Source organism: Misgurnus anguillicaudatus, chromosome 2 (genome assembly GCF_027580225.2).
Source record: "Misgurnus anguillicaudatus chromosome 2, ASM2758022v2, whole genome shotgun sequence".
NCBI lineage: Eukaryota > Metazoa > Chordata > Actinopteri > Cypriniformes > Cobitidae > Misgurnus > Misgurnus anguillicaudatus.
In genome coordinates, this window is record NC_073338.2 from 19,858,666 (window position 1) to 20,147,023 (window position 288,358).

The 288,358-nt window shown below is 37.3% G+C and overlaps 4 protein-coding genes and 2 long non-coding RNA genes across 10 annotated transcripts in view; 3 read left to right on the forward strand and 3 right to left on the reverse strand.

The window, feature by feature from the left end:
- astn1 (astrotactin 1) overlaps window positions 1-49,038 on the reverse strand; it is a 356,183-nt gene extending 307,145 nt beyond the window's left edge. For all 4 annotated transcript variants that reach the window (XM_073874209.1, XM_073874213.1, XM_073874207.1 and 1 more), the window contains exon 1: window positions 48,486-49,038. In XM_073874209.1, the coding sequence (XP_073730310.1) occupies window positions 48,486-48,777 (292 nt within the window). In that variant the 5' untranslated portion in view covers window positions 48,778-49,038. The remainder of the gene's footprint in view (window positions 1-48,485) is intronic.
- On the forward strand, window positions 1,313-5,509 carry LOC129443460 (uncharacterized). 2 transcript variants are annotated; one of them, XR_012372584.1, is made up of 6 exons: window positions 1,313-1,558; window positions 2,830-2,917; window positions 2,990-3,097; window positions 3,178-3,281; window positions 4,307-4,456; window positions 4,566-5,509. It is a non-coding gene; the product is annotated as an uncharacterized lncRNA (long non-coding RNA). The 2 variants fall into 2 exon arrangements; XR_012372585.1 differs by having other exon boundaries at window positions 4,311-4,456.
- A 12,757-nt stretch (window positions 49,039-61,795) lies between the features above and the next one.
- brinp2 (bone morphogenetic protein/retinoic acid inducible neural-specific 2) lies at window positions 61,796-216,788 on the forward strand. The gene is made up of 8 exons (XM_073874204.1): window positions 61,796-62,488; window positions 116,167-116,487; window positions 131,099-131,287; window positions 140,193-140,376; window positions 153,496-153,601; window positions 164,655-164,891; window positions 208,520-208,742; window positions 214,552-216,788. Exons 2-8 carry the CDS (start codon window positions 116,216-116,218, stop codon window positions 215,669-215,671), a joined length of 2,331 nt encoding a protein of 776 aa, XP_073730305.1. The 5' UTR covers window positions 61,796-62,488; window positions 116,167-116,215; the 3' UTR covers window positions 215,672-216,788.
- Window positions 109,166-113,418, reverse strand: LOC141366160 (uncharacterized). Its single transcript, XM_073871542.1, has 2 exons — window positions 109,552-113,418; window positions 109,166-109,261 (listed from the first exon to the last, which is right to left on the reverse strand). Exons 1-2 carry the CDS (start codon window positions 113,416-113,418, stop codon window positions 109,235-109,237), a joined length of 3,894 nt encoding a protein of 1,297 aa, XP_073727643.1. The 3' UTR covers window positions 109,166-109,234.
- On the reverse strand, window positions 134,021-135,148 carry LOC141366162 (uncharacterized). Its single transcript, XM_073871545.1, has one exon. It carries the CDS (start codon window positions 135,023-135,025, stop codon window positions 134,021-134,023), a length of 1,005 nt encoding a protein of 334 aa, XP_073727646.1. The 5' UTR covers window positions 135,026-135,148.
- LOC141366096 (uncharacterized) lies at window positions 188,445-189,959 on the forward strand. The gene is made up of 3 exons (XR_012371100.1): window positions 188,445-188,560; window positions 189,570-189,662; window positions 189,841-189,959. It is a non-coding gene; the product is annotated as an uncharacterized lncRNA (long non-coding RNA).
- Window positions 216,789-288,358: the final 71,570 nt, after the last annotated feature.

Here is a 288,358-nt window from a genome sequence, read left to right on the forward strand (position 1 = left end):
TTCCCCGCAAGCTTTTTTTAAGTTGTCCGCCAACATTTTTTTGTGATTTTCACAAAAGTTTCACAAAATGCCTCAGTAAAATTTTCTTCTATAGATATCTAAACATACAAATATATCAAAGAAAGAACAGACCCTCTTCTTTCAAACAAACGAAACGGGGGAAAAAAACGTTTCATCCTATCTTTATTTGTTCATTTTTTATAACCTCTTAAATATGGGTAGGTTTCTTCAAAAATACCAAATTTTGAGCAGAAATCTGATTTAATTGCATTTTTATAAAGGAATTTTGTTAGAGATCAGTTTCAAAACAATTATCAAAACATACACAGAGTTTAAAATGTTGAACATTTAGTGTTTGTTTTGTTTTTTATAAATTGGGTAAGAGCATGTAGTGTATAATAGCAGAATTACAGATTACCATAAAAACACGTCAGGAATGCGTCATTCAGGGAAATGTTTTCTCTTAGTTGACGAGACAACTCGTCAATGGCAGGGAAAGAGTTAAATATATCACAAGTGTTTGTTTTTATTTGGATATACAAAAATTAGGGTTGTCAAAAGATTAATCGCGATTAATCGCATACAAAAAAAACTGTGTTCGTGTGTGCACTGTGTGTAATTATTTTGTGTATATACAATACACATACATTCATGTATGTATTACATGTATATATATATTTTTTTAGATTTTGATGTATTTTATATTATATACAAAATTTAATATATACTTACATAAGGCAGACAAGAATACAATACAAAGGGGTTGGGGTGACACAAAAAAAACAACAAACAAGGGAGGGGGGCCCTTGTTTGTTATATGTATATATTTATTTAGTTATTTATTTATATTTATATATGGCCGTTCGATAAGTGATCGATAACTTTTACGCGCTGTGCATAATGCTGCGCAAATAAAATCACACACACTAAACACATATTTTGCAAACACAAACTTTTATTTTGTATGCGATTAATCTTTTGACAGCTCTAACAAAAATCTTACATATTGTTGCTTTAATACAGATATATTTTTGCTGGTTATAATTTATAAAATGAAAACTACCACTTGTCAAGTACAGTAAGGCTACATTAGACAAATCACATGCTATTGATGTATGTGACACCAGCTGGATTATAGTTTATATTACCTTGACATTTACAAACTGATGCCCTTATTCCAAACAGAAAGATACCCATGAGTTTACAGACAGCAAAACAGACGGCATATCTGTGAGCCATTCATCAAACAGGAGAGAAACAATGTAGATTTATCACACTGTGTGTTCTAGCTCATACATCTACATGACCATCATACACAGCAAAACCACCAGTGTTGATTTTACAGAGTTCGCTACTCTAGAGTGGTCAGGTGTTAGTTGTAGTGTTCGTTTATAATTTATCATCACTCACAGTGTCAGAAACTTCCACAAGGGGGTGTTGCTTTCCAGTGTTCCAATAATTACGTTTGCGGGGAGTTAAGATTCACGCCACGCCCCTTCTTTCTGAAGCGGGAAAGTCAGTTACTCAGCATCGACCGACCTGGACTCATGTTACTGAGGTAAGTCAAATAAGTTAAATATGATGGTGATAAATGTATAATAAACTGCAAATAATCCGTGTAGGTTTGTTAAATCGTTAATATTTTGGTGAGTGACCACAAGGAAATCTTTAAAATTGAACTGAATTTCAATTTGTAATTGGCTGACGTTGTTTACCTCATGACGGTGCAGTTTTGTTTAAATAATGCAATGAGTTTAATTTTTGAGTGATTTTGGACAAATATGTAACGTTAACCAATTATTATTAAGAGACTAACGTTATTAAATGTGCTTTCTTAATTTTGTATTGAGGTAACTAACACTACAATTTGTCTAACATTACATAATTAATAAAATCTATAGTTCTCTATGTGCTCGACGTATTTGCAAAACAACGCAAAAATAGCTAATTTTGTATTTGCGGGTACATTTAAACAGTTAAGTTAGTGCAGTTCTTTTACGTTCAGGGTGGTGGTTTCAGATTATGGAGTGCGTCAAGCACTGTGGGCAAAGAAACATGATGCAATGCAGGTGTTTGTGATATTCAACCTTTATCACTAACTCCTTAATTGTACATTTGTCACAATATCTTCATTTTAGACTGTTAATAAATTAGACTTTGGGGGTTATTTTCGCTGTGTAAATGTAATTAAATTGTGAATGTTAGTTATTTCTGCTTGTTACACGCGGTGTGGTAAATGGCTGCGTCATTCACTTCGTGAGAGAAAATGATTTGCTCGTTTTTTCGCCTAATGTAACTTGTCTTAAAATGTAGCATTTTAAATATGTGCTGCTTCTTTCAGAGTTCACACACGAGTATGTCTGCACTTTGAAGGGAGTAGGGCATAGGGATGGTGACTAACGATTGGAATTCGCCCTAATAGTGACAGATAGCTGGAATTGGATTTGATTGTTGAACCGCGTTCAAAGCTGTTCACGCGCGCCTGACCTACGTATGATGACGCATGGCCACGTGCGATTTGAATGCACAACTTTACAGAAGGTAGAAAATTAAGGAATCGCACGTGAGCGATGTTAAGACGTTAAGGTCTTTAAAGATGGATTCATGGGAATAAATTAAAAGAACACTCATCATCAATGTACTAAAACCTGTCCTGAATAGTTTTTGTTAACCAAGTCACTCACCTAAGCCACAGTTTTTTTTTGCATATATTTTTGTTAAATTACTTTATAATAAGATGCAATAACTTTATGAAAAACATTTTCATATTTAATGTTATAGTAAATTTTGTTTGATAATACAAAGTTTTTTATTCAATCACTATTTCAGGTTTGGAACATGCTGCTGAAGTTGGTTATCAGGGCTCCAGGAAATGTATCAAACTGCAGGATTGATTTATTTTTGCTCATTAGTGAAGGTGATTTTTTTTACTGTTTATTTATTTGTTGCTTCCTTACATATATAAAATGCAATTTGTGTTTTGTCATAGGTGGTAAGCCCAACTGACTGTGGACTAACGTATGCATTGTTGATGACACTGAAATCGAGGAAGACATTTTGCAAGATGTGCTGCTAACAGCTAGAGGACAAAATGAAGGTACAGTGTGATGATTATCTTTGTTTTATAAAACTAATTTATTTTTCAGTTTTTGTGTGTTCACGAATTTTTGTCACCAGATGCAACAAGCAGCTTCTGCCACTGTCATTTACCATCTGAACTTGACCAAAGTCGTTCCAAGTAATCTAAGACAACAGATGACTCCATGACCGAGGCAAAAGAGGTAAAAGAGTACACATAGTATTTTCACTATGCATAATTAAATGTGTGTGAAGAAGTAACATGCAAACATTTGTTGTGTTTTGGAAGATGGTCATTTGTGCCGTTAAGCAGAATAGTGGAAGTCTATTTTTGTTGCACATATTGGTAAATGCACTTCATTATTTTAATTTAATTTGTCAAAATACATGGTTTCATAAATGATGACTTTTTAAAATCTTTATTCATATGTCAAATTGAAATGTGTCTGTCATCTTATGTATTAGAGGTCGACCTATATGGCTTTTCCTCTGGCCGATGCCGATATTTAGAAATCAGGGCAGCCGATGGCCGATATGTTTGGCCGATTTTCTATATGTACATAATAATCAAAATGTTCTCATCATTAGCAGATATTTTAAATGTAAAAATGTCACTATTTAAGTCAAAGTATTAAAAAAAATTATGACTGGTCTTTCTGAAGAGTTTTACAATCTCCTCTGCACCATGCATTTATCAGACACAGATATTACCTGACACTCTGATGTCATCATCTATGATCAGTTTTTTACCATGGCTTTTATTGCTTTGTAGGATAAAATCCTTATTTGGTAGACCTGATAAATTATTTATTCATCATAAAGTTAACATAGTAAAGTCTGTTTTTTAGTTGAGACTGTTATTTAGGGCAAATCTTTCTAAACACATTTACATTCTCATTTCTGAGGCGCTATAAGTGACTGATTGTGCTGACAGTGACGTTTTGTCCCACCATCGTTTACTAAAGCTGTCTGTGAACAAGGCACGGCTGCACACACACGGGAGCGATCTGCTTGCAGCAAGAGGCAGCGTCACGAGTTCTACAACAACGCTTAGGTGCCCGCAGATGCGCCTGCCTATTAATCGGACTAATTTTGCAGCAAAATCGTCCAAAGCCGATTTTTAAAAAATATGCTAAAAATCGGCCAATTAATCGGCCCAGACGATAAATCGGTAGTTCTCTATCTTTTATTGTAAAGTTTTTTGACATGTCTGTTTATGTTGTTTAAGGAAGACTCCTACAAGGAACCAGTGAGAGCATCATAGACTGTGATAGTGACATTGCAACACTGCTTTTTACTGCTCCATCTCCTTCCACCATCACCTCAAGGGAATCAGTGCATCAGATTTGCAGTGAGCAGGCTTGTGGTGTATCATAAGGTAAGTAGGAGAGCCTGCTTTCTAAATCTGTCTGTATGGCTCTGATTTTCTCAATGTTATGCAGATGTATAGGTCTAATATAATAACTGTTGTTCTTTATCTTTTATAGTCTTGTACCAGCCTTGAAGAACATCTTCAGCAACGAGTAGGATGACAACCGCACCTAAGTGCGGTTGGCAGGATCTGTGGCCAGATTTGAGAACTTTGACGTGGCTTTTGATAAGAATCTCACCCCGTCAGTCGGAAGGCTCCCTTTTAGCATTTGACTTTGTTTTTAATGTAATGTATGATGATGGACTCCTTCACTTTAACTAATTTAATCAAACAACAGTTTACATGTTGGGAAAACTAGAGATTGAGAGCTGAGAGGAAACTTTTTTTTAACTAGCTGGTAACTAGTATCTCATTTAAGGTTTCAGCATGCATTCTATCCTTGCCCAAATTTCTAATTAATATGTGGTGAAGAAAATTGTGATTACTTTTGTGATGTATTGTTTTACAGAATGTTTAGTGAAAGATTTGCTGTGATTTGCCCTAGATGTGTGTCAGACATGGATTTTAAAACACTTATCCAGTTTTATTTAAACTCCTTGGCAAAATTGAAAGGACTGAATACATAACCACTTTCTGAAAATGTTGAAAAAGTTCAACAGTGATACTTTATTTTTTTATAAATATTTAATAATGTCAAATAAATGTGTTAAATAAATTTGTGGTCAATAACTTTGTTTCATTTGATTCTTGTTGTCATTAATAATCAAAGATGTATGATGAAGTACTTTTTTCAGTGTTCAAGTAACTCTCTATCAGTGTTTTAATATTGACTCTACTTTAGTGTAATTAACTCTCATGGGTGTTTTAAAGGCAGTGTTTGGAGTTAATTCTTTAACACTGTCAGAGTAAAATTATCAACACCAAGGTGGAGTAAAATCTTTAACACTAGCTGGAGTGTTATTTTAACTCTGGGCAGTGAGAATTATATAAACACTGGTATAGTGTTGAAATCAACTCTCATAGAGTTAAATTAACACTGGTGGTTTTGCTGTGTATGTATTTTATGGTATTATTTCCTGAATGCATAAATAAACTAAGTGTAAGGAATGCTCAGGAATACTGGGATCCATTTTGCGGTGTTTATTAAAACAAACCAATCTGGCAAACAAATCCAAGACGTTAGGCAGAGGAGTAATCAATATACAGGCAGGCAGATCAAACACAGATAGGCAGTCCAAACCAGGCAAACAATACAAAGGGTAAATCCAAAAGGCAGAGAAACAGGTAAACAGGCAGATGGTCAATATCAGGCAGTCAGAATAATTACTCAGAAAACGCTCGGTATGCAGGGATTAGCTGGCAATACTTCGCGCTAGCCCTAGGCTAGCTTGAATCTTAAATAGCAACAAACAGGAAACAGTCAGAGAAGCAGAGGGCGGCGCCATGTCAGTACTCCGGCGAGGGCTCCCTCTGGCGGCGTGGCGGTATGGACGTTACAGAATCCCCCCCTCTAGGAGCGCCTCCTGGCGCTCGAGGCCTTCCTCTAGGGCGTGGTGCAGGACGGTCAGGTCTGGCTCGGTGAAACTCCTCGATGAGGTTAGGATCCAAAATGTCGTCCGAGGTTACCCAGGACCTTTCCTCAGGGCCATAGCCCTCCCAATCGACCAAATACTGGAGACGACCCCCACGCCGCCTCGAGTCCAACAACTCTCTCACGGCGTAGGCCGGTTCCCCGGCTACGTCGAGAGGAGGCGGTGGCTCAGCAGGCTCAGCGTTGGGGTCGTACTCCGCATGGTAAGGTTTCAGCAGGGAAACATGGAAAGAGGGAGAAATACGGTAATTAACTGGCAGTTCTAATTGGTAAGTCACATCATTAATTTGTCTAACAATACGGAAAGGTCCTACGTACCTCGGACTCAGTTTCTTAGATGGGAGCTGAAGTTTCAGATCTCTGGTGGAGAGCCAGACCCTTTGCCCAGGTTGATACGGGGGATGAGGACGTCTATGACGGTTGGCATGGAGCTCCTGGTTGCGTATCGCCCTCTGGAGCCTAACATGAGCGCTTTCCCAGACTTCTCCACTCCTCCTCATCCAATCGTCCACAGCAGGGACATCAGAAGGCTCTCCAGACCAGGGAAACATGGGAGGTTGGTAGCCGAGTACGCACTGGAAGGGGGTGAGGTTGGTGGAGGAGTGCCTCAAAGAGTTCTGTGCGTACTCGGCCCAGGGCAGGAATTCAGACCATCGGTGTTGCTCTCTGGTACAGTAGGACCTCAGGTAGCGTCCAATCTCCTGATTGAGTCTCTCTACTTGGCCGTTAGACTGGGGATGGTAACCAGACGTTAGGCTCACATTGATATCGAGATTATTACAAAAGGCTTTCCAAACCTGGGAGGTGAACTGGGTTCCCCGGTCGGAGACAATATCCTCTGGGATACCGAAGTTTCGAAAGACATGGTGAAACATAGCTTCAGCAGTTTCCATGGCTGTGGGTAATCCCTTAAGAGGTACCAGACGGCATGATTTGGAGAAACGATCAATGATGACAAGTATGGCAGTAAAATTGTTGGAGCGGGGCAGATCTGTGACAAAATCTATGCTGAGATGAGACCAGGGGCGTTGGGGTATGGGCAAGGGTTTCAGAAGACCAGAAGGTAATTCTTTGGGGGTTTTGGACTGGGCACAAACTCGACAAGATTTAACAAACTGAGCAACATCGTGGTTCAGAGTGGGCCACCAGAAGGATGTCTGGACCAGGGCTGTAGTGCGAGTGATACCTGGATGACCGGAACTGAGTGATGTGTGAACCCATTGCATAATACGGGGACGAAGGGTAAGCGGGACATAGGTTTTTTCAGGAGGGCATTCAGGTGGTACCTGATCTTGCAGGTGTTCCTGGGTAATTTCATGCATAATATCCCAGGCTATCGGAGCAATGATGTGAGTGGGTGGTATGATGGGGGTAGGTGAGTGGTCAGATGGCATGGGATCGTGATAACGGGACAGGGCATCAGCTTTACCATTCTTATGTCCGGGTCTGTAAGTGATTGAGAAGTTAAAGCGAGTGAAAAACAGGGACCATCTTGCCTGGCGAGCGTTTAATCTTTGAGCTCCTTTGATGTATTCAAGGTTCTTGTGGTCAGTCAATATTACAAAATGGTGCTTAGCGCCCTCCAACCAATGCCTCCATTCTTCTAGGGCTGCCTTGATAGCGAGAAGTTCCTTGTTGCCTACGTCATAGTTACACTCTGCCTGTGTGAGTTTACGGGAAAAATATGCACAAGGGTATACTTTGTTTGCTGGACCATGACGTTGAGACAGAACAGCTCCTATTCCGGTGTCAGATGCGTCTACTTCAATGGTGAACTGTTTTTCAGGGTCAGGGTGCTTAAGAATAGGGGCTGTGGTAAAGCAGGTTTTCAATTTCTGGAATGCATGCTCAGCTTGAGGGTTCCAGGGTAGTTTCTTGGGTTTGCCTTTTAACAGTGAAGTCAGAGGAGCCGCCACCATGCTGTAGTTGCGAATGAATCTGCGGTAGAAGTTAGCGAAGCCTAGGAATCTTTGTAAGTCCTTTACGGTGTGTGGTGTGGGCCATTCTGTAACGGCCTTGACTTTAGAGTTATCCATTTCAACTCCCTGTGAACTGATATTGTAACCAAGGAAATTAGTCTTATTCACATGAAATTCACACTTTTCTGCCTTTACATACAATTTGTGTTGGAGGAGGCGAGACAGGACTTCCTTCACATGGCAGAGATGGTCCTCCATACTGTTGGAGTAGATCAAAATATCATCAATGTAAGCTATCACATATTGGTTCAGCAGGTCTCGGAACACTTCGTTGATGAACGACTGGAACACTGCGGGAGAGTTAGATAGACCATATGGCATCACAAGGTATTCATAGTGCCCTCTAGTGGTGTGAAATGCGGTTTTCCACTCGTCGCCTTCACGGATGCGTACGAGATTGTAGGCGCTGCGCAGATCCAGTTTAGTGTAAATCCGGGCTTCACGAAGTTGTTCTAGGGCAGAAGGTACAAGAGGTAACGGGTATGGGAACTTGACAGTGATATTATTCAAACCTCGATAATCAATGCAGGGTCTCAGGCCACCATCTTTTTTTTCGACGAAGAAGAAACCAGCTGCAGCAGGAGAGGTGGAAGTACGGATAAACCCATTTTGTAGTGCTTCAGAAATATAGTCCTCCATGGCACGGGTCTCAGGTTGTGAAAGAGGATAGACTTTACTCTTGGGGGGCATGGCGTTAGGAAGCAACTCAATAGCACAATCCCAAGGTCTATGGGGAGGTAACTCAGTAGCTTTGACTTTACTAAATACTTCAGAAAATTCATGGTAAACATCAGGAATCTTTATATTCTTACCAGACGGACTTTCAATGTTGGTAGATAGACAAGGTTTTGGTTTCAGGTGGTTGATGCAGACTTCCATACAGCGTGAAGACCACTGCAAAATCTCCCCAGTCCTCCAGTTAATTTTAGGATTGTGAGCTACAAGCCATGGGTGACCTAAGATTATGTTGTAGCGAGGAGAAGATATTACATACAGAGTTAAAGTTTCTTGGTGAAGGGATCCAACTTGCAGTGTAAGAGGGACAGTACGGTGAGTAATCCCATTACCAATGGGAACGTTATTAACAGCAGAAATGTTTAATGGGGGTTGACAGGGAACGATAGGGATTTGAAACTTTGTGACAATATCTTCATGAATGATGTTTAAAGCTGAGCCTGAGTCTATCAGGGCAGTGAAAGACAGGGTTTCATCATTGTATGTGATGGTTACTGGTTGGGAACACATCTCATGACAAGAAGGGAGGTTTTTAAATTGGCTTACCAAGTTATCTTCACGAGGTTTCTTATCTGGACAGAAATCAATGCGATGGTCCGGTCGACCACAGTAGAAGCATAAATTCATGCTGCGTCTGCGGTGTCGTTCCTCCATAGTGAGGGGTGAAAACCCTATTTGCAGAGGTTCTATAACATTAGCGGTATCAGGAGCATTCATGGTTTTAGCTTGAGCTTTAGCAGGCACGTTTCTCATCAGGTTATCAATATGGACTGCCAGAGTAACAAAATCAGAAAATGTGAGATTCTCACCTTTACAAGCCAGTTCCGCTTGAAGTTCCATATCTAGACTGTTCTGGAAAACATCTTTGAGTGATTTGTCATTCCATCCACTTTGTGCTGCAAGCGTGCGAAATTCAATGGCGTACTCAGCTACGGGGCGATGATTTTGCGACATATGGATGATCCGCGATGAAGCACTTCTGCCCCCAGCTGGATATTCAAATACTTCTCTTAGTTGTTGAACGAAGTATGAATATGAAGTGCGAATACGCTGATCCGTGTCCCAAACAGCGGCTGCCCACTCGACCGCTTTACCAGACAGCAATGAAAACATTTTAGAGCACATGGTCACATCAGACAGATTTTCATTCACATGAGCTTTGAAATAAATATCAAGTTGATGAAGGAAACCTCTTACGTGTTCAGCAGTACCATCAAACTTATCTGGTTCGGATACACTCACCCGGTTAGCAGATGTGAAAGGCAAAGCCTGTATACAGGTTTGGATATAACCGGTGAGGTGATCGTTCACGGACTGAAGACGTGTGAGTTGTTCCTGAAAGCCCTGCAGGAGACTGCTTTGGTGTTCGCACGCAGCCCTCAGATTGGTGACATCCGCTGGATCGATGTTAGGCGAAGTATTCTGTAAGGAATGCTCAGGAATACTGGGATCCATTTTGCGGTGTTTATTAAAACAAACCAATCTGGCAAACAAATCCAAGACGTTAGGCAGAGGAGTAATCAATATACAGGCAGGCAGATCAAACACAGATAGGCAGTCCAAACCAGGCAAACAATACAAAGGGTAAATCCAAAAGGCAGAGAAACAGGTAAACAGGCAGATGGTCAATATCAGGCAGTCAGAATAATACTCAGAAATAACGCTTGGTATGCAGGGATTAGCTGGCAATACTTCGCGCTAGCCCTAGGCTAGCTTGAATCTTAAATAGCAACAAACAGGAAACAGTCAGAGAAGCAGAGGGCGGCGCCATGTCAGTACTCCGGCGAGGGCTCCCTCTGGCGGCGTGGCGGTATGGACGTTACACTAAGCCACTGATCCATAACAATTTATAGATATAAATACCTCATTTCCTAAGAGTTTGCACAGAGTGAGTAAAAAGCAACTAAAAACTTTTCCAGTAAGCACTTTTACCATTAAAAATGGTGGTGATTCAAAGAAATGCGTGTGTTTTAGGTTTAAATCAATTTCCGATGGAATAAAAACCATTAAGTTTTACCCATTGTGACAAATAATCAAATTACCTGCATTAGTTCCCCGGGTAATTACAGTCCACATTTTCCTACCTCTAAAACGCAACCCAATTAACCAGATTGGAAGAACTTGATAAATACCTAGATACGATAAGAAAGTACAGTACAGAACTTTTATCCGCCGGCGTAGCGGGTACCTGGCACGGAAAGCAATCAGGTGAACAAAAGTAAAGTGAACTAAAAAAAGGCCTTGTGCTAATGAAACACTCCACAGGTACTCGAGCGGTGGTTATAATGCTGAAGAACACGAGCAGAGAAACCCTCCACACAAATATCGAGTGATACTTCAGGTAAAAGCACAGTATCTACTGTATATTTTGCGGTCTTTAAATGAATATGTCTGGGCACCAGTTGCTTAAACAACATGGTAATCTTTTATAACTGCGACTACACAGTAGGAGTCCGCACTACAGTATGTAAAACTAAGATATTCTGCATTGCCGAGCACCAGCAGGGGTCATTACTGTAAATATTCATGAATTTGGTACCCCAGCTTTCCCTGTTTATCAAAAACAACATGTTTTTTCCTAAAGAGCCAAGTCCGATGACAACAGCCACCTCATTAACCAAGATACAGTACTGAAAAAGACATCTGCTTCATACACTGGCAGCTTCTTTAACTATGAAACTATGTATTTAGATTCAGTTCATAATCAGGACGATACACATCAGTGAAAGTATAATATACGTCTAACCAAAAATAGACGATGCCTATAAGCTTAGAACATGTAAAGACCGCTCGGTTATTGCTTGCAAGGTAATTGGCCATCAGGGCTTTTCATGGATACAAAAAGTGTGCATACGTCACGCAGTATACACACTGCAAATTAACTTTGAGTGCTACGGTAGTGCACTATGCCAAGGTCTGTTCTTCCACCCGCCGAGCTGCGAAAACTCAATTCCTACCGACTCGCCACGTGGGAGTCGCTCTTCCCGAGACTGCAGTGGCGCTCCTAATTTATGCAAATAATACGGAATGGCAGCACTGAGCCCTAAGTGCTACTGTAACCGACTCAATTAACCTAATATTTACTGGCCCTGTTCACCAGAGGTGCCCGCACGCATCTCGTCTTCAACTTACCAAGCAACTATTTTCAGAAAGAGCTAATGAAACAATTACGTAAGCGGGCAATTAAAAAACAAAGAACACTAAAATGCTCTCATAGTGTAAAAAGCAAGAAGACGTGCACTTAGCACTACAGCCCCCCGTGGAGAAGTGTGTTAAAAGACGAAAGAGTGCATTTAAAATGTCAGCTTTTCCTGGACCGAGAGCATTACCGTTTAATGCAGATGTATTTAAAATGTTACACGGTGAGCGCATCTATTTTCATAAGCAGAACTAAAGAAGAGTCACATTAAAAAACCCAAATTGTGAGACAGAACAAGCAAATGCAAGACCAAATGATTCTCAGTGGAGAGATCATACAAGTAGAGGGCTTATGTAAATCATACAGTGCAATCACAAAGGGACAGTTTCTCGGACAGGGTTTATAGTCCCAAACTAATATGGGTGTTTGAGGTGCCTTAATTTTAAAACATCTTGTGAAATATAGTGGCATTATTTTGTCTCAAAATGCTCACCAGTATTGTTTTTGTTAGTAAAAACTACCTAACTCATTTCCCGCCAGCCATTTTTCGAAAAGTTGCCAGCTAGCATTTTTTGTGATTTTTACAAAAGTTTCACAAAATGCCTTTCAGGAAAATTTTCTTTTAAAAATATATAAACATGCAAATATATCAAATGATATTAAAGACCCTTTGCTTTCAAACAAACAAACAATATGGGAAAAAACGTATCATCCTATCTACATTTTTTTCTCTGCTTATAAACTCTTAAATAGGGGTATTTTTCTTAAAAAATATTTTTTTTAGCAAAAAGCTGAAATTATTGCATTTTTGTGAAGGAATTTTGTTAGAAATCAGATTCAGAACAAACTTACACCAGGTGTTTAAAGTTTAGTAATTTTTTTTTTTTGCTTCAGTTTTTTTATAAATTGTAAATCTAGTGGATGATCGCGGTATTACAGATTAACATAAAATCTCATTAAGAACACATTTTTAATGCAAATGTTTTTTTATTAATTGACAAGATAACTATTCAATGGCGGGAAAAGGTTAAATGCCCTAATATAACTAAGGAATAATGCTGGATTGATCTAAACCCTGTCTGAGAAACTGCCCCAGAGTGTAATAGTAATTTTCATTAGTCGGAGTTGGAAATTTACAAAAGGAATTTTACATTGTCCTGTAAATTGGGATATTTTCAAAAGTTCAAGACTCTTACAAGGTCTATTTCTGTTAAATATATTATATTGCTGATATCAAATGTGTATTTAATAAATAGCAAACTACTGCTACAAATCCTAGTCAATAAGACATCATTGTTATGTCAAAATTTAGCTAATATTTGTGACCCGTGCTGAGCAAAATAAGTCGGAATTCACATTCGTCTAATTCCCAGAATTTTTTTTATTGTTTTTGACTTTGTGTGTGCCAAATCTATTAGTTTTACCAGTGATTTTAAGGTATGGATGATTTTGTTTTTGAACCCTTAATTCAATTCATTCTTTTTGCCCAGAAGTAAAAAGTAAGAAGCAAACTTTTTTTTAAATCTTTAAAGGGGCAATAAGTAGGATTTACCCTCATCTAGTGGTGAAATTGTATTTTGCATTCAAACGAACAGTGCTCTCTAGCGCCTCGCTTTTCGAAATGTGTGTTGCAACTACTTTAGCCGTTATGTAATCGCTGATCTCCTTGTCCGTTTCAGCTAGTTCATGTGTTCTGAATGAAAACGTGTTGTTGAAACGTGTTGGTAGGCTTGTGCTTTTTGTCCCTCTCTGCTATTATAGTTTATCTATATGGCGGAATGACATGGAGGCCTCCTTGGACTTACCCGTTCAATGTAAGTAAAGAGAAGAAATTCGAGTCAGATCACTGACAGAGGTCATTTGACACCAACGAGGACATATTTATGAATAAAGACATTGATTTTGATTAATAAAACACATAAACCCCTACTTACTGTCCCTTTAACTTGATTTTTCTCAAAATTGACTTTATCAACTTCAAACACGTGTAACTCTGTATTTTTTTTTCCAACAAATCATACATCATTTTTCATAGAGAATGTCAAAATATAAATAACTCATTGTTGAAAATTTTCTCATTCTGCCTGCACGGGTCACATGTATCATAATATAATTATCAAGCAAACAGAACAGGTTTCCCTCTCTAAATGAGTAATTTTCCATGAGTGGGAAGGCCTCATCTATAACACAGAGGAACTTCACTAAAGTTTTACACTTCTAAAAGACTATGCTTCTTTTATTTAATGATTTATAGTCCTGCAGAAAACAGCGTGCCCACTGTGCATGACCAATTAGTCTGATGGTTGGAACTGTGTGGAAGTCAGAAACCATTTCATTGTTATACCCTGAAATGTTTCTTCCTTACTGTGGCTGTGTTCAGAATGAAGAAAAAAAGCAACAATTCTGTGTTGTCAATTAATATATCAAACTAATCGCAAGATTAGTGAATTAAGATATTTAATCGTTTACTATTTTAAGTCTAATGCAAAGATCCTTGTGGTCTGTGGGAAAATGTAGCAAAGACTAATTTCATGATCTCTCATTTTGATGAGACAGCATGTGCCCTAGACTAAGGGTTTTATTTGAGCTAATAAGGGCTCCAGATGTGAAGATAAGATTATCCTCTTTCCTCTATTATTCATGCAGTTCTGAGCCTAAGGAATCCTGGAGGACCCAACTGAGAATAGAGATTTTATCACAAAGATAAATTAATGATTTTTACTTTATAAAAATATCTGGAATGAATCTGAATTTAATCTGCACATATCATTTGGCTTCCTGACGCCGGACACTGTTTCAGAATCAGTAAAAAACTAATAATTTTATTATACATTTGTACACTCAAAAATAAAAAAAATAAAAAAATAGGTAAAAAAAGAGACAAACCCAGACATTGGGTTAAATTAATCCAGGTATTTTTTTATATTTGAGCCAACAATGAGTTAAAACAACCCAGCATTTTAGACTGAAACAACCCAGCATAGCTTAAATTACAAACTATCGGGCTGGGTTAGTCCTTTTTGACTTTTTAGTGTGTATAATTTTAAAGTGCCCATGAAATACTTTTTTCCTGTTAGTAAAGGGGTCATAGCGTGAAAATTTTTCCATGTTTAAGTAGGCTTGCCGCGATAGTCGGTGAAACGGTGATAACCGGTGCTTCAGCCTCTCACCGGTTAGATCACTTGCCCACCGCGACACCGTCTTTCACCGTCGTTTTGATATTTTCGTGTAATTTAATCATTTAGTTTCGTTAGAGAGAGCAAACTGAATGTGTCTGGTGCCTGAATTAAGCGGAGCTGAACGCGCGTCACGTCACAAAGCAGCAAGTGTCAGATTTCATTTATTCCTGTCAGAGTTTGCGAGGCAAGCTGACTGACCAGACGAAGGCAGAAGCCGCGTGCTTACTCATTTTTTTTTATAATATACATATATGATGTTTAATATAAGCGAGATCGTTTTGTTGTTGTGTTTATCATCAAGAAAAATAATAAACCCATCATTCAAGCAGCGCTTTATGGAGAAGTAGCCGGTTGCTCTGCTTGGGACTGGCTGGTTCTTTGAGAATTACCTGCGCACACTGACTCAAGCACTTAATTAAATCAGCTGTTGGACTCGCATTGCACGCAAATTCATACGCAATTTAACGTAGCGTACGCAAGCACTGCATTTAAACAGTTGCGTAATTCAAAAGTGAAAGTAAAATGTGCACGTCTGCATGCGCATTTATAAGCCCCTCCCACACGGTGACACCGGTATCACCGTGTTTGTCACGCGCTGATTAACCGGTGGGAAAATTACGTCACCGCGGCAACCCTATGTTTAAGTGCTATAATTGGGTCCCCAGTACATCTATCAACCTAGAAAATGTGATAAAGATCAACCCAGTAACTTTGTTTGGGTAAGCCATTTTCTGCAAGCATGTGAAAAATTTGGTCGTTCAGATCACGCCTGTTTTGTGAGGTAGGTAGCAAGGCAAATTACAATAATACCGTCCCCTTTATCTGCACTATCCAACCACAGCACTGCCATTTAGTGCAGAGAGAAAGAAAGAGAAAAGAAGGACTTGACAGCACAATTGAGTTTCAATTACAACAAACCACCATCATAGTGATCAGTGTTTGCACTTCATCAGCTCATTTGCATTTTACATGACCCAAAATGGCACACTTTTGCTCAGGCCTACAAAGTGGCAATTTAAACATTATATAATTAATTATCTGTGGGATATTTTGAGCTAAAACTTCACTTATGCACTCTGGGGACACCAAATATTTATTTTACACATTAAAAAAATCATAATATGACCCATTTAAGAATGTATATAAACTGATATGATTCAAAATGCTGGTAATATTTACATTCAGAAAATATAAGCTTTAAAAACAGTTTGTCAAATACGCTAAAGAAAGTCTAGAATTTTTATGACATCATTTAACACTTTAGTTTCTAATCAAGTTTCCTGTCCAATCAAATGCTCTCTAGACGGTGAAGCATCCCGCCCCCGCTATTATGCAGAACCTGCTCCTGAAATCTAAATTAATTTACTAGTTATTATATGGTGAATGGCACATAATGCACAATGTATGGGAAAATAAATTATTTAGACAGTCTAAATATGCTTTTGATTGGGGTGAATGATCACACACACATGAGATTGAGACTTTTTAATACATTTACTGGTTATTATGAATGGCAGATAGAATGGCATATAGTGCACTATGTAGGGGATATAAAATGATTCAGACAGTGTAAATACGCTTTTCATCGGGGTGAATGAAGTCTGATATCACGTCAGTGTCAAGCGAGCTGCTTCATCGCACACACATAAGGTGCTCCGGTCCACTGCACAAAGCAGATCATATTCACGAATCTAAACACTAAAAATAAACACAGAACGATGTATTATATAGTGTGGCAAAGGGGATCAAACAGAAAAAGATTTTATTAACAGTTTAATATTACAGTATATATAAATCGGGACTTAACTTTTGAGACACCCACAAGCTGTCAAATGCGGATTTGCTGGAGTGTGTCATAAACAGAATGATATTGGTGATTTTAAAAAGGGGGAAAATCTACTCGACAGATTCGTATTGACTTGTTTCAGTTAACATGATGTCACTTGGGTTACCACAGGGCAACCTGTTGGGTCATTAAAATGAATGTGACATTTATGTGAAACTGGCTAATGGTGCGTTTACACCAGCCGCGGCAGATGCGTCAAACGCGAGTGATTTTAATGTTAAGTCAATGGATGATGGGTTGACGCACGTCTGGAGGTCTCGTGGCACAAAGTGTGCGAATTAAGCGTCTGGCATGGTACGCGCGAATGGTGCTTTTTGTGCATTTTGCGTTTGACGCAAATTTGCGGCTGACGCCCGAGTTAAAAAATTAGAACTTTGACGGCTTTTCGCGCCGCGTTAACCAATCAGGAGCCTGCTTGCTGCTGTGGCGCCAGCCTCACTGGAGTCACTCATTCAACATGAAGAATACGCTTGATATTGTCCGTGAGCAGTCCCCGGAGCTATACGACACAAGTTCGTTCTTATTTCTATAGAGACAGGAATAAAAAGGACCTCGCTTGGAAAAGTGTCAGCGAGGACATTGGGCAACCTGGTAAGTTGTAAATACACATTTCACTTTTGAGTCACGTGACGTTTATTGACCCGCGGCATTCCCGCCTTTTTTTTACTATTTCCCCCCTATAGTAAGGTGACCAAATACAAACCGGTAACTCTCTCGATAAATGCACAATCAACATCAGCCATCTTGCAAACAGACAACCGCACAGCACTTGCCCCTCTCACAAGAAGCGGATTTCGCCTCTGATGCGCGTCAAATGCTTGCTTTTTCAAATGCATTCAACTGTTCAAGTGGCAAACTAGGCGTGGTAGATGCAATTTTGACGCCTCAAACGCGGCTGGTGTAAACGCAGCATAATGGCGCTTTTTCATTGCATAGTACCCCACGGGACAGGTCGGGTCAGCTCAGCTCAGCTCAGCTCACTTCACTTTGGCTTGGTTAGCTTCTCCATCGAGTTTAGTATCACTTTATTTGGAGGAATTATAGGTGTGTTGCTATATTTATGCTGCCTACTGCTGTGACATCATAAAAATGAGAGCATCATTGGAATGCAGCGTTTCCCATACATTAATTTATTTCTCAGTCTGGCACAAAATCAAAAATGACCACCACAAATAAATGTTTGCACATCGCGTTTACTACCGCTGTCTCAAATGACAGTTTTTGTACAAACACCCCGTAAGTCGATGCGCTCATGCCGTGCATGGGGATGTTCGCATCGCGAATGTGCCACCACAAACCGCAAGTCTGGAAAACACTAGTCTCAGCCTCAAACGTCACGCCCACAGACTGTTGGCTAAACGTCTGATGTTTTTCGTACACTTTTCTGGAAACCCTGTGAGAATCTCAAAGTCGTCTTTGATTGGTTGAAATAAACCGGATTTCCAGGAGACGCAAGTGTCGCAATTAGTTTCGGTCCTTGGAAAACAAAGCTCTGATGTTCCATTGAGGAAGAGAATCAGTCGTGTTCACGTGGATAATAATGAGCAGTTATCAGGGTCAGCTAAACATTGGATTCTCAAAAATATGCAAAGTTCGCAGCATCGACTCTCTAAAAGACGTCCAAGAGTTTAGCTTGAGGCAGTTAGTGAAGTCAAAAAGTTTGGTTCTCCTGAATTGCTTGTATGTGTTAAAAAGTGGAGAGATATGCTTCAAACAGATGTTTAACGGGAGCGTCTCATTGGTGTGGCTGTTGATGAAGTGCACAACATTGTTCTATGGTGAGTAATCTTGTTTATTTAGATGCTATTCGGTTGCGGCTGGTTATTTCAATAACTGACTTGTTGCCAGCCGGCTCGTTATTGTGGGGAGTCCGAAACGTGACGCTAGACGAAACAAACTGTGATTGGTTTTTGACATGTCGGTCAAACAGCTCGTGGGCGGGCTTTGTCCAGAAAAAGCAGCGAAAAACACCAGACCTTCAGTATTGAAGGTCTGGCTACGCGAGACTAGGAAAACAATGCTATGGTATTCCTTATTCTCAACCTGTGGATGTTTTAACCACTAAAAGAGAGTTTGGGAATTTACAACAAAAGCACAGCACTGCAAAAAATGACATAATTTCTTCTCAACTAAACAAAGAAAGACATCAACATTTTGGATGACATGGTGGTGAGTAAATTATCTGGATGTTTTTTAAGAAAATGAACTAATCCTTTAAACTTTATAAATATACACTGGCTTCCATTAGTAAACTAAAGGTTTCTATAAAATGTGCGATTACTGAATATACGGAAAAAAAACTATCCTTACAACAATGAAATGCCCAGAAATGTTAGAAAGTAGCTATTCATAATACATATTGGTCTATAAAAGATTTATCACAACATGAGATAAAGAATGATCCCCATTGCAGGATATCTTTTAGAAATAACTTTTCTCTAGGTTAGACCCAGGCAAAAATGGCATCAGTCTTGCCAAACATGTGCCACCTCCTCGCACAGTTTACGTACATCAGACCCTCTGGAGCATTTCCCGAGAAGAATGAATCTTGGATGAAGGACATGTAGAGAATGTAAATGTCCTGTCTGTGTTTCCCCTAAACTACAATTTCTCAGCTTCAGTTATGTAGACAGCTCGTCTGTCTTCCCCCTCAGGGGCTGCGTGATGACATCTGTCGCCACATATGGCGTCCAAAAAGAGTGTTTGTTTTTAAATCTAATGATAACACGACAGTGAGATCTATTATGTGGAGGAATGATAATGGGATTGCTGATCATATTTTCCGAAAATGATTCATCCTATTAGAGACTGTGCCGCGTGTGTTTCTGTAGGAAAACTGCAAGAATGATGATGGTTTCGAGGGCCAAAGACGGAGCCCAAGATTAAATTGTTGAAGGGAAATAGCCTATGTTTATGGAAAGTGGATACCGCTTTCATGTGATAAGGACTACTGCAGAATAGTCATCTCAAATGATTGTTTTACAGTGGTGATGAAGGCTGATTGGCGAGAGGCGTGCTTTATTTTGTCTGTTTTGGCTCTAAAGCGATATGTCTTGGATACTGTCTGCTGTACACAGATCTATTATTGTATTTAACCTCACAGCAGACTGTGATCTCCTGCCAAGGTGTATTTTAAGGATATTAGGGTATGCTTGCATAGCATTTATGCTGCCTTTTACTTGCATTTAATTCAATAATGGCTATTCAAGGCTTACGTGTACTGGGAATTTGATCAGCAAAAACAAGTACATCCAATTTTTAATGAATGCTTCTGTTCAGGAACTTTAGACGGCAGGGATAATCTCTAAACCTCTTGTTCTCCAAAACCACCACCCTGAACTAATCGTTGAAATGAACATTCAATTTTTATGCCTTTGAACAGTTAATAAATAAACAATATGCACACAAACATGACATTTCACTCGTGATTGTTGATATTCACTAAGGAAAAACTGATTGTATTCCCACCTCAAGGTCTCACCACAAGAATGAATTGCCAATAAATATATATTTATTTTAAAACATTAGTATGCACAAGAATGCACTGACAGCATGTACGTGCAAAAAAATGACTTTCTTACTTAGTATTTTTGTCTTGTTTTCAGTACAAATATCTTAAAAATCCTAAAATCAAAATGCATTTTTGATGAGAAAAATGGCCAACGAAAATAAATCTAGTTTTAAGACAAAAATATATACAAATGTTTGTGAATTTGTGCTTAACAAGACCAAAAAATCTGCAAATGGGGTAAGAATTTTTTTTTTTGAATTTTTCTTCATTAATGCCGAGTTTAGACTGCATGATTTTCATTGTAGTCGGGTCACAGATCTTTTCAGACTGCATGACTATCTGGGGTAGCATTTAGTTGTTGCGGTTGCCACACTGCATGATGCATCGGCGAAAGGGGGTTTAACACTGCATGAATTTACCAGGAAGAATCGCAGACAACTCTGACCGGGTCTCATAACCAAACACACGCAAGAAGTGAAAAGGAAACAACGCAAGGTCACGTGTGCAAGACCGGAGTTCTCCCCGGACTTCCAGCTGCCCTGTATGTTGCTCTCTCGTTGGATGTCGGTCATCACCGATGTTCTTTTCAGTCAGAACCACTGATCTAGATAAATGAATGGATTGCGTATGACGTCACAATTGTGAAGCCACCGCGCCGCCATATTGGTATGCCCAAACATTCTATTAAATCAATGGACGTTATCAGATTTTAATGATAAATCATCACTTTACTCGTCTCCGTTTTTATATCTGAAGTCTCCGTGAACATTATTCCAATGCAAACGTCCTAAGCATGTACATAGTTATTAACTGAAAGTTGTACATTTTGCTTTTTAAACCAGGGTGACCATACGTGCCATTCTTCCCGGACGCAACCTGTCCAGGATTTCGGATGCGTAAGTTACTATACATTCATCATCATTACAGTATCAGATCAGTGGACAGACCACAGCATATTTAGTATTAATGACAAACGTACTAAATAAATAATCATGCTTTGTACAGTACTGTATATGCATGCACAAATTTGCTGGTTTTGTAATTATGCTATCTTTACAAGTCTCTAAACTTATTTAGAGAAATAAAGCTGAACGTGTACCTTAATGTCAAACAACTAAAATACTGTATTTATACCCATGTCATTAACAGAATGCAACAGACACACCTTAACGGTTTTTTATAAATCCTTTATCATGTCTGATTAAAACATAAACATTGCAAATAACACCAGAAGTAACAATTAATTTACGTATACATATCCTAAAAATTAATCTGGTGTGACTGATATGCTGTAAACCGAGTGAATTTAGATCATGATTTTAAATGTAAGTCAATGATGCCCTCTGCTGGTTGGGCACACCAAGATGGCCGCTCGAACTCTGCGCTAGAGGTCTTCAAGGGTCCACTTAGATCCGAAAACCCGAGGTCCAACCCGAGACCCGATCGCGTTCGTGTGCCTCGGACATGGATCAGGTACAAAAATAGCGGAATCGGGTCTCGGGTAATTTAAAATGAATGTGTTTTGCCGAACGGACCCGAGAAGACCCGAACTCTCTCGCGTGTGTGCATCAATGTCCTTTTCAAACCTCTCATCTGTTTGCCAAGAGCGCTTGTGACATTGTGTGGCTGGCGGTAGATTAATTTTCACTGAGACAGACATGTCAGTCAATTTTAAAAGTACATTTTAGTGGTTACCTTGATGTCGTTGTCAGATAACAAAGTAAAACGAATGGAGCAGCTTGCCAAATTAGTTGCGAGGCCACCGGAGTTTCTTTCTGTCTGACTGCTGCATGTGGGTCTGCCACACACATAAGTGGCATTTACATTCGGATCCAGTCGGGTAAAAAAAAATTGCCGCGGGTCATTTCGGGGGAGTAAAAATCAGGGCTAAAATCATGCAGTCTGAACTCGGCCTAAGTGTTTAAGAAAAAAGTAAACTTATTTCTAGATTTTTTTTTTACTTACCCCATTGGCAGATTGTTTTGCTTGTTTTAAGCACAAATTCACTTAAATATGATATTTTTTGTATAAAAAACTACTACATTTTGCTCATCAAGAAAATGCATCTTGATTTAAGATTTTTTTTTTACTGAAAACAGGACAATAATAGGTAAGAAAGTCATTCTTTACAGTGTATGCGTTTGAAAGCAGTCAGTACTATGTTCTATAGATAAAATAGAAAACTTGACAGTTTTATTTTATAATTTTAGTATGGACTTGAAGTGATAATGTTATAAATTCAGCGATATAGAGTACATTTCATTACACATGTGCAAGCTGCCAATAATTACACCAAAATGGTTCTTCTATTGCATTGTGTTTATTTTTAGGAGAATTTTTCGCTTGATTGTCATGTACATTTTAATTTGAACAGAAAGAGAGAGACAGAGAGAATGCACAGGTAAATGCATAGAGAACAGCTTAAAATGCATGAATAGTGCACTGCACATTATACATAATTACTGACTGTAAAAATAATTGTCTGTGGGATTGTGATCAGACTGTTACAGTATATTGATAGTGCTAGAAGGCAGGTATGTGTGTCTTAATATATCATCACACATTCATTGCAAAATTGTCATAACCATCCAAGCAAGTAGTCGGACTTATGTGAGGACATAAATTACTGACACTAAGAAGATAGCTTGATAGATAACAAGTTTATTACACTGGACATGTCATTCCAGCTTATGGAGATGTGCCAAAGAAGAACAACTGATATAAAAACAGAAGACAGAACAACAGAACAACTTACAATAATACCATTACATGTAGCATACTGTATACATTAGTAATTGAGAACAATAATTAAGTGTCTAAAAGACTGTAGTCGGAAATAAAGTGATGAATAAAGTGAACTGATATTGAGGTAATTTTCATACTGGCAGTTTAGTGCGAAACCGAGCACGGTCAAGCTGTCATGCAAAGCCGAGTGCGCATCGCCATGCGGCTATAGCTTTTCTCGTGTAGTGGAAGCGTTTGTGCAGTATTTAGTGGAAATATGTTTATCTTCAACAGCGCCTGCCATGACGAGTCATGTCTGTAAAAGGGACAGGATTTTGGGTGCACGAGCTAGGCGTGTAGACCAACTCTGCTTCACCTCTGTTACCGTCCCTGTTTTTCCGCACGTCTCCTATTGAAAAAGAACTAAACACTCTTGGTTGCTGCGTACCATGTGAAATGCCCATAACTGAAGGAGTGGTCTTAGTTCGATTGCAATGGAACTGATGTACGGTTCGCATGAATGTGAAAGCACCTTGGACTCGGGTGCGCCCTCTTCCAGGAAGCAAAGTAACCTGTGCCAGCGTTTTAGCCAATTACGTCGATCATTAGTTTCCACACGACACAATTATCAAGACATTTAGATTACCCAAGTGAACTGGGGTTTGATTTCACACTCGGGCTCGGACCTCAGCAAACAAACCCAGTATGGGAACGCCCTAACAAAGTATACAGTAAATCCCTGTAAACCAAATGTTGGCAGTGAGCAAAACAAAGGTGACTGTGGCCAAGTACAAAACTTTAATGGTGTAGAAAAAGAAAAAACCTTGGGAGAAACCACACTCAGCGGGAAGGATAAGTTATCCTCTGGCATATAAACATAACACTGCTGGATGAATACTGTTTGTTAAAGATAACTGAGCTGCATTAACAACATTGTAGCTGTCCAGGCAGCTATCTAAACCAGCTATTACAAGGCATTTTTCACACAAAAAAATGCAGAATGAAGTTCAAACAACACGGTTTTGCAAGTCAATTCAGCTTACTATCTTAAGTTTTGACCTGTGATAAGTTCACATATTTAAAAAAATTGTTAAAATTGTTAAACTAATTTTTTAAAGTTAAAGTAACATAAAAATATATGTTGATTTGACAAATGCAGCATTTTTTTCAGTTAGTTGGCATTTAGTAAGGGTGCTTTCACACCTGCCTCGCTTAGTTCGGTTGAATCGTACCAGAGTTCGATAGCTCACTTGGTGCGGTTTGTTTGGGCAGGTGAGAATGCAGCAATCGAACTCTGGTGCACACCAAAAACTGACCAAACAAGCGGACCGAGGCCTCCTTGAAGAGGTGGTCACGGTCCGCTTTTAAGCGAACTCTAGAACGGTTTGTTTGTGGTGAGAACACGGTCCAAGATCGAACCGACCTTACTGCAAAAGTACTGCGCATTTTTGGACTATAGCAACTGCCGTAGCCAGCTGCAAGTGCATTATGGGATGAGGAAGTTTTTGTTGACAGTCTCTATTAGCAATATTAGCACATTGATGTTGTTTTCAAGCAACATCCGCGATTCATTCTGGAAATGAACAGTTTGTCTAGAATTCTGGATACAAACTAGGTATAACAACCATGGACATAGTTACAGTGCGCAGTCGTCTGTCTACAGCGTCTGCTGTATTTTCCAGAGCAATCAGTGTGGTGTGAAAAGGAACCAAAACTGCTAAAAAAGCTACAATGTATCATTTTTTGCTTTTGGTCCGGACCAAATTAACCGAACTACAGATGTGAAAATACCCTTATTCTTGGTAAAAAAAAAAAATTACCTTTCCAGTCTATTTTAAACTGAATTGTAACATCCTGTAATACAACATCAGGAAAACCAGACATGCTGCCTACGTGTATGGCCCTAGTCCAAGCTCTTGTCAAATCAAGACTGGACTACTGTAATGCCCTACTGGCTGGCCTTCCAGACAATCTAACCAAGTTCCTTCAATTGATCAAGAATGCAGCAGCAGGTCAGGTCTTCAATCAACGAAAAAAGCCCAGGTTACAGCCCTCATGATTTCACCCTACCAGCTGCCTGTAGCATCACTTTCAATTCATTGACACTGACCTCCAGGAGAGTAAGAGAAAATTAATCGTCTTATCCCAACTCACTCCTACAGGTACGTGTCCCATCACGCCATTTACGCTTGGTAAATGAACCATGGATGTTATATCACAATGAGACACCAAATCACTCATAAAAATGTTTATCCGTTCTGTTTCTCCCAGGTGAAATTAACTGCCAGCCTCCACCAGAGCCTCGGAGTCCATCACAACCTTCAAGAATACCTTAAAACACACCTGTCCCACAGCTTTATCTTTTATATTGTTCATCTTTCATAACTTCAGCTCTACTTATAAACACCACACTTACTGTTGGCTTACTGACAAAATGTTAAATGGTTTCTCATTTATAAATTGCTTTGGATAATAATGTAACGATTATAAGAAACATTTTGGTGTAGTGACCCTTAAGCATATAGCCAGTTGCATCGCACAGTTTATGTTTGGGAACAGTTTTGAGCCATCCATCTGGGATTGAATGTAAATGAAAACCCAGCTAAATTCATGTTTTGTGATGAACTGTTTTCTACATAAAATCGAAAGAACATTCTGTGAAAATACAACCTTGATATCGTTAATATCGACTGAGTAAGGTTATGTCAAAGATTGATATTAAAGATTGAAAACAAACTTTGATGCTCCTATACTCTGATACTTAGATTATGAGACTTTAGATTGGATTTCACAAACAGGGTCACACATTTGCATCCATGCCTCTAGGGTCTGACTGTCTTTCAACCAATTTGCAGGAGACATGAAGCAAAGTCAAATGACTGGATGTGTACAGAGTAATAAAGCATTTTCATGTCTCTGAGAACCTGGAATGCTTAGTTCACAATCATTAAACAAAGATGTGGTCAATTATAATGTACTGTTCAAAAGTACCATTGTTCATCCATCATGTTCATTATTGAAAACATTAACATGAATCAAACTTGGCCAACATTAAGAATTTTTTTGCCTTCCTCCATTTCAGGTAGGGATGATCCTATATGCTGGATCGATATTGGTTCCGATCCGGGCTTTTTGGCTGGATCGGACATCAAATCGAGGACCGACAAAATGATCGATCCAATTCCGATATGTGCGTTGGCCGTGGTTGTTACTGACAAGCTATTAAAAGGACAACGTATTATAAAAGCACCATAAACGTTTTATGCACTATATTCAAAGTCTTTTTAAAACACTCAATAGCTTCATGTGAAGAAACAAACGCACATTTAAAGATCTTTAAATTTACAGAAAAACTGTAATTTAGTCGCAAACTGAGTTAATAATCCACTGGTGAATTAGACGAATGAAACGCGTCATTCTGATTCAAGGGCATCAATTCTGCACCCAGAAAGCCCATAAACGACCAGAAAGCCAATTATATGACTTATGCGCATTAATTCTGCACCCGGAATGTGCATAAAAAGTCCGGTCAAGCGCATAATTCTCAAAATAACCATCTGCACACTAAAGCTTTTTTACTATGACAGTTTTACGCAATTAAGAAAAAAAATATTTAGAATACTTAATTGATCAAACGTACCTAATATATGTTCTCCGAAATACTGTCATGATTAATATTTCCTAATGTTTCCTGTAACTTGTAAATCATTTTAAATAATTGATTTTAACATTTAAAATTATACTAGCTGTAGCACTATACACTTTACACAATAGTATCGGGCAGATATCGGTATCGGCTGATATACGGAATTCTGGTATCGGAATCGGAAATGAAAAAGTGGGATCGGGACATCCCTAATTTCAGGTCATGTCTGTGATATGGTTTCCTGTAAGCTGGAATGTAAGAACAGCTTAGACACACGCAGACAAAAATATGTATGTACTAAAATAATAATTTCTTCATAATCAATGAATAGTATTTTTGTGGCTGCATTTAGCATAATGTCACTTCCCATTTAAGATTGACTATTCTTACAAGCTTATGATTTCTCAAAAGCATCAGATCAATGCCTTTAAAAAGGCGTTGTATCATTAAGTCGATGTTAATGCATAGTTTTCTCAAGCAGCACATATACTGATTGTATGTGTTGTTAATCGGCATGATGAGGTCATGCCAAAAAAGCTCTTAAGCCTTCAAATTCCCTTAAGCTTGGGAAATGTAATGTTTGTAAAACCAGACTCACACTCAGACCCAAATAGCCTCCAAAGCTTCAGTCAACCAGATTATCACACTGAACAAGATGTTGCCGTTTTCTTTAGTTTTCTCATCAGTGTCTAAAGTTTGAAGGTTGTCTGGCTGTAACATCTAACCATGTCTGCCTTGACAGAAGCAAGGCGTTTTAATTTGAAGGTTTAAGGGTTTAAAACGTACGGCTAGAAGTCAGTGCTGCAGTCGATACAGTGAGTTCAAACTTTTATCTGGCAATTAGTCGAATTTTGGATTGACAGAGTAGCTCAGCCTCACCTGTCTCATTTTTTCCCTGATGGTAGCATGTCAGTCTTTCCTTCCCCTTTAATAACAGTTGTTCACAGGGGGCTAGTGAGTGTGCGCTTCAATGTCACGTCTATTTAGTTAACCTCTGGTCAGAACAGGGTCAAAGACAGATTTATCAGCATTATAAAGACCTTGTGGTGTAGTTTACTTGGGTAGGGCAGACACAGGCCTGTCAACAGTTCCTTTGTTCTTTTCTTGTAGCTATCAGATTTTCATTTGAATGTTTTTTATACCATTTACTAACTGGATTAGGTGATTTTGATTTTTTAAAATTTTGCTTTTTTAGCATTAACAGTCAGTGGCAGCTGGTTACTTCTTTTTTCGAGGGCGCTCGATGCGAAGTTCGTCACAACAGGTACAGTACGTAGCCCATCATGTGTGTGGTTCGTCATTTTAAAATATGTGTTCTGCGCGTCGAGTGATCCTATGTGCATCATGTCTTGTCAAAATAAGTGCCTGCTGCAGACGCGTCTAAAGGGTTTATGATAAAAGAGACGCTTGCGTTTGCCAGATACTCGCATAATCTCATGCAAAATCAGAGTTTACTGTTAACGGAGTGTCTTGCGTGTGATTTGTGAAAGTGAGCGTCTCTTTTATCATAAATGGTTTTGACGCGTGTGTACTTATTTTGACAAAACACGTGATGCACATGGTTCACGTGACGAAACAAACACATATTTTGTAAACACAAGCAACACACATGACACTCCAACACATATTTTGAATTTGCGCCCCCTTCGGATAAGCAGTCATGAGCCGCCATTGTTGGCAGTGTGTTATTAATATTAGTTATACAACTAGACATGGGTTTACGATACTGGGTGATAAAGTCAGCAATTTCCAGTTTACCAAAAACTTCAGATTATTAAAGGAAGAGCTTATATGGATAAAATAAGACAAAAATCAGCTCTCCGGCCTCCGCATTTGTCATACGTCACTACGAAAAGTGCACCCACTACGCTGAAACTCTTTCCTGAGTGCAGAGGCATCCAAGATGTTGGCGTTACCGAAAGATAGTTATTTTCGTTTGTAAAGTTTTAAATATAGATATTTCTACGTCAAAACAGCATGAATGACCTTCAAAAGGCCTTTGTTTACCACCCTGGAGCCATTTGGATTACTTTTGTGAAGGATGGATGCAAATTTTTTGGGCTTGAGAGAGGTGGACACCATATTTATAGATTATAAAAATTGAAAGAGGTAGGACATTGCTAAAACAAAAAAAAACCTTCCAAAGCACCTCACTCTTTGAAATGAAGCCGTTGTGTTTTGGTCAATCAAACCAGCTATAAAAATATGCCTTCTAAGTAAACTTGAGCTAATTATAGGCATTATTGCAAGAGCCTTGGCCTACAGCGAGACAACAGTAATTCTGCAGACTGCAACAGAAAATGGGAGGAAAGCTTTTATTTAATATTCTTCCCACAAATAGCACACCGAATTGAGCTGGGAGTCAGCCTATCCTTTCAAACAAAAGCGTATCTCATGAACGAAATGAAAAACAATGACCTGACCTTCAAGAGCATTCGTTCACCTCAGATGCTCCAAAGCTCCTTCTGGCAGACAGTTGCAGCAATTCTCCAAGCGCATGTTACCATCTAAATCTGACCTTGGGCAAGACTCTCATCAACCAATTTGGGTTTCAATTCACTTGCTACGGACTACTGGAGAATGGAACAGAGGGAAAGTGGGAAATGGAACATAAAAAAATGTTGACAGTGCTTTTGTGTTTTCATATAAGGACAGAGAAATGCAATTTGATCTCATACTTCTGGATTGGTCACACCATAGAAGATCTGTGTAACAAACTGGGTGTCCTATGCATTGCAGTTCACTGGGTGTCCTATGCATTGCAGTTATGCTCCACATATCTAGTTATCAAATACAATCCGTCCAGTTATTATAATGTGCTGCCTCGATGCATCTGCGGTGAAGGCAAACTGTGTGTTAAGTTGTCCTCTGAATACTTGGCAGCTCATTCATTATCCAATATACTGTAGTAGTAACCAGGTAAAAATGTTCATCTTGCAATTTTACAATAACAAATACTGCATATTGGCACAAACACATACTAACATATAGGGGTAAGCAAGACACAAAGCAACCAATTTAATTGTAACACAGCTATTTTACATACGGTAGTTAAAGGGCCAAGCAATTATTCCTTTTGGTCTTTTCTCTCATTGTCAGAAAATGATCTCCTGTGAATTTGTGAAGTTTTTTGATGTGTTTTTTAAGATACTGGACAAACATTGGTCCAAAATACATAAAAAAACTGAACAATATTGGTATTATATGTGATGTCCGGGCATTGGATCCTTGCCTCACAGCCAACAGTGAGTCTGGGTCAGAAAACATTATCTCATTGCTAACGGTTAACTCATTAAGACCTTCTGCTGGCAAACCATTAAAATAATTAAAAAAGGCTTAATTATTCCAATTCAAAGTTTTTAAACATGGCCAAATGCACCAGGCTCTCTTCTGAAAATGCAGACTGTTGGCACTCGTGCGTTTTGGTTTGATACGTAATTTCCGCTGAACTAATTTGATACAGCTCCAACACGTCAAGACTCGCATAGCTGCTGCACTATTCAGTCTAACAAGAGAGCTTTTCTATTTCAATTTCAGTTAAGATAAAATCTACTAGTAAATATAAAATCTTATCTTATATCTTTATCTTATAATAGAATTTTAAAAACTTTCCAACATAATTATATACAGGTGAGTCCAAAAGTCCACATGCATTTTTTTATGAAAGGTCCCGTTCTTCCTGTGTTTTTGAAGCTTTGATTGTGTTTACAGTGCGCAATATAACATGTGTTCATGTTTCATGCAGGGTTTCCCGCAGAAAAAAATGTTAGTTAAGGTGGTGGTGTTGGGCGGGTGGGCGGCTCCAGGGGGCTTGGCAATCAAAGGGGCGAGGCGTACGCGAAATTATGAACGTTAAAATATTTTTATTTAAAATACTCAAATAAAACTTAATTTTAAAGAAACTATGACAGAAAATATACTAGATTATTAATGATTTAAAAATTTTAACCTCTAATAGGAATAGCTGCGTGATGAAATGAAACTAAAGGGTTAATAAACACAAACTGAAGCAGATGTTGTAGAACGTCTGGCGAACGATGATAGATAGCGCAAAAATTGTAAAAACTGATTATTTCCCACTATTAATTACATTATCTTAAAGGAGTGTACTTACTGTAGCATGTAAATAATGCACATAAATAACGTGAGCAGAGCGCTCAACAAATATATCGAATCAACAGGCACGTGAAACCTAGCTAGCAGGTTGCTCAAACAACAAAATCACCAGCTAACTTACTTTAAATTTGCAAGAACTATAGACTAATAAAATAACAGGCTTAAATAAACCCAAAACATAAGTCCATTTACAGTTCTTACTGACATGCGTTTTATCAACTGGCTATCCTTCAGACATGACGCATCATGTCTTTATCTCATTTCGGCCGTGTGGTGCGCGTGCACGCTAGCGGTGTGAAGCGCGTCTGCGCTATTCTCCGAGATGCACTTGACGGCCTTTTGTGCAGCAAATGTTTCTTTTTTGGACGACCTAGTTAAGGCGGTAGGGTTTCCCAGCTTAGGCGGGCCGCCTGAACTGCAAAGTGCTGTGGGAAACCCTGTCTTGTGTAGAAAAAATTTGTTTTTTTTTAATCCGGAATCGATTTCAGACAGGTCTTTTTAATGGGAACGCAATGCATCGATGCACATCCCTATTGGCCAGAGCAGTTTAAGCCAAAGCTGACGTATTTCTGTAGGCAGAGTTTAGTCAAACACTCTTGCTTTGATGTCATTCAACCAGGAAGTAGAGGGCTGTAGTCCAAACCGGCCATTCGCTATACACATTAAATATGTTTTTCACATTTAATGTGTTGTCCTTAACTAGACACATCTCTGTGTTATTTCTGGAACAACACACGTTTTAACACATCTTGTTTTGTCCCTTTTATTTATTTGAACACAAAATCAACACAAAACTACACATAATGTGTTAAATAGGATAATACAAAACAATTAAAAAAATTAACATATCCGTTATTATAGTGTAGTTTTAAAATTCACGTTTACACCAAAATAATGCAATTACATTGTATGAAAAATGAAAGCATTAATGGCTTCAGAGTTCAGACTTTTGAAATCACTTCTTTTCATGCCAGTTTGTGTTGTTTAATTTTTTTCTGTGAGGCAAAGCCCAGCTCTGCAGACGGCAACAGAGCTCACAGTGCCATTGTGTTGTTGAAATGTCCATTAACTGCACTGCAAGCCCTTCTATTTTATCTCAGCTCTCATGGTGACCAGACAAGTGTGTCGTCTGTGTCATCTCATTAGCCTAGACCTCTCCACAAGTACGGGAGTTGTGTAGTACAGTGTGAAACCTATATAAAAAATGTTTCCTTTGTCTGCCATGCGACTGAAGTGAAAAAAGATGGAAAGGTGAGGAGAGCGTGTAGCGTGTAGATAGATAAACCTAAGTCCTTTTAAAAAAGTGCAATATAAGTGTACAGAATGAGGAAAGTATTAAATGAGCACATTTATAAAAAAAGTAGAGAGTGGGAAAGTGACACCCTGTTCCTGGTTTGGCATTAAATGGTGTCACTTTCACTGTGTCGAGAGGCACTGTCACTCAAAAGTTTTTACTGAGTTCTCTCACACTCTCTCACACACATACCTGTACTGTTCAATTACAAACTAAATGTGAACATTATTGGCAGGTATCATGCACATCATCTGCAGCTGTGTATAATGTATAACTATAAGAGCATTCGCATGCAGCTTCATCTTAGGTGAGCACGCTTTTTAATCATTAAACCACTGCTTTTGACAGGTTAAAAGCCTTTAATGGCACTTTTAAATGGACCTTTTGATTACTTTTTATTTATAGGCTTTTTGTCTTGATGTTATAGGGGAGCTGAAAGCAGATATAAAAATGCAATGGAGGAGAGAATGAAATCAGGAATGTTACTGCAGTCTAACTGTGGGTTCACACCAGCCGCGTTTGAGGCGTCTATCGTGTCTAGTTTGCCGCTTGAACATTTGGGCTTTATCTTACACCCGGCGCAATGCAGCGCAATGCACGACGCAAGTGTCTTTCGCTAGTTTCAACCCTGCGCAATTATCATTTTCACGTTTAGCTCCACGTTGTTTAAATAGCAAATGCATTTGCGCCCACTTTTGCGCCCATGGGCGTTCTGGTCTGAAAACGAGGTGTGTTCAGGCGCATTGTTGGCGCATTGCTATTTTGAATACAACACAATTATTTAACATTAATCTTAAACTGGGGATCTTCTTCCTCCGCTTAGTTTTTCAGTTTACAAAATCCGTCATCTAAATAGGGATTAGACATAGCGCCAGCACAACTGGCTTTTAAAGGGGATTGGAGCTGAGACTTTCATTGGTTTATTTCACGTTACGCCCAAAATACTCCAATTACTTATTAAAAAAAGGACCAACCCTTTTCAACCATGCGCTCGGCGCACAAACCATTTTTTCCGTCGTTAAATTCTCAAAAGTGGATTTGAACACGCCCATTTAGACGTTGCGCTGTGCGCTTTAGACAATGCGCTTAGATCGTTAAAATAGGGCCCTTTGAGTTTACTTGCTTCATTCGCACATGAAATTCTAGTCATCGAGACATTCACGCAGAAATTTGCATCAAGGGAGGGGCTACTGCGACTCCGCTTGCTTCCTGTAGTCATTCACTACTAGAGCAAGCTCCTGCCCAGATAGCAATGAGTAGGCGGACCACCGGCGGTGCTCTGGCGGCAGTAAGCGTCATAAGGGCGTAATCGCAAACAGGTCTGACGGCGGACCGCCGCGGCAGCCGCTTTTGCATAAATTAAGCAGTCGGTCCGCCGGCTGCATGCTGGCGGCATCTCGCAACAAATGAGAGTGACATATTCGGTGGCAAAAGTTTCATCCCCGCCAGCGGGACGCACCTATAGCCGACAGCTTGGGGCTGGCGGCATAAAGAAGCCATGCTGATATTTTTTGCTATCTGGGTGATTGGTTAACGTGGCGTGTCAAAATTTTCAACTTGCGCATTTCTCGCGCCATTAGACAAATAAGACGAGCGAATGAGGCGGAATCGCGTCTGCCGTGCTGAACGCCTCTACACGCACATCGACGTGTCTTCACATTGAATTAACATTGCGCTTGACGATAGTACAGCGGCTGGTGTGAACGCAGCTGATCAGGGAGCTGTCAATCCAAATCTCACTAGCCAATGAGAGTAAAGCATAGTTTAGTCCTGCCCACACGAGATGCTTGGGAGAGACTTAGGGCCCTATTTTAACGATCTAAGCGCATTGTCTAAAGCGCACAGCGCAACGTCTAAATGGGCGTGTCCGAATCCACTTTTGCTGATTTAACGACGGAAAAAATCTTTTTGCGCCGAGCGCATGGTCGAAAAGGGTAGGTCCTATTGTAATGGGAGTATTTTGGGCGTAACGTGCAGTAAACCATTGAGAGTCACAGCTCTATTTCCCTTTAAAAGCAAGCTGCGCTGGCGCTATGTCTAATCCCTATTTAGTTGACGGACTTTGTAAACTGAAAAACTAAGCGGAGGTAGAAGATCCCCAGTTTAAGATTAATGTTAAATAATTGTGTTGTTTTTCCCTTATATTGAAATTGTTATTTTTTTTATTAAAACCTTTAAAACCCGTTTTCTTTTAGTCATGGAAGTAAAAAGCAGGCTTGTAATTGCTTTAAATGTATGGCTATCCAATATCATCAAAAAATTATTTACAAGTATCTAAGATAAGGTTTGTACTCTAAAAATACTTTATTTGTAACAAACAGGAGATAAAGAAATTACAAACGGCTCTCCTCACGTTTCAGCACTTTGGACAGCGGTTTTTTTAGCAAAGAGTTTTTTTAAGCATTACTTACAAATGTTTCTCATCTCGTCATATCCACAGGTACAGAGTCATCATATACAATAAATCCGTGAGGTAGCATTAAAAAAAAACATTTAAAAACAGACGCATTTGTTTAAAGCAAAGCATTTATTTACATATCAGGCTGCAGGTGAAGCAGCTCTTTGCGCCTTCTAACGTCTCATAATCAGTCCTCATTTATAAATATGTCCAAGAGACTCAATAATAATCTCTTAAATTCAATCCTTTAATCTTTCATATTTAAAAGCATTTTTGTGCTGCTGCGCATTTATGTACTTTGTGATAAGCAAAACCCGCGTTGTCCTCCCGTTCATAGGCGCATATTACTAATGCGCTCTTTAAATAAAATAAAACATATTGCGCCATTGACTTTAGACTTTAGACCAGGTTTTTGTTGGTCAATGGCGTAGTCTATTTTAGTTGCCTCAAAATAGCAACGCGCCAACAATGCGCCTGAACACACCTCGTTTTTCAGACCAGAACGCCCATGAGCGCAAAGGGGGCGCAAATGCATTTGCTATTTAAACAACGCGGCGCTAAACGTGAAAATTAGGGTGGAAACTAGCGAAAGACACTTGCGTCGCGCATTGCGCTGCATTGCGCCGGGTGTAAGATAGAGCCCTTAATGTTTTAACTTAATAAACAAAAACTCAGTTAAGAAAGAATGAGTTTTATTTCAAATCCATGATTTTTGTGCGTTTGACTTTATTATTTAATTTTTTAGTGTTTTTCTATATTCACAGCACTCAGTTTTATTGGCACAAAAATAATCCCATGGAGTCAGCACTGTAGAAAATTACAAATGTTCTGATAAAAACAGGCATTAGACTTTGGGTTTGAGTCATTGATGAACTACCACATTGGCAAAATAAAACGAACTCACTCATCTTTACAATTTTAGGCAAATATTCACTTATTTGAGTTTCACTTATGGCTTATTTCAGCCATGCCAGGCTTATTCATTAGTAAGCTTTTAGTCTAAGTTTATGCAAAGGAGCTAACATAAGAAGCCCATTCTTCTTGATTATCTCCTTGAATGCTAGTTAGTTTGCGCGGTTTTTGTCTTTAATGACATTCATGGATTCTTCAAAGGTTGTGTGAATAGGGGGAGGATGTCAAGGTCGACGAGCAAAGATTGCTGAAAATTGAAGAGATGATGAACTGTGGCTTGTAAAGGAAAGGCAAAAATGCACTCGGCTCAAGTACCTGTTGTGTGGAGGTGGGAGAGAGAGTCCATTAGAGATCCTCCATAGCCTGTAGGTCACACTCCTTCTCTTTCACACTCGCTACAACATTTTACACATCAAAACCACCCTTGACATTTGAGATGCAAGCAGAACACATTGATAAAGTCACCTATGGAGAATGAAACTGTCATTCTGGAAGGTGTACCTTTAGACTGCTATTACTGCATTTACAGAAAAAATGACGATTTATGTAGTATATATTTACAGAGGATATAAATGACAAATGAGATTTTTTTAACATCTTAATTGGTTCTACGAAACAGCGATTTTTTTTGTCAGTTTGTCGCAACCTAAGTTTAGACTTGCTAAGACAAAGTTTGCAATTAACAGTTAGTTATTTCCATCTCCAATTATATCAAGGCAAATCTGTATGCTGAATGCATTTTATAGATCTAAAAAAACACTGTCATATCGCTTTCTGTTTTTTCTCCTATTTTTAGGATCTGGAACAAAGTTGATGCATAAATGAGACAAACTAAAGAAAACTCTAGGAAAGAAAAAACAAAAGCATCAAAATTCATAAATGATTTTATAATATCAAAGCATTAAAGTCAAAAACACATCAGTAAATGAGTTAAACTTCAACCTAATTTATTTATTTTTTTCGTTTGTTTTGTAAGATGTGCATCATCATAAGTTTATTAATGACTACACAAAAAAATGATTCATTCAATTTTCTTAATTTTTTAAGGTAATTGGTCGCAATCAATTTATTTAAGCTACATTTAAACAAAAGTTTTTTTTCTCTCTTTTTTATTGTTGTTGTTTTTGTTTAAATGCAGCTTAAATAAATTGATTGTGACCACTTACCTTAAAAAAGTTGAGTAAATTGAATGAATCATTTTTTTCAGTGATAGATAGCAGTTTAAAAAAAAATAAGTCCTATTGTTACTGATTATAGATTTTAATAAAAACCTTTTTAGCACAAAATGACATATAAACAGGAACGGAGGTTTGTTAAAGGGAATTCTGTTATCATTTCATTATCATCATGTTGTTCTTAACCTGTATTATTATTATTTTTCTGATGAACACAAAAAAGAGTTTTTTTGATAAATGATGCTGATTGTAACCATTGACTTCCATAGTAGGAAAAACAAAAACAATTAAATTCTATGGGTACCATCAACTGTGTGCTTACCATCATTTATCAAAATATCTTCATCATTTATCACAATACTCCCATAATATTTGTTTTCCTACTATGGAAGTCAATGGTTACAATCAGCTGTGTTTTTACCATCACCATCACAGTATCTTCTTTTGTGTTCATCAAAATAAAGAGTAAAAACTCATACAGGTTTATGGGTTTATAACAATAAGAGGGTTAGTCATTTTTGGGTAAACTATCCCTTTAACACATCGAACAATCTCTTGATCCTACCCAAGCAATTCATTTATTGCTCATTGGTATTTCAGCCTTTTTAAAACGGATATGGTTGGCTACCAGCCTGTCTTTAAACCTTTATAGATCTGACCCTGGAACTGCCTGCTTTTTCCTGCCACTAGAGCTAGAGATCTTAGAAACAAATGGGCTTTGACACTTTAAAACTTTTTAATGAAGTCAGTCTATAAAGATTCACCTAGACACATCCGAGTAGTGAACGACTAAAAACTTCAAGTGAACAAAAGAGATTGGCAATGAAGTACAGGAACAAAAAGAAAATACAGCCACATTTGTCTTGCGCTATGTGGCAATAAGCAAACGCTCACTGCGTCATGTCCTTGATTCTGTTACCTGACTTTGGCACTGTCCCATAAATTAAAAAGCAAAAAGCTCGCAGAGAGAAAGCTTGTTGCAAAGTAGAGTGATATTTGGAATTATAACTAACAAAGAGACCATTTATTGTCTTTGTGAATATAAATGTATGCATGCAGGTATGTAAACATCATGCATGTATTCACAGATTCACATTGCTTGCAGGCTTCTATTCAATAGGTAACCTCGACATGCTGCACATTATTGTTCAAAAGTGCATGTCTTTTTCTGCTACAGCAAATGTAAAACCTCTGTAGAATGATGATAATCATGCATGCATGTTAATGTGATTTAATCCATTAACATACTGTTCATTATATAAAGAGACTTAACATGAAGTTAAATGCTTTCTGTCTAAAAATCAATGAAGAAAATGTTAAAAGAAGAAGAATTAAACTTGCTTTTAAGGGTTCATGAATGCATAGCAAGTACTTTCTTTCAGTGTTTGTTCAAAGATCTCTTCAAAAGTAAACGGCACGTGGTGTGTCATACATTATAACAACAGCCTGTTAATGCAGGCTCAGATTCTTTCAGAGAAAGTTTGCAGAAGTCTGCTCTGTTTGCTTGTTCTGTGTTTGCCCCGTTGGCAACATGTGAGCGTGCATAAATATGTTTGGCTCCTCTGTGTATATCTCATGGTTTGCTTTGATTTCTTATATACAAGGAAAACAATGTCAAATGGCTCTATTTAATTATTTTAAAAGCTGTTTGTTAAAAGTATAGAAATATTTTAAAGCTAAAGACATTGTGGGTCAAATAACAGTGTTAACTGTTTCCCTGCCAGGGTTATTAAATTTTTTTATGATTTTCACAAAAGTTTAATGCCTTCCGGAAAATGTTCGTCTTTAACCTTCTAAGACCCGAGCTTAGGTTTGTCTTTTTTTTATTTCTTCCAGCTATTTTGGGGTTATAAAACCAATAAATAAAATAACCAAATATATTTTCTTTGAACATGAAGCCATGTTTAAGTGTAATACAAGTTAAAGTGTAATTGTCCAAGTTTGTGTACAACAGGTTCCAGTTACACAGAATTAACTCTTTCTCGCCATTGACGAGTTATCTTGTCAATTAAGAGAAAACATTAGCATGAAAAAATGTGTTCCTGATGAGTTTTTATGGTTATCTGTCATACTGTGATTATTTGCTAGATGGTGCACAAAACTGTAGCAAAAATTATTTATTAATTTTACACTCTGTGTTTGTTTTGATAAATCATTCTGTATCTGATCTCTAACAAAATTCCTTCACAAAAATGCAATTATTTCAGTTTTTTGCTTAAAAAATATTTTTGAAGGAAAATACACATATTCATGAGTTCATAAGCAGAGAAAAAAATATAGAAAGAATGAATTTTTTTTCCCGTTTTGTTTGTTTGTTTATTGTTTGTTTGAATAGCAGAAAGTCTTTTCTTTCATTTGACATATTTGTATGTTTTTATATTTTTAGAAGAAAATTTTCCTGGAAGGCATTTTGTAAAACTTTTGTGAAAATCACAAAAAAATGCCGGCGGGCAACTTTTCAAAAAATTTGTTAAGTATTATGGTGCACACATGAAAAAATGTGAGGTCTTAAAGGATTAGTGCATTTTCTTAAAAGAAAAATCCAGATAATTTACTCACCACCATGTCATCCAAAATGTTGATGTATTTTTTTGTTCAGTCGAGAAGAAATTATGTTTTTTGAGAAAAAAATTGCAGGATTTTTCTAATTTTAATGGACTTTAATAGAGCCCAACATTTAATACTTAACTTAGCACTTAACAGTTTTTTTCAACGGAGTTTCAAAGGACTATAAACAATCCCAAACGAGGCATAAGGGTCTTATCTAGCGAAACGATTGTCATTTTTGACAAGAAAAATAACAAATATGTACTTTTAAACCACGACTTTTCGTCTAGGTTCGGTCCAGCACGACCTAACGTAAATGCGTAGTGACGTAGAGAGGTCACGTGTTACATATATAAAACGCACATTTGCGGACCATTGTAAACAATAAACTGACACAAAGACATTAATTAGTATCAGTTGACATACAACAACGTAGGAACTGTACTCTTTCAACACACTTGTAAACACTGGGGCGGAGTTTCGCGTTCGTCTTCTGTGACCTCTTGACGTCATGACGTATTGCGTGGGGTCAGCTGACGCATCACGACCGGATCTACATGACGAGAAGTTGTGCTTTAAAAGTGTATATTTGTTATTTTTCTTGTCAAAAATGACATTCGTTTTGCTAGATAAGACCCTTATGCCTCGTTTGCGATTGTTTATAGTCCTTTGAAACTCCGTTGAAAAAAACTGTTAAGTGTTGCATTTAGTATTAAATGCTGGGCTCCATCAAAGCCCATCAAAATCAGAAAAATCCTGCAATGTTCCCCCCAAAAAACATAATCTCTTCTCGACTGAACAAAGACATCAACATTTTGGATGACATGGTGGTGAGCAAATCATCTGGACCTTTCCCCTAAGAAAATGGACTAATCCTTTAAGAGGTAAACATGCAGTATAATAAGAGAACAGACCCTCTGCTATCTAACAAACGTTTCATCTTATCTTCATTTGTTCTCTTTTTATCCCCTCTCAAATATGGGTAGGTTTCTTTAGAAATACCACATTTTGAGCAAAAAGCTGAAATAATAGCATTTTTGTGAAGGACTTTTGTTAGAGATCAGATTCAGAAAGACGATCAAAACATACATTAAGTTTTTACTGTATTTGGATCAGTGGATGCTTCAGTGTTCAATAAGTTGGGTAAGAGCGCCACCTGGTGGATAATAGCGGATAATGGATTGCCGGAAAAACTCGTCATTGGCAGGTAAGCGTTTTCTCTTAATTGACGATTCGGAAGAACCATCCCACAAGCCAAAAATGGACATCATTCACAGGGTTTTCCGCAGAAAATTTGTTAGTTAAGGTGGTAGAGTTGGGCGGTTGGGCGGGGCCGGAGGGCGTGGCAATCAAAGGGACGAAGCGTACGCGTCATGATGAAAATGAAAATATTTTTATTAAAAACACTCAAATAAAACCTAATTTTGAAGAAACTATGACAGAAAATGAACACATAATAGAATATTAATGAATTAAATGTTTTTAACAGATACCTCTAATGGGAATAGCTGCGTCATGAAGTAAAACTAAAGGGTTAATAAACACAAACTGAAGCAGATTTGTAGAACGTCTGGCAAACGATAATAGAAGCGAAAATGTTAACAACTGATTATTTTCCACTATTAATTACATTATCTTAAAGGAGTGTAACTACTGTAGCATGTAAATAATGCACATAAATAATTATTTAGAATCAACAGGCACGTGAAACCTAGCTAGCAGGTTGCTCAAACAACAAAATCACCAGCTAACTTACTTTAAATTTGCAAGAACTATAGACTAATACAAAAACAGGCTTAAATAACCCCAAAACATAAGTTCACTTACAGTTCTCACAGACACGCGTTTTATCAACTGGCTATCCTCCAGACATGACAGACCACGTCTTTATCTCATTTCGGCCGTGTGGCACACGTGCACATTCGCGGTGTGAAGCGCGTCCGCGCTATTCTCCGAGATGTTTTATCAACTGGCTAGTTATCCTCCAGACAGTGACGGACCACAACATTTTATTTACAAATAATTTTTTTGGACGACCTAGTTAAGGCGGTAGGGTTTCCCAGCTTAGGCGGGCTGCCCAAACTGCAAAGTGCTGATTCATTTGCTTCATACTGTATATGTTTTAAGATCAGTTTCTTAGTGTACAATTATTTAATTGGTATCCCATGCTGGCAGAATAACACAGGACCCAATGTGGGAACTAATGTAATTAAATTTTCCCCATTGTTATGATTTGGCCATAACAATGGAACTGTCTGAGTCAACTGTAATCACACTGTGCAAAGCCCATGGAGCTGTTTGTCAGAAACAAAAATTAAAACATATGGGTTGTGACAGTAATGAAACTGAACAGCAAGGCCTCGCCATCGCAAGCTAAAACAGAATTTGCATTAGATTCTCTCCTAACGTAGTTAGAGTTAGAAATCCTGTTTCTCTCCTGAGGTGGAATATCACCGCTCTTCAAGGCATCCTCTAAGCACTGGCTCCTGTTGCCATGGAAACCATTCATCGCCACACAATCTCCCTGTGCCGCCTCCTGACAAACACACAGTAAAGCTCAGCTCTAAATCCTGGCTTTCACTCTGAGAGAAACATGGATTGTCATATCTAACTGTATTTGTTTTGCTTTTGCACACCCACCCGTGTAGGAAAGGTCAGACAACATAATCAATGATAATCCCCAATGGTAATCTCTGCACTTGTTTGCATGTACTGTACATGGTGGGATCTCTGTGTGGGCCTGGGCCATACTGCCTAGTATGTTACAAGAACTTGAAAATTACAGTTAGAGGAACAGTTTGCCCAGATATATAAATTTGGCACCTCAATAATGAATATTTTGTTTTGTTTGTCATGTTTTGGTTCAAGACATGCAATAACTGAGATCTGACATTATCTATATGCCACTATAAGTGAACGTACCGCACTGATCTGTATGTTGTGTACATGATGTATTGATCGCTAGCTTGTCTTTCGCAAACGTATTGTTTTAAGAACTTCGCAATATTGATCAAATATAAAATGTTAACATGATGTCATTTTAACTCTTTCGCCGCTATTGACGAGATATCTCGTCAAGCAAGAGAAAACGCTTCTCCGCCAATGACAAGTATTTCCGTATTTCCGCAATATCGCTATTATCCACCAGGTGGCACCCTTCCGCAACTTTTTAAACCCGGAAGTATTGCTCTATGGCAAGCAGCTGCATGTCCGTGTCTGTTTTAAAGATCGCTCTGAATGGGATCTCTATGAAAAGTCCGTCACAAAAATGGAATTATCTCTGCTTTTTGCTCAAAATGTGGTGTTTTTGCAGAGACATACCCATATTCAAAAGCTGATTACAAAAGAACTCCTGAAGGTAGGATGAAACGTTTTTTTTTTTTTAAGCAGATGGTCTGTTCTTTCATTTGGTATATTGTATGTTTATATATTTAAAGAAGAACATTTTCTGGAAGGCATTAAACTTTTGTGAAAATCATGAAAAACGCTGGCGGGCAACTTTTTAAAAAAATGCTGGCGTTGAAAGAGTTAATATCAAGTTTTTCATTTGTGTTCATCTGAAGAAATAAAAACTCAGATACATCTAGGATGGCATGAGGGTAAATAAATTGTAAAAAAAAGTCATATTTGGGTGAACCTTTTTTTTTAATAGCAAAGATATCTAAATTAATTAGGGGTGGGTTGATACCACTTTTTCCATAAAAAAAAGCTTAAAACATCTTTTCACGGATCTTGTATATGCTAGGCACGTAGTGTAATGCATTTTTAACCTGATCTCACAAATTTCCTTGAAATAGTCCCACATTATTTTGCTCAGTTTTGCATGGCATTGTCACCTATTTTCACTATTTTACGTGCCCATGCCACGCATTTCTTTTCCGTGTCAGTTTCACGTATTGGTTACTCAACTGTTTTTCCTATTTTTAAACAATTGTCGCTTCGGTTTGGGGTTAGATTTGCTGTTTGTGCTAGGATGTAACTTTAAGTATTGGTTTACACTATTTTTTCGTATGCTTTTCAGGGTTTCCCGCAGAAAATTGTTAGTTAAGGTGGTAGGGTTGTGCGGGTGGGCGGGGCCGAGGGCATGGCAATCAAAGGGGTGGGGCGTACGCGTCATGATGAAAATATTTTAATTTAAAACACTCAAATAAAACTCAATTTTAAAGAAACTATGACAGAAAGTGAACACCCATAGATTATTAACGAATGAAATGTTTTATCAACTGGATAGTTATCCTCCAGACAGTGACAGACCATGTCTTTCTCTCATTTCGGCCATGTGGTGCGCGTGCCCGCTTGTGGTGTGAAGCGCGTCCACGCTATTCTCCGGGATGCGCTTGACGGCCTTTTGTGTAGTGAATTTTTTTTAGTTAAGGTGGTAGGGTTTCCCAGCTTAGGTGGGCCGCCCGAACTGAAAAGTGCTGTGGGAAACCCTGCTTTTAAACCAGACGTCAGGGTTAGAGTTGGGTTTGGATGTCATTTTATGAAAATAAGAAAAGCAATTGAGAAACCAATACGTGAAACTGACACGGAAAAGAAATGCGTGGCATGGGGACGTAAAATGGTGGAAAATATGTTACAATGGCACACAAAACTGAGCAAAATAATGCATGACTATTGCACATATTTTGTGAGATCAGGCTGTGCATTTATCCAGCGGTGTACTAAGACTTTTAAAATATGGTGTCTGTGTGTGTTTGTTTGGGTTTCTTGTGTGTATAACCAGCGCATTAACTCCGTTTAGTTTTTTTGTGACCACCTTAAATATCTTCATATATGCATTTGTTTTTCACATAAAGCTGTTGAATATATTAGTAGGAAGACTCTGAATATAGTGTATGAAACCGTTATGGGGCTTTTATTATAGTCTGACTTTTCTATAGCATGACAGTAACAATCATGAGTTTGCACAGTATCAGATTTGGTTCGGCATCGTTAGTCCGATACCCGATCCAGCAGTAAGTATTAGATCGGCCCACCCCTACAATAAATATTACCTACTGAGATCCCTTTTGTGTTGCATATTGTGCATCTACGTAAATCTCATTTTTTATTGAAGTGTGATTGGTGTTTTAAATGTACTTTAGATCTGTCTGTGTTGGGTCTCCTGTCTGTAATTTGTGAACAGCTAAATATTGATCAATTAAGTTTTTAGGGGGTATAGGATTTGCGTTAGTATATAGTAATTATGATTAATTACGGCGGGGTGCATGATCTCTGAAAGCCAATGTTGATATTTGAAATCACCTAAACAAACACGCCCCTCCCCCAATAGAATCTGGACCTTCTTTTGATAGACCCGCCCCACACATACGCAACCCAGGCAACAATGTCGGTTAGTAGACACGCCCCTTACTGCCGATTGGCTACAAGTGTGTTTTGGTACTCGGCCTGACTCCCTTTTCCAAACTGTTTTTCAAAAATTGTGCACCTAGCCTTAAAGCTTTGAACTATTAAAACAACAGCAACCAATGGTGCTAATTTAAACAGCTAGTAAAAGTTAATGTGTGCTGTGATGTGCGTGTGCAAGAGGAGGTGAGTGTTTGTGTTTGTGTGTGTGTGAGCTTGTGTTCGTGAATGCATTTGTAAACTGTACCAATTACCCTAATGTATCCAATTAAAAATGGCTTGTTGGAAGACTAGTGGCTGCTCTGTAAAGACCACATTTATAATCAGGAAACAAGACCATAGAGCAAAGGGAGGGACGTGAAAATACCTAAGGCAACATTTATAACAATGTCTTGAAATTACTTTCCATGATCATTCCAATCAATCTTAGACACACAAAGAGCCACTGTGAGGCAGAGGCTGGTAAGAGTGAAATTTATCTAGTAAGGGATGAAGCTTTCTAGTAAGGGGTTTGTTTGAATGAAATTACAAACCACTGTGTCCAATTTCAAACAATAAGGGAAGTGGGCAATTTCTTCAGCACTGGGGGCAACAAATGGAATTGGCAAAATAATATCTGTTACTGGTCAAACAGATAGAAAGTCTCACACCAAATTCATTTTATTCTATTAGATTTTCACTTTTCTCTACATAATATGATGATAGTGTATAATGTACAGTATTCCTTAAAAGACTTTTCCATTAAGAATAAATTGAGTACTGATTATGTGGTATGTGAGTTTTGTTCAACGCTGTCTCATGGCAGTTCGTACGTATTTTACAAGGTGGCTAATTCGTATAAATTCGTACAACCACGTGTACATATTTGTACCTGTAATGTTGGGGTTAGGAGTGGGGTTTGATTTTTAATAATAATCATGTTTTTTTGGATATAATTCGTATGAATTAATAACAAATAGCCTACACATAAAATACGCTACATCAGGGGTCTCCAACGTGGTGCCCTGCGTGTCTGTGAGGTCTCAATTGTAATATTTATTTATTACATATTTTTTAGCCTGATCCCACAAAATACGTGAAATAGTCCCGCATTATTTTGCTCAGTTTTGTGTGGCATTGTCACGTATTTCCGCCATTTTACGTGCCGGTGCCACATTTTTTTTCGTGTCAGTTTCACTTATTGGTTACTCAACTGTTTTACCTATTTTCTTACAATTGTCGCTTTGGTTTGGGGTTTTCTGTTACATAAAATAACATTCTTACCCAAACCCAACTCTAACCATAAGGTCAGGCGACAATGGTTTAAAAAGCATACGAAAAAATAGTATAAACTAATACCTAAAGTGACCTCCTAACGCAAACAGCAAATCTAAACCCAAACCGAAGGCGACACTTGTTTAAAAATTGGAAAAACAGTTGAGTAACCAATACGTGAAACTGACACAGAAAAAAAAGTTGTGGCATGGGCACGTAAAATTGTGGAAAAACGTGACAATGCCACGCAAAACTGAGTAAAATAATGCTGGACTATTTCACGGAAATTTGTGAGATCAGGTTAATTTTTTTATAGTGGCTTGGCTCAGGTATGTTAACATTTTAAACAATACTAAAACATATCGACAAGTAAATTAAAATAAAATCAACAAGTAAAACAAAAAAAGTTTTGAGTAGACTATATCCAAAAATAGCCCTCCAGATTGTTTTATCAATTGTGGTAGCCCCTGCTCACAAAAGATTGGAGACCCCTGAACTACATACTAATTTTCTTGAGATTATGCTGGTTTCGTTTCAGCAATGTTGGCAGCAAACTGTAAACAAACACTTTGTAAGTGTACAATTATGACAAATGTGAAACACACTATTTATAAAAGAATATTTTTTAAAGAATTTACAATAGCTATTGTTGGGGGGGAAATCCAATTAAACTCAATTTTGACCTATTAAACACTGAGGGGTGGTTTTCCGGACAGGGATTAGTTTAAACCAGGACTAGGCCTTGGCTTAATTAGAAAATATAAGTCGTTTTAACAAAAATTCCCCATTAAAAACATCACTTTTGTGGCCAAACAAAGGGCACAGATGTTTTTAAGATATGCCAAGGCATGTAGTTTTCAGTTTGGATAGCTCTTACATTTATTATAGTCTAGGACTAGTATAATCCCTGTCCAGGTAACCGCATCAGAGTGTTTTGGCACTTTTGCTGAGCTTATTTGAGTTATATGTAGCACAAGTACTAAAAATTCTGACTACTAAGAACTTTATGCTATAAAAATGCAGTCACATCCGAACGTACTGAACAAACAGTTAGCTCTGCATGCTGACACTATTTTCACCCTCTAAGGACTTCTAGTTATAAATATTCGGGTCCTCACGCATTCTAATAATGCTGTACTCAGATCAAACTGTGTCCCATGTGTAACCTTTAATCAAAATTTTGGTACCGTATTTTAGAATTCGCTGTTAAATTACTTACATATTTTTACATATATGTTATCTTATATACACAAATTTACAAAAGTTGTCACTGGGACAGTATCTTTTAATAAGGTAATATCTGTACCTCTAAGGTAACAATGTGTACCTTTGAGGTATCAATATGCACCTTTTAGGTACAAAAGTGTACTTTTCTGAGAGTGTAGGCAAATAGTGCACCTACAGTAAATGGTGTATACTCTAAAAGTAATTTTACACCCCCTGAAAAAACATGATAATCCGTATGTATAATTGTATCCCTGTGTTTAATTAACAGTGTGTGGGTTCAACAATGTACCTAGCATTTGCATAAGCAGTGCCTCTATCCCACTGATAATTTAACAAGAAAACAATGCAGTCAGTAAGGTTGGAAAAATTGAACTAAACCATCTGCCACTGGTTGCAAAAATGCAGCTTATACCAGCTCACACTGAGTCAATGTTGCTCTGCCATGAGGCAGGTTGAGATGCTTTAAACACATTTATGTTTTGAATTGATAGTGCACAATGTTTGTACTTTCTTACAGTATAGTTATCTCTGCATATAAAGTTGACAAATTTAATTGAAAACAAAAATGCACACAGTGTCTTTTCTTTTGTAAAATTAGTCTGCCTCTTCACCATGTTTACTTCCTGTCTAACCTTTATCTCAAACACCTCTATAAAGTGAGAGATGACATGACATCTTTGACAACACCATGACAGTGCCAAGTAAACAGTCAACCCGAGCACATCTGTCAGACCTTTTCTATGACAGCCATATCCACCGCAAAGCACAGTTGCTGTTTCAATAGATTGCCTTGCAATGACTTACACAACTCGGACACTTCTGTCGGCACCAAAGGAGCGAAACATCAGCACCATGGACAGCAGCCAGATTCAAGCCTCTTATAATCTCTATTACAAACAAGCTGCACGTGAACGAGGCTTTAACAGCATATTATATGAATTACAAGTCAATTAAACTTTGTAAGCTAAAAGTAATTTTGTATAGCACTTCTTATATCGCATCCCCAAGACAAAACACTGTTGTTTCCTCACTTTTTGGATCACTTTGCATCTGCTAAATGCTTACATGTAAATGAACAATACTTTTTGTTTGCTTTTTCTTCAAAGTTCACATGAATGTGCTACATCACTACTTCACATTTATCACTTCATCTCTGTACTCACAGCTGAATATTTTGACCAATTTTCATTTTAAAACACATCTCTGCCTCTCTGTCTGCAGCATGAGTATCAACAACGCAAGTGTCTGAGCTCGTATCATATAGGAGCAAAACAAACACTACAATCGGCTAATAAATAACTGACCCATTTCACTTAATGCAGTAGGCCTGCGACTTGTGCTTCTACTAATAAAAACACACCAACACATTCAACACGAGGTCAAAATAATAATCTTAGAGGCTTATGCACTTACCCAACACAAAGTACGGAAGCTCTGTGTTTTCCAAATCGTCCACAACAACGATCTCTCCGGGAAAATCATTCCTGACGGAGAAGAGCAGCTTTGGCTCGGAGGCCGACGGGCTGTGCATGATGCTCAGGTCATTCTCCCGCAAAAACGGCAAAGCAGACACCGTCACGCTTTTCATTTTGCACTCCATGTCTTGAGACTGATCTTCTTCGCCGTTAAGGCATCGCACCCCGGCGGGATTGAGGACGACGATGCACAAAACGCCGACAAAGAAGCGGGAGTGCGGCGGTAGCATCTTTGCCGGAGACTGTAAGCGGCTCCGCGTTTCCAGGCTGCGGCAGTCGGTGAGTGGCGCGCCGGGAGCTGGAGGCTGAGGAGCGGGGAAAACAGACTGATCTCCGGTCGCGCTGTCTGCGTTAAATAAACGATAAACGAAGATTTAAAGGTTCAGATGTGCTCCATCCGTATGCTAAACGTTGCTGGTGTCATCATAACACGACTGAGCTTGGTGATGACAGCGAGAGAGAGGCGGAACGGCGCAGCATCCGAGCCCGTTATTGGACTTCTCATCGAGCCATTAAAAACGATTTTTCTTGTTGCAGTGGGCACGCGTCGGCTAATGTCACATATAACAATACAATAGTATTTTTTCAGCTTCATTGATTGAAATTTTCATATTTGTTAGGCTATTTAAACAGTTTTAATCCATGATGCCTTCTTTTCTTCTTCTTCTTCTTCTTAATAATAATAATAAAAAACACTACCGTGTGACTTCATTGAAAAATTTCTCTTATCTTAAAAAATATTTTTTCTGCAAACTCAAATGTTTGAAATCACAAAAATAATAAAGTCCCAATATATTTATTTATTTATTTATTATCACTAAATAAAAGTTAAAACCCGTTTTTAATATGGATCAAATATTGAAGAGAAACAGCCATTGAGAAACCATACAAACTTTTTCAATGCTGTTTGAACGCATCTCAGTGTGAGACCTCAATAAACTACTTGATAAAATGACATTTCTACAAATTGAAGGTGGAAGACTACATTAAAAATATAGTTTTAATTTTTTTTGCATGTTTTAGTCACTACTTATTTCACAAAGATACCTTTGGGCTATTGCACAGTTTAGCAACTATTATACTAAAAAGTAAAAAATAAGATACAATTTTTGTAGTGTTTGCTCTTAAAAATAACGCTTTTTGAAAGGTTCTTTGTCAGATTGTATGGTTCCACAAAGAATATCTACAAAACCCTTCTGTTGCACAACATGGTCATTTGCAGTAAAAAGTAAAGACTATGAAACAAAACAAAAAAATAATAAATAAAACCCTCAGATGCTAATCCATCTAAGTGTGTTCGACATGTTTTCTTGTAAATATTTTTTTATTATCATCTATTATCATACTCATAATGGATTTGCCAACAAATCAGTATTTCTTAATGGCCTGAGGCCGGGAATAATGGTATTTGAGGCAAAAGTATTTGATGGGTGTATGAAATGTGGCAAGAGCATTTGGTCAATATTTTGACGGAGATGAAGTTTAGCAGCTTTTGCATCTGACCTCTATTCTCAATTCTTTAAAGAACATGAAGTTTTGTAGAAAAAAAAGATGTGTTCATCTATATGGCATTGCTGTGAGGAACCAGATTAAGATTTTACTTTGGATTATATTTATGATGTAAACACAGTAAACAGCAGCAGCAATGTATCCAAATCGCCCGAAATAAATGCAGTAGGCTGTTGTGTTGATGATCTTGAAATTCACAGTCCACTGAGAAATAAAGAGCCGAATTTGAAGACTTGAGGCAAAAGACATCTTTTGAAGCAAACTGCAGCTGCGCGCTCTGGGAAAAAAAGTATGAAAAAAAGAGGAAAGAAAGAAAGCAGTGCAGTCTGCCCCAAAGAATGATCTCCCTGTGTAATCTTGAGCTTACTCCAGCACTGAAGCAAGGCTTTAGCAAAGTGTGAAGCACTTTTCTGATGAAAGGGCACAATACTCATTTCAGCTTTGACCTGCTCAATAATTGAACTTTGAGGGCGATGGGGAGAAAGAGGGGCTTCGGCACCGTTGAGGTCCCGTCGTTGTGATATCCTTCTCTCTTTTAGGGTTCTTTTTTTAAGACTCACTAAGCTATTACTGTCTGTGGTTTACACATATCCAAAGGAAATCTTAAGGCAAGGGCACAGTGAACTCTGAAAACAGCATTATAGGCTATCCTTTCCGGAATTTACTTTGTGACCCTCTCTGCGAAATCCAGGCTAAAGTCTCAAAGTTTGATTTCAATCTTTGACATGACATGGGGTGATTTTGCTATAGCCTCTCTGTTTGTTAATGGGTAAATATTGGACAGAACACACCGCTGGGTTAAAATGTACCCAATGCTGGGTTATTATACCCCCATGGTTACATAAGAGCAACCCAACATTGGATCTTTTTTAACCCAGCATGTGTTCAGTCCAATATTTACCCATTACGGGTCAAAAATAACCCGGTGCATTTAGCCTTAGCTGTAAAAATGGAAGAATCATTTCTGCATGTTTTGAGGAATCACACCAGACAAGGCACACGTTCTTAATTTCATGTTATTCCCTTAACATCAATGCCAGGAGGCAAACGTGCACACAGATACCTTTAAAAAAATCTGTCCAAATTTAGTCAAAATTATGCTAGGTGGATTCTCAGTAAAATAGCTGTCATTTTAGCATCTAGGTTAACTATAGACCCGATATAGATGTAGTAGTAACCCACTTCTAGCCAAAACCTTGAATTTGGTTACATGTTGTCTTTGCCAAAATAACGTGTGAGAAGTATGATATTCCTTTATGTAAGCAAAGTCAACCATGGTTACAATGTGTTTGGTTTTATTATGTTTTTGTTTTGTTTTTTTTTGGGGGGGGGGGCTATGGTTAGGTGTCTATAAAATTTTCACAGACAACCCAAATTTTACAAGTTTTAGCCTAGATCAGTGGTTCTACGACAAATGGTTTTATGACATTTTATCAAATACATTAATTTATCATACATTCTGTGTAATAAACCCTCAGAAAAATAAGGCAACCAACTATAATAAATAATAAATAACCAACAGCAATGCATTTTATAATACATTTTATAATACATTTCTTTGGGGGGGCATAAAGGGATGCACCGTACACAAGGGGGGTCGCATGCCGAAAAAGTTTGAGAATCACTGGTATAGATGTTTGGGCTGTGTTTGGACAGCTATTAGATGCCTTTCCAAAGGATACAAAGCAGTTTATATAAAACCTTTTTTTACACTGTAAAAAATACACTGTATTTTTGACACAATTTACTTATCTGCATACCGCTGTTTTCACTGTCCTAAAAACGGAGGATGTCTTCCTTGTTCTATGAAGTCCCTCCTTCAGAAATACGTAACAAGTTTTGATTGTGTAGCTTGTTTAGTGTGTTGTGATTCGACAGCAGCTTAGTTTAGCAGAGCCGTTTAAACCAATGGAAACCGACGTATTCCTGTGGGCAGGTTTTTAGTCAAAAACTGTTTTATTGACATCATTAAAGCAGGAAGTAGAGGCCTGTAGTACAAATGGGCCGTTCGCTGTAGGCTTTAAAAGGGGACTTCTGTTAAAGAAAATATATCGCCTGACTTTGAGCTTTACTATTTTGCAGGTATTATTAGCCCAGTCTTACGGAGTTGCGTATAAATAGCAGTAAAAAGTGTAAAAATCGTGCAATACATACGCCAAATTCATGAACATGAACAAAAACATGGAGAAACCTGTATATTAAATAACCTCATTAAGCAAATCTAAAATCTAACCCTAAACCCAAGCGAAAATGGTTTAAAAAACAGCAAAAATTGAGAAACCAATAAATAAAACGACAAAAAAAGATGCACCGTTTAAGTGAATGGGAAGGACTTGCATATCATATGCACGCCAAAGTGGAATTTGGCGTATGTATTGCACGATTTTTACACTTCGTAATATTTATACGCATCTACGTGAGACTGGGTTGGTATTATTTATGCTCTAACAGCATTACACACTAACTAAAGTTTGAAAAATGGGATCAGGAAGAACGTGACCTCGTCATCTCTTGTCAAGATAATAGTAAGTTAAAATTACTTGTAAATCTGAGTAAATTTTTTTTTACAGTGTAATTATTCTGGTATTGCTCAAACAATTTGTGATCAAAATCTGATCTCACATGAAAACAGACCTATTTTACATGGTGGCAACTTTGTATAAATTTGTATGATGTGTAACACGCAACTGTATTGAATAAAACATGATTGAAACCCCGCCCCAACCCCAATGTTAAAGGTGTAAAATCAGTGCATACTAAAACATAATAATGAAATTTGACAAATTCATTCAAATTAAGCACTATTTGGATGGGATTAGTTTTTCCAAACGACGTTTGAGTTTCAACATGTCCCCCACGTCTGTGATTGTATGTACCGATTCGGACGGGGTTTAAATTCTCAGGCTATTTCAGAGATGGGAGTGTCTGTTTCATGCATTTGGGCATTGCAGAAGAGCATGTGCTCTGGATTCGCGTGTTTGTAAGATTTGACATTTTGCTTTAAATGTAAAATTATTACAGAACAACAGTGTTTGATATTCAGCTCATCTTGATTTAATTATTTTATTTCGCTGAATGTTAAAAAACATCCATATCTGAATGAACAGGACTCAGGAAGTATATATGCGCATTAGTAAGACCTTACGGCAGATCACATTGGCCAAAACACGAGAACCGCGTTTTCAAAAGATATTCCAGGCAAACACAGACATTTGCATTTGGACGGGATATAATTTCTCAGAGGATCTCTGAGTTTGGCAAATTTTTATGGAGGTCGTCAAAGTACAGACATGGCTGATATGGACGGGATTAAAAAACACAAAGGACCTCTGAGAAGCACGATTTTCTCAGAGGTCCCCCTGTAAAACTAATCCCGTCCGAACAGGGCTTTAGTCAGCTAACATTAGTAAGTATTGCCATGAGATTGTATTGAACAGACAGCTTATAGCATCAAAGCATATTTCTTGCAAATCTTTTCACAACAATCTTTTTATAATAATATAGTTGTTTTTTTGTTGTTTGTGATATGGTTTATACTAATAATAAAATCATGCAAAAAAAAAATGCTGTGAGAGAAATGCAAAACCAGACGGGCTATTACTTTATGAGAAAAAAGGGTAAAAATGATAAAGTGATCTACCTTCACAGATTGGAGCTGCGGTGTGACACTGACAATTTGTTATGCCAGTTTCTGTATTATGTATTTGTTTGCATCTGGAGCAACGTTAGCCCTCGCAATACCCATGACAACTCTGTTTCATGCAAATCTGTTGTCAGATTTAGAAAAGGAAAATATTCCCATATGTTATCTGTAAGGCTTACTGCACGCTGTACTTGACATGACAAATTATTTCCATGCAGCTATCACTCAGAGATTTGCACCCGTAGTATATCCACCATATTGTTTGATAAAATGCCCTTGCATTTTAAATAGTGCGAAGGAGGGTTTAGACGTAAGCTTCTTTTCTACTCAATACTATGAATACAGTACAATGTCCTCTTTGCAGAGCAGGTCCACGGTTTTGCAAAATCATTTAAAATGTCAAATACAAGCTTTTCAAAGGTTTTATAAACACACATTCGGCACACAAACATGCCCTTACAATTTTCTTTACAAAGTTCACAACGTTGCGCTTGTCATTCTCCAATTATTGCTTTTAAATGTCTCCCATTGAGTCTGAAATGGCACACAAATGATCTTCAAACAGTATGTTGCACATATTATTTAAAAAGAAGACAAACGATTATTTAAAAAAAGCTTACTGAGAGAATATGCACAAGCACTGCAGGGCAAATGAAAAATTTGTTGAAAAGATTTAAGATTTATGAATCTCTAAATACTCCCTAAGTAATTATAATACACATCTCTCTTGGAAATAAGAATATTGGTATACATATATAAGCATTAAAAAGCTTCATTTTTAACACTGTATTAACAGCCGTGTGCTTACTGACTCCTTGTACTATGAAATTTCTACAACTGTAGTACGATTTTTACAGCACACTTCTGCTAAAACATGGTCTATTAAAAAAACACCATACGTTGTAATACGGGTAATTTATTTACTGGCAGGTGTCCTTCCAGCCATGTGTAAGCAGTAATATGGGCCAGATGTTTGACGAAATGAGAGTCTTACTTTCTCTCAAATACAAGGTGTTACCTCTTAACCAATTAGCTGGAGAGAAAGATGAAGCACTGCGTGTGATTCTGCTGATGCAGCACACACAAGAAACTACGAAGACAGAAGTGTTGCACAAGTCAAGGAGCGAAGATTTGAAAAAGTGCCAGATGTGAGCAGCTGTAAGTTTTGGAGTTCTGACAAATTTCGTGTCTGTCATCGCATTTGTCTTAATTTACAAGTTTATGACTTTTGTCAACAACCAAATCTATAATAGGTTTGTGACTTTTGTCAATTTTCACATCAGTGCTGAGACTGTCAACTTTGCAAGTGAACATTTATTGCAGTAGGCTAATTAGTTGAGATCCACAAGCTCTTGATTTTGGAAACTTTTTCCAAACAGTACAAACACCCATCCAAAAAACAGAAAATACAGCTTAGGTAATTTAAAGATACAAAATTGACTCTCCCCCAACCTGTGAATAGATTAACCAGTTCTTGCCATTAATATATAGCCATAGATGCTGGAATAGTGAGAAAAAATGATCAAATAAATGATCCCAAGCTGGGACAGTTCCCTTCCCAGATCTGTATATTTGGTACTTATATTTACCTTTGAGGTACCAATACGTACTTCAAATGTACCAATATGTGTTTTTCTGAGGTACTAATCTGACCTTTTTGGGCACAAAGATCTACTTTTTAAAAGGATAATGCCCCCGATGACAGCTAAGGACATTTTTTTTTTTTCTGAGTGCAGATAGCATTTGTAGACAGAAGATTGAGAAAACAGGCAAAAAAATGTATCATTTGAAATATCCAGAATCACATCAACAACAGTATGAAACCGCAATATCTTAATATTTTAATGGCAATTTTGAAATAATGACCACCACTTTTTTATGAAAATATACTCATTTTCCAGCTCCCCTACAGTTAAAGTCGCAATGAAATTGAAATGAAAAACTATATATATATATATATATATAGTTTTTTTTATATTGTGGTATTCTTAACAAATGACTTATCTGTGAGCTTCATTATTTTTTAAAAATTCGTGTGTGCTCATAATCTTTAATCAAAAATGCAAATCTCCTCCCCTTCTCAAAACGATCTCTCTTCACTTCCGGTCATAAGTATGGAAGGTCGGCGGGGTCCGGGAGAAGATCGCACCGATTAGCAATTAGCAACACGACCCAACTTCAAACGATCCAATCAGATCTCGATGGACAAATTCAAATCCAGCCCTGCCTTATTTCATTCCAGAAGCCGTTTCATTCGGATATACGTCACTACGGGGAAAATAAGGCAATCGCTACTTCCGTTTCATGGCAACTTTAAACATTTGATTTTTACCCCTTTGGAATCCATTCAGCTGGGGCACGTTCAAGATCGAAACGGTGCAATACGTTTCGCTACGGTTTCCAGGTTGAACGACATGTTTAATGTAAATGGTGTGCACCGATGTGCAACAGGGTTTGAGATACGTTTTCTCTGGGTGTGTCAGAACCACAGTCCAATCAGCAGCAATATGTAAATAAACCACGCGGTACCTAAGAGACAGCTCGCACAATGGGTTTAAGTTGGAATGTTGTCTTTCATTCTGGATGCCAAGGGCAGTGACTGTAACATTGAGCGTATTTTACAGTATTAAACACATATTTATAACGATTTCATTAGGCGCCGGAAACATTAAAAAAAGAACACAAATAATGGCCTCTCAGCTGCCGTAGTTGCAACTCTTGCTTCATCACAACAGGGTGTTCAATGCATCACTGTTTCTGTTTAATAAACATTGTGCAACGTTTTGTCGAGGCTGAACGCAGCCCTGATCTCTGGGTCTGGCAGTACCACTTTTAGCATAGCTTAGCACAATCCATTGAATCTGATTAGACCATTAGCATCGCCCTAAAAAAATAGTTTGGAAATATTTTTCCTATTTAAAACTTGACTCTTCTGTAGTTACATTGGGTACTAAGACTGACGGAAAATAAAAAGAACTTTGCTGCTGTAACATGGCTGCAGGAGGTGCAATGATATTACGCAGCAGACGAAAATAGTCCCCTTAGTAACTTTCAATGGCAGGGGACTATTTTTGGGCAGTGCGTAATATCACTACGCCTGCTGCAGCCATGTTACATCAGCAAAGTCCTTAATTATTATGCCAGAATGAGAGTATAGTTCCTAGCCGTATCTGCCTAGAAAATCACAACTTTTAATTTTCTGTTGGTACGATGTAACTACAGAAGAGTCAAGTTTTTAATAAGAAAAATATTGCAACTCTTTGGTTATTTTTAGCACGATAATAATGGTCTAATCATATTCAATGGATTATGCTAAGCTATGCTAAAATTGGTAGCACCAGACCCGGAGATCAGCTGAATGGATTCCAAAACGGTAAAAATCTAATATTTAACTCTAGGGGAGCTGGAAAATAAGCATTTTTTCTAAAAAAGTATAATGTCCTTTTAATACACATCACTTAAACTCTTAAACAGAAGAAATTCAATCAGACGAGTCCTGACATGAGACAGAAATAGAGAGATAGACATCAAGAGAACTTGTCCAGATTGGCTGTAAACGTCTGCCAGGTTTCTCTCAAGAGATCGTGCCCTCTGAGTGTTTTTCACACGCCAATGTCATAAGACAAATAGCGGTGAGAACTATCAACCCCCTTGCCCCTGAAGATGAATCACTCTTGTTGTCCAGTTCTCCGGTCCGGCCATCCTCCAAACAGAGACTGGGCGATGATCTGACTGACAAACACTGCCATGCATTGACCTTCTTCTCAAGGCAATGATTACTCCCTTGAGCGTGCAGCAGCTGGCGAGGTAATGTATTGTTGGCACGTAAAAGTGATGCTGCAAGAAGCAGGAAGAGATCAGGAGACTCACGTACCCTAGAGTTTGACCATCTGTGGTCTATTGCTGGTCATTAAGGTTTCTAATTTGGGACAAGTTGGGAATAAAGCAGACTGGGGATGAAAATATCATTACCTGACTCTGGGTAAAGGTGTCCTCCCATATTTACATATTTATACACCTTAATTGTCTTTGCTTCGCTGCCATGACATTGAAGCAGGCAAAACAAGAACATTCTATTCCAGGTATTTCATTTGCATCATTAACTTGACAATATAACCTCATGCACAGATACAGTCCATTACACTTCAAATAGAAGAGGATTAACACATAGATTATTATTAAAACCTTTTGTTTTGAATGTTAAGTACTGCTAATGATCTCTTTATTAGTGCTTTGTTCAAAATTACCACACAAGCCTAGCATCTCAAATGCCTTTCTGCAGTTAAACACATGCAAACAACTTTTTATTAACATGCCATCATTTTATCTTCGTATACGCAACTCAAACTGTTGAAGCAAATAATCAAAATGACTTCAGTTGGTTAATACCATCCAAGATGGATGACATGTCTCTATAAACTTCTCTTGTATAAAAATGACTCAATCACAAACACACAAATCAAATCATCACACCCATTTTTAATAGCATCTAATAACTAACTCAAAGGGCCAATATTATGCACGTTTTTACCAGATGTAATATAAGTCTCAGGTGTGTCTAGATTATATGTTTGAAGTTTCAGCTCAAACTGTTCATGTAGCTCAACTGGTAAAACATTACATTAGAACCCATAAGATTATGAGTTCGATACCAAGGGAACACACACATATTGATCAAATGTATAACTTCAATGAAATGTAAGTTGCTTTTGATAAAATGCATAAATGTAAATGCAAAATACCCCACTGAACATTTGTTATAATGCACCTATTTGGGAGGGAGAAAAAAAGTCCTGTACCTTTAAATGCAAATGCTTTTGGTTAAAAATAGATCCGTTTCCTGTAAATATACAGTCTGGGACAATAGCATATTAAGTCCAATTCATAGTCGTGTGCAAGGTCTATCCGTAGCCTTTGCGTAGCCTGACGTGCACCCCGTCAAATTTTTTGTTCTACACGGACCACAAGCGCTGCGATTGGTCCACTAGAACCCTTCCCGTCAGGTAAAAAAAACTCTGTCATAGGTATGATGAGAACAAAGATGGGCCAAGTTAAGGAGTGATTTAGCTGAAACTGCAACAAAAGTCACTGTTTATTTACTTACGTCACTGCTGGTCTTGCACGGACGATGACGCAAAAGTATATGACAACCGACGGGTATCCTACCCTGTCGTGGCTACGTCGTAGGACGTACTCACAACTATAATGTGCCTTTAGCCGCATTACTGTGCTAACAAACACATTTAAAAAAGCTTTTGAGTAAAGTTAACCAGTCAGTCAGTGGTTGTGGGGAGGGCTTTGTCAGGGTGACATCACACTAACAAGAGAATCAAAACAGCATATCTAACAAGACTGCTTTGGTTTGATAGGTATTAAAAAAGGAGTGGGCGGATTTTTTCATTGTATTGTGGTTGTGTTTACACACTGCAAAACAAATTTATGTTTAAACACCTGGTACAAGTAGATTTGCATAATATATGGCCCTTTAATAGAAATTAGAAAAACAAACACTTAAAAGTACATGAGAAATAACAAAAATCCATTTAGACCAATAAATGACAAAAACAGGAACGATCATTGGTGAAAAAAACATTTAAAGTGTAAGTTGATTTTTAAGTCTGGCGTCTCATTTGATTACACAGAAAAGGCGAGGTTTATGACCTATACAGCAGCCGGCCACCAGAGGACGATTAAAATGTTTTGGTTGCACTTTTCAGGCCTTGGATGCGGCACTCCTGGTTAATATTGTAAATCTTTTCTGAAATGAAACAATAGGTTTGTGAGTGTATTAATATTTATGAATATGTTGAGCTTAAAACAAACAAACCCATATTAGTGTTATATTCAGACATGGCATCTCATCAGTTCTTGCATGTCTCCTGACAAAAAAAAACATATGACAACAACCAATCATTGGGCATGCAAACCCAACGATATTTTTACTGTAGATACCAACGTGCGTCCATATTTGAATATAATGTTTATAAATATAAATTTGTTTTCACTGAGCCAAATAAATTAAGGAAGACATCTTGGATAGCATGAGTGTGAGTAAATTACGTATTTAAAATTTTGGACGAATTGTTCTTTAAAATAGTGTCATTGCTTGTCTCAACTATACTTTTTACTTTGCTGCATTTTCTTTAGAGTCTAAACTGTGCAAATGCGTAAGCTTGTTAAGGTTTAAAAAGCAAATAGAAATGCAATGCTTGCAGCACAAACAGAAGACCAAGATTATTTTTATCAAGTCCAGGCAGAGGAGACAAATGAAATGCAGGAACCGTTTCAGTTAGAAATTTTGTACTGTACTTCACAGTTGAAAATCATAGTTTAAATCATGACTTTTTCTTTATTGTTACTTTTGTCACACATAATGTAACGAATTACATATAGTGTCTTATACCAGCATGTGCGTTGTATATACATATCAAACTCACGTATGTCCAAAACGGTTACTTTTCAGGAAGTGAAAAAAACACTGTATATCAAAAGCAGTTGAATGTGTCATACTTGATACGGCATCTTTACATGTAACCATTGTCTTGCCAGTGTAGTAATATAATCCACATTTGTCCAAAATTGAGTTTAAATGGACATACGTGCTTATTTTACACTAACGGTGGTCGATACCCGTTCTTCCGATCATTAATTAGAATGGCCAAGTCGCGTTTTATATTGACAGATGAATACGCTCAGTTTATTAAATACCCTACGTCTTAGTTAAATACGCTTAGTTTATTTAATATTAATTATACATTTATTAAATGTCTCTTGCAAACTATGAAGGGACAATGAATCAATACACTGACATGGTAATGCTAGACAGCAGGGGCGTCAGTTTGTGTTGAAAAGTGGTGGGGACAAAAGATCAGATAAAACATTACTGCAGGACGGGAAAAATATTGAATAACGGCACATCAAAAATGGGCATAGCGTAGGCCAGTCAAAATACTCAGCATAAAACCCTCAACAATGTCGACTGCACACCTGTAACAATCCTTGCAACACCAGCTCAACCGAACAGTGCCAAAGCATCATACCGTAGAAAACAGCAGCGCGTTTAGTCAATGATTACAATGAATTTCATTACATATGTAAAAGAAAAGACCCTGGACCACAAAACCAGTCTTAAGCATCGCTTGATTTTTCAGAACATTTTAACCAAATGCTTTCAAAAAGTGGTGGGATGTCCCCAGCGTCCCCAGTTTAAATAACAAATATGCTAGACAGATACTTTGTTTGCACAGTCCTACCGTAATTTTGTCAGTCCTAGACGTACGTCTGGCGTAAGGGGGAACGTTTACCTCGATGAAGGAAAGTCATTGTCTCACCAGGCTATGTTTATTCGGCTATATTCAGTGCTGAGCTTCAATGAAACTTCACAAGACCGGCGAGATGCTTCACAGGCAGGAGATACGCACGTGATTGACAGCTTTGACACCAAATGGATATACGTGAAAATCAGATGAAATGATTTCACAACTTTTCATTGGCAATTTAGGTATGTGACGCATACTGTATACGAAAATGAACCTGGACATTCAATCCGTCTAAAAATCTCAAAATTGGCAAAATGGACATGGACATACATGGACATACATACATACATATATACATATATACATACATATATACATATGTAGGGGCGTTCAATAAGTTTAGTAAATTGTGATCTTAAATGTCAAAGTGGGATGCATGAACAATTTGTTATTTATTTTCCTTCAATTCCCAAGATATCTGGGACTTACAGTACAAGACTAAGCTTACAAGATCTGACTTTGGGCTTTATTGTATAAAGAACAAGATACATCTCCCTTAAGAAACCGGAGACTTTGTCAGTATGAATTCAGTTTGCCAGGAGTCACAACAAATTTGTTGCAGACAAATTTGGCTAAGGCACTGGGAGAAAAGCATTTTTGCTTTCATTAGCCACCCTGTCCCTCCAGGGCTCAGCGACTAGTCTTTCCTTTTCTCCCAAGAACGCTCTCTCTCTCTCTCCCTCTCCCTCTCCCTCTCTCTCCACATAGCTCCCTGCTGGGCTCAGCCAATCAGAGCAGATGGGGTGTGGCTACTGGTCTCAGTTGGACAGGGCTTGTTGAAAAGAAAGAGATGCTTTCGTGCAAGACTTGGAGTAGCTCTCCTCCGTGCGAGGCTTACTGTTCTGGGTCTTGGGTGACGAATACAGCACGGACACATCGAGTCTAGCTCTACAAGCAATCTGGCACAAACAAACAGATGCACAAGAACAGACATTGGATGCCACGAATGAACCATGGCAGGTGCAATTTCTTTTCTTGGATGAAGCTGGATAATGCATACGAGTTGAATGGATTTATCATCTGCTTGAATTTATCCTTCTTACATATTGATCGGGAGGATTGATCAGAATTCACCCCTGACTGTTTTATTTGGTTTGCCAGCAGAGATTTAAACTGCTGGGAGTTTTCTCCTCAAAAAACTGGCTTTGAAAGTTTGTCTGTTTCTTTGCCTTGAACTGATCAAAAAGAAGAAAAAAAACCAACAACAACCTATGGCTACATTTGATAGTCAATGTTTACATGTGTGAAGAACTCCACACGTAAGGTCTCCAGAAAGGATTGACAGCACAGTGCCTGGATTACCCTTCTGACTGCTTAGTGAACCTTACTGAAAGCACAGCGGAGGACGTCAAGGTATGTCAGGGGACTGCATTCTTCTACTTTAGAGAATCAAAGAAGCGGACCGGTGTTAAAAGCTGATCGGATACAAGCACCGAAGGGACAGGAGAGGAACCACCCATCACAGTCAGGGTGAGTATAATCTTTTACAGTTCACTGAATGAAGGGAGAATCTATAATGTGCTGTATTGCTTCACTAAGCTTAACTTGATATACATGCAGTGTACCGAGTCTTAACCGTGACTGTGTTGGGTACACGTTGGTATTCCTTTCATCCAGTTATGGAATTTTGCAGCATCCATTATAATGATCAAAGCTCCGATGTAATGTGACATTACCATAAGCAGCACAGGTTTCGGATCTCATAAAGACATTCAATACAAATGGAGGTAGTTAGTTGCCCTACTTTTGATGTTAATTTCTTCACCATTTAGCTTATTCATTTTTGAGTTTATTTTTGGAATGTTGCCCTTCCTGCATTCTCCATATGATGATGATAAGCTATAAATGTCGCTGCCTTGGCTCATTTTATGTTTTATTGTGACAAATGTAGTTGTCCACTACAGGGCATTCATTAAGTTGGATTTAATTTCATCCAACAATGCTCTCCCAAACTAAATCTAGAGCTCACCCCATGAGTTTCCATCTCCTTACGCAATGCCAACAACCCCAAGGGATTGTTCTGCTCTCGAAACGCAGACGTCCTCTTTAGCTCCTATTCCAAACTTTTCCTCACTCGGAAGCGTTTGAATATAAGCACAGAAAAAACATGAACAGCAGTGAAGAGCTAAAATAAAATCACCCCATGGCTATTGTGACTCACAGGACGGATTGGACATCTGCCTGGACATGGCGAGGCATCCGAAAAAAAGATTCTTACCTCCTGATTTTTCACTTTTCTAATGCAGTGCAGTATGGTGTAAAAGGCAAACCAGGAATCATACAAAGTTCATATAAACAGTACACTAATCCGCTTTCCTCACTCTGGAAATGACACATGCTTACATTTTTCATTGTTTGTGGAGAGTATTTAATGCTCATTTTTCTGCACAGCTTTCTTTTAAATCTCTTGCGGAAATACTTAAGCTGAATGTGGTCTGCCCTCCTCTCTCTCCCCTTCAATCTATTCTTCTGTCTCGCCGTCCCTCCTTATTTTGGTTGGATTAATAGTAGGATACAATATGAGTCATTCTGGAAAGCTGGTCCCTGTTGTGATTTGGCTTGGGCATAACAACAAACACACCGGGGCATCTTTGTGTGGGCCGAATAGCATTTAATCCATGTATTCAGCTGTGCCAGGACCTGATATTAAGGCATTTACCATTTCACCATAACAAACAATCAGAAAACATCAGGCAGACAGCAGCTTTGCAGTGCTTGACTTTAGTAAAGTGAAGATCACTTTTCTCCATTTTGCCTATAGAGGGAGCAGTGCACAACTTTACACACGAGCAAAATCCTTCACCAGCCCTTTTATGAAACACCCAGAGCTGTTATGCCATAGCTATTGCATAAAAGAAACAAATAGCCGGCTTTCGAGAAGAGATGACCATACGGTTATCCGTTTACAGTATTGATCCCATTATTTCAGAGTTTCACAGAGGTCTATCAATTGAATTTGACATCCAAACAAGATTGATTTCAACTAATACAGTTAAAGAAGATTTAGATTTAGTCCCTTGACGGTTGAGATGACGCTGAATAGGTTTGCGTCTGTGATGTGCAGGCCTAAGCAAACCAATGACATCTCTCCTCCCTATGTTCAAGCTCACAGAGGAATCTAAAGTGTTAAAGTGGAAATAGGCTGGCAAATACGATTTTAAGTCCCAGATGTGACAATGCTGATGCGTGTATGTGTGGCAGTAGTTTTCTTTATGAAGTTATAAAAGAAATATTGATCCGCCTAAGCAATATTCACTGTCTCAGAGGAAAAACAAATGCAAAGTGGATTCCAAATACATCCTGTCTGTATGCCGAAATAGAAAAATACAATAATGGTTTCAGGCTGTGTTGCTAAGCAAAAATATAGGTATACGTAGAGAGGAAGGTACATAAAGGTCTAAGTCATATTGAAATCAAGCCACATGCGGTATGTGCCAACTTTATAATTGTCTTTTTAGGCCTTGGGCAAACACATTTTTGCTTATAACGTTTGGTCATTTGATTTAATTGGCATTATAGAGAAATGCAAAGTGTTATGAAAATAAGCAGATGGTTAGCTGAAGGCATTAAGTTGGACTACAAACAGAAAATAGCGATGGACATTGCAGATATAGGAACTATTCAAAGTGGAAATTCATACACGTGCGTGACAAAAATGTATTTCGGTGTTTGGTTCATCACTTCTCCTGCCATCATCTTTGAAAGTATAATTTCCTGGCTCATTAGCATGCATAATTAAATGCAACACTCAAAATAACCAAGAAACGCCCTAATAACCCCTGTAATCGCAACTCCTTCGAATTTACTGCTGTGTGATGCCAATCGAAGTTGAAAAGGCAAATCTGTAGGAGGAATTTTGTTGCATATCCAAGATCAAACTTATAATATGTTTTAAAACATTTGAACTCCTTCGTCTTTAATGCTTTTTAATATTTTAAAACATACTATACTATAATATGGCAAATTGTTATGTGATTTTTTAATGTTTGTACTGCATTCCTGATTATTAATACTGAAATAGAAGTTTGATTTTAAACTAATATCTAACTATAACTGTAATAATATCTGCCACCCTGACTTCAATTATTGTGTTTTACAAGAGTATCATCCCAATTTAAGATATTTTAAGACATTGGGAACCCATTGTTTTTTGTCCAAAGTGACTTCATCTTGGGAAAGCAATAAACACAAGAAGTGCCATAAAAAGAAAGTTTAGTCATAACTTTCTGTTTGTATAAGCCAGTAACCAGAACGATTAGGAAAAGAGAGACATGGTTCAACTATTCTTGGTAACACTTTACTTAAAAGGGTGTTTTTAAGACTGACATGACACCTTCATAATCATGACATGACACGTATCATGAACATGAAGGAGATTTTATGTAAAATATTGTTGACATTATTTGAGATGTCTTTGTTATGACAAATTGACATAAGCCAATACATCATAACTTGTCATAAATCTGTCATATACATGACATAGCAGAATAATTATCAAATTTAAGACACTACCTAGCTTTATGGGCTAACATTACATTAAACTATCATTTAAATGTCATTAAGTGTTAATACTATGTCAAATAATTTTAAATACCTTAACAAAATGCAACAGACACGTATTAAAAATATTATACTTAACTTTATGTATGTGCACAATGCATAAAAAATCTGACAACTAACAGTGCTTGTTCTTCCTCACACAGAGGGTTCTGAAATGTTCTGACATAGAAGAAAAAACTAACAAATTTTTTTATTAATTTGATTAATTAGTTTAAATATAATCAACTGTTTTTGCCACGATATGGACCCACCGCTTCATGGCTTAACCCATTATTGTACTGTTTTCATTAAATTTTAGGTGATTTGGTCTCCAAATGCAATAAAATATAATTTTATGAAATTTTAATTATTATTATTATTATTATTGATTTTATTTGTTAAGCACATGAAGGAAACTTAAAAACATTATACGATATTTTAAAGGAAAAGTCAATTTTCTTAAAAGAAAAATCCATGTTGATGTCTTTCTTTGTTCAGTCCAGAAGAAATTATGTTTTTTGAGGAAAACATTGCATGATTTTTCTCATTTTAATGGACTTTAATAGAGCCCAACACTTAATACTTAAAGCAACACTATGTAGTTTTTTACCTTTAAATAATGTCTCTAAAATTATTTCAGTGATAGAACAACTTTTAACTGGACAAATCGTACTGTTGCTGCAACCTGAGCAGCCTCTTAGCTGCTACAAGCACACTCTGAAAGTGGCGGTGGAGGGCAGGAAACACAGCCCCGCCCCCTCCTCCTGCCTGCAGAAGATTGTCTGATACCAGTCACTGTTGCGCTTTTCAACCACATGGGGGAGCTGTAAGTCATTTTTACATGGAAACTACATAGTGTTGCTTAAACTCAACACTTAACAGTTGTTTTCAATGGAGTTTCAAAGGACTATAAATGATCACAATCGAAGCATAAGGGTCTAAATGCATAGTGACGTAAGGAGGACACGTGTTACATATATAAAACGCACATTTGCAGACCATTGCAAACAATAAACTGACACAAAGACATTAATTAGTATCATTCCACATACAACAATGTCGGAACAGTCCTCTTTCAACACACTTGTAAACACTGGTGCGGAGTTTCGCGTTCGTCCTCTGTGACCTCTTGACGTCATGACGGATTGCGTGAGGTCACGCTGACGCTTTCAGTACCGGACCCAGATGAGAAATTGTGGTTTAAAAGTGTATATTTATTTTTATTGTCAAAAATGACAATCGTTTCACTAGATAAGACCCTTATGCCTCGTTTGGGATCGTTTATAGCAGTGTTTCCCAACCCTGGTCCTCGGGCACCCCCTCCCAGAAAGTTTGAGATGTCTCCTTATTTAAAACACCTGATTCGACTCATCAACCTCCTTCCAAAATGGTAAAGACGTGTCCCTAACAAGCTGATGAGTTAAATCAGGTGTGTTTAATAAGAAGACATCTAAAACTTTCTGGGAGGGGGTGCCCGAGGACCAGAGTTGGGAAACACTGGTTTATAGTCCTTTGAAACTCCGTTGAAAAAAACTGTTAAGTGTTGAGTTAAGTATTAAATGTTGGGCTCTATTACAGTCCATTAAAATGAGAAAAATCCTGCAATGTTTTCCTCAAAAAACATAATTTCTTCTGGACTGAACAAAGAAAGACATCAACATTTTGGATGACATGATGGTGAGTAAATTATCTGGATTTTTCTTTTAAGAAAATGAAATATTCCTTTAATGACAAATTACATTTGTACCACTGTAGTTGAGGTCAAGAAAAATATTCATAACGTTGTTATAGAACAATATGACAGAGTATCAACGCTTAATTACATTTTAATGACAAATTCAATTTGTATCACTGATAAAAAGTGGTCAGTTATGTTATCTTGGTAATGTCAAGTTGTCATGACAAGTTATGATGTATTGGTTAATGTCAAATTGTTATAACAAAGACATTTCAAACAATTTAAATTTGCATTAAAAAGTTGACATAATTGAACAAATGAAACTTAATGACAGTTGTCACAAGTGTGCAAAACAAATCTCCCCCCTTTATTGGAGCTGGGCTTGTCCCTTTTTGACCCAGCGCTGGATTGAAAATAATCCAGTGTTATTTTCTGAATGCATGGCACATGAATTACTTGACTTTATTACTTTTGTTACTGGATCCCTTATTATGTATAGGTAAATTTATAAGGCAAGCTTTTCAATAAGTCTTATTAGTTTCCAGGATGACTAAATTAAGTCTTTCATGTTGATTATCATATGGTGTACTAAGTCCCTCATTAGATAAGCTTCAGTAGTTTTCAATTTAATTTCAAAAGGGAATCCCTAGTCTACCCCTTTAAAGGAAGGGACATTTAATTTAAATGAATTGGGTAATTCCCTGCCCAGACCAACTCTAGGCACTATGATAAAAGGGCATATATTTGCAGATATCTTTTGGAAATATGAAGCCGTGGGCTGTTTTGATAATAAAGAGTTCTGGTTTATCTCCTTTAACCCACAGCTACAATAGTTATGAACGTTTTACGCAGTGGTGCCATAGGAGAAACCCATTTTTAATTCAGTCAAAGGAACTTTTTAGAATAATTTCTTTCTTAGTCTGATCTATTATATATAAGTAATGTAAACTCTCTAGTGCTTAGATTTCCACAAGTTTGGATTGGCCAATTTGATTGGCCAGTAAGTTTTTCATAGGCCATCCTATTCTGTGAATTGCACAGCCACAATCCCAAGTTAATGGTGAAATTCACCGTGACGTGAGGCGTCAAAATGGGACTACTCCCTGCCAGATGGTCAAGCGAGCAAGTGGAAAATGATTTATTTTGACAAAGAGTCAAAGATCAAAGACTGAGCAGGATGCATCAATTTCCGACAGCACACGATCACAGGAGGAGTCTCCACCAATCAACCCTAACAGCGGGGCATCTTCTTTAACTTTTAATTGGTTGCTGTGTATCGTCCGGCCTTCACAGACCTCAAGCTGGAGGACATTAAGCAGGGTCACCTATCGCACTGCCTTTGCACTTCTCGCTGCTGGTTCACATATGGACAAGCATACGATTCCTTTGCACTCCAATAATGTTGGGATGTTTCAACCCATGGCTGGGCAAAATATATAGACCAAACCAAATGCTTGTTTACATAAACCTAGTAAACATCCATATTTGACACAAACATGATTTGTGAGTGTACCAAATGAGCTACAAGGATCATTTATATTTTTCGAAAAAATATATAATATCAAAACCTAACATTTAAAGGTATATTTTTGTAGACAATTAAACAATTTTAAGAGTAGCAGAAACTTATGCATCTTCAAGACTGTGTAAATATAGTCATATTAACTATTTGCCTTCCAACAGATATTACTTACAATTTTCATCCCATACAACAGAAACATTGCAGTCAGATACTTTAATGTTCAGTATAGGTCAAGCCATTCATTGGCTGCCACTGTACTTTGACCCCACAAAAATCCATTATTACTAAGAGAAAACGAGTCGAACCTGGCTGACTGTGCTCTTGGAGAGGAAGACAGAGAAGAAGAGATGGCAAAACCATTGTATCACACTCCAAAAAGCTGTCATTGTCTGTGCCCCAATCCACTGTTCTCTGCGAGGTAAGATGGATGGTTATGGTTATGGCCAACCCTACTGGCATTTCACTCCGTCCCCCTCTGACCTTTCCTTGCAGCAATGTGATGCACATAACCTATCGATCAAATTCTGACCACTGTCTCTCCGAGGACAAGTACTGTACCATTGTGCTATTTATGTTCAGTCAAACCTGATATATGGGCAACCTTGTTTTTTATCAATCGTTGGCGCTATGTAAATATATGAGACTTGAAATATGATGCTTAGCAGTTATTGATGGTTAGTTTTGTGAAGAATGATGTCCAACTGTTACTTCAAATAACAAGTCCCATTGTGAAATTAAAAGAAAGTATATAAGTATTATATAAAGTATTATAAAAGTACACAATCGAACAATTTGTACAGACATACAAAGACATATATTCAAAGTATGAAAAGTTCAAAAGTTCTTATCTACAGTACCATAGTAAAACATAAATATACTTAAATGTATTTGAAATGCATTTATTATATACTACAAATACATTAACATGTTTATGTACTAAATGAAAATATCTCATAATTGTGCTTAATAACTAAATAAGTTTATTATAAGTATAACATAAATGTATGTCATGCACTCTAAAGTGTAATTTAGTTGCAATTGTAATGTCATCAAAATACATTTGAAGTGCACATTAAATATTCTGTTCTGTATTGCAAAAAGTAGGGTAGATACTTAAGTGTACTTGGAATAGTTTAACTTTAGCATAACAATGTATACTTAACAAAACTTAAGTTGGACCCCAGCACTACTTTCAGACAACTAAAGTGCATTAAGTATAAAAGTAGTTGTTCCAATTTCGCAGAATTGAAGTATACCAACACGGTAAAAAATGCAGAATTTTGTCAATTCAACATGTATTTTTATGTTACTTTAACTTAACAAATTGAGTTAAACATTTTATCTTATATATTTTTATCACACGCAGGTCAAAACTTAAAAAAGTAGGTTGAATTGACTTGCAAAACAAATAAATTGTCCTTAATTATACTATATTTTCACTATAGGGTATTAGGAGGGATGCACATTGCATGTACCATACACTGTAAAAAAATTCCGTAGAAATTTCAATGTTATTGCAGCTGGGTTGCCGGTAATTTACCGTAGATTTACATTTATGTTATTTACTGGCAAGAGTTTGTTCAAAGTTAAATAAATTTTAAATATTAACAAGTCTTTATCTTTAAAGAATAAAACTATACAATAACAGCCTCATGCAAAGCATTCTGGGAATCAGAAATCATCATCAACCTTTTTCTGTTTTTTGCTTCAGATTTTGTTTCCCAGAATGCTTTGCTTGATGCTGTTTTTTAAGTTTCACTCTGCAAAGACAAAGACCTGCAAATGTTCAATGTTCACCCAACTTTGAACAAACTCTTGCCAGTAAACAACACAAATGCAAACCCACGGCAAACCACCGGCAACCCAGCTGCAATTTCTACGGAATTTTTTTACAGTGTAACATATTATAATATAATTACTTATACTATTTCAGGGATGAATACTTCTTTGCTTTGGCCTTTATCTTGTTTCTCTTATATGCTCAGAAAGCAATAGGTACCTTACCGCTTATTGGTCATCTCAGCCAAGTTCCTCGTATGGTTTTGTGCTTTTTGAAAAGGGTAGACATGACAGCTACATTACGGTCTATTGTATGCATTTTTTGTTCAATGACAAAGAGGAGAAAATGAAATGTCACATATTTGCATATTTTGTACAACATATTGAAATTGGCCTCATTTAAATTCACAGTAGCCTCAACTGGACTCTTTTACAAGCTGATATATTTGATCATTTAAACATGAACATGAATTGATTAATGTGATGAAGAAAAACTGGTTTAAAGCTAAACAATCTGACCATTTGAAAGTAACATAATTTGGTAACACTTTACGGTAAGGTTATATTTGTTAACATTAACTAACATGAACTAACAATGATTAATAGCCTACTAAGATCATCTTAGTTAATGTTAATTTTAAAGTTACACTGTAAAAAAATGCTGTAGTTATGCAGCTGTTTGCCAGTAACTTACTGTAAATTTAAATGTATGTTATTTAATGGCAAAAGTATGGAGCCCCTAAGGGGACATGGAGCAAAAATTAAATAAAGTTTAGTTTCACGTGCGCACTCGAAAGTTTCACGTGAAAACTAAACTTTAAAAAAAAATTCTGCACATGAAGGTTTCACGTGAGCACATGAAACTAAACTTTAGATTTTTTTAACTCCAATGTCACCTTAGGGGCTCTGTACAAAGGTTTGTTCACAGTTAAAAGAACATTAAACATTAGCAAGTCTTTATCTTTTCATAATAAAACTATAAAAACAGCCTCATGCAAAGCATGTTTAATGTTCATTTAACTTTGAACAAACTGTTGAGAGTAAATAACATTAATGCAAATCTACAGTAAGATACTGGCAAACAGCTGCCAGTAATACTGTAATTTCTACAGATATTTTTTACAGTGTAGTTATTGCACAAAAAACTAACATGAACAATTGTATGGCATTAACAAGGATTAATACATGGTGAACAACTATATTTCTCTTTGCTAGCCAGTCTCACAAAGTTTCGTGATATAGTCAGGTAATTTTTTATTATTTTTCGTGATATTACTATGAAATTTCGCGTTTTTCCGTGATCGTATAACGAATTCCTGTTTTCGTGTGATTATCATGTATTGGTTACTCAACAGCTTTTTCCTATTTTCAAACCATTGTCGCTTCGGTTTAGAGTTAGATTTGGTGCTTGCATTAGAATGTCACTTTATGTATCACTGTAAAAAATTAGCTGTAATTATGCAGCTGGTTGCCAATAACTTCCTGTAGAAGATAAAGACTGAAAATGTTTCATGTTTAATTCACTTTGAACAAACTTTTGCCAGTAAATAACATAAATGTAAAATCTACAGTAAGTTACTGGTAGCTAGTTGCCAGTAATACTTAGTAATACTGTAATTTCTACAGAAATTTTTTACAGTGTGTTTTTTTCCGATTTATTTTTTTATATGTCACCTGACGTTAGGGTTAGAGTTGGGTTTGAGTAGGGATGTCATTTTATGTAAATCTAACCCTAAACCGAAGTGACAATAGTAAGAAAATAGGACAAAACAGTTGAGTAACCAATACGTGATAAAGACAAGAAAACATGAATTCGTTATCACGAAAAAACACAGAAATTTGTGTTAATATCACAGAAAAAAATCTAAAAGTTACGTGACTATATAATGAAATTTCGTGAGACTGGGCTGCTCATTGCTGATTCATGTTAGCTAATGCATTTAATAATGTTAACAAATACAATCTTACTGTAAAGTGTTACCTATCATTTTTAAATAATGACTATGCGTTGCCTTGCAAGGAATGGTAATACACTATTTAAATAGCATAACCATTTTCCTTCCTATGGGCATATTTCATATAGCAGAAATGGCATACTGTGTAGTAATCAATAAAGTTAATCCTTATTGATATTCAATGGATTTCAGCACTAAAAGACCTTTAAAAAGACCTAATTAGAACAGGATGCATCTCAACACTTTGCTCTATGGGGCGGTTCCCGGACAGGAATTAGACTAAAATAAATATAAGAGCTGTCCAAACTGAAAACAACTTGCACTGACATATTCTAAAATACATTAATGCCCTTTGTTTTGCCTCAAAAAGCCCGCCAGTAATGTTTTAGTAAGGCATGTTTGTTAAACTAATTAAACTAAGGCCTAGTCCTGTCTTAAACTAATCCCTGTCCAGGAAACCGCCCCTATATGTTTTGTTTATTAAAAAATTATGAGTATTTGAGTTTCTCCTTCTTTATTGGTTTTGTCTTCTTTATTTCCCTGTGCTAAAACCACTTTACTTTGTGATTTTAAGACGGACATCAGAATTTCCCTCCACACATTATCCTCCACGTTGCTTTGAAAATCAAGCTCATCTAATGCACTGATGTTTACAAGATTAGCGGCAGGCAGGTATGGAAATCCTTCACTGATTGAATGTGTTTTAGTCCTGGCGTCTGCAGTGCCTCTATCCATTAAAATCCTCCACCATTGTTGACTCGTCAGCGTTTACCTGACCACATCTGAAACCTCTATAAGGGCCCAGAGCTTTCTGAAGTCTTATCTAAACACGATCCAATTCCCTAGTTCCATCTCTGTCTGTACTGTATATAAGTGAAGTTTTGGATGATAAGAGCTACTGTCTGTGCTAAAAGAGCCTTTATGGAATAAAAATCCCACAATAGATTCTTCTACTGCCAAAAATAAATGGAACAAAACTTTTCCGGGTTGTCCGGAGCTTCCAATGTGCATCTCAGTCCCAATGGAGTTAACGGACATGGAAAAACATGTTCTTCGTGTCAACTGCTGGATTCATCCCCATGTTGAGCATCTCTTAAATTGCCAATAATGGCAAGGGACAAAAAGAATAGAAAAACAGATCTCAGAGGGAAAAACACAAAGAGAGGCAAGAGAACAGAGGAATTTGATGTCTAAATATAGGACTCCTGTCTTAACACATATTTCATGCAGAAAGTCACAGAGTAGTGCCCCATGTGAGAATTGACTCATCTTGCACAAGTTGGCATTTTTCAGGTTTCATTTCATGTGTGGGGTTCAAAAGAATGTGTGTCGTCTTCATGTTTCTGTCAGTACAGAGCTCGGGCAAATGAATCATGGAGTTCCTCTTGTGCCTACGGGCATAAATCAGCATCTCGTAGGATTAAGCAGAATGTAAGCAAGACTAAATGGATCTTGTGACTGTCTACAGTACCTGTTATTGGTTTACTTTCTGCATGGTCCAGACTCAAAGTCAAAGAGATTTACAGAAGCAATATCACCATTTTATAGTTGTAGTATAGTATAAAGATGTTACACTTAAAATAAATGTCAAAATATGTACACCAGCTGTCACTGGGTAAGTACAGCTTTGCACCTGAAAAGTTAATATTAGTATCTCAAAGGTGCATATTGGTACCAAATGTATACATGTCTGTACATAATGGTACATATTAGGATCTTTTAAAAAGGCTACCAGCCCAGTGACAGCTGATATACACATTTTTAACCTTTTTTTTCTGACAGTGCACATTTATGTTAAATATTTCAGTTTTGATTTCAGTCTTTATTCATAAATATGTCCTCGTTGGTGTCAATGACCTCTGCCAGTGATCTGACTTTTCTTTGTAAGCTTAGAATTTCTTCTCTTTACTTACATTGAACGGGAAAGTCCAAGGAGGCTTCCATGTCATTCCGCCGTATTGATAAACTATAATAGCAGAGAGAGGCAAAAAGCACTAACCTACCAACGCGTTTTCATTCAGAACACATGAACTAGCTAAAACGGACAAGGAGATCAGTGATTACATAACAGCTATCGTAGTTGCAACACGCATTTAGAAAAGCGAGGCGCTAGAGAGCACTATTCGTTTGAATGCAAAATACAATTTCACCACTAGATGGGGGTAAATCCTACTTATTGTCCCTTTAAAATGGCAAAAATACAATTTGAGCAATATTTGAACTATAAAATTGATTTAAACATCCAACGCTTTCATGGCAATTTGTACGTATTTTATGAGGTGACTAATTCATATTAATTCGTACGACCACATTCATACATTTCATCTGATTTGGCTTGACCCATGTGACTTTGGAGTTAGGGGAGGGGTTTCCTTATTGTTTAGTTTTTTATGAAAATCCTACGTTTTTGCACAATTAACTTTGCACGAATTCCTACAAATTAGCTAAATCGTAAAATATGTACGAAATACAATTTGACCACTAGATGGGGGTAAATCCTACTTATTGTCCCTTTAAAATGGCAAAAATACAATTTGAGCAATAGTTGAACTATAAAATTGATTTAAACATCCAACGCTTTCATGGCAATTTGTACGTATTTTATGAGGTGACTAATTCATATTAATTCGTACGACCACATTGATACATTTTATCTGATTTGGCTTGACCCATGTGACTTTGGAGTTAGGGGAGGGGTTTCCTTATTGTTTAGTTTTTTTATGAAAATCCTACGTTTTTGCACAATTAACTTTGCACGAATTCCTACAAATTAGCTAAATCGTAAAATATGTACGAATTAGCGTGAGATCAGGGGCCTCATTTATACATGTTGCATTTATAATGCAAAAATCCACCGCAAAGTTCATATTTATAAAAACTGTCTTTGACGTGGAAAAGTGCTTTTTGCCATGTTACGCGCTTTTGCTTGTCTAATTGCTGCGGGCTATTGGAAATATAAGCCATTCTTGCTGCTTGAAAAGAATGTAAACATTGACAAGCACTCTTTTATATTTTTAGGACATTAATTAGGCATTGTTTAAAGGCGGAGATCTGAAACTGCTCAAGATCATTTACGATTAAGTTCAAGATCGTTTGCGATTTATAGATTTCCCCTCTGAATAAAAGGGGGTCGCTCGTTTTTTTTGTGCGTACATTCATTACGTAAGATCAAAATGTAGGATGTTTCTACGCAGCATCGAATTACTTCTTAGCTTTGTTCATGTCTCTCTTGCTGCAATGATATCATGCACATTGAGTAAATTGTGAAAAACCTAATAATCCATGTTAACCCAGACTTGAAAACCCAAATCTTGTATTACCCAATAAAAGCAATCTGATCTAGTTGTGACCCATAAATGATGCAAAATATACCATTTTACCTTTCTTTTTTGTAAAGAGCATTGTTACCAAGTTAGATTTAAAATCCATTGTGTCTGTCTCAGGCTCTTTGACCTGACAGTATTATTCATGCAAAAACTGTACGACAAACCACTGAACATAATATGTATAATTTCACAGCCTGTATCTCCAAACTTTCTATAATGGCGTATTCATTCCAGAAGCTGCTCAGAACACAATAGAAGCGCTCGGTATCTGTATGCAATAGAGAAAAATGACAACGCTGTATAAAATTTTAAAGACAGGCTTTGGAAAGGTCATGGCATTATGTGCGATAAGCACAGAAAGAAAGGTCACACGCAGTCTACTTTTTCTTCACGTTGCACTTAGCATACTTATGACATGTATTTTTTTCCCAGAGAGAGAGAGAGAAAGATAGATGGACAAACATAATTTAAACAGCTGAGCAAAGTATAACGAAAGTAGAGGTCGGGTTCAGGTACACATGCTTTTTCTGAGCTCAGGATCACTGTTTTAGTGCATGTAGATAAAAGTACCAAAAGAAAAGTTTGAGACAGCTGAAAAGGCATTGTACAACAAGCATTGTACACTGAACCTATACTGACACAGAGCCAAATGTATTCAAAACATATAAACCTGCTTTGATCCAAATGGGCACACTGAATCAGATCAGGTTCCTGTGAGATAAAAGTTCGTGAGCTGCAAACCCCAGCACTGAATTCTGTCTGAAATGGAAATCATGCTGTCAAAGAAAAAACTAGAAATATACCAGATGCAGAAATTTGACGTTTGAGATAAACTTTCCATTTAAAATTCTTCTTTTTTATGCTATTTTGAGTATAAAGGCAACTCTTCTTCATTGCCCCAACAAAAATATGCATTTTGATGTATTAAGAAACAGCCCGCTTTGTATTATTGAACAGTATTAGCTGTCAAAGCAGGCAAAGGTTGGGCAGAATGATGCAGAGGGCCAGTATTGAGGTATGGACTTGTCCATTGCTCCAGGGCACACTGTCAGCAACATTATTCTTATCCCCTTCATACACTTCAGTCGATTCCTTCTCCCCCGACTGCTGAACACGCTCCTCCGCCGCATGTAATTAAAAACCCTAACTTCAATCCACTATTTACCGTACGGTATAAATTTACTTGCTGCAAGATCTCCTTCAGCGGTTTGCTAAACAAGGCGCTTTAGCTGTTTGCATTCTTGTATTAATGGCCATTATTGCAATTCTGCAAATTTACTTAGACTTTGCTTGTACTGTAGGCGTAAGAAAGACCACAGTAAACTTGAACTAATAAAGAAATAAAGGGAGTACGCGAAGGGTCCTTGAGGTTTTTGGGGTTTGCTCAGCTCGTCCCATTAGCATCTGCTAGCCTTGGCTTATCTTATGCTTTGGCATGCGGTCTGTCAAAAGGCTGCACAAAGGCCTCATGTCACACTGGGTAGAGATGATGAAATGTGTTTTTGAGAGGCAGTCAGTCCACTGAATGTAAAGAAGAGAACGTCAGACGGGTTTTGGGGTTTCCTTTAGTGGACGGGAATCTTGTAGGTACAAATATTTCAAATTAAATATATACATTGTACAATTTTGCACTTCATAAATTCACAAAAAGAGCACTCCAAAATCCCTTAGTTCCTATAGACAGTTTCAGCAGTAACAACATAAACAAGCATCTTGTGTGGAACAAACGTAACTTCTGGTAAACTCAGGAAAGAATCGATAACAATACAGTACTTTATTTCTGATAACAAGCAAGATAAATAACAAGTAGATTACCTTAGTTCAAATCATAGCTAAAGCATATCAACAAATACACTGAACGTTACTGTGTAAAATGTGTACTATACTATGTATACAATGTTAACTACAGATCGGCTGCCAAATGTCCCTTCACGTAGAGGTGATCCATGATCGCCGTTTCCCCCTGTCTTTAGGAAACCAAAATATTTTCGACTAAGTATTTGTTCCAGAGTTCAGTTTAGCCAGTAGTCAGGCCATTAAACAAACAGAGACCAGAATTTAAGTTCTGCTTAGACGCGTAATTGCGGCAACGCGTGCGTCTGATAAAACCATTTACACCTGATGAAAGTAGAATGAATTAACCCTCTTTCCCCATCATTGACGAGTTATCTTGTCAATTAAGAGAAAACATTTGCATGAAAAAATGTGTTCCTGATTAATTTTTATGTTACTCTGTAATACCGCGATTAATCTGTAATTATCGCACTTACCGAATTTATAAAAAAAATGCAAATTTTAAACTCTGTGTATGTTTTGATAATCGTTCTGAATCTGATCTCTAACCAAATACCTTCACAAAAATGCAATATTTCAGCTTTTTTTGATTATTACTATTATTTTTTTTAAGAAAAATACCCATATTTAAGAGTTTATCAGCAAAGAAAAAATATAGATAGGATGAAACTGGTTTTTCCCCCCATTTTTTGTTTGAAAGCAGAGGGTCTGTTCTTTCATTTGATATGTTTGTATGTTCACATATTTATTCAAGAAAATTTTCCTACAAGGCATTTTGTGAAACTTTTGTGAAAATCTCAAAAAAATGCTGGTGGGCAACTTAAAAAAAGTAGGGCTGAGGTAAATGAATATTTATAAAACGATTAATCGGGCGATTATTTTTCCGATTAGTTGACTAATCTAACGACTAATTGGACGATTAATCTAACGGTTCGTTTCTGTTGCTCGATTAATAAAAACCACAATGTATCTCAAATAAATACCAAAAACATTCTTAATAAAATACTTTAAAGGTTGTATCAGCGATTCACATTCGTCTAATCGTCTAATCTTTCGTAATGATCTGCTAAAATAAGATATTTTGATAAATGATGGTAAGCACACAATTAATGGTATATTCAATAAATTCCATCATGTTGTTTTTATTCCTACTATGGAAGTCAATGGTTACAATCAGCTGTGTGCTTACCATCATTTATCTAAATATCTTATTTTGTGTTTATCCGAAAAAAGAAATTCGTACAGGTTTAGAACAACATAAGGATGTAAAAAGTATTTTCATTTTGTGTGAACTATCCCTTTAATGAAGCAAACGATCAGAAAATCTAAACTTCATGATAAACCTTAAACTTAATTCAAATAGCAGAGCTCAATATAAATGTTTAGCAAAAAAAAATTTAAGTAAATATGGATTAATTTTTTATTTACAAAGATACAGAAAATACAACATTTTTCTTTTGATATTTTATTAACTTTAATGACAAAGACAGATTATGCTTATTATTAGACCGAATGCAATAAAATGTTTATTTGTTTAAGACGTACAGTAACCAAATGTTTACTATGAAAATCACAAAGACAGCTATTTTGACATATGAGCATTTGTCCGTTTAAGCCAAAAAGACGTGAACAAGTCGTCATTTAAGCTCTGGCTGTGCACGAGCGCTATTGGATATGCCTGTCGCGCTTTCAAATTCAATGTGACAATCCAGTACAATTAGCAATCATAGCCTATTAAGATCACATCAAGAATAAAAACATGGTGCTGGGATTCGTTGTAAAAAGAAATGCCAATCTTAGACTTTATTCAGTCCACAAGAAAATTACTATACACACTTCAAGCCTATGTACGCCGAAATCATGTAGTATTAGCAATGTACGACTTCACTTACATCATTTAAAAGATATTCCAAGCACCGACATGGGGTGGCTGTTGTGAGGTTTTGACACTGGCCTTTTCTACCTAACAACAGCCACCCCCTGTTGGTGATTGGTGAGAACATTTTATTTTGGTTTTGAGTGGTGAAACCAATTGTTTTTGTGTGCAGATCTCAGAGCCCAGGCTGCCTACAGAGACGCATTTTTTGACAGCCTTAAGGGACGGGCAGCTAGCGGATGGTTTCAAAAGATTAGAAAATGTGATCATTTTTTGGGCCTGAAACTTAATGTTTAATGTTTTGGTCTCACACGTGTTTGTGACATCATCGACGCGTTGCTACAGGCCTAAAAAAAGGCTAGCGGGGAATGAGTTAGAGGTGCATTATGGAATTTTTAGGAGGATCTCTTTACAGAAATGCTATATAATAACTATATTATCAGTGGTGTATAAAGACCTTTCATAATGGACTGTATTGCTTTTATTACCTTAGAATAAACTGTTTTTATTTACACCGCAGGATCCCTTGGTAGTCCCGTCATGTTTCTACAGTAGTCCTAAACAGACAAACTGTTTTACAGAGTGCGTTTCGTTCTTACGTTGTCTCCGATGTTTTTCCTGTGGCGGCCACCATATGCGTTTTGATTGAGGGGTGAGCTGTTGGGTGCAATTCGCAATCTCACCACTAGATGACGCTAAAATGTACACACACCACCTTTAAAGAGACGATATGTAATTTTCACCACTGGAGGATTCAAAACAGCAACAAAGGTGTAATTTGAGGATGCTGTGAAGAAGCGTGGAATGATGGGAGTTTAAGTCTTTGCCTCTGATGTAAATCAATCCGGTGGGATTTACAAATTATGTTCTTGGATGACACAACAAAATATAATCGTTATATTATAACGTAACTACACAAATGAACGAAATAACACTGTGCTAGTCATTTTTGGAAATTGATATGCAAATATCATACATAATGTGCCTTTAATATATGAATTTACAAATAATCCAAACCTCCACATATCAGTTAGTTTAAGGAGTAACTTGCATGTCATTTTCTCATTTAAGATGTTTACAGAAACCATGCATTTTACAATAACAGGTCTACATCATACTGCAAGTCAGGAACTATATCTGGCAGTTTGGCTGTGTCAGCACGCTTGAAATTGCTCCCTAATGACGTAACTATATTAGGGCAAATGTTCCCCTCAACTGTGTGCCAAAATCAGCTATCGAGGGCCTTTGGCATTCCTGCGGATTGTTCCACATGAGAAGTCTTTTAAAAGTTTTCATCTTTTTGCAACAGTACGTCTAGTTTGATTGTTTCCCTCAGCAGCTTGACATTTCATCCACATTAGCTTGTTGAAGCATTCAGTCTTGAAACCCCCAAAGAGAGTAGCATTATATTTTCACAAATGCTGCAACGAGTGGAACACAGCAGCACTGTTTTCCTCTTTATTTTTCTTTGTTTGCGGTATGAATGAAGTGCATTTACAGTCTTATTGCAGCACATTTCGACACATGAAACCTGTGTTGGAGATAAACGTTACTTTTAGGAGCTTCCAAGCATGGTGAGATTCTCTATAGAAGTGGTTGTCAAAGCGTTCCCTGGAGGTACACAAAAAAGGGTAATGACAGTAGACGGGTCTGATGTTTGTAGGTGCCTGACGATTTCATCAATTACCTCGACTGACTGTTACGTCTGTTTCACAGAATTGGGTCTGGTTCTGTTGTAAGAGCCATATGCTTGAGTGCTACTCACCCAGGGCATCTTTGGACCTCTCTCAGAATTAGCCTGTGTTTCCAGTGACTTGAAAATGAAATGATGACAACTGACTCTGATTTTACATAACTATAAGATACATAATCAATGTATACCGTCAAAAAAAAAAAAATCATCTGGTTTAGCGTGTTATTGCAGTCATGATCGTGTGCAATAAACTTTCTATAAAAACTTACAGTATATGTTGATAGGTTATGTAATATAAGAGTCAGTCTTCATATATACACTCACTTAAAGGATTATTAGGAACACCATACTAATACTGTGTTTGACCCCCTTTCACCTTCAGAACTATCTTAATTCTATGTGGCATAGATTCAACAACCTTCTTTAGAAATGTTGGCCCATATTGATAGGATAGCATCTTGCAGTTGATGGAGATTTGTGGGATGCGCATACAGGGCACGAAGCTCCCGTTCCACCACATCCCAAAGATGCTCTATTGGGTTGAGATGTGGTGACTGTGGGGGCCATTTTAGTACAGTGAACTCATTGTCATGTTCAAGAAACCAGTTTGAAATTATTCAAGCTTTGTGACATGGTGGATTATCCTGCTGGATGTAGCCATCAAAGGATCAAAGGATGGGTACATGGTGGTCATAAAGGGATGGACATGGTCAGAAACAATGCTCAGGTAGGCCGTGGTATTTAAACGATGCCCCATTGGCACTAAGGGGCCTAAGTGTGCCAAGAAACACAAGAAAACTGCACAGTGGTAACAAGGCATGATGGATCCATGTTCTCAAGCTGTTTACGCCAAATTCTGACTCTACCATCTGAATGTCTCAACAGAAATCGAGACTCTTCAGACCAGGCAACATTTTTCCAGTCTTCTACTGTACAATTTTAGTGAGCTTGTGCAAATTGTAGCCCCTTTTTCCTATTTGTAGTGGAGATGAGTGGTACCTGGTCAAGTCTTCTGCTGTTGTAGCCCATCCGCCTCAAGGTTGTGCGTGTTGTGGCTTCACAAATGCTTTGCTGCATACCTCGGTTGTAACAAGTGGTTATTTCAGTCAAAGTTGCTCTTCTATCAGCTTAAATCAGTCAGCTCATTCTCCTCTGACCTCTAGCATCAACAAGACATGTTTGCCCACAGAACTGCCGCATACTGGATGTTTTCTCTTTTAACACCATTCTTTGTAAACCCTAGAAATGGTTGTGCGTGAAAATCCCAGTAACTGAGCAGATTGTGAAATATTCAGACCGGCCCGTCTGGCACCAACAACCATGCCACGCTCAAAATTGCTTTCCCATTCTGACATTCAGTTTGGAGGTCAGGAGATTGTCTTGACCAGGTCCACACCCCTAAATGCATTGAAGCAACTGCCATGTGATTGGTTAAATGGATAATTGCATTAATGAGAAATTGAACAGGGGTTCCTAATAATCCTTAGGTGAGTGTATATAACACTAGTCAACATTTGGAGTGGATCAAAATCAAAATTGTTCAAAGACAAGAACGAGTATTGTTCAAAATTATGAAAGGCCTCATGACGATATTGATTCACTTGTTATATAACAAAGCTTTTTAGTAAGTAATTCCCCATATAACATTTCTACATAAAACTCTGTGTGTGTGGGGGGGGGGTAAAGGTAAAGTGTCAGGGGCTGTTTTTTATGCGGTGTAACAAAAAACAAAGAAAATGGACTAAAGGCGAGTTGCATCAGCACATCAGACATTTGTAGGGCAGACAGCTTTGAGTTCAGCTACCGGTATACTGAGATGTTTTTTTTAACATCTGATGTTAGTGGCTGGAGAACAGAACATCAATAATGTTTTATTTATTTTCTCTCTATTTTCACATTTTTATTCTGTTTTCATTTATTGAATTTATGTCAGAAAAGTTTTTTTTTAAGTTTTTGCTGAAGTACAGCCATAAAAAAGGCTATTCGCATTCTATTCACATTTAGGAATGTTACTGTACATTAGACAGCAAATACTATGCCTGTTATTTTTTTTTATTTGGATAATAGGCAACATAAGCGGTTGTTGCCATTTTATACAATCTTTAGTGTACTTTTTAGTATCCCTTGGGTTATAAAAGTACCACATATTTGGGAACCACTGGTTTCAGGTCTCACCTGATACTTTACTTTAGGAGTAGGGAGAGAAAGTTTTGTTTTTTATCCACTCTTCAATATTTAATCACTGTTTAAAATAAAAAACAGTTAAAGTGACAGTAATTTTACTGAGTATATTAATATTATTAATAATAAAATAATGGTTCTTATTTTTTAATAATAATTATTTGTTATATTTTTATAGCGCTTTTCTGCAGCACTCAAAGCGCTTTACATATAAAAAGGCGTATTCTTCTCAACCACCACCAATGTGCATAACTGTGAGAAAAATGAAATCCATAATCATGTTTTTTCTTATCTAACATTCAGGCTATGCTATTTTAATGTAGTCAACAATTTTTTGTGATTAATTTTAATTATGTACTTAAAATTCAACACACTTGATGCCATATACAGTAGATGATAGATTGCCCACCCCCCAAGCTCAAATGTCAAGCAACGCCTATAATTAAACCACAAACATAGCATTGTTTGTATGATCATAATTAATCTTTGTCTTAAAGGATTAGTCCATTTTCTTAAAAGAAAAATCCAGATAATTTACTCACCACCCTGTCATCCAAAATGTTGATGTCTTTCTTTGTTCAGTCGAGAAGAAATTATGTTTTTTGAGGAAAACATTGCAGGATTTTTCTAATTTTAATGGACTTTAATAGAGCCCAACATTTAATACTTAACTCAACACTAACCAGTTTTTTCCAACGGAGTTTCAAAGGACTCTAAACGATCCCAAACGAGGCATAAGGGTCTTATCTAGCAAAACAATTGTCATTTTTGACAATAAAAATAACAAATATACACTTTTAAAGCACAACTTCTCGCATGTAGATCCGGTCGTGATGCGCCAGCTGACCCCACGCAATACGTCATGACGTCAAGAGGTCACAGAGGACGAACGCGAAACTCTGCCCCAGTGTTTACAAGTGTGTTGAAAGAGGACCGTTCCGACGTTTTTGTATGTCAACTGATACTAATTAATGTCTTTGTCAGTTTATTGTTTACAATGGTCCGCAAATGTGCGTTTTATATATGTAACACGTGACCTCCCTACGTCACTACGCATTTACGTTAGGTCGCACTGGACATGACCTAGACGAAAAGTTGTGGTTTAAAAGTACATATTTTTTATTTTTCTTGTCAAAAAATGACAATCGTTTTGCTAGATAAGACCCTTATGCCTCGTTTGGGATCGTTTAGAGTCCTTTGAAACTCTGTTGAAAAAAACTGTTGAGTTAAGTATTAAATGTTGGGCTCTATTAAAGTCCATTAAAATTAGAAAAATCCTGCAATGTTTTCCTCAAAAAACATAATTTCTTCTCGACTGAACAAAGAAAGACATCAACATTTTGGATGACATGGTGGTGAGTAAATTATCTGCATTTTTCTTTTAAGAAAATGGACTAATCCTTTAAGAACACGTGGAATCCTTTTGAAGTCAAGCGTTGCATCCAAAATGGCCTTCTCCCAAACTTCCAACATCAGTAGGCGAGGCGAGTAGTATGTCCAAATTCAAAGTATCTGAAAAACAGTAGACGAAAATTACTGACATGTACAACTTCCAGAAAGATTTTGAAGTAGAGACTTGATGTACACTTTACTATCCTGTGAGCCCCTGGGAAACAAAAAAGAAGAAGGTGAGGTGTCGTCATATGATAAAAATTAGAAAGCGGTAGCACGGCTATATTTAAAGCCCCCCCAACCTAAAAAATGCACTTTTAAATGTGTTTATCAGAAAATGATTCGCCAGTGTGTGTGCAGAAACATCCTGGTATTATACAAATCCATTTGTTCTTCTTTGTATAATCTTCTTTAGCGGCGATTCACATTTCACATCTTTTGCATGCTCAAATTCGTTATTTCAAATATAGGTGCGCGGTATGCGCGCTCATTATGGAAACTACGTTTTTAAAACATCACAACTTTTCAGAATGCCGCAAGCGCATAAACGTGAAATGTGAGCCGCCCCTTAAACTGCAACAGTCACACTGTCAAAAATAAAGGTACAAAGCTGTCAGTAGGGCAGTTCCCTTTAAAAAAGGTCCTAATATGTACCATATAGGTACAAATATGTATCTTTGAATTGCCAATATGTACATTTGAAGTACTAATATGCACTTTTTGGGTACAAATCTGTACCTTTTTTGAAAGGGTACTGTCCCAGTGACAACTTTTGTGCCTTTATTTCTGAGAGTGCACACAAAACAGGCTGTTGGAGATGAAAGATCTGTGGTGTATTTTGAGCTGAAACTTTACAGACACATTCTGGGGATACCAAAGACTATTTAAATATTGCTGAAAACACCTACTGTAGATTAACGGGCCTTTAAATGCTAATACATCTGGAAAACGCTAATGCTTGTGGTTTAAGTTGTTTAACATCTTCCAAGTTAGCGCCTCCTTTGTTGTTATGATGACATGTTAAAGGACAAGTTCGGTATTTTACACTTAAAGCCCTTTTTTCAGATTGTTTATGATGAAATAGAACGGTTTTGACTGAAATTTCGACATATGCGGCTGCCCCGAGAATTTTCGTGTGTTTGTGTTTCACCTCCCGGTGAAACACAATGGGTACAATGGGTTTAATGGTGCACTGGAACTTTCCGTCCTAAAATGCATTAAACTTTCGTTAACAAAGACGTGAACCTCACCGAGTGGTCAGGGGTGTTCACTGGTATGCTCACACAAAAATCGCTTACACGCTTACATGTACTATTTATCAACATGGTTAATTTCATTCACATCCATATTCATACTATACAGTACGTAGTTTTAATGTACGTATGAATGTAGTAAATTCACTACATACTGCGATTTTGGATGCAGGGAAGGATTTTGTTTTTCTTTGTCAAAATGAACCTGCAGAGATGTGCTGCAATTCAGATCAATTACCACAACTGCGCCCACTATCAGCATGAGGCATATTAGACATCCTACTCCATAAAACTCGGTCTTGAGTCAGCGTTTGGAATCTCAAGCTGAATTCTCAAATCAAAAAATAAGGTCAAAAACTGCCTGTGGGTGTGACTGCTTTATGGTAGGGAAATGATTGCGTTTCCTCTTTTCGAGTATTAACTTTGAATTCTGTTATCAATGGCTGTCCATAGGAACAGAGAGCAAGGTGGCTAATGATGTATGAAGGCATAAAAGCTAAAATATGCAAGCCGCCGATATGCAAAATAGCATAGATGTCATTCAGTCATTATCTTCTGAACACTAGCGATGTGAAAACTGCCAGCGCAAGATGGAAAATGGTCCATCATTCTGCAGAGTGAGCATCCACCCCCTCGAACATCATTGCATTCGCCTCTGCATTGAAGGTCCGCTTCACTGTTTCACTGGCATGTGATGCCGAACCAGAGGGTTTCGAGAAGAAAATGTTTATGAGGATGTGTAGGAAAGGGATGAAATATTGTTTACATTGGCAGGGACGAAATGACAATAATTAAAACAATTAGTTTAAAGAACAACGTTCCGCACTAAAGCGAATGCAATTACTATAATGCTGACTTTGATTCAACTACGTACACTTGTATATTATTATACAACAGTGTTTTATTGTTATAAAATGCTGTAAAGTCTGGCAGAATCCTGGCGATATTACAAAGTGTGTCTTGTCTGGGATTAATGAAAGCGTTTGAGCGCTTCCGAAACAATAGAGCGCACTTGGCATCGCAGCACCGCCTGTAGATCCTGAGGACTATAAGCACACTGGCTGCAGTCCCACCGGACCGAAGCACTATAACAGTGAGTGTATTGATCCTACATCGAAATATTGCAGTTAAAAGCTTTCCAGGCTTGTGAATTACGATACCATGGTTAAACATCCCAGACGTATGCATGGTTCCGACATTTACAGTAAACACCGTGACACTTGCACGCCAGTACAACACATTGTAAATAAATTCATACAGACATTCACCAGCCCGCATTTTCACGACTACACCGTCTCCAAACAAGAGACGGTAAGGAATTTCAATGTGATATCCAATTAAAACATCCCTAATATGTCTCTTCTCATGCATGTTAGAGGTTTAATATACAGCAGGAACGTGATTTTGGTCGGATGAGTTTTCCATGTGGTTGGTGCAAAAATAGAAACAAAGTGAAAGACAAAATGTAGCGCGTAGTGAAACCAAGTACTGACTCCCCAGCCCCCACTACACTTTGCTAGCCATTACTCTAACAAGCTGTGGCCTGAGCGCACATTAATGGATTTCAGTTGATATACAATGATGTGTTCCCTACGCCTGATCTACAGTCACCAATATCTGTCACGTATCGGAATCTGTGTTAGCAGCTAAAGTGCTGTTCCATGAGGCACGCTTCACTGTTCCTCTTGCCATTAATGTTCATTGAACCTGATTGAACGTTCCCCGTGCAACAGAAAAGCATTTATCCATAAACCCTCTGAAAGCTAAAAGTGCTACGCCACTCCCCTCATTACGAAGCGAGACGCCAAATAACCGCTTTATTCCGACGGTCAGCATAACGATTTTCCTATGCCAACACAATTGTTGTTTTATGATCTCTGGCCGAAAGCCCTATAGTGCGGTCTACCAGAACAAACGAATGAATGTGGAAGATCTCATTCACCCCTACAGCCTTGCAAATCTATTCACCCATACCATTACAGCTGACTGTGACTGCGCTCTGCATGTTAACTGATGATTTCTGATGCATGATAAACCAATCTCTCCTGTAAGATGATAACCGTAGCATATGAGAGAGTTGGAAGTAAATCATCCCAATCTCCTAAAAAAAAAAAAGATGCTTGGGGTTCTTCACAGCGATGCAATAGAAGCATTTTTGGTTCCCCAAAGTACCCTTTTAGCCAAATGTTCTTAAAATAACCATTTATTTCTTGCCTTATTGAAGTAAGAAGAACCATTTTCTCTATACAGAGGCTTTATGCAACAGAAAGGTTCTGTGGATGTTACAGGTTCTTTAGCCTTACAAAGAACCTTTTAGGAACTTTTTCCTCGCCATTGACGAGCTATCTCATTAATTAAGAGAAAACATTTGCATAAAAAAATGTGTTCCTGATGATTTTTAATGTTAATCTGTAATACCGCAATTACCCAATTTATGAAAAAACTAAAAGCAAAAAAGTTGTTTACTAATTTTAAACTCAACAATTGATAATTGTTCTGAATCTGATCTCTATCAAAATTCCTTTACAAAAATGCCATTATTTCAACTTTTTGCTAAAAAACGTGTTTTTAAAGAAAAATATTGAAGAGTTTATAAAAAATATAGATAGGATGAAACTTTTTTTTCCATTTTGTTTGTTTATTGTTTGTTTGAAAGCAAAAGATCTGTTCTTTCACCTGACATTTTGTGAAAGCTTTGTGAAAATCACAAAAAATGCTTGCGGGGAATGAGTTAATAGTGTTGCACATATTGTATACTGAAAGACTAGACTGGTTAACATGGTCCAGTTTGCACTTCCTGGTGGATACTATAACAACAAAGTCAGGTTAAAGCCTCTCTCATACAGTATAGGCATCCCAGTTAGAGGTCTTCTTGGGTCAAAAGAAATGTACCCGACCAAAAATGAACCAAATCACTTTTTTACCCGAATGTGTAAAGGGCACTGACATGTGTGCAGTATGCAGCAATGCACGCACCAATCAGACAGAAAGAAACCTTCATCCAATTTGGCCCGCTGCTCCATTTATTTTCCTTTGTTATCTGATGATGACATCAGATAACCGCTAAAATGTGCATTTAAAATTAACTAACAGGTCTGTCTCAACAAAAATTAACCTACAGTACTGTGCGAAAGTCTTAGGCCACCATGCCAGAATTAGATTTGTTGTTTTTGCAATGTAATAGTGATCATATATAATTGTTTCTCAGTCTCTTTAATAGAATACATCCAGAAAATACAGGAAATCTGTATATAGTATTAAAAACTGTATAAAAATATAAACTAATGTGTCAAGTTTTTAGGGTGAACTCCCCTTACACTTGAGCAATAGCAGGAAACTGCAGGATCTCTTATACCTAAATAAAATTAAAGGCAGGATAGGCAGGAATTATCTAAAAAAACTTTTTTACAAATATGTTTAAACTGTCTTTATATATCAATACATAAGTAAAATGTAAGTACTCTGAAAAAGAGAGTATAAAAATCGAGTGTCTGTAGACCTCTCACCACTGTTTTAAACACAGCTCATTTTTCCATTCACTCCACCCCCTTTCTTCTGGGTTTCTTCTAAAGCCACGCCCCCAAAACACATGAACGCGCGACACCGACAGCTTTGCTGGGAGAAGGATTTACCTCAGACGAGCGAAGAGGAAGGAACGCGGTGCATGTAACAACATCATGTCACAATCACATGTAATAATACACCCAACTTTATCACTATGAATATAAACAGATAGGATGGCTTTTAGTACTCACTATTAAGCCAGTGTTTTGCATGGAAGAGTTTCCGTGATGAAAGCATTGTTGACTCTGATGAGGACTACACTCCGGAGACAATGCTGCTACCGCATCATCGACTCGAGGAAAAGCCACGTGATATTTACTCTTGTTTGATTGCTTCGTTTATTCCTTTTTTTTGCCTTGTTTGCCTTCGCTGACTGGATATGCAGGTACTGTGAGTTCTGAATGCACTTTCTCTGCCATACTTTTGCTCTTCCTAGAGTGCCTCGTGCACGTTCAAATCAATCAAGTGTGCGCATGTGTGGGCAGATCCCATAGCAACAGGGGTGGTGCCATGGTCGCGAGAGAGAGTGATATTCGCGGAAGCTAATCATTTGTTTCGTCCCGAATGGAAATAATTAGCTGTGTTTAAAACAGTCGTGAGAGGTCTACAGACACTCGAGTTTTATAATCTCTTTTTTCAGAGTACTTACATTTTAATTATGTATTTGTATATAAAGACAGTTAAACAAATTTGTAAAAAAGTTTTTTAGATAATTCCTGCCTACCCTGCCTTTAAATCCTAATTACTAATTTTAAAGAAATTTGTATTTTTACTTCATTCTGCTCAGAAACGCTCAAGATGTGTTTAGTGCCAAGAGAGGTCACACTAAACACCGAAAATGCCTAAAGAAGACATTTAGTCCTGAAAATTGGTTGGACAAGGACTTGATGCACACACAAGAGATACAGTTGTTCGGGTCGTCTCTGGTCTGTTCGGCAAAAAAACTCATTCAATTTAAATTACCCGAGAGCCGATGCCACTATTATTATGCCCAACTCATGTACGAGGCGAATCAATTGAGTCTCGTGTCGAACATCGGGTTTTTGGATCTAATTGGACCCATGAAGACCAATATTTTATTCTGATGAAATAATATAAAGCAGGTAAAAGAAGTATTGAACACACTAACTGAAATGTCTTTAATACTTTAATACAAAAGCCTTTGTTGGTAATGAAAGCTTCAAGATGCCTCCTGTATGGAAAACTAGTTGCATGCATTACTCAGGTGTGATTTTGACCCATTCTTCCACACAAACAGTCTCTTGAAGTTTCTGTGGGTTCATCTATGAACTTTGATGTTTAGTTCTTTCCGTAGATTTTGCAATTGAATTCAAGTCATATGATTGGCTTGGCCATTTTAGCAGCTTTTATTTTATTTCTCTAAAACCGATTGAAAGTTTCCCTGACTGGGTTAGGGTTTACCAATCATAAGATGTTTTTTGCATGACACTATTTTATAGGCCATCGGTTGAACCAGCTGTTATTATTTGCACTGACAAGGGGCGGCATTGCTTTTTTATTACTGAATGTCTTGGTTTTTCATACCTTTTATCAGCTGCTTTTCTTCAGGGGTCTAATACCTTTGCCTGTGCCATTTTACATGATAATACATAAATTAATTTATGGCAAAGAAATCTCTGGTTTGATGTGAATTGCGTGGGTTGTTACAGTCATGTTAATCACACTTTTAGAAATATATAACAAAAAAAGGTTGACGTGTTCAATACTTATTTTACTCGCTGTATGTGCAATTTAAAGGGATACTTCACCGATTTAGCATTCAGCTTTGTATCTGTAGAAACCCGGCAGTATTACTGAATGACCATGTTTCCCTCCCTCATTTCCCCCTGAGAGGAGAGATATCTGCATTTTGGTTCTGCAAAAAAGTCCTCCGATGATGTAATATGACGATTTTTGCATCATCGGAGGACTTTTTTGCAGAACCAAAATGCAGATATCTCTCCTCTCAGGGGGAAATGATGGAGGGAAACATGGTCATTCAGTAATACTGCCGGGTTTCTACAGATACAAAGCTGAATGCTAAATCGGTGAAGTATCCCTTTAATATACTAGATGTTTTGCCCAATTCTGTGATGATAAAAATAATAATGGAACGCATTTCGCAGTGCCTTTATGTATGTGCTACTGTATGTGCAGTACTAACCTCGCCTCGCCTGCTTTGGGGGTTCCTGCACCAGCAGATCAACTGTTTCTAAGATGAATGGGAATACACACGGATAGCTTTCTCTAGGTATTACAGACCTTCTTGCCTAGGACTCATAAAGATCAGTAGCAGCAACCTCCAGAGAAATTAACTTTCTACTGCCAGTTTCCCCCCTGCGGGTGCACAGCGTTTTTACTGGAAACCAGAAGTGGAGAGCTGAGAGACTGCCTTACTGAGCGATCAGAACGGACCTGCTTAATCCTCCCCATCCATCTAGCCCCGTCAATCATCTTTCCTGACTTTCACACTTATGATTTACGCAGTGTGCCTACGGTGTGCCTGGAGACGGCTGCATTAGAAATGAGTTCTGGGGATTGAAGTTATGATGACAGTGGCTTTGGGCTGCTTCCTATAGAAACATACTCGAGTGTTGCACTGAACCTACATACAGTACTAGTACTAGTACATAGAAGTGGTTGCGGCTGGGTGATGTAATGCATGTTATGGACATAGCACAATGACAAATGAATATTTTCAAAGCATTGCAAACTATAATTTGTTTAATAGAAATACTTTAATCTGCTGGAGCTGTGCCAATAATGATCTTAAAATTACATTTTGAGATTTACCCTGTGGTAACAGTACCTTGACAAATTGACACCATTTTAGGTTAGACGTCCATAGTTCATTTATTAACCATCCATTGCATTTTGCACACAAATAACAGAAAATATTTGTTGATATCACAAGGTCCTATCTGTTTGACTGGGACCCCATAGGCATCTGAGAGACAGGGTGCATTAATCCACCTGAAAAAAAAATGTAATTTTTTTTTATAAAAACAGTGATAAAAATATACTCAATAAATCACACAAAAAGTTCTGCCTCAAGCTTAACTCTTAAAGGAATAGTCTACTCATTTTCAATATTAAAATATGTTATTACCTTAACTAAGAATTGTTGATACATCCCTCTATCATCTGTGTGCGTGCACGTAAACGCTGGAGCGCGCTGCGACGCTTCGATAGCATTTAGCTTAGCCCCATTCATTCAATGGTACCATTTAGAGATAAAGTTTGAAGTGACCAAACACATCAACGTTTTTCCTATTTAAGACAAGTAGTTATACCAGCAAGTTTGGTGGTACAAAATAAAACTATAGGAACTATATTGTATGGCGTAATAGCACTTTTGGGAGTACTTCGACTCGCCTGAAAAGTCTGCTCCCCTTCTCACTCTCATAATGGGAGAGGGAGGGTGTTACTGCGCCGAGTCGAAGTACTCCCATAAGTGCTATTACGCCATACAATATAGTTCCTCTTTTAAATCCGCTTAGAAAAGCGCTACGTTTTATTTTGTACCACCAAACTTGCTCGTTTAACTACTCGTCTTAAATAGGAAAAACGTTGATGTGTTTGGTCACTTCTAACTTTATCTCTAAATGGTACCATTGAATGAATGGGGCTAAGCTAAATGCTATCGAAGCGTCGCAGCGCGCTCCAGCTCTTACGTGCACGCACACAGATGATAGAGGGATGTATCAACAATTCTTAGTTAAGGTAATAACATATTTTAATATTGAAAATGAGTATACTATTCCTTTAAGTTTTGTCTGTGAGTAAATAATACTTGACTTGAAAGTCAATCTGATCTGACGGGAATTAGGACATATTTTTATGAGGTGGCTAATTCCTTTTGTACGAATTTGTACAAAGTAAATTGTATGAAAATTATGTAATAATAATAATAATAATAATAATAATAATAATAATAATAATAATAATAATAATAATAATAATAATAATAATAAAAATAATAATAATAATAATAATAATAATAATAATAATAATAATAATAATTTAACAAATATTAGAAATAAAAATAAATAAATCCCACCCCTAACACTGCCCCAAAACCAAAAGTCATAATGGTGAAAGCAGATCATACAAAAACTTAAATAAATTTAATTGTACAAATTCATACAAATTAGTAATCAGTCACTTAAAATAAAGAAAAAATATTCATCACACTATTGGATATTCACGCTTTACACTACTATTTTCTGTACAGTAATTTGCAGTGACGGCTCTGTACAGTGACTGCTTCCAAGGGGCGCAAATTCAAAATAAGTGTTCGGAGAGTCATGTGTGTTGCTCGTGTTTTCAAAATATGTTTTTGTTGCGTCATGTGAATCATGTGCATCACGTGTCTTGTCAAAACAAGTGCCTGCTGCACACGCGTCAAAACCATTTATAATAAAAGAGACGCTCACGTTCACAAAATACACGCAAGACACTCCCTTAACAGTAAACTCTGATTACGCATGATATTATGCAGGTATCTGGCAAACATGAGCGTCTCTTTTATCATAAACCCTTTAGACGCGTCTGCAGCAGGCAATTATTTTGACAAGACACATGATGCACACAGGTTCACTCGACGCGCCAAACACAAATTTTGAAATTACGAACCACACACATTATTGTGACAAACTTTGCATCATGCGCTCTCGGAAAAAGAAGTCACCGGCCGCCACTGGTCATTTTAATACCACCTTATTTTAATTAATTACTTCTGCTGAGTTGCTTTAACCCATGATTCGTTAAAATATTTACAAATTAACTGTGTTGTTTCAACCCAAAAATGCTATGCTTTTTCAACCCATCGTTTGATCAATATGGTAATTTCCTGAATTGATTTGAACCAATGGTTGGGATTGTCCATATTTTGCCTAACCGTGGTCAGATGGTCTCGTCTTGTCGAAGACCAGGCTCACATCTGGATCAGACTTTATGTCGATAGTGGAAAGTCTGGCTTTGGGATATTAAGGTCTACATTAGTATTATAATCCCAGATTGTGAGTTGACAGATGTAGTGCAGCAGGGCCGCTCAGACCACTGCGGGCAAACTAAATAAGCTCACAGACCCAAGGCGAGGATAATAACATCAGATCTTATTAAAGCTTAAACTGTTAAGTCACACATGACACGATAAATAAATGTCCTTCAGGACTATAATGTGGCAGAGTCGAAACTGGAAGAGTGACACAAAAATGGCGAGGAGAGGTTATACTGTAGCAGTAGTAAGAAGAAATATTTAAATGTTTAATGAACTACATAACTATTAAATGACATAGGGATTTGCAAGTTTTATGTATAGGCTGCTTAACTGGTAAGGATTTGATTAAATACTGTATAAAGTACTGATTCCTATAGTGAACTTGCATGGAACTTAAAATGCAAGACATCATGACACAAAACAGCAGAGGATTATTTTTTTTGTTTTCTCCCCATGACTGGTCCTCCACACACCACACTTTTACTGTGTCAGTTTCATGTTTGATGTAGCGTGCATTTATTATTTATTTTTATTTTTTGCATTTTGTATTGCAGCACTCATTGATGAGTACCCTAAGGATGAGTCACTTGTAATAGTTCTCATTTGTAAGTCGCTAGAGATAAAAGCGTCTGCTAAATGAATACATGTGCATGATTCATGTCTTTTAAGATTTAATTCAATCGCTAAAATTATACGCAGCTCATCTGAGCATGAGTGTCACAAATTCACGCTGTATTTGAGAAATTGTAAATTAGCGTCATATTAAGGGTCTTAAAAGCATTCTTGTTCTTTCTGCAGGTGTAACAGAGGCAATTGTAAAAATTTCTTAAAGGCGGGGTGCATGATTTTTGAGAAACGCTCTGGAAAAGCGAGTCTGGCCAAGTACCAAAACACACTTGGAACCAATCAGCACTAAGGGGTGTGTCTACTAAACAACACCGTTGCCTTGGTTGCGTATGTGTGGGGCGGGTCTATCAAAAGAAGGTCCAGATTCTATTAGGGTAAGGGCGTGTTTGTTTAGGTGAATTCAAATGTCAACATTGGCTTTCAGAGATCATGCACCCTGCCTTTAAATGACAAACACAAGTGACGACTTAGCACATGCTCAGTAAAGTGTGATCAGATTTACTACACTCTCAGATAAAAGGTACGAGAAGGTACAAAAGTTGTTACAGGTGCAGTACCTGAAGTACTTTTGGACCTTAAAAGTGCATATTGGTACCTCAAAGGTACATATTGGTACTTCAGATGTACGTAGTGGTTCCTATCTGTACCAAATTGGTACATTTTAGGACCTTTTTAAAAGGTACCGTCTCATTAACAACTTGTGTTTTTTTTTTTCTAAAAGTGTGCGGATATGTTTTATTATACTATGATGTGATATCAAGGCTTTGAACCGGTTCACGAAACAAAAACGAAAACCAGAAACTTTTGATGTTTTGCAAGGAACAGAAACGAAACCAGAAACTTTCCAAAAATGTATGTTCTGGAACAGATTCGTTTATTTCAAATAATGGTAAACGGTTAATACCGTTATTTTTTTTCGTTCTTTGACAAGATTTCTGTGCAGTACTTGGTGAAGTTCACTTCCGGTCATCGTTGATTCATCTGAGAAATGAGACGCTTGCCACCAGCAAGTAGCCTACTCAACCCCAAGTCTTTAATGCTCAATCATAAAAGGGAAATATTGTAGGCTACCAAGTATCTCAAGATGTACATTTTTTTAATACTAATTAGCGGTGTAACGGATTGCAGTTGATCCGTGATCCGTACAGATCACCACCCACGGTTCGGCTCGCATGCGATTTGCGTATTAATACGCAAATTTAAATAGGGTGAAAGTTGATCATTTGTTTCAAAGGCTTGCAAATGTTAACACTTAAAGGATTTTAAACAATTTAACCAATAAAAGACACTAAAGTGAGCAATGTTCTGTACGCACATGCATGAATGTGTCCGGTCCAACTCCGCCCTTCAAAGATCAGAACTCTTGATGTATAAACTTTAGAGAGAGTTGCGCTACTGTGTCTCATACTGTAGTCCATTAAAATACATTTGGTGAATAAAGCACTGAAAACAAGGTAATTTACACTTTATGTTGAGGGACTGTTTATGCTGCATTTTCTTCCCAAAGCGCTGTTTGGAATTTGTCCTCTGTCTGTGTGTGTGCGCATGTTTATGTGCACTCAACAAATGTAGGCATGTGAGAATTACAGTTATGCCGCTTACATAATGTAGCACTTTTTAATGTTTGATGACAAGATAGAGACTTAAGGAAAATTTTGTAGACTAATAATTTAAGTTTAATGTCCTGATGATCAGCCTACTTATGGATGTCCCACAGCTGACATGGAACGTTATTAACTGGTTCGGGAACTTTATTTTTTTGTTCTAACCGGTCCAGGAACGTCAATTTTAGGGTTGAACCGAAAACCGGAAACGTTAAAATACTGTTTTTGTCCGGAACGAACCAACTGGGAAAAATTCTGGTTCAAAGCCCTGGATAAAATAGTAGTAAATGTGGGATAAATGGTTTTGATTATATATATATTTTTTATTATATAAAATATAACTAAACCTGACAGCATCAGCTTACATCATTAAAGGAGAGCAATTTTACATTTTGGTAACTTTTTCATTATTATTATTTTGGGGGGGGGGGGGTGCAAAAGCTCAAGATAAAAAATGCAGTACTCTGGTTTAAGAAGGTTAATGTCATATAAACGACTATAAAAGGTTGTAAATGGCACACACTGTATGTACATTCATGTTACGGCTGTTCTCTAAAGTCACATTGGCTCTGTAGCCCGTGGCGTTTTTGATTCAATCAGTAAAAGTCCGATAAAACAGGGTCATGGGTCAAACTCTTTCTAGAACAATCTTTAGGGGAAGTTTTATCTGCTGCTGGAGGGTAATGGACCTTACTGTTCTGTGGTAGATTTATTGACTTTTTGAAGACCCAGATGCCCCTGATCAGCCTATGCGCACTACATCTGTCTTCACTCATTAGTGCACATACAGAGCTTTACAATCACCATTACACACAAACCAAATGCACGCATACAATGAAATCAACTTCATAGCCAATTCACAAGCACGTATGTGATAAAATGACTTGGCAAGAACAGCGAAATCTGTACTTAAAACCCGTTGTATACACAGTAAAGCACAGTACTGTTGTATTTCTCAGCTTGGATAAAAGCGACTGCTAAATGAATAAATGTAAATGTGTATCAACTGAAAAGCTTAAAGTAAATAGGCGCTGTTTTTCCATGATTTCTTTGCTTCCTTTTTTGTTTACAGCATAGTATATCTTCTTATATCAAGAGCTTCTATAGAGACTACTTAAAGACCAGCACTGCACATGTAAAAGCTTGTAAATAAAAGCTTGTTATGTGTATTTAGCTTCAGTTTTATTGAAGGTATACTGTTGTTGTTTGGAACTGATATTATTAGTACCCAAAGACATGACTTTTTTGTTAATAAACTGTTATTTAAATGTGTTAAGGTTTCTGACACATTAGGTTAAATTACTGTATAGGGATGCATTTTCTGAGTGTGATAAACAAAACAATTAATAAACATCTAACATTTTACGGTTGGCTGGACACAATTTGATATTCCTCTATGAGTGGAGTTAATCATATGCATTTATCACAGTTTTGTGGACTGCTGTGTTGCTTGTTTAGAATACAAAAACAATAGTAGAATCATTGAGAAATATTCGTTATTTATGGATTATTTTATTGAAATATTGAAATGGATTTTCTCCTGATTTGAGAATGCTTCAAAGAGCATCTTCTGTACTTTCTGTATGTGCTTCAGTTTAAGGAAATCAAATCTCTTCCATCAAATGTCACACATTTGATTTAGAGAGTTAGAAAGTGGTTACACTTTGTTTCACAGTATCACACTGAGTAATAATGATAAAAGGTACAATGTACAAAAGGATCTCTTGACAGAAATGCAATATAATATAAATCACTATGTTTTCAGTGGTGGGTAAAGATCTTATACACTGAAAAAAATGATTAATTGAATTTACTCATTTTTTTAAGGTAAGTGTTGCAATCAATTTATTTAAGCTACATTTAAACAAAAGTTTTATATTTTATTTTACTTTACTAATCTTTTTTGTCTAAATGTAGCTTAAATAAATTGATTGCAACCACTTACCTTAAAAAAATTGATTAAATTCAATTAATAATTTTTTTCAGTGTATAATAATTGTGTTTTTATTAAATTAGAACAGGGGTGCCCAAACTTTTTCCTACCAAAGGCCAAAAATCAAACCTGACTGAGGGCCTTGGGCAGAAAGTAAATGTTGCTGTGTTATACTAAAATTAAAGGTCACCTGATTCTCCCAATTTATAATTTTCTAATATTTAAAAAATAAATAAGCAAACATTACTCTGTTTATGCATAACTAATGCAGTTTTATTTGCAAAGGTAACTGTTGTAAAAAAAGAAATCATTTTGCCTATATCATTTTCAAATTTTATTTTATCTGTGTGCCACTGTCTTTCCATTTTTAGCCTATAGGACCCGAGTTTGTTGAGTTTTGTGATGCATGTTTCGTGAATGAAATTATTCACTTTAATTCCTTGCATTTAATTTCAATTGACATTTTTGTAATATACAAATAAAACAAAAATATTAAATTTTACAAAATGTTTAATTAGAAATATCTGCGTCAATCAGTGGCGGCTCGTGACTGCTCATCCGAGGGGTGCAAATGCTTGTGTTTTCAATATGTGTTCGTTGCGTCATGTGAACCATGTGCATCACATGTTTGGTCACAATAAGTGCCTGCTGCACACGCGTCAAAACCGTTTATGATAAAATAGACGCTCACATTCACAAAATACACGCAAGAAACGGCCTTAACACTAAACTCTGATTACACATGAGATTATGCAAGTATCTGGCAAACGCGAGCGTCTCTTTTATCATAAACCCTTTAGACGCATCTGCAGCAGGCACTTATTTTGACAAAACATGTGATCCACATAGGATCTCTCGACGACCAGAACACATATTTTGAAATTACGCACCACACACATGACGGGCTACATACATTTTGTGACGAGCTTCCCGCGCACCCTCAAAAAAAGAAGTCAACGACCGCCACTGGCGTCAATGACGTTTATCATTTTTTCTTATCTCATGTGGCATGACGGGCCATGTAGCGCAAAATGAAGAAATTGTTCTATAGAGCGCATTTGTCGCTACATTGTCACAGAGGATGACGTGTTTGTCTTGTGGCAGCTACTATAGCTTTACCATGCATTTTGAAAAGGACGGGTGAGCTTTGAACTAAACTGTTGTTTGCAATTCACTGTCTCAAAACTAAATGCCGCTAAAACACCCCTGACAGCACATTAAAAGGGACAGTTCACCTAGAAATGAAAATTCTGTTATTATCTATTAACCCTCATGTTATTACAAACCTGTATAAATTTCTTTGTTCTGACGACCACAAGCAAAGATATTATGAGGAATGTTTGTAACCAAACCGATCATAGGTCCCATTAACTTCCATAGTATTCTTTGTTCCTATTGTCAGTGGAGCTTCTGATTGGTTGGTTACAAACATTCTCCAAAATATTTTCCTTTGTGTTTATCAGAACAAAGAAATGTATACAGGTTTGTAACAACACGAGGATGAGTAAATGATCACAGAATTAAAATATTTAACATATATATATACAGTAGGGTATTTACTACTGTATAGGGTTAGGTTAAAATTAAGGTTTGGTTTAGGATAAGTTAAATGTAATTAAGCATAATTTACTGAGATTACTATAGTAAGTAACATGTGCTTTGTAGAATCATTATTATTTCTTATTCACTTCCTTTTTTTATTTCAACCCTTAAGCCTATTCCCAAACTAAAATGCATGTATTAGCTATTTTAACTGAACAAGTTTGCACTGTCATATCTTAAAATATATGAGTGCACAAATTGTATATGCATTTTATTTCAATGCCATTGTTTTGTCTCAAGATGCACACACTAGTACAATTTTGTGTACGGTATGTTAGTAAAAACTGCTTGAATGTCCTAATATACAGTAACTAAGGTCTGGTCTTGGCTTAATCTAAACCCTGTCTGGAAAACTGCTTGTTAAAAATTCCAGTTCTTAAATCAACACCATTTAAAATGTGGTCTGTAAATACCCCACTGTATAATTTACAAAATTTCCCTATTGCATTTGGCATGGCCTAGTTGTGTGTACAAGAAACAAAAAGAGAAATTCAAATTCCTGTTGTAATCACTAAAACACACCTCCTTTTAAATTAGCGATCCGTTCAGTTAATATCTTCAGGGAAAAGATAAAAGGCGAAAATTAAAGGTTTAGAGCACACATTGTTCAATGTGCTCACGCCTCAAACACTTAAAGACCACTGGTGTATATTACTACGGTTTGTGTGCATGCACCTGCAATAATTGGTTGCCCATACGAGGTGACCATGGCAACGATGCACTGATGCGTCCCATGTGTACCAAAGGATGACTTGTCCTCAGTGTGTTCAATGTTTCTAAACTCATTTTCTCATTACCAGTGCGGGTGCTTTATAGGTGTGTGGGAGGTCTGTTTGCACAGGGACCTTGCTTTCCTCTCAATTACTAAATGAGTTTACACAGGGTCTGGCAACAAACTCCTGAAAACTCGGTAAGGGCCTGAAGTGTGCCAGCACGTATTTAGGGATGAAGCATGGAGCTAATATGCAGATGCGTTTTTATGGAGCAGTGTTAATCTAATAAACAGCCTGGATAATTATCTTGAGTGTGGGGATGTGTGTGTGCTTGAATGCTGTTTTTAAAGTGTGATATGTAAGTGATTACACCCGCGGTGGAAGGTTGAAATGTGTTTATGGAGATACAACAGCTTGGCAGTCAGGCTTTGAGAGATTGTTGATCCTTGAGTGTGGAGATCTTTTTCGCTGTTTTCGACTGTTTAATATCAATCAGATACGCCGAAGAAAGCATAGATAAATCTTAACTACCCGGATGTAATTGTGCCTAATGTCATAAATGTGAGCTATTCTGCCTATTATACTGTATGTGTGTTTGACTCCTCATGCTAATGTCTGTTTGGAAAGCACACTAGCTGATCGTACAATTTATTAATTTTCTGTAATGGCTCAACATCTGCTGCACCCCATCAGACACGACCAGCACAACCTCAGTGTCACGCAATTACCCACAAACACAGTTAAAACCCCTCAGCAATGGGGTGTTGTTAAAATTGCTTGCACATTAATGCTCGTTCACGCCCGCATTATTGTTTGACTAATTAACTTGCTATCCTTGCGAGTTGTAATTAAATGCAATTTTAGGATTTATGCCCTTTCTTTTATTTATCCCCCATCTTACAGAACAGTCACCCGGGGCACCTTCTTGAATTAAACACGGTTTAATTATTTTCTCAGGATGAAACTGCACATAAAGATTCACCCATGGAGGTTTGTGGCGACCTTAATGAAAGTTCATCTCATGCTCCTCTTTACTGCTTTAAGTCGGTGACACTCAGACAGGTCTTGTGTAGTAAACAAGACAGATGCAATGGGAGTGATGCAAGAATTGCCGGATAGAAACATTCAATATTAAAGGTTGGTTCAAAGGTTGGAAAATATACACCGTAGGGCTTAAGCGAATGGTTATTTCTCCAGGATGTTTAGGAGATATGGTTGGAGTTAGATAGTCGGTTTATTTGTGGCTGAAGTTGGTGTGATTATTGTTATCAGAGTAGAAAACTATTTGATTAAATACTAAACTGTTAACCCTTATGTGTTGTTGGGGATGTTTTCATCCACTAAGTTTTTTTTTGTCTAAATTTGGCCACAACCTTCTATGTATTTCAGCAAATGGAATGATTTTTAGTGAGAAATCATATATTGACACATTTTGAGAAAATGCTTTGAAATTTTTCAAAAATGAAAAAAAAAAAAAATAAATACACAGTGGGCAAATTTACTACCCTTTCGTGTTGTTTATGGATGAAAACATCCACTAAATTAAACGGCTTGATTATTTGTTTCTGGCATAAATCTGTTAATCAACCTTAGTACTGTTTAAAACTACCAAATGTTCAAAAATATCCACGATTTTAACTATTTAATTGCCAAGTTCATATGGTGTCATTGATTGGAAAAAACACACAAAATGACAGATTTTCAATATAAAAAGTGATTGTGGATTAGATTTTTTTAACCGTTTTCACAGTCTTGGGCATGCCAACAATTAAAAAAAACCATTGACTTTGATGCATTTTTAGTTTTTGTCCAGCATCAGTTCTTATTTTTTTCTCCCTCATTTGTTGTTTGTGCCTGTTTTTGCACCATTGACTTCTATAATAATGACATTTTTTATTTCAGAGTCTTTACACCTTATGATTGTGCATTTTTGATAGTTTGTGTTTTTTCTTTTGCAAGAGTAAAACATTTTCATTTTTACTGTTGATCACCACGTGGCACCTGTGCAAAAACAGAGCTTATAAAATATCAAATCTGATGCTGCACAAAAACGAAAAATGCATCAAAGCCAATGTTTTTACTAATCTTTAACATGCCCACAACTATGAAAAAGGTTTTAAAAAATCCAGTCCACTATCACTTTTTAGTGCTGGGCAAAGATTAATCGCGATTAATCACATACAAAATAAAAGTGATTTTCTTGCATAATCGACTAAGGATTTACATATTCAAATCAGAATTGTTGAATTTTTCTATAGAAATATATATAAATTTATATATATATATATATATATATATATATATTAGGGCCGGGACTCGATTAAAAAATTAATTAATTAGAGGCTTTGTAATTAATTAATCTAAATTAATCGCATTTTAATCGCATATAAATATTTGACCTGAGAACATTAAGAAGTAATTATTTTACATGGATTTTTAGAATAATGACTGAATACATAAGCTTAAGCAACAAAATATTGTTTATTTTTGTTCAACCAAGTCGTTGTACCCGGAGTCAGGCTAATGTCCACGCTAGCTGCTGTATGTTTTGCAATGAGATGATACTTGAGGCTCGATGTGCTGCGGTGAATGTGAATTCCTTGCTGCATAGCTTACACACAACCATGCTCTTATCAACGCTTACATCCGTTCGTTTTTATAAAAAAAAAATCCCATCCACGGGGCCAACCAAAGCGATCTCATCAGCCTCTTCGTTCATGTTCACTGTGGTTTGTTGTGGTCTGAAGTCATGAACGCTAGTTGGTGCTCCAGTATAATCGGTCAGCCGAAACTCATGAGAAATGTTCCGCGGTGCAAAAATAAGTGCGATTAAAATGCGTTAAAATGTTTAACGCGTTATTTTTGTGTAATTAATTAATCTTAATTAACGCGTTAAAGTCCCGGCCCTAATATATATATATATATATATATATATATATATATATATATACATATATATATATATATATATATATATATATATATACATATATATATATATATATATATATATATATATATATATACATATATATATATATATATATATATATATATATATATATATATATATACATATATATATATATACATATATATATATATATATACATATATATATATATATATATATATATACATATACATATATATACATACATATACATACATATATATATATATATATATATATATATATATATATATATATATATATATATATATATATATATACATAAAAATATAAATAAAAATATATACTCATGTAAATGTTTCTTAAATACATACATGAATGTGTGTGTATTTATATATACATAATAGTTACAGACAGCACACACTCATAAATTATGCAAAAAATCACTTTTATTTTGTATGTGATTAATCTCGAAAAATCTTTGCCCAGCACTACTTTTTATATTGAAAATCAGTCATTTTGTGTTTTTCCCCCAAATCAGTGACATCACTTATGAACTTGGCAATTAAAGAGTTTTTGTAAAGATTTGGTAGTTTTGATCAGTACTGAGGTTGATTAACATATTTATGCAAATAAAATGTAAAAAAAATTCATCTGATATATTTTTACAGCTGTTTTAGTGGGTGTTTTCATCCACGAAGAACACGAAAGGGGAGTAAATTTGACTATTTTTCTCTTACATAATGCATTTACATATATGCATTTGACATACGCCTTTATGCAAAACGACTTACATTGCATTGCGTTCAAGCTATATGTTTTTATCATTGTGTGCTCCTGGGGATCAAAGCCATGACCTTTGCATTGCCAGCACATTGGTTTACCAACTGAGCTATGGAAACACCCCATTACAGAAACATAATGATGCATCAAAATAAAATTGAAAGGAACTGATAGTTTTTGCTTGCGTTTGGATTTCTGTTTTGGGGGCTGTAGCAACACATAATGTTAAGAGTTTGCCAGCTGGTGGGGATTGCTGAGTTTAGAGAATGCTGAGTACCTGAGTTCAAAAGGACAGTAGGCCTTATGGTAATAGCACTACATCTGCTTCCACGGCACACCCAGGCCCAGTAAAAGTCCACAGCTGGGCTGCACAGCATTGCTTGCCTCATTTTGAATAATTGATGAGAAAACAACGGAAACCAACGTATAGCTACAGGTCTACCAATGGCTCACGCCAAATATGTGTTGCTCATTCATTTTTATTAGTTATACCACACAGCTGGTTGAGAAATGTTCCACGGGTGTGCATTGTTTTTTGATAAACGCATACCTGACCTGTTAAATGTCTTTTAAATAACCACCAGAGCAATGTCTTAGCAATGTCTGGGGTAATGGTGGTTTAAGCGGAATAATTGACTGCGGTCCTTTAAATTACTTGAAAATAATGCACAACAGGGGCATGTTCAAGATCAAAACGGTGTGCAACATTTTGCCACGGTTTCCGGGTTGAATGACGTGTTTCCTGGAAACGGTGTGAACTGGTATGCAACAGGGTTTGAGATGCGCTTTCTGTTGTTTGGTGGGTGTGTCAGAACTGCAATCCAATCATCAGCAACATGCAAATAAACCATGCGGTACTAAAGAGACAGCTCACAAAATTAATTCAAGTTGGAATGTTATCTTTCATTCTGGACAGCAAGGGCAGTGACTGTAATATCAAGAGTATTTTACAGTATTAAACACATTTATAACGATTTCATCAGGCTTCAGAAACATTTAAAAACGAACACAAAGAATGGCCTCTCAGCTACCGTAGTTGCAACTTTTGCGTCATCACAATTGGTGTTCAACACATTACCGTTCCTGTTTAAGAAACGTTGTGCAACGTTTTGTCGGGGCTGAACGCAGCCCATCAGTGTATTCACAAGGTGCATTACCACCCTGGGTGTGCATTATTTCCGAATAATTCACCAGCCCGTTGTCAATTATTCCTTATATGATGCATTAGCTACCATGAACAATAACACATTTTCCAATGTTATGCAAAATGTAAAAGAACCCGTAAGGTCAATTTAATGTGTTTTTGGTGAGTTCCTGTCAGTCACATAGTAGAGTATTGGTCATGTGATCGATTCCCTGAATGCACTATTCGTCACTTTGGATAAGTATACAATCCATAAAGATTTATTTCATTACTTTATATATCATATAAAGCAATGAAATAAATTATTATAATATAAAAAATATCAAATAATTTTATATTTTTTGCATTTTCATGCATATTAATGAAAAACTGTGCATGTCAATTGTGACCTTTAACAGCAATTTTTCTTTAGTGATTGTTTTCTACATAACATCATGTAAAGAACATTTAGTGGAAATCTCAACTTTTTTGACTTCAAGGCCGCATAATTGCCCCCCAACAGAATAGAGCTTTATATTCTTTTAAAAATAAACAAATATTTTAATTTTTACTTGGTTTAGCTTATATTAAGACTTCTTTCGTTGAATTTAATCAACAAAATTTTGTTGTTTTTAATAATTTTATGTCATCTTGAGGCCCCCGGTTGATAAACACTGCTGTGAATTGTCAACTAAACAACGACAAAATAATAATAACAAAATAATGCAATGAATTCATAGGAAGTTAATAGTGTAAAATCGTATGATTTTCATGAAAAAACAACAACAACGAAACAAAATCCATAACCCCAACAACACAGGGGTCAAGGCAAATCGTACAAAAACTTATGAATGTGGTCGTATGAATTCATTGGAATTAGCCAACTCGTAAAATATGTATGAAATCTCATTAGATAACGTTGAATATAGGCCTACTGTATTAAAAAATAATGCGGCATTTTACAATTTTTTTCAGCATTACCCCTGATGTTTAATATTTGTCATACATAACAAGGCAACAGTGTAAACTGACATAAAAAATACAGAAGTTATTCACATAAAAAAGTGAAAACAAAATCTGCAGGTGTGTTATTCTTTAAAAATAATGAAGTGTGATGAACGAGCGTAGCAGGTTACCAAAATGCTAGCAGGTGCACAGCGTGAGTCATAGCCTCTTTTATAAACATTGTTAAGAACACTGCAATATGCAGTGCTAAAATTAAAGCAATTATCATTATGCTATTCAAAAACACCCATCCCAATTTCCCTGGAGTTTTGTTGTGTGGGTTCATGTGAAAAACTTTACAGATATTTGAAAAGCAAATCTTCTATATTCTTCACATGTCAAAGAGACATAATTACTTCCCTATCGATACAGCATGAAGCCTTGTCCAAATGCCATTTGTTTTAACACAATTAGCACAAAGTGAGCTTCAAAACTACAACTTCCTTGAGTAAGTCTCACCTCTTGTAGTTTCATTGTCGCCTCCAGCCAGTCTCTCAAACCACAATCTAGTCATTATTTGACCAATTAGATCTAATGCCCCTCCATTCTGAGCATCTGTTGCTCAAGCATTTTGGTGAACTTCAGGCCTCATTGCTGCAACTACTGTATGTGCTCGGCAGTGTACTCTGAGTACCCAGTAAGTTTTAAAATGTGTGACCTTGTGATGAGGCTTCGTTCTGATTGGGAAAGATAAATAAAAAGTCACTTAAATTATTTAAGATGTGCATGAAAATGTCAAGGCTAAATTCAGTGTTTCTCCCATTGTCTACCTGGCATTTTAATGTATTATACATTTTAAATTAGGCAAAGCCTTGAGTGCAATAAGACTGCGTGTATGGGTATAGCTGTCTGGTGTGTTGTTGCTCAGACACTGGGTTTATTTGAAAGGCAAATTTCAGATGAGAATCATCCAAGGTGCTTTAAAGTAAAGACCCACTCCCATCTGCTGTAACTGTAAAATATGCCAAAGAGCATTTAATTGGTGCATTCATTGTGTTTGGCTAAAGGTTGGTGGGATTCAACTGAGGCAATGATTGTACTGTATGTGATGGAATTAGCATAACAGCCTTTTATCTGGTGCTTAGCAGGACTGCCACAGAAAGGGGAGGTCAGGGGTGTAACAATGTAGACAAACAGTACAGTGGATTTTATACAGTAACTGTGGCATGTTGCACAAAGCAAGTCGAACAAACTCAGAGTTAAAAATGTTATGGTAGTCTACATTTTATAGTCTCACAATGAGGTTAAACCCAACTAAATACTCATAACTCAAAACATATTTCATGTAAGGAATACAAAACGTTTAATATTAATAAAATTAAGGATTTGTATAAATATAAAACAGGGACAAGGAATATTGACAACTCAAACATAAGATTCCAAACAGTGGCGGCTGGTGACTTCTTTTTTCGAGGGTGCTCGATGTGAAGTTCGTCACAACATGTATGCAGCCCATCATGTGTGTGGTTCCTTTTTTCAAAATATGTGTTCTGCGCTTTAAGAGATTGTGTGTGCATCACGTGTCTTGCCAAAATAAGTGCCTGCTGCAGACGCATCTAAAGGGTTTATGATAAAAGAGATGCTCGCGTTTGCCAGATACTCGCATAATCTCATGCGTAATCAGAGTTTAATGTTAAGGGAGTGTCTTGCGTGTATTTGGTGAACGTGAGCGTCTCTTTTATCATAAACGGTTTTGATGCATGTGCAGCAGACACTTATTTTGACAAAACACGTGATGCACACAGGATCTCTCGACACACAGAACACATATTTTGGAAAAGGGAACCACATGATACTCCAAACACTTTTTTTGAATTAGCGCCCCTCGGATGAGCAGTCACGAGCCTTCACTGATTCCAAATAATTCAACTTAAAAATATATGTTTTGCCAGCTGATTTAAATGAAAAATGCATTTATGTTGTGTGACAGCATGAGAGGTTAAGGATCTTTTAGCTTGTGTCAGTTCCAAGAAAACACCACTTCAACGGTCTCTTCAATATGCAGGTGTGTTTAATAATTAACAAAAAGGGTTTTCAACTTAAATCTCTTCAGCTATAAAGTAACTTAGTCTTCCTTAATTCACAAAGGTACATGACCTTCTCCAAACCAAACACACACTCAACAGTTTCTCATACCCCCTATTAGGGACTGCTGCTGGTCTCATTAGCTGCAGCTGTACTCTCAGGCAGTCTGGGAGTTGTAGTCTTTAACAGACGGCCATCTTGCTTCAGCCATCTGAGGGCAATGTATCTGCCCTCTAGAACACGCCCTCTCATGATGTCACATACCCCCTCCACTGCTCTGAGGCTCCTGGTTGGCAGGCCACTGTGAAGAGGGCATCCTTGCGAGAGAGGGCATCAGCATTTCCATGGCATCGTCCAGGCCTGTGGACAACAGAGAAGTTAAAGGCTTGCAGACTTAAAAACCATCTAGTTATTCTGCCATTGCTCTCCTTATTCCGGGCCATCCATTGTAATGGTGCATGGTCTGTCATTAATACAAATTTCCTCCCCAATAGATAGTACTTGAGTGCCTCTAATGCCCATTTAATAGCTAAGCACTCTTTCTCAATTGTGGCATAATTTTTCTCATGCTTTGCCAGTTTCCTACTGATGTAGAGCACAGGATGTTCCTCGCCTTCATGGGTTTGAGAAAGGACTGCTCCTAGACCCACCTCAGAGGCATCAGTCTGCACCAGGAATTCTTTTGTGAAGTCTGGGGATTTCAAAATCGGTCTGGAGCACAACATCCTCTTTAACTGCGAGAAAGCCTCCTCTGCCTCTTTGCTCCACTTTACCATTCTGGAGTATCTGTTAGTGGTTAGCTCTGTAATGGGTGCAACCAGACTTGAAAAGTTAGGCACAAATCTCCTATAATAATTAGCTAGGCCAAGGAAGGACTTTACCTGTCTTTTGGTTTGTGGCCTAGGCCAGTTCTGAATGGCTCCAACTTTGGCTTCTTGAGGTTGTACTACACCCCTGCCTATTGTATAGCCCAGATATTCAGTTTCACCATAGGCAATTTTACATTTTTTTGGGTTTGCAGTCAAGCCCGCCTCTCTGAGAGAATCCAGTACCTTCTGCACCAGTCCAAGATGGCTTTCCCAGTCTGAGCTGTGGATTACCACATCATCTAAATAAGCAGCTGCATACTGCTGGTGGGGTTGAAGGACACGGTTCATGAGCCTTTGGAAAGTGGCTGGAGCCCCATGAAGACCAAAGGGTAAGTGAGTATAATGGTATAGTCCGTCTGGTGTTGCAAAAGCAGTCTTCTCTTTGGAATCTGAAGACAAGGGAACTTGCCAGTAGCCTTTTGTTAGATCTAGTGTTGAGATGAAGCGTGCTTTCCCTAGCCTGTCAATCAATTCATCAATGTGGGGCATAGGGTATGCATCAAACTTTGAGATCTCATTTAACTTCCTAAAATCGTTACAGAATCTTATTGTGCCATCGGGCTTGGGGACCATCACTATAGGGCTCGACCATGCACTCTGTGACTCTTCAATGACCCCTAACCTAAGCATTTCCCTCACTTCTTCCTTAATGGCTTCTCGTCTGGCTTCTGGGATTCTGTAAGGCCGCTGCTGTACAATTTTCCCCGGGACAGTCTGGATCTCATGCTGTATCATTTGAGTATGGCCTGGAACTATGGAAAAGACATCTTTGTTACGATCCACTAGCTCCAACACTTCCTGTTTTTGTTGTGGGTTCAGATCTGGGCTCACCCGGACTTCTTCTCGTGGTGGGTCACTGGGTTTGCTTGGGGAAAGAGAACACATCATCACTTCTCTAGGGTGCCAACGTTTCAAGAGGTTGACATGGTATATTTGGTCAGGCTTTCTTTTGCCTGTTTGCTTAACCCTGTAATTGACCTCCCCTACCCTCTCTATGACCTCAAAGGGGCCCTGCCAGGTGGCTAGGAACTTACACTCTACTGTGGGCACCAGCACTAACACTCGGTCTCCAGGCTGAAATTCTCTAGGCTGAGCTGGGCGGTTATATATCGCTTGTTGTTCTCGTTGCGCTTTCTCCATATGCTCTCTTACAATAGGGTAAATGGCTGCCATTCTGTCTCTCATTTGCCCAACATGTTCAATGAATGACCTGTGGGGGCAAGGCTGTTCCTCCCATGCTTCTTTTGCTATATCCAGCAGTCCTCTTGGCTTGTATGGGTACAAAAGTTCAAAAGGGGCGAACCCTGTAGAGGCTTGTGGTACTTCTCTAATTGAGAACAACAGATAGGGTAAGAGTTGATCCCAGTTTTTGCCATCTGTGTCAATGGTTTTACGAAGCATTTGCTTGAGGGTCTTATTAAAACGTTCCACAAGGCCGTCTGTCTGTGGGTGGTACACAGAGGTTCTTATTTGCTTTATCTTTAGGAGGGCGCAGAGTTCTTTCATTACACGAGACATGAATGGGGTTCCCTGGTCTGTAAGAATTTCTTTTGGGATACCCACTCTAGTACTAATCAGGAATAACTCTTTGGCAATTTGCTTTGACGTAGCTTTCCTTAATGGCACCGCTTCAGGGTAACGGGTTGCATAGTCTACCATCACCAAAATATATTGGTGACCCCTGCCGCTCCTCGGTAGAGGCCCCACAATGTCCATCCCAATCCTCTCAAAGGGGGTTTCGATGATAGGTAAAGGAATCAAGGGACTACGAAAATTAGGTTTTGGAGCTGACTGCTGACACTCTGGGCAACTACGACAGTAGTTCTCTACTTCCTTATGCACACCAGGCCAAAAGAACCGTTGTAGCACTCTTTCTTTGGTTTTGTCCACCCCTAAATGTGCCCCAAGCAGATGAGTGTGGGCTAGTTGCAGTACTGTGGCCCTATGGGTTTGAGGCACAAGCAACTGCTCTATAGTCTCCTCCCCTTCTTTTTTTATTTGGTAGAGCAACCCATTCTTAATCGCAAAATGTGGGTACACTACTGGAAGATTACTCTGAACTATTCCATCAATAACTTTCACATTTTTCAAAGCATTAACAAGTGTACAGTCATTCAGTTGTGCTGTTCCATACTGGCCTGTTAACATTTGGTGCCCTGGCGCTTCTGGACCACTATTACTTTCTTGAGATGCCCCCAGCTCCTCGGGTTCTGTTTGTAACTGTACCCTGCTTTGAGTGATGGGCTGTGGTGGTGGCTCATCTGCTTGTTCTGAGGCTGACTCAGTCTCTTCCAGGGTGTTTCCTCTATTCATCCGTGTCTGCACTGGAAGGCAATGGTGTGTTAGAGTTTGGACATTTTGACTTGCATAATCTAACATATTTTGTCTGTTTTTACCCCTGGGTCGCTGTGTTTCTCTTGTTCTCCTTGCTTGTACATCTTGCCACAACATGTGAAACACAGGACAATCTCGTCCAATTAATACCTGTACCGGCAGGGATCCCACCACCCCAGCTCGAATTTCATACTTCCCTCTAGTCGTGACTAATGTTACTGCAGATGTGGGATATGTACAAGTGTCACCATGCACACACGAAACTGGAATTGGGTTTTCTAATGAGACTTGCTTTGGATTGACCAAGGACTGGTGCACCAGTGTAATCATGCTTCCAGAGTCTAGTAATGCCTCTACGTCTTGACTATTTACTGATACAGGGCATGTCATTGCTTGGAACACAGAGTTGCCCAACAAGGCAGCAAAAAGGTTATTTTTCAAGCCACTTGAAGACTCAGCCGTCGGCATAGGCTCATCTGTCTGGTTGCATTGCCATGAAATGTGTCCTACTTCCCCACACTTGTAACAGGTTCTTGGTTTATACAATGGGCTTTCGACTGGCAAATCTTGTTGGCTGGACCTTTTCCCCTGTGGGCTAGGCCATCTGGGAGTAGAGGTTCTCTGGAAAAACTTTTGTTGGGGCTGTGCACTGGTTGGAGACCGTGAGTTCAGCATTTCTGCACTGGCTTGGTATCGTTCAACTTCTTCTATCAATTCTTGGGGTGAACTTGGGTTATTCAGACAAACAAATCGTTTAGCTTCAATGGGTAGGGCTCTTAAAAATCTGTCCATCACCAAGGAATCGACCACTTCTGTTGCAGAGTGCCTACCAGGCTCTAACCATTTCTTAGCCAAACGCATTAATTCATGCATCTGTGTACGCGGTGGCTGTTCTTTCTTAAAGCACCATGCATGGTACCTCTGGGCCCTCCCAAATTCTGTAAGACCACTGCGACTTAACATTTCTTTCTTCAAGGAGTCATAATTATTGGCCCAAGTTGGGTCTAGATCTAGGAAGGCCTTCTGTGATTCTCCAGACAAAAACGGTGCCAATATTTTTGCCCATTGATCTTTTGGCCATTTTTCTCTAAAGGCAGTTGTCTCAAAAGCATGCAAGTACGCTTCGACATCATCACACTCTCCCATTTTAGGAATAAAGTCACTAGCCCGTATTCTGCTAACATCTTGGGCTTGCTTCATTTCCAGTTCTTTAATTTTAAGGTTATTGGCCCGCCTTTGTTCCTCCAGCAAGCCAGCTTGAATTTGCTGCTGCACTTTATTACTCTCTATCATTGATTTCAGTAACTCTTCCATTTTACAATCAATTGACTGTGTACTTAGCTTAGAAAACAGGCTTGTTAGGTCCTCCACATCACTCTGGAACATCTGCAGTCATCCAAGTGCCCGCATTCTCCACCATATGTGACAGCATGAGAGGTTAAGGATCTTTTAGCTTGTGTCAGTTCCAAGAAAACACCACTTCAACGGTCTCTTCAATATGCAGGTGTGTTTAATAATTAACAAAAAGGGTTTTCAACTTAAATCTCTTCAGCTATAAAGTAACTTAGTCTTCCTTAATTCACAAAGGTACATGACCTTCTCCAAACCAAACACACACTCAACAGTTTCTCATACCCCCTATTAGGGACTGCTGCTGGTCTCATTAGCTGCAGCTGTACTCTCAGGCAGTCTGGGAGTTGTAGTCTTTAACAGACGGCCATCTTGCTTCAGCCATCTGAGGGCAATGTATCTGCCCTCTAGAACACGCCCTCTCATGATGTCACAGTTGTCTTCATTGTCATTGTGTGCATATTATAGTGGTGTATATGTACAGTGGAATATTTTAAGATCTGTCATTGCAGGTTATTTTTAGTTGAGACAACTAAACGTGTTTTTGGACTATCCTTAAGCCTTGTCCGTGAAACCGAGGGATAGCATATTGAAATGAATCTATGGAATTCAGCATCATCTACTTTGTAATATTAAAGGATCATTTGCACAAAATGGCTCCTAACAAAAGTCAAAGTCTGAATAATAAGAAATTATTTAAGATAGTAATATAAAACATTGTTTACTTAGTTTAATACAGTGGAAACAGTAAAGGGTTTATGGGTGGTTTCCTGTACACGGCTTATCCCCAGACTAAAATGCATGTTTGAGCTACCTTCATTTAAAAACGACTTGCACTGATGCATTACATACTGTATATATATCATTACCATTGTTTTGTCTAAAGATGCACACCAATAATCTTTTTTGTAAGGTTTGTTGTAAAAACTACTTAAATGTCCTTATATATAGGCCTAGTTCTGGATTAATAAACCCGGGAAAATTCTGGCAATTCTATAAATGACATGGACCTAACCTAACCATATTTTAGGATAATTTTGCTGCTCTGAGTTTGACAAATAGCATGACATTAATCTCCTTTAGAAAGCAATAAAACCATACCAGGGTAAAGATGTAGGTGATGATGAATGTGTACTGTGTTCAAATATTGTTAATCATATCCAGCTCGTATTTACTCAATTCATTCATCTTTTGTGTTTCCCTGTTCAGTATATTTTACTGCTGATGATTTTTACTTGAGCATATGCACTGTATTTACAGTACAGTAAAGTGTGGGTCTAACTTTGTGACAAACAACTTTATTTGGAGACATTTTAAACCAGTATGACTGTTTGAGCAGTTGTTTAATTGGACTTTTGAAACATAGCTTTGTGTAACAACCAGCCTCAGTCCTCCCCACAGAATACATAATATTAGGAGAATAGAGGTCTGTTGTTCAGTGTTTCCAATTACAGATAAAATAACGCTGGACCTGATTTTATTTCTGTACCATAAAACTTGTGCAGAAAGAAAACAATAGGATAAATCGCAAGGAAGAACAAAGGACGAAAATGATGAAAGATAACAGAGAAAATGCAATAGAAGAGAATTAGATATATCAAGATCAGGCCACGGGAGGATTGCAGACTATTAAACAAAGCGTATGAGAGGGAGAGAGAAAAAAGTAAAAAGTAATAGAAATGCATTTTGCTGGAGAAATGAGAAAGATTACATTTATATTAGAGCTGAAACTGAGTGGGAAAATAAGATATTATAGGAAGCAATAAGAGAAAATAGATGAAAATCATCTCTGGGTGACCTGATGGCCATTCCTAGTTTAATGAATTGTGTTGGGGTGATATAAACTGGGTAAATGACACTTATTATAAGCTGAAAGATTTGTTCACATGGCTTGTTTTACATTTCATATTATGTGCTCTTCTCTCACCTCTAAGCTTTTCTCTTCTGCCGAGAGTTTTTAAAACTCTAGAAATCTAGAAAGAAACGCAAAGTCTGTGTATCATCATAAATCCAAACGTGCATGTAATTGCTCTAAAAATGAATTTGCATCGTAGATTTTAGTAGGATTATAAAGGAATGTCGGTTATGTTAGGATATGGAATTAATGGTTTGATATTATATGCAGCGGTGCATGAAGGCACACCTTCTCCCAAAGCCATGTGCCTACCAGTGCTGAACGTAATCTATGCTCATTCATTATTATGCGATCCTTACACGTCAAACGTTATTTTACTCGCTTGTGTTTTTTCCAGTACTGTTGTAAATAATTGAATATTTAGCATGACTCACAAACCAAATGCTCATTTGCTCAACTGCAGGGAAGAGAGGGTTATACTGTTTAGAAGTTATGAGACAGGGGGCTAAAAAATCCTGGATATGCATCTTATGAAATGTGACCCTGTCTGTGAAATCCACACTAAAGTCTCATAATGTAATTAGGGGCATTAAAGTTTGATTTCATTGATTCAGTCATTGATTTCAATATTTGACATGATCTTACTCAGTCACTGTTAAAGATATAAAGGGTATATTTCACAATGTTCTTTACATTATGTAGTATAATTTTATGTAGAAAATGACTTTTTCACAGACTGATGGTTTTCTTCTGATGGTGGACTTCTTTGTTTATATAATTGGATAGACATAAATACACATGTATATTGATATGTATGCTCATCATCAAAGCATTACCTTTTCTTTCTCTCTGTCCAGGTAAAAAGGATTGGCACAAGAATGCTGGCGCCAGGTGCCCAGGGTCAGGATGGCATTGTGTTGGCAGAGAGCAGCGGTTGTTAGATGGTTCCTCTTGATGCTCCTGTGGCATTGGGCACCTCTGGGCCCACTGAGCTGGTTTCTGGCTCTGGCTGAGCGTCTAGACCAGAAAACATCACCTTTCTCTTCTATATCCGGCCGGACCAGCGGCCAGCTGGACTGGCTTCTGTCTGATAAAGGGCCATTCCATCGCTGTCCAGAGTACACTGAGTTCAAAGAGCGTTTCCAACAAGGCTTCTCCACACGATATAAAATCTACAGGTAAGTGCTACAATAGTGAACAATACTGGATGTCCCTTGCTCAGGTAGATTTTTATAAAAAAGCAACATATTACTTCTTTAGTCTTATACTTATTAAAGGGGACATATCATTAAATGTGACTTTTTCCATGATTATGTGCTATAATTGGGTCCCCATTGCTTCTATCGACCCACAAAATGTGAAAAAGATACCAGTAACTTAGGCTACGTTTACATGGAAACGATCTGAAAAGAAAACGCAAAAGTGGTGTTGCGTTATCACTTTTTATTCCGTGCTTATACGAGCGTATTGAGAAGGAAATCTGCGTGCATGCGGTGACGCAAAAATGTGTGATGTTCGATGTAGTATGCACTCCAGGCGGCTAGGTGGCAATGTGAAGCACTGACACACAACACTACCATGTCCACGTGCCTGGGTACAACCCTCTTCCTTGTTCTCATTCAAAGCCGTCTGGTTTGCCGCCGACGAATTGGCGCATCAACAATTTGATGAAGGTAATTAATGCGCCTTCTCTGATCAGTAATACTAGCTGTAAATATTTCGTACAACCGCTGGAAAGACTTGTATATTTATCAGAGCTGCTATGGCAACTTGAAGGTCCGACGTATGGAAATAATCCCACATACGCGACGAGAGCCACCGCGAGCAGACTTTTGCGTTTTTACCTTTTAGACGGGAACGTGAGGGTAGATTGTTTTTAAGATTTCCACTCTGGAGGCTGGTTTCACTTTTTTGCGTTTTTAAGCCCCAAAAACGCTGTCACCGTGTAAACGAAAGGCACATCCGATAAAATATTTTTACGTTTTCACCCTCAAGCGTTCTTGTGTAAACCGGCACTTAGTTTTGGTAAACCATTCTCTGCAAGCGTGTAAAAAAATAGGTCATTGAAATTTGGCTCCCCTTGTGATGTCAGAATGGCTCCCCTTGGCTCCCCTTGTGATGTCAGAATGGGATAATACCCCTTAATCAGCACTATCCAACCACGGCTGCCATTTAGTGCGGAGATCAACTCGTTTGCATTTAAAAGGACACACCCCAAAACAGCACATTTTTGCTCACACCTACAAAGTGGCCATTTTAACATTCTATAATAAATTATCTATTTGGTATTTTAAGCTAAAACTTCACATATGTACTCTGGGGACACCAAAGATTTATTTGACATCTTAAAAAGTCTTGTGAAGCGTTCCCTTTAAACAATAAGGGGTGGTTCTCCGGACAGGGCTTAGTGCATCCTAGTCCCAGAATAATGCAAGTTTGAGCTGCCTTGTTTTAAAAACATCTTGCACTGATATATCTTAACATATATCAGTGCCATTGTTTTGCCCAAAATGCACACCAGTATAGTTGTTTTTAGGTATATTTGTAAATACGTCTTAGATGTCCTAATATAATATAATAACCACATCTGCTTTAATTATATCCATAAATTACCTTTTGTGTTCCATGGAAGAAATCAACATGTCCTGGGGTTTGGAACAAAGCATGCATTGGTAAAATGATTTTTGTGTTCCTTTAACAAACAAACAAGGGTTTGAGGATATGTACAACTTTGTAAATAGCATGAACTTCAATTGTGTAAAATCTTTATGCCTAAATGTGTGAGGAAAAGATTCGGCGCAGATAAACAGACCTTCCATCAGTCTTGTGACAGATCATGGAAAGCTCAGCGAGGAGGCCAAAGATAGCAGGAGATGAGGAAAAATATTGACATCTCAGTTGTATTGAAACCTGTTCAGTCAGATGCCATCAGTGGTGAGCAGACAGATGCAGTCACATTACAGATAGGAGTGCAGAGTGTATGCGGTGTAGATTTTACTATCATCATCATCATCATTATCTATGACACTGTCTAAAGTTACTAAAACTACCATGAAAAGTCATTTCTTGCACAATTCCTGGGTAAGAGTCTGTACATCTACTGTCTGCATTCTGTTTTTTTACTGACTCTGAAGATTACATGAATTACTCAAAGTAATGACATCATCTCAAAGATTCAGACATGAAGGTAAATCTCAAACAAGAACAGCTGTGAAATGACTTACAGTATGGGAATACATCTTAGAAAGTTAATAATAATTATGCATTTGGCAATACAGTGCATTACAAGATATACAATTTTTACCATCCCTGCGATCAAACCCATAACCAATGCTCCACCACTAACATATAAAAATATCCCAAGTTTGTCTCATAGCCAAGATTAAACGGGGGGCAAATCAAGACTTTGCATTTCTTTCCTGAAATACAGACCCCAGAGATCTCACATAAACAAGATATATTTCAAACATTTCATCTACCTGTAGCTACAGAAACCGTCAGCAATTCATAAGTTATGCACTTCTAATCATATACAGTATGCAATGCATTCATCATTTATTCAGTACGGTGTGTTTTAAATAACAATTGTCAGATATGCATGCTCAACAGGAAGAAAAAGTGTGTTTGGTGCATTGCTGTGACTGACCTCGAACCCGTCAGGGGAATCTGGCTTTTTTGCCGGCATCCTTTCCCCCCTCCCAGCACGTAGCGACTCTGTCCAACTGTCCCCGCTAGCCGAATTCAGAACTCAGCATGGATACGGCAGCTGGACAGAGAAAGAACAGTGATGGACTCAGTGTGAGGGATATGGGCCTATGCCAGCACAGTTTGAAAGTTTTTTTTTGCAGGCCAAGAGTCAGCGTGCATACAGTATGTGTTTCTGTGGGCATGTGCCTCATAGTTCAGGTGCATCGAGTAAAGAGGATCACTGACCTCACACGGGAAAGATGGGACTTCAGCCTGGTATTGCATGGGCCCTTTGATATGATAACAGATATTTTTCCTAAGGGCTTTCTGGGTGAGAATGGTGATGTGAGAGAACACCAGCAGACGTTCACAAAAGCACTTTACCTTTTACTGCTTCCCTGGGCACAGCTCCCCTCTGGGGGTTACCCTGTACCAAAGGATCCCCAGCAGAATGAATTATATGGTCTTTAGTCATACTGCCAGCCCTGATGGGGATTTGTGCCGTGAATAAAAAGAGATGTTGGCCTGCATTGCTTTGCTTTGTTCTAAGGCTTTAACAACATGCAGAGTAGTTGACATTTAGATTATAAACTTTCCCAGAGGAAAGTTTTATAGCTCAGGAGATATGATGAGTTCTCAATTCTCTAAGTATCCACTTAGTCTTAGATGTTTCGCCTAAAATTGCAAAAAATTAAACAAATGGGACTTGTTAAAGTACAGTAAATTGTCTAAGTACATTGGGTCAGTTTCCCGGACAGGGTTTAGGTTAAGCCAGGATGAGGCCTTAGTTATATTATGACATTTAACCCTTTCCCTGCCATTAAGGAGTTATCTCATCAATTAACTCTTTCCACGCCATTGACAAGATATCTCGTCAATCACGAGAAAATGCTTCCCCGCCAATGACGAGTATTTCCGTCTTTCCGCAATACCTCTATTATACCCTTTAGGTGGCCCTTCCACAACTTTTTAAACCCGGATGCATGTCCGTGTCTGTTTTAAAGATCGCTCTGAATGGGATCTCTATGAAAAGTCTGTCACAAAAATGGAATTATCTCAGCTTTTTGCTCAAAATGTGGTGTTTTTGCAGAAACCTACCCATATTCAAAAGCTGATTACAAAAGATCTACTTTTGAAACTGTTTTTTTTTTTTTTTGAAAGCAGAGGGTCTGTTCTTTCATTTGGTATATTGTATGTTTATATATTTGAAGAAGAACATTTTCTGGAAGGCATTAAACTTTTGTGAAAATCATGAAAAACGCTGGCGCTGGCTGGCAACTTTTTTAAAAAACGCTGGCGGTGAAAGAGTTAAGAGAAACGCTTCCCTGCCAATGACGAGTCTGTACGGTAGGGCTGGGTAAAAAAAATATTTTTCGATTAATCTTTTTTTACGTGGTTGATTCAAAATCGGTTCTCAAAGGCCACAAATCGATTTTTTTCGTATTTATTTCCGCAAACATTGAACGTAACGTTAATCTAATTACTAGTCTTCTCCACTAGATGTCACCCTCTTTTTTTGCCTTGTGTGATGTTATCAAGGAGCGAGAGGCGAGCCTGTCATTTTATTCATGGTGGTTTCAGGTGCTTCGCCGACATTGATGCCACTTTCACATAAAAAGTCAGAGTTTTGGAAGCATTTTAGATTTCGCAAGCAGGACGATGACGATAGTTTTGTGGCTTTTAATTTGTTTTTATTAACTTCTTGTAAACTTCTGTTCACTGTTCTTTTTTATAAATATAGTATTTGTATTAAATCTATATTCATTGAGTTCAATTAAGTATAAAAACCTCCCCAAAAATCGCAATCAAAAATCGATCCGAAATTGAACCGATAGCTTGTGAATCGAAATAGAATCGATCTGGATCATCTGAATGGATACCCAGCCCTACTGTACGGCAATCAATATGTTTTTATATCAACCAGGTGGCGCTCTTACCCAACTTATAAAGCACTGAAGCATCCACTGATTGAAAAACAGTAAAAACTCAGTGTATGTTTTGATCATCGCTCTGAATTTGATCTCTTAACAAAAGTACTTTACATCAATGCAATTATCTTAGTGTGAGTGAGTGAAGTTTATTAAACACAACCAGGCAAACAAGACAAAAGAGTAATCCAAAGCAGTAATCCAATAAGCAGGCAAAAAGGTCATAACATGAAACATGGACATGGAAACATGAAACAATGGCTATGAACGCTCGGTATAAGGATAAACTGACAATATTTCGCAATATAAATTAGGAAATGGCATGGTTTAAATATAAAGGCTATGCACGTGACGTCACCTTTGGCGAAAGTGACTGCGTATACGCCCACTGAGTGGCAAAAGACAGAGCGGCAGCATTTGTGTACAGTGTGAAATCAGCTAAAACACGGGGAAAACGTGTCTAAATGGGAAAAAGCTGTTGTGCGATAGACTGTACTAACACATTTAACAAGAATTCAGAGCTATCGTTTTACAGACTGCCAAAAAACACCGAAAGTAGACCACTGACCACAGGTGGGTTGACAAGTTGCTAGGGTCACTATCAAGTGCAACTAAATTAAATTTTTGCTGATAATTGTCAGTTATACTGACATTTTCGCAGCCACCGCTAAACCAGCCATTTTGTTTAATGTTTTGTGACTCAAGAGAGAAGTAAATCAGTAGCAGTAGTCATACGTCAAGTATTTAAAATTCACGATAAAAAAATCGCTATAAAAATACATGAAATACACATAAATTAATACTCTTATTCTGTGTAATTTCAGAATTTGTTAGGGTCACTGTTAAGGCCAACTAAACTTAGTTTAAGGTGATAATATAGCTAATCAGTTTTACTGGTGTTTTTCCCCAGCAGCCGCTATGAAAACCAGCCATTTTGTTGAACGTCTGCCATTCAACAGGGCGTACTCCGGCGTGGTCACGTGGAAAAGTGATGTCAATGCATACCCTCTATACATAGAAAGGGAAGTGAATGTAGAAGTAGAGTGTGTGTGTCCATAGTCCAGATGGGGGAGAGGGTGCCACCTGGTGGTAGGATGAATGGTACACTCCCATTCATTACACTCAGCTTTTTGCTGAATGAAATGATGTTTTTTTTTTTTTTTTTTTGAAAGCAGGTTGTCTGTTCTTTTATTTGATATATTGTACATGTATGTTTAAATATTTAAAGAATTTGAATTTTTTTTGAAAGGCATTCAACTTTTGTGAAAATCATAAAAATGCTGGCGCTGGCTGGCAAGTACAAAAAAATGCTGGGGGGAAAGAGTTTTTAAATCAATGGAGCTCAAAGATGCATTTTCACTGTAAAACCTAACAGTTAACTTAACTTAAACCATTTAAGTAATCCGGTTGCATTAGGCCATTTAAGTTTTAAAACACACAAATTTAAGTACTGTGAACTTGAGTCATGTGCAATTATGCACTTATATTTAAGTACTGTGAACTTAAATATAAGTGCATAACTGCATATGACTCATTTTGTTTAAGTTCACAGTACTCAAATGTATGTGTTTTAAAACTAATGCAATCAGTTTACTTAAATGGTTTGAGTTGAGTTAACTTTTAGGTTTTACAGTGTAGGATAAGCCCTGTCCAGGAAACCGCCCCATTAAGAATAGGGAACTGTAAAATTAATGGGCATTTATAAGTAAAATAATCTGGATTTGGGTAAATTTGATAAGAAATGTTTGTTGGTGTGTAAAAAAATTCTTCTATAATATTGATTTTTAATTGCAAACAAATCTGAGCTCAGATTGTAACATTGTTCAAATTTGTTTTAAAACGGTAATGGAGGTCTTTTTTAGAAGAAACATCTAAGACACGCAAGACTTGAGGAAACGTTTCCATTTGCCCTCCACTTCATTTAATTGAATTCAAAGTAAAGAGATCTTATCTGTGTCTCTCTTTTTTTGAGGGGGGGGTAACCTTCAATAAAAATTGTAATAACAGAAGTATTACACTAAGCACCCACTAACAGATGCACTTGATTTTTGTTTGACATTTCATCTCAAGTGTTTGTTATTCATTAGACAAGAATATGTTTAATCAAGAAATAATTGAACTGTACTACTACAAATGCAAACAAATGTACCTTTGTAGAGCAGGACAGAACAGTGACGCACTTCATTTCCCTTGTGAAACCTCAGTATTATTTATTACCTCCCAATTGTGCTATTATTCGTAGACCATCACCGCATCGGTGCGCTCAGGTGATGGCAACGGCGACCGGTGGGGAGCCACTCCATGGGAATATAGTAACCTGGTAACAGCTGATTTACAAAGGCAGTGTGTAAAAAGAAAAAAAAATCAAACATGAAGACATCTGCAAACAAATGAGATCGTAATGTTATTTGTGTTTGGAAACTAACAAACTGTCTCGCTTAAACGTGAGGGTTATGATGAATTACAACTGTGTTATTTTCGTACGACATGTGATGCTGGCCTACAATTTAGAAATAATAAAACAAATCGCTGGAGACCTTAGAGATTATAATGGAAAAATATGTGGTACAGCATCTTGAAAAGCAGCGCCTTTGTGTTCTGTTGACTTGATGCAATTTACCACTTCAGTCACTCGTCAAAGGATACTTTAAAAGCATTTGACAAACATTGTCTGAGATTCCATAGATCAGAGTCAAATTTCACTCTCTGCATTGATGTTTGCCAGCGTAGAGTTTTTGCTGAGCCACATTTTCTTTTTCCATTGTGTCATTTTTGGTTTTGCTGAAAGCATGATTTTGTCATTTCTTATTTGCTTAACTTTGGGGACTAATCCTTCTTTAAAAATCTATAGTTAAAGCTGCTTTCCTGATACAATGCGGTGCCTGACGGGAGAAGCTTATTTTCTAGAAGATGCCCTCAAAAGGCAGCGTGTGCCAATATTTTAGATCACTAAACAGACCTTTGAAGTTTTGCATGAAACGGAGAAGAATAAAAGCGGGATGAATGGCAGAATGGGTAGTTTAGACAGATTGTGACATTTTAGGCTTTTGGCTGAATAGGTGAACAAACTGTTTAGATTGATTGATTGATTGACTCAGCAGCCATCTGTTGAAAATGGGGCATCTGTTCCCTTCATGTTCATTTTCAGAAAACAAAAATACTGAACATGTTTTGGACATACTGGCATAAAGCCTCTCGCAGCTTTAGCTTTACTTCTGTGATCTAAACATTAAAGGGGACATTTCACAAGACTTTTTTAAGATGTGAAATTAATCTTTAGTGTCTCCAGAGTACATATGTGAAGCTCAAAATAACATATAAATAATTTATTGTAGCATGTTAAAATTGCCACTTTGTAGGTGTGAGCAAAAATGTGCCATTTTTGGGTGTGTCCTTTTAAATACAAATGAGCTGATCTCTGTACTAAATGGCAGTGCTCTGATTGGATAGTGCAGGTTAAAGGAATAGTCTACTCATTTTCAGTATTAAAATATGTTATTACCTTAACTAAGAATTGTTGATACATCCCTCTATCATCTGTGTGCGTGCACGTAAGCGCTGGAGTGCGCTGCGACGCTTCGATAGCATTTAGCTTAGCCCCATTCATTCAATGGTACCATTTAGAGATAAAGTTAGAAGTGACCAAACACATCAACGTTTTTCCTATTTTAAGACGAGTAGTTATACGAGCAAGTTTGGTGGTACAAAATAAAATGTAGCGCTTTTCTAAGCGGATTTAAAAGAGGAACTATATTTTATGGCGTAATAGCACTTTTGGGAGTACTTCGACTCGCCTGAAAAGTCCGCTCCCCTTCTCACTCTCATAATGGGAGAGGGAGGGTGTTACTGCGCCGAGTCGAAGTACTCCCAAAAGTGCTATTACGCCATAAAATATAGTTCCTCTTTTAAATCCGCTTAGAAAAGCGCTATGTTTTATTTTGTACCACCAAACTTGCTTGTATAACTACTCGTCTTAAATAGGAAAAACGTTGATGTGTTTGGTCACTTCTAACTTTATCTCTAAATGGTACCATTGAATGAATGGGGCTAAGCTAAATGCTATCGAAGCGTCGCAGCGCGCTCCAGCGCTTACGTGCACGCACACAGATGATAGAGGGATGTATCAACAATTCTTAGTTAAGCTAATAACATATTTTAATATTGAAAATGAGTAGACTATTCCTTTAAGGGGCGGTATTATCCCCTTCTGACATCAAAAGGGGAGGAAAATTTTAATGACCTATTATTTCACATGCTTGCAGAGAATTGTTTACCAAAACTAAATTACAGGGTTGATCTTTTTCACATTTTCTAGATTGATAGAAGCACTGGGGACCCGATTATAGTACTTAAAGGACAAGTTCGGCATTTCACACTCAAAGCCCTGTTTTCAGATTGTTTATGATGAAATAGAATGGTGACTGAAATTTTGACATATGCGGCTGCCCCGAGAATTTTCGGGTGTTTGCTGTTTCACCTCTCACCTCTACAATGGCTGTATAGGTGCACTGAAACAATCCTTCCTAAAATGCATTAAACTTTCGTTTACAAAGACGTGAAACTCACCGAGTGGTCAGGGGTGTTCACTGATATGCTCACACAAAAATCGCTGAAAAAGATGCTCGTTTCGCTATATAAGACCCTTATGCCTCGTTTGAGATCGTTAAGAGTCCTTTAAAACTGCAATTTTAAACTGCATTAAAACTGTTAAGTGTTGGTGTCAATTAAAGTCCATTAAAATGAGAAAAAATCCTGAATGTTTTCCTCAAAAAACATATTTTTTTCTTTACTGACCAAAGAAAGACATCAACATTTTGGATGACATGGTGGTGAGTAAACTATCTGGATTTTTTTTTTTAAGAAAATGGACTAATCCTTTAAATTTGGAAAAAGTCTGATTTTCATGATAAAAAAATAATTTTACTTTTTAAAAATACTGTTTTTACAACCTAAATCCATCCCGTGGGTTAATTAACTCAGACAATGTTCATATTTGACCCAACAGTGGAATAAAATTTTTTGGGTTGAAACAACCCAGCATAGGTTCAATTAAAACACACAGGTTAAGTTCGTCCATTTTTGACCCAACACTAGGTTGAAAATAACCCAGCATTTTTTTTTTGAGTATACACACTTTAATACAGATGGGATTAAGAAAAAAATACAATGCATTCAAGCTATATTTTATGAATATTTTACCTGCGCTCCCTGTGACTTAAACCTATGACCTTGGCCTTGCTACACTCTCCAAAATAAATGCACAAAAGTTGTCACTGGGGTGATACCCTTGTGAAAGACATACTTTTGTACTTCAACAGTGTATATTAGTACCTCAAATGTGCGAAAATACATATTGGTGCCTCAAATATATATTCCGTATCTAAAAGACCTCTGAAAGGGTATCGTTCCAGTGACAGGTTTGTACCTTTATTTCTGACAGTGTAGCACTATGCTCTGTAGCAGATGAACCACAGGAATGTCTAATACTGTATAAGCTACTACACTATTATAAAGGTTTTTTTTCTGCTTGGCATGACATTTCATGCTTTACTTGTCTGATTTTTGAACCTAATGGATTTTTTGATGTTGGCTGAGTGCAACAAATCACATGCAGTTCTGGTTAACTTTCATATATTTTCGATTTTTTGCATGTTTTCTTTCTTTCTGTAAAATACTGTAAAAGCAAGCAGTTAACATCTTAAGCCTATCTGATGTAAAATAACCTTTAAAATGACTCATATATTGTAACCTAATTTAGTCACATTGGCTTTTTACTTCAGTAAAGCCAGTTAATTTAGATTGTTTATGTTGCATGAGCAATATTTGTTACCAAAATAACTAAAGAATTAAATATATATTGTCAATGTAATTGAAGTAGTGCATGGCACCTTGAATGCACAATAAGTTACTTTGGATAAAAGTGTCTGCAAAATATATAAAAATGCCTCTAAATACTTCACTAAATGCCTCAGTATGTGCAGGTGGGAAGACAGGCAATATATCATACTTACAGTAGTTCAGTTTACAGAGAGATTCAATTTTATTTTAGAGACAAAAGTCCAGATGCAGTGGGAATAAATAATTTTCAGACCAACGTACGATCTGATAGTCTGTCACTTTGTTCTCTGATCTGATTTCATACTGAGGTAAAGTGTGAAGGTCCTCACAGGACAAACATAATGTCTATGAAAAGATGTTGAGCCACTCCAGACAAAGCAACACATACGTTGCCAAATCATTCAAAACAATACAGAATGATGTTCCCCACTCTATTATCCATCTTCAATGTTTTCTCATGATATATGTAAGTGTAGTTAGTTAGGTCTTACTTGATCTTTCATCACTTGGCACTAAATAATATGTGTTTGCTATAACAATTTCTTAATGAGGACCACGGGGTACCCAAACTAGAAAATCAAAATCCAGAATTACGCACTGTAGCTTCTAGTTAATAAAGATTTAAGCTAATTTCAATGTAAGATCAGTGCCGTCACATATCATCTTAAGTTTGAATAAATATATACTCAATACTTCATCGCATTTAGAGGATTGTTTAATTTCCAAAACTACGCAAATTAAACACAATACTTTTTATCATTTGAAGCATTATTTAATTTACCCAGCTCAGAAACAATCCTTTTAAACTACAGTATACCTTGCAGACACTCGAATATATTATATCTAGAAAAGTGATAAAGTTTTCTCTTGGAGGAAATGTTTAACATTAAGAGTGTGACATCTATTATTGAACGCAAACCCAGCAGCAGAAGGCATCGCCAGCACCGGTTCACATGGGAAAACAAAAGCCACTCTAATTGCTTTTCAGATTTTCCCACCTTCATTCACCAAACTCCGTGTTACGCTAACCTTCATCCTTGTGGAATTCTAAATCTAAAGCATTAACAATAATGAATTTGCTATTCAATACAACTTTAGGGAGAGGACGAAGCATTCATTACGTGCGTCCTTTAGAGGTATGTGTCTGTTTTAGTAATTATAAACTTTGAAAGGTAAAGACTGTTTTAATGGAGTTTCATAGAGCGCACCTGTCATCCTCCGCTTGATTGGCAGGCTCATAGAAACCAAATCCAGCAAAGCAAAGTGCTGCAGATCAGCAGTTCTCAGTTCGGATTGCGAGGTTATGTGTGTGTGTAAGAGCAAGCAAAACAGATGTAGGCATAGTAGATGCAACAGAGTAATAGACAAACCAACCAAAATGACTACACCTGCGACAGAAACAGAGGAGTTAAGGAGTTAAATAATATCTAGCCTGTGTAATGCTAGGACACCCAGGTGCCCGGTAAGGGAGTATTAAAAGAAGAGCATTCTGGGTAAGCGTCCCACTCCCCAACAGAGTCCCAGGTGTTATCAGCTGGTGCTAAAGCCCTTTAATTAAGTTAATCTATCATCATTAGCTTATGGTCGGACAGCCACTGCTTTTCTTAATTAACTCTAAGAGATCTTCACGAACCGTATTAAGCCCAATAGACGAGTCCTTTGGGTGGTTTGTTCATAGATGAAGAAAGTCTGTGCTACAGTATAACCCTGGAAAACATGTGCTGGGTTTTTTAATAATTGTATGAAATGCTGGTAGATACCGTATTTTAAAGTCACACTGTGGTGAAAATCAAGTTGTTATTGTTTTTTAGTAGGGCTGTCAATAGATTAAAATATTTAATCTAGATTAATCGCATGATTTCATGAGTTAACTCGCGATTAATCGCAAATTAATCACACATTTTTATCTGTTCTAAATTTACCTAAATGTAACACTTTTCAAGTTTTTAATGCTCTAATCAGCATGGATTTGGTCAATATATATGCTATATGCAAATGTGATTTTCCCTTTAGAAGACCTTGTTCTTTCTCCATTTCTGTTTGCTGCTGCATCATTTGTGACCTGTGCTGGCAAATCGAGCTTGGATGAGCAAATTTTCAAAAATGTGTTATTTATATTTTAACATTCTCTTTTAAAAAACTTCAAAACAATTGGAACAATTGTTGGAATCTGACAAAGCATGACAGAACTACACCTGATTACGCAGAGCAAAAACAATATCAATATATGTTAAATATATGTTTTTCTTTTATTGTTTAATTTTGATATTGAGACAGACCGCTTTAAGATACTGTAGGCTAATGCAAGGGTTTAATATAATGTTACACAACAGATACTTTTCCTAAACAGTTAACCAAACATTCACTTCAGTTATATGAGATTATAGGTCATACCTGCGTGAATTCTTGTCAAAACAGATATTTTTAAAACTGTAATTTTGTGTTAGATGTCTATATATATCAGGGTCGCGCACTCGCGCGTTTGTGTGCATGCGCTTCAGACGTCTGCTTCAGACATCGTTTTGAGTCTTGTCACTCTTAATAAGTCTTTTAACATCAATCGGGTCCTGAACTTTATCTCTCTTAATAATTATTTTATCATTATAACATCAAGCAAGTTCTGCAGTCTATTTTCTATAATTTCTGAATGCTTTAAAAACAAAAACAAAAAGTGAAAGAAGACACATCTTTGCTTTAGATTATGGATTTGGGACAGTACACCTCTCAGGAAACGTGCAGATAAAGATCATTTTAGATGTTTAATGACCATACAGCATTGGATTCGCTAGACGAGAGCCTAATGTTCTTATTTTTATGAGAACCTCCGACTTATCTAGACAGGGTCGGTCACTTGCTTTGTATCAATTCATCCAGCTGTGGGTCAAACAGAAATTGTGTGTTGCGTTAATCGCGTGTATAAAAATTAGTGCCATTAAAATGAATTTGCGTTAACGCGTTATTAACTGCTATTCTGAGTATTTTATCCATAACATATTTCATTCACACGGTTTGAAATTGTCATGGTTTGCTACGTCACATACACGTAACCAATCACATCATCACATTTGATCTCACACTTGCTGAACTTTCACGTTCAGTGTGTAATAGTCTAACCTATTAGGTACATTCACAAGGGGCGTAAGCGTTAACACTTCCCATTCACTTTTAATGGGTGATGTCATGCGTTGCCAAACTGAATTGTGGATCCGTCTGCGCCGCGTCACTGCCGTTGCTCGCGGCAGAAGTTGAACATTTCTCAACTTTTCAAGCGGCAACGCATGCATCAGCCAATCAGATCGCCTTATGCAAATAGGCAGAGTCAGCCAATTACATTTATGGAAGACCGGAGCATGTGTTACGGCCACTGTGATTGGCTGTTGGCCACGCTTCAGGCAAGCCTTCCGTCAAGCGTTAATGTTTCGCCCCGTGTGAATGTACCGTTAACAAGACAATGTAAGCATACAGATTATGGAAAATAAACAGCAATGGTGTCTGGGATTTGTGCATGGATCATTTTATTTTGGTTTATTCACACTGACAATGATTTTCTGATATGCGTTCACACACATTCCATAAAGATACCACAAACACACAAGGTGTAATCAAGGCTAAATCTCTTTTGAGAAATCACACATTTGCATTATTTTTCTGTTTTGATCATAAACTAGTGCGTTGTGTACTATTACATTAAGCTGGCGAACGATCTCAGCTTCAGCGTGGATAGTGAGGAGATGCCTGATCTCTGCTTCTTTCCAGTTTGCAGGCGTTTTTCTTATGAACATTGATCTAGATTTAAACCTAAGTGTCTAAGAGCGGAACAATAACTACTTTGTTAACTACAGTGATAATTATGGCACACCCGTTGTGGCATTGTTTCTACATTTTGTTCACACAGGACTTAGTTCAGAAATGGAACAATCCCAGAATCAATTCCAAAATATTTGCATAATTGGCAATTTTTTGGGATCAACATGATGTGTGAAAGGGGCTTAAGTTGCTTTGCACAATAGAGAAAAGAGTTTTCACACACAGTTACCAGTTGCATTGCTTACACTACTCTGTGTGTAGACATGAATCAAATTCGCACTGCATTAAAATGAGATGCATCAATACGCAGCACTAAAATTTAATGCATATTAATGTATGTTTAGCTGTTGGTTCGTGCTGATATCAGCAATTTTTCTCAAAGCTTAAACACACACACACACAAACAAGCTTTTCTATACTCTGCCGAAGACTAACAATGTTAAAAAACAATTTCAAAAGAAAACTGTTTTCGAAATTTACTGCATGCATTACTTCAAGTTGAGTTAACTGTACTTGTTTTGTTTCACAGGGAGTTTAGTCACTGGAAAGTGAACAGCTTGGTCACAGAGAAGAGAGACTTCCTCAAAGCTCCACTGCCTTTGGCGCCTGAATTTTTACGCAACCTCAGGCTTCTGGGGAGAAGGCCGAGCCTCCAGCAGATCCACGAAAACCTGATCAAGAAATATGGCACGCATTTCTTGGTATCAGCCACACTGGGAGGAGAGCAAATGTTATACGATCTACAATACATTGGGGTGTATCTGAAAAACACGTTTGATAACACATTTTACAGTAAAAGCTGACCTGATCTCACAAGAAATCGTACATATTTTACAACTTGGCTAATTCGTATCAATTCATACGAGTTAATCGTGCAAAATTTTACAAATCTACATACATAGAGAATGAGACGTGGTCTGGGAACCATATGCTCATTTTCTCGTATTTGAGGTGTGGTTTACGAATGCCCAGAGTCGTTTATTGGGCACTACAAATGTCTATCAAATGCGTCTGTACGTAGCTCATAGCCAATCGTTTCAATTATACCAGATGACGTATGTAGAGCGACATCAATTCAAACGTAAACACCTTTTATCGGCACTTGTGCACACAGCTGAAAGCTATGCAACTAAACCAGTAGCTGTATATTGATATTGAAAAGCAACACAATTTAGTGGCACTGTGACTACCACAGTACAGGCATAATGACAATATGATATTAATAAATAACACTTACAATTTATAAGTTAATTGTACTAAGTCTACGACGATGCCTAGCAGGTTGGTCCTATAAAACTCTGTGACTATCATGTCTTGCTATATCCAAACATCCTTCTTGGATATGACATTGTTTAACGCCAAAAGTTGTTCTTTTTTAAATAAACTTGCATTCAAAACTACTTAGAACACTGTCTAAGGCTGCATTTTAAAGTAACTTCGCGTCTGCTCCCGCGTTGGATAAACAAAACTGTTTCAGTGTGTCGCATAGACGTCGTCATCGTCTTGCTGCCCCCTTCCAGTTCTGGGATTGGTTCCCTATTTCAGGGGCAAAAAAGTCCATAGTTTCCATGCTAGACTTGCAGCGTGAATAAATTTGTGCGCAAGGCAGCATGGGGAAACCCAGGCTACAATTTTCTAAAAAAAGCCGAAACCCTAACCTCGCACCTAACCCCAATGTCACATGTGTCAAGGCAAATTGTACCAAAACTTACAAATGTGATCGTATAAATTAATCCGAATTAGCCAACTTGTAGAATTTCTATTAATTCTCGTGAGATAGCATTGAAAAAGCATATCCCTGTATTTACCTTTTCAACTTTATAGTATTGTCACGGGTGAGAACCAGGTAAGACAAGATGAGGCGAAATACGGATCCAAATGCAGTTTATTCCAATATAAATACAAGTAAATAAGCAAAAACAAGAGCAAGGGAACACACTAGGGACTGGCGACATCTAACAACGAACGACAAAACAAGAATGAACAGGCAGGGTATAAATGCAAGACAATGACCAATGACAGAGCAGAAACAATGAGTAACTATGACAACACACAAGGGGAGAAGCATGATCACAATGAATATCCATGGTAACAAACAAGGGGGCGGAGACACTAATTAACACAGGGAGATACAACTGGGAACAAGGGTATACATGAACACAGGTTAAACACAGGTACACAGAGACATAATATAAATCCAAAAGTATAACAAAACACAAGAATCACAGAACACAGGGACACAGGAAGCACTACGTTACATAGCCCCCCCTCAAAAGGGCGGCTTCCAGACGCCCACCAGAAAAACCCAAAGTTTATAAGTCCAGGTGGGCGGTGGCATGGAGGTGGACCTGGGGGAGGGATGGTGGGCCAAGGCTAAGAAAGTCCAACTACCAAGGCTATGAAAGTCCAGGGGCCAGGGCGGAGCCGCGGGCGGAGGCATGGACCAAGGCGGAGCCGCGGGCGGAGGCATGGACCAAGGCGGAGCCGCAGGCGGAGACAGGAACCAAGACAGAGCCGCAGGCGGAAACAGGGACCAAGGCGGCGCCGCAGGCGGAAACAGGGACCACGGCGGAGCCGCAGGCGGAGACAGGGACCAAGGCGGAGTCGCAGGCGGAGACAGGGACCAAGGAGGAGCCGCAGGCAGAGACAGGGACCAAGGAGGAGCCGAAGGCGGAGACAGGGACCAGGGAGGAGCCGTAGGCGGAGACAGGGACCAGGGAGGAGCCGAAGGCGGAGACAAGGACCAGGGAGGAGCCGTAGGCGGAGACAGGGACCAGGGAGAAGCCGCAGGCGGAGCCAAAGGGGAAGAATGGGACCTGGGAGGAGCCGACAGAACTGGCAACCAGGGCGGAGCCGGCAGAGCGGGAACCCAGGGCGGAGCCGGCAGAGCAGGAACCCAGGGTGGAGCCGGCAGGGCAGGAAGCCTGGGCAGGTCAGGAACCCAGGGCGGAGCTGGCAGGGCAAGAAGCCTGGACAGGTCAGGAACCCAGGGCGGAGCCGGCAGAGCCCAGAGAGGGACTGGATACCAGGGTGGTGCTGGTGGTACCAGGAACCTGGGTAGAGGAGAACAGAGAGAGGCCCTCTGGGCCTGGTTAGACGGGGCAGTGAGTAAAATTACAGTCATTATGGACCAGACAGTGAGAGCCAGGAGCTTGGGGACAGCCATCTTGGTACAGACGGTGAGTTGAGAACTGGCCATAGTTTTGGTGACCATAGAAAGTCTTTGGAGCTTCGGGGTGACCACACTAGCATACCAATGAGGCGCAGGGGATTCAAACGGCACAGATGACTCACTCGGCTCAGGGGAATCAGAAGACTCACTCGGCTCAGGGGAATCAGAAGACTCACTCGGCTCAGGGGAATCAGAAGACTCACTCGGCTCAGGGGAATCAGACGACTCACTCGGCTCAGGGGAATCAGACGACTCACTCGGCACACGGGAATCATATGACTAACTAGGCTCAGGGGAATCAGACGAATCACTCGGCTCAGGGGAATCATACGACTCACTCGGCTCAGGGGAATCAGAAGACTCACTCGGCTCAGGGGAATCAGAAGACTCACTCGGCTCAGGGGAATCAGAAGACTCACTCGGCTCAGGGGAATCAGAAGACTCACTCGGCTCAGGGGAATCAGAAGACTCACTCGGCTCAGGGGAATCAGAAGACTCAGGGGAATCAGAAGACTCAGGGGAATCAGAAGACTCAGGGGAATCAGAAGACTCAGGGGAATCAGAAGACTCAGGGGACTCGGGGAACTCAGATGATTCACTCGGCTCGGAGAATTCAGATGATTCACTCGGCTCGGAGAATTCAGAAGATTCACTCGGCTCGGAGGACTCGGGAGATTCACTCGGCTCGGAGGACTCGGGAGATTCACTCGGCTCGGAGGACTCGGGAGATTCACTCGGCTCGGGGGACTCGGGAGATTCACTCGGCTCAGAGGACTCGGGAGATTCACTCGGCTCAGAGGACTCGGGAGATTCACTCGGCTCAGAGGACTCGGGAGATTCACTCGGCTCAGAGGACTCAGGGGAATCGGAGAACTCAGAAGATTCATGGGAATTGGGGAACTCAGAAGATTCATGGGAATCGATGAACTCAGAAGATTCATGGGAATCGGGGAACTCAGAAGATTCATGGGAATCGGGGAACTCAGAAGATTCAGTAGACTCAGATGACTCAGATGACTCAGATGACTCAGATGACTCAGATGACTCAGATGACTCAGATGACTCAGATGACTCAGATGACTCAGATGACTCAGTGGGTGTTATGAAGCTGGAGACCACAGGACGAGGGACCCCAGCCACCCGTACAGATACTAATGGGGCATCCAACAGGCTGGCGATGAGACAGCGGAACCTTGGCAGTGCTGGAGAGTTCATCAATGTAGTTTGGTGAGGAGGAGTGGTTATGGCAGTCATTATGTGAGACGGTTCGGGTATGGGAGCCATCTTGAAAACGGGTGCAGGTGGAACTACTGCACCTTTAACAACTGGTACAGTGATGATGGTGGCTTTCTGATAAATCGGAGCTGGTATAGATGTGGCAAACTCGAAAACTGGGGTAGGTTGAACAACAGCAACCTGAGGTATAGAGTGGGATGAAGTGGCGGCCATCTTGAGCGCGGGCGCTGACACAGGGGAAACAGAACTCGAGAGAACAGCGTCCGTGCTAACAGCGGATTGCTCGGCCTTGGGTCTCTTCCTTCGCCGCCGATGATGTGAGCACTGCGCTGGCTTACTGATGACTGGCTCGAGTGATCTTACAGTCTCTGCTGGTCTTTCGGCGGGGAACTCCCACAAATTCCATCGGTTACGGTTGTGCAGGTAACCGACGAAACCCCAGAAATCCAGTATACGCAGCCCGTCCACCTCTTGCTGCGGCACGGGTTCGTCGAGACATTCATTGAAATAATTCTTCATTTCCGAGTCACTGAGGTCCAGGCCATGCGAAAGTGACCAGAAAGTTTGCGCAAAACTGCGAACAGGTTGCCCCTGTTGCCGGAGGGAAGTCAGGTCGGCGAGTGCGTTCCACCATTCTTCCTCCGTGGTGGGGAGTGAAGCGTGCACTCGGACACTGCTGAGACGGAGCATAAGGACACGGGGAAAACACCAGGGAACTCGGGAAATCACGGGAGAGAGGAATTGCTGCTGGATCCTGAATGTGTCGTTCGTTCTGTCACGGTTGAGAACCAGGTAAGACAAGATGAGGCGAAATACGGATCCAAATGCAGTTTATTCCAATATATATACAAGTAAATAAGCAAAAACAAGAGCAAGGGAACACACTAGGGACTGGCGACATCTAACAACGAACGACAAAACAAGAATGAACAGGCAGGGTATAAATGCAAGACAATGACCAATGACAGAGCAGAAACAATGAGTAACTATGACAACACACAAGGGGAGAAGCATGATCACAATGAATATCCATGGTAACAAACAAGGGGGCGGAGACACTAATTAACACTGGGAGATACAACTAGGAACAAGGGTATACATGAACACAGGTTAAACACAGGTACACAGAGACATAATATAAATCCAAAACACAAGTATAACAAAACACAAGAATCACAGAACACAGGGACACAGGAAGCACTACGTTACAAGTATTTACCTTTGATCCCCTCACAAGAAGAATAGGATTTTGAAAATGAAGCCGTAACTTTAGGGCTGGTTTCCCAGACAGGGTTTAGATTAAGCCAGGACTAGACCCTAGTAATATTAGTGCATTTAAGTAAACCTTACAATAAGCATTACGGGTGTGAATCTTGAGATAAAGCCACGGCACACTGTAAAAAATACTTTGCTGCCTTAAATTTTTTGTTAAATCAACTCAGATTTACAAGTCATGTCAACAGAGATGAGTTGTCACAACTTATAAAATATAGTTGAGAAAAAGTCAACTTAATTTTATGGGGCGGTTTCCCAGACAGGGATTAGACTAGTCCTAGACTAAAATAAATGTAAGAGCTTTCCAAACTGAAAACAAGTTGCATTGACATATCTTAAAATACATCAGTGCCCTCAGTTTGGCCTCGAAATGCACACACGTAATATTTTTAGTAAGGCATGTTTGTTAAAACTAGCTATATTTCTGAATTAAACTAAGGCCTAGTCCTGGTTTAAGATAATCTCTGTCCGGGAAACCACCCCTATAAGTTATAACAACTCACATGTAGTTATAACAACTCATAGTCAAGATAAATAATAGTAAGTTGAAATGACTTGTAAATCCGAGTCGATTCAACAAAAAATTTTAAGGCAGCAAAGCATTTTTTACAGTGCACTGATATATCTTAAGATATATGAAAGCAGGCTGTTTTCAGTAAGACGGCTCAAACAAACATTTTAGTCTTGGACTAGACTGGGAAACCACCCCATAATATTTGGAGAATTATCTCAAATTAGGGCTTTTACTGTATAGTATATGGGCAAAATCATAAAGATTTGAGAATAAATAATAAAATTGCTGTTTAAAGAATATTCACCCAATAGTTCAGCCAAACAGTCTTGACCCAATTTTTAAAGCTCAAAAAAGTTCATCCATCCATCAAAAACTAATCCATACAGCTATTGAATGTCTTCTGAAGTGAAGCAATGGGTTTTGTAAGAAAACATTTAAGTTTCAAACATTATAAACTACAGGCGTACGCATGTTAACAAAAGAGTTGAGGTCAGACTGGCAGCTAGACCCAACGTTACAAAAACTTTTCGATTGACCTCAGAAAACATTTAATAACTATATTGATTAGTTTTTGAATTTAGATTTTGGGCACTATCCAATGCCATTATAAAGCTGAAAAGAACTCAAATTGTGTTTGGCTGAAAGAAGAAAGCATGGATGGCTTATGGGTTTGTAAAATATGAGCTTGTTTTCATTTTGGGGTGAACCATTTCTTTAATAGTTTTTGTGGATAAAGTAAGCAATACTTTAAAGGGGTGCACTTATTTATCAGCCGATGAAGCTTGCTATGCTTCACAATGAATTATGGTGAAATGCCGCTACATCCAAAAGCCAGGGGGCGCTCTCGTGCAGAAACTCAATATGCGCTGCAGACGAAGAACCGTTACACACGCAGCTTCAGGAAATGACTTAAGGATATATTCATATTGGTCCTGTCCCAAATGGCACACTCCGGACTTGTGGTCCTCCTCAGAGTCCACACTTTGATGACATCACGTAGTCCAGACTTTAGGGACCCTTAATGCGAGGTCGTCTTTTGGGACAGACTCGAGCGTCACACCGGAAATAAGTAGAGAAGTTGCCCGTCAGTGTGAGCTCCTCCCTTCCGTCGTCTGATTGGTCTGATTGCTCTTTCGCAAGGACTTCTGGGTTGGTAAAATGCGCGAAGCCGGCTGCAGTGCGGGCTTCCCTGAAGACCGCATCAAGGGGGCAAAGGAGGCGCTGATGAGCACACTTCAAAGCGTAAAAATGACAGATGGGACACCCTACGGACTCGTGGACTAAGCGAGCACGCGCAATTTAAGGCCACGAGACCGAAAGTCACATGAAGTGCGCCATTTGGGACAGGGCCATTGCTGTTCTTCAACTCTTTTCAGGTATTTTCACGATAATAAAGAATATGTATGATTATGTTTGACGAGTGCAAATGCATGTTATAAATGACTCAAACTAACAGTGATTTCAGATCGATAAGGACTTACTGATCAAAAGCTGTAGTACATAAAATAGCTGTGAATAATATCGTCTGTGTGATTCAGAATAGTTATCGGCCATGTATTATTAGTGTATATCGGCATTTATCGGCGCACCCCTAATACTTTACATAAGTAAAATTATTTAATAGTCATAATACTATTAAAATAGAGAAAATTAACTGAATTCCTACCCAGTATTGTTTTAAATACAACAAATCAATCGATGTATCACAGGGTTCCCGCGGGGTCTTAAAAAGTCTTAAAAAGTCTGAAATTTAGAAAGTTAAATTTAAGGCCATAAAAAGTCTTAAAAATGGCCAGATTTTCACCCTAGGTCTTAAATTTAATTAACCCAAGTCTTAAATTTCTTACCTCAATTTATTCCCGAAAAGGTTGTCCGAAAAAAAATAAAATGGTAAATTAAAATAGAACTAATCAGTGACGGAGGAAGAATGTATTTGATGGGTGGGCCTCTAAAAAGAAAAGTTCTGCACTTTGCGTGTCACTGAATGTCTCTTCAATCCAGTTTTTAATAATAATTTTTTAAAGAGAATACAAATGTAGGCTATTATAATCCACGCAATTCATGCTATAAGCTATATTTCAGGTGTTGTGATCCGACTGTATACTGTAGGTTTGGCGAGAAAAATCTTTTTGTGTTAATTTAACCAACTAGCCCGTGGCTTACCAGAGCATTTGCAAGGTTCTGAAACAGAGGACCCAGAAGCGAAAAAATCAACACTGCTTTATTGAAAATCAACTTAAACAGTCAGGCCGTCGAGTCCCGAGCCACCAACAACGAGTCAACGTTAGTGTTACGCAGTTTTCATATGCAGCCTACAAATGCGACCTCTGGAGGCTACAGCCTTCGGATTTAGAAACGGCATTGTTTGCAACACACAACAAACCACGAACAGCCTTTTAATAGTAAATTTCCTTTTCATTTCATTATTGTGTAATTAGAGAGGGGAATAAATGCGATGGCGGTATAGCGCATATTTATGCACATAACGTATGGGTGGAGAAAGTGTAAAACATGTTAACAAGGCAAATATCAGCAGCTGACTACTGATCTTCCCATATTAGTGGATTTTATTTGTCAAAAAAAAAATAAAAAAAAATAAACAAAGATATAATAAAAATATAATGTTTTGAGAATTTCTGAGATCATTGTGCCGCTTTGGTCTTAAATTTCACTCATAATGGTCTTAAAAAGGTCTTAAAAAGTCTTAAATTTGACTTGGTGAAACCTGCAGGAACCCTGTATCAGCATAGTACATGCAAACTGCACTGGCATCCCAGCCTTTATTGATATCAACTACTGTTTTCTGACACATTTCTTTTGCACAACTTTACTCATCAGTACTTCTAGCACCCAAATCATAAGTATGGCATCTTGTCCCCGAGGTGCTTTTAGATATTTCATGTTGTCTCTTTAACTGCGAAATGCTAGAGTGTATCTTTATGATATCGACACTAATTATGGTGTCACTTATCAGTGAATGTATTCACTGAGGCTGCAGTACTCCAGCGACAAGGGAGACGAATGAAGTGGTAAAGCTACAGTGAATGCTAATAATCAACAGCTCCAAGCTAAGGAAATGGAGGGACAATATTGCTGCACGCATACTAATAAAACTGAAACAAAAATCAGCACTCAAGTTATACAGATAGACATAAAAGACTCCTCTCAGACCTGCAGATATGGAGGGTTTTACTCTTAGGGAGACATCAAATAAATATATAACATAACTCAAAAGGTTTGGTTTAGATAAAAGTGTCAGCTAAATCTATAAATGTACCCATTTTTTATAAACGTTGCTTTAAATGATTATATGGATCTCACACGATGGCACGCTTAAACAACTAAAAAACTTTGTTGGCCATTGATTTCATTTCAAATGAATGCTGCATTTGTGTCATGGTTTGGATTCTGCATGCATCTGTCTTTAGGAGAGGAGTCGCTCACAATCTTCTTGGACAAACAGAAGCTGAGTAAAAAGTCGGATGCCAGTGGCAACAGCTCAGCGGTCTCCCTGGAGATCCTGCACCAGTTAGCGGCGTCGTACTTCACGGACAGAGAGAGCACCCTGCGGCGACTGCACCACCTGCAGATCGCCACATCTGCCATCAAGGTAACAGACGACACAGCTTCCTCCTGTTTAATGTCCCATGCTGTGTCCCAATTCGCCTACTTAAACTAGGCACTAAAAGTAGGTAGGGTTTTGTGATGGGAAAGTACACCATTTTTAAAAATGTCTTTTTTTATTCTAAGGCCTATGCTTTTTTGAAATGGGTGGCTTGGACCGAATAATGAAGAAAAAGTAGGCAATAAGAGCCCAGAATAGATGGGAACGTCAACAGTATTGTTTAAAAATCATCTCAGGGTAAAAATAACAAGAAAACATTTCTGTAAATTCTACACTGTCAGATAAAAAGGTAAAACAATGGTCTCAGCTGTCAGTCACTGGGGCAGTACCCTTCCAAAAAGTGCACATTTGTATTTGAAGAGATCATATTAGTACATCTGAAAACATTAAAACTAAATGTATATCTGTATATCTTTGTTGGCCGTGCAAAGGATGATTACAATGAATTTACAAGTGCTGTCAAATGATTAATCGTGATTAATCGCATACAAAATAGAAGTTTGTGTTTTTATAATTTATGTGTGTGTACTGTCAGTGTTGTATACGTAAAATGTTATTTATATATACATTTGTTTTATTCATATACTGTATAATATTAAATATAAATATAAATATAAATATATATATATATATATAATTAAAAATATATACATGAATGTTTGAGTATTTATATGTACATAATAATTGCACACACACACATATTTTGCAAAGACAAATTTTTATTTTGTATGCGATTAATCATGATTAATCATTTGACAGCGCTAAATATATATGAGTTTTGATTTATTTACATACATATTGTGTAATGTAAGTCAATTGTAGATGTTATTCTATAGTTTTGGTGAGTTAAGTATCATTTTAAAAGGTGGAAAAATATGAAAAGACTAAGTAACCCTAAGCTTTTGAGTATGGAAGTACTGGGCATAGTAACACGTGTAATGAACATGACCATTGTTGCCTATAGATGGACCTTGTGATCAAAATACAACTTGCATTTCAGAAATATTTCTTATGTCATTTTATTACTATATAGTAGGGATGCACAGAATATTTGGCCACCGGAAAAGAGCATTTTTGGCCGAAAGACTTTTATCACAAAAACAATACGGCCAAAATGTTGTGATGACGCAAACAAAAATCGGGACCTGCATGTGCTTGTCTGAAGCAACATGTCTGCGGTGTTCCCTAGCTCTCAAGGTAGTGAATCAGTACGAATCACGAATTGGCTCGCATGTGATTCGGCGATTAGTACGCAAATTTAAGTAGGGAAAGTTCATCATTTGCACGTGTTTCAAAGGCTTGCAAATGTTAACATTCAAGTGATTTTTAAACAATTTAACCGCAAAAAGGTGCTAAAGGGAGTAGCTTTCTGTACACACAGAGGCACATCAGTTGAATGTGTCCAGCTCCAGTCAGACGTGATCACATCCTTTCAAAGATCAGAACTCTTGATGTGTAAATTGTAGAGAGTTGCGCTACTGTGTCTCAAACTGTAGTCCATTAAAATACATTTATCGAATAGAGCACAACGTAATGTTTTTATGTGGAACGACTTTATGCTGCGGCGTTTGGAATTCGCCCTCCGTCTGTGTGTGCACGCGCGTTTAAGTGCACTCAGTAGCGCATACACGGAGAGACGCATTTCAAAAAGCAAGCGAAAATCTTTTTATTCTTGACAGGGCACATACAAACAAAATAATCTCCACAGAATTATTTTTCTAATAAAAACATTTGTTTATGTCTTAAGTGTATATAGATCAAGTCAGAAACAAGTCTGTGCTTATTTGGTCTTAAAGAAACAGTAACCTTAACTCTTTCACCGCCAGCGTTTTTAAAAAAAGTTGCCAGCCAGCGCCAGCGTTTTTCATGATTTTCACAAAAGTTTAATGCCTTCCAGAAAATGTTCTTCTTCAAATATATAAACATATACCAAATGAAAGAACAGACCCTCTGCTTTTAAACAAAACAAACCGTTTCATCCTACCTTCAGAAGTTCTTTTGTAATCAGCTTTTGAATATGGGTAGGTTTCTGCAAAAACACCACATTTTGAGCAAAAAGCAGAGATAATTCCATTTTTGTGACGGACTTTTCATAGAGATCCCATTCAGAGCGACTCTAAAACAGACACGGACATGCAGCAGCTTGCCATACTTTTGGTTTTAAAAAGTTGCGGAAGGGTATTAGCGGTATTGCGGAAAGACGAAAATACTCGTCATTGGCGGGGAAGCGTTTTCTCTTGATTGATGAGATATCTCGTCAATGGCGGTGAAAGATTTAATTAACTTACTTAAGTCAGTGTCATTAATGTTAATCAAACAACCCAAGACAAAGAGAAAATCACTTCTGTAGCTCTAAAAAAGTATAATTATTTTTAATTTATACAATAAAGACAGTGTTATGATTCATTTCATTTGATTTCTGTACCTAATGCTAATTTCAGACCTTACTTAAGAATAACTTTGTTCTTTTTTTTTATAAATGTTTCTAATTTTGTAATTAGATTTTTCCCACCCCTTTTTATATGATCCGAAAAATAATCCGATCCACGCCTCAAAAACTGTAATGTTATCCGAACCGTGAGTTTTGTGATCCGTCACACCCCTAGTAAAGTTGCAATGGTACTAATAATTGGCATAATTTCTTTCAGGGTTTTTTTTTTTTTGGTTTTTGGCCTTGGTTTCCTCTTTTTCGGTTTTTAGTTTTGCCAAGAATTTTCTTCTTGGTGCATCCCTGCTATATAGTTTATAATATTAATTTGTCAGTCGATAAACTCATTCCTCTCACAAAGAGTTTTGGGCAATATAAGCCGTCATAGTGTGCATGGATCTGGGTACTTTAAGGATACTCATTTTAACATACTACTGTACATACTTATTCTAAGTTTACTATTTAGGATGGGACACAGAAACTGAGTTGTTTGGGAAATGGTACTGTTTATACATTCACTATGTTTCAGATTAAATAAACTTAAGTTTTACATTAATCTATACACACTTCACCACTAATAGAGTTCACATTTGCTTGTTTATGAGTGTATTTTTGATTTGCATGTGTTAATTACTGCTAATCAGTATAGCTCATAATCAGCTTGTGGTACATATTTACACTCTCATGGGTCGTGGGGTATGTTTGTTGTCATGGTAATTCTTGAGCTATTATGGCCCTCACTTTTGCGCTTTAAGCAGCGATGCCATTTCCATGTCCCGTCAAGTACCCCTTATAACTTGCTCACAGCTGCAGAGTGGGTGTAAAACTGTCTGTAAATGCGACATAATTCCTTCAGCGTGAGCTGTGAAATTGCGCTGCTAAAAGGTGAGCCGAGGCGGATATTATTGACTTTCAATCAAAATGCGCGGATCCCTGCCTGCATAGAATTACAGTTTTATATAAGGGATGGTAGCTTTCTCATGGCGTATTTATTTACAGGCCAAGGTGATGACAACATGAGCTTTTGTTAATTTGTTTATGAGCATGTTTTTGGACTAGTATCAGACGTACTAATTAAATAAACATATTTTAACCGCAATCGATCCGTGCGTGCGTGCCAAGGCTACAAAAGCTGATTGTGCAATATTTTTGATGCTTTCCTGTCCATTTCTATACCCACGTAGTCCTGTGTTGGTTACTCAAGTGTAGGCGGATCGGTCAAAATGAAGTATGGCATTTTCATGCTCCGTCAAACGCCATTAACGGCGAACTTTCAATACCGCACCTTCATTCTCTCGAAGCGGTATTTTAGTGTGAAAACACTGAATGAAAGCGGGAGCATTTTACGCAGATGAAATAGAGGGAAACAGTTGCTCGGTGGAAAGATAATGACTTTTCATTTGGGCTGCTGCATGCTTTACATTAGCCTGAGCTTTCCTGACACAATCGGCAAAGGCGTTCAATCGAACAAAGATCCTTTATGTTTTCATTTCAATTTGGCCAAGGAGCTATCAGGTGTCATCGGCTTAAATAAGCAATACATTGCCAAATATATACATCATGTTATTGAAATTGTGACAGGAGGTGTTTAAATTGTGTTTAAATTAAATTAAATTGTGTTTTATAAACGCATTCTTCTCACGCATGAGACAAGTGTCCATGGCAACAATAAAGCCCACTCTATTTTAAACAGATCTCATCAAGTTATATATGCCTTTTTTTACCATATGAATCGAAAGTGCTAAAGTGCATTGGTTTAGGAAGCAGCCTTGTCTGCCAGGTGTTTCAGGCTGGGAAGAGCTAATGAGACGTTACCAGCCTAGCGGTCCCACCTTTGACTGCTTTCTTCCTGTACGCTGTGTGCAAATCAGACTGATGAATTGGGCACCAAAGGAGAAGTGGGTTATAGTGGCCTCATCAATAACGCCATAAAGGATGATCAATTACCCTCCACTCGGAAATGGAGTGCAAAAGCACACCAGGAATATGCTTCTGAGGGCAACACTTCGCATCTATGTAATAAGAGCCCACTTAAGGCCAAAAATAGCTTGAGATCTCAAGGCAGGTTTAATAGTGATCAGATTTTGCAGGAACAAACAATCCTGATATTAGTTAGATAGACTTCAAAGAGCAAACAGTATTTTGGGTCAAAACGCTAAAAGGTACAATTTTTCGCAGTTTAATATCACTGGGTTTACATGCAATTTCATAGTTTATTGTTCAGCACAGATCTACAACTAGACATGAAGGACTCTCTCGCGTTCTGTAATATAACCATTTGTCATAATGACATACTATTAACAGTCACCTCCGTGTAGGACAAGCATAGCACCAAAGCAAAGGCCTGAAACATGAGAAAAACTTGTACAGACTGCATTAAAAGACTGGTACATATCATTAAAGGTGACACTTTGAACACGTAAGGACATTTTACATGCAGGTTTCTGAAGGGTATTGGAATGAAAATGAGTTATGCCAAGCTAGAGCATAAAACAGTCAGTGCACTTAACAACAAATAGGATTTATATTATTACATTTATTTATTTATTCGATACCATACACTGTAAAAAATGCAGCATGAAATTAAAACTATTTGGTTTTGCAGGTCAAATCAATCTACTATTTTAAGTTTTGACCTGTAATAAGTTGACATAGCTTATAAAAACAAGTAAAAAAAGTTTAACTTAATTTGTTAAGTTAATTAAAGTCAATTAAATATGTTGATTTGGAAAAAAAATGCAGCATTTTTTTAACAGTGTAGTATTCTCAAGAACTTTCGAGTGCCAAGTAAATATACAATATTATCACTCATAATAAGGCTTATGGTGTTTCCTGAACAATGACCAATTTTTATTTCCTAGAGGCTGCTTTATCTTAAAACTAATCAAATTCATACAGTTTTTTCCTTTTCTTAAATGATTTTTTTACCACTCCTTGGTCATTTATTTATGCTACTTGTCAATTTCATTTAATAATCTATCAAACCAATTTAATAGTTTGTGTCGTAGAATATGAAATGCATGTATATAAAATAAATAAATACTAACAAAAATAGTTATATAAAAGTATGATAATCTAAACAAAGAGTTGATTGGTAACACTTTACAGTAAGGTTGTATTTGTTAACATTAGTAAATGCATTAGCTAACATTAACTAACAATGGACAATATGGTTTATCAGCATTTACTGTATTAATTATACGGCATTACATCATTACATTACGGCAGGGCGTACCTCAGGGGTCGGTGTTGGGTCCTACTCTCTTCATCATCTATATGTTGCCTCTGGGGCAGATTACTAGAAATTGTGGTCTGGGACATTATTGCTCTGCAGATGATACCCAGATCTAAATTAGTCCTCAACCTGATGCTACATCAGCATGCACAACTTTATCGGCTTGCTTATCAGAAATACAGGTCTGGATGAAATAGAAATTAACTCAACTCAACTGCTGTAAATAGATGTAATAATTTAAAAAACTTACTGTGGATGGGTGCCTGATTCTTCTTAATACGCAAGTGCATCATTTGGATGTGACTTTTGATGCACAACTGACTTTAGTTACATTCTTAAATTGAGTGTTAAAAGTAGTTTTTTATCATCTTCGGAATATTGCACGTATAAGACCATTTCGTGCCATGCCTGATGCAGAAAGGCTTATTCTTGCCTTTATAACATCTAGTCTTGATTATTGCAATTTTCTATTTGCAGGGTTACCTGCAAGCTTCATTAAGAGACTGCAATATGTGCAAAATTCAGCAATTCACCAATACACCATCACGCTGTCATATCACCTCTGTGCTTTCTCAACTACACTGGCTTCCAGTTCAATCACGCATTGATTTTAAATTTCTTATTTTAACTTTTAAAGCCGTACATGGGTTGGCCCCAGATTATATTTGTAATTTGGTTACAGTAATTAATCTAAACCCTGTCCAGTAAACTGCCCCTAAAAGTATTGGGACTTAAAAAGTGCCTATAGTTTAAGAAAATAAAATTCAATATTTCAAAGTAAAATTTTTAAAGGTTAAAACTTACCATTAGCACAAGGATTTAACAGAGAAAGGAGAACAAAATTCATGCATCGTTTGTGTCGAGAGTTGCCGCTAGTCAAGATGACTGACAGTGCCGCATAATCATTTTCATCTGTCAAATACAATGAAGCTCAAAACCTGCTTGTAAAGTCCTGTCAGATGTCACGAACTCCTAAACGGCTGAATACCAGCATACATCTGCAGTCTTTAGCCCTGTGTGCCTCACACAGCCGAGGCAGAGGCTTTTCTACACAAATGAATCGCTGATATGCATTCTACCGGCTTCCGTATTGACAGAGACTGTTTTTTGGGTCCTTGGATGAAGTGAGATGAGCAGACCCAGACGTTCCATTTCCATTGCTATGCCCTGAAAAAAAAAACAGGTTGGGGAAACACATTTCTAGGAAATATATGATAAACAACATACTCTTGGAAGAGGCAGGAGAAAATGTCTGGTTTTAGTGTTATCTGGTTAGTTTGGCAGGTAAGATGGCATTCTTTAAACAGACATCTTAGGTATTGTCAATATTAAGTGCCAGCGACAAACAATATAGACAATTTGGGGAGAAAAACACACCAGGGTGACAGGAAAATAATGTGCAGAGATCTTGTTCAGCTTAGGATTTGTTTACCCTCTTCTTTTCTCTGTGAAACTATACAAGGAACAACATGCCGTAACAGTACTGTACTGTACGTGTAAACGTAAATATTCTTTTCTATGTGACCCTGTCTTTGAAAATCAGGCTGAAGTATCAAAATCTAATAGTGAGATTAAAAGCATCTAAGTTTGATTTTAATCAATGATCTTTAAGGTTATATTTTCACAGAATGTTCTTTACATTAAGAAAGAATTAATTAAATGTGTAGCATAACAATACGAACAGTTGATTCCAACCCTTATCAAACAAACCTGAGCAAGCTAATCAAGGTCTTCATGATCACCAGAAAATCACAGGTGGGTAACTTTGATTAGGGTTGGAGCTTAACTATGTGTTGCTCTGGCCCTCCAGGGTAAGATTTGAGGAAACCTTATTTATGGTCTAATTCTGCGTTCACACCAGCCGCGGTAGAGGCGTCAAGCGCGAGTGATTTTAATGCTAAGTCAATGTAAAGACGTGTTGACGTAGGTCTGGAGGTCTCGCAGCGTGAATAAGGCGTTTAGCGCGGTAGACGCAATTCCGCCTCAATCGTATAGTTCGCGTGAATGACGCAAATTGAGCGTTGCCGAGGGAGAAGCGCGAGTTAAAAAATCTGAACTTTGGAGGAAAATCGTGCTGCGTTAACTAGTCAGGAGCTTGCTCTAGTAGTGACGTGATTACAGGAAGTGAGCGAAGTCGCAGAAGCCCCTCCCATGACGTGAATTTCCGCGTGAATGTCTCGATGACTAGAATTTCACTTTCGCGCACGAATGAAATCATTCCAAAGTTAAGTAAGGTATAATTGATGATGGGCCGTTTAAAAAAGCATTGCTCTGGTGCCCATTTTCAAGAAATTTGACAGGTTAGGTGTGCGGTTTACAGAAAAATAATCAACGCTATAAAGCATTCAACACCCCTGTGGTATAATATTAAATATCTTTGATCATAGCATATTCATCTTTTGTGGGTTTACTGGCCAAAGCTGATTCTTCTTTGGCTGATGCACTGCTACTGTGGAATACATGCATGGATACTGCCCACTAGCGGTCCGCATGTGTAATTGCACATTGACGTGGACAATGACCCAGATGTAAGAATGAAAACCGACCGCGTCGAGGCTACGCCATAAGACCAATGTCGAACTATAATGAGCTTTTTACCTCCAGATATTTAGGTCCTGCAGTGCGTTAGTGTCTACTCAACAAATTAAACTTGTAAAATGACAGGACAGATTATTGCAACAACGGGAACTGTTCAGATTTTAAGACATACTTAAGATACATAGTCAAAAAGGAACATCCTCATGAAGACAGCAGGTTTTATGAGGACAGTTATGAGGATCAGTGTCGTGTTTTATGTGTGAGATACAGTAAACAGCCCGAGGTCTCAGGCAATAGAGCTGCAGTAAGCAATCACGCATGACAACTTGATCTAATGAGAATATACAGCGCTAAAATACAGGGGGTACGGAGGAGGACGCGTGAGCTGGGATTTTACACCTTTTGAAGAACAGACATCATAAAGTAGTTCATAAAATAACGAGGAAGCATGCATTAATGTTGATGCTCTTTCGCCAAAACTATGTAGTCATGACCATAGAGACTAAAGAAGATTAATGTTGGTAGATTAAAGACAGGAATCTATTTAAACTGATGCAATAATAAATTGTGACAGGAAAGAAAAGCTTATTATGCTAAGTGGAAATACCTGCCATCATCAATCAATGGCACAATTTATTTTAAACATGAAGTTTGATATACTGGACATTGTTTTGACACTGCGCGTGTCAACAGCTTGATACCATCATAAATTAAGCAGATGAAAAATATGCCTGAATATTAAATATATAAACAGTTTTAATTTGTTTAGAAAACAATACAAATGAAATAGCCAATAGCATTTGAGGACATGGTCCCAAATCCCATTTTTTAGTTGGATTAGCTGGATTTAAATGGATGTGTAAAATCATACATTTACACATTTTCATCAAAGCATAGGCAGCAACAACCTTTAAAGGTTTATTGTTGTGTACACCTCTAAAAGAAATATTCGCTAAGTATTTTGTGCATGTCAGAGCATTCAGGCTTTAAACATGTTTCATTGCATAATAAGACTCTATCATAAAAATTATTACCCATTGAGGCACTTGAAAACATGTCCTGAAAACATAATAAGAAATTCATTGCCAAGCTTCGATGTAAAGCATAAAATGAACATTTTTCAGTGATTCAGTGGTGTTTCCTTCAGTTTTGAATATGTTGTGAATTCTAAAGAGATGTTGGGAAAAAATCATACATGTGCGTATCTGTACTGTTCATGTTGCTCAATTGGTAGAGCATTGCATTAGCAAGGCAAAGGTCATGGGATCGTTTAAACATACGTACTGATCAAATCTATAGCAAATCTTTGGATAAAAGCATCTGCCGAATGCATAAATGCAAATATAAATTATAAATCAATTATATAAAACAAATTAAATAACTATAGGGCATCAAATGTAGCCTAGGTTTTAATTGAATGCGCTGTAACAGGTCAGAGCATGTTTTCATGAGTGTCAGTGTTTTAAATTTGCTTTGTTTAAAATTTGTGAAGACCGTCAAATCATAGTCTAATAAGGGTATAGCAGTTGTTTTTTACATCTTTTATAGCTCAGTGTTCTTGTGCGTGGTTCTTTGAAAAAGCTCTTTTTAAAGAATCGATTGAAGCAAACTCTTGAACGGGTTGTTAAAGTGATTACTGAGTTCAGTTGAAGACTCACTCACTAAATCAAATGTAATCACAGTCAATCACATCTGACTTCAAATAATCAAAAAACTTGCCTGAACAACGTCATAACATCAATGATAAAATAATGTCATAGAAAGATATATAATTTAGAAATGCTGTAAAGAACTATTTCAAGATTTTTATTGAAATTGTTAATGATTTGTTAATTGTTGATTCTATTATATTAATACGATATTGTTTTAAACCAAATTAAATGTGTTAGGTTTGATTTATTCATTGATTATTGTCTTAGTGGGACTAATAGAGAACCTGCACTGTTAGAAAAAAAAAACGGTCAAAATATGTACCCCCCAGCTAATAGAAAAAAGTTCTAAGAACGTTCCCTGAAAGTTCCCAACGTTCCAAAACGTTCTGCCAACATAGAAAGTGTCCAGTTTTCTTGACATAAGATCGTTTCTGTGTTGTCTGAACGTTAGAGGAATGTTACATTTTACCATTTTTAAACGTTATGACAATGTCATGTTTTAATTTTCACACAATGTTTAAAACAAAAACTGTTTATTATATTGACTTATTACACGGCTCTCTGGAATGCTTGATTCTGATTGGTCAGTTGAGACATTTCCAGGTTCGTTCTTTTCAAATAATAACCGCTCCAAAGTAATAACGCATAGCCGGTACTACTTGTACGAGTAAAATCGCTCCGCGCCAATAAAGATCAATAAAGATTACTGTTTGGCGCCATCTTGTTACAAACACTGGACAACCACGACAAGACACAGAGAGCTTACTGAGACTGAACTTGACAAAATAGAGCATGACAGCTACGAAGCCAATACACAAAAAAAACAGAATGGGCATTAAAACTTCTCAAAGACTGGCTAAAAGAGAAAAAATGGAGACAGACAAGTATGAAGCAGAGGATCTTAATAAGGTATTACGATCATTTTATGCATCTGTGCAAAGGTTCGCGGAAGGATAAAAATGTTAATTTAAAACAAATATGCCAATAAAATGTTTCAAATTCATATTCATGTCAGTTTTTTTTCTTATGTGACAAGTAGCCGTGTAATAAGCGGGATAATGTAGAGGCAGCCGGTAGTTATCGGGAAATAAGCCCCTTCAGTGTGATACAAGACCCTCCGCTTCGCGTCGGGTCCTGATCACACTGTCGGGGCTTCGCGTCGGGTCCTGATCACACTGTCGGGGCTTATTTCCCGATAACTACCGGCTGCCTCTACATTATCGCTTACTTGTTTGATTGTTATGTAAATGATAGAGAAACATTGCATTTTATTGTTTTATAAAACATTATTTCTGAATGTTTGGTAAAAATATTGCTGTAGAAAACTCAATTCACTTATTAGGTTTAATTGATGATGATTTGTTTCATTTTAAGCCACCATTATTGTGATCCGTGTTTGTTTTAGTTGGCTCTTGACCCTTGACTTTTTGGTTGTGTTAACTTTGTGTTTATAAAACACATATGGTAAAGTTAAGTTAATATTGCAGTTCTGTGGTGGTTGATACATAATAGTAAAGATCATCATCTAATTAATTTACTCATCAAAAGTTTCTTTTGTCAATAACGTATATGAGATCCAGCACTTTCAGAGCAGTTTGTCATTAACGAGTTTTGAAACTTTGGACAACAATTAACCGCCTAACTGTATATTTTGGACGTACAAACATCAAGAATCAGACTATGAATCTCAACTATAGTGACAAAGGATATTGTAAAAAATCATTATTTATCCATGCTGCAGTGCATTCTGGGAGTCCTGGGTGAGATTTGTAATTTTTTGATACCCAGCATGCATTGCAACATGAAGTTTTTCATTTAATTGTCACCATTGTTGATATCCATACACTAATTCTTGATGTTTCTACTTCCCAAATATACAGCGGTTTATTTTTGCCAAAGTTTCTAAGAATCCATAATGGCAAACTTCTACGAGAGTACTGTTCTTCATTTACATTATTGACAAAAAAAACCTTGATGAGTAAATCAATTATTAGACGATGATCTTTACTATGTGCAAACCACTACAGAATTGCACTAACTTTACATTACTACTATAAATGGGCTTCATACACACAAAGTAATGCATCTAAGGAAAAACTAGCAAGCAAAAAGCCAAGGGTCAAGAGTCCAACTAAAACAAACACTAATCACAATAATGGTGACTTAAATGAAACAAACATCATCATCTAAACCTTTATAATTGAATTGTGTTTTCAACAGCAATGTTTTTACTGAACATTCAGAAATAATGTTTTATAACCATTTTAAAATAACAAAATGCAATGTTTCTCTATCATTTACATAACAAGCAAACAAACAAGTCAATATAAAAAAACTGTTGTTGTTTTACGAACTTGACGGTGCAAAAGACGCAATATTTGAACAGCCCCTAAGGAGTTCATATTAGTACTGTACCTCCGAGGTACGTATTGGTACCAAAGAGAGCTTATTAGCACTTCAAAGATGCATATTAGTATATCAAAGGTACCAAATGTGTATATATCTGTAACATTTTTCTAACAGTGTATAACAGAGCTTTTCTTTATATTTTCCCCCAAAATCAGCAATAATTGAATCATAATTCTTGTGACAAAACATGAAAGCTGCTTACAAGACACATAAGAACCATTGAGATTGGAAGTTATTGGCGTGTTATTTTTGAACATACAGTACTGCTTAAATTTGTGTATTTATGGTCCAATTTTGATAAAAACAAACACAATATGTTTTTTTCCGACACATGTATTGATTCATTTTAGAATGATGAATGTGCTTTTGGGAGCTTCACCATAACTCCCATATAGGATGATAACATAATGACATTTTGATATAAAATTGTTTGATTTCAACTGAATAGATGCATATCTATTGTAGTATGGCATGATGTTGAGTAAATTATAAGAAAATTTTCATTTTCGATGTAAAACTAAGGTCTGTTAACAACACTGTGCCATTGCACTGGTTCACCGCTCCACAGATTTGAAATTAATAATGCATCGGTTTTTCATACAAGGGTTTTCAGAGAGTCAATTTACCGTCTACCGAGCCCTGCATTTTTGTAGGGCTGTGACATGCTGAAATGGGCTTTGGTGACATTTAGCTGTTGACTCAGGCTTATTGCACAGTCGTGTTGGTTTGTTTAAGACAACAGCATACTGTATGCTCGGCGCTCCGCCGCTTTCTGAAGAGGAACAAACAGGTTGTATGATTTCCACGATAATAAGACATTAAAATATCTCCTTGTTTCCTAGGTAACGGAGACCAGGACGGGACCGCTCGGATGCAGTAACTACGACAGCCTGGATTCCGTCAGCTCCGTCTTAGTGCACAGCCCGGAAAATAAAATCCACCTCAAAGGTATGACAGTCTCTGTGGTTTCCAAAAGAACAGCACTGTGCCGGCCATGCCAAAGTGGATTTATTAAAGGTTCTGCGGGTGTATTTGACTAAGGCTATTCGCAGATTAAACTATTAGGGTTTTATCTATACACCAAATTTAACATAAGTATGTTGCACACAATTTACATGCTTGAGATGAGATTTTTTAAAGGTCTGGATTAATGAACTCAGAGAAGCATATTTTTGAAATGCAGAAAGGTCAAACATAATGACCAGCATTGGCTAAACCGATGCAGAGAGAGAAGTAAATGAGTGAATCTATTACTAATGTTCTTTAACTGGAAGTGCAATGAAGCAAATTACAGCAGACACGGTGATTTTCTGGTTACTGGACTGGAATTTTAATTCAGAAAATGAGAATGCAGGACTGTGGAAGTTAAATGCATAAAATTGTAATAAAAACAAACTGGAAATTTATGGAGTACATACGTGCACTGTGTTTAGCTTTATGTACTATAGACTCAAAAGTTTACACTGAAAAAAAATATTCATTCAATTTACTAATTTTTTTTAAGGTAAGTGGTCACAATCAATTTATTTAAGCTACATTTAAACAAAAAAATAAAAAAGAGTTTAAAATGTAGCTTAAATAAATTGATTGCAACCACTAACCTTAAAAATTGAGTAAATTTACTTATTATTTATATTTTTCCACCTTCTAGATTCAAAGTAGCCAACCATTCTAATGTAATGCATTGTGTCTACAGAAAAGGTATAAAAGCTGTCACTGAGACAAAAAAGGTCATATATGTACCATTTAGGTACATCCCAGATAGCATGCAACCATTGAAACAATGTTAAAAATCATTGATTTGTCAATGTTAAAAAGAAGAAAAAAAGAAAAAAATAACTTAGTTAATGTCAAGAGTCAATGACCCAACTAAAGCGAACACTGATCACAATAAAGGTGATTTGTTGAAATGTCAATATCTTTTCAATATTAATGGAGGGTGCAAACGTGATATTGAGTCAATGGTATTAACATCGACAAATCAACGATTTTTAACATTGTTTCAATGGTTGCATGCTATCTGGGATACCATTATATGCACCTTTGAGGTATCAATATGTACTAGGGATGTAACGGTATTATAAATTTTGTGGTATTGCGGTAGAACATTTTCCCGGTACCACCGTGGTCACATAATCGGTAAAACGTTAGGTCTTCCGGGCAATACTTGTAGTTTTTTCCGGCCAAGTGGAGCGAGTGGAGGGACGCGGGAACTACAATTCCCATAATCCCATGCGTGCTACTCTGACGCCTCTCTACAAGTGGAGCGGCAATGGCGGAAGCAAAAGAAACACGAATTTTAAATCTGATGTGTCGAAAAAGTTCACGTTCGCTGTGACAAGAAACGAGAAAGGACAAAATGTGATGGACATTCAAAAAACGAGTGAGTAAATCCGTGAATGAGCAGAGTGTGTATGCCGTTTCTCAATTAGAAGGTTGCAGCCTCCTTAGGTCGCATATGCAGGCTGCATCCGTCATTACACGCCTGGTGTATTTAAGTTAACTGAGTATTAAATTCGCAAGTCATAAGCGTGTTACAATAATATACGATTAAATAAGAATAATAGTCAACTTGAAAAATGTTAATATTTTGAAATAAGACGGTCTTCATTACGTATGCAGCCTACAAATGCGACCCATGGAGGCTGCAGACTTCCGATTGGGAAACGCGCCCCTGTATTAAGTGAACTGACCTCAGCTCTAGGTCCAGCTACAATAAGTAAGCAATTTTCATTTTTTACTGGGTTGTTTTTGTTTTCAGGAATTGACCCATCTTAAAACCCATAATCTTTTTTTGATTCTACAATCACAACCGTTGCTTTCATAGGAGTACCAAGCATTAGCATTAATTTTAATAATAATAAAAACTAGGTCAATTGAGGGAGTCACTCAATTCTTAAAACTGATTGGGAGTTGTTTAAAGTCGACAAACTAAACTGAAACTTAATTTTTTTGTCCTTTTTATGAAAATTGTAAACACTTCACTACACTTTGTACATTACTAGCAGAAACACTTATGGCAGTTTTTCGAAGTCTTCATTTGTTTTTTCCTTCCTGCAAAGTTTCAATAATTACCGTACCGTGGGCATCATACCGAAATACTACCGTACCGTGAATTGTTGATACCGTTACATCCCTAATATGTACGTCTCAAGTAGTAATATTGCTCTAATATTGCACAAGTACTAATATTACAAAGGTACTGCAGGGACATATGGATCATTTTATGTATACATGCACTGTAAAAAATACTTTGCTGCCTTAAATTTTTTTGTTGAATCAACTCGAATGTACAAGTCATTTCAACTTACTATTATTTATCTTGAATAGAGATAAGTTGTTATAACTACAGGTGAGTTGTTGTTTTTGCTCAACTATATTTCATAAGTTGTGACAACTCATCTCTGTTGACATGACGTAAATCTGAGTTGATTTGACAACATTTTTTAAGGCAGCAAAGCTTTTTTTACAGTGTGGGTTTGTGTTTTAACATCACATACTGTAATAGTTACACATAATATATTGAAATCTCTGCTTTAATGCATGCAAAAAACAACATTTAAGTATGATTTAAAGAGAGAAGTTGCTTTATTTGTTTACTTAAAGTTAGCTTTAGGCGATTGAAATAAATAAAGGAAAATTAAATGCCTTATTAAAGTAACTAACAAAACTTACAATAACTTCAGTTAACTTTCATATTCCATGCTTTTTATATAATTATAAAATTCATATATATTCAATTTGCGAGAACATTAATTGATATGTAAAACGCTTTATACAGTAAACATAATAACCAACAAATCTCTTTTAATTATGAAAATTAGAAGTTGATTTGCAGAGTTATTCTTTCACATATTCTGCCGCACATCGTGTATTTTCTCTCAGTGTATATTAACAGGGTACAGCATTCACGCTCTTTTCACGGTGAACAGCAAACTGCAGAGTCCCAGAAGCGACATGAAAGTAGAGTTTCAGTGCCAAACCTATTTTTGCCTTGCCTCGCATGCTGAATTCAGCAGAAAACACATTGACACGCACTGTAACCCTATTTATCAACGCAATCTTTTGCACTATAGGCTTTTATGAAGCAACTTAAAATAATGAAGCGGATTAGGTATTGTAGAATGAAACACGACGACCCATACGGACACAGGCAATGCCTTCTATTCAGTAAGTCGGACAGAATTCAACCAATTTAAGTAGTTTAAATAATAATCAACAAGGTTTTATGTAAATCAAATACCATTTATGTGTAAACGTGATGGGGGTGAGGAAAAAAATCTATAACAGTATTCAAAAGCCAAATCAATAACTCTTTTATATTGTATGGCTTTTATTAATAAAGAAAATTCAATGTGGTAACCCAGGTATTTACTTTATTTTATAAACTTAGTCTAACTCTTTGAGGCATATTCTAAATTTGTGACAAAAAAAAACATCTGGTGAAAGAGTACCAAAGTTACTAATACTGATCTTGCCTCCATGCTTTTGAAGCAAATGAAGGGTTACCTGAAGACATGCGATTAGACTTGCGTTAATTTGCTTCACATTCTCATGACAGCAGTGTCACCACAAGTCAGTGGTGGTCGGGGCAAGAAGGAAGACGGAAAGTAACAGTGTTGAAATGGGCAAAGAGGAGGGTTTTTAAACCTCTGGCACTTGCTAATTATATACGCGGCCTGTGCCGATTTCCACTGCCTTCTTGACATTGACATTTAAATTGTCAACCCACTTAATACTGCCATCATCTACAGCAAAGCTCTCCGACGCCCAGAATCGTGTAACCACTTTAATGAGGTAGCCGTAGGGTTCGGCATCAAAGCTTATCTTTTGCCAGGTGCCTGAAAGGAAATGTAGGGAAAACAGCTGAATGAGAACAGTCTGGCATGTACTATATTATTTGTCTGTGGTTTAAAAGTTTAAAAGTAATAAATAAATGGAAAATGAAAAATTGCGGATTTGCGAATATGCAACCTTTTTATTATGTATTTTTAAATGACATATTTTGCAGATTCAACACAATCTTCTGGCAAAACATACCTATTTTACTATGTGACTAATTCATAGAAATTCTTATGATCTCATTCATGCGTTTTAGTATCTGCTTTTGCCCCATTGATGTTGTTGCTTTTTCGAATAATTGTATGCTTTTGTACATTTCTCAGCAATCAATTTTGCATTTACTGTAAAAGACGTCTAGCCGTCCAAACACAGCACAGATGTCTAGACTGAAACGAGGTAATGTTTAGGTTGTCAGTGAAAATTTAATAGACGTCTGCTGCAACGCTATCTCAAGAGAATTTGTACATATGTACGAGTTGGCTAATGTATACGTTTTTATATGATTTGCCTTGACCCCTGTGACTTTGGGGTTAGGTGAGGGGTTAGAGGTTAGGTTTTATTGTTGTTCTTTTAAAGAGAATTGTAAGTTTTTGCCTTTTTTTGCACGATTACTTTTGTATCAATTCATACAAATTAGCCAACTCGTAAAATATGTGCGAATTCTCGTGAGATCAGGCTGTCTAACCATAGGCCAAAAATAAACGAAAATAAATAAATGTTACACTGTTGACTTTCCTTACACGATGGAATATCATACATCTCACAAGATATTATTAGTTTTAAAACAACATTCAAGTTTACCAAACATTAACTAAATTTAAGGTTATTTTGGCTAGAAATGCATAGCTACTGCATAGCCGGACTATATCGGTCCTGTAGTTAAAGGGATAGTTCACTTTAAAATGAAAATTTGTCATCATTTACTCATCCTCGTGTTGTTTTAAACCTGTATGAATTTCTTTTTTCTGATGAACACAAAAGAAGATATTTTGATAAATGATGGTAAACACACAGCAGATAGTGACAATTGACTTCCATAGTAGGAATAAAAAAATAATGGAATTTAATGGGTACCGTCAACGATGTGCTTACCATAATTTATCAAAATATTTTCTTCATCATTTATCACAATACTTCCAAAATATTTTTTTCCTACTATGGAAGTCAATCTGCTGTGTGTTTATCATCATTTCTCAAAATATCTTCTTTTATTTTCATCAAAAAATAAAAGAAATTCATACAGGTACAGGTTTAAAACAACATGAGGATGAGTAAATGATGACAGAATTTTCATTTTAAAGTGAACTAACCCTTTAACCTGGACCTGGAATGAAATTGCTTGCTAGGTCTACATTATACATATTCGTATGAATATACAAGCATGCTGTACTGACAATGTGCTACTACAGTAGGCTGACAATTGACTTAAATCCAGATCCAGTGTTATACTAGGTCACGAAAAAATCTTCATTTTCCCTCAACTAAAATCTCGTTTTTGCTTTGTTTGATTAACGTATTAGGTTTTTCCAAGCTATTTTCTTCCGAAGCTGAATTTACACCCCTCAGAATAAGCACATCAGGTCTTGGATATCAAAGGCGGCCAAAATAATCCACAGGAGAAATGATCGTTCCTCTCTTTCTTTTTAAAGAGGCAAAGATTGTGGAGGAGGGGGCACAAGAGCAGCTATTTAGCTGTCTCCGGAATGAAAGCCATCCAAGTCGGTCTCTTTCATTCTGTTCCCCACACTGCTGGCTCTGTACCCGACAGAAGCCAAAGGCTTAGTAGGAAGACTGCATCTAATTATGTCTCTTGTTTTTCACAATTCAACAAATAAATACCGAGGATCACATCATAAATATTCTCAGAGAGATGAGAATTTGAAAAGCCTGAAAGTGAATACATTGATTCTTTTTTGAAGGATGTCAGACCTGCTAAAGCCGTGCAGAGACTTTTCTCAGATAATATAATTAGCAGGTGTTCAGCACCCGCAGCTGGGCCGTGAAATCCGAATCTTTCACTTACATGCTATAGTAATGAATTCAGCACTGAATGCTTTCGTCAGTAATTTATAGGCGAGTATCGATCAAAGGGCTTGGGAGAGATCACATCTATAAAATGAACAAGAGGGGTCTGCTCGCTAAAAAGAAGACAAGTATGGGCATTGAAAAATAGGTAGGCCTATATGGAATATATATATATATATATATATATATAATAAAATATATGGATACACTGTAAAAAAAAAATGCAGCACGAAGTTAAAACGACTTGGTTTTGCAAGTCAAGTCAACCTACAATTTAAAATTTTGGCTTAAAAAGTTATAAATTCAAGTTGAAATTGTTTTACTTCATTTAAACTAACATAAAAATATGTGTTGATTTGACAAAAACCCTGTAAATTTTATTCTATTGTATAGCTATAGTGCTACAGGTAAGCCTGTGTATCAGAATTTTCATAAGAGATTGTATAAACTAAAAGGTTGTCTCAGTTTTTTTATAAAATGCAAATTTAACCCATAATGCACACAACACATTTTACATTTACACCATGAAGTATTAATAAAACAAGCAATTATATACTCGTAAAGTACATAAAAAACCCTGCGACGTCTGGTTGATATTTCTCAGGAAAACAACTGAGATGCAGGGCACTTAAGTAAAAGTTTTTTTAATCTAATTGCTATTTAATGGTATTAAAATTGCAAAATGTGATGTCAAAGCGAAACAATTGGGGCCAGATTTACTAAACTATTTTTCAAAAAGTGCCAATGGGAGTGGTAATATCTGCGGGTTATTTACTAAAAAAGCGCAAATTAACTAATTCCCCACCCAATATTTTTTGAAAAGTTAACCAACAGATTTCAACAAATGTTTCACAAAATACCTTCCAGAAAAATGTTCTACTAAAAATATATAAACATACAAATATATCAAGTGAAAGAACAGGACTTCTGATTTCAAACAAACAAACAAAACGGGAATAAAATCTTAAAAATGGGTATTTTTCTATAAAAATATTTTTTTTAGCAAAAGGCTGAAATAATTGCATTTTTGTAAAGGAATTTTCTTAGAGATCCGATTCAGAACGATTATCAAAACATACACAGAGTTTAAAATTAGTAAATAACATTTTAGCTTCGTTTTTTTTATAAATTGGGTTGCGTATTATCCATCTAGTAAATAATCACGTTATTGCAGATTAACATAAAAATTCTTCAGAAACACTTTTTATGCAAATGTTTTCTGTTAATTGACGATGGCGGGGAAAGAGTTAAATAACACAGGCACAACAGTTGATTTCCATAATGACCAACATAATTTAAGGGCAGCCAAATTAGTTTAGGGTCGTAAATAAGCAGAGCTGATCTTCCACGGACATCACAGCGGAAAATTTAGGGTGTGAAATCTCAGCTAACGAAGCCAATGAAAAGAACTGGATGACAAAAAAATGTTTTAAAAGAAGTTTTGAAACGTCTGGTATTGTGTGACTTAGTGACTCCTCTTTTATTTACTTCAGCAAATAAAAAATAACATGGCTTGGCAAACAATATTTTTGAATAATCCAAATAAACTGTTATATGTTAAAACAATCCTCTGCATTGTACCATGGCTCTCTGCTCTCTGTAATGGCTCTTTTTTTAGCAACAATTGCAGCCATTTCAAGAGCAAAGTAATTAAGACATGCTTTTTTTCGGCGTTTAATAATGGTGCAAATACCAGTCATAACACACGCGCAACCATTAATAAATCGCACTGCGTGAATCGTTTAAATAATCTCCTCCCATTAATTTTCCGTCTGAAAAGGAAACTCCTAGAAATGCATATGCAAATTGGTCAGTCGCAAAAATAACTAGACCACACCATTTCAGCACTAATTATCCACTGTGCGTCTTTAGTAAATCTAGAATCGTTGTTTTTTAACCCCTGGTGCAAGCTGGTAGTAAATCTGGCCCTTAAGATGTTATTGGAATCCCACCTGTGATTTTCTATATACAGGTAAGCATGTGTATTAGAATTTTCACAAGATGTATGTCTTAACAAAAAAGTTGTCTTATAATGCAAATATAAAACCTATACTGTGTACAACACATTTTGCAATAACACCATAAAATATTGATAAAACAAGCATTTAGTAAATAATATGAATAAAATAGTTATATATATATATACACACACACTAGATATGTATATGCTATATGTTTATACTGTATTCATATATATTTGCTCTGTGGTTTGTACTACCGTATAACAGCTTGTCCTAGTCGCTCGCATAATCAATACCTACGTTCCTGAGCAAATGTCAATTCTCTCATTGCCTGCTATCAAAATATCTAATCGGACAGCAGAATTCCACAGTAGTCTCATTGATTCTCTGTCTGCAGCGGGCCTTTGGTTCATGACAGAGGTTTACGGCCGAATGACCTTGCCACTGAGATTGTTGGTCTTTATTCATTCCATTAGCCCATTACTGCGCTGACATCGCAGACCTCTGTCCCAAACAGAGCTCCCCTCACTGACACTTCTCGAGCAGTCGGCTGCCTGTCTCTCTGACCCACTTAAAATACTGTCGGTTCTTCAGCTTAGTCTCCATCCTTTCCAGCTCAGCCAATGAAGAGCTGTCAAAAAAAAAAAAAAAACAGTAAAATACCTCTACTGCAGAGGCGGTTATTCGAAGGAGGCAGGAAAGGCAGCGCCTTCTCGGGTACATCGACAGCATAAAAATAAAACATTGTGTTAAGCCCTTGTTTCCTAAAGTAAAACTGTCAGTATATTACAGATTTCTATAACAGACTGTAAATATGAGAGAAATGAGCAAAATGCAGGTACAAAGTTACATGAGAATTATAAGTGTTCTCTCATAACTCAACAGCTTTGTCTAATATTTGGCTCCTAATATTGCTTAGAATAAATAGGAATAGATCCAAATGAGACAACTGTTAAAACACTCAAAGGTTGGATAAGCATTTGTTAAAAACTCTTTGGTAATGCTGGGTACACACCAAAAGGTTTTTTACATCTAATAAGATTTTCAAAATGTGATAGACCACAAACACGGGGATAAAAAATCATAGATTTAACAGTTTTGCTCCTATATTGTTTGGTGTGCCATGATGTGTCAAAGACAGCACACCACACACAAACAGATTTTCAACCTCTCGACTGTGAACACACTGAGACTCCAAAATAAGCATGGTGGACGATATGCAGGAAGAAATTTCAATGAAAATGTTTGGAATGATTTTCACAGAAAATCCAAGAAAAAAGTAAAGTGGAGACAGCGGTAACATGGTCTGTACAATTTCACTTTGCATCAATTTCACTTTGTGCTGCGCCATGACTGCTTCCGTCTTCCATCATCTCGCTTTCTGATTGGCTATTGTTTTGTTTCACTATTATTGTTAATAATCTCAAGAGCGTGCGCGCGTTTGTCCTAGAGGTTCCCCCCACACATCAAGATTTCAGATCGTAAATATTAAACATGTTTAATATTTAACGTTTCAACGTTTTTCTGATCAGGTTCGGACACTCTTAACTCTTTCCCCGCCATTGACGAGATATCTCGTCAATCAAGAGAAAACGCTTCCCTGCCAATGACGAGTATTTCCGTCTTTCCGCAATACCGCTATTATCCACTAGGTGCGCCCTTCCGCAACTTTTTAAAACCGGAAGTATTGCCCTATGGAAAGCCGCTGCATGTCCGTGTCTGTTTTAAAGATCGCTCTGAATGGGATCTCTATGAAAAGTCCGTCACAAAAATGGAATTATCTCTGCTTTTTGCTCAAAATGTGGTGTTTTTGCAGAAACCTACCCATATTCAAAAGCTGATTACAAAAGAACTACTGAAGGTAGGATGAAACGGTTATTTTTTTTTTTTGAAAGCAGAGGGTCTGTTCTTTCAGTTGGTATATTGTATGTTTATATATTTGAAGAAGAACATTTTCTGGAAGGCATTAAACTTTTGTGAAAATCATGAAAAACGCTGGCGCTGGCTGGTAACTTTTTTTAAAAACGCTGGCGGTGAAAGAGTTAACACACCTCACACCGAGGGAAAATCTGATAAGATAATCTGTAGAACCATCAAGATAATCGGGACATAGCTAGGATTGTCGGATGGGGGAAAATCGGCCCAAAATCAGCCCGATTATTTTTTGGTGTGTACCCAGCAGTAAATGTGTTGGGCAGAGTACCAAAACACACTTGTAGCCAATCAGCAGTAAGGGGCGTGTCTACTAATGATAGGGAGGATAAAGCGCTTAGTTTTATCAAACCTTAATGTGGTTCTAGCAAATACTAGTGAAAAAATTCAGTCAAGCAAAGATACTTGCGGTACTTCAAGTCTTTGAACCTGCAGCTTGTGCAAGCGCCGTGGCTCCTGTTTCCAGGCGTTTGTCCACGGCAATATTCCGACCTCTGCCTCTTCATCTTGTAGTCTTTTGCCAAGGTATTAAACTTTGCCTTCCGTATAAAATGGAGGAGCAAAACTATTGACAACCAACTTTGTACGTTGTTATATGATTTGCTTTTGCCCCCATGACATTAGGTTAAGGTGAAAGATATCATTATTGTTTCTATCTAATAATCAATACATTTTTCCTTTTGACTTCCAGTTGATTTTTTTTCAGGAGAAACAATCGAGATGCAGGATACTTAATTTAAAGTTTATTTTTTGCTCTCCATTTAATGTCATTGCTTTCAAAGAAAAACAGTGGAGGTTGTTATACAGTAGAGATTTCACATGTGATTCTCTTATGGAAATGATTATTGGATATAAAAGCGGATGCTTAAAATAGAAGATTTATTACTTTGAGAGAAGTTACTCAACAAACCACATTACTTTAAATGGGTAGGCAGAGTGAAGAGGCAATATAAGAAAGGCAGATGATGGCTGGGATCATAATGGGGTCATATGACTCTGGAATTGACTTTTCAGCATCAATACAGAAAATGCCAGGCCCAGCAGTGATTTTATCTTACGCAAACATATGAAAGTATACTGCAACCATATGCCACATCATTGTTAAGCTGAGTTTGAAAAACAGTAGGTTGTGTTATTTATTTCACGTAACATCTCATCTCGCCCTTGAATCAGATTTCAAAGCGGTCCGCAGCGTGTTACATGACAGTAAACTGAATTTTGTCTTTTCTTCCCACACGAAGGTCTGCAGGATGTTCTTCCCGAGTTCCTCCGAAATCGCTTCGTGGAGGCGGCCCTCAGTTACGTGGCGTGTAATTCTGAGGGCGAGCTGCTGTGTCGCAACAATGACTGCTGGTGCCACTGCTCTGCAAAGTTCCCAGACTGTAACTGCCCCTTCGCGGATATCAAAGCCATGGAGGACAGTCTCAGAAAGAGCAAGGAGTCCTGGAGCAACCTAAATGATGACTTTATGGAGTCAGGTAGGTTCATCAAATCCCCACAAAGATGTTATGAAACCCTTCCACACAGACGTCGTGTCCTTCCTGTATTAAACGGGTGGGTGCAGAGAGGTTTAAAAATGACAGGTAAATCTCATTGGTATATCTCAGGGGGGACAACTGATGGATATACTGTCAGCATTTGTATTTCCTCAGCAGTTCTTCCCTGCAGGGATTTTGGGTTCACTGCATTGTAAACAGCAGCAGTTGGCAAAAGTTATCCGAACGTTAAAATGTGAAAAAAATATGGCATTCATTACTGAATAGTTTTTGCTTAGTTAAGATAGGCGTTGGAGCAGAACATGTTGGTGATTTTTTTCTATACCAAGAAAGTGACAAGATGAAAACCACTATTTTCTGTTACAAACTGTCACATAGCATCTTTAGGTTATAAAAACATAAAAAATTAAATCCATAATTTGATTTTTAAAGATTTATTATAAAAAAGTTTTTTTTTTTAAATGCTATAAATCTATTGAATCAATATATAAATGGGCATTCATCTTTGCCATGCTATTCATTTAGTTGACTAGTGGTATACACTGATAAATAATTTACATTAATGGCATTAATCAAAACACTTACTTTGTCATATGATGAACATTGCTGCGGTTATACTTGGGACGTCGTCGCTTTTTTGACAGCGATTAGCTATAAAATGTTTTTGTCCTGCTCGATTTTCAATGACTTTGAGTAAAATAACGGAAAGTTTTTCATAAGATCCCCTGGGGCAATGTGTTAGCATGACAGAAGCTTGATGTTGTCGGGAGAACAAGCAACAGCCAACATTTTTCCGTCTCCTGAGCGCCTCTCACGATTTTAATGGCTTACGTTTCTTTCCCGTCACAGAAAACCACCACCCGTTTAGCAATGCCATCAAAAGTATTATTTTGTTTTTGTTTGTTTGTTGATCACGAAGTACAAATTAGATGAGGAAAACTAGGATTATGTGTGTATTCAACGCGCCGCCATTGTTGTTTACAATGCATGGAATGGTGAGCTGTGATTGGTTGAGGGGATTTATAGCATTCTGCAGAGAAGGAGGACTGGCGCTTATTGCATTTTGGGAAAAAAGGGAGAAAAATTGACAGAATAACAAGGCAAATATTGGATTTTGTGTAAAATTAAGAATTTACTTTTTAATACTGACCTGATAAAATACTGAATTTGGTGGTAACTTTCAAAAAGGCTTTAAATACACTAGAATATGCCTGCAAGTTTGCAGTTGCAAATTTAGCTTCAGTTAAGCTATTACTTGGGTGAGCTACTGTAATATGTAGTCTTGACTTTTTGATTGGCTGTGACCCGCCCAAGAAGCCATCTGACTGACATTTAAGCAGCCAATCACAATTTGGCTTTGTTTCCTGGCAGCTTGTTAACGAATGCGACACTTATGTCAACCAGAAAATCATGTAGATTTCAAATGATGATTTACAAACTCTTGAAGTGTTTGCAATACACACATGCCGAAGCTGAGACTTGCTAATGTGTGACCGTATGTTGGTTTATGGTTGTTAATAAACTTACACTTGCACTATATTCATGAAAAGTGCATAGTGAAGCAATAAATTACTGTTATTGGGATAGCTGGCCAGTAAAATTGCGTAACAAGTAGCTTAAATAAGCTTGAACGTGAGTTGTGGGTGGTGCTGCACCACAGCCCCAGTAGCATCTTTTAATTAAACTGAGTTGTATGTTGCTAATGCCGCCATAAATATGCAGTAGACATTAGTGGTGGCATAATAGTTAAGGATCTGTGCTGCAAACACAAGGGTTGAAGAAACGATCCCAGGTGTCCAAGGGGATGGAAAGTTAATGAGAACTCGATCCTTCTCTTATTGCTATTGTGTCCACAGGCAAAGCACTTAACCCTGCGGTGCATCTAGGGGATCGCCTATGCAATTAGTTTACTGTATGGCGCTTTGGATGAAAAGCATCTGCTAAGGGTGAACTACAGGAAACAATAACACAACCTACAGACTGAATGTATTCAAAATAGCCTGTACTATTCATTAACCATTGCTCAAACTATTCATCAGGCTTGGAGCCGGTGAGCAGCATGAAAGAACAAATACGGTTCATTTGATTTGAATGACTGGTGGGTGTTATAGTCAACATGCTGGAAGGAAATACAAGTCAATAATGAAGCGTGAACTCTTTTGATAAATGGGACATCATTCTGGGCTTAATTCTGAGTTTTCTGACTATGAAACATTTGCACATTTTAGTACTGTAGCAAACTAAAATAAGGTGAAGGAAGATTTGACTGTTTTATTGCAACGGTTGCGAGAAGACCAGTTTGATAAAATCTGCCGTTTGAAAAATGGTGGTGAGGGAGAGAGAGAAAGGAGGTGGAGCACTAACCCAAAAGAGAGAGAAACATGGAAAGATGGCACCTTAGGTTTTCTCCTACCCGAGCATTTCCACATTCAAAGAGTGATTCCATCAGGGAGATAAACCCTGGCTGGCTTTAAAAGCCTTCTTTACTCAGTGATGGAGCATTAATGAAAGCAGCTCAAATCCCTTTAACCATGCTGCTGTACTCATAACGCATAACTCCTTTCAGCAAGTAAAGTGCTAGACTTGGGAAAAGGGCTCTTTGACTGTAGCATAGCTACAGCGTTGAGGGTTTTATATACCCACCCTCATAGAAGCTCGCCCCTATTGTCAGAAGTGTTACGGTTACTACTACAATATAGTTGAGAGACACTAAAGCTCGGTTAAATCGGGGCATGTATTAATGGTTTTACAAATAAAATACTTGATGAATAGGAAACGAATAAGTCAGGTAAAAAACGAGACGCAATTAACAGCAGTCAGTGCCGCAGGCCTGTAGCCTCCTGCCTTCAGGACGGCAGTAAAAATTTCCCTCTTTGCAAAAGTCTCGGGAAGCATTTAAGCACACAGGGTGCGCCGGATTTACCTAATGGCAAAAGAAATAGGGAAACAAGCTATTACAAAAATAAATGCAAACTTTTAAAATTGTAAAAAGAAGTCCAGACAGTGCACTCTCAGAAAAAAGGTACAACAACAAAAAATACAAAGGTAAAATTTTTAAAAAGGCCCTAATATTTACAATTTAGGTCACTGTAAAAAGTAATTTGTTGACTTTACTTTTAAAAAATGTGTTAGGACAACTCATATCATGGTAGTACACTTGAGTACAGTTAGCGCAAAATCATTAGTTATTATGACTAAAGAAATGTTAGTCCAGACAACTCATGTCATGGTAGTACAGTGAACTCAAAAATCATTAGCTCTAAGGAAATATCAGTTCAGACAACTGAGTTATGTTCAGTTAGCAGTACTCACCATGGCAAGATATCCTTACAAGGCAAAGTGTTTACAATACTAAGGAAATCTTAGGAAACCGATTGCCTTAAAATATTTAAGTAAACTTTACCCAAAAATTTTAAGTTGTTGAAACAAAGAGAGACAATAGTTTAAATGAATCACTGAAACACTTCAATTGATCAAAACAGATCAATACAGTGAACTGCGGATCTAAAACAAAAGGCTCAACAAAAGCCTATGAAGGCTGTAAACACTTCCAAATATCGAAACACAACTCCATGGTATCTTTGAGGTACCAGTAAAAAATGCATCATTTTTGTCAAATCAATTTAACATTTTTGTTAAAGTAACACAAAACTATAAGTTAAACAATTTGAACTTGATTTTATAAGTTATGTCAACTTATCACAGGTCAAATCTTAAAATAGTAAGTTGATTTGTCTTGCAAAACCTAGTTGTTTTAACTTCATGCTGCATGTTTTTTACCAATATTTAATTTTTGGTAGCAGTGAAAGCTTTTGTACCATTATGTACCTTTTTTCTGAAAGTGAGGATTGAGAACATTCGTCCTAATTCATACAGAAGAACATATTATTTGTCATGCAAGGCTACTCAATAAATAATATTAAAAATATTCAAAATATAACATTTATAAACTAAAATATAATGTTTGCATGTGAATGTTTTTTTTACAAGAGGCACTTGTTTAAATCTAAAAGATTATTTTTGAGAAAAACACTGATCTATATAAATGACTGGATTGCACATAGAACACTTAACATAACAGCGAGAGGTGAAGCCATCGCAGAGTTTGAGCGGCCATTTTGCTATGCCCAACCGGCACATTGACTTACATTCAAAATCATTATCTAACTTCACCCGGTTAACAGCGTATCAGTCAAACAAGATAATATTTTTTAGGATATGTGTATGTAAATTAATTGTTACTTATGGTGTTATTTGCAATGTTTATGTAAAATCGAGAAGGATAAGAGATTTATAGAAAACCATAAGGTGAGTGTCTGCCCCATTTTGTTGTAATGACATGGGCTTTAAATAAAGTTTTATGACATTAAAACCCTACAAGACCAGTGTTATTTTTCTGAATAGAAACGTATTCTGTGGCTTTTTATAAGCACAGCGGCATTGGGTGAAATTGGGTGTTGTTTTTATATTGCTGCATCAAATGTTAGTTTAATCACATTTTAAAATGTTATCTTAACTGTTTCAAAATGCGTTTCAACACATAGGCCTACAACTTTAAATAAATAACTATGTACATGCTTATGATGTTTGCGTTGTAATGATAAACAGGGAGACTTCAGATATTAAAACAGAGACTGGTAAAATAGTGTTTTATCATTAAAATCTAACTCCTATTCATTTAAAGGCGGAGTCCACGATGTTTGAAAAACGCTTTGGAAAAGGAGACGGGCCGACTACCAAAACACACTTATAGCCAATCAGCAGTAAAGAGCGTGTCTACTAACCGACATCCTTGCCAGGTTGCGGATGTGTTGGGCGGGTCTATCAACAGAAGGTCCAGATTCTATTGGTGTATGGGCGTGTTTGTTTAGGTGATTTCAAATATCAACATTGTCTTTCAAACATCATGGACTCCGCATTTAATAGAATGTTTAATATGGCGCCGTGGTGGCCAAACAGTTGTGACGTCATGCGCAATCCAGTCATCTATATAGATCAGTGGGAAAAAACATCTTGAAAAATATTGTCCTTGAATCAAATGCTAATCATGGCCTTGATCAGGCTTCAAGTAGCCTAAAATTTCCATATGTGTCCCCAGTGGTGTAGTGGTGCCCAGAGTAGTGGGTATACTCTTAATTTATTATCCTATGTTTTAAGTAGCCAAACTAAGGTCGAATGCTCTGTGTTATAAACAGTGAGACAGTGTAAGACTAGCCTTGTATATTTAGTTCACACCAAAATTGCCCAGTGTTGGTATACCCCATGCCATCTAATAAAGAAGTGGGTAAAATCCGTATATCCCGCATTTCACCATGGTGTGAACCTTGACCACATAACAAGTCATAAGGGTTAATTTTTTGCAATTGAGTTGAATACATCATCTGACAAGTTAAATAAATAAGCTTTCCATTAATGTATTGATGTGTGGTTTGTTAATATTAATGCTGTACCATACAATACACTGTCAAAAAAAAAGTTAAAAATATGTACCCCAGCTCTGTCACTGGGGTATTCCCAATTAAATAGTTTAATATGTACCATTAGATACAGATATGTATACATTTGCTACCAGTTTGTACTGATATAAACACTTTAGGTGCATAATGGCACTTTTCCATTGCATAGTACCCCACAGTTTGGTTTGGGGGCTTTTCCACTTGGTGCAGTACGTAGTACCCAATACTTTTTTAGTACCACCTCGGTTGGGGTCCCAAGTGATCTGAGCTGAAACCAAAACGTGACACGCCTATAATCCCCCCCAATACTTTTGTCCATTGGGTTTATATATACAGTAAATACATAACTATTTAAAGACACAATATAATCCAATCAGCTTTGTCAGACCTATGGCTTGAAATGAGGACCACCTCAACAGATAAACAAAACAACAGCCGCTTGCCTCCCACACAGTGCATTTCAAACAGGACATATAAAGACAATCATACACCCACCCACACAGCAATACAATCAGAGATACTTCACAAATGTGAAATCATTTCACCTCGCTTTCTGTGCCTCAGATTGTTCGAAAACACCACGCACTGACCTTTTCGCAGCTCAGAGTTCTTATTGGATGTCTTTCCAAACCATACCACGAAATGATTTTAGCACCTCTCTTTAAACCTCCATGATTGATCATGTTTACAACAGTAAATCCAGCCTTTAAAACTTAAAGGTTCTGGGCAGGCAATCGCACTGACAGTTCTGCATCCTTCAGTTCGCAGCTTGATAAGTCGTTTCATTACGTTAATTAAAAAGCTGACTTCAAACTACATGGAGATCTTTTATACATGCTACCACCAGCAAGCAGCCCTGGCAACATGTTTATACTCTTCGGCGTCTGCCAATGGAGATTTCCACTGGTGTTGTGTTCATTTATGTGCTCAATTAGTCTTTAAAGCACACTTAGATAAGGCGCTTTTGCTGTTTGAATGCGACAGATAGCAATAAACAACAAATGAAGGTCTTTTTTTAGTGAATTGATTTATTTGGTTCAATAAATGGCACCCACTTACCAACCACTGAGTTTGTATAAAGAGGATTACACTCCACAGGCATATTCTGATATATCCGTGTCTCAGACAGATTTCACACTTGACATTTAAATAGGTTTCCAACAATCATTAATGGCCGGTTTTGGTAAACAGAAGTCTTTACTTAAATAGAGAGCTAAAATATTTTGATTTGTTTGCTTGGTTTTGTGTTAAACGGGGTACAAAGTGCCACACCTAATAAGCAGTTTTCTTGTTTGGGACATGATTAATGAAATGAAGGTTACTATATGCATACTTTTATCTCATAAACTGCATAAACCAAAGGTAGCATGACTCGTCCTATGTATGTGTCGTCTTTGGGATTAAATAATAGCATAGGTTCTCCGGCATGTGCAAGATTTTACAAGTCCATTTACTTCAGGTTAAATCGCCTAGCAGAACGAATAAATTCACCCACTGACGATGCAGGTTAGTCTAAGCAGGGATTATACAAAACTGTACCACGGTCATAAACATGATACGTCTCTCAAACTAAATCCCACAAGTGCTTTACTTTCCCTAAAAAAGCCAAAAATACAAACAGTCCAGCATAGGTAGACCTATCACAGATTCACAAATGCCCAAAAAGCCCATTTGTGATATCATTTCTGCATGTTGCTTCGGGAAATAATTGTGGTGGATTTAAAAATTGAATTATTCATAGCACGTCCCTCCTTTCGGCTTTGCTCATTTTGTCATTAATTAAGTACATTCAGCAGTTCGGATCCTAATGGGACGTTTAGGATGTCAGACCATTTATTTTTTTTCAGCAAAATCGCAGGTTGATGTTTTTTTCTTCAAACAATTCCTGCACATAAATAAAAACATAACAATAATTTCAACTTGATTTATTAAAATGCATGCAAATATATATTTGTTGTCCAAACTGTAAAATCCAGGTTAAAGCCTCAATGTAATTATGAGATTTGGAGCATTAAAGTTCGATTTCATTTAACTCACAACCACATCAATGTTTCCCACAGATGCAAATGTTTTTCACGCCCCCCACCCCTTTTAGAAAAGACTTGCATGCTTACTTCGGGGAATAGTTAGCCTGCATGCATCTCTGAAAGTCCAGAAACTTTTGGCTTTTTCTAAAACTTTGGGAGGTTGCTGACATAAAGTTGTTGTTGAGCATGGAAAAAGATGGTCAAAGCAGAGAACATTGACAGAGTTTCTAGAGAAAAGGTTTGCATGAAGCTCCTGTCAGAAGCTCTGGGACAGTGGTGACAGTTCCTGTGGTGAGACACATTGGACACGACTGACATATAGGTCTTGGCTTAGGGACATTGGCTTCAACAGGGTCCAATGTTGGACAGTGTAGATGATTACAAAGGCCTTACTGGTTGTACATTTTCTTGTGGTTTAGGACAGCACCAAAACACACTGACAACATGTCGCACTTACTAACAAACACATATGAGCATATCACGAACTTGTGCCATAACTGTTTTGAGTTCCAAAAATAACTTTTTGTTGTAGTTCTTAATGCAATTAGTTTGTGTGGTGGTTCTGTAAAGAAACTAGGAGTTTTTTTCCCTTATAATTCCTATAAAAACAGAAGTTCATTGGGTTTTGCGAGCCTTCTTATGATTGACTGAATTCATACAAATTAGCAAGTAAAAAAAAACAGTATGAATCATCATAAGATTGTGTTGTGAATTTCTACATTACTTTGCCATTCGGTAAATAGTTGTATTTCATCTGCCTTAATGTGTCATCTTAACACTATATTGCCAAAAGTTTTGAAACACCTGCCCTTATATGCACTTAAACCTGAATGACATCCTATTTTTAATCCATAGGGTTTAATATGAAGTTGGCCCACCCTTTGCATCTATAACAGCTTCAACTCTTCTTGTAAGACTGTCTGCAAGGTTTAGGAGTGTGTTTATGGGAATTTTTTGACAATTTTTTTCTAAACGCACATTTGTAAGGTCAGACACTGATGTTGGATGAGAAGGCCTCGCTCGTAGTCTCCACTCTAATTTATCCAAAAGATGATGTATTTGGTTGAAGTCAGGACTCTATGCAGGCCAGTCAAGTCTCGTTTTTGTCACGTAATAAATGTTTGTTGACAACAATATTTAGTCATACTTTTCTTTGACGAAAGCAACACTATTTCCTACACACCAACCTTGCTCATCCATGTCTTTATGGACCTTGGTGGACAGTCATGTTGGAACAGGAAGGGGCCATCCCCAAAGTTGAGAGCATGAAATTGCCAAAATGTCTTGGTATGATGAAGCATTAAGAGTTCTTTTCACTGGAAGTGATTATAACACCTGAATTCAATGATTTGGAGGGGTGTCCCAAAACTTTTGGCAATAAAGTGTATATGTAGTCCCATTTTACGCATACTAAAGGGTCCGCATACCACCAGATTTTTTTAACTGTGTATAGTTTGTATGTGTAGGTCACGCATGCTGGGTTATTTTTGACCCATGTTGGGTAAATATTGGACAGAACATACTGCTAGGTTAAAATTGACCCAATGCTGGGTTGTTTTAACCCAACCCAACTGCTGGGTTATTATAACCCATGGTTGCATAACAACAATCCAACATTGAGTAATTTTTAACCCAACATGTGTTTTGTCCAATATTTACCCAACATGGGTCAAAAATCACCAACCCATTTTAAGAGTGTATTATGTAGCCCAGGAGATGCAATGTAATTTTTTGCAATGCGTATGTGTCAAACGCCTGTGTACATGTACGAGTAAATTAAAGTATGCTTTGCAAGGCTGTGCGTTAGACCGTGCATGTACAGGCTTTACATTTATGCATTTGGCAGATGCTTTTATCCAATGCGACTTATAGTGCATTACAAAGTATACATTTTTGATCAGTATGTGTGTTCCCTGGGTTCAAACCTATGACATTTTGAGCTACTAATGCAATGCTCTACCACTTAGCTATATAGGAGCACTTTATACTACACTCTTAAAGGTAGGGTAACAGATTTGATCCTGAAACATTTTTTGTTATGCTGGTTAAAAGTCTCCTTACATCCTGATAGCAATCACTGTGTTAAGTTGTTTAAATGTATTTGTAGAAATTTATGTCATCTGTGAAAGGCGTAGGACCAAAAAATGTTCAACAAATCATAGATTTCGGTCCGAACGGACGTTTCCATTTTTGTCCCTCATACGTAAGCATAATTTGAATGCCCACCACGCAGCGAGTCCACGCAGACACCATACGTCATCGGCGCGTTCACGTGCGCTCACCTCCTGCCTGTAAACAGTGAGAACAGCAAACTTTTCTGCTAAATTGACAACCTACACAGGAGGCACAAAACTAAAGGCATCTTTTATAACAACAACAGCAAAAACTAACTGGATCAGCAAGAGCAAAACCCCAAATGAACATCGGTAACTTTACTGCTTTACCACGAGATGCAAACAGCTGCAGGACGCAAAGGGTCTGAAAGAGTCGTTGCACTGTTTATTTTGGTAAGGTAGGTACACGATATGTTTGTATTGAGATGGATTCAGATATTCACTTTGATGAAACATTGTGTTGCTTATGAAATTTGTGTTCGTTTACGGATTAGCGTAACAATATAGTTACTACGTCTACACAACCGAACGTGTGCTTAAACTAATTCTGATGTAAACCAGTTGTTTGGTTATTTTGGCAGTGTTATTCGACTTTGTACTGCAAAGTTTTCTCACTGCTGAATCAGACATGAGATGTGACCGTCTGATCTGTGCGTGTTCATGTGTTTTGGAAGAGGCGTGACTTTGGATGGCGGTTTAACTTGAGGGTGGGATCGGGATTTCATTGCTAGGCGGCTACCGTTAGCATTTTTCAAAATGTGTTACCCTACCTTTAAATATAAAAGTGCTTCAAAAGGTTATTTACAGTTATGCCATAGAAGAACGAATGTGGTTCCTCAAAGAACCATTTCTTTCTTTACTTAAAGTCTCCAGAACCTTTATCCACTACAAAGTATTGTTTGTATAACAGAAATGTTCCGCAGACGTTGTTCAATGGCATCATGTAGCACCTTGAAATATAGCATACAGTATACAGAAGATGACCTTAAAGGTAACAGGCATGGGATAAAGCAACGAAACTCCAAGTTGGATTGTATTTTATATATCTGGGTGATTCTCACGAAAACTTGGTTTTAAAAATGTCAAGCATGGAAAATGTAAAAATTGCTTAAATTTACTTTTTGTCCCACCAGACATTGAAAAACAAAGTCTGGAGTAAATAGAAACATTAATTTAAAAACTTTTACTTATCATTTAACACTTTTTGTAACATAATTTAAAAAATTTGTCCTAAAAAATCTCATTACCGCAACAGTCAGAAAACATCAACACTGACATATTTTCAAAATGACATGACAAACCTGAAAGAACATAATTTGGAGATTCTGCACATGCATTTAAAATCAAAGTATTATGCTTCTATTAATTAAATTAACATTTAATAAGCATCTGTTGCGGTAATGATAATCAAAATGTCGTGTAAGCATTCTGACAAGACAATATTTCAAATTAACTGTAAAAAATGATCTTACCTGGTAGCCATCTTGAAGTAACTGGTCCATGTGTTTGGTCACTCAAAATCAAACTTTATTAAAATTCTGTATGTGTGCTTAAACTGTTCTCAAAAAGTGTTGCGGAGGATGAGAACATCAGGCATGGACACATCATTTTCCTAATTTTTCTTCATTATTATTATACATGAATATTCAGTAAATATTTTTTCTGTCATCTAAAGTAGTCTAGCAAAACATTCATTTATTTTTTTTCTTAATATTTTTGTGTTAATTTGATTAAATTACAACATAACGCATGTTCAAACACAGCCGTACACATTGGGGTAATGAGAATTTCAGCAGAAAATGAGATAAAATTTACAATTATAAATTCTTATGTTGAAATCACACATTGTGCAAGGTAGAACACAGTATTGTGTTAATTCTGATGCTTTTTAATGTTACTATATTACACATTTTAAAGCTAAAATCATTAGTGCCGTGGTGTTTCAATGGTTTCCTGAGAATCACCCATCTAAACCTGGAACCATTTAACAGAACCAATACAACTAACTGAAGAACCTAAAAAGTCAGAACAAGAACTTATACAGAACCACGTAGACAGCTGAGGGCTTTATGGACAAAGTTTTAAGATGAACCAGAAAAAAATTGATGGCTTTCTCCAGATTTGTTAGACCATATCACTTTTACGAAGCTTAGTCACCGCCACTGAATGGTTGGAAACCACGTTCTGCACAACCGTGTGTATTTTCTACATTGATAAGCAGCAGTCATTAACTGTGGCAGGTGGCCCACACGAAATGAGGAGAGATTTGTGGAGAACGGCATGTGCGAAACGAGTTTTCGGCACTGAGAAAAAATACTGTCATTTTCATCAGCAATGGTATTAGAAGTGTCAGTTTCTGACTGCCTGCCACTTAGACCTGTACGTAGCCCAAGCACTCCACTCTCCTTCTGGTGACAAATGTGAGAGACAATGGCAGTTCATCTCGTACACGGCCTGATCTATGTGCCCGCGTAAAGGGAAAAAATCAAATCCACATGGGGTAATTCGTGTTGGGAGAGAAGAGTCTCAATTCAGGTCACATATCCCACTGAGATCACCCACTGAGCACCTCTAAATAATGTCATCTGGAATAGCGGCCATACACAAACACACACACATACTGTAGAGAGAGAGAAAGAGAGAAAGAGACATTACTATTCTGTGCTGCTGTTTGCTGGCAGAGTTTAGACAACAGTTCACAGCATCAATGCTGAGGTTTGTGACCGGGAGCCCTGCTGTCGCAGATTTAATTATCGTAAATAAATGGAGGACAAAAATTAATTTTATCTTTGAAGAAATCTAATGTTCTCTGCTAAACATCTGCTCCTCTGGGAGCCATAGGCTTTATGTCCTCTGATATCTTCATACAGAGAGAGCTGATCTCAATTTTTCATATACTGAAAAGATTATGAAAGTCATATTTGAATGGTTTGTAAAACCATTTGTCCTCTCGGTAATGCAGTGCTACAGATTTTTCTTTTAATATTAATTTAGTTGTCAATATTTAAAACAACATTCACCAACATATTGGCTATGTTTACATGCACTACTTTACATCAGTCCAACTTAATTTAATTACATATTGCAAATACAGTTTATATTCCCAATTTAAATGTTCATTTATGTTTAATCAATTAAATCTGAATAAAACGTCTGAATAAGCGCACATCCAGGGTTGCCAGATCTGCCTAACAAAACCAGCCCAATTGCAATTAAAACTAGCCCAAAAGCATTGCAATGACCGTGCATAGTCCATATATCAATAACTAATAAATGATTTGTTTCCATCTTTCTGAGCCAAAACAAAAAGCCCACAGTTTAAAAGTAGGCCAACTCTGTCAAAAAGCCGCAGACTTGGCAACACTACGCACATTGTGTATTGTCGACTGCATCTCTGGATGAATTTCTTTGGGATGAAAGTCAAAGTTGGGTTGGAGAAAGCTGTTTTTAAGAAGTTTTCAGATATGTGCAATGAAAACAATTTTCCTTCCAATCCAATCGAAATTTCATTCGGATTGACCTTCGATTTAGACATTTACGTGCAGTTTTTTGTCTGATTGAACCTTCAATCTGATTACAAACAAATTCTTGGTTGCATGTAAACGTAGCTTATGATACATTCATATTGTAAATTATATTCTTATTTTTTTATATCATTTTCATCACAAAACATTTCCTCTGCAAGTGCTTGTTATAGTTTGAAATGAGGTTGCTCGATACAGAAAGATGACATTAGACCAAGAGTATACGGTACTCAAAATCAAAGGCATATTCAAAAAATGTATTTAAAAAAAGACATTTACATGAATTGAAAATATTTCAATGTTGCGATGATTGACAGTAGCAATGCTGTTTGGATTAATTGCTCTGAATGCTGAGAAGTTGGTTCAGACCGTCACAATATCTGTATTCATCGTTGAAGGTTAGACCTTCATCCACGTGATAAAAATTCCTCAAAATCAAAAGGCACTTTACAAGCGGTGAAATGAGAGAGAGAGCAGGTGGGATGATGGGCGAGACGTGTACAGAAGTTTTTTCTGAATGTCAAAGATATTCAGACAACATCTACTTAAGCTGTCCACACTTCTTTTGTCCTGTCTGTCTTGTTTAGATGAGAAATGACAGAAAGCTTCGCCGTCATTGTTGGCGTGTCTTAATAGTATCTTTAATTCATTTGATCCATGTCATGTTAATGTGACCATTTGAATAAAACAACATAAATGGCATCTTTTTAATACACCACTCCTTCTAAACAGTATTGATTTGAATGGAAATCCATTTGATTAAGTCATATGTTTTACCTGAGAAACATCTTAATGGTATTTTTAATTCACTTTTAGCACATTTCTTTCAGACAGTAGTAAGATTAAATGGAGATCGGCTTGAAACTTTTAACAACAATAATAAATACATTAAGGCTATGCTATCCCAGTCCCACAAAATTACGTAACTATAGTCACGTACATTTTTGATTCTTTTTCGTGATATTGTCACAAATTTCCAAGTTTTTTCGTGACCGTATCTTGAATTTCTGTTCACGTGTCATTGACACGTATTGTTTACTCAACCTATTTTCTTACCATTGTCACTTTGGTTTAGGGTTAGATTTACATAAAATAATATCTTTACCCAAACCCAACTCTAACCCTAACGCCAGGCGATAATGTTTAAAAATCAAAAAATATAAAAAAAATCTGAAAAAATAGTATAAACCAATGCTTAAAGTGACATCCCAATGCAAACACCAAATCTAACCCTAAACTGAAGCGACAATGGTTTGAAAATAGGAAAAAGCAGTTGAGTAACCAATACTTGACAATGACACGTAAACAGAAATTCGTGACTCAAACGAAAAAGAATCAAACATTTACGTGACTATAATTTCGTGAGACTAGCTTAGCTATCCATTATTTGTTAACTTTTTAGTAAATACTTTTCTAATTTGTGTCTGTTTCATTCACCATTTATTAATACTTAAAAGATACAATTGAAATCTTCATGAAGTTATTTAAGCTGTGAAAGCTCAACCTCTGAACACAGATTAATTTACATTTGCAGTGTGTCCCCTTTATAAGCCTTATTATATTATTTTGTCTAAACATTTAACTGTACTAATTGGTAACGTTTTACAATAAGGTTTGTTAACTAATGCATTAGTTAACATGAACTAACAATGAATAACACTTCTACAGCAAATTTAAAAATCAACTGTTAACATTTTCTGAATAATTTGTTAGTTGTTAGCAATATAATAAAATCAACTTGAAGTCCAGTGTTTTGTATGACTTGGCTTATAAACGAAAAGCTATGTAGACATGTAGATATGGTCAGAACTAACTGAACACTTAGGGGCAGTTCACATTTCATTTGCGTTATTTTGAATGTAGACGCGCACAAGCCGAAAATCCTTCAAATTTTCAGAATGCTGCTTCGAAAGCACGTTTTTGGTGCAGCTTTAGATGTGAACTGCCCACAAAGTGGAAGTTCGGGATAGTGTAGGGCTATCATGTCTCATAACATGGCAGTTTGGAAAAAACTTGGTGATAGGAGCAATAAAAAACAACATCATTTTCTTTTTAACTGGAAAGACCCTTACTGTGGCGTTCTTCTGCCGAAGTGTCCTTTAAGGACACAGAAAAGCTATTTGAACTTCATCCTAAATAAGATGTCACAAAAAATACTATTCCCCTCCCATATCAGCAGTATTTTTGTCACCAAGTCCCCATCAGTTTGTGACCCTGCTGTGTAGCATCAGTGAAAAGGTGCATAACAGGTAACATCTGATGTGAATCTCTATTCTTTATATGCATTTTACAGCTGAGCTTCTGTTCCTGCAGGCAATTTCTGAACGTAATAAAACTGTAATTGTTAGGGTGGGATATCACCCTTTCTAACATCCAACAATTGCAATGGCAGCAAAACCAACAGATTTACGACAATCGTGACTCACTCTGAACCCAGTAAATACATTAAATCTAGTCAGGCGGAAAATAAATAGCGGTTGTACTTACTATGCGACGGCGATCTTTGTGTAAACAGTACCGATCTGTGGACAGCGTGGCTTCATTGACTAACAAATATTCAACTGAAGCCCAGCAAGGATGTTTATCTACCTTTTTGCAGGAGGTTGCAAACACCCATGTCAGCCATTGAAAAGTAAAGGTAACAAACTGGATTTGTGAACATCAGAGCTTGACAGTTTGGTGTCACCTTGGTAATGACATCCGGAGCAGACTGAGATTAGGACAGAGTTTAACCGCTTACTGCATGTCAGGCATGTCAGATTGTCTTTAATGTGACTGAGCTAAGAGCTCCAAAGACCTAAAACAGTCAGAACACAATGAGAAACTCAACTGAAGTGCCCACAATCTGACAGACATTCAAGGGCAAATCCGCAAAATAAGTTTACCACTTAGGGCGCATAATGTCAGTGCAAATCCACATCTTAGTTACCCAGTTGAACAAGACACTAAATGAATACTCAATTTAAATTAAATTCTTGGATTACACTTATTTTGTTGGTTCCTATTTCAACTATATGTAAAACTACACTTTTATGTCAACAAACTCCCATTCAGTATTTGTACTGTGGATGGGTAGGGCTGTCACAATGATGAAATAATCGTCTCATCGCGATTGTTTGACCTCATCGTGATGATTTCAGATCACCGCAATGATTGCACATCTCTCTAAAAAACACAAGGGGGAGCTTAACTCGTTAGAAAGTGTGAAACTGAGAAAAATGACTTTAAAGTTTAGACTTTTAGTGAGTTTCAGTTGTCATTTCATTTCTTCTTCTTCTTTTCTCGAAAAAACAACAAAATTGACTCAAGAAAAACAGCATTTAAAGAAATGCTGCAAAACTTTGATAAGCAGTATGAACTGCCAGGTAAAACATACATTTCCAAAACAGCAATTCCAAATTTAGGGAAATGAAGGATGCTCATCTTAATTTTCAGTTATTTTTTCAGACACTTTATTGTGTTTATTTCTTATTAAGAATTTTCAGTTTTTGAAAGATATATTCATTAAATAATTGCTTTTAAATATGTGTTGTGTATTAATATTCAATGCCAGGTAAACCTTGCAAAATATTTAATAAAAAAAATGAAATAATACATTTATTTCATGAACAAACAAAAAAAGTTTGAGAATTAAATGTCAAAGCAATACAACAAACAATTAATCAGCATAATCGTTACAATTTAACAGGCAATTAACCGCCAAATTTCATAGCCGTGACAGCCTTATGGATGGGTGGGGTTATGGTTAGGGCCCCTCAAAACTGAGTAAAGGGAAAAGGGTAAGATAGATCGCTCATCTAAAAAATAAGACACCACTCGATTACCGTTTGCATCACCTTCCCTTGCCTCTAACTGGCTGCTACGTAAACAGACAAGCATTGACATAAACAAAGAAGATGCCGTTGTCTCAGGTTGTGATAATGCCTGAGCTGAGCTCAACAAATAGCGCATAACTTAGTTGCTAGCTAGCGCCTTAATTAGCGATTCAAAACAAAAACATTACAATTAAAACCGCTTGAACATTTTATTAAAAGTATCATAAAACATGAGTGTCATAATATAATCTCAATTAAACTGCTGCTACGTCACTTCGCCTCACATGAACGCGCAAAACCGAGGGGAAGGGTAAGACAGAGAAATGAGACGTACCCGTAGTGTTAGTAGAATAAGTTGACATGCATTTAGTCATTAGAACTTTTGAGAAACCATCACAATAAAGTGTTGGCGTGTAGGCATAATGTGTTTTTAGCGGCTTCTAGTGGTAAGATTGCGAATTACAACCAACTTCAATTTGGAAACGCAATGAGAAGCTACGTAGCTGCCACAGGACAAACATGGAGTCATCTGAGCCGACGTAGAAACGAAACGCGTTCAGTAGAACAGCTTGTCCATTTAGGGTTACTATAGAAACATGAAGGCGACATCCATGTAAGGAGACCCGTGGTGTATGTAGATAAAAAAGGCTCATTCTAAGGTAATTAAAACAATATAGTTAATTATGTAAGGTCTTTATACATCACTGCTAATAGTTATGTATATTATATTGCATTTCTGTCAAGAGATCCTTCTAAAAGTTACACATTGCACCTTTAAGCTGACTGTATGCATTTGGCAGATGCTTTTATTCTATGTGACTTCTGTGCACTTAATCTATGCATTTTTTATCAGTATTCGTGTTTCCTGGGGATTGAACCCATGAATTTTCAATCCATTTCAATGCTTAACCAACTGTACAAGGTTTTTATTACCAACAGGCATCTTTTCTATGCAAATTAGGTTTATAGAAATCAGGCGTGGATGTTTTTCAAAGAAAGATGTGTTTAATTTTTCCCGTTGATAATGACAGCCGTAATTCATCAAATGATAGAGAGTAGTGTCTCAGGGTTTGTATTGGAGACAATGTGAAGTCAAGCATACCTAAAATAAGAAGCATCCATGCAAAATTTCCCCTTCGAGTGTTTAAAGCTGACAGAGCAAGTAGGTTTACCTTACAAAGACATAGCAAGCCAAAAAATAGAGATATACCCTCAAACGCCATTTATGTTAATAAAAGCCACAAAAAAAGTTCTTCTTCTAGAAAGCCTAAAACGTATCCGCATTCCCACCCTGCTGTGATCGCTGAGATTTATGTTTCACCACAAGCTGTTTTACTAAGAGTGAGGTATTACATGTTATTGCTTGTACATTACCATAGAACAGAACACAGAAGGTTTTCCCTTGCTCTGTACTGCCCCTGATGAATTATATAATGGCTCGGATCTATAAAAAGACTATGATATGATATTAGCATTCACATGTGTAGCGATCTCTCTCACAGAGCAGAGGAATCAAGGTCATTTTCTTCCTCAGATCTCACAAAGGAAGAAAAGCAAGACATTAGGAGACTAATTGGAAGCCATATCCGCACTGTGATGAGCATGCTGATCAGTTCGAGCAGACATACGTCACTTTCGCTGGTGTTCAGAGCACTAGATTACTGCCATCAGTGAATGTTATGAATAAATGAGCACAAATAGCATCATTAATAGCGGTTCACTTCCGCGATTTAGTTCGCTCGCATTCATATAAGCGGCGAAACGTACACTCTTTTTAGGTAGGCTCCGGTGTGGTTTGTGGGTGCACCCTCGAGTTTAGAAAAAAAGTGTTTACATCATCTACACGAACTGTATTCTGGCATCAATCGGCACCAAAAGTGTTGGAGTGAAACCTAAAATCTTAAAAACCTAAAAACAAAACCTCGTTAAACAAAATCATTCAAAACATTGTTTATTATCATGAAAATACCTGAAACAATTTGAAGAACAGCGATATAAATATTCCTATAGAGGGTATGCATTGAGGTCACTTTTCCACGTGACCACGCGAGAGCTCGTCCGGTTGAGTGGCAAAACTTGCAACAAAATGGCTGGTTTTCATAGGGGCTGCTGCGAAAATGCCAGTAAAACTGACTATTATCAGCTTAAATTAAATTCAGTTGGACTTGACAGCAGAGGTGGACAATACTTAGTTACATTAGTTAAATTTTCCAAGCATCTGTGCATATTAGGGTGTTTGTCTTGGGAAAAATTTTACTTCACTACATTCTAAAGCATAGAATCATACTGTGTACACTGTCAAAAATAAAGGTACGAAGCTGTCACTGGGGCAGTACCCTTTAAAAAAGGTTCTAATATGTACCATTTAGGTACAAATATGTCCCTTTAAAGGTACATTTTGGCAGTTCAAAGTACTAATATGCACTCTTTGGGTACAAAGGTGTACCTTTTTGAAAGGGTACTGCCCCAGTGACAACTTTTGTACCTTTATTTCTGAGAGTGTATTCTTTAATATTGCATAATAAAATTTATTTAATACCTAATTACTAAAAATTGTGTACTTTTACTTGAGTAAAAGTACGTTAATGTACTTAAATATTAAATGTAAAGCAAACATGTGTATTTATAAAATGTAATAGAATAAAAATTATGATATTATGCTTTGGAATGAAATACAAATACTTGAAAAAATACTTTAAGTACAAATAAAACCTCTGCTTGATAGTAACCCTAGCAACTTATCAACCCACCTGTGGTCTGTGGACGTTGGCATGAACGATCAATTTATTTCTCCTTTCGGTGTTTTTTGGCAGTTTGATAGCTCCGGAATCTTGTTAATCTGTTAGTACAGTCTACAACAGCTTTTTCCCATTTAGACGCGTTTTCCTCGTGGGAAAAACATTACTTCACTACAGTCTAAAGCATATAATCATACTGTGTATTCTTTAATATTGCATATTAAAAATTTATTTAATACCTAATTACATTTAAATTGTGTACTTTTATTTGAGTAAAGTATGTTAATGTACTTTAATATTAAATGTAAAACAAAACATATTATTTATGTGTTTAAAGTGTTTTTGGCAGTCTTTAAAACGATAGCTCCGAAATCTTGTTAATCTGTTAGTACAGTCTACCGCACAACAGCTTTTTCCCATTTCGACGCGTTTTCATCGTGTTTTCGTCAAAGTCACGCTGTACTCAAATGCTGCCGCTCTGTCTTTTGCCACTCAGTGGGCGTAACCGCAGTCCCTCTCGCCGACGGTGAAGTCATGTGCATACCCTCTTTAGACATTTCCTGGAATAGTGTTTGTAATGCTACTTTCTTCTGTGGCACAAATGGAGTTTTGCACGAGAGCGCCCCCTGGCTTTGGGATGTGCCGAGATTTCACCGTAATTTGTTAAAATTCATTCAGTGAGAAAAGGCGCATTTGCACGGTTAATCGTTACAGCCCTAATTCTTAGCATAGTTTACCGGAAGTTACATGTTGACCACAAAAGACGCTTGTTTATGTTGTCACTGCTGAAACCGTCTATAGAGAATAAGTGTGGTAACCAAAATGAAAAGGTACCTGAATAGTCTCCACCATCCTAGCAGTCGCAGTTTTGACTGAACATAGAGTACGAGTAAAGAATGTAAGGTGGTGTTGTCTATTTCTTTTATTCGGAAAATGAATAAAACAGTCACTTTCTAACACAATATGCTTGAAGCTTTTCCATGAATTACCGCAGACAGCAGGTGCGCCTTAATAGAATTTTGTAATAACGTTACAGAGCGCTGTACGGTTTGTACATTTTTTAATCAGTGCACAAGAGGTAGATGTAGTCTGTTATATAGTATTTTTCTGCAATGTCTGAAAAAATGGTTGAAAATGGTCTACAGCTGTCAGTCACTGAGGAAATAAAGTCCTAATATGTATCATTTTGGTACAGATGTGTATATATTTGGTACATGTACTAATATGAACTATTAAGTACCAATTTGTACCTCTGAGGAATTAATATGAGCTCTCTTAAAAAGGGACAACTAGGGGAAAAAATTACCATTTTTTTTTCTGACAAAGGTCATATTTTCTACGAAATAATATTTCCATGACAAAATTCATTATTTCACATTGGTTTGATTCTGTAGGTCATCATGTAAGTGCCATTTCTTCTGATTGTCTCCTTTTCTCTTTTGATGTTAATTGTTTTAGTGCAAACAAACAGATTGACAGTATGTGTTCAGCTGCAACAAAGCAGATTTGAAGAAATACTTGTCTTTGACATCAAACAGTTTGACTTGAAGACATTTTAATTGTTAGAAAAACAACTTGAGCATTGTAACATTCAAATAAAGAGAGTGCGAGCCATAATATGGTTTCCTTTTGTCAAAGATTTCTTGGTGATGCAAATATAATAGCCCTGATTAGATGCTGCAGACGTTCATTGTTTCATGCATGTAGAGGAAATAACGTTTACCCACACCTGTTCGATTCATGAAGCCATCTGTTTGCATTTGTACCTCTATTCCTGCCACCTTTCTCAATCAAACAAATGTGGAAAAAAAGTTGGATTATATTCCATAAATTACACACGCTAACAATATCTACATATAATATGCAAGCAATTTGTGCATGGCTTTTTTACCCTACAACACATGCCTGAATCCAACGTAGCATTGTGTCTAACAGAGATGTCTTTCACCTGCCAGCAATTTGCTGTCAGAAAAGCTTTAAATGGGGGTTCAAAGCACAAAATTATCCCCTAAAGATGCCAACAGATAGAATGAGCAGAGCGACTCAGACATCGTTCCTGGAAAGCATCAAGGTCACTGAACTATTGCCTCTGCGACATGTGATGTCACCCTGCTGTCAGAACTGTAATGTGGGCATCAGACCTGACTCAAGCCCTGAGGCTTAGATGGTTAAATAAATGTCTTTAGAGATACAGAACGACTCACTGAGAGAAACACATTGTAGGATTCAAATATGTACTTAGCCTCTTGGAAAATCTCTTGGGGGCATCTAACGCATTAAAAATAGACACATAAATGACTTTTTTTGGCTTTTAGTAGTATCTAGTAGTTTTTAGTAGTATGTCTGCGATACACTTCTAAAAATAAAGGTTAACCCCTAAGCGTTCCAATGTAACGTATGAGGAACAATGCATTATTTGACAGAAAACTTTATGACATACATGTCACATATCTTTGGAAAGCTAAGATTCTTGTGACTCAAATGATGTAAACCCTTTTAAGATACAGTCAAATCAACACAGCAGGAACAATAAGTCTCATTTTTTAGCTTATTTTAGGAATGCTAAGTGGTTAAAAGACCTAAACCATTTAAGTCAAAGGTTTTTGGGAGATGAATCATTTATTTTGTACATTATTCCCCCATTTCACAGACAAAGCTTAAAGGTGCAGTGTGTAATTTTTAGAAGGATCTCTTGACAGAAATGCTAAATAATATACAAAACTATATTATCAGGGGTGTATAAAGACCTTTATGAACCATTATGTTTTTATTACCTTAGAATGAGACATTTTTATCTACATTCATATAGGGTCCCCTTACGTGGAAGTCGGCATTTTGTGATGCCATGTTTCTACAGAAGCCCTTAATGGACAAGCTTTTTTTACTTAGTTGTCTCCGACGATAACATGTTTTTCCGGTGGCAGCTACTGTAGCTTCTCTATGCATTTCAAAAGCGAGGAGTGAGCAGTGGACTGAGACGTTGGTTGCAATTCGCAACCTCACCACTAGATGCTACTAAAATTTACACACTGCACCTTTAAGGCTAGTCCTAGACTAGGACACATGTAAATAACTTTTATTGACAGATCTTAAAATATGCCAGTGCCATTGATTTTTTTTCTCAAGATACACACCACAATACACATCTTTTCTAAGGCATGTTTAAAAAAGATGCTTAAACATCTTAATTTACCTAAAGCCCGGTATACACTGCACGATTATTGGCTGTCCCAGACGAAAGATTGCCATCGTGAAACAATCGTTGCGATTTCTGTGATCGTGACTCTTCATCGGTGGTCCTATGTCGTACAGTGAGAGAGGTTCAAAGACGGCCGTTTTCCAGTCTTGCGTCCAAAGATAGCCTACGATAGTTTTCTGACAGTGTCAGAAATTCGCCATGATCACCGCACAGTGTGTTTGCTGCTACGACCTGCGCGCCCGTATGCTGGTGACGTTGCGCAACGTGTGACCCTGCCGCCGAAGCTTCCGTGTCATCATCGTACAGTCTACATGCCTCTTGTACCCAAGTTTAAACGATACACAGCAAAATATCCAGTGTTGTTTGGAGTTGTTTTTCCGGTGTTAATTTACCAGAGTTAAAAAGTGTTGATTCTGGTGTTAATTTAAACGACTTAAACACTTGCAGTGTAAATCAATGGTCAGAGTTAGTGTAATTACCATGAGTTGACCTTAAACCACACTAGTAGAGAGTATATTCAATTTCCGGTCTTCGCACGTTACTTCCTTTCTGATTAATGGCGGACAAGCACATGGAGAAAGTGTTCTAACAGGTAATTATTTTATTCCATAAACTTTCTGATTTGTCCTAGTACATTTCTAATCATTTTTTAAATAATATTTATAAGCTTAAAGATATTTTAAGAGTACTAAAATAATTTTCTTTTAGGTAACACGTCAAATAACGACAGGAACTGAGGGAAGCTGTGTGTATGTTTGGATAGCTCTGGCAAATTAAGGTAAGGGTAACAAAATTGACTACTTTTAGTACAATCGTGTATTGCTTCCACCACCAAAAATATATGACTGTTTAAATTAGCGGCAACAGTTTAATTAAACGCCCAATTTTCCCGTTTTAAATGTATACTTTAACAGCACGGGTTATTAACTATGGTCACGTGGAGCTGAAACATTTCGTGGTCACACTCATACTCAGTGCAGGGAAAATATCAGATAAAGCTGGCGACACACGATTATTTTTGGGTCGATTATTAATGTAATTTGGCTGTGGCCACTGATAAATACGTATTTGATATTTTGATTGGTGCCTACAATCCGATCCTCCGCTGCCATAGAAACAGCGTACAGACGAGACATAAACTGCGAGGTAAGATTGCTGGATTAAGTTAACTGTGTTACGTACAAAAGAAAACAACTGATAGTGTGTGCTATAACGTTACGCTATATATATATACGCTATATCTATATCAGTAATGTTAGTACATTATAAGGGGGTTCAGCCGAATGTAAAGTGTGTTTTTTAGTGGATTGACCTGTTCGTTATACTGCTCTCGACTAAAACCAACATACTTTAGGTATTCGTTAGGTTTGTCTTATTAACCCAGCAAGAATCTGCTGTGAAAAGCGTTTTGTTTAACTTTATATATCCTGACTAGTTATGGTGCGCAGACCGTTCGGCGTATGACATCAAAGTGCCGCGAGAGGGATACACTCTCGCGGTACTGTGATATCATGCGCCGCACGGTCTGCACATCACTTCACATCACCTTTTACGTTCGCTCACATGGCGTGTGCCTCACGTGCACGTGGTAAGATCTGCAGGTTTGCACCGCATTAACATGAGATTAAGTTGCTTTAGATTTACTTAAATGTAATATTTGTAATTGCATTAACATTTACTAAGCTATTAGTCAAAGTTAATGACAATGACTGATATAATTGTAGCTGCTGCTTTCTGTAGATTTTAACAGCACGAGACTTTCTAATGTTACTTATTTTTTCCAACAGCTTTCGTCATGCTGGTTAAAGTTCAGTGTAAAGGTGTGAAGAAATGGGTAAAATTGCTTGACGATTTTACATTCCAGGATTTTCTTACTGAAGGTAGGTTTAGGTGTGCTTATTTAAATATATATATATATAGCAGCTATTGAGGCATTTCAATGATTGATGATATCAGAAGTCTACAGGTCTTATCTTTAGGTTTCAAATGTGCTATTTGCCTTAAATGTTTGACTTAAATATGAAAATAAATTAAAATTATTGTTATTGTATTTTTCAGTTAAAAACAAATTTGGATTTACAAGAACTACATCTCTTCAAGTCTTTGACGACACTGACACCAATGTGGAGGAGGATGTCTTCCAAGAATTGATTCAAGCCAGTCCAGATATGTTTTACTGTAAGCTTTTACATTTTTGCTCTTGCATGGCGTACAGACAGTCATCAAGGCCGCCTTAATGCACGGGCTTACCTGGGCTGAAGCCCAGGGGCCTCCCAAGTTTGCGTTCATGATGAGCTGAAAAGGTCATATTGTTTTGTAACTTGTCAGGTTTTCTGTCAATACCTCTAATTGCACGTTACATGGCTGCTGATTGGTCCGTTGTAACTTAACGTGAAATAAAATGTTAAGACGTAACATATTTTTTATTCCGCGTAATGTAATTAAGTGCGCGTTGTCAATTTGACATTCCTGCACGTTGGACTGAGTGTGACAGAGAAACGGGAAATAATCCACCAACAAATGAAAGAGTAATTTCTGAAATGTCATAATAAGCACCTGTGAGGTGCAGGTCTCTCTCTCTCTCTCTTTCTTGCGCGCGCTCGCTCGTTCGCTCTCTCTGTGCTCGTTCAGCTTTGAGTCTCTGGCATGCAGAAGTAAATTAAGAAAGGAGTTCCCGCACATAGGCTAATGCTGTTAATTGTTATAAAGTTTAAGTTTACTCGCGTTTATATCAGTGACGCGTGCGCAGCTGGAGCGATGTAGTTTGACGCGACGTCAGCTCACAGTACACACATCTGTTGGTTTAGAAAGAAAGAGATGCAACGGTAAAGGTGCAAGGCTAAGAAAGTAAAGAGCGACAAAACCATCTCAAATGCTCATCCCCTGATAGCACCATTATAATCTCATTATCTAAAGATCTTATAAACAAGTATGTTCCCTCTCTGTCTTTTGCATATTTACTTGGTCGTTTCACATGCTTATGTATGCATAATAAATACTAAATACAATGCATACTATATCTTCAATAGCCTACAAAATAAATAAATGATTAAAAAACAAGATTCTGTCTATAAAGACTTATCTTTTGTTATCATTAATGCATTTAACAAGATTCTGTCTATAAAGACTTATCTTTTGTTATCATTAATGCATTTTCACTTTAAAACTAACTTTAACTTATTATATTTTTAAAACTGTGGTAAGCATTTAGTTAGTGAGTGGCAATTTTCTGCAATTTGTATATTCCAAAAACTATATAAACATAAAGCTTATAAACATATATACTTTCACACATTTTGGTTTTATTATCACCACAAGTTGCTGTGTGTGGTTGTTAAATAAAGTGTCTTGTGTTTATGCTCAAGTGGGCTCGGTGATATGTTAATAATGATATTATGGTGTTTTCTGGCTCAAAGAGGGAAAACTCACTGTTGTATGTCTCGAAAGAAACTAATGCATTTTGTGATGTAGATTACCTAGATATTACACTTAAAAAAAGACTATAAATCGAGGGGAAGGGGGGCCTACAAAACCTCTTAGCCCCGGGGCCTCACATTAGGTTAAGGCGGCCCTGACAGTCATACAGAGAGTACCCAGGTGAAAAAGTAGTACATGTCATAATGCACTTAAAAGTGCTCTATTTTCGCACATTAATTTTGTACATAATACACTAAAAATGATTTAGTACTTAAGATAGCATCTAAGTGTGCTATTTTGAGACACGATAAACATTAACTAAAATGTGATTTTAACAAGCAATCTCTGCATACAAAGATGGGTTTAAATTTACTACAAGTGGTACCTAAATATATGTAATACATTTTAGTTAATTTTAATGTCATCTCAAAATAGCACAGATAAGTACACTTGGATGTTCTTAAAATTATCCTAAGTACTAAAGAAGAATTTTAAGTATATTAAGTACAAAATTATTATGTGAAAATAGAGCAATTCAAGTAGATAGTGTAATTTTTTCACTTGGGTAATTAGCCTCATAATTACTGTCTCAAACAATATCAAACATCTTTTGGAAATTTTTCTTGGTTTTTATTTCATAGTCTATCAAAATTATCACATGCACACACAATCCATTTTGAGTCCTGCTTTTCTCATATTTGTCTTGAAATATGCTTCAATATTAGATAAATCAGGACTTTGCTCTTCTGTTCAATGCTGAAACATCCAACAAGTTGCTTGAGAGGTGGGAGACAGCATTCAAGCACAAGATCATCAATGAAGCCAGGTCTCTTACTTCGACAGCAGAAATTCAATGTCTTCTCAATGCAGCAGTGGGAGAAGGATCTGAAAATGGTTAGCATCATTTTGAGGATGTTATAGCTTCAGATTTGCCCTGATTTTTTGTGTTTTTGTGAGAACTAAACACATAATATCCACTTGTTTAGATTGGGACAGTGACATGTCATCCATCCTGCTACTATTGCATCTCTTGCCACCTTCTTCGGGAAGGAAGAAGACCAAGATCAGTGCAACAGAGGCTGTTGATAGACTTGTGCATTTCCACAAGGTAAAACTCATAATACTGTTGCAAATCTTTGTGAATGTGTTTGTTTCTACTAGTAGAACTATGGTTTTTCGATACCATAATGTGACACTGTCTAAATATGTTTTTGGGCATTGTATTGACTTGCAGAGCTGGGATTTCCTTGTTAAATTCATCATTTGTTCTGATAAAGAACGTAAGTCACTTATATTTTGGATGGCCTGAGGGTGTATCAGCACGTTTATTTGGGGGGGGGGGTGAAATATTTGGTGATTAACTGGTTTTATTCTGCACATATGTGACTCAGTCTGTAAAAACCCAGCTAAAGTCATTTGTTTGTGAGTTACTTTTGTCCAAATAAAATTATCTTACATATTGTATAGAACAGTTTGTGAAAATATAACATGTATCTTTTATATTGACTAGGATCATGTCAAAGATTAAAATCAATGAAAAATCAATGACTGAAATCAAACTTTAAAGCTCCTAATCTCATAATTAGATTGAGACTTTGGCCTGGATTTACATACAGGGTCACATTGAATTTGAGATATTAGTCATTTCTTATTTATGATTTGGTTCAGCACAAGGTTGCCTGGATTCATCATTACACACTGTAATGTGTTTTTTTTTTAGTTTGTTAAATCTGATTTTTATTGTTGGGGTTGCTTTTTCAGTCCTGCACCAGTATTGAAGACCATCACAGTGGCAGGCAGAGCCACCAGCCATACCTGCTTGGATTAGGAAGGATTAAGAGCAGAATCGACAACTTCTATGTGGTTGTGGACAAACATCTCATCCCCTGTGCTGGAACCAGCTCCTTGAGTGCTATAGATGAACTCTTCTAAGTCCACTACGTTTTCAAACTGTCATACGAGGAAGCCCTTGTCAACAGACTACAATCTACAACATCGATGTTGGACTTTCTAGTGAGTCTCCCCGAGAAAAGGAGTTACGTGCAAAGGTTTTAAACTAGGTTAAATGTTGAGGTGTTTTTGTGGTCAAAGTTTGCATTCAAGTAGCCACACTTTGATATCTCACTTGAGAGTCACGCACAGTTTTTATCCTTCTTTAAAGTTTAAGCTGTTATGTGCACAAGAAATGCTACAAAATCCTGCACAGTCAGTCTTAAATTAGATGGGACAGAATATAGACAAGACCTGATTGTGTGTAATGAAATTGAGAATGAAATCCATATTTTCAGTCAGATTCAGAGAATACTTTTAATCAATGACACTGTGTATTTTATTGTTAACAAACTTGTAACGGAGCATTTCTCGGAGCATCGCCATGCATTTAAAGTTCAGAGGTACTGTGGGTTGAATGAACTTGTCAAAGCCAGCAATTTGAAGTTCTTCAGGCCTTTTGATCTACAGAGTCCATATGGGTCAGATGGTGAATATGTTGTTCCCTCATGTATGTTAGTTTGAGATGTTAGTTTGATCTAAAATATACATTTCAAACTGATACATTGTGTTGGCTGTATGTATGTTAGTTTGAAATGTTAGTTTGAGCTAAAATATAAATTTCAAACTGATACATTGTGTTGGCTGTTCTTTAATTTAATGTATTTAGTTGAACCAAGTGTAGATTGCATTTAAATACCTAAATATGGGGATGTATGAACACTACATTAGTTTTTAAAAAAACCTTTGTGTTATGAGAACACTATATTAGTAAATAAATAACTTGTTTGGTGTTATGTGAACACTATATTAGTTTTAAAAAACTCCCCTGGTGTTATGTGAACACTACATTAGTTTAAAAAAATAACGCTCTTAGTGTTACGTGAACACTAAATTAGTTTAAAAAAAACTCCCTTGGTGTTATGTGAACACTACATTAGTTTAAAAAATAACTCTCTTAGTGTTACGTGAACACTAAATTAGTTTAAAAAGAACTCCTGTAGTGTTAAACTTTTGACACAACTAGTGTGGTTGTAGCACTCACTTGGTGTAAATGAAACTCATCAATGGTGTTAACTGTGAACACTCATAGTGTTATTTTTAACATTTTGTGAGTGTAAAAAAATTAACACTTTTTAAAGTGTAAATTTAACTCGATTTAGTGTGGACTCATATAAACTCTGGAAAAGTGTTAATTTTCACACTCCCAGTGTGATTTTAACACTTTAAAATTTGCTGTGTACATGTCGCACAGTGTGATAAGGTAATGATCTTATAAGAGGACAAAAATCGTGCAGTGTATCCCGGGCTTAAGGCCTAGTCCTGGATTTAGCTGTCTGTGAAACCAAGCCTTTATAGACTAAAGAACCTTACCCTACCACAAAGAAAATTTAGCGTACTCCTAAAATTAAACTTTGCTAAAATGTCCTCAGATGCAAAACCTTATAAACCCTCTTAATGGTTTCTGCCAACAATTGGATATTTCCAACCTGATCTCACAAATTTCCGTGTTATAGTCACGGAATATTTTGCTCATTTATACTTGTCATTTCACGGATCTCCGCATTTTTCCGTGTCTGTACCACAGACTTTCTTTTCTGTGTCAGTTTCACGTATTGATTACTCAATTGTTTTTACTATTTTTCTTACCATTTTCACATGGGTTTGGGGTTAGAATGACTTTCTGTAATATAAAATGACATCCTAACCCAAATCCAACTCTAACGCCAGGCGACAATTGTTTAAAAGTCTGGAAAAAATAGTATAAACCAATAGTTAAAGTGACATCCTGACCCAAACCCCAAATCTAAAAATAGGAAAAACAATTCAGTAACCAATACGTGAAACTTGACACAGAAAAGAAAGTTTGTGGTACAGACACGGAAAAATGAGATCCGTGACAATGACACAGATAAATGAGCAAAACATTCAGTGACTATACCACGGACTTTGTGAGATCATGTTGATATTTCTGAATGGCCTTAGACTGGGATTAAGAGAGTTTGAAATGAAAGAATTTCATGAACATATAGTATGTGCATTTGTTTAACTTAAATTTGTTTTGCCGCCATTGCCAAAGACGAGTTTTTCCGGCAATTCGCAATACCACTATTATCCACCAGATGGTGCAACCAGGTCTTATCCAAGTCTTATCCAACTTATTCCACCAGGAAGCAACCCCTCCCCCGAAACGGTTCAGACGCAGCGCGTGTTTTGATCATCGCTCTGGGGTGCGTTTCCCGAAATCAACTATGGTCGCAAGTTCTGTCGTTACCAATAGAGTTCAATGGTAACAATGACCATAGTAAGCTAAGAATGCTTTTGGGAAACACATCCCAGAATAGGATTTCTATCAGAAATTTTTCACAAAAACACAATTATCTCAGCTTTTTTTAAAGCAGAGGGTCTGTTCTTTCATTTGATATATTGTATATTTATATATTTAAAGAAGAACATTTTCTGGAAGGCATTAAAAAAGGCTGGTGGGGAAAGAGTTAATAACATTTATTATCAATATCAAAATCTTTTCCCACGTTTCCCAAGTTTTATCATCTCGCGGAAAATTGCACATAATAAATCATAATTCAAAGTTATGGCTGTTATCTTTAGGTTTTATTTTTTTAAAGAGTCAAGACCTTTTACAGTCCCACCCCAACTTCTTGAAATATGAAAAAACTGCACAAAGTTTTAAAAAATGAAGTGCCACATAACCGAATAGTGGCCGATAACTATTCTGAATGGCACAGCCAATATTACTCACAGCTATTTCATGTACTACGGCTTTTGATCAGTAAGTCTTTATCGATCTGAAATCACTGTTAGTTTGAGTCGTTTATAACATGCATTTGAAAAAACAACACTCGTCAAACATAATCATTATACATAGTTTCATATTACCATGAAAATACATAAATATCATTAAGCCATTTCCTGGAGCTGCGTGAGTAATGGCTCTTATTCTGCGGCACATATTGAGTTTCTGCACGAGAGCGCCCTCTGGCTTTTGGAAGTAGCGGCATTTCACCATTATTCATTGAGAAGCATAACAAGCATCATCGGCCGATTAATCGGTGCACCCCTAGGATATTTGTATGATGTTGTCTCGTTCAATTGACTGCATAAAGATTGAATGAATCTCTTCTGGCAATAAATGGTTTAAAAATAGCTAATCCTCTTGTTTAAGTCCTGGTTAGGTAAAACTTCAAACACTTACTTTCAATAAGAGGCAGGGTACCTAATGCTTTTGTTTTTTTAATGCTTTTGACCTTACATGGAGGATAAAAGAGAGTAATATTTTATAATGAAATTCAAAGACACACGCAGAGGGAAGCTAAGGGTTTATAGCTGTGTGAAAGTGATGGAATATTGAGCGAGACCTGTTTTTCTCACAAGCAGCGGAGGAGAGAAGCTGATTTTCCCTTGAGAATCGACAGTATGTTTTGTTGTACAAAGAAAAGGCAGCTTAATGGAAGTACAATTACCCAGTTGTGGCTTTTCATTTTTAAACGTGAATGATCAAAATTAAGCTCTTTTCTTCAGAAGAAACAGCAAGAAAGTGTGGGAACAAATAGGAAGAACAAATGCACTGGGCCTTAATCATTTACAGCAAATAAAGGTCACAAACTTCTAACATCTACAACAAAATTAAACTTTTTAGTTATTTTTAGAGTAAGACTATCACGTATAGTCTTTAATGAAGTGACCAACAGCTTGTGTGACAGCGCAGTTCATTCGTTTCTGAAGCATTGCCGCGGATACGCTACAGCCCACCGATGCCTGTTTTATATAAGGGCTTCATTTATCCTGCTGCCCCATTTAAGTTCAGACCAGGCCCCAGTGCACCTCAAACTCATAATAACTTGCTGGACTGATATGCTATGTAGTAATGGCCTATTAAGAAAAATAAGCATCTCTGTAATTTCTGCTAAAGCATGAGGAAATTAAACTGAATATGTACGGCTATGTGTGCTTTTCATAGCATTGAACATAAATCTTTAAAAGCATACTATGAACAGCACGCTATTATTGTGTGCAATAGAACTAGCATGCTTTTTTTACGTCACGGTGTATTTGCAAATGTGGATTTAATAATTATAAACGTACTGCATGGCACTAGCCTCGGCCCAATACCTTACAACTTATGAGCGGCATTTCCGAGTGTTTTATGTTCCCCTCCAGACTTTGATAGGCAAAAATTGACTGGCTTACTTAGAATTGATCTCCTTTATAAGATTTTGGAGGCTGAGACCGCAACAACACAACTCGGCCTTGTTGAAAGTACCCACCGGAGTACAATAAGCAGCACTCGCGGTGCACGGCATCAAGACAAAGAGGTAAAGGCTGAGTATTTATGACTCCGGGTTTCGCCAACGGCGAGAGCGGGCGAGAAATATACTTTAGAGCTTTGATGACAACAGGAGTGGAAGAAACAGTATTTTATCAGAGACAAGCTCATGTACGGCACTTCATTCTTATTCTGAAAATAGCTTCCGCGCTTCAACAGGTTACCAGCTATGCATTACGATAGTATTATGTACCTTACATTTTCTGTTTAACATTCAAAGAAAGATTTTTCATATTTATCGTTGTCATCTGAAAACAGAGTTTTGATGCTGAATACACCCACAAACACAAATCGCAAAGTATAAAATAAATATTTGTTTATGCGTAATAAAGAGGGATGACTCAAAGAACTGGACTGACTCGTGAAAATGTAACAACATGAATAAAAATCTGTCATGGGTTTAATTGCCAGGCTTGTTTTAGTGTGTTGATTCTTGGAATGCTTTGAAAACTGTCTTTATCAATTTCAAGGACTGCTCAATTCTGCATTAATGCCCAGGGAGAATATGATGTATTTGGCTCGACTGTCTTGTTAATTGAGTGAACTTTCTTTATCTTATTATAACAGTGGTCCTGTCACTAGTCAGCTTCTCCAAAAAGGACAGAGCACAGCACCCTGTCGATGTTATTTGATTAATTTTGTATTATCCGTTACTCTGGAAGCCACCAAACTTTGCCTCACCTCTAAGTTTTTGCATATGTTGCACATATTGCTGCATGTCCACTAGATGTATGGGTGATTCTTGCGAAATTAGACTTATGAGGTGTCATGAAACATTTTGATAAAAACGTAAATGCAAAGTAAGAGTATCAAAATAAGAAGCATACAGTTTCAAACATCTCTTCAAATGACATCATACAAACCAATTTTGTTGTTTTTTCCACATTTAAAGGGGAAATTGTCATTACCGCAACGTGTCCATGACTGGATTTGGGTTCGTTGAAATGGAAATATTTATAATTAAAAAATCTAAAAAAATAAAAAGCTTGAGTGCATGTTAAACTATAAACATTTACAGTAAAGAAACATGTGGTATTTTGTGATCACTGGTAAATGTAGAGACAATAATAAGGAATATAAATGTGTCCAAGAAAAATTTTCTCATCCTCCGCAACAATTTTCAATCATTGTTTAAGCCCTCAATGAACTAACATTTTCAAAAAAAAAAAAAAATAGTTGAAAGGGACATAATTGACTGTGACACTCAAGATGGTTACCAGGTAAGCAGTTTCTTTCCAGAAGTTGACATTTTGTTTGTCATAGTACCTAGAACCTTTTAGTTCTCATTACCGAAACATGAGTTTGTAAATGCATATATTTAATATAATATCATGTTGCGGTAATGATCATTTTTTATAATGATAATCTAAAAAATTTAAATCTTCTAAAAGTAATGGTTATAGTAAGTTCAGACCTTAATCTTATATGTGCAAAAAAAATTGGCTTCAAGGGCTTTTTAAAAAAATTATGCTGGACACGTTCTAAGTCTGGATTTCTTGAGAATCACCAGTATTTGTTTTTTCTTTTTTTTTGACGCAAGACTTTAAAAGTTACAAAGCAGACACAGTCACAAATGTAAAATATTTATGGTCTTAATGGTCTTTATGGTGCTGCCAGCTTAAGCAACTTACACTGTCCTTGCGGTTTAATGTAATAAAACGCAGCCAACTAAAACATACAATTGTATTTTGATCATTCATTACTGTCCCTTTTGTAAGTCACCAAAATGAACACAATCTATCCTGACAGTAAAGACGTTCATCCACCACAGTCACACGAGCATGAACTGAAGAATATGCTTCAATAATGTTCAGTGTTGTCTGCTTTGTGACCTTGAATAAACCCGCATCAATACAGAAAAAAACCCCGCCTCCAGTGCCTCTAGTGGACAATCCAACCGAAAGATGGACGTCTGTAAACGTATTTCAGGTTATGCAGAAATGTAGGCAGGGGTACGTAATGCCAATAAGCCTTTGTAGCTGCAATCATAATCCACTTACAGATATAAAGGATGGATAGAGGTCACGCAGCACTGTGTGTTCTGGAGGGTGTTCGGAGAAGATAACCAAGCAGGTTCGTCCCGTGAAGAGGGAAAACGCTAATTTGAATACATTATACAAGTGTCCTGTTTTCTCATTGAAAACGAAGAGGAAAACAAGCCGAAGGGCAGAAGGTTTCACTTTCAACATCCGTGAACTGATTTATCTCCACCGTCCTGATTAAAAAAGTTGAAAATTTCAATTATAATGTTTGAAAAGATAACAAACTACTGACATGATGATGGCTTTCACTTCACAGAACTTTGTGTATCTTGCGTTGCATTAAACTTTACTTTTGGAGAGAGTTTGGGGTGATAATTATGTTCTCTGCTATTTAGATGCAAAGCAGTTCATTACAGGTATAATGAATTTGCCAATCCTATTTGCATCTGATGAAAAACTGCAAGGCTGGGTTATAATAGATCATTTCAACTATACGTATATCGCCTGCCTTTGCTTTCAGTCTGATTTCCGACTTTAAAGTTCCTCAGTGGCATTGCTTGCGAATAGCTTGCGTCTCAATGATGTTTTGCTTATAATTAGAAAATAAATCAGACTTTACCTGCAGGCATACTTGGCTCTGTCAGACAGCTGTCTAATGCGCAGAAAAAAAGTCAGATCAGTGTAGCAGAAGCTCTATGTCACAAAAATGAATCCATTTAGACAAAACTGAAAGGGAAAACTGGCAGACAGTTGCACAGACTTTGTTCATATTCTGCTCCCGTTTAAAGAAGTTGTGTGGCTTTCCAGTTAAAGAGCAATTAATGGATGGGTTTCGTTGTCAGAAACACGGCAAATTGTATTTGAAGAGTTCAGATGCAAACGTGCATCTGATATGTTTTCTTGTAAATGGGCATTTTTTATCAGGCTTATGTGTTTATTTCACTTTAATGGCAATGAAGTCAGTAATTTAAAGGCTTTACTTTTAATTTTAACAATTTTAATTAGGGGTCAAGCCTCGAAGGGGCGAAGACCCCTATTGTATCTGTTAGTTTTCTTTTTCTATATTATTCTTCTTCCTGTTCCATTGCGGTCTATGGCAGCCCATAGAACCGTACGTAGGAAAGTTATGAAATTTGGCACACTGACAGAGGCAATTTTGGAGTCTCTATCTCAAACCCGCTAGCGCCACCAACAGTCCAAAGTTGCACTTACGTTTTTGCTTATAACCTCTGATCCGTAAGTCCTAGAAACGAAATTCTTGTTTCCTTTGATGCCTTGGCTAAAGACAATTCGATAGGATCCTATGACGTCATTTTCCGTCATGAAAATTTTTCCGCCATTTTGAATTATTCGTAAAACCTACCTTTGCGAACTCGCCCTAGAGTTTTTACCCGATTGCCACAAAAATTTGTTTGCAGCATCTAGAGACACTCAAGGGAAAAATCTATTAAAAGAATTTCAATAAACCAATCCGTTGTTGTATAGCGCGTCAACGAAATTTATGTAGAGCGCAAAAAAAACAGATTTTAGGCTGTATCTTCTCCAAACTTAGGCCTATTAACACAAAACTTGGTACTTGAGATGGCAGTCAGGATCTGAGGGGGCATGCACAGTTTCGTTGCAGCGCCACCTAGTGGCCAGACGAATGTTTTATATGCCTATAACTTTGGCTGTGATCGACGTATTTTCATGGGACTTGTTTCCTTGGAGTTTTGAATAGTTGCCGAGTCCAACGATACCAAACATGCCAGGGTTCGCCTTACGGTTAGCCCTGTGCATCAAAATAGCGCTTAAAAAACACGCGCAAATATCTCTGCGGTCGTTATTCCGATCGACTCGAAAATGCCATAGGAAGAACAACGCATTACCTTCTGAACAAAAAGTTCTATTGGCATTATAATAAAATTTCCATCAGAAATGGCCGAAAATGGCAAAAAAACGAAAAATTATGTGATTTTTACACCAGATTTGATACACTAATGTATGAGCACATTCTGAGGCCACACAAAAAAAGTGTATGCTTGTACCACTAGATGGCCTTATAATTGAACAAAAACTTTGATATCAAGCCAGCTTTATGGTCATTCAACTGCTTCTTCACTAAACTAAAGTTTATAGTCATAAAACTAGCTAGATGTAACACAATCATGACCTGATATTGCATGCATAATTTTGTCATTGCGCCACCTACTGGTTTTGAGATAGAATATGGCATTTTTTTTTTTGTCTAAAACTACTGCAACAACACATCTATAACCATGAGCGTCATGGATTATTCCTTTCATGTCTTGGACTATAATCATTGGTGGTTGCCAATTAACTCCCTAGCAACCAATTAGAATACCTTATCAACCATTTTTGCAAGAGCTATATCTCTGCATCAGAACACTGTAGAAACATGGGGGTAGGCTCTTTAGACTCATTAATACCACTGTAACATTTTGTGACCCAAGTATTCCCACTGAAAGCACCACTCACATTTCCTTTAGTGTTCTAGTTGTCAATGCTATTCGAGAAGAAAGGGAGTGATTTTACTGAATGAGAACACAGCTTTTTTGCTGAAAACTGTTATATTATTTGGTCTAAAATCAAGAGATTTTCCTAGGTTCTTTAAACTGCTCATCCGAACTCAACTTTACTTTCTTCTGTGCCCTTTTTGGCTTGATCCTGGTAATTGCTGCTTGCAGCAATATTTACAATTATTATTATTAAAAATGTATAATTTAAATTAAAATTAATATTATTAAACATAATAATTTTAAAGTATTTAAAGTGGCCATGGCATGAAAATCTGACTTTTTCCATGTTTAAGTGCTATGATTGGGTCCCCAGTGCTTCTATCAACCTAGAAAATGTGAAAAAGATCAACCCAGTAACTTAGATTAACCTCTTAATCTGCACTATCCAACCACAGCACTGCCATTTAGTGCAGAGAAAAGCACAATTGAGTTTTAATTGCAACAAACCACCATCATTGTGAATTTCATCAGCTCATTTGCATTTTAAAGGACACACCTTTGCCAACACCTACAAAACTGCAATTTTAACATGTTATAATAAATTATTTTTATTTTTATTTGACTTTCTTTTGCTGCAAAACCCTCTAAGTGCACGCAAGCTTTAGTTGAAAAAAAGTCCTTCTTAAAAAAATATCAAATTCTTTGGGAAAAAAACAGTTGCAAAATCACTAAAGAAAGCAGAAACATTGCAAATAATGAAAGTCAGAATGTAAAAAGAATGAAGAAACTAAATCACTCATTAGGGGGTGCTGTGATCAATATGACTGCTACATCAGGTTGTATTCAGGTCACAAGGGACTCCAGTGGACTTTTAGCGGATTATCGTTTAGTGGATTCTGTCAACAAAGCAGTATTTCTTACTGACCTGAGGCCAGGATTAAGGGGATTTGAAGCAAAGGTTTTCGATAAACATATAATACATGCCGAGAGAATTCGGTCGATATCATCATCACATATTTGACAGAGTTGGCAATTAGGTTCTCATTTTCAAATGATGTTTGGACCAAATTTTACTTTTAAAATGTATCTGTCATTAATATTTCCACCATGTTATATATCCATTTACTTGTTCATGGAACATTTGCTCAAACTTGTCTTCAGTGATGATATAGGCTAGTATATAAATTCATTTATATAAGAAAAAAGTTTCTAGTTTTCATCAGCAGACCGCTTCGATTTCTTCTGCTCATTTGCATTGTGGTTTGCACCATGTGCAGGTGTAACACAGGATGAAATATAAGAAATAACTAAATGTCACAATCCACCCTCAGTACAATGATTCCCAGAGGGGGCAGGTTTATGGAGATAAATCCACCATGCACACTTGCTCATTAAACAGATCTAATTCTGTACAAACACATTTGAGAATTGCAAGCCACGACATGTGCCATATTTGCATAAGGAATCAGTGATATGTGTGTTTTTCTAAAAAAACAGACGCCTCAGGGGATTCAGTACAAAGGTGACATTTTTCTGGAGACTGTGCCTTAAGTCACTTATATGGAGCACGGATGCTGTTAAGACCTTGTTGTGAGACTAACCAAGCATGCTCGGGTGCCGGGCACTGCCCATCAGCTTCTGTTCATAGAAATTCGATGGGCTAATGTGCAATATGAGAACGTGTTTTGAAGAAAATAGCCTCATCCTTTTATCTGACATTTTAGGAAGGTCTAAATTGTCCATAAATTTGACCGTAATGTCATAAATGCCAGAGTGAGGATGAAAAGGGAAAAAAAGAAGGCGCAGATTCACTAAATGTGCCTTGAATAATGAGAGAGAGAGAGAGAGAGAGAGAGAGAGAGACTCATGAAAGCAGTGCTGCATATGGTTCAGTTTTATGTGTGCATGTGGGGATTGGCCAGTAGGTCATTGCCTTTTGATTTGTTGGGAGGCACTTGTGGATTTATCTTTTTAATGTACATAATATTAAATGTTCTTCTTTGTTATCACGGGATGAAAGCAAGTGTTTTGCAGATCCAAGTGTGATTCACGGAGTAATAAATGCAGTACTGTAGAATCGTCATGAATACACAATATTAAAAATGTATGCACTGCAACTCGCTTTATGGACATTCTGGTCTGTTTTGGGAAGTAAGCAAAATAAGAAAAATTTCAATTTTTCCTAACATGAACTAGTCACATTGGGATAAATAAACAGGCGATAGAGATTCATAGTGCTAATGGGGTCTGTGTTGTATATTTATTTATAAAAATCCAATCCTTCATTGACATTTTAGACTTGAAAATACTGGATAACTTGCAATATCTAATGTCAAAACATTTGTTGATGCTTTTTAGATATGATAAATGTCACTTTTCAGTGTGATCTCATTTGTATTCAAAGCTATCCAGTGGTTCCAGCACACATTTTTACATTTGAATATAGACTGAAACGTAAGAATGATTATTTTTTTGACATTTACATAATTCATGCTGTTCACTGTGGTATCTAAAGACTGGTTTGATCTCTGTGTGACTACCCACACACAATGTAAAGTAGAGTTATATTGAGTCTACTTTAACTTAGAACACACATGTACAAGTAGAACGTACAATAATTTATTACACTGTTACAACATCAACAGCATTTCACGTAATTTTCATTTTTATACAGTAAAACATTGGTGATTGTTAGATTAAAGCACACGTGTCAACACTCCCGTTTTTCCCGGGATTCTCCCGTATTTCACACCTATCTCCCGCCCCCCTCACGTTTTGTTATTTCTCCCAGAAAACTCCCGCAATTTAAACAGCCCTACCTCGTTATATGAATAATCACCTAAATATATTATTCCAAGGTTGTCTAGTTGCTAGATCTTGTATGAAACACATCCTACTTACAAAATAAACACATCATTTAAATTTGAACCCATTTTTGACCACAACCTGGCAACCTCTGTTGCGCTGATGATTTCTGCGCAGGTAAACGGGGGAAGTTGAATCAAGCATCACTTTTAAAATGGTATTAGAAAGCTACGGCGAGAAAACAAAATATAGCAACAAATTTAACAACAGCTGGACGGAGGAATTTAATTTCTTACTTGCTGTGAATCAACATCGGCAATTCCCACATTTTTGCAAAGTATGTCGCGCTGATTTTAGTATCAGACATTGTGGGAAAAAAGACGTAACGCAGCACAATAAATCACAACGGGACAATCCCAGGCAAAGAGTATAGACATTAAAGAAATAACTAGACTTGCGCATTGGCTGCTGGATCGTGAGTCAACGGTGCAACTTCTTCATTAATCTCATAGCAAGTGGAGGTAAAAAATGCCCCCGTCATGTGCAGTTTGGAGGTGTACAAACCGTCACACCCCTTAAAACGGGTCTCGGGAAATTGCTTTTCACAAGTAAGACTAATCTGTTGTTTCTGGTTGTGTTAGATCTTTAGATCACAATCTTTATACAGTAACATTATTTTGATAGAGTTGTCAACTCGAGGCAGACTAATAGCTAGAGATGTCACTATTTAGCTATGAATGTTGATACTAGAGCCCGACCGATATATCAACAGGCCGGTATTATCGGCCGATATTAGGCATTTTCCAAACTCATAATGGCCGATAAATGAATATAAAAAAAAATTCCTCACTGTTGGTGTTTTTGACAGAGCGCTCTGAACCAGTAGCTGCTGGGGGGGTCCAGATTTAGGCGTCTAGCCCCTGCCTGAGTCAAGTGAACAGCAATTTATATTTTGCTGTTGTTGTCATTTATCAGAACTTAACAGAACTTGTCTCCAGTCCTATTCAAAGTTATATTTATGATCCAAGTCTTTTAAAACTGGTAACTTTGATTTGGTTGTTGTTGTTTTTGGGTTTTTGTTCAAAGGCCTTTACGGTTCATATCTTAAGTTTGTATTTTTATCCATTTTATTTATCAGAACTTTAATATATTTTGATGTTCCTCTGTTCTGTTGTGACAATAAAAGAATTATCATATTATTTTAGTTAAAACTCATAAATAACTAGAAATAACTAATGTTTTAATGTTTTGTTGCGCATTTCTGAAAGAAAAGCTAAAAAATTTTAGCCGATATATCGGAATATCGGATTTTAAAACCAACAAACATTTGTATCGGTATCGGCCTTCAAAGCCCTTATTGGTCGGGCTCTAGTTGATACTTAACGAGAATTAACAATGTTTACATTTTTAAGCTATATTAAATTGTTAGGGTTTCCTAATGTGAAAACATATGAGGAGGCATTGAGAGGTTGCTGAAAGTAGAGAAGGGTTTTGCATGTTATAATGTTTAGCGCTATAAAATCGAATGCAGACTGTCACTCTTTGCTAACCCCCCAGAACACCAAAACAATCGTTTTTTGGGGTCGACAGCTTATAAAAACTTATTTACAGATTAAACTTAAAAACAGAATAATACCTAAAAGCTGGTGTTTGACAAGGTGTACATCTAACAAGCCAAAAAAAAAAAACAAATACGTTTTTATAAGCTGTCGACTTTAAAAAACGAGCGTTTAAAGACAAAGAAATGGAAACAGGCAACTTTTCATAGTACTCCTATTAGTAAAACTGCGTCCAATAGGGGGAAACGTAGTCGGCGATCCACTTTATTCTCCTTAAAGACTGGGTTTTACGGCTCGACAGCTTATTAAAAACTTATTTCTGGGTTCTTTGGCTTGTTAGCTGTACATATTGTCACACAGCAGCTTTTAGGCATTATTCCGTTTTTTGTTATAAGCCAAAAATGACAAGGAGGCGGCCTCTCGCTATACAAAGTCAATGGAGACAGTTGGATTGCTTCCCCCCCCGGTGGGCGTGGTTTTCAGGTTATGACGCGCTGCGCTCTGTCTCTATATCCAGCTTTTGCTCAAACGGCTCTGCTAAGCTAAGCTGCTGTCGAATCACAACACACTAAACAAATCAGAACTCGTTACATATTTCTGAAGGAAGGACTTCATGAAAGGCATCAGCCGTTTTTAGGACAGTGAAAACAGCGCTATAGTGATAAGTAAATTCTATGAAAAATACTGCGTCTTTTTACACGTGAAACATAAACACACGTTATAGTGCGCATTGTAAACACAAACAAAGCTTCAAAAACACGGAAAAGAACAGGACCTTTAAATTAGGCCAGAAAATCAAATAACTTCACTTTTATTACTTCCATCTGAGTTTGATCTTTAAATAAATATGCCATTTACTGATATTTACTACGACTGTGATGGTTTGTTTGTGAAGATGGCAGCATTTCTATATTTCAAAAGTGTATGCTGTACGTAACAAACTCATGAATTAGATTATTCTGCATTTCCACAGTTATTTTGTGTGATTTACTGTTTTCACATAAAATCATTCTACATAACGTAAAGAACATCCTGTGAAAATATCTTTAATTTTAACTGAGAAGGTCATGTCAAACATTGAAATCAATGATTCAAATCAAACATTGATGCTTCAAATCATATAGTAAGACTATAAGACTTAAGCCTTGATTGAAGTTTTAGTATCCTGCGAAAAAAACCCATCTCAAAATAGTTTGTTAAATTACAAACTGTATTTAACAAGGCAGCCTACACCAATTAAACTGAGCTTACAAACATGATTCGGTACAGACCACTCTATTAATCTAACACTGTCATGTTGTAAAATTGCTCTTTCCTCCTTGTCATTATTTCAGTCAAATGGAGAGGCACGCATAAATAAAATGACAGAGTAAACCTTGAGGTCTATAGAAAAATAGCCGAAAAACTGTTAAACTGAGCTCAGCTGAGAGTCTGATATAGCATTAATGTTATCACTGTGATTTGGTCATGTCTGTGTGGGCCGCTTGGCTCAGCGCTCTCAGGATCATTGCACACTGTAATGGCCTGGGACACCGGGGTGCGCATTGCATTTCGCAATGCTCGGTGACACCAGTGCAAAGTCTTCTCTACGGGCTCACAATGAGAAACACCAGGGATCGGCTCAGATCTAATGTTCTCATTTCTCTTCGTTTCTGAAGAATACTAATGCCTTTTTAAGTGGCCCAGAAAATTCAGATGGGTTTCCAGAACATAGCCCTCCATTATATCTGATAATAGTCCTAATGTTTCTCTGGTTCAGCTCGTATCGTAGTTTAAGATGGAAGGAGGTAGGCAATATTGAGGTTTTTAACTGAACGGTGCCGTTCCAATGACGTTCGCTCGACAACCTGTCCTTATTTCGAGCTGTGATCAATCAGCAGTACAAAATGATTGTCAAAGTTTTAATAAGCCTCTACATCTCCCATCTACAGCACCGTAGTACTGGCATTATTTAGTTTGGTGATATGTCAGGTGATTAATATTATTGTCACCGCAACCTTTTTTACAACACCCGCAGTCAGGCGCTCAATAATTCATATACAGCTCGCCTATCATGCATTCATATGAATTGACTCATCTCCATTCAAAGCTCATAACGGCTCAATATAGTTTATTTCCCTTCTCCTAAGGTTCACTGTAATATTAACCATAATAAGTTTCGTTTCCCTCTCTGTGTTTCAGACGAGTTCAAGGCCTTTCTTAAGAAACTGCCGACGGATCATTTTTTAAACACATCCGCTATCTTCAAGTTGTGGACGTCGGATCTGGTCCTGCAGAGACGTTATGGTCTGCTGGAGACCAGCACTAAAGTGGTTCTGGGAAAAGCCATCAAGATTGTGCGCAAGCTTTTTGCTCTCAGCAAGCGCTGTCCCACACAGCCAAAGATCAGCCTGCCTAGAGAAAGGTACAATGCCACCTATTCCCTCTGATGTATGTAGTTCAAATGAAAGAAAGTACTTCTCACAAAGTCTTACAATGGCAAAGGGATCATTACAGTGTTAATTCATTTGGATTCAGCTAGTCTAAACTAAACAGCATCCAGTAAGACATTAACAAATTAGTTGAAAACACTCAACATGTATGCTGCACTATAAAAATGATTAGTTGACTTTACTTAAGTAAGCAATTTCCATACTGTTGCATATCCTCTGGTAAGGTTGATTTGACGTATGTTGTTGCATATGTGTACCAGAAGATATGAAACAGTATGGATTTCTTACTTATTTTTTAACTCAACGGGTTTCCTAAATTTTTTAACGTAAAGTCGACAAATAATTTTTAGTGTCATTTTAAATTTGTGTAACGCATAAGGAAATTGCAGGGTTTCCCACAGCACATTTCAGTTAAGGCGGCCCACCTAAGCTTGGAAACCCTAACGCCTTAACTAGGTCATCAAAAAAAAGAATAATAGTCGCTGCACAAAAGGCCGTCAAGTGCATCTCAGAGAATAGCGTGTACGCGCATCACACTGCGAGCGGGGGGACGCGCGCCACACAGCCGAAATGAGAAAGATGTGGTCCGGAGGACCGTCACTGTCTGGAGGATAACTAGCCAGTTGATAAAACATCTCAGAGAATAGCGCGGACACGCTTCACACCACGAGCGTGCACGCGCACCACACGACCGAAATGAGATAAAGACTTGGTCCTTCATGTCTTGAGGATAGCCAGTTGATAAAACGCATGTCCGTGAGAACTGTAAATGGACTTATGTTTTGGGTTTATTTAAGCCTGTTATTGTATTAATCTATAGTTCTTGCTGGTTAAAGTAAGTTAGCTGGTGATTTTGTTGTTTGAGCAACCTGCTAGCTAGGTTTCACGTGCCTGTTGATTCAATATAATTGTTGAGCGCTCTTGCTCACGTTATTTATGTGCATTATTTACATGCTACAGTAGTTACACTCCTTTAAGATAATGTAATTAATAGTGGGAAATAATCAGATTTTAAAATGTTTGCGCCATCTATCATCGTTCAACAGAGACGTTCTGCAACATCTGCTTTAGTTTGTGTTTATTAACCTTTAGTTAACCACGCAGCTATTCCTGTTAGAGGTAAAAACATTTCATTCATTAATAATCTAGTATGTGTTCATTTGTTGTCATAGTTTCTTCAAAATTAAGTTTTATTGGAGTGTATTAAATAAAAATATTTTAATTTTCATCATGACGGATACGTCCCGCCCCTTTGATTGCCACGCTCTCGGCCCCGCCCAAACACCCAACCCTACCACCTTAACTAACAAATTTTCTGTGGGAAACCTTGAATTGCATAACAAGGAGCTGGTTCAATGACATTACGTTAATTATTTTGTGTCTGTATGGTTCAATTAAATGCAAAAGGGTTAAAATTTCAAAATAAATTTGAGGATTACTTGCATGCATTTTCTTTTTTGAGGACCAAGTCTAAAATTTCTGGTTTTATTTCATTTTAAAAGAATATTTGGGGGATAATTGCAAAAATGTCAATGTGTTGTAACCGGTCTGCAGCCAATTGGTGTAACTAGTATTTTTTTATTAAAATATAAATATATTCATAAAATATAATCATCTAGCTTAGTGTAATATGATTTTTTACATCATTTGTCAAAGATTATTTAAAAATCACACCTGTTTATATGTTAGGACAAATATTAGAAAAACGCATTAAAATTTACACTTAGAAATAACTAATAAAATTATATTTTAAAATGTTTTTATTTTAATTTTTTGGATGATTACACTTACATGCCATCAAGGTGGATAAAATATTTAATATTTCTCATTCTTTGGCGCAATTGGTGGTTACACCATTTGACATTTTCAGGTCCATTCAGTCTTAACTTTCATACAAATAAAATTTACATAAATATGGATTGAAATAAACCTGACCCGTGCTTTTAAAACAAGTTTTTAAAAAATATTTTTTTAATTTCTCATCTTGCCAAACCTTTTTGTCACTGACCCAGCTACAAACTGTAGTGATTCTTCAGTCCCAGTTAACAGAAGTTGGCAGCTTCTGCGCAGATCCGCCTCGGAGTCTATTGCTATCTGGGGAAATTAGTCTTATGTGTTTCACATAAAAAAGCATTATTGAGGTTTTTACTGACCAAAGGGTTAGTAGTAGGTTAAACGATGACACAAATATAACTTTTAGGTGAACCGTTCCATTAACATTTTTTTATTCTATTGGCCTTGAGTATTTTATACTTTCATATTGTACAGTAACATACTGTAATATAGCCTACTGTGGCCTTCATGCATTTGCCTTTTTTCGTTTTGTGCCTACACTTTTAAAAGTAAAGGTTCTTAAAAGATTTACACAGTGATGCCCATTTTGGTTCTACAAAGAACCTTTTAAGTCAAAGCTTCCTTAAAAAACAATTAAGAAGTTCAGATGCAAAACCCTCTATGTGCGTCTGTCGTGTTCTCTTGAAAAAAAAACATTTTTTATTGGGCTCTTATGTTTAGGTTCCGTAATTTAACTTGGCAATGCCAATGAAAAGGTTATTAGTCAGTAATTGAAATGCCTTATTTTTAACAAATGTCACTTTAGTGATTTCATTGATAGGCCCATTTAACAAATTACAGTCCTTTACTGTAAACTCTCTTAGTGCATGCAAGCTTTTTTGGCAAAAACCTCCCCTTAAAAAACACAATTATTAAACAATTGCAAACGACTTTAAAGATGCAACTAGAAACATTGACAATGATGAAAGTCAGAATGACACCCCACACATTAGGGGGTGCTGTGATCCATGCCACTACCACATTCAGGTTGCATTCAGGTCCAAGTACTCACAAGGACCCAAGTTTAATTGTGATCCACTGTCGTTTTGCACGCCGTCGCTCATCCAATTCATCTTCTGTGCACTTCAAAAATCGACGTGGGTATAATGGATTCAGCCAACAAAGTGGTATTTCTGAATGGCCTGAGGCACTAAAGTGAATTCGAAGTGAAGGTATTTGATGAACATATAATACATGCTAAGAGCATTCGATTAATATCATTATCTAATTTTTGATGGTTGCGTTTAGAGGCTTTTGCATCTGAGCTCCTCAATTTCTTTTTTTATACCTTTTTATAGTATGTAAAACCTTTTTCCACTACAGAAACAGTAATGATGTTAAAAGTTCTTTATGGAGCCATACAGCTTAATAAGAAAACTTTATTTTAAAGTGAATAGGAATATTGGATTCTTTTCTTCCAGTATTTGCCACATGATATGTTTTAAAGCATGACTAAGACCCACCGAAGCCTCATTTTTAAAAGGTTCAGCTGCTGTTGTTATGGGGAAATTATTTAGCTCATTATTCTGTGAGAATAAATTTGGCTCTAAATATGTAATTGTGCTGTCAGATTCCTGAAATCTTTATAGAAACAAAAGAGCAAAAGGAGACCGGAAGATATTAAAGCAGGGAACATTTTGCCTTCTGGCTCTGGTATAAAGAGAAACCACCTGAAGAGTGGACATGCTAGCACACTATAATCAAGAGCTTCATACGGGTGACAGGGTATAGTTAGTGTCCATCAATGTGAAGAGTCTTAGTCTATTGTGACAGCTTCCACATGTGTCTGATGTGCACAGTGAAATAGCAAAACTACACTAGTTCACCTAGACCTGAATAATACAAAGACATTTTGTAGGATTGTCACATGTACATGCATTCATTTATACAATTTACCATAAAAGATAACTAAAACTTATTAAAATCATTTTGACGAGCCTAAACTTAAAGGACAAGTTATGTATTTTACACTTTAAGCCCTGTTTTCAGATTGTTTATGATAAAATAGAACGGTTTTGACTGAAATTTGGACATATGATGCTGGCCCGAGAATTTTCGGGTGTTTGTTGTTTACCTCCCACCTCTACAATGGGTGTATAGGTGCACTGAAATAAATCCTTTTCTTCCTAAAATGCATTAAACTTTCGTTAACAAAGACGTGAAACTCACCGAGTGGTCAGGGGTGTTCACTGAAATGCTCACACAAAAATTGCTGCAAAAGATATTTACCAACGTGTTTTACCATTCGTTGTAAACTTGTGAATCTATTTTTCCAAACGCCTCACACTCGTATATTCTTCCGCTAAGAGCTTGAATAATACACACTCCAGCCCAGTTGGTGGCGATAATCCGCCTTTGCCAATTGCAAGAATAGAAACAAAGTTCCCGGCAGGGGAGTAATACCGTACCTCACAGCACATCTAATAAAAGGCAATGGAGTTGGAAAAAACTATGATTGGAAACCTGTTGGAAAGCATCTTTTGCAGCGATTTTTGTGTGAGCATATCAGTGAACACCCCTGACCACTCGATGAGTTTCACGTCTTTGTAAACAAAAGTTTAATGCATTTAAGAAAAGGATTTGTTCCAGTGCACCTATACAGCCATTGTAGAGGTGGGAGGTGATACAACAAACACACGAAAATTCTCGGGCCAGCATCATATGTCGAAATTTCATTCAAAACTGTTCTATTTCATCATAAACAATCTGAAAACAGGGCTTTAAGTGTAAAATACCGAACTTGTCCTTGAACCGAGTGTTTATTCAAGCTGAATCTGCCCAGCAGGCCAAAACCGAGACTGTGAAATGACGGCTAAATATAGACCCATATATAGTCCAGCTATGAGTAACCCACTTCTACCCTAAATAACCTTGAATTTGGTTACATGCTGTTTTTGCCAAAATAACTTGGAGATGTACTATACTCCATCGTGTAAGACAAGTCAACAGGTAAGCATATACGCATAGTCTATTTATGGGCTATGGTTAGACGTCTATTAGACTTTCACTGACAGCCCAAATGTTGCCTTGTTTTAGCCAAAATTGCTTGCTTGGTGCTTATTGGTATATTTAAAGGGACACTTCACCTATTGACATTAAGCTTTGTATAGTTAACCCCATTCATGTTTCTGAATGGTCGTGCATCATTTCCTCAGTTGCCTCTGAGACTGGAAAAATTAATCATTTTGCATCATTGAAAGCAGGATGTCCAATATCTTTGTTGAGGGGTGAGACTGCAAACACCCCTTTTCTCTAAAAAATAGGCACCAAATTCTAAATGTATGTTACATTTCAACTACAAATATGACGCACTTTCAATAAAGATGAATGTTTCTACGGGTGAAATGGTCCTTTACTGCTTTATTTGATGTTAAAGTTTTTTTTTCATAATCATCTTCAACAAGAAGATATTACATTAATATATTCAGAAGAGTGTTTAATAAACTCAAGGGTGCAGGACAAAATAAAGGTCTAATGAAACTGAATCCAACAGGGTAATGGCAGACAAAAAGAGCAATTGATTTTATTTATGTATGTGGGGCATTAGGCATGGGCCAATAGTTGTGAAGTGAGCAGGAAGTTAATGGAGAGCCTGTGGAGCCAGAGCATTAATTTACGTGACTTGTCTCTTTGCTAAATTGCATGAACCAGAAGGGAAAAAATGCTGTCTCTTCACATGCATCTCCGGTGCTCTTAAGACTCACTTCCTCTCTTGGTTAAAAACAATTTGCCTTTGTCAAAGAACAGGCCATCAGAAGCGGATTAATATTCTTATCAATCAGTCGGCGGAAATTAACGCCTCGTTTAGCACAGAGAACATAAGGCCGCTGTCAAGTGCTGAATGAACAGTTTTAACATGTTACTTGAAGATTTCACGACATTTACTGAATTCTAGACAGTCATTTTGCACGAACTAATCATGTTTGCAATTATCATCTTCCCTCACAGATCCCTGGGCTTTTGGCTGAACAAAGCCCAGTCTCTGTTGTACTGCAGCGAGCATGGTGTGCACGGCACCTTCTCTGAGCAACTGCAGGGCTGCATCTGTGCTGCCGATCAACGCAATGTCTGCCAAGGCACCGTGCCCTGTAGGGTTGGAGAGGGGACCCTGTGCTTGTCCTGTGCCCCAGACAACATCACCCGCTGCGGCACATGCCTCCCGGGCAGCATCCTCCATATGGGCACCTGTCGCCCCAACATTGCCAACTCTTTGGACCACTACGTCAACTTTGACTTTGACATGCCGGACGCAGAGATGCGCTACCTCCTCCAAAGGTTGGACAGCCGTATGGAGGTCCACGCCATCTACATCAGCAACGACGTGCGTCTGGGCAGCTGGTTCAACCCAGCGTGGAGAAAACGCATGCTGCTCACCCTCAAGAGCAACAAGAACAAGTCCAACCTCATCCATATGTTGATGGGGATCTCTTTCCAGATCTGTTCCACTAAGAACAGTACGCTGGAACCCGTGCCTGCCATCTACGTCAACCCCTTCGGGGGCAGTCACTCCGAAAGCTGGTTCATGCCCGTCAACCAGCAAGACTTTACAGACTGGGAAAGAACTAAATTGGACGCCTCGCTCCAGTGCTATAACTGGACCCTCAGTCTTGGCAGCAAGTGGAAGTCCTTCTTCGAGACGGTGCACATTTACCTGCGCAGTCGCATCATCACAGACGATCCCACCGTCAATGAGACCCTTTTTTATGAGCCGCTGGACCTGGATGACCAGTCGGCTAACCTGGGCTACATGAAAATCAACAGCCTAAAGGTCTTTGGCTACAGCATGCACTTCGATCCAGAGGGAATAAAGGACCTGATCCTGCAGTTGGACTATCCGTACACGCAGGGCTCGCAGGATGCGGCCTTCCTGATGCTTTTGGAGATGAGGGACCGCATCAACAGGCTCTCTCCTCCGGGAGCCCAACCGCTGGACCTCTTCTCCTGCCTGTTGAGGCACAGGCTCAAGCTGTCGTCCAGCGAGGCTGCACGCATACGGGACGCGCTGCAGAGTTTCAACGCCAGACTCCCCAATTCATCCGAGCCAGAACTGGGACAGCTGTGCAGCTAGTTTAAATGAGCCTCTGTCGCTCATTTTTTTGCCTGTGTGTAAGAATGTATTTGTTATTGCAATGAGAGAGACAGAAAAAAAATGTAATTGTGTGTAAATGTTCATGGACGAGAGTGTCTTTGAACCGTCCTCTTTTGGGAGCCGGTTTTAACAAACAGGATTTCAATTGACCAGGAGCATACATTTTAGAATCTGTAGAATTGGCAGAATACTCCCTCGTTGGGAAAATCTTGTTGAAGAGGGGTGGATCTAGCCTACGGTCAAATCTACTCGCTGTCTTTACGTAGGGTTTGCTTTGATAGAATGGGGATTTAACTTAAGGGGACCGCCTACTAGATGAGCCTGATCAAACATGGAAAGAGAACACTGTAAGTGAGAATACACACCTACATTTTCTTAACACACATGTGCCGATGCTGTAGAGATATTTTTTGTCAATGTTACGAATGCAGAGAATTAATGATACGGATTGAAGTCGGATGTAAAGTTTTGGAGCAAGAATCCCTCTCTGCTTTTCTATTTTATCTGCAGTTGCAAATCCTGTATTGTGAGATCTGTATATCTGTATTTAATGTTGGATTGGATTGCCAGAATGTCGGACAGCAATTCCTTTGTATTCAGAGATATGGCTAAACCAAAAGGTAAACATGAAAGCAAAGTGAAAATTTCTTTACTGTTTTTTTAATGTTCATCTCTTTTCAGGAGGTAACCTTAAAGTAACACTCACAATATCAGTTCGTGGACAGCTTTGTAAATATTGCTCCATCTCATTCAGGACGTGAAAGGCTTCACATCGCTTCTTGGATATATATAAATATATATATATACAAATAAACACCGTATTTGTACTTTTTTAAAAGTGCAAGACCAAAAAAATATATACTTCAACACAAAACAATTGCCTTATGAAGTGAAGTCTTTTTTCTGATATCAAAGCACACTTGGCTGTATCTCTCTCTCTCTTTCTCTCTTTAAAAAAAAAGAAAACATGTTCTCTTTCTTTGAGCTTTTCTGTTAGTTCTTATTTTTTTCCTCTATGTTAAATTCTCATTTCAATTACAGTGACCTCTAATCTGTAAATGTTCATTTTTAATTAAAGTATTATATGAGGAGTGCATTATGTGACATCTATCTGTAAAGCCAGATAAACATTTACGTTTCACGGTTTAATGACTTTGTTTCACTCGCATTTCTATGCTTTTTCATTAAACGCAGACATATACAGTATATGAAGATGTGCCAAAGCTATAATACATGAATTTATTTGAGTATCTCTGCTTTTTGAAGCCATTACTTGCTCTCAGCACTTAATAAGTGTACACGTACCAATTAAGCATTATTTATTACATTAGTACTCATAGCACTGATCAACACAAACAACAACAACCCAGAGCGTTTATTATCCTTGTTGTATAAAACTGAATGTCCAAAAATGTGTGCCAATATTGCAAATATATAAAACACATACATTTTCTGCCATAAGGAGATGAACGATTCAATGTATAAGGAGCTAATTTACATTATGAGTAATAAAAAAGAAAAAAGTGCAATAAAGTGCAGTTGCCATAAAGAGGTAGAGCTGTCACAATATTTCTGAGTCTTTACACTCTATAACTGCATTTAGAGAAATGTGTCATTTAATTCATGACATGCAAAACGTTGGAGATATGTAAGTATTACAGAAATCTGTAAGTAAGACAGGAATGAGTTTGTGCTCTTCAACAAATGGCCCAGACAGTGAAGGGCATCTAATCAATCACTGTGACTGTGTGTAAACATCGTTTCAGATATCAAGTATCAGCAATGTGAATATTTCATGATTTATGATGGCTTTACTGAAAAAGGTTACAATGTACTTTTAGGTAAGACTCGATAATACATTTCATTAATCAAGTCATTAATAAACCTAATATAATGCTTGGCAGAACTGTAGTTCATGTACAGTCAAATCTTAAAGTAAAAGGTCAAAGTTGAATCAAAAACTGTTTGAAAGTTAAAGTACACCTATTTCATTTCTAAAAACGTTATTTTGTGTATTTGGTATAATACAATGTGTTTGTGTGGTTTGTGGTTCAAAAAAACACATTATTTTTCACATACCGTACATTTTTATAGCTCCAGATTTTACTCTCTTCCTGAAATGCACGGATTTTGTACAAAACTCATCAATTTGAAAAGCTCTGTGTCCCTGATTGGCCAGCTAATCTGTACGTTGCTAATCTTACCATGTTTGAAAGATTCGCTCACAATGCAATGCTAACCGGAGTTAACTTACAGCTGTGAGTCTGAAGCGGGTGGAATTATGATAATGTCGGTCTTGTCTACATCACCAATCCCAGGAAGTAAACTGTTGCCTACAATCCGTGTGTTTGTTGTAGTCCAAGAAAAGAGATTTACGCTGAAGAATATAACTCGTCATCTTTACTTTGGGGTTTGTACCTTTTGCATATCGTTAACATGTACTAATATAAATGTAAAACTGTGAATCGGACCATAGGTGCCCTTTAAAATGTATAGTGTGGTCCAAAAGACTCTGTTTTGATTAAAGGATCTGCCAAATGCATAGATATAAAATGCATTTAATTTTTCATTATAGATTGTATCAGTATATTAGTAAAAATTATACATTTTTGCTTCAGTGACACTTTACATTTTTAAACATTTTAAATATTTAGATCAAATATATTATATTATATACCTAGCTACATTAACTAAATGTTATTAAAAAAGCTAATATTTAAAATGCCTCCAAACATAATACTCAGTTGGAGAACAGCTGACTGAGAAAGTATTACATTTTTAATATCTGCTATATATTTTGTACATGACTTAAAATTCTGATTTATCACTGTAACAGTTTCGAGTAACTTTCCTTTTTATTTCTTTTGGGAACTTTCTTTCTGTTTTTCCACTTAGACAGAAAAGATTATGCTTTTCTAGAAACATGACAAACGTGACCTACTTCAAGCCTCTCGGTGCGCAGTTTCGATTTCTTCTTTTTTTTCAGATATAGGGACATGGTAATAAAGTAGTTCTCATTAGCATACGTTTAAAAAAAGATCCTCAGATGGCACAGTGATACAGTAAGGGGGAAAACAATTATTCACTATGAAACAATTACATTATTAATTGCAGCCTGTTTTAAGCATGCTCAAAGTGGCATGTTTTCAAACTAATACAGCTCATGGAGTTTTGAAGTGTCTAATGGGGTCATGCTTACTGCTGAGCGCACATGAACATGTGTTTGAATAACCTCGGCAGTGCTATTTCTGAACCTTCAGAGTATGCAGTAAATGGTCTTCATTCCAGTTGCAATCATTTTTTTTATTATCAAGCCTCAAAACTTCAAGCCACAGACACTTCAATCTATATGAATGCAACATTGAAGACAGATTTACCATGCTGTAAACATCAGGTATTAGAAGTTGCATCTTTGCCGTGACATAAATTCTTCGCCATTCGAGTGATGTGACAAGGACTTATTATTTTTATTTAGTGTCGCTTCACTATGTACAGTACCTGCAATGATTTATTCAAGTTTTCAGATAAGGTTTATCTCAGAGGAGTCAGTCTTTGGTCATGCATTCGGTCTTCATGCCTTGCCAGAGTGGGACACACAGTATCATTGTTTTTATAGGTATCAAAGGTATGCCGTTCTTTCTGGATTTCATAATTTACATTTAACAGCACACTCGTATCACTCGCAAAGCTTAAGTGGCTCACTGAAAGTCTTACACAAAAGAGCTCAAATATGGAGATAAAGAGTCAAATATTTGCATTACGACAAGATACAAATGTTCTTAAATTAATAAATGGATGAAACAATCATTTTCCCCATGGCGTCACTACAAGTAAATGGGTGATTCTCACGAAACCATTGAAACACCACGGCACTAATGATTTTAGCTTTAAAATGTGTAATATAGTAACATTAAAAAGCATCAGAATTAACACAATACTGTGTTCTACCTTGCACAATGTGTGATTTCAACATAAGAATTTATAATTGTAAATTTTATCTCATTTTCTGCTGAAATTCTCATTACCGCAATGTGTCCGGCTGTGTTTGAACATGCGTTATGTTGTAATTTAATCAAATTAACACGAAAATATTAAGAAAAAATAAATAAATGGATGTTTTGCTAGACTACTTTAGATGACAGAAAAAATATTTACTGAATATTCATGTATAATAATAATGAAGAAAAATTAGGAAAATGATGTGTCCATGCCTGATGTTCTCATCCTCCGCAACACTTTTTGAGAACAGTTTAAGCACACATACAGAATTTTAATAAAGTTTGATTTTGAGTGACCAAGCACATGGACCAGTTACTTCAAGATGGCTACCAGGTAAGATCATTTTTTACAGTTAATTTGAAATATTGTCTTGTCAGAATGCTTACACGACATTTTGATTATCATTACCGCAACAGATGCTTATTAAATGTTAATTTAATTAATAGAAGCATAATACTTTGATTTTAAATGCATGTGCAGAATCTCCAAATTATGTTCTTTCAGGTTTGTCATGTCATTTTGAAAATATGTCAGTGTTGATGTTTTCTGACTGTTGCGGTAATGAGATTTTTTAGGACAAATTTTTTTAAATTATGTTACAAAAAGTGTTAAATGATAAGTAAAAGTTTTTAAATTAATGTTCCCATTTACTCCAGACTTTGTTTTTCAATGTCCGGTGGGAAAAAAGTAAATTTAAGCAATTTTTACATTTTCATGCTTGACATTTTTAAAACCAAGTTTTCGTGAGAATCACCCAAATGCTTTACAACTGTAGGTAAGTGCCACATGGTTACATTCATATAGTATTGGGAATTTTCCTTTTTTTTGGTGAATTATTCCTTTAAGTACAGTATATTTCGGTGAACCTACGCATGTGTTTTATGGGAGTGTCTATTTTGCACCGAGTGACTCCTTCCTACTGACTCCATATGCTCCCGCTGAAACAGAAATCCTGGGAGGCAGCAGGAAGATAAGCAAGCGAGCAAGTACAAAATATAATCAAACTACATACTACACTGCAAAGCTAATGCATTCCTTCTGATTCTCCGCCAGTGAAGATCCAAACTAAGATAAGAAACTCTACAGATAGGTTGAACACAGCAGAGAACATGAAAAAGTTAACAAGAAAGCTTTCCATTGGGTATTGACAGTAGATGTACCAGGCTAGATTATTTGTTTCTTACAAACTGTTTGGAAAAGAAATGAAAAGGTCAACACTTGTAAAGGAACGGGAGAAATTGGCGTGCCAGCTTCAACGGAGATGTGAATCGATAGGATGGCTGGGGGTTGACAGAACACCACTGGGAGTCCTGAAGGACATCCTGTGACTGTGAGAAGAAAATCTGACAGCCCATGTAATGAATTGTAATTAATACGCAAAGGAATTTGCTTCATGAGTAAGGGGGCTGTAACACTTAAATCTGTTCCTCCAGACAAGGAATAACTGATGAGATGTGTTACTCAGCAAATCGGGTTGAAAGAAGTAGGAAGATCCTGACACTAGGGGCCAAAGTCCAGACAACCAAGAACTTTTGAAGAAAATCTCTTTTGTAGTATCTTAAGCTTTGCATTTTTAATCGTTTTTGTTTCAGAATGTGTTCTGCTGATGAACTGTGGTTATGCAAGATGATGTTTAAAACAAAAACGGTCCAATGTAAGCAAAGCCAGCTGAACATACGAGAACTGAGGATTCCCTACTAAAAATAATGAAATATCGGGTATTCTTACAAGAGCGTTTCTTGATCTTCTTCCATGCTCCAGGCTAGAGAAAGAGAGCGAGGACTCAATGGTTTTGGTTTATTTGAAGCTGTGCTGAATAGCAGCAACAGAAGCATTAATTCTCGTGTGTGTGGCTCTGGTTTGTCTTTTATGCATCCAACGGTCTGAAGAAGGACTTCAAAACAAAATCTGTTCATTTGATAGTATGCAGAACGTGACTTTTGAATGATCATTACTAGTATTTTTAGCTTTCGTGAACAGAATTAGTAAAATTGATCTAACTTTGTGTATGTTTTTATACCATGGATCACAATTATGGGTATTTACATTAAACATTTGGCAGATGCTTTTATCCAAGCGACTTACACAAGTTAGGAAACATGTCATTTGACTAATAATCGATTAATCGGGCGATTATTTTTCGGTGAGTCAACTAATCGGATAAAATATAAATATTTACTTAATTAGATGTTTTCATGTATTATAGCTAAATAAGGCACTAAATTAGGGTATTCATATATATATATATATATATATATATATATATATATATATATATATATATATATATATATATATATATATATATATATATATATATATATATATATTTGATTTATTTAGATATTTTAAGATCTTTTAAATAGTGAAACATCTTTAAATGTCAAAATATCAAATAACAAAATTAATTAAGTCTTCAGGAATGTGCTGAGAATTTTGCCACAGATTATAAACTAATTTTAATCTTCAGCTTTAGACCTTGATGAATATTAAGATTATTTGTTATTAACAAAATAAATAAGCCATTATGATATGAAAGTGGTGATAAACATGTTACAATAATAAAAACCTGGATTTCCCCCTTACTTTAAAACAGATGCTGGTGGATTATTAGCTACTATTTTTATGAAAACCCAACAACGATTAAACAAATACAAAGTCACTTATAATAAAGAAAATAAACCTTTATTAATCAGTGTTCGTTTGCATTTTGCAGAGAGATCACGTTTACACCTGGTATATAAATCTGTCTCTTTTGTCCACTTTCCGCCGTTTCTGTCCTACTTTACGGGGGTGGTCTTTCGAGATGGTGGGCGAGTCTCTCTGCTGTCATTTAAACGTGAGCAGGAGTAATGATGAGTTTATATGCAAACTAATATTACATCAGAATCCGCTGCCTGTGTTGTAAGTAAACATGCTACACAGTGATTTGTAGATGTATATGTTAGAGCTTTCTCTGATATTTCAGCGCAATTGATGAAATAAGATCGCACAACTTTCACACGCTTAAAAAATGAAACTACGCAGCGATCAGCCGCTTTATTTTTATCAATGAAAGACTAAAAATAGCGCTGTACACCACATGTTCGCACCAGAAGTCAGAAAAGATGTAAAACATTGTGTTCAGTACCTCACATTATGTAAATAGGCCTTTAAGATACTTCTATTACATCATTTATAATCTTTATTGTTATTAAAGCTTATTGAAATTAAAATATATCATCTGCTGAGAGGAAGTAAGTGAACAGAAAAAATAAAAACAAAAGCATTGACATAAAGGACATGAGCGACGGTGTGTGAAAACAAATTCTAGTTTTGTAAGTGAGCTTCATGCATGCCCGGAGAGCCAGCGTGTGGGAGAGTGAAGCGCTTGCAGTCAAGGGCAGTTTGGTCACTGTGACTGCCCCAGAATGAAGCCTCCCTTAAGATGTCCAAAGACTGGCTGTCTTTCAAGAACTGCTATCGGAGGGCTCATCTAATCCGAAGTGTCAGCAAGAGAAACAAGGACACACAAAATGTGTGCTAGAAACTGATCCGTATGAAACTATTGTCAGATTTCTGCAGGGAGAAAGAGAAGCGGGGAGGAGTGGATCAAGTCAAGTAGAATGCAAATCCAGCCAAGTGCTAAAACATCCTTTGGGAGATGAGAATGTCACAAGTACAGGAAATGAAAACTGGATGACAGATTTTGATCATTGGAGCGAATTGTTACAACCAACATTTCTCATTTCTTACATACAGTTAAATGGTTATTAGATCATATATATGCTAAAAACATATTTTCTTAGTTATTTTGTTATATTTACATACTTTAGATGAATGCATTTTAATTGTTTTTTAGTTCAAGTAAGCCTAAAAAACACATTTCCATTTTGTGGGGCATCAACACTCGTTGTACCAGACACAGTGTCTTGTTCTCTTTATCAAGGAACTGATTTTGCATACGTTACTGTCTCCGTTTGTATACAGTAGATCAGCTTCATTTCATCAGTTTGTCTAAGTAATTATGTAATAGAATTGTGTCTTGTAATGTTATGATGTCTCATGAGTGTTCATGCAAAAAGTATTTATGTGATGTTGTCAGTAATTTAAATGTGCAATGTGTAGCTTTCAGAAGGATCTCTTGACAGAAATGCAATATACATAACTATATTATCAGTGTTGTATAAAGACATTACATAATGAACTGCATTGTTTTTATTTAGAATGAGACGTTTTATCCACATACACATCGAACGCGCTGTCATGTTTCTACAGTAGCCCTAAATGGGCAAACTGTTCTACATAGAGTGTTTCGTCCCAACGTTGTCTCAGACGACGACATGTTTGTCCTGTGCCAGATTCTGTATGCGTTTCGAAAGCCATTGAAGCCAATTTTTTTGTACATATAAGATTAAGGTCTGAACTTACTATAACCATTATTTTTAGAGAATTTTAAAAATATTTCGAATTATTTAATTTTTTTTTAGATTATTATTATAAAAAACATCATAACCGCAACATGATATTACATTAAATATATCCATTTACAAACTCATGTTTCGGTAATGAGAACTAAAAAGTTGTCTAGGTACTTTGACAAACAAAATATCAACTTTTATCTGGAGAGAAAAAATAAGAACTGCTCACCTGGTAGCCATCTTGAGTGTCAAAGTCAATTATGTTCCTTCCAACAATTTTTTTTTTTTTTTTTTTGAAAATGTTAGTTCATTGAGGGCTTAAACAATGATTGAAAATTGTTGTGGAGGATGAGAATATTTTTCTTGGACACATTTATATTCCTTATTATTGTCTTTACATTTACCAATGATCACCAAATACCACATGTTTCTTTACTGTAAATGTTTATAGTATAACATGCACTGAAGCTTTTTATTTTTAAGATTTTTTTATTATAAATATTTCCATGTCAAATAACCAAAATCCAGTCATTGACACATTGCTGTATCGAAAATATTCCCCTTAAATGTGGAAATAAAATGGTTTGTATGATGTCATTTGAAATCATGTGCAAAATAGTACATGAAAAGATGTTTGTAACTGTATGCTTCTTATTTTGATACTCTTACTTTGCATTTACTTTTTTGATCAAAATGTTTCATGACACCTCATAAATCTAATTTCATGAGAATCACCCAAATAAAAAATGCTGGGTTATTTTCGTTGGATCAAAAAGGGACGACCCAGAGTGCTGGGTGGTTTGAATCTATTTTTGGGTCAAATATAAAAGTTTTCTGGGTTAATTAAACCAATGCTGAGGCTCAACACTTTTTGACCCAATGCTGGGTTGAAAATCACTATAGGGCTGTGCCGATACCACTTTTTTATATCTGATACCGATGTCGATACCTCAACCTTGAGTATCTGTCAATCCCGATCCAATACCATCTCTATCGCCTGTTTAATCAATAAAGCTGCAAATAACACATTTGGTAACCGTACCAAAACCTTAAACAGAGCTACAGAACTCAAACGTTTTACTGTGCAACAATGACAAATGATTGCACAGTCATTTGTCATTGTTGCACAGTAAAACGTTTGAAGACTCAATGAAACATTCTGCAATACTGCTGCTTCATTTTTATTTAAATGTTTCAAACTGATTAGTAGCAACATTTTTAGTTAGTCAGCACAAAAATTTAAAATAAAATTAAAAGGTGTAACTTTGGGCAATTTCATGTTGCTCAGCAAGTCGTGCTTTGACAAGGTCCGTGTTGGTATTGGATCAGATTGTACTCCCCGACTTCTACGATATTCGATCCAGTCATTTTTGGCAATATATGACTAATATTGATACAGAATATCGTATCGGCCCACCCCTAAAAGTAACCCAGCATTTTTTTGGAGTGTACAATTGCAATTTCAAGATATAAGCTTAAAATTAGTAAATTAATTCAGTTCCAATATATATATATATATATATATATATATATATATATATATATATATATATATATATATATATATATATATATGTAAACTATTGCTTTAATTGCTTTAGACTCCTTGAACACCCAATTTTGACAGTGTAATATACTTAGCCTATAAACAGCTGACATGTTTGCAGTTTTCTGTATGTGCATAGTTTCCAGAATCATCTTACCCAGAACTGGCACCTTTAAAGCTTTAGTATGCTCTGATCATAAGTATACTGAAGAACTTCTCTACAGAGTTTCCCCAACAAGATCAACAGTTTCAATCTTTTAGAGTTCTCAGAATAAGCAGTGCAAGAAGAGACAAGTCATCCGTATCAAACCTTGTTTTTTTTCCTCAGAGCTTAAGAGATGGATCAAAGACTTGTTTGTGTTATGTTGTGTTTATTTATTGCTGTTTTGTCCTATTAAAGCCTTCAAATGCAAACATTTGCATTTTAAACAAATTACAGTGTAAATAAAATAGGAGCAGACTTATGGATGGATGTTACAACTATTGATTTACTGTTTGGAAAACAGGTACGTTGTCTTTATTGTAAACTAATAAGCTTCTCTAAACATAGTATCTGACAAGTACACAAGGTATGAAACATCAGAAACATTCTTTTGTGTTTTCAATCACTTTTTAGCTCTCATACACAAACCCTTTGAAAAGTACTCCCTCTTATAAATCTAAACAGTTTAGAGGACTTTTCACAGGTTTATAAGTTAATTGGAGTTTCTTTGGGTGGATTGTATATTGTGCAAATACACAATACACAATGTATGGACACAATAGAAACAAACATCTGAAAATAAAATGAAACACTAGAGACAAAGTGATTTGCTCGCAGCACCCGAGAAGCCCCTGGTGAGAAGCAGAGAGTTCGGTCAGAGTTTTGCAAATCACTCCGCCCAAGTAGCAAGGCTTCGCCTTCTGAGAATATAGTTCCAAGTATGTATACTTTTAAAAGATCGCTGTGTCTCATGTGACCTTGTTATTTGTGCACACTGTGACTATGCAAATCACAACACATAAATAGAAAAATGTCCGCGTTATTTTGTCATTTATTGGGAGCAGTATGCTAGCTGAAGCCATTCACTTCCAGTCTTTGTGCTAAGCTAAGCTAAGCTAGCAGGGGCTGCGTCAGACAGGGTTGCAGCACGCATTGAGATGGGAAGGGTATGTGTGGACTTATCTAACTTTGGGGGATACAGTGAATAAGCTAAATTCCCAAAATATGGGCATGTTCCTTTAAGCAGTGGTGCACTGTAAAGTATTGTATAGGAAACCCTCATGGGCATTAGTTTTTAATATATAATTTAATAGAAGCTATTTTGGGTGAAATCATTCGTGATTGTACTTTTCTATGGATTAAGTACATTTTAAAAATTGTTGGATTATTTTCCACCCAGAATTTGTTCAAAAAGGGACAAATTGAACCTATATGCTGGGTCAAATAAAAACAATTGCTTGGTCAATTTAACCCAACACAACTTTTTAGAGTGTACTGTATGTTGAATATTTATATTTGCGACTTTCACCATCATTTAATCTGAGTATGCTAAGTATGTTGTATGTACAACTATGAATAATGAAAATAATGAGACATGATGTGTTTCTGGAAGTGTTGTTTTCTTTGTGGGCGGGAATGAATTTCTTAAGCTGTAAAACTGAGAACCAGAAGAGCATCTCAAATGAAGACAGATGCAGTGAGAGACTTGAATGCATAAACACCGCTTAAACTGCAGAAAGCCACTGAGTAATGTTCAGTATTTTTTCACTCAACAACAAACATCAGTTTCTGGCTCTCTTACAGGTGGATGTTTGATTGTGGTGTATGCCGTTGTACTGCCCTGCTGTTTTGTGGTTTTTAAGCTTTCTCCCCTGTTAAAATTCTGCACATTGCCTCCATACCGAGCTTACTGAGATAAAAGACCTTCACTTATTCTCTCTCTCTCTCAAGCTCACAGCCTGGCCTGTTCTTACCTAGCGCTGGCATTTTAGAGAGGAAAAATAATTAAATGTGTCCCTTGGACTAATTGAATTAATATGCCTGAAGTCAGAAGTATTTAGTGAGATTATTAATTAATGTGAACCTGTTGCTGAATTGAGGTAATAAAGCCGTTGACATGTAAACGTGATCAATCATATAATGACTTGCTTGTAATTCTTGTTTAAAGTAGACTTCTGTCCTAGAGCAAATATCTCAAGTAACATGTGTTTCCCCAAGAATTAAAAGGCCATCAGAGTGAACCCCTGAATAAGGGCACAGCAGTTATAGAAGTGTGTGAAGTGTGCAATTTATATTCATGGCAATTTATATTCAGTATCAAAAAATAAAAGCAAGCATAACATACTGTTCAAAATACCAATTTCCCCAAACTCAGCTTCTTTAAAAACCCAATAACCCAATTTACTTTCATATTTCTGAGTAAAACAGAATATCATGTGAGAAAAAAATAACAACAAAGTTCATGGGTGGTGGTTGAGACTGGGTGGGATTGGGTGTGGAATGAGTTCTGGGTCCATGGGGTGTAAATAAGGACGGAGGGCGATGCGCAGACGGCTGCGGCGGGTGCGCCGGCTGCTGCGGCTGCAGCTTCTCTGGCGGCTCTGGTGGCTGCCCTGGGTGCGCAGGCGGCTGTGCTGAAGCAGAAGGTTCTGGGGCTGGCTGTGACGCCAATGCGCCCCTCTTCTTCTTCCGAGAAGCAGAGAGCGGAAGAGGTACTGTGACCAACTCAGAGGAGGACCCCCCAAATGAAGACTCCCGGGAAATCCTCCTCTCTCGCTTCCCTCGGAGAGAGACAGGTGGGAAGGAGCTCTCCGGGGCCGGAGGGGAAAGTCCTGAGTCACCGTGTGACAACATTCCCGTGACTAGATCCTCCGGGATAGAAGAGAGCAGGACGGGCTCAGTGGCTCTGGCCAGGTTCCTCCTGGAATTAACCCCTGGTCCATACACAAGTGGATTGTACCAGATTGGACCAGGTTCGCATTCCAGGACGAAACCACGACCTCTCCTCGCTAGACGACGGTGCATGTCTGCTGGGTTCAATTGTGACGGGTTCGTTCTGTCAGGAAGCGGAAACGGAGAGAACCCAAACGCTGACACGGATACAAAAACACTGAGACTTTATTAAATAACAGAAAACAAAAACCCACAATGGGGTAAACAAGACAAAACAAGATATATTAAATGACTAAATTAGACTGACTAACTTGACAAAAACAAAGAACACTAGACTAGGCTAGGCTTAACTTGACAAAAACTTGACTCTTTTACAGGGAAACAGCACAAAACAAGACACCAATCACAAGGACAAGACACCAATCACAAGGACTTTAAATAGGGAAAACTTAATGACACACACCTGAAAAGAATCATGAGTAAGGGATTGGGGGGAAAGTGACGAAACCTGGGAAATGCATGGTCAGAATAAACCAATACTAAAACCACGCATCTCCCACATAAAACATTGTACTGTCAGAACCCTGCCATGCTGACTAGATCTAAATACAAACAAGGATCTGGCAGGATCCTGACAGAAGCGTGTTTGCAAACGCCGCAATTTCATTGGCCAACACAAGGTCAGAGTTTAGACCAGAGCCAGTTATGATTTTGTCTAAGCAATAAGTAGAATAAAAATTATACAATATTTTCTAATGTTATTTGTCTTATCTTATTATTTAGTAGGTAGACTGAGTAACTTAAAGCTAAAAGACTTTGATTTCATTTAGACCACATTTAAAAACCGAGGAGCCCTACTCTCTCGCTATACTTAAAGTAATGTATTACAGGTCCCCGGTCTGCCAGTAGGTACTCCCCAAAGCACAAACGTGAGACTCCACCTATGAGTGTGATATGCCAGCAAGACCATAAAAGGGCAAGGCAGTAAGGCAGGCGACTCTACTGCACATCCCATGGCTGCTATGGTTGGGTATTTCAGTAGAAAGACTGTAAGTCTAAAATCCCGGTAGTCTGTGACATAGATTCCCTTTTTTGATCTTGCTAATGTGTCACACACTATGTCACCTGTTTGTACATGTGCTTTAGACATGCAGTGTTTTCAACCTATAGGTCCTTGCAGGGAACCAAATTATGTTGCAAATTTCCAATTTTCAATCTGTCATCATTTATCATGGAAAGTATTAAGTGTCTGTGTTCCTCTTAAAGGTTGAGAGGACATCTCACAAGCGTGGCTTCTTAAAAAGAAAAAAAAAATCGTACATCATTACAACATTAATAACAGTGACAACAACAAACACAAAATAAAAAAACTAAAAAGATGAAACAGTGCTTTATTTGACAGCATTATGGGAAATATAATTTGTTGTTTGGATATTTATTGTGCATACAGTTCACAAATTAAGAGCACATCTGTGGCTGTGTCCGAAACCGCATACTCACTGAGTAGTACTTAATTTCAATGAGTACCTAATTAACGGATGCTAAAAAAGAATGTAAATTTGCGTTATCCGACATGTTGACGTTATCTTGTGACCTAGAATGTAGTAGCCTTGTTCATCACAATACCGCAAGAGTGACTCGAAATCAGACTTCTCCGATTTCTGGAATCGCTCTCACTGTACTTTGATGTCATCCACCTGTTGGTTCTTGCAGTGGTGCATGGACTCGAACAAACCTAATAACAGGCATGAAACCTTATGGATTGGCATGAGGGACATGTGCACTAACACCTGATTGCATCAGTAACTTGACAACTCTACAATGTTTGAAATGTCTGGACAAAGGAGAGGTTGGGCAGCTGCTCAAAGATCTCGCCTTTGGAGAAGACTGTTGGTTTTATACTCTGAAAAATAATTCATAATTAAAGGATAATTCCGGTATTTAACACTTTGAGTCTCATTTCTGGTTTGTTTGGGTGAACTACAGTGATGGACACTGAAATTTTGACAATGGGTCGTGTCTTGACTTTTTGACTCGTTTAGAAGCGTCTCTTGACTGCTTCAGAATGGAATTCAAAGGCCATGCACAAACATGTCATTAAAACAACACTTAACGTTCATTTTCAAAACTGTGCTACTCACCGAGGGGTTTGTGGTGTTGGTTGATGATTAAAAACAAGTAGTGTAGCAAAATACAGTTTCTGTGGAGTTTTATTTGGCATTTTGTAAACCATCACAATAAAACCATTTTGCATTTTGAAAACCATCACAATAAATGAAAATGTATAGAAGTGAAAATATGAAACAAAACTTTATTCAAATGTATTTTTCTAGCAAATTATCACATATTTACTGCCATCTCAACACAACTGGGGCAATTCTGCATACAGTATTAGTATTGATGAATCAGCTGAGCACTTTGTAGGATGTGTGCATGATGTCAGGGTGCTGAGGAACAGCCCTGTGTATTAAAATCACCTGATTGGCTGGTATCCGGTCGATATGATGATTGCTTTGCTTTCCCGTGGCATCATGGGAAAGCTGGGATAGATAAGTATCCATCGACTACTTAAGTATACATCCCTCTGAATCTGGTGAGAAATAGTAAAAAATACCGGTAATTCTCGCTTACCCTTTAATGTATACTGATGTTTCAGACATACTATTCATTCGCCTACTGCTTTTTGCCACAGAAGTATGTGGTTTTGGACACAGCCTGTGACTCTGAGCATCTGTGTTCTAAGCATGATCCTCATTAAGCAAAGGTGTATATATATTTTTTTTTCTTTAAATCATCTGCCATCTGTTTAAGATAAAAAGAGACCTGAAATCCATTCAAAGAATGTGAATATCACTCACCAGATGTGTTTTATTCATGGATTGTCCTGCAAAGTGTCTTGTGCTCCTTTAGTGCCCATTTAGTGTCCTTATTATTTCCAGTTAAACCCATGAGCTTCATTGATTTGTGTATACTTAGTAAACTAAATTATTAATATTTAAATAGTCATAATCCTACATTTTTATAAAATTAGTCAGTTAACACGGTGGTATGTTGCACCATCTAACAATAAAAGCCTCTTTAAAAGCCTACAACACATCATTCACAAAATATTTCTTGGTGACGTGTAATGCAAATGTGTCAAAGCAGACTTCCCTTTCATCCTTTTCGGTTCATGAACTGCTTGTCCTTTCTCGTTCACTACATCGCCCCTAGCAGCATACATTTCATTTTTTCTTTATATGTCTCTGCTCCGAAGAAAAGAGACAGATACAGTACCATGAAACTTTTGGCACATGTGTGATAGTGTGAAGTCCTAAATCCTTGGAGATCAGATTAGAGATTGGAGGGAAGTAAAGCTCTAGCACACAACGCGACAGCTCCGTGCCACTGCGGGGGTCAGAAATGTGGATAACTGAGAACAGAGTGATATCTATAGCAGATTCATGAAGAGACAGTTGCTATCTCTGCCAAACCAGCTCTAGGCTGTCACATTATTTAAGGGGCAAAAACAAACAATGCTGTGTGAGGTCAAAGAACGGTTCATTCATATTGTATAACATTGTATCTTGCATTGTAGTGTGGAGATAATAGGACCTTGAGTTTTAGGTTAGTCATTAATAAGGAACATGGTTTGAGAATGTTCATTTCAATGTAATTTTATATTATTCAATTATAATGTAACAAATTTTGTGGGATGGATCAAATGACTCCCTTGACATCACCGCCACTTTCCATCTCTGGCATCGGTCGGCTGTAGCAAGAGTGATGGAGAGGTGCAACATATCAAAAATTAAGTCTGATCACTACTGCCTTTTTAACTTTTTATCTGCATGCACACTAGCAAAGGATAGAAGCAGGATGGGATTCCCGCCGGACAACACTTGGCTAAAATTGAGCACACATTATGGATTTCAGAGTGCCAAGGACGCATACCCCTCTCTTTCCAGGGACTTTAGGTGATGCTAGTCACAAAAAAGATGCCATTGCCTTCTTCAATGTATGTTCAATAATGTGCAGGCAACAAGACTCCACCCCTTACCTGGACCAAACCCATTCAGAGTCTCATCTCACCATCTTCTCTATGGAAATTTTGAACATTTATATTATTACTTTTTATTAGTGTCTATTATTATTACAGAAATGTTCAGTAAAGACACTAAAACAGTCTCTCAGAAAAAAAAGTGTTAATAGTATTTGCTAACTTATTAGTTTATGCCTGCTAGATTGTAAATTCAATTAAATTAATCTTCCATACAAATATCTTATGTTATCTCAAACAGAAAAGTCATGACTGTACTGTAGGTATGAACATTAAACCTTTTAGGGTTGACATGGAATCCAATTATGCGCAATCTTTGACTATTTAAGTACAATAAGTTTCGCCAACCTTCCCACACAGTGTTACTTCTTATATAAACAGTCACACAGGTCTAAACCTACACTTACTGAAACCCACACAATGGCTAAAAAACAACACACTGTCAGATGCTTCGGAAAAACATTGCAGCTATTTCTGAGTAAGTGTAACAAAGTTGAAGACTCTGGAAGACGCAGAATAACTCAAAAGGGCAAAAGAACACACGCACTTAAACTAGTTTTCGTTTCCAGTGGTTTCACTGTATTCACACACCATTTTTATACGGTGACTTTTGAGCGACCAGATATATTTATTTCTAAATATTTCTTTGAAACTTTTATATGTGAGGGCATAATGCTTGCCTACACCAGTGGTTCCCAAACTTTTTCAGCGTGCGGCCCCCCTTGTGTATGGTGCATTCCTTCGCGGCCCCCCAAAGAAAATTTGTGACAAAAAAACTGTTCTAAAACTCAACATTTTAATAAAAAACATTAAATTATACAAAAATATAGGGACCACAATGGAAATAAGTCTTTGGGCTTTGTTGTGTTATCCCTGACTATTTATGTATTTTAATGTATGATTCGGAGTACTGTTTCATATTTTATATATAAGTGGTCAAATAAAATCAATCAATCAATCAATAAAAAAGTGGTGCTTTTGGTTATTAGCCTTTTTTAGGTTTAATTACAAAGAATTCATGATAAATTAATGTATTTCATAAAATGTCATAAAACTGGGGCCCCCCTGGCACCATCTCGCGGCCCCCCAGTTTGAAAACCACTGGCCTACACTGCTGTTTTAGCACGTATGGCTGGCTGAACTCAAGCTCCTCTGGCTGAATTAGAGCATTGCCAAAACCCTCTCCAGGGGCCTATACAGTACCATGAAGCAGGTTTAGTTGGTTAGCCAGGTAAGTTTTGGATTAGTTTGTGCAAATCCTGGGTTTTGGGTACCATGAAAATAGCTTGTACCTACAAGGTCTGATCACATTGGCTTGGTTTTGTCAACTTGAAAGTAATCTTGTAACCCTAAGTTTGTTTAACCATTTTCATGGTACAGGCCCCTGCTCACACGATTTTGCTAAATTATCATATTTCCTTTTCTCTAAAAAAAACTAATTAAATATTATTGAGTATTTTAATATAATTTGAGTTTATGTGCTTTTTAAGTTTTGCATGGCAAAGCAGCTTTACAGGAAATACAAATTAGTAAAGACAGTACTGTCGGATAAAATAAAATATTAAGCAAAGCAGCAAAATGGTTTAACATTTTCATTTATTTCTGTATGTTTTTATAAACAACTCAAAGTTAAATTAGGTAATCAAATTAAAAAATAATACTGCATGGTCTTTACTGTAAAAATTTAATGTAGATTTAATCCTATTAAAGTTACATAAATTAATCAGTCAAGATGATAAGTCATTCCAAACATCATGTCGAATGATGTTGGTAGGTTTACTAATATGACATCCACCGCATTAGCTATTTTTTATCGACCCCTGAGACGTAGGATTATATCCAAACATTATTGTCAAGCAAAGCCTCTCATACTGTATGAGTTGTTTCTGGGAGGTTTCTGTTATATATCAAGTGACCTGAAAATGCGAATAAACATTGCAGTTTTGTGAATATACCTTTTCTGTATTGCCTAAAAAACCACCTCATCCGAGCCTAAAAACGCTTTGCGATATATGTTTTTTTTTTTTTTTTGCAATTTGAAGGGTAATGGAAATGCAGCTACTGTCTTTTATGGTAAATGAGGAGCAGTAGCTCATTCATACTTAAAGTATACAGTCACAAAAACAGCACGTTTTTACTCCCACCCAAGTAGGGGCATCTGTGGGGTATTTTAAGCTGAAACTTCACAGACACATTCTGGGCACAACTGAGACTTATATAACATCCTGTAAAAATGGGCATAATGATGCCATCCTAAATGACTTCTTTTCTTCAGCCGAACACATTTAGAGTTATATAAAATAATATCCTGACTCTGTTTAGCCGTGTAGTGGCACTGAACAGTGGCCGTGTGTTTAAAGCGATCATTATAAAAAAAGATTCCATATTACTCAAGTGGATTAATTTGTATTTTGAACTGAAATGATACGTTTGTGAAAGCGATCTGTATTTAAGCTTATTTAGACATTGATTCTTGTATGATCCAAAATGTCGGCACCCTAACTCCATGTCAGCATGTAAGAGGATCTTGCGTGTCTCTTGACTGCATGTTTTGTCACAATGCATACTATATGATGACAAGACAGATCCTTGTGTACCGAAATGGAGCTGGTGGGCCGTCATTTTAAATCATTAAGGAGACGGCTTCAAACCTGCGGCCTCTATACAGTACCATTGCGTGGCTAGAAAGAGCTAGGATATTGTGGAATATAAGTCAAAATGTGTTCGACTCAAGAAAGGGAGTTATATCAAGAATTTGGTTCCAAAATACCAATACCAAAATCAGTATTGAATCAGGTCAATATTAAAAAGTAAATTCTTAATTTTACACAAAATCCAAAATCCCCATTTTCCAAAACGTGATAAACGCCACTCCTCCTTCTCTGCAGAATGCAATAAATCCACTCAACAAATCACAGCACACCATTCCACGCATTGTATACAATAATGATGGCGCTTGAATACAAACAGAATCCCAGTTTTCCTCATCTGCTTTGTACTTCACAATCAACAAACAAATAAAAACAAAATAATAATTGTGATGGCTTTTCATATACACCCTGGAGGCATTAAGGTGAGTAAATTATGAGCAAATTTTTTGTTTTTGGTAACCTAATCCTTTTAAATGACCTCTTGTTTTAAATAAAATGTAACTAGAACATGTATCATAGATTTAGTAAGGGATAATGTATAGGCAGCCGGCTGTTAACGCAGAATATTTTGCGATAACATTCGGCTGCCTGTACATTATCCCGCTTATTACATGGCTGTTTACCTCATAAGTAATGTAAGGACTATTAAATATTGATTTAAAATATTTTATTTTTATATTACAAGACTAACACAACCCCAAATTGGGCTATTAATTCCCAAACACAGAGTTAAGAGTAAAATATATGTATTGCATTATGTTATCTCCTCCTGATGTTTCTGAAGTGGAGGGTGGCGAGTAAGGGAATAGTATGAAGCCTAGACCAACATCAGGGAGACGTCTCATCCCCGTCTCCCCTTACTCGCTTACTCTACCGGTTTTTGATGATGCTCGTTGGGTATCGATTTGAAGTGTTAAGCCCGCTGGCCAGGGGCAGGACTCTGGTTTTTGTAAGGGATTCAGTGCACCGACCTAAACTAACTCTTTCTTTTCTCTCAACAGGTATTGTCTAGAAATAGTGATAACTTCTTGTTATAGGAACCTTTACTATTGCCTCCCTATGACGTTTCGCTTTTATTATTTTCTAATCTTTGTAAGTCTCTTTAGACAAATGTTATATCATTTATATAATGTAGACCTTCCACAAGGAAAACCCGTTTACTTTCGGTTTTAAAATAAGATGTTGAAATGTCACGAACACACTACTTGTTCACACACTAACTTATTTATTTGTAAGTATAATGTCAAATATGTTATTAGGGAGCGTGCACACCAAGGCATTTACGCCGGCAGTCGGCATACGTTTCCAATTGTTTCCAATGGAAGCACCACGCTTTTAAAAATGGCAGCAGCTGGCGGGCACCAAGAGTTGAAAAATGTCACAACAACCAACCGGAACACCGTTCAACGACTGGTAAACTGATTTGCAGCATCCAAGTCACCATGTGTTATTAGTTTATTGAGCGGTTGTCATCTGGAAATAACAACCCAGATAGCATGCAACCATTAAAACAATGTTAAAAATCGGTTTTTAATACCATTGAATCAATATCACGTTTGCACCCTCCATTAATATTGAAAAGATATAGAAATTTCAACAAATCGCCATTATTGTGATCAGTGTTTGCTTTAGTTGGGCCTTTTACTCTTATGTTTTATTGGTAAGTTTTCTTTGGCTGTTGAAGCAGTGTTTTAAAATACATCTGCTATTGCAAAGACAACAAATAAGTAGTTTAATTCTTGTAGATATACCTGAATAATATTAATGAAATACTGTTAAAGTTGTGCAAGAAATACAGTACTAGTTGGAAACAGTGTCAGGTCTGTTATTTTGAGGATTACAAAAACAGATTTAGAAGGTTAAACTACTGAATCTATCTCTGACATCATGAATAGGTCTATGAATCTCATCAACGGTGATGATCAACAAAAGAAAGTTTCATGCTGCAATGCATGCTGGGTATCATCGTAGTACTAAACTAATTTATAACTCCCAGCATGCATTGCAGTTGATCGTTTAATCTGAATTTGTTTGATGATTGTCACCATTGTTGAGATTTGTAGGATGAATAATGATGTCTGAATGTGTCAGCATATTTTCTGTTTATCTTGTCACAATGGATTTACAAACCAGAACAATTATAATGGTCAAATATGGATCAACATCATCACATAAAGCAGCTTAATTTTATATCATCTTGACATCTTCACAAAAGCAATCAGTTTAAACTTAACTTTGAAACACATCTTTCTTTTCCAATGGACATGAGTTTCTACACAAATACATAAAAACACTAAAAAGAAAGAAAAGAAAGATTTAACTTAGTGAATAACAAGAGTCAAGGACCTAACTAAAGCAAACACTGATCACAAGAATGTGGTTTGTTTAAATTTCTATATCAAGGACCCAACTAAAGCAAACACTGATCACAATAATGGTGGTTTGTTGAAATTTCAATATTTTTTCAATATTAACGGAGGGTGCAAACCTGATATTGATTCAATGCAGTTAACATTGACAAATCAACTGTTTTTAACATTGTTTCAATGGTTTGCATGCTATCTGGGAAACCAGCAAATGTCACGACTGGCCAATCAAGCATTCCAACGAATAAATGAAGTAAATTTGATGAAACACACAAAAAACTAAATATTACACGCTGATTGATATACATCAATCAGTCAGAAGCATTTAACTGAATATTTTGCTTAAGAAATGAGCAAACCACAATAGAGCAGTAAGTCAAGTAAATCTAGTAAAAATGAGTTTAGCGCATTGATCTACATCCCAGCCTCTGCTGTGCATCAGTGTTTTCCATCAATAAACAGCTCCAGCAAAATGCCTTCTGCTTGTGAATGTCTTGACCCCAGGGGCCCGCACTGACAGTAAGTTACTAAGGGGAAGCTGCCGTCTGCCTGGTAAGGACTGAGAAAGGTTATTGGAGTTTCAGGGCCCCCAGGGTCATTATCATTGGCCCCTGAGACGCTTTCCAGTGCAGCGTGTGAGGACATGTACCTTAATTGGATCATGCTGCAATCTCTCAAAGCTTCACAGAGACCTGGTTGTCGAGGTAACAGAGCTCAGGAGAATGTAAAAGAGAGAGAATAACACACTCGCCGGCCTATCTGTTGTACAGAAACTGTTTACTCAGGTTTTTATTTTGAGCAGTGAAACTCAGAAATGATGAGAGTTTGGGCATCACAAGTCATGAAAGTTAACTTATTTATTCTCTAACATCATTTTTTGCAGTTTGCAGATTTTTTAAAAATCTACTTATTAAATAACAAGGTGTAGTATAGATTCGTAAAAAGGGATTTGAGTAAAGCACCAATTTGTGAGAAGACATAACAAGCCCACACCAACAAGGGCAACTCTTTGGTTACATAAAAAATGCTTTTGAGGATTTTAACAAGTATAAAGTATCAGTGATTAACAGTCAACATATTGTACACAGCATTAAAAGCATATAGCGTTCAATAAAGCATATAGATTTATAAATTGTCCAGAGATGTTGCATTTTGAAATCTGTGCAGTGTACAACAATGCTTCATTGTGTCTTGGTGATAAGAGCCAAAAAATACTTCCTACAATTTATGGAGTTCTAGTACATTGCTGAAATGGCGTGAATGGTTTCTTAAGGTTGTAAACAGCAATGTACACTGCTTAGTAAAAATTGATATTGAAAGGTAACCAAAATGTGCTAACTGGCCAAAATTTGCAGTTAGATGTGAGCAACACTTAAAGACATGAAGATCAATAAAGTAATCTCAGTCATCGCTACAGCTTTGGTGCTTGATAACACAGTGTAATGCCGTAGTACAACAGCAAAGAAAGCAATTATTATCTTAGAAGAAGCTAACAAGTGCCATTTGGAGAAATGATGCCTGGTAAGGATGATAAAGGCAAAAGTGTGAGCAGGCCAATACCTTCGGTGTCCTCACTGCCCCCCTCCTTGCCCTATGCTTGTAAGCCTTTTCATTTTTGATGTAAGCCTAGGATCGCAACTACATATTCTCTGGATTTAATCCAATTGTACCATTTTAGTATCCTTTTGTGAAGAAGCTGTTTTGTGTCGACACAATGAATGGGGTTTGTGAAAGAGCATGATAGAAAAGCAAATGTTTTACAGAGGTGTAAAATGTATGGGTACTGTGTCAAAATTGTACAAAATCTAGCTAAAACATACTTGAGTGGAATAAAAAGGCTTCGCATAATTGTACTTTTAAAATGGCTGAAAGAAATGATTGATGATGATTCATCATTTTCTCAATGCTATAGCTTAGTTTAATATACTAAGGTCATGCAAGAACCCTTAAATAAAGTTTAATGTAGACACACTGTTTCACTTGATGTTGAAAATAAACACAAGCACAAGAATTAACATGAGAAACAAGATAAAAACGTGGGCACTAATAAGGGTAACAAGACATGGGTGGGAATGGTTCTTATACTTAACCCAACCGAACCGTGCTCAAGTGTGTCCCCCCCAATTTGGGCCGATCCGAGCACGCTTTCATCATTAGGATGCGATTGCTTTGATGAAAACACTGCACTGACTGTTTCACGCCCGAGCCCAAGTGAACCACAGCCGAGCCAACCTCTGCAGCGGGCCAGGGCACGACTGATCAAATTGCACAGTACAGAGCCATCACACTAGTCAAACAAAACAGGCTTTGGGGGTCAAGCGCACTCAGGCGCAGTTTGGTTTGGATAATGTTAGTGCACCCCAAGGGGCGGATCACAAGGAACATGTTTCTGGCAGTGGCCTTTTTTGAATTGTTTTCTATGGGCAGTGAAAATATTTCTTGATGATTGTTACTTTTTCATACCCCATTTTGCTTGTTTTAATCACAAATTTACTTAACTTTGATATTTTTGTCTAAACACTAGACTTATGTTCTTAGGTCATTTTGCTCATCAAGAAAATTCATCTTGATTTAAAAATTTGTGGATATTTGTACTAAAAACTACACTGCAAAAATGACTCTTACTTAGTATTTTTGTCTTGTTTTCAGTAAAAATATCTAAAAATTCTTAAATTAAGATGTATTTTCTTGATGAGCAAAATGACCTAGGAAATAAGGGTTGTCACAATTATGAAATTTGGCTGACGGTTAATTATCTAATAAATTGTGACGGTTATGATGATTAATTGCCTATTTTAGGGATTTGACGATTATGGTGATTAATTGTCTGTTTTGTTGCTTTGACCTTTAATTCTCATACATTTTTTGTTTGTTCATGAAATAATTTTCATACATTGTTGTGATTATTTAAATTAAATCTTTTGCACGCTTTACCTGTCAGTAAATATTAACACACATAATGCATATTTAAAAGTAATCTGATACTGTCTCGTTTATACAGGCGCTGCAGCTGAGATGATTATTTAATCATTGTAACAGCCCAACTAGGAAAATAAGTCTAGTTTTAGACAAAAAAAATAAAAATAAAATTTAAGTGAATTTGTTCCAAAAAAGCAAAAAAAAAATCTGCCAATGGAATAAGAATTTTTTACTCGAATTAAGTGTTTGTGAAAAAAACTTATTTCAGGAAAATTTTTCTTATTCCATTGGCAGATTATTATTTTTTATTGTTGTTGTTGTTTTAAGCACTAATTTACTTAAATTTTCTATTTTTTGTCTAATATTTAGACTTATTTTCCTAGGTCATTTTGCTCATCAAGAAAAAGCATCTTAATTTAAGAATTTTTGATATTTTTACTAAATATACTAAGTAAGTCATTTATTGCAGTGTAGACACAAATACTGAGTAAGAAAGTCAATTTATTCAGTGTATACCTTAATTCATTGTTTGTATGGCTCTCTTGCATCTGCAAGTGACTTGTTATACACATAGGTCACAGACATTGCATTCCACTACACCTTCTAAGTTAAGCAGTAAAGCACAAACAGCAGTGTTTCCCTACACGCAAAGTTACAAAAAAAGCACATACGCATCAGCCTGCACATCCAAATGTGTGAGTTTGTGTACGCTGGTGGGCGGAAGTGCATGTTAATGTGCGTGGCTGTTATAGCTTTGTGAGCTTCCATCATCCTCCACACATCCTCGGGAAGCTTCTTGTTTTATTGGTGGGTGTTGTTTGAGTGATATGTAACAGATACACCACCTACTTTACCAATATAAAGGTCAATGTAGCAAACATCAAATACGGCCAGTGGATTTTTTTATAGAAAGACTAAAATACGGGAGAAATACGGGAAATTGTTTAAACGGGATGATGGCGGGAAAGAATAGTAAAATACGGGAGAATCTCAGGAAAAACGAGACGGTTGACAGGTATGCTCCTGTGTGTCTGGGCACCTCTAACCTTTGATTAAGGTCAGAGCAAGCACCCTCTTTTTAAACTTTCTGCTAATATGACAGTTGAAACCAAAGGCGCTCACGCTTTTATACTTGACTGACAGGACAGCTGATTTGGTGGTCGCCTTGCAACATAAAAAATGCAGCATGCTGCTCTTTTCTGGAGTCAATCAAAAGGCAGTGCTGTCTACCTCATGTTTTTAGGTGCTTAAAGTCGGCATGAAACGAATGTAGCAATTGTCTAATTTCCCCCATGGTGATGTATATCCGAATGAAACGGCTTCTGAAATGAAAGAAAGTTAGGGCTGGACTTCAATTTGTGAATAGACCAGAGGCGGACAGAGTACACAGGTTCATTACTTGAGTAAAAGTACAGTTACCCCTTGCTAAATTTTACTCAAGTACAAGTAAAAGTACTGCAGTCAGATGTCTACTCAAGTAAAAGTAAAAAGTACTTGTTTTTAAAAGTACTTGAGTATCAAGAGTACATGAGTAAATTTTTACATTTTGCATTACTACTGCCACAGTGCACATTGAACCACGTGAGATGATTGACAGCTGTACAGCAAATGATAGAGCTCTGAGGTCAAATCTGACACAAATCAGGAAGAGGAGACACACATCTCGCCCCGTTCGCTCTTTAAGCTCTCCAGAACGCATAATTTAGTGGAAAATGAATAGAAATCTTATTCTGTAAGACTAAATATTTTACTAACATGTGATAATTAATCATTATTTCTTCAAATATGCGCACCATTGTACTATAGCCCTGGTGGATTCTGTATATTTTATGTATTTGATTACAAATAAACCGGAGAAGACGAGAATGAATGTTTGATGATTTCTATTCAAAATAACGAACGTTTCAGATTAATTATTTTGCACTCCTGGCATAAATTAAGAAATTAATGTCACTGCAAACCAGTTTTATAACAAACAGTGGTCAAATGTCAAAGCTGGAGTCTTAAACCTGTCTTGTGATGCTGAGTTTGTCCAGATCAAGTAAGAGTGTGATGTTTTGAAGAGTAATGAATTTTGAACAACAATAATCCGGGATCACCAGTGATCCCTGCCGCTCTCAAGGGGTTGAATTTTTGTAAGCGGTGAGGAAGCTCTGTTTTGGTTAACACAGCAAACACTTAAAGTGAAAACTATCATTAACTTGTTTAGAAAATTAAAATAGTCTGGCGAGGTGGAGCCACGGGTTGTCACATTCCCAGGATGGACCTGCTGTGTCTTCATCCATTGTTTCGTCCATGATTTCTTCTCTTATCTAAATCTGACTATTGGGACTTTGGCGGAAAGCTGAAGGTGATAGCTGATAGGCTGTCCCAATCAGTGGCGCCTGCACAATCCAATCACGTTTGAGAAAAGGGAAACAACAAATCGAGGGTTTCTGAGATTTTTCTTTTTTCCTTTTTTTTTTAGAAGTAACGGGTACTCACGGTTATGGATAGAAATGTAGTGGAGTAAAGAGTACAATATTTGCCTCTCAAATGTACTTGAGTAAAGTCATGAGTACTCCCCAAAAATAATACTCGAGTAAAGTACAGATCCCTCAAAATTGTACTTAAGTACTATACTCAAGTAAATGTACTCCGTTACTGGCCGGCTCTGGAATAGACTGATTGGATCGTTTCAAGTTGGGTCATGTTGCTATTTGCTAATAGCTGCAATCTTTTCCTGGACCCCGCCCACCGGCCATTCCATATGACCGGAGGTAAATATAGATTTTTATTTAGCTATCAATACGTTGTGATTGAATGAAAACACATCTATTTTTACATTGGTGGCATGCCGGCTCCATGTCATTATGTAAGATAATGATTGGTTCTTACCTTTCTTGTGACTGCATGTTTAGTCATGTGATTCACTCATGTGATTGACACATTACAAAGAGAGCATCATCTTTTCTTATTTTATATTAATATATTATTTGTTTATTTTTATTATTTTATTTTACAGGTGTCCAAAACATTCGAAATCTGCTGAATATGCATATGCATAATATAACAAATTATATTTTATTTATTGAGAAATTGGAAGAAACAATGTAAACATACCATGACTAACTTGAATGAATGTCAGGGCTGAAGATGAAGAGCCGGAGAGAGAGAGAGGCAGGCAGCCACAGTACATGTCAAGCTGTGAATTATTGATAAGCTGGGTGACTTCTGACAAGACACCAAACAGAAGTTTTCAGTAACAGAGGCATCACATGATACCCTTGTTACTTGCACCTCCAACTCTCCACTCATAACATTACACTCCCAACTGCATTTCTTTCTGCAGCTGTGCATCTCACTTGAATTACCAGCATTTCAATCCTTACTCATTAGCATCTGAATGAGTACATGAGAAATGGCAAGAGAACAGAGCGTTCACTGGCACAGGACAAAGAAAGTCATTCACAACAGACACATTTCCAGACAGAGTCATGTCTGCTAACTGACCTGTTCTGTACTCATCTTTTGGTCACTGGGCAGAGAGAAAATGTGTCTCTAAAGAAAACTCAATATGTCTTGGTGTGGAGTTAGAGCAAAAATCTTCTTCTGGCTAAGAGTATAACCGTAATGCATCTTTAAAGGAGTCTCAACATGAGGAATCTAAGTTTCTTTGATCTTTTGACATATAAGAATGCCTTGTACTCTAAGAACATTCTGCAAGTTTCAGAGCTCAAAACATCCTTTCAAAGACATCAAAAAATCATGCCTACTTTTACCCACAGTAAAAATGGCTGCATCCTTGTGACCGCATCTGTAAATTATAGTTGTAAAATAAATTATTATGAGCCTTACATTTAGGATGTAAAATAAATCTTTGGTGTCCCCAGATTACATAAGTAAAGTTTTAGCTCAAAATACCATACCACCGATAATTTATTATGTTAAAATTGACACTTTGTAGGTACGAGCAAAAAAATTGCCTTTTTGGGTGTGTCCTTTAAAATGCAAATAAGCTTAAAATGCAAATAAGTCTCCCTCCCTCCCTTGGATTCATCCACCCTCGGATTCATCCTCCCTCCCTTGGAGTTATGTCACGATAATCCGTGACATGAGCCGTTTCTCAATACCAAGTACGCCAAACTCGGACTTGTGTCCTTCGTAGTTCGAACTTGCAAGTTCAGACTCGGAAGAACGAACTCCTGATGCGAAAAATGCATTCTGGGAAACTTTGCTGTCGTAAGTCTCCTCTGATGCATCCTCGATAAAATGGGCGGATCAAGAACACATCCGGGGATTTTATGTGAACTTGGGCTTGATGCGAACTTTGAATTGGAACAGTACTTGGGCCGCGACTGATGACGTTTCACAAGTCCACAAGAACACAAGTACAGACAAGAACGCATATTGAGAAACGGCTATGGTTTGCATTTGTTCCGATTGTTGTCACCTGGACATTCATTGACTGATTACTTGCCTCATCACACCTGTATGTCATTTAGTCTGTCTATTTAAGCCCTTGTTTCTGTAATTAGTTGCAGGCACCTGCCCAGCTTGCTGTTCCTCAAACATTTTTTTTTTGGATTTGAACTTGGGGCTCGAGCCCTGGCCTCAGGTTCGCTCTCTCTGAAGGTTTAGAGCTCAGCTGCAGAGCTCCCTTCGAGGACAGCAAGCCAAGTTTGTTTACCATTAATCATTTAGATCTGAATGCGCAGGCGAACTATTGAATTGTAGTTCTAAACGTAGGTTCGAGAGGAGCCTAAACATTCAGGTCTGTCAATCATCATTATGGGCGTGTATAAGGCAGCCTTCCGGCCTCCGGGTCCAGCTTCAGTTTTTCTGGCATCCCTCCTCCTCCCCATCTCCTCCTTCTCTGCTCTCACTCTTCCTCTATGCAGTTCTGTTGCAAGGGGGGGGGTTGAACTTGGTGTTTGAGCCCCAGTCTCAGGTTCGCTCTCTCTGAAGGTTTAGAGCTCAGCTGCAGAGCTCCCTTCGAGGACAGCAAGTCAAGTCTGTTTACCATTAAACATTAAGATCTGAGTGGGGCGGCAGTGGCCTAGTGGTTCATGTAGGTTGTCTAGAAACTGGAAGGTTGGTGGTTCAATCCCCGGCTCCACTGAGCGTGGGGTTAGGTGTCCTTGAGCAAGACACCTAACCCCAGCTGCTCCCGACGAGCTGGCTGGCGCCTTGCGTGGCTGACACCGCTGTCGGTGTGTGAGTGAATGGGTGAATGTGAGGCTAATTGTAAAGCGCTTTGGATGGCCATAGGTCTGTTAAAAGCACTATATAAATGCAGTCCATTTACCATTAACGAGAATGCGCAGGCGAACTAGTGATTACAGTGTGAATGCACCTGTGTCAGACATTCCCAAGGAGATAATTAGTCATTTTTGGGAACAGGTGAAATATCTGAGGGAGCAAGACAAAAGGGGCTGCAGTATGCATTCGAGGGATGTATCCACAAAATAATATGCAACTGATTAGAGAATAATTTTATGAAAATTTAAGCCAAAGCCTATAACGTTAGGTCTTAGCACAAGCAGCGGCCGCCTTATACACTGACCATTCAAATGGAAAACACACAAATTGAGGAACAGCTTTGTTCATGCACAGCGGGGTAAGTGAAATTTGTGAAAATAATCTAATAGTTATTAATCAAACAGTGAAATAAACACAAGACATTATGATAACATTCTACCGCTTATAGAACTAACCCCGTAAGAGCCGCAGTCGGATTGGAGATAGGCCGTCTATTAACAAAATGCTAAAATATTTTTTATGTATGTCAATCAGCCTTCGCCTTGCCTTAAATCATCTTATTTTATGTTTAAATATATTCATTATGAACAAAGAACCATCAGTATTTGCATCAATGATGTACTGAGTTAGGTAGCCATCTAACATTAGCGTGCCCTTACATTGGAGCAAACGTATGTGTTTTTGTTAATCTTGTCGATATTTAGTTGTGAATTCTACACTGCTTGATCCACGTCTGACATTTCTCCACTTGGGTTTCAAGGTCTGGGAAGGGAAAAAATCCACCACCCCATCCAAACTCTTAAGATACTGGGTATCACATTTACACAATCCATATTCAGACTGCTTCCAGTTGTTTTCCTCGCTCGAAAGCTTGTCAGATCCCCAGCGCCTAGTTACGGTTGCTAAACCACGATTGGCCTGTAGAGGTTTCAGGCGTGGCTTAGTGGAGGGTCAATTATACCACGTAAACATGGTAAAAAAACAGATTTTTATGCTATGACCCCAATTCTGTCATTTATCCAGTTCATCTTCTTTACACTTAGACTTTGCTGAAAAATCAACATGCGTTTAGCAGATTCTGCCAACAAAGCAGTATTTCTGAATGATCTGAGGCAGGGATTAAGTGGATTTGAAGAAAAACTATTTGATGAACATACAGTATAGTAGGCTACGGTGTGTTACTTATCTCTTACCTCTCAGAAGATGCCTTGGTCTTGACTTTACCTCTGTTGATTGTTAAAGACACGGCAAGGCAAGATGACATTAAACACGTTATATCAAACCAGAAATATTTCTGATGCACACTATCCATCTATTTCTCACTCTTTCTATCAAACTCACCTACAGTACAGTAGCCTTCTTTTATCATCAAAAGGTGGCTGCTGTGTAGCAGAGTTACCCAAAGTGCACTTCAGTTAAGTGCCTAGGGCCAATTTAAGCCTGCCGTATTTTGAGTTGAAGAATCATAAATGGGACTAAATGTCCCTGTGAGCACACTAATCATTCACAAGGCACTATCATGAGATAGAGAGAGAGAGTTTATTTGTTTATTACTTGACTAGGATTTCACATTTATTGTTTATTGCTCAAGTTTTTAAAGACAATGGAAAAATGGGACATCATCATTTATTCTGGAAAACAAATTGATGAGCCATGAAAGGAAACATGACATGATGAGAGTTATGCAGAGCTGCCAACTCTCACGCTTTCGCCGAGTGACACACGGTTTTGCCTGTTTTCACACGCATTCACCAGAGACATCCAATTACTAATGCAAAAAAAAAAACTGATGGTACTACGGCGATGCTGGCATCCGTAGCTGGCTACACCCCGAGGTTAGAGCCAGAAGAAGAGATACCCCGTGAAAGACAACGAGAGAAGTCTGATGATGAGAAAAAAACGCAAAACTTCATTCTAGCGTTAAAAAATGACTGTCGGGATTTACTAAAGATGTGCAGTGGATAATTAGCGCTGAAAATGTGTGGTTATTTTTGCGACTGACCTTATTGCATGCATTTCTAGGAGTTTCCCTTTCAGACGCAAAATTTATAGGAGGATATTATTTAAACAATTCACGCAATGCGATATACTATTCTGCCCTCCAAAGGCAGAGTGCAGTATCTACGCAAACACTGAAACTGAGAAAAAAGTTTTTACACTAGCCAGCCAAACATGTTGTGGGCAGTGCTTTAAGTGGCCCAAAAGAGGTGCCGGTACTCTATTTTTTTTTTTTTTTTTTGCTGACTCGACTCCTATATTGAAGGGGTTTTATATTTAGCAGTCAACAGACGACCTTGTAAAAAATAATTAATCCTTTTATAAATTTGTGGATTTGCTTGAGCTAGAAATAGCTACTGAACATAAATAAAATGTGCAAAAGGATTTTGAAAAAAATACCATTAGAAAGAGCTACTGTAGAAAGAGTTTTTGAACATAAATAAAATGTGCAAAAGGTAGATATGTGAGTAAAATTTTCAGCATGGTTAAATGCTAAAACTAGTGGTTCAGATAGAAAAAGCTTGAAAAAAACTTTAAAATGACACCAAGACCATGTCTATGGGGTCAAGAATAACAAAATACTGGCCATTTGAAACTCTAATTAAAGTCATTTATTTTGCCCCATTGTTTTCCATTTTGCGGGTGATAAAACTACTGTGCACGTCGTTTAAATTCATTGAAATTGAAGAATAACAAGAATAACAAAATACTGGCCATTTGAAACTCTGATTAAAGTCATTTATTTTGTCCCATTGTTTTCCATTTTGCGGGTGGTAAAACTACTGTGCACGTCGTTTAAATTCATTGAAATTTCGTTTACTTTTAGTTTAGCAATTAAACTAAATGTATATTACAATTTCAAGAGTGTTTTCTGCACATCGCCTGAGGAAATCCGAAATTGCGTCGAGGGGAACAAAACTGAAAGCCGCGACAGCGGAGATTATCACGTACCTACAAGGCTTGCGTCTGACCTGCAGCTAGCTATCATTCTGGCTTGGTGGGATGTCAGCGAGTCCTCTGATTCTGACGGCGTTCTTTTACTACTCAGAGTCTAAAACAAGGAGGGCATATTACGTGTTCATTGTATTTTCATTTTAACCGAGCAGCTATGGTTGCGCGTTTCACACACAAACACACACCTCTCCAGAGCACGTTGACACTGACTGAAGGACGCATGCGCTTTTAACTTGTAAACGCAAGGGTGTATGGGTAATGTAGTCTCTGCTCTCGGTGGAACGAATTAGGAAGCGTACATTAAGGGCGCTCTGAAAAGCGGAGCGCAGCCAAATGATTAAATTAAACCTCTGATTCTTAAACAGATGAGCGTTCCGGTACGCTAAAAGCACGTTCTGGGCGCACGTAGAGGTGGTGGTACGCTCAAGAGCTATTTTTAGAAGTGGCGGTACTGAGTACCGGGGCGTTCCGGCCCACTTAAAGCACTGGTTGTGGGTAGATTAGTGGTAATGCATTCATGTAATGCCTTGTTAGGAAGAAATTTTTATAGAAAAAAAAACATGACCACCGATGTGACCCTTGACTCTCAAAATGCAGATACTGCACTCTGCCTTTGGATGACCTTTAACAACTAAAGCACTATTTCAAAAGCACAGTGCAGTATCTACGAACTAAATGTGTTCACTCAACTTTTTCTCATGCTTCTTAATACATTTTGATTGTTTTTAATAACTGTAATAGTTTTATGGATGTTTGCATGTTGTGAATGCTAAAAATGCTCCTTTTACCACAAAGAGTATTTTACTCATTTTATTAATTTTTATTTATTAATTTACATTATATGAGGTTTGCTTTAAAAACAGTAGTTAAAAATTAACACAAGTTAAAAATAGAAGAACATGTTTGTCCCAAAGACATTATTGTAACTAACAGTATGCCCATTTTAGTTAATTTTCATGTTGTCTCAAAGTAGCACAGTTATGTTAGATATTCTTAAGATTATAGCTTAAGAAGTACTAAACAAAATGTTTTAATATTAAGTAGCCTACAAAATTAGTTCGTGGAAAAAGAGCACTTATTATGGAAGTGTACTTTTTCACCTAGCAAAAAAAAAAAAAAAAAAAACTTTTTCACCTAGCGTGCTTTCTGCCGGCCCCGGCTGCGCTCGTCAGGTTGACTGGGCGCCGTTAACTTTGCCTAACAATATAACTTTACCAGACTCTTATCAAACAAAGGAGTAACCCCTGTCAATACAATTGGATTAGCTGCCTAAAAAGTGGAGAGATGTTCGAATCAACAAACACTAATGCAACTGAATCGGATTATATCATTATTGTCGGAGGATATTGCCTTCAATGGACGAGCACAGGTAGGTCGAAACTTGCTAGCAGCTGGCTAGTTAACTACTTATAAAGCTGTAATTTGCGTATGTATGAGTTATTATCTTGCTATCTTCCTTACCCGTATTTGTTTATTTGCGTTTTAACGCGAGTTCAACCATCATTTGGACGTGGCATTGTGCCATGGTTGGTTTGTTGTTGTGTGTTACGATCGGGGAAAACCGCAGTATCTGCTGTGTCAAAGCCGGGGAAACAAAGCCAGAACGCAGTAACGTCACTTACTGCGGTTTGCCTTGGTATTAGCATGGATTTTGTAGTTACTGCAATTTTGACACCCTCATTTCTCTGAAACGGGACAAAATTTAACTAAGAGACTTTGTCATAAGACAGAACAGATGTCATAAAGCTCGTTTCAAGCCTTAACTCCATTTTGACCAAGCGTGTAGTTACTGCGCTTTCGCTTTGGACGGCAGTATTGTTTGCGCAAAGCGTGCTGCACAAGCCCTGAAAAGTGAAGCCAAAACATCTTGATCGCTCCCTAGTGACTGGTCCCAGTATAGGTCATAAACCCCGCCTCCCCATGTTATTCAATGGGACTTGAGACCAACTAAACAATTTAATTACATTTCAATTATCTTTTTTCCGAAGCTGATTTCTGTCACTTACAGTAGTTTTTATCACGCTGATGTAATTTCAAGTGTTTTTTAAAAAAAGTATGTTTTTAGTTAGTTATTTAATGCTATAAAAATGGTGGTGTCACTTTATGATTGACAGCTGTGATATGCACATTCTGCAAGAGCGAGGGCGGGGCCTTGCTTTCGCGGCTTTACTTCCTGCTCACTACTGCGCAGGACTGGTCCCGAAATTGCTACTGCACAGACTCAAGACCCAAGATGTCAGCGTTGTATCGGGACACTTACGGCTTCACTTTTCACCAATGAAAGAGAGCGAACGGGCGTTGTCCATCTTTTTTTTACAGTCTATGGTTTGCGCGTGTGACATTACTGGTATTTGATCCAATTTAATGCCGAAAAATATGTCATTTTGACCTTGATGAGGGAGACATCAGAGAGCGCGTGGTACAATGCAGTGGATTGTTTTAATATGTAACAGTTTATTTGGAATGTCTGAGAAGCATATTTTTTTAAAGTATTGTTTGCCAAACCATGTGATTTTTTAGAAGTCGTCACACAATACTAGGTGTTTCAAAACGTCATTTTTTGGGGTCTTCCGGTTCTTTTCAGTGTACGGCTTGGTTAGCTGGGATTTCACACTGAATTTACAGCTAAGATGTCGGTGGTGCAGAACTCAAGCTCATCAGGCGTTAAATCACCTGCAGGAACATCAGCTCTGCTTATTTGTGATCATGAACTAATTTGCGCTGCTCTTAGTAGATTGTTGGTCATTATGGAAATCAGCTGTTGCGCCTGTGTTATTTAATTTGCGCATTTTTAGTAAATAACCCGCAGATATTACCACTCTCATCTGTGCTTTTTTGGAATTGCGCTTTAGTGCTAATTTGCCCCATTTACTAAGGATGGCCCTGTAACATGTAACAATAAGTATGTAAGAAAGAAATGTTGTCCAATTCAGTACTCACTCATATATTTTAAATCTTTAAGGAAATGATTTGTTGGTACGTGTGTCTATGAACATTTAGTGTTGTAAATGTAAATTCAGCTGACATAGCTTTTACCATTCTAATAAAAAAATCAATTAACCTACCTAGGTCAAATCTTAAAGGAACAGTATGTAGGATTGTGGCCAAAACTGGTATTGCAATCACAAAACCTGTGGCTAAAACTGGTACTGCAATCACACAATTGGTGGCCAATACACAACATGACAACATAAACATCAGTTGAGGGCTGCAACTCCAATTTTTAAATGACAATATCGTGGCCATACCACCAGTGGTGTAGTGGTGTCTGGAGAAGTGGGTATACTCTTAATTTATGCCCCCAGTAGAAGTGGGTATACTCTTAATGTATGCCCCCAGTAGAAGTGGGTATACCCCATGCCATCAAATAAAGAGGTGGGTATACTCCGTATACCTGCGTATACCCTGCACTACACCACTGCATACCACTGTTGTCAGTGTTATAAGTATTTGAAATGAAAATTATTTCTTAATGTCTAATGACATATCAGGGCCATTTTATGATTAATTGATATAAATTTCTTACATACTGTTCCTTTAAACACTGGTTTAAAAATAAGGTTTTATTGTGGTCATTTAGGCACAACAATAGTTTTCTGGTTAAATGTTCGGCCCAATTTTAGAAGGCCCAACAAGTCATGATGCCAAACATGAATCAGAATAAGTTCAGGTATAGCACATCTTTAGCAGACCACCCAGAAATCCATTCAAATGCAGGAAATCACATCTACTTAATCCAAAATTTCCTTGGGGTGGACCTTTGGATATGTCTGCTTCACAGAAAGCAACCAATATTGTCAATCTCCAGTAGGCTGCCTCTATCAACGGTTTTGGGCCTCCCCGCAGAATGCAGGGTACAACATCAAATTAATTACAATTTTCTGATTCTCTGAGCCACCAACTTGTGTGGATGCGTGCACGGCATTATTTTGATCACCCCTGACAGAATCTCACTCCAAGGTTTTTTGAAAAGTTGGCAGGTATGTTATGAAGCCAGTGAAAATCACTTTGTGAGAAATACCCAGTTAAGCTTTACCAAATATTGGTCTTCCTTTCGAATCTGATTTAATAAAATTTCATGACACCGGCAGTAGAACCGCACCTAAAATAAGTTTTCACGATAGAGATGAAGAAGGGCAATAACAGTAGCCTATGTGATAATTTCATGTCAGCTTTGCTTGCATAAACCATTTGAAATATTAGCGTTAATTTGACATTAAATTTAAATAAACATAACGAGGTGAGTTTCAGATTTCTAGGATATTGTATGTATGTCGGGTTGTAATTTAACCTACAGTACAGGGATGTTTTAACCCATTGTTGGGTCAAATTTAAACACTTTCTGGGTTAATTTACTGTAACCCAATGGTTGGGTTTGTCCCTTTTTGACCCAACGCTGAGTTGAAAATAATCCAACATTTTTTAGAGTGTAGGAAATTATCATTGCAGTTTAAGATATAACAGAAGTTTGAGCTTTAATTTTATGACTTTTTTATTTAGGTCTTTCTTAACTTGCTTTAGGAATTTGAGGTTTAAAATCCAGAGAAATGCCAAGATATTTGATATCAGGGACAACTTTCAAGTTTTTTACTGAAACATTTTAATACATTTTGTAAAGAAACACCAGTTTGTCTTTGTGTAAAATAAAAAGTACCATATCAACTCTTTCTTTACAAAGAAACACTTCTGCTAAAAATCACATTTCTCTGTAGAGTTTATACCAATTTACATTAAATACATTTACATGCAATTCACATGTTCATAATTTCAGCCGCAAGGCATGTGATGTACAGTATCTCAACGTATTAAAAAATGAAATGGCAAAATGAATGTGGCCATCCAATTGAAATTCAGTCTGAATCGTGAAAGCCGTCTGAATATGTAGAGGCTGTGTTCTGATTAGCTCTTTCACATAATTGACCATAACATATTAAAATTGAACATCAGCAAAATAATTGGATTTCTATTCCAATCATGTTTGGAGCAGAGATCCTTTTCTGGACTAAATGGAAACATGAATGCTGCATATTTCCACCAATGTACTTGTTCAGTAATAATGCAGTTTTATCTGTGATACTTCACTTTACATGATAAATATCATCATTCAGTAGAACAAAAACTCAACAGACATAATTATAGTTATGTAACCATTACAACATTAGACTTAGCAGATGATTAAGACCAATCAAACAGGTGATTTATACTAAATTGAACAGATCTGATATATCTGATCAAAACATTGGGACTCAAGCCCTCGAGTCTTTTGCAAATTATTTCCTCTCATTGTGCAGTTCAGTCCACTGAGATAACGCATTTCATTGAGATTATAATTAAGATTGTATCATGCACTTTCAGGATGATTAATCTCATTGGATGTCTTTGCTTCACATCTGTAGCGCTGAGCCTCTTGTTATCACATAATACTGCAGGCTTATTCAGCTCTTTTCATGTCTGGTCAAAATAAAAGACTCTTTAAACTGAATTACCTCACTGTTCGGTGTATTTTCCATACATCAAATAGATGTGGCAAGCTTGGCAACCGCTGCTTTGAGGTGTTGATAGTAAGCAGTCTCTGGAATGAAGAAGAGAAATAAGCATTCACAGATGATGTGAAGTATGTAAACACACGAGGTCATGCTAAAACACCCTTCTCTGATTTAAATAGCATTGACAAGCAAACAGTAAACATGCCTGTAATGTCTAAATGCACACATTTTTCCTCCAGACTACTTCAAGGAATTGATCACATACACAGAGAACGTCTTGGTTATGTATGTAACCCACGTTCCCTGAAGGAAGGGAACGGAGACGTCACGTTGTGATCGACGCATTGGGAACTTGCTTAGAGAGACTAATCTGCTTCGTTTACTACTAAAACGCCAATGAACTTGGCATTGAGATATTTGCATAATGCTGGTACCGCCCCGCCAGGTGCGTATATTAGCAGCAGGTGCAAATAGGGAAATTAGCTTCATTTCGCTGAGAAAGCCGGAAAGTGTGACCGGCCGTAAACAGCAGAGAGCAGCCCTGTGGCGACGGGACGTGACGTCTCTGTTCCCTTCCTTCAGGGAACGTGGGTTCAGTGGCGGAGTGGCAATCGGGAGAGTCGGGACTTTTCCCGGTGGGCCGGTAGTGTTTTGAGGCCGAAAGGTCTGAAAATAGCCGGACTTTCAGTCTTTTGTTATGCATATAATTTAATATGCTTATCAGCCAATCAAAATAAAAGAAAGAGGCTACACAATAGCCAATCAGAAAATAGCACTGTTGTATCTGGGTAAGATTTAACGCAACAACCAATAAAAAAGCTTATTCTCGTTCACCCACAGAGAAGACAAAACACCAGAAATCAACAGGCTATCATGCTGAAATATTTTCAGTAGAACATATCTGAACATTGGTACATCACTGATAGGGATAATTTACACATGTGTTCGACTTTATTCTATAACATAGGAACCAACAAGCGGATGACATCAACGAGAGCGGTTCGAAAGCAAACTCTTCCGATGATCTCTCGACTCACCCTCGCGGTACTTTGATGTCATCAGCCTGTCGTTCCTGCAGCGCAGCTTGAAGTTGAACAGTGGGGTTCCCAAACCTTTCCCTGCAGGAGGTCTCATGATGACCGCTGCTGTGGTAATCTTTATTTTCGCAAGTAAATTCCTTTTTTGTTTTAAAATTCAAACAGACTCGTTTCTCCCCCACACTCGCGCCATGCATATTGCATACATTACTCCAGAAGTAATATGATTTGTTCTCTGTGAATAAATATACATGTTGTCTTTCACTGGGAAATTGTAGCACAGTTGAAGTCAATTGTATTAATTATTTGCGCGCATTTTTGAATATGGCCACTTGTGGAATGAAAACTGCACGACGACAAAAAAGGTAAAACTTGTTTTTGCATTTAGCCCTGTTTTACTTAGTTTTATTTAGTGTTATAGTCTTAGTTGGTTAACTACGTGTGCTTTATCACATAATTTAAAAGTCTTTATTGTGTGTTTATTAAGTGTTTATTGGCGGTTGGCATGACAAGATTTGTGAAGGGATGTCACAGAATGTTGATATTATCTTGTTTTAGTTTATCTGTAGCTGGAGTTGCACTTAAGAATTACAACATTTGAAAAGCATTTTAAACAACCATGATTTCTATTTTTGTTTTTCATTTGTATTGCTTCCGTATTGTTGTCAGTAAGTGTACATCCGTGCACTCAGTATAATTTTGTACAGGTTGATGGAGTATGTACACATGTGGTTTCATAGATTCGTTATTTGAGAATGGCCTTCTTGTACGAAGAATTTTTGTCAAACCCTAGGTTTTCGTGAAACGCCGCCACTGACTGTTTTAATGTTACAACAAATGCACAACTTGTTTGACACAAACAATGACAACTTGACTGCTGTTAGAGAATGTTTCCCAGATAATCAGCAACAGTTTTTGTTACAGAGTGTCTGTAACTTAGCCAACATACAGCCTGTTCACTGACAACTCACTCAGAACAGGTAGTCTAGGCCTCGTTATATTTTCGTTGCAACATGATCTCACAAAGTTCCGTGGGATAGTCATGGAATTTTGTGCTCATTTTTCCATGGCATTCTCACGGATCTCCGCATTTTTCCGTGGTCCTGCTACAGACTGTCTTTTTCCGTGGCATTCTCACGGATTGGTTACTCAACTGCTTTTTCCTGTTTTCAAACCAGTTTTGCTTCGGTTAGGGTTAGATTTGGTGTTTGCGTTAGTATGTCACTTTAACTATTGGTTTATACTATTTTTTCTGATTTATTCTTTTATATTTTCTAAACTTTAAAAAATTGTCGCCTGGCGTTGGGGCTAGAGTTGGGTTTGGGTAGGGATGTAATTTCATGTAAATCTAACCCTAAACGGAAGCGAAAATGGTAAGAAAATAGGACAAAACAGTTGAGTAACTAATCCGTGAGAATGCCACGGAAAAAGACAGATCATAGCAGGGCCACGGAAAATGCGGAGATCCGTGAAAATGCCACGGAAAAATGAGCACAAAATTCCGTGACTATGCTATCAGGTTGTTTCGTTATCACACGATGACTGACATTTTGTCACATTAAACATCCCTCTCTCCTAATAGGCTTAATCATTTTATAAGCAACTGCTTGGCAACCAAATTAAGCTTTAGCTTACTTGAAACTAGGGAACTGTTGTTAACTTAAAGATCTTTTAAAAAATTATTATTACAGTTGGTATTTCATATTGTTGTGCAGTCATTTCTTTCTTTCTTTTTTTTACCACGGAGGGCTGGTGGTCTAAGAAAATTTCCCGATAGATATTTTGGTCCCACTCCGCCCCTGCGTGGGTTACATAAGTAACCGAGATGTTCCCTTTCAGTCGGTCACTACAACGTCACGTCGTGACCGACGAATTGGGAATCCCTACCAAAACGCCACTGGGGCTGACCTCTTCCAGTGTCTGCAAAAAGCCCTCCGGTTCCACTTAAGGAGATGGAGAATAGGGTTTAAGGCAAAAGGCCAGGCACTAGATGTTACTTTAACCCCACAGTAGTGCCAGTGACTGGGAAGCAGCCTATCTGAGCAGGATAGGAACGCTGCGGAAGCCACCGCCCTGTTAAGACAGCCGTGGCTGTGTAAGCAAAGCAGTGCTCTGCCGAGGGAAACGTGGGCTAGTAGGATTAACCCCATGGAAAAATACACACAAAGGAACCCGGTGGGATGCAATGTGGATGCCCGAGCCAAACACATAGGTTCACGAGAATGCAGCTAGTGCGCAGACTCCAGGAAAACACCCGCTGGCGATAGAGGAGAGGGAGGGTGAGCTGGTGTGTACCCGCTCACAGCTCTCTTGATCCTCAGGAGACCTGGAAAGGGAAGAGGGATGCACTCTTAATTTGGTTATGTGGGTACCGGCTGGACAGCCGGAGGAACAGCAAACAAAACCAAAGATTTTCCACCCGGCCCTCTTCCGGGGGAGGGAGTGGTACCTTCACTGTCTCCTGAGAGTGATCCTCTCCAACTCCGGGTCGCCCGTCTTGAGGCTGCTTGAACCTCCGTTTGTCACGGGTAGCGGGGTTAGCGGCCGGGACGAGCTGCTGATGACCAGTTCCCCTGCACTGCTGAGATGAGGTCCGAGGAGGGGGAACAGAGGTGGCCGCCGCAGGACGCCCTCAGCGAGAGGCAGACTGAGGAGCCGGCGTTGGTGGACCAGGGCAGCTGTCTTCAGTCAGGGCATGACCTAGGAGATCGCCTCAGTTGCGCCTCGGAGCTGAATGACTACCCAGACTCGCCGAAGAGGCAGGAGCATCCCTATATTTTGTATTACTATGGTATTTTGTTGGAAGGCATCGTTACTGTGGGAATTATTATAAAGGTGCAATGTGTAACTTTTAGAAAGATCTCTTGGCAGAAATGCAATATAATATACACAACTATATTATCAGTGGTGTATAAAGACCTTACATGATGAACTAAATTGTTGTTATTACCTTAGAATGAGCCATTTTATCTACATACATCATGGGTCTCCTTACATGGAATGTAAGGACGCCATGCTTCTACAGAAGCCCTAAACCAAGCTCAAACTCTATCCTCAAGGGCCGATATCCTGCAGAGTTAAGCTCCAACCCTAATCAAACACATCTGAAACAGCTAATTAAGGTTTTACTAAGCATACAACAAATACCTGGCAGGTGTGCTGAGGCAAGTTGAAGCTAAACTCTGCAGGACACCTGCCCTCCCAGACCGAGTTTGGGCAACATGCCCTAAACAAAAATATTGTTCTACAGATGGTGTTTCGTCCCTATGTTGTCTTACATGCCAACATGATTGTCCTGTGGCGGCTACCGTAGCTTCTCATTGCGTTTCGATATTGAGGCTGCAATTCACAATCTCATCTCTATGTGCCACATTATGCTATGTACACACCAAACGCGTAGCTTCGCGTTGCTCACTCTAGATTATTTGCGTGGTGTCATGCAATATTTTCAACTTGTGCGAAGGCGCATTTGAGGCGAATAGCGCGTGTTTTCGTGGCAATCGCGCCACCCAATTCGCGTCATTCCCACACTGCAAAAAAATATGTCTTAATTGTTTTACACATTGTGTGTGTCATGCCATTAAATGCGTTTTTTCATGTTAAAATAAATGAAAGGGACAACACAAGTTGTGTTAAAAGCAGTAATGAGAGTAACGCATTACAATTATTTCTGTTACTGTAATTCCACTACTTTTAGCGGTAATTAACATGTAACGAAGTATTTTTTTTTAAATCAAGTAACGCAGTTACAATTAGTGAAATTTAAATGAGATTGGTTACTCACGTTACTCTATTTTGTGATAAATGAACACTTGCAGACAAGACATTTCTGATCTAACGTCGCAGGACCATGGGCCGCCGTACAATGAATAATAAACACAGAAGGTGCGTTAGTTCAGGGACAACACATTAAATGTTCGTTACATGTTTATTACCGCTAAAAGTAGTGGAATTACAGTAACAGAATTAATCAGAGGCGGACAGAGTACACAGCTTCAGTACTTGAGTAAGAGTACAGTTACCCCTTGCTAAATTTTACTCAAGTAAAAGTAAAAGTACTACAGTCAGATGTCTACTTAAGTAAAAGTACAAAAGTACTTGTTTTTAAAAGTACTTGAGTATCAAGAGTACAAGAGTACATTTTCTAAATTTTGCATTACTACTGCCACAGTGCACGTTAAACCATGTGAGATGATTGACAGCTGTACAGCAAATGATAGAGCTCTGAGGTCAAATCTGATGCAAATCAGGAAGAGGAGAAACAAATCGCTCTGTTCACTGTTTGAGCTCTTCAGATCGCATAATTCAGTGGAAAATGAATAGAAATCTTATTCTGTAAGACTAAATATTTTACTAACATGTGATAATTAATCATTATTTCTCCAAATATGCCCACTATTGTACTAATAGCCCTGGCGGATTCTGTATATTTTATGTATTTGAATACAAATAAACCGGAGAAGACGAGAATGAATGTTTTATGAGTGATGATTTCTATTCAAAACAACGAACGTTACAGATTAATTATTTTGCACTCCTGGCATAAATTAAGAAATTAATGTTACTGCAAACCAGTTTAATCATAAACAGTGGTCAAATGTCGAAGCTGGAGTCTTAAACCTGTCTTGTGATGCTGAGTTTGTCCAGATCAAGTAAGAGTGTGATGTTTTGACGAGTAATTCATTTTGAACAATAATCCGGGCTCACCAGTGATTCCTACCGCTGATGTTTTGTTTTGGTAAACACAGCAAACACTTGAAAAGAAAACTATCATTAACTTGTTCAGAAAATTTAAATAGTCTGGCGAGGTGGGGCCACGGGTTGACACATTCCCAGAATGGACCTTCTGCGTCTTCATTCATTGTTTCGTGAGTGGTTTCGTCTCTTATCTAAATCTGACTATGGTGACTTTGGCGGAAAGCTGAAGGTGATTGCTGATAGGCTATCCCAATCAGTTGCGCCTGCACAATCCAATCACGTTTAAGAGAGGGAAACAACAAATTGAGGGTTTCTGAGATTTTTATTTTTTCCTTTTTTTAAGAAAAAGTAACGTGTACTCACGGTTATGGATAGAAATGTAGTGGAGTAAAGAGTAAAATATTTGCCTCTCAAATGTACTTGAGTAAAGTCATGAGTACTCCAAAAAAATGATACTCGAGTAAAGTACAGATCCTTCAAAATTGTACTTAAGTACTGTACTCAAGTAAATGTACTCCGTTACTGTCCGGCTCTGGAATTAATTGTAACGAGTTACTCCCATCCCTGTTTTTAACACAACTTGTGTTGTCCCTATCATTTATTTTAACATGAAATAACGCCTTAAATGGCATGACACACACAATGTGTAAAAACACACATCATTTTTTGCGAGGACTCGTCTGATCGCGTCTTTACATTGACTTTGGATGTAATTTGCTCAAGCAAATCGTTGAACTCACATTTGGTGTGTATGCCCCATTACACCGTTAATGGTATTGACGGTATTGATAGCAAATTGTCCTGTTTTATTAAATGTAATCACTTCCATAACTGACTGCTGACAAAAACAAACTGTAAAAGAATTCTCCTGTAAAAGTGTTCTTTCAGCTCATTTGGGAGAGCATTGCCTTAGCTATGCAAAGGGTCATAGGTTTGATTCCCAAGGAACACACATACTAATAAAATTGCTGTAAAGTGAATTAACACACCTGTGAAATTGCATTGGAAGTCCCCAGTAACTTTAGTACATTGCTAATGATTAATTGCCAGACAGTGAATGTTGTTTTGATAATATGCATGGTTGTATTATTAGGAACAATGGGTCTTTATTCTCATTGAAAAAGAAAAATTAGCATAAACCTAGAGGAAAAATTGCCGAAATTGCATCCAAACATAAACGTCTCCTTCGTAAAGATAAATGCATGGTATGTATGTATAGGGATATAAGAAAACCAGAGTAAAAGCTTAGTGTTAAATCTAGCCTATAATAGCATGGAATAGCAAAGACTGTTCTCCAAAAATAAATCACATACAGGTACCGCACAATAAATCCAGACATCAAGATATCACGTGTGAGCTAAATGTGCTAATTTTAAAGTTTAATTAATCAATCTTTGATTAATGTACTACAAGAATCATAAATTAAAGCAGCGGAGAGTATCTTGCTGTTAAGAAAATGTTTAATACAGCACACATTTATATTCAGTGTAAATTTTAAGCAAAATGAGAATGAAAATCATTCAAAACTTTTATCTCCACTCTTCTTTTATTGTTAATTCAATCTTTTTCAACACAAGTTCATATACTTCTGCCTACATTTCTGCATAACCTAGAGGTTTTTACCAAGTGAAATGTATTTCAAGTTACGGCGAAATGTACAGTAGGCAGAGGTACATAATTCCAATGGGCCTGTGTGTATTTTTTGGATCTCAATCTTATTCTATCACATTGCTTTTAGAATCAGGGTTCCTGTTGGTTGTGCTGCTAAAATATGTAGGAACAATTTCACCAAAACCATCAAATATATTAAAAAAACATCTAGCCCCCACACCGCCGGCTATTTACTGCCATTTCCATAATGCTGAGAAGATAATGAATTCAACTTTTGCAAAATAGCTTATTTCATTGCATCAGGCTCTGCTTGGAGATGTTTCAAGGTCATTTCGAAAGCGCTCTAAAAAGACAAATGGTTGCCCATTACGTTAATCAGTTTGAGGAGATGCAGCGAGATGCCTTGTCAGATCTGCATTTATTTTCCCTGGTGTCTGCACAGAACATATGCTCGCACTCAGCACATCGAACCAACACTGTGTGTCAATAAGGGGGTAAGAGACCCCCTTAAGCAATGAATTAGGTCTTAAATTACTCTAGTCAAGGAAGCGGCCAATTCTGTTCGACTTAAATGTGCACTGTCAGATGTGCTTAAATACAATTCAGTGTCAATGACCTCACACACACTGGTTGCCTTAGGCTACAAATTTCACCGTTATTGATGAATACAGTGTTTCTTTAACTAGGGTCACTTTAATTAATGCAGAATAAATCTATGTATAGTTTTTTAACCTTTATTTTTACAGGCAAGTCATTAAGAACATGTTCTTATTTACAATAGCGGCCTGACAAATAACCCATTAGGGAAAGGGAAGTAGGGCTAAAATAATTACAAAACATTAGAATTACATACAGGTTAGCAATTACATAAATACAATTTAAAACAAAATTATGTAGAGAAGCAACCACATATGTCCGTGAACAAATATATTATATAATAGTTTTGAAGGATGAAAGTAGTTTATCCAGTTTGAGAATATTTTGCAAAGCATTCCAGTTGCGAGCGGCAGCAGATTGGAAAGATGCAAGAAAATCTCTTTTAAGATCTCACAAAATGAGCGCATATAGTTAAAGGCAAAGGAATCTATAATATTTTTCTAAAATATTCTAATAAAATGTCATTTCTATCTAGTATTATCAAACGAAAAATGCAGGTTCAGATGAAAGTTAATGACAAGAAGCCATCTGTGATGCATTTATCTCTAAAAAAAATTCATAAACATAACTGTATTAATATGACAGAATGATTTGTATTGGTCATTTGAAGTTTGACATATACTTTAAATTTTCACTGCATTGTGTTGTCTTATAGAGTTACCAGAAAAGCCCATTAAAATGATCAGAAAATGTCCTGACAGAAAATAACAAGTATATTTTCTAATATTATAATATCTATTTTTACAGTGTCTCACTGTAACACTTTTTTCTTGCCTTGCTTTTGAATCATTTACATTAGGGCCAGTGCCGGTCCTCCCTATACGCAAAGTTGCACAAGTTGAACTAATAGGGGGCCCCTTGCTCTTAAAGGGACAGTCAGTAAGGTTTAAAGTGTTTTATTAATCAAAATCAATGTCTTTATTCATTAATTTGTCCTCATTGGTGTCAAATTACCTTTTTTTTGTCAAATGACAAATTTTTTTGTAAGCTTACAATTTCTTCTCTTTACTTATATTGAACGGGAAAGTCCAAGGAGGCTTCCATGTCATTCCGCTGTATTGATAAACTATAATAGCAGAGAGGGACAAAAAGCACTTGCCTACCAACTTGTTTCCACAACGCGTTTTCATTCAGAACACGTGAACCAGCTGAAACGGACAAGGAGATCAGTGATTACATAACGGCTATGGTAACATGCACTTGGAAAAGCGAGGTGCTAGAGAGCACTATTCGTTTGAATGCAAAATACAATTTCACTAGTAGATGGGGTGAATCCTACTTATTGTCCCTTTAACTTCATGCGACTGCACAGATTGGCGTGTGACATCAATGTGCCACAAGAGCCATTCGAAAGCATAACAAACAATGATCTCACTGTATTTTAATGTCATATGATAATTGGTCGCATACAGTTTAACACACTTACCTTATGGACATGCGTCTTGATATATCGATATAGTTTTCTATCAAAGCTATCTGTCTAGAGCAGAAAAAGCTCCATAAAGGTGAAGTAAAAAGATTAAGAATATAAATTTCTTTTCAGTCTCGACACCATGCGATGGATTTATTAAAAACACTCCAGATTTAATATCAGTCCAGTCTGTTTTGTTAGAAATGCCCTATGACAAAACGCCAGTAGGCATTAATAACCAAAACCTTTCATATGTTTTATAAAGTAATAAACACATTCAGTCATGCCAGCTGTTGTGTGACTCCTTCCATCATTTTAAACCAATAGACATTATGTCTAAAGTCTGCATATTAAAAGAACTATTAATGTATTTAGTTTTGTTAGCAAACCAGCATTTAGAAAATCTTTTCAGTTGGTTGAAATAGTTTTTCTGACAGCTATTTTGATTGAAGATTTTTGTAATATTTAATTAGTTTCCTTGATGTTCTACATCTGTTAAATAATATATTTGGCAGTGAACCTTGTTTTATGAATATCAAACAGAAAACACGTTTCAATGTCATTATTTGTATTCTGTTGTGTGTCCAAGTAATTTCCATATGTCCGTAGGGCAAAATATAATGTTATTGTCATTTATGCTACAGTGAATGTATGTGATGACCATGTTGTCTAGATCTAGTTTTGAAACAACTGAAATAACTACAGGTCACAGGGCAGACGGCACAGAGCACAACCCAAGAGAGAGCGCAGCTTGTTGGGAGCAGGTGGCCATTTCCAGACAGATGGGACATATGATGATGCTGTGTTTGCACAGGATGCACAGGAGATGTAAACAAACACAGGATCCAAGAAAAATTTCAAAAGAAAAACATTTGTACATCTGAGATATATATATGTGTCCAAAACATGATTTGTGGGTGTACTATTTGGCAAGACAGAGAAGAGAAAGAGAAAGTTACCTTGCATGGCCCATAGACCCCGGGTTCCCCATCTTTCGCTTTTACTCATTCTGTCAGTCAGTTTCTCTTGCTCGAGGGCAGCCAATTTCCGAAGATGAAGCCAGCCGTGCAATACAGTAAATATCAGAATCTCAGTGTATACGGATTCAAGCGTAATTTCCTATCTGAAATCCATTAGCCACTCTCTCTGGTTAAATTAATCTCTCCCTCGAGCATGAAAAAGAAAAGGGGAAAAAGTACGCTCGGCTGCAAAGTCTCATTCATAAGGGGACCGTCTGATAAAGAGAGCCTGATTTGGAGAATACAGACTGTTTTTGCTAGGGGATATTTTTTGGAACGTTACACATGAGAATTCCTTTAGAGGTTCCTGTCTAAGGGGATGGATGAAATTCCGGTGGCACATACAGTATACCTACATGGTAATAATAACTGGACTCTTGGAAACATTAGTCGGCTCAGATTCTCCACGCGCAGGAATGCAGGGTTGGTTGACGAAGTGTGACCTGACAGAGTAGAGAATGATAGACTGTCAATGTCACACTGAGCTCTACTGCAGTCGAGCAATGGAGCAAAGTGTAGATTGATTAGACCAGCTGGAGAAGACAGAGCTGATGGAGGAAATTGTCGAGGATTTTACAGACAATCTATAGACATGGTGAATTAAACTTGTCAGAGGCAACAGAAGGATGGGATGAGAAGAAGTAATACAATTTATTTAGCTGTGATTTTTTTTTAAGTATATTCAGATGTATGTACTGGGTGGACTAGGGTAATTGGGACTAGTTTTTACTATAGAAAATATTTTGAATACATTTTACATTTATTTATTCATTTTCTGTATAGGCTTAAATCCACATGCACTCAGCAATTTTAATGAATTAATACATTTTAAAACTCTTTCTTGTTCATCAAAATGACATATTTAAATGTTTTAAATGTCCTTTAATGTCACTTTAATGGCAATGAAAAGGTTATTAGTCCAGAATTGAAATGCCTTATTTTCACAAATGTCACTTTAGTCATTTCATTGGTATTCAACCAATTTGTCTGTCTTTCACTGCAAAAAAGCGCATGCAAGCTTTTCTGGCAAAAACCTCAATTTAAAAAAATTAACTTGTTTTGGACAAACAGAAATTTGAAAGTGCTGATTCATGTCACTGCCATATTCGGGATGTATTTTGGTATACAGTAGTGTAAAAACTGTTTTGATTTTTTGCCCCGCCCCCTTGTTAAAACATAACTGTGTTTTAATACACCCGAGTTAGTTTCTCTCCCACACCCAGGCCTGTTTACTGCCACACCTCTTCGCAATCCAAGAAATTGCTAAAAGAGTAACTAAACCCTAAACCAACTTTTTTAAGTTAATGATCTGTAAAAATGATGCTTTATTAGTGCTGTTCATTGATTTTAGTAAGTTTTTTGACATTTGGATATAAAGTGTTTCAATACTGCAATATATGGTGTAAAAACGTCTGAGTGCTGCCCTCTTCAGGTTGAACGGAGGCTACTGCAGTTGAATTTTCCTATTGGATGTTGGGTCCAAAAAAGAACTTGTGACGTAAGCAGGTTCAAGCTCACCACGCCCTTGTTACGATCTCACCACACACTTGGTACGAGCTTAGTTCGTCCCCTCTATCTCCGTTGGAATCTGCCCACTTTTCTTGCATTTTTCAAATATTGCCAGTGGGTGGAGTCAGGCTCTGACCAGGGGTTTAGTTACGCTTTAAATAGGACCTGCCTGACAAAGTGAAGTAGACCAAACGATGAGAGCTATTATCCACAAATGGCGAAAACATGGAACAGAAGTAAACGTTCCCAGGAGTGGCCGGCCAACCAAAATTACCCAGAATGACTTATCCAATAGATAAGTGTTTCCCAATCCTGGTCCTTCAGTACCCCCTTCCAGAAAGTTATAGATGTCTCCTTATCTAACACACCTGATTTTACTCAACAGCTTGTTATGGAGACATGCTATCCATTCTGGAAGGAGACTGATGTTGAATCAGGTGTTCACCTGTTGAATCGGGTGTTTTCAGACCCAGTTACGGCTGCCATGGAGGTCAACACACCACTGATCTACTGGCCGTCCTTCAACGTGATGCCCAGCTGATGCCTGACAAACGACCACCGACGGAACCTGTTAAATCTCCTTATCCGTTTACATACCCTTTACATCCCATATAAATATATATATATAATGTCAATAAATATATACATATCTTCCAAGGGTTTTTTCCTCCTAGGACTTTTTGTTCCTCCCTGAGGTTTTTCTCCTAGGGGTTTTTTTCAACCTGGGGAGTCAGCTGACATTGGCTTAACTTAGCACCCTCTTGTATACGAGACATTATTAATATGCTCGCTTGTAAAGTTTATTCATAATCGCTGTATTTTGCTACTTATATTGTCTGTGCTTCAGTTGCTTCTTTTAATGTAAAGCAGCTTTGGAACAATTACCAATTGTGAAAAGCGCTATATAAATAAAATTGAATTGAATTGAATTGTTTTAAATGAGGAGACATCTAAAACTTTCTGGAAAATGGTACTCGAGGACCAGGATTGGGAAACACTGCAATAGATCACAAAAAACCCACAACAACATTCAAAGAACTGCAGGCCTCACTTGACTTAGTTAAGGTCAGTGTTCATTACTCCACTATAAGAAATAAACTGGGTAAAAGTGGCCTGCATGGCAGAGTTTCAAGACGAAAACTGCTGCTGAGCAAAAATAACATAAAGGCTCATCTGAGGTTTGCCAGAAAACATCTTGATGATCCCAAGACTTTTGGGAAAATACTCTGTGGACTGACTAGACAAAAGTTGAACTTTTGGAAAGTGTGTGTCCCATCATGTCTGGAATGACAGAATAACAGTGTATTCTCTCAGATTTTAGAATTTGCGCTGAATTGTCTGTGCTATACGCAATCTACAATTAAACTATTACTATTATGCATTTAAAATTAAAAGCGCTCATAAACACAAGAAAAGCAGAGCATTAGTAAAGCTCTGTACTGCATGAGACACACAGGTAATGTAGCCAAAATCACCTTGTATATCAGTTTTTAAATGTAAATGTATGGTGATTTTGTCAGACAATGTCGCATTTATGAATCCAGATTTTAGCAGTAGTAAAGTAACAGCTGGTTGGATTAAACACAAGGTGTCACTGGGTCGTGTTTAGTCACTATTTCACTCTTTTTTTATGTGTGTCAATAGGACAGATAATATGCGAAAATAGTATTTAGTTGTGTTAAAGTATTGAAAGTATGTGAAAGTATTGCGGTAGAAGACTGGTGTGGCAATCAGATGAAAGGGGGCCCTTGGTGTTGCTATAGCCCCAGGGCCCAAAGTCCTCTTAATCCAGGCCTGGTCTGGGGCTGTTTTGCTGCTTCAGGACCTGGAAGACTTGTTGGGATAAATGGAACCATGAATTCTGCTGTCTACCAAAAAAATCCTGAAGGACAATGTCCAGCCATCAGTTTGTGACCTCAAGCTGAAGGGAATTTGGGTTATGCAGCAGGACAATGATCCAAAACACACCAGCAAGTCCATCACTGAATGGCTGAAGAAAAACAAAATGAAGACTTTGGAGTGGCCTAGTCAAAGTCCTGACCTTAATCCTATTGAGATACTGTGGAATGACCTTAAAAAGGTGGTTCATGCTCAAAAACCCTCCAATGTGGCTGAATTACAACAATTTTGCAAATATTAGTAGGCCAAAACTCCTCCACAGTGCTGTAACAGACTCATTGGAAGTTATTGCAAACTGCTTGATTGCAGTTGTTGTTGCTAAGGGTGGCGCAACCAGTTATTAGGCTGAGAGGGCAAGCACTTTATCACACAGGGCCATGTGGGTTTGGATTTTGTTTTCCCTTCATAATAAAAACCTTAATTTAAAACTGCATATTGTGTTTACTTGTGTTATTAATATGTAAATTTGTTTCATGATCTGAAACATAAAGTGTGACAAAAAAATCAGGAAGGGGCCAACACTTTTCACACCACTGTATATACTCACAAGGGTCCCTAGTTTGAATGGTGTTTCACCCGCCATTGTTTATCCAATTCATCCTCCATGCACTTAGATGACTTAGAAGAAAATTGATGCAAGTTTTAAAGATAAAAATTCTGGCATCATCTTCCTCCAAACCTGTTTGCGTTTCTTTATTCTTTCGAACACACTTTGGTGATGGTAAGCTGGTGATAAATATGATAAATAAAGTTAGTTTTATAACATAAATGAGAAGATAAAGGCCAGCCACATAACATAAGGATACAGCATTAGAGAGCAGAAAAGTGCAATTCCAAAGGTCGCCGTGACAATAGTAGTGATTCAGTTCATCTGCGTCACCAGATGGCTTGCTGAAATTGCCTCTGAAATTGTTTACATGATGATAATTATAATTTTCTTAAAATTATAACTTCCATATTCTATAACGGAATCCAAGAACTCAATCATGTACATTTTTAATGTCAGCACCCACTTTCATTGAAACTGCACCAGACCGGTCTTATTCAAACACTCTTCCAAAACATTTGCATTTTATCTGTGCACAATAGGATTAAGTTACATACAGTAAATGCAAAATATAATGAAATAACAGCAAACTGTGAACATTGCTAACAACAAATTTAACAAAAAATATCAAAAAAGTGATCATATAGAAAAACATAAACCAAGATAAAAAAAAACATGGCAAATTTACTGTTAGTTCATGACATCTGATGCATTTACTAATGTTAACATACTGTAAAGTTTTAATTTAACAAATAATTCAGGTCAAAATGACGACGTGTAATTATTACTATATAATAAATCATGCCACCCTCCCGCAGATGTTATCAAATGTAAAAAGATGAAATATTGCAAGTGCACCTTTCCTTAAATGTGACTCATTTTTAAGAGAGCAAACACACACATGCGTCTTAAAATTGTAGGTGGCAAGTGTTGTTGACATGTCCTATCCTCATAATTCATTCCACCTCTTCCATACCAGCTATGAGTAATCAACAGTCATTGCTAGCATTAACACATTTCATCCTATAACTACATTAAGAGGAAGTGTGGGCTTTAAACTCAATGTATGATAACCTGCCTACTTTGCAGAAATGCTATGTGGAAAGATCATAGCTTGGTTGTAGTTTCCAGAAGTGTTTTTTTGTTTTTAATGTAGTCTTTATGGTGTGACGGTTTAGGGATCAAACATGTGCTCTTTCCCATACTGGAGAATTCATACAAAGCGAGTCGCACAAAACGTAAGATTAAAAGAAACTTCAGCAATGAATTAACCCAAATAAACCCAACATCACAGGCTGAAAGCACATCATACAAAAACATGACTTTGATCGATATGCTAAAACATTGCAGGATAAAAGAACAGATTAAAACAGAAGCAGAAGCACTGAACATTTAACAGTAGTCAGTACCTCCTTGCATACACACACACACACACACACATAAAGATAGCAATAGATCACATCAGTTGAGATGGATAGAAAATTACACTTGACCCTAAGAGTGAGCAGAAGTTTGTATCTTATTAACAGTTTATCCATTATTAAGCATTCGGTTTAAATAAAAGTTGAAACTGTATGGCTCTGAATGCCTGAGGTCAATAAACGGGGCTATAATAATAGGAGAATGTATATTTCAGGCGGGGAGTGAACATCCCTAAATTGGTTCAGAAGAAAGAAAGACGACTTTAATCAAGGTCCTACACCCTGAACAGCACGAGTCAAGCTCGGATAGTGAAACCCCTCTCGTCCCATCACCCTGGAGCACCAAACATCTCCAGAAGCACTGAAAACAAGTAATAAGATCTGCGATTGAGTCATTCATCCCTTTCAAATAGAAATATTCAAGCCCTTCAATAAAGAACGAGCCCCGATCCAACATAGCAGTGAAGAAAGATGGAGAAACGCAATGCCTTTGGGCAATTTCAATTAATCTCTTGATTTAAACAACAGCCTGGAGAATAAGGATGAAATTCTTTTGAGATTTTTAACCTGGCCTCTTATCAAAGTGCAGTTTGAAAATTCTTAACAAAAATAGAGAGAGACTTTAAATATGGCCGGCTGCCTTTTCTTTATGGGCATTATGATCTCCATTTAAACACTTTCTTTGGCTAATACCGTCTGGATTTGAGAAACAAGAATGAGCAATGAACCAAATTATTTTTTACTTCCTGAGGACAGACGAGGAACTCTGATGGTGTTTGGTACTTCTGATTTACAGTTTTTGACATTTACATTCTGCAGAAAGCAAAGCCCGGGGCTAGTTGTCACATTTATTTCTGAGAGATCTAAAGTTTATTTTAGAAAGTTTTATTTTAACCATTAAGTCTTGGCTAGAGAAAATGTGATTAAACACTTTCATCTGTATTATTCCATTGTAATACTCAACTAACAACAATGAATTAAGCACACCTTTAAACATGAAACATCTGATGGACATGCAGGTCTATATTGCGTCTGTCGGGAGTCCTGGATGTGATTTTGTAATTTGTTGATACAGGGGTCCAATGAACGTCAATACTGGGGTGCGTTTCCCAAAAGCATCGTTAGCCAACTGTCGTAAGTTTCGTCGTTACTGACAAAGTTCAACAATTTGGTGTTTCCCGAAACCATAGTTCAAACAAACATTCGCAAGCTGCATCGCAAACTTGTGTGGTTTGATGACAGCTCTTTACCTGTCATTAGAAGCATCGTTACTTGTTAATATAATATGTAGACTTACGTTGATCATGCTTCTGAACAAAAATAAGCAAAAACATGTAGTGCATTCTATATCCATCATTCTAAATATATTTTAAAAAAATTATGTCTTTAAGTTTGTAAACAGAATAAAAGCGCTGCATTTGAAAACTGCACATGTGCGCAGTCCTACGAGCTTTAGACCCTGGGGAATTCCTGGGAGGAGTGACGTAAGAGGGAACTTGCGCATGAATTAAATATCTTAAAAAAACAACAACAGATAACTAAATCACGATAACAAAATCAGTTGTCTGGTGCAATGTACATTATTTACAGCAGTTATCTGACATTAAATCGATTTGAACAGATTAATTAGTACTCCATCTCCCACGTGACATCATCAACTATGTTGTTGAACCAACATGGTTCAAATGACGAATGTGCGACAAAGTTACTATGCTTTCGGGAAACAGTCGTGACAAGGTAGTTAGTTTCTCCAACTATGCATCGTACTATGGTGGTTCAGCAGCGAGTTACATCATTGTTCGGGAAACGCACCCCTGGACGTTCAGTAGACGTTGGAAAAAAGACGTCATCTGGCGTCACAGTCTGCATCTTTGAGGGACCAAAATTGGACATGCAAAAAAGATGTGCAAAAGATGTTGTTTGGAAGTCAGTTTGCACAGTGGGTAAGCACCAGGTAAACGGTATCTCATGGCTAATTCGTATTAATTCGTATGACCACATTTGTAAATTTTTTAACGATTTCCTTGACCCTTGTGAAACTCGGGTTATGGGCAGGGTTAGGAGTGGGGTTTAATTATAGGTTTTTATGATAATCATATGTTTTTGTACAAATTATTCAGCTCGTAAAATATGTACGAATTCTTGTGAAATGTATGGCAACTAGCCCCATTTATATTTAGAAAAATAATAGTCAATCTTTTCCTTTATCAGAACAGCCAGAGCCATCTTCCTCATTTAAGGATTTATAAAGGCTTCGGGGCACCTGACCACAAGTCCATCTTAACCATCTTCTCACTCAAATCATTCTTCTCTTTCCACTGTGCAGCGTGGTTGATGGGTTGCCGCCCATGCAATCCTGATCCTTTAATGGATCCGGAGAAGATGAAAAAGTGAACGTCAAATACGCTCTCCTCAGCCTTAACATTGTCTTCCTTTCTTCACAGAGAAACCTGGATGCATCACAGGCTTCTTCATAAACCAAAACAGCATTTCTGTTATTCCAAGCCATAATTTTTTAAATGCTGGTTGCATTTGACAAGTGAGTTATTATTTGCTCACTTTAATAAGATCTAATGCACAGTTTGCTAAAAAATAGTAATGCTGTTTGGTGTTGTGTTACAGTAAAATCAGCGATTATTAAGAAAATGGTCAACTTAGACAGTACTGTATGGGCTTTGAAGATCACATGCTAACAAGCTGTGTGTGTGTGTGTGTGTGTGTGTGTGTGTGTGTGTGTGTGTGTGTGTGTGTATGTGTGTGTGTGTGCGTGCGTGCGTGCGTGCGTGCATGCATGCGTGAAAGAGAGAGAGACTAATTAATAAGAAATCTCTTAGAAAAAGGTAAATAAAAGTAATTTTTGCAGACTCCATCTGGACTCTGCCAGCTTTGCTAGTTCTGCTTGCTATACTAGGCTTCATTTCCTCTGATAAATATACCATAGACCATGCCTAAATATCATAATGCTTAGATGTTTTAGTGTTATGTTGTAAAAATCAGCTTTTCTAAAAGAAACAAACAGATAGTACTCAAATAATGTTCAGCATCTAAAGGGAAACAGAAACAAGGCTTATGTTACCAGCAGCAAACATCCTTTTTAAATGTTTCAGTCAAAATATCTACAAAATCTCTGATGAAATGAAGATTATGACAAATATTTGGATGAATTTTGCAAATAGTTAAATAATCATTTTCTTTGAATGAGTTGAACATAAAAGAAAGGCAAGATTTTCATTGTCTTAACATTTCTGCTGTACAGGTATACAGGCTTTGTTTTAATAACCAACAGATGTTTGACAATAGGCTTCCACGGTGCTGTTGTGAAACACCTATTGTGCTATTTAGAAGAAAAATAATCTATCATTACAGGACCCGACAATGCAGCACAATCAGATTTTTTATTTAATTTTACTGTAATTTGTTGCATTGCAAAATAAACGAGACCTGCATCATTTCATTGTAAAATTCGGAATACCGTAACAAATTGCTGGCAAAGCAGACTTTATAAATATCACACGTGTACCAATCAGTACTGAGCACTAAGAAAAGCTGGTAACTCTTTAAATTACAGCCCGCAATGTACTGCGTAATAAAACAGATTTCAGAGCCTATAGAGTCCCTACAGTATGGCTACATGAAGGTAAAGTATATGGGAACAATATGAAAAATAAACAGGTAAGAATATGGAAAATTACAAATCATATATACTGTCATTACTTTGTTATATGACTTGAAGAGCTCAAATGCAAAAGCAGCAAAAATGAGATAACGATATTAGCCAAATTAACTCAGCACATGTTCATCAAATACTTTCACCTCAAAATCGCTTAATTCTGGCCTCAGGTCTTATAGAAATACAGCTTTGATGGCAGAATCCGTTAACGGAAAACAAATGTGTTACAACCCAAATGTGGCAGCCACATGCATCACAGCGCCCCCTAATGTGTGGTTCAAATTCTTTATTTCAACATACTGACTTTTATTATTTCCAGTATTTGAAGAGTTTGGTTCCAAAACGCCATTTTTAATTCTTAATTTTACACAAAATCCGCTGTGTTATTCTGTCATCTTTTCTTCGTTTTTTCTGAACTGTGACAAACGGCAGTCTTCCTTCTCTGCAGAATGCAACAAATCACAGCGCACCATTCCACGCATTGTAAACAATAATGGCACCACATTGCATACACACTGAATCCTAGTTTTCTTCATCTACTTTGTAATTCGTGATCAACAAACAAACAAAAACAAAATAAAACATTTGATGGCATTGATAAACCTGTGGTGGTTTTCTGTGGCGAGAAAGAAACATAAGCCACTCGGGCACTTGGGCAAAGGAAAAATGCTGGCTGTTGCTTGTTCTCCAACGTAAGTCAACGAAAATCGAACAGGAACAAAACATTTCACAGCTGATAGCTGTCAAAAAAGTTGACAGTGTTCTTGATATAACAAAGTAAGTGTTTTGATTAATGCCATTAATGTTATTTTTTAATCGGTGTATACCACTAGTCAACTAAATGAATATAACATAGCAAAGATGAATGCACATTTATATATTGATTCAATAGATTATAGCATTTTGAAAGAAAAAAAACGTATATCAGTTTTTTATAATATATCTTTGAAAATCAATGTAATTATAACCTAAAGAACCTAAAAGTTTGTAACAGAAAATAGTGGTTTTCATCTTGTCACTTTCTTTGTATAGAAAAGACAATAGTCCCTTTCACACATACAGTCTTTACTGGTAATTTACTGGTAAATTGCAGTTAACAGATCATGTGTGAACAGAACCTTTCCGGTAAATCAGTGCTCCCAATTTACCAGTAAGACAGGTTGTAAGATTACCAGTAATTTACCGGTAAGCGCTATGTGTGAACGAAAATTATAGGATTACCGGCATTTAGAACGGACGACGTCAGACCGTGCTGACAGCTTCGGGCCAATCATAGCGTTTTAATACAGATGACGCGTTTACCCCCGCACTGTTTTACGGACGTTTCCACACACATGCTGCTTGAAAGTTGAGGACACCTGAAGTTTACGGCCACATTTCTTCACCAAAGTTGTTTAAAACAGCTTACCGCCGAATTGCCGACGTCCTTAGCACGCCCTCTGTGAAGCCTAAAGTGCAAACAGTACTGTTGTTAAAAACGCATTTTCGGTTTGACGTCGTCTCATTCAATGTTGTTTGGTCATGAGCAACTTCGCGACTGTTTACCACAGACGTGAAAACAGCAAAATACGGACCGTGGATATGAACGACGTGGATTGTTTACAAATACAACACTGAGCTTGCCGCGTGCTACAGGTACTTCCGCTTTCTCAACGAATTTACCGGTATTTTGATATTAATGTGTGAATGATGTCTTACTGGTAAAATAACGGAACGCCACTGCGTGTGTGAACAGCACAGTTTTGTAGTTACTGGTAAATTCATTCAGGTAAATTCATGGTAATTTACCAGAATTACTGTGTGAAAGAGGCTATTGTTACCCAAATTAGTCAAAATAGATTTATTGAGTTTTGGAACCAAACTCTTCATTTCTAGTTGCATCTTTAGTAATTTTGAAACTGTTCACTGTGTCTTAGTGGAGGTTTTTGACAAAAAAAAGTTTGCATGCGGGTTTTAAAGTAAAAGACTTTGTTAAGTCAGGTTTGTTAAATACCAATGAAATGACTAAATAAAGCATTTTGGTTAATGACTAATAACCATTTCATTGCCATTAGAGTAAAAATACTCACTTCAATGACCTAATCTAAACACAAGAGCCTGATAAAAACGCTCATTAACCAGAAAACATGTCAGATACATTTAGAGGGTTTTGCATCTGAGCTCCTCACTTGTACTAGGCAACAGTCTTATGATTGGGAGCAAGTAAGCAACTGCATATCTTTTAGTATTTAGAAAATATTGCAAATTTATGATGAAAACCAGGCTACTGTAAAAAAAAAAAGTTTGAGTATCCAAATTCTGAGCCTATCTCATTAATCTTAATCAATGGAAGTAGGACAGCTGAATTAATTAATTTACATGTTGGTGCAGATCAGTGAAACTTCAAGTTAAAGTGATGTCTAAGCACTTCTAACTGGTTCTGAGTACACAATGTTTTGAGATTGCTAGAGTCAGGCAGTAATAAACTGACATTGTAAGTTGTAGAAGTTTCAACATTGTTACATTAAAGTGCCTCTTACTCTGACTGGAGGTTCCTTAAAGACTTTCTTAACATCTCAAGTACTCTCATTATAGACAGAAGATTTACTCATCTATTCTTTTTTGATGATGAAGTCATTATACTCAAATCAAATCATCAAATCTGAATGATGCTTTACTTTAACACAGTTTGCAAATCCAAAACATCCAAATCCAAATACATTATACAGTCAAATAAAGCTGAGTTGTTCTTCATTGTCTCTCTTGACTTTTTTTTCTTTTCTGTTTTGCAATCATAAACACTATATTGAATGTTGAACTTAGTCAAAGTGTTGAAAAGTTATTGTAGATTATTTTAACTTCAGTTTCACAATGAAAGTAAAATGATGCCTTGAGCATTAACTAGATATGGCCGAAATGGATTTAAGCTTATATTTTTATTAAGCAGACAATTTTAAGCCAAGTTATCTGTTTTAAGGAAGCCAAACGCTGGAAATAAAACTCTCAAAGACATTTCAGATAACGGTGTGCGTATTAAATTCATGCAATTATTTAAGAGTCCATTTAACTTTTTTAAGCCTTGTGAGACAACTTTCTAGGATGTGTACAGATTGTATTTACAGTATTTTGGATTAATGAGTCACAACAGGTTGCGATCTCAAGCTGTTCCCTTTAAGGACATCAGGTTCTATCACAACGTCGAGCTTACGCAAGAATATGACAGCCTCATTCTTGCATGCAAATGTAGTACAGAGCACCCTGAGACCTGTGATCTTGTTGTTCGTGTAATACTGGTGGTGATTCCAGGAAAAGCAATGATTACTACAAAAAGTGCTTCTGCGTGCTTATCAAAGAGAAAGTTTCATGCATTCCCATAGCATTACTATTGAAGGATATTCATTGCCATTTCAGGAGTCATGGCCCCAGGAGGCGCCGTCTTGTCAGTCCTTCACAAAATGCTAATTTCTGACAGACACATTCTTCCCTTACATCTCACCCATCATTTAGCCAAGGCCAAACAGTGGTGCACAACATAATCGCTCACAGTACACAGCCAGCCAGGCATATTCAAGAAAATCAGAAAATAGATTTAAAAACAGCTTGATCTGTTTTTATGTAGCAGATGGTTTCTCTTTCAATTGTCGTAATCACTTTAGACTGCTTAATGGCATCGTCTGTCATTCTGCCCGTAATAGGCGAAAACACAATAAGTGTTCATTATATGACACAATATGAAAATTGCTTTGATACTTGTGAAGGTAAAAAGCTAAACTTGTTAAGGGTGGGGAATATGTCAGTCAAAGTAGAAAAGATGATTGTACTTTATGATACTGTATATACTGTACAGTCAAAAAAAAAATGCTGAGGTTATTTCAATGCTATCTCACGAGAATTTGTTCATATTTTACGAGTTGGCTAATTCGTATTAATTCATACGACCACATTTGTTAGTTTTGGTACGATTTTCCTTGTTCCCTTGAAGTTGGGGTTAGGGGTTCTGTTTCATTGTTGTTTTTTATGAGAATCATACGATATTGCACAATTAACTTCGTATGAATTAATACGAATTAGCCAACTCGTAAAATACATACGATTTCTAATGAGATCAGGCTTATTATTTTTAACTCCGCATTGGGTGAAAGGGATGAACCCAACCTATTCTGTTATAAATGAACCTTTCTTGTGTTTTTTAACCCATTTTTGAGTCAAATATAAACATCTTCTGGGTTAATTTAATCCAGCTGCTGGGTTTGTCCCTTTTTGACGCAATGCTCCACTGTAAAAATTATTTGCTGCCTTACATTTTTCATTTAATTTCAATTTACTATTAATCTTGAGAAGACATTAGTTGCTACGACTTATAAAATATAATTGAAATAACAAAATTTTATAAGTTATACCAACTCATGTCAAGTCAAGATAAATAATAGTATGTTAATATGGCTTGTAAATCTGAGATGATTGAACTAAAAAATAAGGCAGCAAAGAATGTTTTACAGTGTGGGTTGAAAATAACCAAGCATTTTTAGTATATAACCTTACACTTGACTTACATAATCACAAAATCAATGTAGCACGACGCAGTATAAATATGTCATATCTCTGTTTATTCCCAATCCTAAACTTGCTGCAAATCCCTGCAACACATTATCCCTCTTATATAAACATAATACATGTAAACAATTTGCTGTAGTTATGCAGCTGTTTGCCAGTAACTTACTGTAGATTTTAATTTATGTTATTTATTGGCAACAGTTTGTTCAAAGTTAAATATACATTAAACATTAAAGGATAATTCTGGTATATAACATTTTGAGTCTCATTTCTGATTTGTTTTGGATGAACTACAGTGATAGACACAGAAATTTTGACAATGGGTCGTGTCTTGACTTTTTGACTCGTTTAGAAGCGTCTCTTGACTGCTTGAATGGAAGTCAATGACCATGCACAAACATGTCATTAAAACAACACTTAACGTTGTTCATCCAAAACAAAACAAAAATGAGACTCAAAGTGTTAAATACCGGAATTATCCTTTAAGAAGTCTTTATCTTATAAAATAAAACTATAAAATAACACCCTCATGCAAAGCATTCTGGGAACCAAAATCTGAAGGAAAAAAGCAGAAAAAGGTTGATAAGGATTTCTGGTTCTGGTTTTAATGTTTAATGTTCATTTAACTTTGTACAAAATGTTGCCAGTAAATAACATACATTTAAATCTACAGTAAGTTACTGGCAAACAGCTGCCAGAAATACTGTAATACAGTATCGACAGAATTTTTTATCACACTTTATTTTACGGTGTCTTTGTTACACATGCTACATGTAATTATTATAGTAATAACAGTTAATTATGCATAGTTACATGCAACTAACCTAAAACCAAACCCTAATCCTAACCCCAACCCTATTGTAAGTAGATGTTGTTAATGATTATTACTTAGTACTTAAATGTATAATTACACTGTAACAGTGATGCCGTAAAATAAAAGTGTGACCGAATTTTTTTACAGTGTATGTGTGGCTATAGATGCTACAGTAGATATTAGGGGTGTAACGGTTCAAATTACTCACGGTTTGGTGCGTATCACGGTTTAAGGGTCACGGTTTTGGTACGTTTCTGTGTGTGTATGTTTGTAAGGACAAAACGCTACTGTCAAATTCAAAGAAAAATTTAATTATTTATTGAGTTATGAACATCTAACACTTTGGTCACAAGAGGCTTAGAGAATTAAAAACGTAATCCGTTTTTTAACCTCTGCTAAAATAAACTTTTTTACTTAAGAGTACTTGTATTATACTACATGTACCAACATACAATGCACTTCAAAATGAACATAAAATAGCTTAAAACACTGGGTTACTTTTTATATTCTATGCCACTATCTTCAAGTTTTTTTTTTTTTGGAAGAAGATCAGTTTGTTAACATTTAAACACAAAAGGCAATGTGTTTCTAACCTGCGATCGTGTGCTATCAACAACACCCTGGTGATGACGGTGCAATAAGTGACTCGTCATATTAGATGTATTGCCTTAAGCATCCGGCACTCGCAAATTTGACAGTTTTGTCCACGTTTTCTTGAGCATCGCTGGTGCAGTAGACTTAAATGAAGCTGGCGGGACCTCTATTAGTGGCTTTCTCATTCGTTTGCCACGCTAAACGATCCCCACACAAATACACACCTACACGTGAGGAGGAACTGTGAGGTTGGCAAAAGATTTGCATTCTATGACTGTTTTCAGAACCATACATTAGGGGTTTTATGCATTGTTTTTTCACCAAACTATATTAGAAATGCGTGGTCGAATCAAACACGGGGCACTGCGGTGCACGTGCGTGCCGAAATGTGGGAGGATAGCGGGACGATTCGGTTCTTTACCAAAAACCAATAAACCCAGTGGCAGCTAGTGACCTCTTTTTTTCAAGGGTGCTCGATGCGAAGTTCATCAAAACATGTATGTAGCCCATCATGTGTGTGGTTCCTTTTTTTCAAAATATGTGTTCTGCGCTTTAAGAGATTGTGTGTGCATCACGTGTCATGCCAAAATAAGTGCCTGCTGCAGACGCGTCTAAAGGGTTTATGATAAAGGAGAGCAGATACTCGCATAAGCTCATGTGTAATCAGAGTTTACTGTTAAAGGAGTGTCTTGTGTGTATTTTGTGAACGTGAGCGTCTCTTTTATCATAAACGATTTGATGCGTGTGCAGCAGGCACTTATTTTGACAAAACATGGATGCACACAGGATCTCTTGACACATGTTTTGGAAAAGGGAACCACATATATGGCACTCTGAACACTTATTTTGAATTAGCACCCCTCGGATGAGCAGTCACAAGTCGCCACTGGTTACACCCCTGGTGTTTATGTGGAAACAAATCAAAGTTATTGCAGCATAATGTCGAGCGCACCTGTCCACAAGACATTTTTCTTAGTCCATGCAAATCCAGGAAGCTGGTAGGGTATGCATCGTCTAAACGTGCCGCTTGATCTCCCCCCAGAAATAAAGCAAGGGCCAGGATGCCGGGCAGGCATGCTCTTCAATTGCCACGGCCTCATGCAGATAAATAATGCCGCCATCCATCTAGTTCCACCTGTATGACCCATTCAGGTCAATTTGAAGACCTGTTGTGAGCTTGCTCGTTGGGTATTATCATACTAGGAAGGTAATTAGTCAGTCGCAGCGACATGAAGACACTTCCAGCTTCCATGTGGCCTTTTGTCTGTATTTGCCATTACTCCCCTGATGCGTATGCTTTAGGAACCCAACACATTGGACTCAAGGGATTCAAGGCAAATAAAACTTTATCTGGTGTGACGGTGAAATTTCAGAACATGGTGCTTTACACACTATTATGCTGTGTTCCTTAAACTGTATTTTTTGTGTAATTTCAAGACACCTTTTCTGCCTTCTTAAAGAAAGTGACATCTGCTTCCTCAGTCCAGTTATCCTACTCAAAAACAACAAAACTATCTCTTCTGAAGCAACATCTTATTCTTCCTGAACTGCATGCCGATGGGTCTGTCCTGTGGCCCTTTAGTTACAGCAGCTGTGGTTTGCCAGCATGACTGGCTCGGCTATAAAAGAAAAGGTCCATTCGTGGTCTCCTGTTTATTTAGGTTGGCCTTCCTGTTGAGAGAGGCAGCACAGCATGAAACCTCACAGGCCTGGGAAGGATCGATGAAGCAATGTGAAAAAGGCTTTAAATGAAAGTTTCTTCAGGCTGCTGGAACATCAAGCCGGCTGCTTGATCTAAGACCCAGTGGAAGCTGCAGTGCTGGATAATGTTACTTCTTATGGCCATGGGGTTTGTGTTTTATCAGGAAGAACATAAATATATTGTTGAGCAGCTGACCGTTGGTATACCACAGTTTATAGGCTAAATAGTATTTATCATCTGCGGGCTTGTGCCTCGTATTATATCTCTGCAATTTCAAAACACTTTTTGGTATTTGATCTAAGCTTGCTACTTGGATGGTAAGAGTTTTTAATAATTTGATAAATAATAAAATAACTGAAACAACTGAGCTTTAGTTGTTGCAATGGTTCACATGAAAATCTGTAATTTACTTTTATTTTATACCAAACCCTTTCTTTAGTAGACACTTGGACTACTCTTAGGGGCTGGACACACCAAAGCTTTTACGCCCGCGGCCGGCGCATGTTTTCAATAGTTTCCAATGGAAGCTCGGCGTTTTTCAAATAAGCAGCTAGCGAAAGAAAACCGGCGCCCGGCGTTTTTTCCGCGCTCAGCGCTGAGCACAGAGAGTTGAAAAATGTTCAACTTTGGAAGAAAAGCTCCGCTCATCAATGTCAGTTCTCACGCGGCCGTCCAATCACAGTGCAGGTGGGGTGGGACAAGTATCACAGCAACCAACCGTCTCACAGCTGACATATCAGAGCTACCAAAGCGCTTAGCTGAAGAAAGCTGGCACTCAGCTGACAAACAGCTGGCACTCGGCGTTGTCCAGGCGTTTCCAGCCGCGTTTAAAAGTTTTGGTGTACACAACCCCTTATGGTACTTTCCCTTTTTTCTCCATTATAAAACCCAGCAGATGGGTAAATTTACCCCACAAAAAATATATTTAGCCCAACAATGGGTTAAAATGACCCATCATAGGTTAAATTACAACCTTACGAGTTGGGTTCATCCCTTTTGTGAAGCTTTTTTACTGTATATTCATACACGAATTCAGAGGAGAGACAATTTTGTGGGTTTAAAACTAGGGTAACACTTTACAATTTATTAATGTATTAACTAACATGAACAAACCATGAGCAATACATTTGTTACAGTATTTATTAACCTTTGTTAATGTTAGTTAATAGAAATAAAGCTTTTAATTGTTTGTTCATGTTAGTTCACAGTGCATTAACGTTAACAAGATTTTAATAAAGTATTAGTAATTGTTGAAATTAACATTAACAAAGATGAATAAATGCTGTATAAGTGCATTATTAGTCAGCCCAGTCTCACGAAATTTCCAGCCCAGTCTCACGTAACTTTTTGATTATTTTTTCGTGATATTGTCACAAATTTCTGTTTACGTGTCATTGTCACGTATTGGTAACTCAACTGTTTTGTCCTATTTTCTTACCATTGACGCTTCAGTTTAGGGTTACATTTACATTAAATGACATCCTTACCCAAACCCAACTCTAACCCTAACCCCAGGCGACAATGGTTTAAAAATCAGAAAAATAAAATAAATCAGAAAAAATTTTATAAACCAACACTTAAAGTGACATCCTAATGCAAACACCAAATCTAACCCTAAACCGAAGCGACAATGGTTTGAAAATAGGAAAAAACAGTTGAGTAACCAATACGTGACAAGGACACAAACAGAAATTCGTAATACGATCATGGAAAAAACACGGAAATTTGTGACAATATCACGAAAAAATAATCAAAAAGTTATCTGACTACATCACGAAATTTTGTGAGACTGGGTAGCATTAGTTCATGTTTACTAATGAACAGTAGTTAACTAATGTTAACTTATTTTATTGTAAAGTGTTACCAAAACTAGAATAAGTTTTTATTTTTGGATTTATTATTTCGTTAATGGCCATATCTTTTTGCACAACTGGTCAAAAGTTTAGGGTTAAAAAATGTTTCCCTCATTTTAGAATAATAGTAAAGTTATCGAAATTATGAAGAAAAACAACAGGAATTATGGGAATGATGATGAGAAAAAAAAATCTAAAATAAAAAAAAATCGAGTAGTCACTCTTTGCCTAGATGGTACCAAAATGTGCGCTTGTTCTTTTTTCAAGCAGCTTTAAAAGGTGCATGATTTAAAAAAAAACACTTTGGAAAAGGAAGTGGGGCCGACTACCAAAACACACTTGTAGCCAATCAGCAGTAAGGGGCGTGTCTACTAACTGGCATCATTGCCTGGGTTGCGTATGTGTGGGGTGCGTCTATCAAAAGAAGGTCCAGATTATACTTGGGTAGGGGCATATTTGTTTAGGTGATTTAAAATGTCAACATTGGCTTTCCGAGATCATGCACCCCGCCTTTAAGGACCTAAGATACTTTTTAAACCATTCTAAAGGAACATTTTGTAAAAAAAAAAAAGGGTCCCAAGCTGTCACTAAAGCAGCACCCTTTAAAAATGTCCTAATATTTACCTTTAGCTATAGGTATGTATATTTTGGTAGCAATATGTACCTTTCCATTTCCAAGTCAACCATGTTTCCCTTAAACCTTACCTTTTGGGTATAGCTAAAGTTAATACTGTAGCTAAAACTAATGGATAAATAAAGTAAACAAATACAACCTTATTATAAAGTGTTTCACATTGTTTAAAAAAACATTTCTAATGAAAGATTATAACAAAATTATATTTTTGTATGTAAACAAACTTTGATTTTAATGCAAATGTAAGGTTATGCATTAAATGTCTTTCTTTGTTTTTTTAAAGCTTTGAATGTGTCTACAGTGTGCAATATAACGTGTTAAAAAACGTATATTTTTACACATTTTAATTATCTGTATAGCACTGTTTCACTGTAAAAACGGGCTGATGTCTTCCTTGTTCTATGAAGTCCCTCCTTCAGAAATACGTATCGAGTTCTGATAGTGTAGATTGTTTAGTGTTTTGTGATTCGATTTTGTGATTGCCGTTAGCTTAGCTGGCGACTGACATATACCTGAAAGGCGAATTCTGTTAAAGAAAATAAATCGCCTGGCAGTGAACTTTGAGCTTTATCATTTAACAGATATTATTTATGCTATTATAGCAACATTACACACTAACTAGGGTTTAAAAATGGAATCAGAAAGAACGTGACCTTAAAAATCAATAGGTTTTAAAGATCACAAAAAAACATTTTAGTCAAGTGACCCTAACTTTTGAGTGTGTATATAGTAGTGTTATTAAATTAACAGTAAAACAGCTAAAGAAAGACCACTGTTGAAACAATATTCAATATGTTGGTAAGCAGAGGAAGACTACACTACTCATCATTATTTGGTCACATGAATCCTTCAAATTCCCCGAAAATTGCCTCTACCACTTGCTTTGGTACTTTCATTCCCTGAAATTCATTTTATTAGTGCCTTCACATGCTTTCTGTCTATGAGTTGGCTGGCATTGACTTGAATGGCCAGCTGAAGGTAAACCAAAACGCCCCACCCCTCCAGACCAGCAGCCCTCTGCCTTGGCACAGAGTGCTGCACTGCTCACAAAATGTCTGTCTAACAGTCTGCCAACTCTGTCATTAGTAAACATGACCTGGATCCCTCTACATAAGAAACAACCCTGTGGGTTAGCGACCCGCTAGCTAAAAATCTCCCATGGACCTGTTCTGCCGTAAACAAGCCTGCTGTGTACAAATCTAATGTAAACTTATGTAAATCATGCTGTTGCTTACATGTAGAGCACATCCAAACCAGGTAAAATGGGAGGAGTAAAGACTAATTAACTCATTCACCGCCATTGACGAGTTATCTCGTCATTTATGAGTTCATATTTAACTAATAAAAATGCCTTTCTGGACGAATTTCAAAGTGAAAGTGTAATACCGCTTTTATCCACCAGATTGCGCCAAAACGAATTTATCAAAAACGGATGTTAAAAAGATTTTAAGATTTATTTTAAATGCCTTTATGTTTGATAGTCATTCTGAGTCTGATCTCTAACATAAATTCCTTTAAAAAAACGCAATTTTTTAAGCTTTTTGCTCAAAATGTTGTATTTTTGAAGAGAAATATCCATATTTCAGTGGTTAAATTAAGTGGAAAAAGTAAATATATAATGAAACCCTTTTTCCCCATTTTGTTTGTTTGTTTGTTTGTTTATTGTTTGTTTGAAAGCAGAGGGTGTGTTCTTTAATTTGATATAATTTGTATGTTTATATATTTATAGAAAATAATTTTTCCTGCAAGGAATTTTGTGAAAATTTTGTTAAAATCACAAAATGCAGGTGGGCAACTTTTCTCAAAAAGGCTGGCGGTAACTGAGTTAAGATATATTTAATTTTTAATGTACAACTATAAGGGATTTGAGTTCCATGTCACAGTAGATGACCATCACTCTGCCCCCAAAACTGTATTATAAGCTTTCAAAATAAAATGTACTAGAAGGTACAAAAGTTGCCCTTTTTAAAGGTCACCGTCCCATTGACAACTTTTGTACCTTTATTTCTTAGAGTACACTATATATGAGACCTAAAAGCTATGCAGGCTCACGCTACAGGATTTTCGACCCAGTCTGTGAAAACCCAGCTAAAGTAATTTTGTGATCTACTTCCACATAAAACCATCTTACATTGAGGTTGACTAGGTCATGTACAAAATTGTAATCAATGTGAAATGTCAGACTTTGATGCTCCAAATATCATTATTTTGAGACCTTATTCTGGATTGCACAGACAGGGTCACAAATGGTTGAACTAATACTGTAAAAACAAATGATGCCAAAACATGGCATCTAGTAGTGAAGAACACTGTAAATTCCCACTAATATGTGTTGTGGTGTGAATTATTGACCGGCCACACTGTACTGCCCATTTCATTTAAGGAATGCATCTAATGAATGTACTCTTAATTTGGTTTGCAATAAGGGCAGAAGCCATTAGCAGAGATGTAACATACAGTACCAGGCCCATGAGGATCTTTATTCCAGCTACACTTCAAAAAATCTATGCAGTTTATGAACAGTAAGCAAAAAAAGAAATTCCTTAATGGTCAACCAATATTTTTTGACACTTTTTTTATCCCATAGAGCCACGGGAGCTGAGAAGCCATTAAATTCAAAAAGTTTATACACTGTCAGAATAACTGGTCAAAACTGGTCCTAGTATGTCACTAGGACAGTACACTTTAGAAAAGTCCTAATGTGTACCATTTAGGTACAGATTAGGGCTGCAGCGATTCATCGCGTGTCCCGTTAAAAATGCCTCTGAAATCGATTTAGAATCGATTTTGAATCGATTCTGTGTTTCATGCACAGCTTGTACGTGTACTACGGCATTTGGTCAGTAGGAAGTCCTTATCAATCTAAAATCATTATGAGTCAGAGTCGTTATAATGTGCATTTAAAAAAGCAACACTCCTTAAACAAAATCATTCAAAATATTCTTTATTATCATGAAAATACCTGAAACAATTCGAAGAACAGCGATATAAATATTCCTATAGACATTTTCGGAATAACGTTTGTAATGCTACTTCTGTGGCACAAAAAGGATTTTCTGCACGAGAGCGCCCCCTGGCTTCGGGATGTGTCAGGATTTACCGTAATTCATTCAAATTCATTAATTGAGAAATTGCGCATTTGCACGATTAATCGTTACAGCCCTAGTACGGATATGTTTACATTTAAAGTGTATTCATACCAGAAAAGCTCGCTAGTTCACTTACTTTGGTCCGAACCAAATAAAATTTTCATTTTTGTTGTTGTTTTTTGTTAGTTAATGTTTGCATCTCTCACTAGCGTGTAAGAAGCAATTCATGCATTTGGGGTGAATCGAGGTGGGTACATGTTCACACCTTAAACTAACCGTACCAGAGTTCGTTTTTAACCTGATTTTTTATCCGTATGGTTGTTTGGTCTGCACCCGAGTTTGATTGCTGTATTCACACCTGCCCAAAACCACATGATCTCCCGGAAAATCATGTTATAGTCACGCAAAATTTGATTCATTTATTTGTGTCCATTACACAAATTTCAGATTTTTTTTCGTGTCACCCGAACAAATTTCTATATAGTTTTTCGTGTCAGTGTCACGACTTTCTTTTTCATGTCATTGTTTTCTCTTTTTTTTCCTATTTTTAAATCAGTGTAGCTTGGCGTTAGATTTGGGGTTTGGGTTAGGATATCTAAAAAAATATGTAACAGAAAGTGATTTTAACCCCAACCTTAAGCGACAATGGTAAAAAAATAGGAAAAATATGAGAAAACAATACATAAAATGAAACACGAAAAACAATTTAAAGAAATTCGTGCAGGTGACACGAAAAAGACGTTCGTGCTCAAGGCACAAAAAAGCTGAATTTTCGTACCATGGACACAAATAAATTAATCAAATATTGCATAACTATAACAAGATTTTTCGTGAGATCAGTCTGGCCCAAAAAGTCTGCAACAAGGAGGGAAACGAACTTGAGTTTGATTCAATCGAACCAAACAAGACATGTGTGAATATCCCCTTAGTAACACTATGTACCTTTGAAGTACTAATATGCACTATTTGGTTCCCATTATTTACCTATGATGTACTAATATGACTTCTTTAGGTAGAAAAGAATGTAAATTTAAAATAATAAATGAGTTGTTGTTAGTACGTATAGGTGAACCAACATACTGTGTATGTGTCACATGACGATGCAAACCTAGTTGATGTTGTCCTAAACGTATACTTCATAAAATATACCAAAGGTACTTCATTTAATTATGTATGAGTTTCATCTAGCGAATGAGCAATGATCTGTCACATGTTGCAGCCGCATCTGGTAAGGACAAAATAGCAGATTTTGGAACGGCACAGGTTTAACCGCCTGGTGGGCTCTGTCATTCGCTGCCTGTGAGCAATTGTATTTACTGTGAAACTATTACAACGATAAGATAAGGAGAGTAAATCAACCTCTGTGTAAACGTCAAGTTTCAATATACTAGATTTACAACAATAACAAACATCTGCCACAAACATGCTGAATTTATGGCTGTTTTTGTGTTTACTCCCAAAAACTAAAGCAAACGTGTAAAGTGATCATTCATT

Bases quoted from the DNA above. Each gene is read 5' to 3' on its own strand.
- brinp2 (XM_073874204.1), top strand. From the start codon at position 116,216: ATGGCATTGTGTTGGCAGAGAGCAGCGGTTGTTAGATGGTTCCTCTTG. The intron at 153,602-164,654 runs GTATGACAGTCT...TCCCACACGAAG, and splicing joins AAATAAAATCCACCTCAAAG to GTCTGCAGGATGTTCTTCCC. The intron at 208,743-214,551 runs GTACAATGCCAC...CTTCCCTCACAG, and splicing joins ATCAGCCTGCCTAGAGAAAG to ATCCCTGGGCTTTTGGCTGA.
- LOC141366162 (XM_073871545.1), bottom strand. From the start codon at position 135,025: ATGGCTCCCATACCCGAACCGTCTCACATAATGACTGCCATAACCACT.
- LOC141366160 (XM_073871542.1), bottom strand. From the start codon at position 113,418: ATGGAAGAGTTACTGAAATCAATGATAGAGAGTAATAAAGTGCAGCAG. The intron at 109,262-109,551 runs GTGGGTCTAGGA...TGTTGTCCACAG, and splicing joins TGCAGACTGATGCCTCTGAG to GCCTGGACGATGCCATGGAA.